Source organism: Eulemur rufifrons, chromosome 3, assembly GCF_041146395.1.
Source record: "Eulemur rufifrons isolate Redbay chromosome 3, OSU_ERuf_1, whole genome shotgun sequence".
Classification (NCBI taxonomy): domain Eukaryota; kingdom Metazoa; phylum Chordata; class Mammalia; order Primates; family Lemuridae; genus Eulemur; species Eulemur rufifrons.
In genome coordinates this window covers 5,575,903-5,848,223 of record NC_090985.1, presented here as the reverse complement: position 1 = coordinate 5,848,223, position 272,321 = coordinate 5,575,903, and the positions used below count along the sequence as shown (strand labels likewise).

The window sequence follows — 272,321 nt, the reverse complement described above, 5'->3', positions numbered from 1 at the left end:
AGGCACGTGCCACGGCGCGGGAGGATGTCCCGTTTAAACCAAGGTGTCGGTTGCTGACACTGTAGCTCAAACCCACAGGCAAGTCTGCGCAAACCTTGCATGCTTCGCGTCTTCCGGGCTGAGCCCCCAAGCGCATTCACCCAGGTGGGTACTGCATTCTTGGACTAAGACCACGGGCAACTCCGGGCTGCTCAACTACGCTCTCAGGTCCACCTGGAGTTGAAATCCCTCTTTCGCTTCTCACTAGTTCAAGCTGCTAGTCCTGGAAGTCCCTTGGCACAGCCAGAGTCTGTTTTCTCCCGTGCCAAATGGGAATCACAGCGATAACAGGGCTGCCAGGGGACGTGGGTGGAGTTTTGTATGTAAAGGTTGGGGCACACCCTGGGCTCAACGATCACTACCCACGTGTATCACATTCCAGATGGGTAGTGGAGGGGCGAAGGGAAAACTTCCCAATCGCCCGCCCTCCGAAGGTTCCCTGAGATTACTGACAAAAGGCAGATTAATAGGAGAAAAATCGTACAAATTTGTTTGATCATAGTTTTAGGTGACATGGGAGCCTTCAGAATGAATACCCCAAAACACGGGAAACTGCCCATTTTTATGTGTAGGTTTAACAAAGTAGGGACAGCTTTGTAGAAGTTTGATTGGATAAAAAGGGTATGATCTAATGCTTTTTTCAAAATTTTTTATTTAAACGCTTTTTTTAATGGGATAGGGGGCTGTGAGGAGGGGTGTTCAGCTGCCTTGTTTGTTTTCGTTGAGACAGAGTCTCACTCTGTCACCCCTGGGGAGAGTGCAGTGGCTTCATTGTAGCTCACTGCAGCCTCCCTGGTAGCTGGGACTACAGGCACGTGCCACCACACCTGGCTGGGTTTTTGTTTTTTTTTTTTCCCCTTTCTTTTTGGTAGAGACAGAGTCTCCCTCTTGCTCAGGCTGGTCTCCAACTCCTGAGCTTAAGCAGTCCTCCTGCCTCGGCCTCCCAGAGTGCTAAGATTACAGGCGTGAGCCACCGCGCCCGGCAGGATCTAGTGCTAACAGACTGGGGAAACCCAGCATGGCCTGTGTGTCTAGATTCTTCTTGGTGTCTCTGTGCAGCATCCTTCCTCCTGGATGTGAAGGAGGACCCTCTCTGGAATGGCGGTGTTATGACCCGCAGTCAGACAAGGTAGGTCAGATGATTTCTTTATGGCCAGTTTTTACACAGAGAGGCAGAGGAAAAGTTAAAATAATATTTTTAGGCTCTATGGCTGGCTTTGGGGAAGAGGGATTCTAGTTTCTATGGCTGGCCTGGGGGAGAATGAGGGGCCATAGACAGAGGCAGGAGAAGGTGACAGCTGCTTCTGAAGCCTTCATTTTGGGGTATTGTTTTTCTGAGCCCCTACAGTAGTCACGCAGCCAAGGCAGAAACAGTTGCATTTTGTCTATTTCCGTACAAAACACAGTCCTGATCGGTTCTGCCACAAACAACCAAAGTCTCTCTCTACACCTATTTTCCGGAAGTGAGACACCGACTGTGGGCTGGGTTTTATTTTTAAAAATCTGCCCTCCTCCCCTCCCCTACTTTCCCAGTCCCACCAATTCACTCCACATAGCAGCGACCTTTCTGCCGCGTGTTCCCAGGTCTCCCTCCACGGCCTCACAGCATTGCCAGGTGGAGCTGGGCCAGGAAGGTGACCTTGAATGACCAACTTCAAAGAGCTTCCCTCACCCAGTCCCAGCCTGGCAGAGCTACTGCTTAGGCCCTGGGATCCAGTAGACTGGGCCCAAGGAGAAGTTGCTTTTGTGCCCCTCAAAGTCTCAGGCCTCCATCAAAGGCCTGGTCTCGGGCCAGCGTGTTCCAGAATGACCCCTTAGCCCTTTTGCTCTGTTCCCAACTCTCTTGCTCAAAACAGAGAGCACAGAAATGAAACTTTCATGCCGACCTCTATTGCCAGGCACCTGGGCCTCAGTGTCCACACCTGTAAATTGGAAGACTGGAGCCCTGCAAATCTCCTGGTCCAAACAATCAGATTCAGTTATTTATGTCAACTACCCATACTGCTACTTCTGAAATGGCGGTAACAAAATTGCTGCCCACCTCTAGGGGCTCCCCTGTTCCTCTACATAGTGGGCTGGGGTCTTGAAGGCCCGGCAAGAGGCAGTACTGCAGCCTCAGTGTGTTCCAGAGTCTGTCCTTTGCCTGCTGAGGGATCAGGGAAGGAGCACTTGTGTCCTTTGCGAGCACAACAGCACCCGGGGCAGCTGAGGCAAAGTCTTTCCAAACTGCCCCTCAGTGCCTGCCTCCCAGGCCTCCAGCTCCATGCCAGCCTTCCCCATACAGTGCCTATTTGGTGAGGCAGCTGGTCTCGGCTCCATTGGCTCAGAGAGGTTAGGACACTTGTTCAAAGTCACACAGCTGGGAAGTAGGAGAACTCCAGTTCAAATCCACATACCTGGGTCAAAGTCCATTACTCTTTCAAGGAGAAAGAAGAAGAAATAAGAACCCCTATTTAATAATATTTTGCTGGTTTGGAATTCCTGGTGGTGGTAACTATTGGTCCTGAAAGCTGCTGCAGAGAAAGGGTATTTAAAGGAAAGGGGGTTAGATTGTCCAATTTTCGGTCAACATAATTGCAAACTCCCACATTATAAATCAAACCCCAATCCATCATTGAGTCTAGGTCACGTGCAAATTCCCTGTGGAGGCACAAAAATTTATATCACTCAGTCCCCACCCTACAGGAGTTAGTAGACATGTATATGCAATCAACACAAACCCTGACACAAGAGGAAAGCGTCCCAAAAGGAGTTTAGATGACGGGCAAGGCATCTGGCAAAGAGAAAATCACCTCTGATGCAGGAGACCCTGCAGAGCTTGCGGGGAGCATCTCTCAAGCCGCCTCTTCAAGGAGATCTGAGATCTGGGAGGAGGCCGGACCTGCCAGGCCAGACCAGCAGGCTGGGAGAGGTGAGGGACTGGCACTTCACCCAGCCAACCCTCCAGGGCATTCGTTTTGTGGTGTGTTGTAGGCCCGAGCAGCATCTGATAACAGGGTGAGGGAATGTTGCAAGGTAGGGGATCGGGCCTAGGGAAGGGAGACCGTAGTCTCTGAGCCAGGGCCAGGTCTGACATGGGATCCTGGCAGGACCCCCAAGAGGGGCAGGACCCCAGGATGACGTGAGGAGATGGAATTGCAGCTGATTGGACGCCGGCACAGCAAGGGGAGGAGTCAGAGTGACTCAGACTTCCATCCCTGGGGCTGGGAGAATGGCAATGCCATTATTAGAAATCGGAAAAATAGGAGGGGGAGGAGGTTGTGGGGGAGGTGCTGACAGCAGAACTATTTTTGGCCGTCCCGGACTGATTTCCCTGCCAGCAGTCTGTGCCCCTCCCCCACCCAATCTGGCCTACCTGCCGCGCTTCCAGCGCTGTCCTCCTGAGCCCAGCCCTGAGCAGCTGCTCCGACACCTGCAGTGGCTTCCCACTGCCACGTTCAGCTCTGAATCGCTTGTTACAATCCAGGGCCTTCAGCCCTCTCACCACCCTTGCCTTCTATCTACTGGGACCCTAAACCCAGCCATTCCCTGGACAGTCCCTGCGTCTGTGCCTTTGCATTTCCCCCCCTCCCCAGACTTCCCGCTGCCCACGGCCACACCGACTCACGCTTGGTGGCTGCTGTGGACTGAATGTGTCCCCCAAAAACTCATCTGTTGAAGCCCCAGTACACAGTGTGAGGGTATTTGGTGGTGGGGTCTTTGGGAGGCAATTAGGGCATGAGGTAGAGCCCTCATGAAAGGGATTAGTCCCCTGGTAAGATGAGACAAGCAAGAAATTCTCTCTCTCTCTCCCCCACGTGAGGTCATTGCCAGGAAGAGGCCCTTCTCAGGAACTGAATCAACCAGCACCTTGATCTTGGACTTCCCATACTCCAGAACAGTAAGAAAGATTTCTGTTATCTAAGCCACGCAGGCTGTGACGTTTTTGTGATAGCATCCTGAGGTGGGACAGTGGCCAAGGCCGAGCCCACCTTGCAGGCCTGCGCTGGGGCAGGGCAGGCGGAACGTAGCATCCATTCACCTGAATCAGCATGAAGGTCTCCAACCCCAGCCCCCCCACGAAAGAGCACAAAATACTACTCTGATTTTAACTTTGTGAAATGGACAATAATAGGGATCAGAAGCAAATTTGGAAGATTTTGAAATACTACTTAATTTCATGAAATTTTCTCTTGTGTTGCTTAAGTCAATCCTAAAAATTTCTGGTAAAACTGGAGAGCCAGAGTGGGGACAGTGGATGTTGCTGCAAGCGAGTAACAAGAGCCTGACGCAGCACCATTACGTTGGCAGCAGATTCCCAGAGCATGAAGCTTTCTCCAAATCTGCAGAAATCATTTCTGTGGTTAAGGGTCTCATTGCCTCAGCAAGTCACTTAAGCTCTTTGAGCTTCGGTTTCCTCGTCTGCAAAATGTGCATAGTAACAGCACCTGCTCCGAGGGTAGTTCTGGGGATTAAATAAACTCATGCCGACAAAATGCCTAGAATGGTGCCTGGCACACACAGAAGACCTGCTGCTGGTGGTGTTAACATCACCGGATCATTCACATCTGCTCCACGTCAGTTTACTGAGCCCCCGTGACATGCAAGACCTGGCCCCAGCATGGACAGGAGGGAACATTCCCTTCCTGAGGGGACTTCAGTCCACGGGGATGTGGGGGAGGTGGATATGCAAACAGATCATTTCAAAATAAAGTGGAGGTGGTTAGAGGGAGTGTTGGTTAGTGCAGTCTCCTTAGAGGGCAATTCTGTAGCATCCATCCTGTTATTAAATGCATACACCCTTGGATCCAGCAATTTCACTTTGAGGGTCTGATACTCATCAGATTGTGCAGAGACATACGTATAAGGATGTTCACTTTACCATTGTTTGTAATAGGGAAAAATTAGGAATGACCTAAATGTCCATTTCAGTTATATTAAGAATTAGGTGAGTGTGGTGGCTCGCACCTATAATCCCAGCATTTTGTGAGGCCGAGGCAGGAGGATTGGTTGAACCCAGGAATTCGAGCCCAGCCTGGACAACATAGCAAGACCCTGTTGAAAGGGACGGCCTTGCAAAACTAACAGGAAAATATCTAATCCCACAATTTCCCCAATTATAGCTAAAGATCAATCCTATGAGCTCTCTGCTCTTTCTCTTCCTAGCTGACAGGCACCATTGGGGCTCTGTTTTCACAACATCTAAAAAGAACCCAGCAGTCAGAAAGGAAATGTAAACATTTTCCTTTATGTTGCCTTTTCGAATTTGTTGTATAGCCTCAGGGAATTCCTGAGTCCTGCCAGGAGGGGACCCCAGGGGTGCAAACTCCAGGCCTCAGTTTCCTGCCCAAAACCACATCTCAGGGGGGAGATCACATCCCCAGTGATAAGCCTGACTATGATAATCAGAGATAACCACTCTCCAGGCAAAGGGTGGGTGCCCCGCCACCTGGTATCACCAGCAAGAAACAGAAAGCCTGGACAGGAAGTGAGCAGAGAGCAGGTGGAAGGACAATGGCACGTCCTGGAAGAGCACTTAGGCTGGTCTGAGATGTGAGCCCAAGCAGCAGCGTTCTGTGCAGAACAAACACCATTTTAACTTGAAAGAACATCTGATGGAGAAGCCATCCTTAATCAGACTTGATATTTGGCCTATATTTTCTCAAAAATGAATGAAATGAGCCAGTCACTTCAAAGAAATAATTGACAGTATTTGTTGCCAATGATAAAATTTGAACTTTCAAGGGGAAGCTAGAACTTTGGAAAACTTACTACCACACTGAATTGGAGGGTGTTTTAATTCTTAAAGATGCTTCTAATGAGATCAGTGACAATATTACCAAATATGATTTTTTTTTTTTGTATTGTATAATGAAGATCTGCAACTTTTGGGAGATCTGTACAACTCAGTGATCCAGTATTTTCCAAATGACCAACGCAGGATGTTAAAAAGTTAGGCATGATTAAAACATCCATTCAAGAATGGATTTGAATGTAACAAAGAACAAAGTACTTAGTGATACTTTTTCAGATTTCACATTACAACTAACTTTTAAGAAACTATCACTTGTGTATTTTGTTATAGAAAAAAATTACAATCAGCCATCTGAGGGTTATAAATCCATGGATTCAACCAACTATGGATCTCCTATAACAAATATCTTAGAAAAGAAAAAAAAAGAAAAAAAAAAAACCACCGATCAAAAATATTCAGGAAAAAAATCGCATCTGTAGTGAACATATACAGACTTTTTTCCCTTGTCATTATCCCCTAAATAATAGAATATAGGCTAGGCATGGTGGCTCACGCCTGTAACCATAGTACTCTGGGAGGCCAAGGCAGGAGGATTACTTTAGCTCAGGAGTTCGAGACCAGCCTGAGCAAGAACGCGACCCCATCTCTACTAAAAATAGAAAAAAAAATTATCTGGGCAACTAAAAGTAGAAAAAAATTAGCTGGGTATGGTGGCACTCACCTGTAGTCCCAGGTACTTGGGAGGCTGAGGCAGGAGGATTGCCTTAGCCCAGGAGTCTGAGGTTGCTGTGAGCTAGGGTGATGCCACGGCACTCTAGCCCAGGCAACAGAACGAGACTCTGTCTCAAAAAACAAAACAAACAAACAAAAAAGTGTATAATGTAACAACTATTTACATAATATGTACATTGTATTAAGTATTATAAGTAATCTAGAGATGATTTAAAGTATATTGGAGGATGTGTGTAGGCTACATGTAAATACTGTGTCATTTTGTATCAGGAACTTGAACATCTGCAGGTTTTGGTATCTGCAGGAGGTTGTGCAACCAATCCCCTATGGATACCAAGGGACAACTGTATCCTTCATATATGAAAAAACTATTAAAATACTCCCCCTTTTCTCTTCTAATTGTGTGTGAAGCTGGATATTCTTCATGTACTTCAACCAAAACAACATATAGCAGAAGCAGATATTAATAGAATTGCAAAAATGTAAACAAGCCAACTCTTCTCGTGAAATTTTTATTCTGGAAAATATAGTTCTTTTAAAATAAATAAATAAATATCTTTAAAGTGTTTTCAGTTTTAACTTTTAACTCAGTCTCGAACTCCTGACCTCGAGTAATCCTCCGCCTCAGCCTTCCAGACTGCTAGGATTACAGCGTGAGCCACCACGCCCAGCCTGAGTTAAACATTTTTAACAGGAATCCTACATAGAAAATGTTGTGTTGTTACCATTGTGTCACATCAGGAAGCCCCTCAAGTTGGTTTTTCTTATTTTAGTTGTGCCTAACTTGATCACTTAGTTAAGATGGCATAGAAGCATATTTTTAAATTACAAACACATAGGATCTAGGGACACTCTTTTTGATAGTGATTTTATATTTTATTGCACTAGGTCTTTTAAAGCTAAGAAAGGTCTTCCTGACACTTGTTAAAGATGGTAAAGCAGACCTGGTGCGGTGGCTCACCCCTGTAATCCTAGCACTCTTGGAGGCCTTGGCAGGAGGATCGCTTGAGGTCAGGAGCTCGAGGCCAGCCTAAGCAAGAGTGAGACCCCATCTCTACAAAAAATAGAAAAATAAGCCAGGAGTCGTGGCTCGCACCTGTAGTCCCAGCTACTTGGTAGCTGAGGCAAGAGGATCGCTTGAGCCCAGGAGTTTGAGGTTGCTGTGAGCTATGATGACACCACTGCATAGTAGCCCCGATGACAGATCGAGACACTTTCTCAAAAACAAAAAAAAAGAAAAAGAAAAAGATGGTAAAGCAGACTATCCAATCCAAGCCATGGCCATAGATACAGGAAACACCTCAACTGGGTCTTGCAGTGGGGAAAAGAGACTGGACTGAACTCCAACTCCAACGCCAACAAGGACAAGTAGAAATTTGTAACCAAGGAGCAGGGTGGGGGTCAATGTATGGAAAATTAGTAAAAGGAAACATCAAATATAAGGGATTACTGGCCAAAGTGACTTGATAGGATTATTGCCAAAGGCTGGCCAGAGAGATAAGCTGTCCTGGGTGGTCAGATACCAGTGGTGGGGGAATTTGTTAAACTGGCTTAGCAGGGTACTTGCTCAAACTGGAGTCTATAAGGACAGGGAAGGAAGCCCAAGGTCAGGCCTCACCAAGCAGAGGACTCAGGGGAGTCTGACTAAAGCTTTGGTCAAAGGAGAGTCATTGTTAGTCTATGTGATATGTTGTCTTTGGCACTGTTGACTCTTTTTGTGGTCCAATATGTGGTCAAATTTTTAAGTTCCAGGTGGGGTTTTTTTTGCTTTTTTGAGACAGAGTCTCACTCTTTTGCCCTGGCTAGAATGTGGTGGCATCAGCCTAGCTCACTGCAACCTCAAGCAATCCTGCTTCAGCCTCCCGAGTAGCTGGGACTACAGGCAAGTGCTACCATGCCCAGCTAAGTTTGCTGTTTTTTGTAGAGATGGGGTCTCGCTCTTGCTCAGGCTGGTCTCAAACTCCTGAGCCCAAGCGATCCTCCTGCCTCAGAGTGCTAAGATTACAGGCGTGAGCCACCGCACCCGGCTGGCAGGTGGGTTTTTTGGTTTTGGTTTTGGTTTTGTTTTTTAAGAGATAGAGTTTGGCTATGTCGCTCAGGCTGGAACTTGAAGTCCTAGGCTCAAGCCATCCTCCTGCCTCAGCCTCCTGAGTAGCTGGAACTACAGGTGCGCATCACTGTGCCCAGCCTTCCAGGTGTTTTTGAAAACAAAAAGTGTAGCTCCCTCATTGTAATGTGTAGAGTTCTGCATCTGCCCTTTAGATCATGCTTGTCAACTGTGTTCTTCAAACATGTATTCTTCAAACCTATGTTCTTACAAATTTTGCACTTGTCTTCTGCTGCACATATGTATGAATTCTGTTGGATAATACTTAGGAATGAATTACTGGGTCACAGGGCACATATATACAGCTTTAGTAGACATTGCCAAACAGTTTTCAAAGTGATTGTCTATATTTTATAGTTTATATTCTACCAGAAACATATGAGAGTTTCTGTTTCTCTATAGCTTCTATAACAGTTGGCATTGTCATTCTTTTCGATTTTAGTCTTTCTGGTGGGTATAGTGGCAGCTCATTGCGGTTTTAAATTGCATTTCCCCAGAGACTAATGAGATTGAGTTCCTTTGCATATGCTTATTGGCCATTTGGATATTCTCTTTTGTGAAGTACCCCTTTCAGATCTTTTGCCTGTTTTTCCTTTGGATTGTGTGCTTGTTTGTGACTGGGAGGAGTTCCATATACATTTTGAGATGAATCCCCCTTTTGGATTCATGTCTTGCAAATGTTCTCCCATTCAGTGGTTTGTTTGCCTCTTACCCTCTTACTATGTTTTTTGATGCACAAAATCTCTGTTTGAATGTGGTCCAACTTTTTGACCTGAGAAAAGAGAAACAGCTCAGAGCAGTCTGAGCTAGTGAGGCATGCAAAACTTACCAAGCTCGGAGAGATGTGAGTGTGGGCCTTTAGTCGGGACCCCTCTCCCCATATCCATGGAGGTGGGGGAGTAGTTTAAAGACATTTTGTTCCTCACCCACTAACTTCATGTTCCTGAAATCTGTGATACAAAGAGGAATGGATAGCCAATCAATAATATGTAATTTTAATGCAAATTCTTGGCAAATAATTTAAGAACAGCCTCTTCTTTTTTCCTTTAAAAACCCATGTAGGCCGGGCGCGGTGGCTCATGCCTGTAATCCTAGCACTCTGGGAGGCCGAGGCGGGTGGATTGCTCAAGGTCAGGAGTTCGAGACCAGCCTGAGCAAGAGCGAGACCCCCGTCTCTACTAAATATAGAAAGAAATTATCTGGCAAACTAAAATATATATAGAAAAAAATAGCCGGGCATGGTGGCACATGCCTGTAGTCCCAGCTACTCGGGAGGCTGAGGCGGTAGGATCGCTTGAGCCCAGGAGTTTGAGGTTGCTGTGAGCTAGGCTGATGCCATGGCACTCACTCTAGCCTGAGCAACAAAGCGAGACGCTGTCTCAAAAAAAAAAAAAAAAAAAAAACCCATGTAACTGCTGCTAATCGGAGTGCATATTCAGGACAAAGTGAATCTGCTCCTGGGTTGCAGTCTTCAAACTTGGCCAAATAAACTCTCTACCTTTATTAATTTTGCTTCAGTTTCTTCCTTTAGGTCAACATACCTTTTATGGTTATGATTTATGATTTTTGTGTCCTATTTAATAAATCTTTTCCTACCCCAAGATTGTGAAGGTATTCTTCTATAGTATCTTCTAGAAGCCTAATGCTTTTTTACTCCTATGGTACCTTCCTAAATTATAGAAGCTTAAGGCTTTCACAGTGATACCTATAATTCACTTAAAAATGATTTTTATGAACCCTGATTTCAGATATGTTTAAATGTGAAAAACAACATGTATCCAAGAATTGGTAAATACAGTTTCTTTTAACCACCATTTTTTTACTTAATACTTTAGGACATTTTTCTCTACCATTAAATATTCTTCTACAGGATTTTTAAAATGTTATTAATATTTTTTAACCATAAGACATATTATAACTGGATATACTTATGGGGTACAAAGTGATGTTACAATTTATGAATACAATCTGGAAAAATTAAATCAAGCTAACTAACATATCCATCATGTCAAATACGTATCATTTTTTGTAGTGAGAACGTTTGAAATTTACTCTTAGTGATTTTGAAGTATATAATACATTATTATTTACTATATTCACCACACTGTGCAATATAGCTCAAAGAAAAGATACTTATCCTCCTGCCTAATTGAGGCTTTGTACCCTTTGACCATCATCTCCCCATTTCCCCCAAAGTTTTTTTTTTTTTTAAGAGACAGGGTCTCACTATGTTGCCCAGGCTGGAGTGCAGTGGCTACTCCCAGGCCCAACCCCACCACTGATCAGCACGGGAGTTTTGACCTGCTCCATGTCCAACCTGAGCTGATTCATCTCTCCTTAGGCAACCTGGTGGTACCACACTCCCAGGAAGTCACCATACTGATCCTGAACTTAGTGTGGACAACCTGGTTGCATAGCACACTGCAGCCCAGAACTCCTGGGCTCAAACGATCTTCCCGCCTCACCTCCCCAGTAGCTGGGGCTACAGGCGTGCGCCACCATGCCTGGGACAAGCTTTTTTAATAGCAGCCTAACAGGTCATCATATGCCTTTCCCTGGAGCAGGGGCTCTGGCATCAGATGAGTCAGGTTAGTACCCTGTCTTCACTTCTTACAAACTGTAACTTTTGACAACTAATTTAAACTCTCGGGGCCTTAGCTCTCGTGGGAGGTAGCCAGGTCTTGAACTGAGTTGGTTTCAGAGTTGGATCTCAACTCCTGATTAATGATTGATTGATTTAGAAGCACATCAACTGAAACGGTAGATCGTTAACTCTAGAACAGTCTCATTTATTCATTAAAGTCTCTCAAAGACCTAGGATAGGCCATATTCTGTGAGTCCACAGTTTTATTGTGTGTGACTAAGAACAATAAAACTTCATGAAAGAATGCCCTGTGGTGGCTGAAAGGTGAAGGCAGGTGGCAGGGAGGAGTGGCAATTGAACCACTTAAACAAACTCCTTTATCAGGTAGAGCCAGAAGGTAAGTGAGGACTCCAACCTCATCCCAGCTGGTTGCCTTGGAAGAGAGTTGCTTAACTTCGCTGTGGCTCACTTTATCATCTGTAAAATGAATAGAGTCATAGTTTAGTGCCAACCTCATGGTAATGTCATGCAGGTGAAAAGAGTACTTAGCTGAGGCAGGACTGGACAGGTGATAAGTGATCAGTAATGGCCACCATTATTCTCACCTCTGCTGGGGCACAGGACCAGTGAGGTCTGGGCCCATGAGGCCGCTCACTTGGATATTGAAGTGGGAAGACCCAAAAGGCTGGAGTGGGACTCAGGCCCAGTTTATGTGGGGCACACAGGTAGTATGAAACTCATGAGAAATGGCTAAAAACAAACTTCCTGGAATCAGTCTAGTGAGATGCTGGTAAATGTTTAACAACCTGCTCTGGTGGAAGGTGTGTGTGTGGCCTGTGCGCTGCTTTGTAGCATCTGCTGACTTCTGTAGTGTAAATGCTCCCACCATTGCTGATTTCAAACTACCAACATGACATCACGGGACCCAGAGATGCGCAGTATTTCCATCAGACAGATACGATAGACATAAATATCCTCAGGTGCATCGATACTAGTAAAATAATTAGGAAGCGATGAGCTTGAGTCTTTTCATATAATTTGATTGTAAGTATCTATAACTTAATTTTAATAATGGCTATGCTTAACAACTGGCTTACAAAACTCCTGCAAATTTAACAACTGGTTCTTCTGAGCTTGCCTGGCTCCAGACAGCACTCCAGCCACCACGCGTCCTCTTTTGGAGCCTGTGATCAGGTCCAGATAGCAGGCACATGTAGTCAGGACCTGCCAAAGGCACAAGTGCTAAGGGCAGGTTCAACATACTTCTCAAGGACTGGTGCTCCTTCCTCTGGCAATTGTGTCCCCTCCCCCTGGACACAGCCACAAGGTGACCTTTTCCTTTCCTGGCTCCAAGCTGTTTCACATTCTGATCCGCCAGCTCCTCCCCCACTGCAGGGCAGACTAACTCACGAATGCCAATACACGCTCACGTAGGGCATCTGGCCAGCCCCTTGCCAAATCCATGGTCATGTGCTTACAAGGCCGTCCAGATGGCCAGAAGCAGAACAGCAGCTGTGGGAAGGGGCTGCCCGAACCTCAGCTCTCGGGCGGTGACATCCGAGTCCTGGGGTTAGGAATGGCCTCGGCAAACAGACCCCAGCAGCCCACCACCCTCTTGTGTTTCAAAACTTGGATCCAAACTACCAAAATTTCTTGGTTTAATCTCACTTCTCTGCATTGCTTCTCCACCCCTGGAATGTTGACAGTTGCATGCACGGGGTGCGTGCCCTAGAATTATCCCACTTCATCCTCCTGTCAACCCTAAGAAGTAGGTGCTATTCTTATCCCAGTTCTGTAGATGAGAAACCCAGGACTCAGGGTGGCACGCCAGCTTGCCCACAGTCATAGGGAAGGACCCAGAACTTTACCCAGGTGTGTCTGTGGAACCCAAGCACTTTATCAGTGTCTTTTCTTCCTCCCTCGACTGTCTTCCTTCACGTGGTACCCCCAGTTCACGCAGGGTTACTGTGATCTCCGACGTGCTGCTGACCGCTGGCCGTTACTGCCGGACGTTCTGCGCACGGAGGCAGCAGCAGAAGCCAGGGGTCTGCCAGGACTGCTCAGGAGAGAGTGTGCTACGAGGAGGGGTCCCTGACCAGCCCGTGGGGGACGCCACGCCTATGGCCCTGAGGAAGAGGAGACAGAGAAGGTGCTATCCCAGAAAGTGCGAGATGTCCCACGAAAGAGGCTGCTAGGTGATGGCCCACGGAGGGGGAAGCCACAAAGTGGACAAGTAAATGAGCACCGAAAGGTGTCCAACAGATCTGACAACCAAGAGGCCACCGGTGACCTTGGCAGGGGCCCTTTCTCCAGAGGGTGAGGAGGCTGAGTGGAAGAGCCAGGGGAGGAGGCATGACAGGCGGGAGGCAGGGAAGTGGGTGGCCCCCACCCCTCCCCCAAGGAGAAAGAGGGAGGGACGTGCTCGGTGGAAGAAGGACTTTCGGGATTTGGGTTTCAGTTTTAGTTTAGTTTTGTTTTTAAACTGGGAATGTCCTTAGCAAATTAATATGCTAAACGGAGCTGGCAGAGGTGAGGCTGAAGATGTCAGTGAGAGGACAGTGATGGCGAGCGGTGGCTGAGACCACGGATGCCAAGGGATCCAAGCCCCAGACGGAGAAGGCTCCCCGCCCCACCCCTCCTGGGAAGGCGGAGCCGCAGGGCTCCTGCCTGGTGGCCGCTATTTCCTCTAAGTAGGAGGCAGAGAGTGGAGGGGATGAATAGTGGGGGTGGTGGAGGCGTGTGACAGCCCACTGGGGAGGACAGTGGGAGGGGTTGCCAAGAGAAGCCACTGAAGTAGGAAGTGACACAGGTGGCCCCGATTCACAGTGGGGCCACATCCCCGATAAACCCATCGTGAGTCAGAAAATCCTAAGTGGAAAATGCAGTTAATGCAGGCAACACAGCAGACGGTCCCCGACTTCCGATGGTTCAATTTAGGGTTTTTCAGCTGTACGGTGGTGTGAAAGCAATGGGCGTCAACCCATCATAACGTCACAAAATCCTAAGCGGAAGCATCGTAATCAGAGACCACCTGTACAGGTGTAGTGGGACAGTCCCCGCAGGTGTCGGTGCCCCAGCAGCCCTCTACTTAGACTTCTTGGTGGAGGCCCGTTGTGTCTGGAGCCCTAAGCTGTTTGTTGTCTCCTTCCTCCTGCTTTTGCCACTGGGGGGTGACACTCCCCCTCTAAGCTCTGGGAACAGCTCACCGTGGCCCCCCAAAAGAACTGAAAGAGGGTGCCTCTGGATTTTCTTCTCCTCCTTGTGAGAGGTGCGTCACCACGCTCACGCGCCTGAGGTCACTTAACATGCACAGGAGCCCCACGTGTGGAATGAGGAAGTCGGTCGCTTTGCCCGGAACAAAGCAGGACTTTCAGTTCCACGACAGTGATTATTCCACTGAGTCTCGGCATGTGCCACAAGGTCTCCCAACACTTCCCCTCGTCCGATCAAATGGAAAATACATGCTTGGAACTGGCCTCCCTGTGGTCAACACGGAGTGGGAATTCACCGCAAGTGCTGGCCCTTTTCCTCATGTGAACCCAATTTGCCTCTTCAGTAATTTAGACCTATATTTCATTAGGCGGCAAGTGAGGTTTCTCTCTGATCTATCGTAGTGGTTGGTTGCACAGGAGCCAGCCTGGAAGGACTTCGGTGACCAACTAGTCAGGTGGCGGAGTCACCGCCTGTGTGCTGAATGCTGTATAGTCTCTCTGGGCATCCAGGGGGATTGTTTCCAGGACCCCATACCAAAATCCACACATGCTCAAGTCCCTGATATAAAATGGCACAGTATTGGCACATAATCTGCACACATCCTCCTGTACACTTTAATGATCTCTAGATACTTACATTAATATACCAAATACAGTGTAAATGCCGTGTAAATTGTTGTTATACTTAGGCCGGGTGTGATGGCTCATGCCTATAATCCTAGCACTCTGGGAGGCTGAGGCGGGAGGATCGCTCAAGGTCAGGAGTTTGAGACCAGCCTGAGCAAGAGCGAGATCCTGTCTCCACTAAAAATAGAAAAATTAGCCAGACGTAGTGTTGCACACCTGCAGTCCCAGCTACTGGGGAGGCTGAGGCAGGAGGATCCCTTGAGCCCAGGAGTCTGAGGTTGCAGTGAGCTATGATGACGCTACTGCATTCTAGCAGGGTGACAGAAGGAGACCCTTTTGAGAAGGAGACCCTGTCTCAAAAAAAAAAAGATACCAAAGCAAAGGGCTTTTGGTCTTGCCCAGCATTCAGGTAATGAGAGGGGGAGAGAGAGAGAGAGAGAGAGAGAGAATTAAACTGTAGGAGTGGAGGAAAACAAATACCTTGATAAACCTGAGAAACTGGTTACAGGATCCCAGCAAACCCGCCCAAGGCGGAGAATAATTGTGGGGGAGGTGCCTGCGGATTCCCAGCAAAAACAACCAACCAACCATCAAACAGAAAAACATGGGAATGACTACTGTGTTTGCAGCCTCAGATGTCTTTAATACCAGTGATAGTGACAGTCCACAGTGGGGCCACAGTGAGGCCCTGTCCCCAAGCAACTGAACAATAAGGCAAACAAAGCTATCTTTGGAGAGTTTGACAGTTGTGGTTAGCCGTCAGCAGCAGGAGACCAAAAGATTAGGGTGGGGTTTTCCAGCTGTATTGAAGTACAGTTGACAAATAAAATGGTATACATTTAAAGCACCCATGATACCTGTACACATTGTGCAATGATCACCACACAAGTTAACACCCCCATCCCCTCCCATAGTTACCTTTTTTTGTGTTTTTGGTGAGAATGCTTAAGATGTACTCTCAAAAGATTTTTATGTTTTTTATTTTTTTAGAGACAGGGTCTTGCTCTGTCACCCAGGCTAGAGTGCAATGGCAGCAGCCTCAAACTCTTGGGCTCAAGCAATCCCCCTGCCTCAGCCTCCCGAGTAGCTGGGACTACACATGTGCGCCACCATGCCCGGCTAATTTTTTATTTTTTGTAGAGACAGGGTCTCACTATGTTGCCCAGGTTGATATTGAACTTCTGGCCTCCAGTGATCCTCCTGCCTTGGCTTCCCAAAGTGCTGGGATTACAGGTGTGAGCCACCGCACCGGCTAAAAGGTTGTTTTTAAATGTAGGACTGAAAAGATTGGGATCACCCAGACTCTAACGCAGGTGACGTGTGTGGCACCCCGGGAAGATAAGATTGTAAGCAAGCAAAGGAAATCTCCCCAAATCTATATCCTTTCTTGATCAAAAGAAAGCCCGTTTTGCGGGGTGGGGCCGGTAGTGGCAGTCAGTTGACAAACAGCCAGAAGGTGGCAGTGTCTACCCAGAGAGGAGCAGTGAGCAGGGCCCCTGACTGGGGTGGGGGCCCTCATCCTGCCACAGCCAGAGCCACCCACGTGTACAGCCCCAGAGCACCCCATGCCAAGATTCCGGCCTCCCAGGCCTCCCCCCAGGGATCTGCCCAGGAGGCAAGACCAGGCAGGGACAAAGTGCCTAAGCGTGAGAAATGCCAAGGCGGGCCCAGTTTTACTGCTGGCTCAGCCCTAGCCTTTGACATCTAAATATAATAGAATCTCCTAATCCTACCCCATGGCAGTGGAACCCCCGCACCCCACCCCGCATCCTCCCCACTGTTTCTAGGGCTCGAGAAGGTTCTTCAGTGCCCCTGGCCCCCATCCTGCCCCGCTGACCTCCTGAGCCCCTGCCCCTCACTTCCCAGGCCTTCCCTCCACCCCGTGCCCATCCTAGAAAGACGAGAGCCCATTTCTCTGCTTTCTCCTCTCGTGAGAGACAGCTTCTGCTGAAGGCTCGACAGCAGAGCGGTGTACCTGGTAGGAAAACAAACATTTTGAAGGGAATGTTATAGGTCCTGTTCTTAAAAACCTTTTGGTATCAAAGTACCAAGACCATTTTTGGCACAAATAGAAAAAAATCCATATTAAAATTCATACAGAATATCAAGGGACCCCCAAATAGCCAAAATAATCTTGAAAAAGAACATTGAATTTGAGGCCGGGCGCGGTGGCTCACGCCTGTAATCCTAGCACTCTGGGAGGCCGAGGTGGGTGGATCGCTCAAGGTCAGGAGTTGAGACCAGCCTGAGCAAGAGCGAGACCCCGTCTCTACTAAAAATAGAAAGAAATTACATGGCCAACTAAAATATATATAGAAAAAATTAGCCAGGCATGGTGGCGCGTGCCTGTAGTCCCAGCTACTTGGGAGGCTGAGGCAGGAGGATCGCTTGAGCCCAGGAGTTTGAGGTTGCTGTGAGCTAGGCTGACGCCACGGCACTCACTCTAGCCCGGGCAACAAAGTGAGACTCTGTCTCAAAAATAAATAAATAAATAAATAAATAAAAGAACATTGAATTTGGAAGATGCACACTTCCCGATTTCAAAACTTACTACAGAGCGATAGTAATCAAAACAGTGTGGGCCTGGCATAAAGACAGACATGTGGGCGGCTCACGCCTGTAATCCCAGCACTCTGGGAGGCCGAGGTGGGAGGATCACTTGAGCTCAGGAGTTTGAGACCAGCCTGAGCAAGAGCGAGACCCCGTCTCTACTAAAAATAGAGAAAAAAAATTAGCCAGGCAACTAAAAATAGAAAAGTTAGCTAGGCATGGTGGCAAGTGTCTATAAGTCTCAGCTCCTCAGGAGGCTGAGGCAGGAGGATTGCTTGAGCCCAGGAGTTTGAGGTTGCTGTGAGCTAGGCTGCCGCCACGGCACTCTAACCCAAGCAACAGAGAGAGACTCTGTCTAAAAAAAAATAAAAATAAAAATAAAAATAAACATACAAAAGAATGAAGGTGGATCCTCACCAAACACTACATAAAAAAATTAACTCAAATAGTCGTACAATGAAGGTAATGGTCTATTTCTTACATGGTGTGGTGTAAATGAGTATTCATTATATATTATCATCCACTATCTCCTAACCATTTCTTCTTTATGTTCTTTTCTATTGACTCAATAATTAATTTTTACAAATCAAGTAGAGTCCAGAAATGGAAACAAAATAAAATGTTAGCATACCAGAATGTTCCCTTCTGTGCTCCCCTTCCTCTTTTTTCTTTTTTTTTTTTTCTTTTTGAGAGAGAGAGTCTCTCTTTGTCACCCAAGCTGGAGTACAGTGGCACAATCATAGCTCACTGCAGCCCCAAACTCCTGGGCTCAAGTGATCCTCCTGCCTCAGCCCCCCAAGTAGCTGGGACTACGGGTGTGTACCAGTGCTCCCAGGTAATTTTTTTAAAATTATCTTTTGTAGGCCGGGCGCGGTGGCTCACGCCTGTAATCCTAGCACTCTGGGAGGCCGAGGCGGGTGGATCGCTCAAGGTCAGGAGTTCGAGACCAGCCTGAGTGAGACCCCGTCTCTACTAAAAATAGAAAGACATTATATGGACAACTAAAAATCTATATAGAAAAAATTAGCCGGGCATAGTGGCGCATGCCTGTAGTCCCAGCTACTCGGGAGGCTGAGGCAGGAGGATCGCTTAAGCCGAGGAGTCTGAGGTTGCTGTGAGCTAAGCTGACGCCACGGCACTCACTCTAGCCTCGGCAACAGAGTGAGACTCTGTCTCAACAAAACAAACAAAAAAAAAATTATCTTTTGTAGAGGCAAGGTCTCGCTGTGTTGCCCGGGCTGGTCTTGAACTCCTGGGCTCAAGTGATCCTTGCACCTCGGCCTCCCAGAGTGCTGGGATTACAGGTGTGAGCCACCACACTAGACCCTGTGTTCCCTTTTCTTTAGGTTGTTCTTAGATGAACTCTCGTCTTAGTGGCAGTAGGGCCAGCGACCATGGTGTGGTAGGATAGTAATGGCCCCAAAGATATCCAGGACCTCATCCCTGGAACCTGTGAATGTTACTGTAAAAGGCAAAGGGGACTTTGCAGAGGTGAAGTTAAGGATTTTGAGATGGAGAGATTATCCTGGATTATCTAAGTGGGCCCTGAAGGCAATCACAGGTGTCCTTGTAAGAGGAGGGTACGGAGAGACATGCGGGAGGGAGAAGTAGGAGGGAGACATGAGGATAGAAGAGAAGGCCACGTGACCAGGGAAGCAGGGACTGGAGTGATGCAGGCACAAACCAAGGAATGCCGCCAGCTACCTGGAGCCGGAAGAAACAAGGAATGGACTCTCCCCTGGAACTTCCAAAAGCAACCAGCCCTGCTGACACCTTGAATTAAGCCCAGCAAGACTCACTGCAAACTTCTGGCCTCCAGAACTGTAAGAAAATTAATTTCTGTTGTTTTTAACCCACGAAAAAAAGTTAATTCAAAAGAGATAAAAGATACTAAATATAAAACCTAAAAACTAATTCTTGAAGGAAAACTTCCTGACATTGGATTTGGCAATTGCTTCTTGGCTATGACATCAAAAGCACAGGCAACAAAAGCAAAAATAGGCAAGTGTGACTACATCAAAAAAACCACATCAATATAAACCAAGGCCCAGTAATGCACACCTGTAGTCCCAGCTACCGAGGAGGCCGAGGCGGGAGGATCACTTAAGCGCAGGAGGTCAAGGCTGCAGTGAGCTTTTTATATTAAATTTTTTTTTTTTTTTTTTTTTTTTTGAGACAGAGTCTCACTCTGTTGCCCAGGCTAGGGTGAGTGCCGTGGCGTCAGCCTAGCTCACAGCAACCTCAAACTCCTGAGCTCAAGCGATCCTCCTGTCTCAGCCTCCCGAGTAGCTGGGACTACAGGCATGCGCCACCATGCCCGGCTAATTTTTTCTATATATATTTTTAGCTGTCCATATAATTTCTTTCTATTTTTAGTAGAGGTGGGGTCTCGCTCTTGCTCAGGCTGGTCTCGAACTCCTGAGCTCAAACGATCCGCCCACCTCGGCCTCCCAGAGTGCTAGGATTACAGGCGTGAGCCACTGCGCCCGGCCTGCAGTGAGCTTTAATCACACCACTACACTCCAGCCTAGGGGGACAGGGCAAAACCTTGTCTCAAAAAAAAAAAAAAAAAGCCAGGCACAGTGGCTCATGCCTGTAATCTCAGCATTTTGGGAGGCCAAGGTGGGAGAATCACTTGAGGCTAGGAGTTTGAGACCAGCATGGGCAACACAGCAAGACCCCCATCTCTACAAAAAAATGAAAAATATTACCCAGGTGTGGTGGTGCGTGCCTTTAATTCCAGCTATGTGGGAGGCTGAGGTGGGAGGATTGCCTGAAGCCCAGGAGTTGGAGGCTGCAGTGAGCTGGGATTACGCCACTGTACTCCAGCCTAGGCAACAGAGCAAGACTCTCTCTCTAAAAAAATAAATAAAAATTTTAAATGAAAACCACAATGAGATACCACGTCATACACATTAAGACAGTGTGATGGTTAATTTTATGCATCAACTTGCCTGGGCCATAGGTGTTTGGATATTTGGTCAAACCTTGCTCTGTGACTGTGCTTTTGGAGAAGACGAACATTTGAGTCTGTCGACTGAGTGGAGCAAATTGTCCTCCCTAATACGGGACAGCTTCACTCTGGGAAGATGTCAACTTGTTTAGGTCCTCATGTGTTTAACCGTCTCCCTTCAACCATGTCCTCAGCACCTCCCCTTCCTCAAGCAAAGTGGCTGATCGAGATGCTTCCCCAGACAGAAACTATTCTCACCCCGCTAACTGCATTGCAAACTTGCCATCTGGTGCACACATTGGTCTCCTGAGAAATTGATTAGTCTGAGTCCACAGCTGGCTCCCCTCCACCAGCTGCCAGGCCGAGGGTAGGCCCAGGGCCCCGGGGGCGATTTCGTCAGGGTAAAGGCCTCTGGGGGCAGCCTCTTGGCAGCCTGCCAATAGCACCTTCTGGCAGCATCCCATCTCAGCATCACGGATCAAGCCTCCGAACCGAGCCTAAGGAGAAACCCGAGAAGGATGATGGCAGAGTGATCACCAGCCCAGGTGTGGGGAGCTCAGTGTGGAACACACAGGTGCTTGGGCCCAGAGGCAGTGGGGGGGCGGGGGGGTGACGGAGGACTGGACACCAAGAGAGTCCCACCTGCACAGAAATACCGAGACTGGGGGCAGGGTGCCCCTGGAGAGCTCTTGGGGGTGGGGAAGATAAAAGGAAAGACTAGGGCTCTCACTGCCTATGAATAGCACACACTGGGAGGGGAAGCAGAGGCCTCCCAGGCGGAGATCTCCAAACCTGAGGCAAGAGAGGGGCCTAGGGGAGAAGACTTTAGAACAAAAGCTGCCATTCAATAAGCGCTTACGTGTGCGAGCGAGGTGCTGAACACAGAAAGCAGCTAGTAATTACACGACTTTACATGCCAGGATTGTTCTAAGTGGCTGTCCCGTAACGCACAATGCAAACCACACACATAACTTTAAATAGTCTAGTAGCTGCATTTAAAAAAGTAAAAACAAAAAACCCTCAGATGAAAATAATTATAATGATATATTCTACTTAACCCAATAGATGCAAAATATCATTTCAACATGTAATCAACATAAGAAATTATTGATGAGTTTATTTTACATTCTCTTCCTGCATGAAATCTTCAAAATCCAATGAGAATTTACAGTCACAGCACTTCTCAGCTTGGACAAGCCACACTTCCAGCGCTCAGTAGGTGCACCGATGGCCACCCTATGGACAGACGGTCTAAGCACTATAATTTTTTTTTTTTCCTGAGACGGAGGTCTGGCTGTGTTGCCCAGGCTGGCTTCAAACTCCTGAGCTAAAGTCACCCTCCAGCCTCACCCTCCGCGATTGCAGCCCAGCTCAAGCGCTTTAGATATATTAATTCATTCAGTCCTCACCATTATGCTTTTGTTCTCCTCGTTTTACAGATGAGAAAATTGAAATCCAAAGGGCTTAAGCACTTTGCCCAATGGCACTGGAATCTGAACCACCAAGCTAAGCCAAGTGGGGTCTACAGTCTGGTCTCCTAACCACTGTGCCATGCTGTCACCTTTACAAATCTCACCACCCTTAGGACTTAAAAAAAAAAGGGGAGGTGGGGGGGTAATCCTAGTACTCTGGGAGGCCAAGGCAGGAGGATCGCTTAAGGTCAGGAGTTCAAGACCAGCCTGAGCAAGAGTTAGACCCTGTCTCTACTAACAACAGAAAACATTTGCCGGACACGGTGGCATGCCTGTAGTCCCAGCTACTCGGGAGGCTGAGGCAGGAGGCTCACTTGAGCCCAGGAGTTTGAGGCTGCTGTGAGCTAGGCTGACGCCACGCACTCCAGCCTGGGCAACGGAGTGAGACTCTGTCTCAGAAAAACCAGTGGGTGTGGGGGCTGCTTGCTGTTATAGTCTCTGCTTTATAGAGGAACTGAGGATAAGAGAAACTAAAGGATCTTACCCTTTGGGAGCCTGTGTACAAATCCTAGCTGGAGTGAAAACTTGGGACACAGCAGCCACATCGCCTCATAGCGTCAGTGAGTTTCGGGGAGGGAGAGGCTGGGAATGACCTGCAGCCCACACTTAGGGACAGCAACTCGGAAGGTTCAAAGGAAAAATGACCTCGTGGCCTGAGACTGGCGGAAGGACGAAGGTCCCTGCCCTGCTGCCCGCACCGTCATCTTAGATGGCTGCTCAGTCTGTCAAACAGTGCACCATAATTCATCTAAGACACCTTCTATTTGGGAGCCAATTTTTCACTACTCTAAACAGCCCTGTTTGCAAGAATAGAGTGTCTGAAAAAAAAAAAAAAAAAAAAAAGCCCTGCAATAAACATTCTTGTAAATTATTTTTTCCAGTAATCCAATATTCAGTCAAGAACCCTTACTTCTCCACTACTTAATGGTCTGGCGTCTAAGAGTGTAGGATTGAGCCAGCCGACTCCGGAAGCCTGCCGTGTCATCATTGCATTCCGGAGTCCCTGAACTTGGCCACTTACAACCCTGGTGCTTACCTGTACATGTTCGCAATTTCATTTTCTTTTCATACCAGCCAGTTTCATCTGCATTGAACACTTGGCTCCACCTACCTTTCTGTTCCCTGATAAGCTTCAGCGCAAGAGGAAACATTTCTAGGGCCACACGGCCAGCCAGCCGCCTCTGCAGCTGGCACTTTATGTGAAACAGGTGTTTCTTTGGGCCCTCCATTCGGCCTCTGCTCTCGGAAAGCTGAGTTCAGAGCCACGTGGAACCCTCACCCTCCTGCTCCGTGGAGGCGTTGGTGCTGAGGGTACATCCGACTGCCTTTTTACCTTCCAGCTGGCTTTATGTCTTGCTCAGTGAGCAGTTTTGCACTGGCAGGAGCCTGGCTGAAACAGTCCCATAAACTGCTTTTTTATGCTTTTAACTGGAGCAGAAGTTTGAAATTAGCGTACATGGAGCAGGGACGACACAAACCCCCTGAACTAATGTGCAAAATTTATATGTGCGTTGTCTAGGGAGAGGTTCTTTAGTTTCGTTGAATTTCCAAAGGGATCTGGGATGCACAGGAGAGTCAGAACAACGCCTGGGAGAGGCCACCAAGTTGAACGTCCCACTGTCTGCTCTCGGGAAGATTCTCCCAAGAACCACCACTTCCCTGACTCCTGCCCTTCTCTTCCCCACCGTACAACGGGAGATACCAGCTTTCCACTCACGCCCGTTCCTCACAAGGTGACGGAGGTTAGGGCTCCCCGAGCCTCAGAGGTGAGAGGTGGGTGGGTGGTGGCAGCTCGTAGGACAGCTGCGTCTCCCTTTGCCTTGCTGGCTCTGCTTCTCCCGGCCCACAGGCCGAGGCTCGGATTCTAGCCACACAAAAAAGTTTCCAGTGAGTTCATTAAGCCCTAGGTTTCTCATGACCACCTAAACCTTCTGTTTTTTTTTTTTTTTTTTTTTTGAGACAGAGTCTCACTCTGTTGCCCAGGCTAGAGTGAGTGCCGTGGCGTCAGCCTAGCTCACAGCAACCTCAAACTCCTAAGCTTAAGTGATCCTCCTGTCTCAGCCTCCCGAGTAGCTGGGACTACAGGCATGCGCCACCATGCCCGGCTAATTTTTTCTATATATATTTTTAGCTGTCCATATAATTTCTTTCTATTTTTAGTAGAGATGGGGTCTCGCTCTTGCTCAGGCTGGTCTCGAACTTCTGAGCTCAAACGATCCGCCCACCTCGGCCTACCAGAGTGCTAGGATTACAGGCGTCAGCCACCGCGCCCGGCCTAAACCTTCTGTTTTTGCTGAAAACTAGAAATGCCAAGGGCTTTTTGTATCACTTTTGCCATATTTCTTTTTTTTCTCGAGACAGAGTCTCCCTCTGTTGCCCACGCTAGAGAGCCATGGCATCAGCCTAGCTCACAGCAACCTCAAACTCCTGGGCTCAAGCGATCCTCCTGCCTCAGCCTCCTGAGTAGCTGGGACTACAGGCATGTGCCACCATACCCGGCTAATTTTTTCTATACATTTTTAGTTGTCCAGCTAATTTCTTTCTATTTTTTTAGTAGAGACGGGGTCTCGCTCTTGCTCTGGCTGGTCTCAAACTCCTGACCTTGAGCGATCCTCCCACCTCGGCCTCCCAGAGTGCTAGAATTACAGGCGTTACAGGCGTGAGCCACTGCGCCCGGCTCATATCTCTCTCTTTTTAAAATGACATGTTATATCAGTTGGCCTGGACTGCCATAACAGAGTGCCACAGGCTAGGTGGCTCAAACAAGAGAATTTATTCCTACAATTCTGGGGTCTAGAAGTTTGACATCAAGGTGTCAGCAGGGTTGACTCCCCCTGAGGCCTCTCTCCATGGCTTGCAGATGGCCATCCTCTCCCTGTCTCCTCACATATTATCTCTTCTTGAATGTCTATGTCCTAATCTCCTTATAAGAACACCAGTCACACTGCATTACGGCCCACCCCAAGGGCCTCATTTTAACTTAATTACCCACCTCTTTAAAGACTTTACCGACACATTCTGAGGTCCTAGGAGTTAGGGCTTCAACATGTGCATTTTCAAGGGACATATTCAGCCCATAACACATATTTTACATTTTTGTAATTACAAAAGCAACATATGCTCCCCATAGAAAATTTGGAAGTATCCGAAATGAAAAAGCTAGGGTAAAAATCATTGTTTTCTTGGGTTTTTGTAAGTGTATAAAGTAAAAGCATACCCCTCTGTCCTCACTTCTACCTCCTCCTCCCCAGAGAACATGACTGTCCTAATGAGGGATCTTTTCTGGGCTCGTATGAGCTGCTTCCAGGAACATCTTTGTCCCACACCTGCACCTGTCCATGCCTTGTCTCGAGTTGCTAGGAGTTCAGTCTTTGCACACGTTCACAATGAGGCTGTAGAAGCAGAATTGCTTTGTTGAAGGGTCTATGAAATGTTGATAATTAGAGCTCAGATTTAAAAGGAAATTTTATAAAGAAGACACAAAAAGATACATGAGACCTGTTGGATAGCTTCTTTTTTTTTTTTTTTTTTTTTGAGACAGAGTCTCACTCTGTTGCCCAGGCTAGAGTGAGTGCCGTGGCGTTAGCCTAGCTCACAGCAACCTCAAACTCCTGGGCTTAAGCGATCCTCCTGCCTCAGCCTCCCGAGTAGCTGGGACTACAGGCATGTAGCCACTATGCCCGGCTAATTTTTCTATATATATTTTTAGTTGTCCATATAATTTCTTTCTATTTTTAGTAGAGACGGGGTCTCGCTCTTGCTCAGGCTGGTCTCGAACTCCTGACCTTGAGCAATCCACCCGCCTCGGCCTCCCAGAGTGCTAGGATTACAGGCGTGAGCCACCGCGCCCGGCCGGATAGCTTCTTAAGTTCAGGTAATGAGGCAGTCAGTTGTTTTTTCCTTACTTTAGCTTCCTACTTAGCTGGATGTTCTACATTTTCTTTCATGAGCTTATGTTACTTTTTAATAATGGAGGAAATAAACAACTGCAATAGAATACTTCCAGGGAAAACAGTTGAAAGGAACTTTTGGTTCTGTTCAGAAGGAGAAGGTCTCCTGCTAGGAGCTGTGTGTGTGGGGGGGGGGTGCTGGTGGAGGCCAAAATGGAGGTCGGGACCCTTGCAGGGGGCTGGGGGACCTGTCTTCCAACCTGGAGGGAAGTGTGGGCGTGAGCATTAGCAGGGAAACATAACTAGTTCTTAGTCCAAGACTGGCTGAAAAGTTTGTAATGACAAGAAGCTGGCCACTCAAGAGAAAGTTGGGTCCCTTAGCCAGGCCTGATCCTGTCCCCAGCTACTAAGAAATGGGGTGCTGAGCCCCTGCCAGTCGTCTCTGAAAAATGACAATGAAAGATGAGCTGAAGTTAGCATCAAAAGGACATTCCCGTTTCTGAAAGGGAAGGCAATGGTGGCTTCAACCATCGGGCCAGAGGGCTGAGCAAAATTAAGGGGTGACTCGGGAACCCCTAGAAAAAGATGTGATGATTCACAGGAGCTAGAATTGGTTCATCAGCTGAAACTACAAATCAACCTTGGCTCCTGATTGGATTCAGCAGGTCTCCTAACGGGCTTCTTGTTATATTCCTGAGCCAAGAAGATGAAGAAACACAGAGAAGATACCAGAAAAATTACATCAGATGGTAGTAGATTGAATCATCACAGCCCCCAAATCAGTGGATTGAGGCCAAGGTGAAGGCAGTTCTCCGGGTCAATGTCGAAAGGCTCTGTCCTGTTCAACATTTTTTTTATCAGTTGCTGGAGATTAGGGATCTAGTGTAATTTATTCGTATTAAGGAAAGTTGTCGTTTTTTTCCCATTCTTTTTAAAGATTCTTTTTCTATTTACTATTTTTATATAAATACATTCAACCTTTGGTATATCTGTTTTTATTTTTAGAGATGGAGGTCTTGCTGTGTTGCTCAGGCTGGCCTCAAACTCGTGGCTCAAGCAACCCTTCCATCCCAGCCTCCCGAGTAGCTGGGATTACTGGTGTGCCACTGTGCCTGTCTTGTTTTGGTCTTTGTTTTAAGGAAATACATCTGTTTCTTTTTACTTCATTGAGAGAAATGTGGCTAATGTAACTAACTGCCAATGAATCGTTTAAATGACCTTGTTGCCGCACAGGTGGAATATGTTGCAAACCTGTGCGCACAGGTGGAGCCCAGCAGGGCCGGAAGCTGTGCGGTTGCGTAACCGGTACAAGCAGGTGAGGCACAGGTATACCGCTCCCCCCGGGCCCAAACCTGAGCCACTCACTCCACTGCGGAGACGCTGCTGGCTGCCTGCCCACAGCCGTTCCTCACTTCCTGTTTTTTAAAAGTGTCATGGTTTTCCCTGAGTTTCCACCTCTCTTCCTTGCCTCCATAGGCCTCAGGGAAGGCTGACCCCACATGCCAGGAGTCACCTGGTTGGCCTAAGGGTCATCCTTTTCCCTTGAGAGTGATTGGGTCAGGAAAGGACATGTGACCCGATCTGACCAATACCTGAGCAGAAGTCCAGGGAGGGGGGGAAGGGTTACTTCTGGGAAGTTGTCTCCCTCCTAAGAGAAAGCCACAGTCTATCCGTTAGAAATGTCCTTATCAGCAGATAACAGAACTCACCCCCCTTAACAGTAGTTTAAGAGTAAAGATACTTAATGATCTCAGTACAAGATGAAGGTAGGCAGTTTCTGTCATTGGCACTAAGATCATCATCTCTGTGGCTCTCTTAGTCTTTCTTTTATGGTGCCAAGAAGGCTGTCACTCCAGCTATTCTGTCCACATTAAGGCAGGAAGAAAGGGACTGTGGCCATGACACTGCCCCTTTTCTGACCGGGGCTTTCCCAGGAATCCCACACACTCTTCCACGTCCTTCTCACTGGGCAGGACTGGGTCACATGGCCACTCCCAGCTGCAAGGCAGGCTGAGAAGTAGTTCTTAGCTCTGCTTGTCTCTAGAAGAGATAGAAAAGGGAGAAGGGGAACTGGAACCAGTTTAGCTACATACAGGAAGAGATGCTCCTAATTTTTGGACTTTGTAGTGTCTGGAACTGCTGCCACCATCTTGGTTCCAGCCTGGGCAGGAAGCAAGTGCTGAGAAGGCCGGAGCAGAGAGATGGCAAAACCAGCACCCAAGACCGACAGCCCAAATGGAAAGTGGGCAAAGTATGTGAAGACAAAGTTCACAGAGAAGGAAAAACAAGTAGCCCTTAAGCATAGGAAAAAATGGTCAATCTCACTTATAACAAGAGAAATTAAAATTGAAATAACACTTGTGATACCACTTTTCACCTACAGATTGGCAAAAATCCAAATGTTTGACCACACATTCTGTTATTCATTTACAATGGGATATGCAATCACAACACAGTTTGGAAATACTCAGGAACTAGAAAGTTCTTCAAAGAATAAGAAACTCAATTAAAGACAACAAGATGGACTGCAGAGCTAAAGACACCAGGTTAAGAAAGCCCAAGGTGGCCATGTTACCACTCCGAGTTGCACCTCCTGAGAACCATCTCTAGACCTGGAAGCTGTGGGCCAACAGAGGTCTCATGCATGAAGGGCAAATGGCACAGCTGCCTGAGGAGGGGAAGAGTAAACAAAGGAACACATGAACTGGGATCTTTGGGTCCCCACTGAGATGCTGTATCAACTGACCTGGAGCACACTCTCCACAGGACTTCCTCGTAAATGACTCAATAAATATCCTTGCCAAATAAACCAGTTTGGGTAGGTTTTCTGTTACCTAGAACCAAAAATATCTGAATGATACCCCTGACCCCCACCCTGGCCCAGGAGCAACGCTGTCCTGATCAGAAGCCAGATTACAGAGTCTGGATGGGTCATCCCATGACCAGCCAAATCCAAACAGGTATAAGTCCAAAAGCTGAGATCATCGCTGACAGCAGAATCCCTCCCGGGGAACGGGCCATGAGCCACTCCAAAAGCAGTGGGTGGGCAACTGCCTGGGGTTATGTTCACTCCTCATGGTCTTGGGAGGAGTTGCCTCCCAAGTGTTTAGAAGTCCTGGTGGAATTCAGCTGTAGAGATGGTTCCACGGTGCTGGAACTTGGGGCAGTAACATGGCTGCCCTGGGCTTTCTTGACCTGCTGTCATGAGCTATCAGGTTTATCTGATTGTCTTTAGTTGAGTTTCTTATTCACTGAAGAACTTTCTGGTTCCTGAGTATTTCTAAATTGTGTGGCAATTGCATACCCCACTGTAAATGAATAAATTGGCCTTCTGTTTGCCTTTTGAAAAATTACTAGTGAAGAATGGACAGGCCCAGTGGAATCCCTCAGTCCAACATTCCTCACTAATGACCTTCTTGGTCTGAAACGTGTTTGAAAACAGTTGGCTCCTGCCCTCAAGCCACCCTGCTTCATGAACTGAATTTCATAATCCATGCCCACTATACTGAACCTAGTGACTGGGACAAACTTCCAGGGCAGTCATAGCGCAGACAGCTGCCACCTGTATCAATGTGTAGGGACTTCACCAACCCTGCCCAAGTGTTCTCTGCAGAGAGTGAGCATACCTGGCTTCTGGGCTTGGGAGCCCTCAGGGGTCCGGGATCCAAAGGACTTGGTTTGCTCGCTTCAAAGATAGAGGCAGGAGCAGGACCAGGGAATAACCAGTTGTGCCGATGAGGGGTACTCTGCTGCCCCCGGTGCAGCTCTAGGTCTGCTAGGGGCAGGAAGAGGTGTGCAAGTGGGCCAAGCGTCCCTGGCAGTGCTTCCTATTTGATCATGTGTGGCAGCCACATGGTGAGAGCAAGAAGGTGCAGAGAAGCGTGGGGTCTTTGCAAAAGCAGAACAGTGAGTGTAGGTGCCAGTGGGCCACAGTGCCTTGGGCTAATGGTTGTATTTCCAAAGACGGGTAGATGCTGGCTTCCTCCTTAACATCAGTCCAGCCCCCCAAAGGCCTTGGTCTGTGGGCCTGGCATTCTCCCAGCCTCCTCTCCACCATGTCTCCAGCCTTACCCCACACTGATTACTGCTCTCAGCACATGTATGTTTAGTTTAGACTCTGCTGTTGTTTTGTAATTGTTTGTGGGTTGTGTCATATGTGTATGTTGTGTCTAAGGTGGATGGAGGCCCCTGAGATGAGGATCTGTCTTCTAGTTTTCTTAAAACATCACCCTCCTCCTCCGCAACCACCACCAATAATAACTAGCACCTAATACAGGGCATTACGAAACGCAGGCACAATGCCTGTGAGTGAGTTCACAGCACAGGCCCTCGGGAGTTTGCCCCACTGAGCACAAACAGCACACAGGTGAGAAGCCAAGTTTTCAGAGCTGAGGACTGCGTAGGGAGGAGCCCTTTGCTTTTGCAGTTCGTTTAACAGTATTTGCCCCGATGGGGCTGTTAGAATAATAAAAAAACTAGAAGACGTGTTCCATAACCTCACAAAGCATATGTACATGTGAATATTCTTCACAGAACTGGGAAATAATTAGAACAACAATTTGCAGACATCACAGCCTCCTGACTTAGCAGGTAAGTGTTAAAAGAGAGAAAATTTGGCTTTGGCTTTGGAAAATCCAAAACAGCTTTTTCCAAAAGTCTTTACTGTGCGATTCCTTGAGATATCAGCCTATATGTCTTAAATGATTTGTTTGTGTTCTCAGCTTTTCACAAATGTATTTTCTTCAAAAAAGAAAGAAAGAAAGAAAGATGCAAATTCTCCACATCCGGAAAGGTCGAGGTGTTGGGTGGCTCCCGGCCACGAGGGGGCGTGGTCTCCTCGGTCCTGGCGCCATGGACCGACTGAGCCTCGCCACAGCCTGGCAGAGCTGGGGGACGCCCCTGCAGCCGAGGTTGGGGGGCCCAGGAGTCTGCAGACCTCTTCTACTGTAGCAACTCCCGCCGCGGAGCGTCCGGCTGGGGTGCAGGAGGCCACGGGCGGTGAGGCCGGGGCGGAGGTCATGTTTAAATTACAGACCGGGCAGCAGTGCTGCGCTGGCAGCTTCGCCCAGGAGCCAGGAGGGCGGGTGGCGTCTGGGGCATGACCTTGGTGGCTGTGGTGCTGGTTAGGGTGCTGGGCGGAGCGAGCATGGGCGCGGCAGCCACCACAGAGATGGGGCCACACGGGACCTGGAGCCACTCTGCCTGCCCAGCTGCTCCCAGTCCACCAGAATTAGGACGGTGCGGTAGGTTCAAGGCAAAGACCATGCTTTTTGGAGAGGTCCTCTGCAGTCTGGCTTCAATCTCCCTTCCTCAGCGTGACCTTCGCGGGGAGTAGTTCTCCTCTAGCCCAGCTAAATGACCCGCTCTTCCCCAAGTGACTTCTGCTTTACTTCATTGGTTCATTCATTCATTTATTCCGCCATGCAATAAACACTCACGGAGTGCCCGTTGGAGCCAGACACCATGGAGATAGATGTCTGTGCCTTCGTAGACACCACAGCCTTCTGCCTCCGTGTCTTTACTCATGCTTTTCCCTTTGTGGAAAATTCTCCCCATCCCTCTCTACCTGGCCAGATTTTACCATCCTTCAGTGACCTCCTCAAGCCTCCCCAGCTCTAGGAAGTCCCCTCCGATTCCTCCAAAGTGAGAAAAGGGACCTCGTCCTTCTTGTTCACTGTTATATCCGGAGTGACGAATACTGTGTCTCAATAAATAGTTACTGGCTGAATGAATGAGGCGATCTTGTCTGCTCTGACTTCACAGCCCTATTGCCCAAAACTTTCACTTGGCAAATCATCCAGCCCTGCCCATGACATCTCTCCTACTGAACTGCTATGTTTATTACCACCCGTGCTGGGTGGTTGGGTTAGGCAGGGCTCTTGAGTTGCCAGGGACAGAAATTTATTGGGTCATTGAACCACACCACGGGGTAGGCAGTAAGGATCACAGGGACCTGGAGTATAATGCCAGGGTATTCTGCCACTTGCATTGGCTTCTCTCTTCGATGTCTTCGTCCCCTGCTACTGCAAACAGCCTTTCACCACCCATAAAATGACTGTCAGCTAGTCCAGATTCACATCCTTCCAACTCAGCAGTCCAAGAAGAATAGGATTTTCCCCTCCAGCTCTAATTTTAAAATCCAGGTGAACTAGGTGTGGTAGCTTGTGCCTACAATCCCAGCTACTCGGGAAGTTACTCACGGGGAATGTTTGAGCCCAGTTGTCCTAGACCAGCCTGAGCAAAATAGTGAGACTCTGTCTCTAACATATTAGAAACAATAAAAATAAAACCCAGGTGTCCGCTCTGGCAGGCCTGGCTTTTTTAATCCACACGCCCTTCTCTTGGACCAATCACAGTGGCCGGGGGGCGGGTGATGGCGCATGATTGGCAACGCTGGACTAGGGAAGGAGCAGCTGATCCCCAAAGGATGGATGAGAGAAAAGGACAGGGACGCTGGGAAGGGCCAGGGCCGCCACTCTGAGGTATAAGTACAACAGAGGGGGTGTTTACATTTTTATGTTTATTCCCAATTACTGGCGTCATGGCACAGACAAGCCCGGAATGCCTTTGGCGATAAAAAGAGTGTGATAAACATTGACTGATTTCTACGAAAGGGGTTTTGTTTGCTCGTTTTGTGTTTTGGCTGAAACCCCCAGTGGATCTTCCCTGGACTTTGCCTACAGCAGTCCATCTTGTCCTCTTGTCACTGCTGCTGTGGGTGGGGTCATTTGTCCCACCTCCTCTTGGGTGTGGAAATAGAATCCTGGTAGCCATGTTATGACTTGAGCTGTCACTTCTGGTTTTCCTTCTGAGAAAATTTAAGCCCAGCAGAGTGAGTAATACTGGCTTTTTGTCTCAAGTGGGAAATGGCTCTAAGACTGGTTTTTCTATTTGTTTTTCTTGGTTTATTTTGGGAGAAAGCAAAGAGAGCAATTTTGTAAAATGGTATCTTCTTTGCGTGGCCTCTGGAGTGTGGCCATTTCAAAAGGAGTATTCCTTGCAGAAGAGCTGCAGGCTTTCAACAGCCCTGCTGGGTGACATTGTGATACCTATTTACTTGAGGAGGAAACAGGCTCAGTGGTGATAAAGTACCCAAGGTCACAGAACTATGGGAGGTGGAGGGGAGGACGGCAAGATGCCTGGATCCAGACCCGGTGCCAGCGGCTTTGCTTACATCACACCATGTAACCTGCACAGCAGTCTTCTGAGGTCAGAACCCGCTGATAGGCCCAGTGACATTTAAATGTCTTGCCCAAGGGCACAGAGGCAAGCAGGGCTGGGGTTTGCTGATTCCAAAGCCCCCCTTATACTGTGTGACCTTGGACAGGTCACCTTACCTGTCTGTGCCTCCATTTTCCAATCTGTTAAACGGAGATGATAACGACACACACCTCGTGGGTTTATTGTGAGGGTTAACTGCAGTGACACTCCTGGCACGTAGTAAGAGCCGTAAGTAGAAACACAAGACCTCCCTCGGGGTCACGAGTTGGCCACTCCCCATTGCAGGAGAACCAGATCCCGTGGGAGTCCCTTCCTGGCCCAGGTGCTCCTGAGGCCCGTGCAGGTGCCTGGGAAAGTTGCAACAGGAATAATGGGAACAAAGGCTCCAGGTGCTTTGTCTGGCTGGAGGCCAGTTTCCTGCTCGATCAGGTTGCTCCTGGCTGTCTGGGCTCGTGGAGCTGACCCCTCCTCCCTGCCCCTGCCAACTGAGGGCTGGGCCTGGTGACATAGGACAGGGTCCAGTGTGGGCAATACACTTCCTTTCTGGAGGCCAGTGGTGGGGTCTCACGGCAGAAGCAGGAGGCCCTGAGGCCTTGAGAGGGACCAGTTCTGGGCATCCCTCCCTCTGTGGCCTCAGTGGACCCCCTCCCAACCTCCCCTGGCTGGGTGACCTTGGGGATAGAAGCTGGGGCTTAAGGGCTGGGATCAGAGACCTGGCTTGAATGCCAGCCCAGAATGGAGCAGCAGGGTGACCTTAGGCAGGCCTGCCCTCCCTCTCTGTCTAGGTTTTCCCACTGTGGAGGGTCAGGAGGTTGTGCTGGTTCCTGCATAAAGCCCTTGCAAGCCCTCAGAATGCCTTGGTGCCCCCAATGCAGCCTGCAGGAGATGAAACCTCAAACCCAGCGCAGGATGATCTTTGTATAACAAACTAGATCATGTCTCGCCTGTCCTGAAAAGCTGCCACAAGCCTGGCCCGTTCCACCTGCCCCGTGCTGTAGCTCCCAGCCTCCAGCCCTCTCTCAGCTCCTTCCTTGAGCAGAAGTTTGTTCCTGCCTTGGGGCATTTACACTCACTGTCCCCTTGTTCTGGAACACTTTGCTCTCCAGGTCTTCACATGGCTGTCTTTGTCACCCAGGTCTTGTTCTCCAGTGTTACCTCTTCAGAGAAGCCTTCTTCAGCCACCCCCTGCCCTGTCCCCCCCAGCCAACGTCATCGTGTTTCCTTTCATTCAGAGCTCACCTCTCTCTGAAGCTACTTGTCTTCATTTGGCTCCCTGTTTATTTTTCTAGTCTGCCCCTCCACCAGAATCCAAGCTCTGTGGGCACAGGGACCCCCCTGGCTTCTCTCCCTCTATCTCCCCAGGGCCCAGCGTGGCACCTGGCACAGGTGGCACCCAGGGGCTCTCTGTAGGTCTCCCACCCTGTAAGACCCACCTTTGAACGAGGGTCCGGCCACCTGTGCCCATCATCCCTCTCTGCTCCAGGCAGTGGACTGGCGCTGTGACGAGGCAGCTCTGCAGGTGTGAGACGCTGTCCATCTCCAAAACACTTTCACAGGCGGTGCCTCCTCTGTGCCTCACAGTAACTCTGTGAGACAGGTGGAGCAGGGTCATAAACCCCATTTTATAGATGAGAAAACTGAGCCACCCAGAGGCTTCAGAAACTTGCCTAAGGTCATCTGCCTTGTTAGGTGCAGAACCAGGAGCAGAACTTGAGCCTTAGGAAGCTCTTTCCAGGACCCCAAACCAGAAATGGGAATGCCTTGTCAGAGAAGATCCGCACAGTAAGCCCATTTCCCCCAGGTCCCGTCACAGATGTTCACACAGTTAACATCTCTGCCCGAGGGGGATGCTCTGATCTCTCAGGTTCTTTTTGGCTCTCAGTTTTTCTAGGGCTCTTGGATAAATGTGTTATCTTTAAGTCTCATCCAGGGAAATTCTTGCCCTCTTCCTGGGCTGAGAAATCCCAGTTTTCTTCCCTATTCTGCCATGAGATCACAGGAATGCTCTGTGTAGCACATAGTACTTAGTGCTTAGTACTCTACATAGTACTGAGCACCTTACACACTTCACATATATTCAACTGCAGATGAGGTTCAGAGAGGTGAAGGGACTTGCCCACGCAGGAAAATGACAAAGGCAGGTCTAGAACTCAGTTGGTCTGACTGCAAGCAGGGTGTTCTTCCCGCCACACTCACCTGCATGTGAATTCACTTCTAGCTGCATGGAAGATGGAGTTCTTCACAGCAAAATTGTTAAAATCATAATGCCATCTTTAGATGCCTTTATTAAGCTCATTAAGGCTGGGCACAGTGGCTCACACCTGTAATCCTAGCACTCAGAGGCTGAGGCGGGAGGATCGTTGAGGTCAGGAGTTTGAGACCAGCCTGGGCAAGACCCTGTCTCTACAAAAAATGGAAAAGTTAGCCAGATGTGGTGATGCACACCTTTAGTCCCAGCTACTCAGGAGGCTGAGACAGAAGGATTGCTGGAGTCCAGGAGTTTGAGGTTGCAGTGAGCTGTGATGATGCCACTGCACTCTAGCTGGGGTGACAAAAGAAAAAGAAAAGCTCATTAAAAGCTTATTAAATCTTTCCCATGGCCTTCTGCTAGATCTTGCAGAAGAGGTAGGAGACGAGAGGTTCCTGGTTGCACCCATATGATGGAATGCAAGCCGGCTCCTCCAAATGAGGGCAGAAATCGATATGTATTGCTGCCCCTGGAAATGGTGCCTGTGTTGTGTGCAGGCATGCACGGGGAAAGTCTGGAAGGATGGATTCTACTCCAGAAGGCTGAGCAGCATTTCTGGGAATGGACTTGTGGGTGATTTTTCACTCTTTTCTTTATACTTTGTGGCATTATCCGAAATTCTATTTTACAATGAGCAAGCATTTCCTTTATAATCAGAAAAAAAATACTAAAGCCATTTCCATTTTACAAAGGATTGAAAAAAAGTCACTGAGTAGAAATAAAGAAATGGGAAGAGGTCCTGATACAGGTGTGACTAATGTTTTCAGTGAAATCACTCTGGGGATGTTGCAGGTAGAATCTGTGTCAGCCACTAAAGGACCCTCGACTTGAGGGACATTCGAAATATTAAGGTACCAAGGACCGAGTAGACGTCTGCCAATGAATGAGGCGAAACATCATAAACTTCCTGGCACTCTCTTCGAGCCACCCTCATCTTTCTTAGGATCCTAATGGTGAGTGTCACACGCCCTCCACAGAGATTGTGTGGTGGCTCTGGAAGAAAACCAAGAGTGAAACGACCTGTTTACACAGATGATCGTCAGTGAGTCAGAACTCATTCAGAGCTCTGGAGTTTCCAGGCCGTTAACTTATCTGCCTGAACCCATGAGTCAGGGTCAGTCACCGCAGCGTGGCCTGTGTACGTGCTTCCTGCTCTGCTGTCGTGGCCCGGCCCCCGGCTTCACACATGTACACGCAGGCGCTCACGGACTTCCTCATCCGTGTGTCCTGGGAAGGGTGCAGACACGCTTGGCTTATTCATCCATGCACAGGGGTGTGCACAGCTCTCCTGAGTGCTCACAGAGGGCTTTAAATTGCCAGGTATAAACCAAAAAAGGAAAAATAAATATCAATACTTCTTTTCCCGTAAGTGTTGCAACAGTCTAGCTGTAGCTTACAGCATGTGTTTTGTGTACACCCAGACGGAACGGACATGTCTAGCACTAGTGGGCCAGTAATAATATGTTGTTGTATATCCAGAGACCAGAATACTGTGCAGCTGTTAAAAAGAATGAAGTAGGGCCGGGCACAGTAGCTCAAGACTGCTTCAGTTCCAGACCACCCTGGGCAACACATCGAGACCCCATCTCTACAAAAAAAAAAATAGAAAAACTAGCCAAACCTGTTGGCATGTGCTTGCAGTCCCTCAAGACCAGCCTGGGCGACATAGAGAGACCATGTCTCTTCAGAAAAAGTAAAAATTAAAAAATAAAAAATAATTAAAAAATAAAATGAGGTATGCCTGCACGTAGTTTTGATACATATAGAAGTCTTATAATTATTTTTTTTTTTTCTGAGACAAGGTCTCATTCTGTCACCCAAGCTGGAGTGCAGTGGTGTGATCATAGCTCACTGCAGCCTCCCGAACTCCGGGCCTCAAGCAATCCTCCCGCCTCGGCCTCCCAGAGTGCTGGGATGACAGGCATGAGCCACCACACCTGGCCTCTACCAGGTCTTATCTTAATGGCATCTTAATGCCTGGTGAGATGGAGGGGTGGTTAGATACAAACACAACTGCTCTGTGTCCATGGACTAGCACCTGTTCAGCCCATCCGGGCTCTCTTCCTTCCCACCCTTTGTCTTTCCAAAGCTGAGTGTCCTGTTGAAAAGAACTGCTTCCCAGGTAAAGAAGGACCAGTCTTCATATAGAACTATATCATTTTAAGAAATAACAGGTTTGGCCGGGTACAGTGCCTCATGCCTGTCATCCTAGTACTCTGGGAGGCAGAGGCAGGAGGATCGCATGAGCTCAGGAGTTCGAGATCAGCCTGAGCAAGAGTGAGACCTCGTCTCTACTAAAAATGGAAAAATTAGCCAGGCTTAGTGGGGTGCACCTGTAGTCCCAGCTACTCGGGAGGCTGAGGCAGGAGGATTGCTTGAGCCCAGGAGTTTGAGGTTGCTGTGAGCTAGGCTGCCGCCACGGCACTCTAACCCAAGCAACAGAGAGAGACTCTGTCTAAAAAAAAAAAAAAAAGAGTTTATCCTAAGAAAATAGTAGAAGTGAATAAAGATAGATTTTTATTGCTCATAATAATGAAATATCAAAAACCTAAGTATCTAGCTAGAGGGGATTGAACAAACTATGGAATGCTTTATTTATCTAACTATATGTAGACATGAAAGGATATAAATTGTCCATTGAAATGTGAAATAGAAACAGAAAGAGGCCGGGCACGGTGGCTCACGCCTGTAATCCTAGCACTCTGGGAGGCCGAGGCGGGTGGATCGCTCAAGGTCAGGAGTTCGAGACCAGCCTGAGCAAGAGCGAGACCCCGTCTCTACCCAAAATAGAAAGAAATTATATGGACAACTAAAAAAAAATATATATATATATAGATAGATAGAAAAATTAGCCGGGCATGGTGGCGCATGCCTGTAGTCCCAGCTACTCGGGAGGCTGAGGCAGGAGGATCCCTTGAGCCCAGGAGTTTGAGGTTGCTGTGAGCTAGGCTGACGCCACGGCACTCACTCTAGCCCGGGCAACAGAGTGAGACTCTGTCTCAAAAAAAAAAAAAAAAAAAGAAACAGAAAGAGCAATATATATGTAAAAGCATATGTATCCTATGGTCTATTGTTGAAAAAAGTTTATAGATATATACTTTATTTTTTTTTCTTTTTTTTAATTTTTTTTCGCAGGGGCCATGCTAATCTTCTCTGTATCGTTCCAATTTTAGTATATGTGCTGCCGAAGCGAGCACTAGATATATACTTTAAAACTATGAAAGGATAAATACCAGAATATTAGCAGTATTAACTCCAGGGGATGGGAATATAAATTTTTTTCTTTGTGCTTATTAGAATTTTCTAATTTTTTTTACAAAGAACATGAGTAAGCAGTAAAATACAAAAGTTGTTTAAACATGTATTCAGCTATTTCCTATTTTCCATCAATGCTCAAGGTAATCTGCTCCCAGAGGTGCCTGGGTTTGAGGCTGGGATCACAAAGCCTTGGCCAGTGCTGTGTAACCTTGGGCACGCCACTGGGGGCAGGAGGTATTCGTACGCACTTTTTACAGGTAGATACTGGGGCACAGAAAGGACCCACACTGTGCACGAGATCCCGCAGCTCATGGTGCCAGAACTGGATTTTGAACGCAAGTTTCTGATTCTGGCTCAGGATTTTCTACACTACACCAGAGCTACCCTTCTCTGGGCCCGATCTCTAAAATGACAGGGTCAGAATACAGTCCCTTCCAGCTGAAAATACTCAATGTCCACAGGAAGTTGCTCCCCACCCCCCATCATTCCTGGCACACCATATGCGGTACGTGCCCCGTTTGTGGGATGCCAGCCTTCCCGAGCCAGCAGGACTCCAGCCTGGGGTTCAGAGAACTCGCCTGCCCCATGGCCACGGCGAGGGTGAGGGCGGGGGTGCTCGCTGGCCGGGCATCTGGCCGGGTGCCTGCAGAGCCAGGCAAGAGCTGCCCACGAGGGTTGGCTGCGCGCCGGGAACTCGTTGTCTTTCCATTTAAACAGACAGAGGCTGTCTGTTGAGATTCTGGAAACATCTGACCTTTTGCAGAGCATCTCAAGAGTTGTCAGGGAGGGCCGGAGGAAGGTTCCTTGCTCTCTGTAAATGGTTTAACCCTTGCCACACAACCCTTAACAAGAAGAAAGAGATCGGTTTCCCAGGAACTGGAAAGATTTGTGTGGCCTGTTTGATTGGCTGGGGAGGTGGGTGTTCCTGGGGCAGAGAGGACACCTTCAGCCTGGAGACTTCCTGCGTAGCCTCCAGGGCTGGAGGCTGGGGGTGGGAGGGTAGAATGGGGGTCCCGAGGGAGGGGAGGGGCTGAAGGAAGATGTTGGGGGCAGCTCCGCCTGTCTGGACCGAGGGGGTCTGTCATACCGAGCAGGGACTGCCCCTCTGACAGAGCAGGTGCTCCTTCCTTCATCCTGCAAACGTTCAGAGGGCGCCTCCCACGTGCCAGGCACTGTGCTAGGTGCCGGCGACATTATGGCGCAAACCCAAACAGACATGCCCCATACCTTTTATGGAATGCTCATGTTATGGGGGACTAGACTGTGACAGAGTAATCACAAGCACAAATGTCAAATAACAGGTGCTACGGAGGAGAGTTTAATTTAGGAAAGTCGGGGAAGCTCTCCTGAGGAGCCCTTTGGGCAGGGATTTAAAGCTTGGCTGCTTGAAGGTGCAGCACAGCGTCTACATCATAGTGAAATTTGTTCAAATGCAGAATCTTCAGCTCTACCGCAGACCTACTATCTAAATCTGCATCTGCATTTTAACACAACCTCCCAGGTACGCAGCGTACATATTATTAATAGAAAGTCAAGGAATATTTGTGTGTGTGTGTACAATTTTTCGATTTTTTTTTTTTTTTTTTTTTTGAGACAGAGTCTCGCTTTGCTTGCCTGGGCTAGAGTGAGTGCCGTGGCGTCAGCCTAGCTCACAGCAACCTCAAACTCCTGGGCTCAAGCGATCCTCCTGCCTCAGCCTCCCAAGTAGCTGGGACTACAGACGCGCGCCACCACGCCCGGCTAATTTTTTCTATTTTTAGTAGAGACGGGGGTCTCGCTCTTTCTCAGTCTGGTCTCGAACTCATGAGCTCAAGCAATCCTCCCGCTTTGGCCTGCCAGAATGTTAGGATTATAGGCACAAGCCACCACGCCGGCTGCAATTTCTTCTTTTAAGTAGGAAAGACTTGATCATGTTTAAAAGCTTTGAGGAATAAACCAATCGAGAGGGAGGGAGTGGGACACAAAGTACAGTGGAGGGATGGAGAGGAGGAGGGCAGTTTCTCAACCTCTGCTGCAGGCTGGAATCACCTGCAGGGCTTAAAAAATACTGATGCTGGGGCCCATCCCTGAGAATCTGACTGAAGGGGTCTGCAACAACGGGCAGCTCCCCCAGGTGAGTCCAACGCACAGCCAGGGCGGGGAGAAGGCTAGGAGGGCAGGGCGGATCTGGAAGTGGACAGGGCCTATTGGGTGCTGAGGGCCCTCTTAGCTGGGTCTCGCATTCAGAAAGGGCCTCACGTTCAGACTTTGCACATCATTGCAAAATACATTTACATCTATAGCCATTGTATTTGTGTGTGTTCATGTTAAGAAGCACTAATTTGTCTAACCATTTAAAATAACTGCATTTTCTGTAACCTGCTATCTATCCATCTGTCTATCCCAAGACCACCACCCTTTTCATGAAGTGAGCCTGGGTATCTTCGATGAGAATCGGGTAAAAAAAGTAAAAGAGACCCCATCTAGTGACTTCTATTTTATATGTGAAGTAAAGAGTTTGGAAGCTTGGGGAGAAGGTCTAAGAGAGCTGGTGCAGAGAGCGGTGCAGAGAGGCGACCAGAGGAGTGCGGAGGACAGTGGGCGGCGCTGAGGCCCTGTCTGGGGCTGGTGAACTAGATTTGCAGTGGAACCTCCGCAAGGGTTGACTCTCTCCAGCCACTGCCGAGGAAGAGGTGCTGAGAAGGTGGGTCACGGAGCTCACCTGGAGCTTTCCCAGGCAGTGAAAACGGGGACCAGGGACGTTAGGAAATTGAGGCAATAAGTTGTTGGAATGGTGAACCTCAGTCAGGGAAGGAGGGATGAGGAAAGGGAAAGGCCAACAGATCAGGAGAAAGTGGAGCGGTCGGTGACCTGGAGAAGCTGCTGAGGTCCCGGGAGGGTCCGAGGGAGCATGTTAGGCCGGAAAGCTGGAAGGAAGAAGATGGGAGTTAGAGAGAGTTCATGTCTGAACTTGGGATCTTGGTGATGGGGCCAGGCCGTTAGTGGTGGTAAAATGTCAGTGGTGGTTGGCGTGGGGTAGGGATGTATTGGAGACGTCATGGAAATCTAAGAAACCAGATGCAGGACTTGTCGCCCAAGACAATGACAGCGTTCAAGTGGAGAGAAGGACTGGGAGCCGTGTGCTGAGTCTCCAGTGACCACAGGGGAGTGGCCAGAGGTGGGTGGACAGTCTGGGGCTTTCAGCAGGGGATGGAAGCGTGATGGTTCAGGAGGGCACAGATGTGATCATAAAATATGTGGGTGGAGCAGCAGGTCCTGGGAGACCAGGAGAGGGGAGGGAAGGAAGGAGCGCAGGATGCCTGTGGAGGATGCCAGGGGGGTAGAGCAAAAAGTGAACAGGTGAAAGGGTCTTTTTTGGTGTATGGCAATTGTTCTCCAGGGTGCTTGCTTCCCCCAGTGACAGCAAAGGCATCACCTCATCACTTGGGAACCTATTAGTATGCAAATTTCGAGGTCCCACCCCAGACCTCCGGAATCAGCTGGGCGGGGCCCAGCAACCTTTCGCTGTAACCAGCTTTGTGGTGATTCTGCTACTTGCCCAACTTTGAGAACCACTGGAATTCCGTACAGGGAAAGTGGTTCACTTTATGGAAAAAAATAAAACTGAATACCTAACTTATCACATGGAAAAGTGGGCTCCGTATGGAATAAACACCTAAATGTGTCCAGAAAACTATGAAGCACATTTGATAATAGTATGTATATTTTTTCTAAGTTCACCTCAGACAGGTGATGTGCCAGTGTCGTAACGGGGTTTGAGGGAGGCACACCTCCCGTATGAACGTGAAAACCCAATCATCATGCTTACGTTTTATGATAATATAAAATTCTGGAGAATACCTTTGTGATCTTGGGTCAGGGATGGACTCCTTAAAACAAAATTTCAAAAGCACAAACCACAAGGCAAAAGGCACATTTTTGCATAAGGCAAAAAAAATCAGTTTGATTCATCAGAATTAAAGATTTCTGCCCAAGGATGGATAGATACCATTATCAAAGTTAACAGAGAAATGGCAAAATTGGGAGAATATATTTGTGACATCCAAGGCCAAAAAAAGACTAATATTTAGATTCAGAATATACTAGAAATTTCTATGAATTAATAAGAAAAAGATGGGACTCAAATGGGGAAAAAGTGATTAAAGAATATAATAAGGGGCTTTGCAGAAAGGGAAATTTAAAAACTAATAAACATTGGGAGATGTTGAGATGTAATTAGATGTCACAGAAATGCAAGTTAACAGAACAGTAGATAGCGGTTTTAGTCAGAGTAGCCTCAAACTCCCCAAAGTGGAAACAACCAATTGATATCCATACAATAATTTTTTTTTTTTTTTGGACAGGGTCTCACTCACTCTAACAAGAGTACAATGGTGTCATACTAGCTCACTGCAACCTCAAACTCCTGGGTTCAAGCGATCCTCCTGCCTCAGCCTCCCAAGTAGCTGGGACTACAGGCACGCACCACCACACCCGGCTAATTTTTTCTATTTTTGGTAGAGAAGGGGTCTCGCTGTTGCTCTGGCTGGTCTCGAACTCCTGACCTCAAATAATCCTCCCACCTCAGCCTCCCAGACATCCAGGATTACAGTTGTGAGCCACCCACACCTGGCCATAAAAAAAAAATTTCTTATAACTTGATATTATTTAGATTGGAAAAACTAAGCAGATGCCAGGAGTTGGCAGAGTGCAGGGATCCATGGCTGGTGGGTGTAGACAGGCCACCCTGACTCACAGTTCATATGTGAAAAATCTCAAAGCCATTCTCATACTGGCCCAAAAGATAAGAGAGGAAAGAAGACATTTGATGCAGAGATATTTATGGGGGTGGAGAGTTGAAGGCAATGTGGGTGTCGGCTCCTGGTGGTGTAGATGGATGAAACGTGAGAGATGTAGGCAAGGAGCGGTGGAACACGCCTGTAATCCTAGCACTGTGGGAGGCTGAGGCGGGAGGATTACTTGAGGCCAGGAGTTTGAGACTAGCCTGGGCAACATAGCAAGACCTCATCTCTAACAAAAAAAAATGTAAAAATTAGATGGGCATGGTGGGGCACACCTGTAGTCCCAGGTACTCTGGAGGCTAGGGTAGAAGGATTGCTTGAACCCAGGAGTTCAAGGTTGCAATGAGCTATGATCACTCCACTGTACTCCAGCCTGGGTGACAAAATAAGACCGTGTTCCCCCCAAAAAAGAATGTGGTGGATGTACACTTTAGAGTACCCTGTAGCAGCTAGATGCAATAGATCGGATGTACTCGGCGCAGCATGCATGGGTCTGCAGAATAAAAAACTAAAAGACAAAATGAGACACAAAACAAAATGCCTTTTATGTAAATTAAAAATACAAAACAGGCCGGGCGCGGTGGCTCACGCCTGTAATCCTAGCACTCTGGGAGGCCGAGGCGGGTGGATTGCTCAAGGTCAGGAGTTCGAGACCAGCCTGAGCAAGACCCCGTCTCTACTAAAAATAGAAAGACATTATATGGACAACTAAAAATCTATATAGAAAAAATTAGCCGGGCATAGTGGCGCATGCCTGTAGTCCCAGCTACTCGGGAGGCTGAGGCAGTAGGATCGCTTAAGCCGAGGAGTCTGAGGTTGCTGTGAGCTAAGCTGACGCCACGGCACTCACTCTAGCCTGGGCAACAAAGTGAGACTCTGTCTCAACAAAAAAAAAAAAAAATAAAAAAATAAAATAAAAATACAAAACAAACAATCCAATTAGAAAATAGGCCGAAGACATGAACAGATATCACCAAAGGGGAGATGCGGATGGCAAATAAGCACATGAAAAGATGTTCAACATCATTAGCCACCGGGGAAATGCAAATTAAAATCACAGTAAGATATTACTATACATTTACTAGAATGGCTAAAATTTAAAAAAAAACAGTGATAACAGGAAATGCTGACAAGGATGTGGAGAAACTGGATCTCTCAGACATTCCTAGTGGAAATGTAAATGGTATAGCCATTCTGGAAAACAGTGTGACAATTTATCAAACTAAACATACACTTACCATAAGACCCAGCAATGGCATTCTTGGGCCATATATCCCAGGGAGATGAAGACTCACATTCATATAAAAACCTGTACAGAATGTTTATAGCTGCTTTATTTGTAATAGCCCCAAACTGGAAACACCTGAATATCCTCCGATTCAGTGGGCGGATGGTTAAACGCTGGTACGCCCGTGGCATGGAGTACTGACTACTCAGTGTTGAGAAGGAGAGAACTACTGATGCGTACAATGACTTGGAAGCACCTCAAGGGCGTTACGGTTGCTGGAAAAAACGCCAGTCTCTGGAGGTTGTGCACTGCATGATTCTATTCACACAACATTCTCAAAATGATAAAACCACGGAGACAGAGAAGAGATTAGTGGTTGCCAGGGGACAGGAACAGAAGTGAGGGGACAAGAGTGTGACTATAAAGGGGTACCACAAAGGAGTCCCCCCACGGTAATGGAATGGTTCTGTGTCTAATTGCGGTGGTAGGTATACAGGTCTATTCATGGGATCAAATTGCACAGAACTACACACACACACACACACACACACACACACATGCAAAAACAAATAAGTGCATGTGAAAACTGAACAATAAGGTCCGTGGTTTATTTAACAGTCTAGTACCAATGTCAATTTCTTGATTTTGCTATTTTACTAGTTATATAATGTTACCATTGGGGGAAGCTGGTGAGGCGTTCACGGAATACTATGTACTGTTTTTGCAACTTCTTGTGAGTCTATAGTTATTTCAAAATAAAAAACTTTTTAAAAATGTGTATACAATTCTAAAACACACATTTTACAAGAATGAATAAAAACAAAAGCATGTATATTAAACACCTTAGAATGGTAGCCTGTGCCGGGAGGGAGTGGGAGGGGGACTGAGGAAAAAGGGAAATAAACAGCTGCATTAATCAAGGGCCCTTGTGCAGACCACTGAGAGTAACGTGCTGTGAACCGGAAAAGGTATTAACTCAAACCTCTCTGCACCTGAGGTCCGGCAAAGGGGGGGCGGCGCGGGGATACGGAGGGAAGGGGATCAATAACATTAAAGATAGGGCTTTTTTTTCAAGGGCATTAAAGGTTTCCCTTTATTCAAGAGAAGCCTGGAAGAAGGTTGGAGGAGGAGGAAAGGCTGCTGGGGAGGGGGGAGGAAGAGGAGGAGGAGGAGGATGCTGCGGAAAGCATTCTTCTCTGAGGGCTCTGGGTGGTCTAGGGACCAAATGGGCCACAGTAGCCGAGGCCCTCTGGAGCTCTGAGGCCCCCGGAGGAGGCCTAGTTTCCAGGTGCTCTGCTGACAGCTGGTGCTCACAAGGTGCTCTGTGTGCTGGGAACTGGGAAGTGCTGATTTTTAGTGTCCTGTCCTGCAACACACAACCTCCAGGGGCTGGGTGACCCTAGGCAAGACCCCTAATTTAGTGATGCCTTCTGTACCCTTAGCGACTGTGCTCTCTCACACCCAGCATTGTTGGGAAGGCAGAGCTAATAAGAGGATGGGAGGATTTTTAAAGCTATTTGCACAAGTACACAACCTTAGCTATAAACACAGCATGCACTACTACTAAGTGGATGACTGTGAGGAGAAAGGAAGAATACAAGGACAAAAAGGAATAACTGAAGAAGCACGTACCGGTTTCTTGGCAAGGATGCTCATCTGGACATCACTAAAGATGATGAAAAATTAGAAACAATGTCCCATGGTAGAGACTTGATTAAAAATGTGTGCTACATTCATGTGATTGAATACATTAAAATGAAGGTATGCAAAAAATTTTATTTATTTAAAACAAATTTCCTTTAGAGCCAGGGTCTGGCTATGTTGCCCAGGCTGGTTTTGAACTCCTGGGCTCAAGGGCTCCTCCTGCCTCTGGCCTCCTGAGTAACTGGGCTACAAGCAAGCGACTCCATGCTCGGCAAGAATTTTTAATGTTATGGAAAAACATGATACATTGCTGTCCTCTGGAAAAGTTAGAAAAGCATACGTACTGAATAATCCTTTTCTAAAAGATGTAAGTGTATAATCATGCATAGAAGAGACACGAGGATATTCACCAAAATATTAATAGCAGTAGATTTGAGGTTTATACATTTTACTCCACGTAAATTGTATCTCAGTTTTGTTTAAAGTTTTAAAAAATATTGACACTGGTGGTGTATGGGTAAGGTAAAATTAGGGGCGATATTATTTTTCATTGTGTTTTTCTGTTTTTCAACTTTCCTGTAGTATGTGTTAACTTTCATAGACAGGTAACAAAGCAACCACTTTTCTTCTTTTCCTGGAGGAGCTATCTGGAGGAGCCTGGCAGCTCTGCCTAGAGAGGCCGGCGAGGGACAGTGTGCACCCAGGCCTGGCCAGCCCCGGGAAGAGACAGCCCCTTGGTCAGTCAACTCCAGCCAGCTCAGCCACTTACAGGCCCAGAACTGGTTGATTCAGGAACCGCCCTGAAAGCTGCTGTTGCTTTCCTGGAAGATAGGAGAACCAGGACGCTAGGGCTGGAGAGGGATGGGCCAAGGTCACTGGATAAGCGCAAGATATTTATAACCATATCTTTCGACCCCTCCTGCACAGCTAGCTCTTCGTTTCGTTTACTCTTTCGGTGTGCCTGCCCATTGCAGGTTAAGGGACAGGGCGGAGACGCGGGCGGTTTCACGGCGGGTGGCTCTGCCGTCCTTTCACTTGCTTCCTGTCAACAATACTACCATTATCGAGAGCTGACCGTATGCCAGACCTATGCCTCCACCATTGCATTTCTCACCACAACCCTGTGAGGTCTGCAGGTGAAGAACTCTAGGCTCAGAGAGGTTAAGGAACTCATCCTAGGAAACACAGCCAGTTATGTGGTAGTGGATCTAGGACTCCAACCCAAGCCAGCCCAGACTGCAGCTAGGGAGACAGGCCCTGGGGCCCCGGCCTGGCGAGGCCGAGCTCTGCAAGGTGGGAGGGGGCGGGGGGCGCAGCCCCGTGGGCTCCACCGCGCGCTCGGGCCTAAGAGCCGTCGTGGGTAGCAGCCCCAGACAGAGGTGGGGTAGCGTCGAGTTCAGAGTTGCTGTAAATTCCCGGGGGCGATGGGCGGGCGGGCGGCCGGGCGGGGGTCGACCCCGCAGGCGCCCGCCGGACAATTCCCGTAAACAGGGGCGGGGCTGGGCGGGGCTTGGCCGCGGCCCAGCATTTCCGGGGACGCAGCGCCGGACCGAGGGTGTTCGCCGGAGGCTCCAGGTCCCCGGGGACGGCGTCGGTCCGCCTGGCAGCGGCGACGAGCCCGTGGACACGCTGGGAAGAGGGGCCGCGCCGCGGGCGGTGGACGAGCGCGGGCCCTGACTCCCTGCAGGTAGGCACAGGGTGGGAACCGCGGCTCGGGAAGGGGGGCTGAGGCCGCCGAGCAGCCGCCGCCCCTTCCCCCACCTGCACCCGCACCTCCTGCTCGGCCCCTCTCCCGAGGGGGCGCCACCTGCACGCTCTGATGGGCACCGGCGCCCGCCACTGGGGAGCCTGTTGCCATAGCAGCGCGGGAGGCTGGGCCCACGTTCCCATGGCCACTAGGGGCCTTTTAGCAGTCTTAGCGCCGCCATGCGCCGCCCCCAACTCCCCAGCCAGGAACCCTGGCCCGGGAGGGAAGTCCTTCGGAATTCGGAAAAGGCCTGGGCGCCTCCTCAGGAGGGTGGTGGGTGTGACCCCTGAGTTAGGCCGTTTGTCGTGGCTTCCTTCTCCGCTCTGGGCAACAACAAGGTGCACCTAGGGGATGGGAAGGTGGGGTCCCGGGAATGAGGCTGCTGTCGTGGCTTCTCCGGAGCCATTCTGGTCTAGCAAAAAGACTCGGAGCCCTGGGTCAGCTCTGGAAGGTCATCAAACCTCTGCTCACATTTCCACAACTGTAATGTGAGCATGTTACGTGAGTAAGAATCGCAGGATTCTTGCAAGGATCGAATGCCATAAGCACTGGGAAACGTACGATTAAAAAAAAAAATTCTCCGCAGATGCTTTAGAATTGAAAGAGGTTTAGAAATTACCCTGTCCCTTCGCCTCTCATTTTCACAGGGGAAACTGGACCCAGAGAGATTAAATTACTTCCCAAGATGAAATAGTTGGTGGGAAGATCAGGATTTGGACTTGGTCTCCTGACTCCTAGGGCGTGGCAGTTTCCTTTGGTGATTATTCTTTCCGAAGCTCAGGGAAATCGGGGCTATGTCTCCTTGCACCTGTGGCTCAAGCTTTTTGGTGACATGTGATCTAAAGATGGGGACATTGACAACAGGTGAACTAAAGATGGGAAATGGAGGCTGTTGCCTCGGGGAGAACTGAAAGAGCCTTTCTCCCTGGTGCATAAGTCTTGTGCCTTGGGGCTCTTGCTTTAACGTAGTATCTGACAGGATTGCCCAAAATAAATCCCCAGGAGCCAGCCAAAATGCCACTTCTTCTGAAGCCAACAAAGCCACTGAGCCTGGAGCTGTATGGGCAGGAAAACCCTTTGGCTTCCCTACAGCAGGCAAGTGGGGCTCTGCCCTCCCCCATCAGTGTGGTGCCTTTTCCTTTGGAAAGGGTAACAGGAAGTGGGAAAAAAAAGATCTAGGAAGGAAAACTTGAATGAATCCTTTGGAAATGATTTGAGACAGTCACCTGGAGCAGAAAACTCACTTATTCATTCAGTAAACATTTACTGGGTAACTATATTTTCAAGCCCGCCCCGGGGCTGGAGTTTAAAAACCTGAGTTAGCCTGTCCTGATCCCTACACTCCAGGAGTTGTGGTAGGGAAGGGAAAGGGGCTGTGTTGTGTAAATGAGTACTTCATTTCACTACAGCATAATGAGGGCCTTAATGGGAATCTGAGCCAAGTGCGTGTGCCAAGGGAACCCAGGGGAGCAGCTCAGGAAATCAGCTGAAAACAGCAGGATTCTATCCTGTGCAACCTGGGAGCACTTCTGGAGCTCTGCCAGGTTGGCCCTAGGCTACTACCTTTGTTGGAGACAAAGGAATGAGTGAGTGAAAGTATCTAAAAAACTGTGGATGAGGATGGGTATTCTTTGGAAAGAAGAGTTTAAAGCATCCCGATAAACTGTAGGCTCTGTGAAGGCAGCAACCTTCAAATTTACTTTTCCTTCAACTTAAGCAATGCTTAGAAGGCAGCAAGTACACAAGAAACATTTGCTGAATGAATGAAAGAAGGAAGATGGCCGGGTAAAGTGGCTCACACCTGTCATCCCAGCACTTTGGGAGGCCTTGACAGGAGGATCACTTGAGCCCAGGAATTTGAGGGCTCAGTGAACTAGGATCCCCACCACTGCTCTCCAAAGGAAAGAAAGAAGGAAGGGAGGGAAGGAAGAGGAAAAGGAAAGAACAAGGAGGGAGTGAAGGAAGGAAAGGAGGAAAGGTGGAAGGAGGGACAGCAGCTTTTTATCATCAGAAGAGTAGGAAAGTTATAACTTGAGACAAAAACTGGCTGAAGTTCTGACTATGGGTAGAGTCTCCATGTGGGCTCTGGTCCTCGTCCTGACTTAGCACTTGTGTGACCTTAGCAAGTTCCTGAACCCGTCCTTGCCCGTTTTTCACCTATGCAGTGGGACTATAACAACCCCTATTGTGAGAATTACATGCTCAGATGTAAAAAGCTCAGCACAGTGCCTTGCTTATAGTGAAAGCTCAATGAATTCTAGCCATGTAAATGTCCACTTCAATGTAGGTGCAAAAAGTTTGCCAAATATTTCATGTCAAGGTTATATAACTATTCCAATCAGAGGTATCATTTCTTCTTACCTGAAAAAGGCTGATTTGGGAGTTCCCTGTGTCTGCAGACTAACACACTTTACCTAAAGAGATGCTTCTTCACCTTTTTGATAGGGGAAGGCTGGTGACAAGGAGCTTTGTGAAATTAAATCAAAGTTCTGATTGCCTCTCTCCAGAAGTCACATATCATTCTTGGGGTTCATAGCTCCCTGAAGCCCACCCACCCTTGGGGTTGGGGCTCCGTGCTCTGCCCCACTGCTCACAGGCTGTAGTGAAGAATGCAGGCAGCATTCGCAGAGGTGGCTGGGAGGAGCGAGCTGGGTCTCTCTCTTTCAGGGGGTTTGCGGAAACCACAGGTGAGAGAGCTGGAGAAAAGCCCATGGGGCTGGGTGGGCTGAGCCCCTTAGAGCCCCCTCCCCTGCTAGGGTTAAGCTGGGCCCACTCAGAACCCCTGTGCTCACTCACAGTGCATAAACGGTGCCGCTGGGGAGTCACAGGCGGCTGTGTGTGAGATCCTGTCCAGCCAGGCATCTGTGGTGCTGCCCTCACACCAGCTTTCTGTGAGTGTTGTCTCCTGATGCCATTGCTTTAGGGTGGCAAGTGGGCACATCACCATGGGTGGTACGTTCATCGGAATCCCCACCCTGGCAAAGCAGGGTGAGAGTGCAGGCTTTGGAGCCACGGGAAAGCAACGGCAGCCCACCCTCCATCCCCATCAGCCTCCCGGGCATACCTGTTCCCCCCCCACTCTCAGGGGTCAGCATCAGCACCAAGAGTGAGGCTCTGGGAGCAAGAGTGGCAGCCCCAGATGACCTGGGGTGACTGGGAAATGCCAGAGGCAGAGAGCCCTTCCTCCATGGGAAGGACGAGGCCAAGGGGAGAGCCTTGGGCCTCGGGGAAGGAAGGTGGGTCTCCTACGGTAGAGGTAGGGCCCGAGGCTGGCCCTGGCCTCACAGGGCAATGGCCAGGGCTCTGGGACTCAGAGTGGGGTTTCAGGACTAAGAACCCAGTGGCAAATCGGGCAGATAGATTCCTGACTTTTTGGGATCTTGGGAACTGAGTCTGACAAGCTGCACTGAAGGTGAGACTCTCTCTTAGACCCTTACCCTGCTAGCTCCCATCTTCACGTGGCCTGGCACACCTGCCTCCCACCTGTGAGTGGCTGCAGTGGTTTGAGAGCAGGAAAGAGGGTCCCTAAGCAGTCACTGTGCCCCGTTAAGGTGATGGGCGCCAAGCATCAGCCAGGCCAGGTACCCAGACAGGAGAGCAGGCTGGAAGGCGTAGGCAGACAGGACCTCCTGAACTTGTGTTAGGGGGGCAGGGGAGTGACAGTGGCAGCTTCATGTTCTACCCTGTCTGTTGGGGCAGGGACAGGTTGAGCCCTGCTGGTTGCACCACAGCCCTGTGGGGTGGGGGATCCCCTCCCAGGGAGTGGCCAGCTCAGGCCCCAACAGGCCCAGTGGGGGCGGTGCTGGGTGGCGGTCTCCTCACCACAGCGGGCGCACCCAGACTTGGGCTGGGCGGGCCGGTTCCTTCTCCCCGTGAGAGTTGCAGCCTCAGCAGCAGGTTGGCAAGAGGCGGCCAAACCTTCGGGGAGAGCCCAGAAGGGGGTCGTCAGGGATGGGCATCTAAGAGAGTTCAGTTGTTGCTTGGGTGTGGCGTCGTGCACCTGTCGTCCCAGCTACTCAGGAGGCTGAGCTGAGATGATTGCTTGAGCCCAGTTCAAGGCTGGCCTGGGCAACATCGTGACAGACCTTGTTTCTTAAAAAAAAAAAATTAAGTAAAGACGTTATTGAGGCCATGGGGCAGCTTTTCAGCTAGGGGAGGTGAACCGATTACATAACAAGCATGGCCTTGTTCGCTGAGCATTCGCTGCCCGCTGGCACTGCCAGTCACTTTGCATGTGCTGTCTCGTCAATTCTCCGAACCACCCCGAGAGGTGCTGCTAGTGGGCTCATCTCAGACAAGGAAGCTGAGGTTCAGAGGGATTCCGTGGCTTGCCAGAGGTCCACAGAATAACGGAAGGTGCTGAATTCTTCTGACAGAAGAAGCTGTTGCCCAACCGTTGGATTCTACCGCTTACTGGAGCGAGAAAGACAAGGGACCAGTGGAGGGGAATATGGTTCAGGGAACAGAGATGAGGCCGTTTATTTACATTTGTTGCCAGACCTTGGTTAAAAGCTGCCTGTGAAATTTGCAGGCAGTGTTAGTGCTGACCCTGGATGGATGCCCTCTGCTGCGGAGGGCAGGGCACTGCCCCAAGGAAGCTCCCAGCCCTCAGGACCTGGCAGCCATTGGTTGATTTAAAAGTACACACAGGGTATGCCAGCTGGTGTCGCTTCCTCATCAAAATGTATTGATGCTGCAGCTGAGCTGCTGCCAGCCCCTGGGGAGAAGACACCAGCAGCGTGCCTAGCCAGGGCAGGGTGGGGAGCCGCAGCTGCAGGATGGCATAAGAGGAGGGCTACGAGGGGTGGCGGGCAGAGGGGCAAGGCCTGGGGAGCTGGGCTGCAGCCAGTGCACGTCTGTGAGGCCTCGCCGGGCAGCCTGCCAGTCAGCACCCGGGAATGGGGAGGAGCTTGACTGCTACCCCAGGAGGGGGTGGGCAGGACCTTTGGGTTCAAGCTCCACTGGGCTCAGCGGGAGGCCCCTCCCCCGCAGCCAGCAAACAAAGCAGCTACTCCTAGAGTAGAATTGTGGGAGCTGGAGAGCCAGGTTCCCCTGGGTGGGAATTAGGACAGGCAGGCCTGGCTCGGGGCCGCCTGGCAGGGGCCATCCATGCCCAAGGACGTGGCCTGCCTATACCTGGGCAGAGGCTGTACCTGTGGATGATTAATGAGTATTGATGGCTTGAGAGGTTGAATGTGGCCTGGATAGACGGTTCCGCTGCGAGCACCTGCCCTGTGCCTATGCCCATGCCCTGCGTCCCCTTTGTGCTGAGCAGGGCAGAGAGGCAGCAGGCGTATGTGTCCATTTGTGTCATGTTGCCAGCCACGCTTCCCTTTATTCTCTCTTTCTCTGATAGCCTTACTTCTTTCTCTTCATCCCCTCTCCCTCCTCTATAGTTCCTCTCATTTCTTTTTCTTCTTCTACCTGATCCTACAGGTGTGGTTTTTTTTTTCCCTTTTTGGCCCCTTTTCCTCCCCATGATGACAGGTATAAGGTATAAATTTACATACAATAAAGTGCACAGATCTTAAGTGTGCAGATTGATGCATTTGTATACACTTGGCAAACCAACACCCAGATCAAGACATGGAATATTCCCATTATCCCTGCAGTTCCCTTGTCTGCCTGTGGGGCTTATGCCCGCCAGTCTGACACCTCTCACTATAGAGGAGCTTCGTTTGGGCTTCTTTATAATGGATTGCTATGCAGGTTTTACCCTAATTCCTGTGCTTTTGTTCTTACGTGTATATGTTTGTGTGAGGAGAGAGTGCATGGGAAAACTTCAGAGAAGGGAGGAGGGTCAGGGTGGGAGGAAGAGCAAGGGTGTGTGAGTGTGGATGGAGGGCCCGACTTGGCAATGACTTCATCTTGCTGGCTGGGGGCACGGAGGAAGCAGTGCTTTTCTCTTCATCTCTTTCTTCTTTTACTCCCTTTCCAGGCTGCCCCCTGAGCTCTTTATAAATGGTGACATTCTGGCTGCCGAAAGAGACTTGCCTACATCCAAGAGTAGCAAAGGGGAACAGGAGACACATCGTTGGCTTGGGAACCACTCTCGAGCCCACAGGAAGTCAGCTCACATGAGACTTTTCTCTGCCAGTCATCCTCCTGTGTTTTCTAGTCTGGGGAGAACGCATCAGCACACTAACGGAAGACAGGGGCCCGCAAAGATAGGGCTACCATGCTGGGGGTGTGGATTGGAGGGCACTTCTCCAGGCCAACACTTGGAACCCTCATTTTGTCAGCCCTGTGCAGTGCCCACTGGAGTGCCATGCTAGGCAGTGGGGGTTTGGAAGATGGAAGAGGTGTCACTGGCCGCAAGAAGCTTGCTGTCCAGATGGCATATGGCGTACTGGAAGCATTTGAGCAGCCATGAGCAGGATATAATTATCCACCAGGTGTGGCTGTGTCAGCCCCTGTCTCCTCTCCCCTGGGATGAGCATAGCAGTCAGACAATTCATGTGTTGCCAAGATACTAGGACAAAGCAGCTTCTCTGCTATGTTAGGAGCTACCTGATGCAGAGACTCAGGCACTCAACAAATACCTACTTGAGCATGTGGCCACACATCAGGCACTGTTCTAGGTAAGAACAGTAAGCCGGAGATAGAAGAAGGAAATGCTATAGCTAGATTTCAACAAGATTCCTTGCAATTTCTTTCATAATATTCTTATGGATAATATAGAGAAATGTGGGCTGAAACAGTACCGTTAGGAGAACACATAACTAGTTGTTCAATTTCCTAACCTGGATGAAGGTCTCTAGTGGCATGCCATTGGACTCTGTTTTTGGCTCTGTCTCATCCAATTATTATTATTATTTTTAGAGATAGGGTCTCCTTTGTCACCCAGGCTGGAGTGTGGTGCAGTGGAACTGTAACAGCTCACTGTAACCTCAAACTCCTGGGCTCAGGCGATCCTCCTGCCTCAGCCTCCCAAAGTGCTGGGATTACAGGCATGAGCCACCATGCCTGGCTTCACCCAGTTATTTTTTATCACCAAAGTTTTAACTGAAAGATGAGTACACAAATACCCCTAACTCTTCATCTATATGGACCAACTGTTAAAATTGTGCAGCAGTCATGTTCACACTTTTATAACACACACACATTTGTTATGCTTAATCATTTGAAAGTAAGTTGCAGCCATCATGACACTTCATATGTGTCTAAAAACTTTAGCAAGTATCTCCAAAAGACCAGGACTTTATCATACTCAAGAAATACCAGGCCGGGCGCGGTGGCTCACGCCTGTAATCCTAGCACTGTGGGAGGCCGAGGCGGGTGGATCGCTCAAGGTCAGGAGTTCGAGATCAGCCTGAGCAAGAGTAAGACCTCGTCTCTACTAAAAATAGAAAAAAATTATCTGGCCAACTAAAACATATATATAGAAAAAATTAGCCGGGCATGGTGGCGCATGCCTGTAGTCCCAGCTACTCGGGAGGCTGAGGCAGTAGGATCGCTTAAGCCCAGGAGTTTGAGGTTGCTGTGAGCTAGGCTGACGCCTCAGCACTCACTCTAGCCCGGGCAACAAAGCGAGACTCTGTCTCAAAAAAAAAAAAAAAAAAAAGAAATACCATTTTTTTTTTTTTGTTTGTTTGTTTTTGAGACAGAGTCTCACTCTGTTGCCCGGGCTAGAGTGCCATGACGTCAGCCTAGCTCACAGCAACCTCAAACTCCTGGGCTCAAGCGATCCTTCTGCCTCAGCCTCCCGAGTAGCTGGGACTACAGGCATGCACCACCATGCCCGGCTAATTTTTTCTATATATTTTTAGTTGTTCAGCTAATTTCTTTCTATTTTTGGTAGAGATGGGGTCTCGCTCTTGCTCAGGCTGGTCTCCAACTCCTGAGCTCAAATGATCCACCCGTGTTGGCTTCCCAGAGTGCTAGGATTACAGGTGTGAGCTACCGCACCCGGCCAGAAATACCATTTTTATATCTAAGAAAATGAACAGAGCTGGGCATGGGGGTGCGAACCTATAGTACCAACTACTTGGAAGGTGGAGGCAGGAGAATCACTTGAGCACAGGAGTTTGAGGCTGCAGTGAGCTCTGATTGTGCCACTGCACTCCAGGCTGGGTGACAGAGCAAGACCCTGTCTCTAAGAAAGAAAGAAAAAAAATGAACAATGCTGTAATATCAGCTAATGTACAGTCAGTATTAAAATTTTCCCAATAGCTCCATGGTTTTCTTGCCCCAAGATTCAATCAAGGTTCACATATTACATTTGATTATTATGTCTTTTTAGTCTCTTAACCTAAAACAATGTTCTTGTCTTTTTTGCCTTTCATCAGATTGACCTTTTAGAAGAGTCCAGGCTAGTTGTCTTGTAGAATGCTCCTCGTGCTGGATATCCCTGATGGTGTCATTATTAGATCTGGGTTAAACACTTTGGGCAAGAATGCTACAAGGATTGATGATGTTGTGTACTTCTTACTGCATCATATCAGGAGGTAACTTATGTGAGGTAGCATCATTACTGGCGATGCTACTTTTGGCCCCTTGGTTAAGATGATGGCCGCCAGATCTCTCCTTTAGAGACACATTTTCCCTTTGTAAGGGATTAGTAAATCATCTGTGGGACAGACTTTGAGACCTTGTTAACATATAGTTTCCTAACAGTCTTCCATCCAGTGGTTTCGCATCCATTGATGATCCTTGCTTAAATCTAGATTTTCTAATTATTTAATTTATTCTATATTTATCAGCCAGCATTTTTCTATAAAGATAAGTTTCTTTTTCACCTCTTCTCTTTTCTCTCTCTCAGTTTCACTGGGGACTAAAGGATTGTTTTTTAATTTCATGCCTTAGACCCATTACTTCACTGTGCCTTCTGATGCTCCAGCTGGTCATCAGACTGCTCCCATGTCCTTTTGACATGACCCCATTATTCTTTGATCACTTCTTTGCTTTCTGGCCCAACAGAATGTCCCATGTTTACCTTGTATTTTCCCTTTCATTCCCCCAAGGAGTCTTGGTTCCATGTATTAGAGAGTGGTATTTAGAAACCAAGGTCTGGGTGTTAGGCCTGCTCATCCAGTATTTTTATCAGTGATTTGATAAAGGCATGAGGAATGCTACCAAATTTATAGATGACTTAAAACTAGGAAGGGACGCCAAATGTATGAGAACAGAATCAATATCCAGCATGACCTCAGTGGGATGAAGTCTGAGCCAGAACCAATAGATTTAAGAGCAGTAATTATCAAGTCCTGTGCTTAGGGTGAAAAAGTTAATTGCATAATTTCAGGTTTGCGGGAACTCTTACTGGACCAAAGTTGATATCAAGAAATAGCTCTGGCTGTTAGCTGACATGACTCAGCAGTACTCTGTGACTCGGGTTGCATTCATCCATTCATTCATTCAGCCAGTACTTATTGAGAGCCTGCTTCCCATGTGCCAGGCAGTGTTCTAGAGGGTTAGGATAAAACCCCTGTCCTCTTGAGTCACATTCTGGGGAGAGGGGGTCAGACAATAAAGAAAACCACAATAAATAACCATATAGTATGTTAGTCATATAGTATGTTAGTAAGTGATGAATGCTTTGAAAAAAATATCTTGGGGAAAGGGGGATATTGGGAGGAAGTTGAGATTCTTCAAGGTGCTATATGAGCAAAGATTCGAAGGACGCAAGGAACTCAGTTGCGTGGCTGTCTGGGGGAAGACTGCTCCAGGAGGAGCAGCCAGGTCAAAGGCTCTGAAACAGAGAGTGCCTGCTGTGTTCAGGCTACTGCACCGCTACCTGGGCTGGATGAGCGAGGGGCGGGTAGTGGAGGATGCCACGGCAAGGGTGGAGAGGATGATTTAGGGCCTTGCAGATCATTGCAAGTAAGATCTTTGGGTTTTATTCTGAGTGAGACAGGGAACCATTGGAGGGTTTTGACCAGAGGAGGGCCCTGACCTGGCTTTTGTTTTAGACTCACTCTGGCTGCTGTGTTGAGAATAGATTGTAGGGGAACAAGGGAGGAAAGGAAGCAGGGAGAGAACAGTTAGGAGGCCCTTGCCATAATCAGGAGAAGGGGGAGTGTGGCCTGGGGCCTGGAGAGGTGGTTAAGTGGTCAGATTATGAACTTGCTAGTGGATTAGGTATGAGGAGTGAGAGAAAAGACCGGCATAAAGGTTTTTAGCCTGAGCAACTCAAAGATGAAATTGCACTTAAATGAGGTAGGGAAGGCTTTAGTGGCAGCACATTTTGGGGGAGAAGGGGGAGAGATCAGGAACTTAGCGTGGGACATACTGGGTTTGAAATTTCTATCAGACAGTCAAGTAGAAACACTGAGGCCATTTGGAGTTCAGGATGTGGGTCTGGGCTGCAGATAGAAGCTTGGACATCACTGGCTATAGATGGATTGACTCCATTAATAGACCCCACTAATATAGCATCCCAGCCTGGGCAACGGTGGAACTATGGGTGCCTGGTGCTGCCCACATCCCATGTGGAATTGTGTGTCCACTGCTATGAGCCCCTTTAAAAGGGGTGTGCTGGCCTGCACCATATCAACAGAGGGTGTGTCAGGATGGTGGAGGTACAGAAATCATGGAGCATGAGGAAACTTGGCTGCAACAGAGGAGACCTGGGACCGTGTGGGCGCTGTGCCCACCCTCTGACGGCCCCTCTGCTGCGGGAGAAGATGTGGTAGACTCTAGGGGTGGGAAGAAGAGCAAAAGGAGGTGGCTCACAGGCAGCTGATTTTGGATGGGGGTGAAGAGGAGGTGTCCTGCAATTGCAGCGAATTCCTGGAGAAATGGTCCCCACTGCTATGGAAATGACTAGCAGAAGTTTTCAAACTCCTTTTGGCTCTAACTATAGGAGAAATTACTGTATTTTACTGTAATCCTGTGCACGCTTAGGAAAAGGCTGAAACAGATTTCCCAAAACTTACTTACCATTTATTATATCATTGTACTTTGATATTTTGGTTTTTGTTTGTTTATATTTTAATGTTGTTGGGATCCACTAAATTGAGTTCAGAACCCACTAAGGCGTCCAGTCTGTACTTGGAAACTCCTGGTCTCAGCAGGGCAGAAGCAGGAAGACTGGGTTGGTTGCCCCTAGGATTCCACTCCAGCCTTAGAGGGTTCTTTTCCCTGCTGGGCCACATGCAGGGTGTGTAGGTCTCACCTCCTTGGCAGTACATTAAATACTATTATCCCACTTAGGCTAATCTTGCCCTCGCCCCACCCGAGGGCTTCGCGTGGACAGAATTGTAAGCATGGACGACCCCGCAGGGGACCTAGACTAAGGGCTGAGCCTGCAGTGAATGCCCAGCTGTGCGGTGGAGGGACCCGTGCAGAAATTACACTCCCAAGCAACGGGTCTCCTTCTGGCCGCAGCATGAGCTCGACCGAGTTCCTTTGGTCGCAGACAAGTGGGTGCTAGGAGCACGAGGTGGGCATAAACGGAGGCGACCAAGGCCTGACCCTGCCGAGGCACATAGTGGGTAGACGCACGTTTGTTCCCTACGCCGCTAACGGAGGGTCTCTGAGGAGCCGGAAGGGGCTGGGGCCGGGGCCTGGGCGGCGGTGGGAGGGTCTGCGAGGTGGGGGCGGGGCGCTGGGGGTCAGCTTTCGTCCGCGTCCCCGCGCTCCAGCGGCCTCGGCAACTACGACCCCCGGCTTGGCCCCTGCAGGCGCTGAGCGCACCGAGCTGGCGCCCCTCGCGGTTCCAGTGCCGGGGACGGGGGAAGGGGGAAGGGGGAAGGGGCGGGCTGGGCGAGGAGCGGAGCGGGGAGAGGCAGGACTAACCGCCCCACTTCCTCCTTCGGCCCCTCCCCCCTGCGCTCGCGGGCGAGCTCGGTCCCGGCTGCGGCGCGGGGACAGGCGCTGGCGCGAGGACCGCGGTGCCGGGGGCGGAGGGGTCCGCGTCGCGGCAGCCCACTTGACCCGGTTTCCACCTCCACACCCTAGGTCGGGAGGCGGAGGCCCCCGCAGCGAGTCGGGGGCGGACTGCGGGGCGGGGCCGCCGCCCGCGAGTCAAGTTGAGCCACCTGAGCCGGAGCCGCTGGACGCCGTCGCTAGCCGCCGTCCGAGTCGCGCGCCGCGATGGGCCGGGGGAGCTGGCGGGCCGCCCCGCTGGGTGTGCCGCCGCTCCTGCTGGTGCCACTGCTGCTGGTGCTAGTGCTGCCGCCGCCGGCGACGTGGGCGCTCAGCCCCCGGGTCAGCCTGCAGCTGGGTGAGTGCCGGGGACCCCGCGGGGGCGCGGGCGCGGGCGCGGGCCGGGGGGAGAGGGCTGCGGGAGAGGAGCTTCGTGCAGAGGTGGCCGTGACAAAGGACAGAGGACGGGGCCCGTCGGAGGCGACCCCTCGTCTTTTCAAAGCGCTGCCGGGAGGGAGGGTAAGAGAGCGGAGCTGTGGGGCCGCGGACCCTTTCTTCCGTTTTTCTTTCTGGGCGAGGAGGGGGTCTTGCGCGCGCCGTCGCCCCCGCTCGTCCCCTTAGGAGGGTGCACTTTCGGTGGGGACTTGGGGGGCGGTGCTGGCCACCCGCTGGTCCGCCTGCCCCTCTACTTGTCTTTGATGCTGACCAGAGCCTGCCGCGGTGCCGCCCCCCACCCCCACCCAGGGCGGCGCGGGGTAGAGGGAGGCCCCTGCTTGCCGCCCTATAAACACCGGGGTTCTGGTATTCCCAGCAAGTCGCAGCAGGGCCGGGAGCTGTGGTGGGGCGCAAGCTCGATCCTCCCTCCCCGCCCCTTTATCCCTGGCTGGCTCCTGCAGTCCCCTGCCCCGACATGGAGGGACCCCCAGTCCCTAGGAGCGACCCAACCCCGGATGGGGGGAGCTCTGGGCGCTGAGGTTCCCAAGCCCTGGGAGTGACCCCTCCTTGTTGGCTGAGTTCTTTTCCTGGTGCTCACATCTGAGTCTGACCACCTCCCTTTCCAGCCCTTCATTCTTCCCTTTTCTTACTCCCTTTCATCTAGTTGCTTCTCCAAATCCCCTGGAGCCTCAGGCTTTGGATTCAGAGGGTCCTGGATCCCAAGCGCATTTCTAGTACTGGGCAAGCCATACCTTCTGCTCCCGGCAGTTGTAGGTATCTTGCAAGGCTGTCTTGGGGATTTAATGAAACTAGGTGTATTACTCCTAGTATAGTAAAGTATACAGGTGCCCAACAGATGTTGTATCTGCAAGCCCTTTAACGTGTTGGTTGTCACGTTGTATGCATTGGAATAAAGCATGTATAAATTAGAGGTTACAAACTGAAACTGTACCAGACTTCTTTCTCCTTACAGCATCCCCACCCCTAAAAGCATCCTATTTACAAAAGGAAACAGTAGAATCAGCAATTAAGGCAGGGCCCTAGTAGCCTCTAGTTACCCTATCTGAACCCCTATCTGAAACATTGCAGATGACCTGGGTTCAAATCCTGTCTCAGCCACTTAGTAACCATATGACCTTCAAAAAGCTACTTAACCGCTCTGGGCCTTGATTCCCTCATCTGTAAAATAGGGATAATAATAGCACCTACCTCAATGTTGTGAGGATTAAATCAGCTCATGTTTGAAAAGTCTTTAGGATAGGGCTTGGTACAGAAACTGCCCAGTAAGTGTTAGCTGTCATTCTTATTAAGCATTTAGCTCAGAGTTCACTCTGGCACATCCTGCACAGATTAGGGTTGATTCTCCCTAGCATGGAGGTGGCGCCAGGGTAGTAGTTTGACTGCAGCCCCTTGGGTGCCCCAGCTCGTGAAATAAGGTGAACAAGTGTATCCAGGCCCGGACTGCTGCCTTGCTACCACATCTGTTGTGGCCACCACTCCCTTTGCCCTTAATTCTCTCAGCTTTGGGAGAAGGCACAGTGAGATGGGGACAGATGCTCCCATGGCCTCCACTTACGGCCCTGAGAAGCTGGGCAAACTCATGAACTGTGTCAAAGGCAGTAGTTCTTGTGTCCGGCTCTGGAACGGGATGGGGCCACTCACAGGGTGACTAGACAACAGAACTGGGGAGCTATGAGGGGGAACTGAGGGGACCTGCTTCCTGAGAGCAGCTAGAGCACTTGGTTATTATCACCTGCACAGCTTTAGGACCTGGCCCACTTCCACAAATTTGTGACCATCCCCAGGCTTCTGTCACATACCAGCACACCCTGCTCAGATCACATGGGTTCACCTGTCAGGGCTGCCACAGTTGGGCACGCATTTTGCACACTGTACGAACTTGCCCAGCTGAGGGGTTGAGAGAACTTGAAATGCAGTCCACGCTCTGCTCTCCAAGCTGGGGATCCTGGCGGAAAAGACGCCTTCTGCTGTGTTCTTGGGGCTGGGTCCGCCCCGAAGGGAACCTTGGAATAGGTTCACCACACTCCAGCCATCTGAATTTAAGAGCACATATCCACAGTGGACTGCGTTTCCACCAGGCCCCGGAGTACTCCCCTCTCTGGGCTTCCTCCCAGTCCTAACAGTGCCTTACCTCCCCCACCCCCTATGTGCCAGCGGGCCCTTGGCCTGGCTGGGAGTCCCAGAGGGGAATGCCCTGGAGACTGAACAGGCTCACCCTCTGAGGGTGAGTGTGGCCTGAGGCAGTTTCCTGCCTTATCCTTGGGGGCTTATTAGGTGTTTGGCAACGTGCCCATCATAGGTAGGCCCATAGGGACCACGGACGCTGGGCCCGGGCCACAGTGTCCCTCCTTCACAGGTCTCCCAGGGACAGAGGTATAGAGGTATGGTACTGGAGGCCACACCCCCCTTTCCTGTCATCCAGAGACCTGGATGCCTAGGGACAGTGGGCTATGTCCAGGGTTTAAAACAAAATCCCCTGAAGTGGAGCATCCAGTTTGCCCTGCAGCTGAGGTCCTTCATGTGGCGCCCTCATGACTTGATAAGCAGCACATTCCTGGGGTGCTCAGGATGGGGGGCTCACTTGTCCACCCAGTGGCCAGTTTAGTGGGAGGAGTACTGGGGGGCAGTTACTGGGAGCTCCAGGGGCAGCTGGAAGTCTCCGTGAAAGGAGTGCTTCAAAGAAGCGTGTGGAGTGTGGGTTCTTTGTGATGGAAACTGCCGGCCTCATGGGGTTCCAGGAGCAGGAGAGGTGCTGAGTGGAAACGACAGCCAGTGTGGGGGCCACAGGGCCCAGTACCTCCCAGCCTGGCCACGTAGGAAGAAACAGAACAAACCTGCTCCCGTGGCTCATCAAAGTCTTATTGGGTCCCCTTATTTGGACAATTAAAGGGAGCTTTAATTTCCCTGTCCCAGAAGTGCCTGGCTAGAAAGCTCTGGACACAGTGTTTCTGATGCAGATTGGACATAAATCTGTGGGCCTGCAAACTGCAGTCAACAAAACCCCATTGAGCAGGGAGAACTGGACATTTGCTTCAGATCAGCTGCTTGCCCCCTGACCTGGGAGCAGGCACACAGGGTCAAGGCTGCCCTGAGAAGCCCACGATGCTGACCACTTGGTGAGTGTTCTGGCTGGTTACTGGCCTCTCACTGCCTCTGCCCGCCATGAGCCTTTGCCTGCAGCTCTGTCCTATGGGCCGGCACCTGCGTGGCTGTTCAGAGCTGAGTGGAAAGAGATCTAACTGTGGTGCTAAGGGCCCGGCTTTGAGAGCTAGCGTGCCACCCTCATTAACTGCACAACCCGGGGCGAGCTCCCAGCCTTCTCCAAGCGTGTTTTCACGTTAGGAAAATGTGCACACTAGCAGGACCTATCTCACAGGGTTCTGAGAGGACTACATAAAATAATGTATGTAAAGTGTTTGGCACAGTGCCTGGCACGTGCTACATCCCCAGTAAAAGGTAGCAGCTTCTGCTCTGCTGTGCTAGAAATTCCCTGCCAGCCTTGCTCGGTAAGGTCATTTGCATCAATTTGGTATATACTGTCTGCTGGCGGTATTCAGGCCCTCTGCTGGGTGCCAAGACCTGGGCCCGCCCCTGCCAGGCCAGGGCTGCACTGTGCAGAGGAATGGAGCAATGCAGACCCCACCACTGCCTCGGTGCAGAAGACAAGGCTCCGGGGGCTGGCTGGAGATCATTCCAAGGGATCTTGCTTAACTTAGTTTTCAAATGCTCCGGGTTCAGGCCTTTCGAAGTCCTCCTTTGCCCTAGGAACCTCCCCTGCTTGGAGCTGGATCACACTCTCCCTCCCTGCCCCTCACTGGTTCTGCTCTGCCCGCTGCATAACCCACATTCAGCCGGTGTTGAAATGCGTACGTGCCAGCCCAGGAAAGCGCTAAGCTTGCACAACTTTTGGGGCACATCTGGATGTACCAGCACATTTATCCTCCAGGAAAGAGGGAGGATGGCACAGGCCTGAAGGAAAGGCTGAACTTGGTCATGCCGTCAGTCACTCCTTCCTTTATCCCCTTCTTAGGGCCTGTGCCCTGCCAGTCCCCGGTCAGCGCTCAGGCTAGTACAAAGCTCAGGGGGCTTCTGTTGGTCCTCCCTGAGATCGGAGGAGGCGGAACAACAAAACGCGAGGCTCCTGTGGTCCAGGCCTGCCTTCGCTAGATTGGCTTTCTGGGGAGTCTTTTTGGGCTACATTCTCCAGCTGCTTTTCCCCAGCCGGCCCTCCCTGCCCCTCCTCCTCGAGTTCTGACCGCCTTGTCCTGGGAAGAGAACGGCTCACACGGAGGTAGCCATCTTTGGACAGATCCGCTCTGTCTCTTGCCATTCCCACGGCCTTTCCTCTCCTGGCCCTGTGGGGTCTCCCCAGTCACACCCTAGCCACTGCTCTTGCTGACCATCTCTGCCACAGGGCAGGAGCCAGCCCTTAGGTGGCACATCTGGCATTCCAGCATGCTGTGCCCAGAAGGAGGAAGCAGGTGAAGTGCCAGGTGTAGAGCTGCTGCGGGCACCAGGCTTTCAGTTGTTCTGTCTCGCAGATGGGACAGCTGCGGGTCATGGGAGTGAGGCATTTTATCCAGGTCCTAGAGTTCTGCTTCCCAAGCGTGTGATCTCACTCTTGGTGGGAGCTTCCTGCTCTGCACCTGTTCGGGCCCATGTGTTAGCCAAGTCTGTAGTCCAGCGGGCTTCTGAGAGGCGAGCGGGCACAGTAGGTGGGAGACAGGAGCCCTCATGGTACCGTACTCCTGACCAGGGCCGGTTAACCAACTGGCCCCCCCTTTCTTGTCCTCTTCTGGCTGGTCCTCCAGGAGAGGCCCCAGCAGGAGGAGGGAAGAAAACTGCTCACTTGTAGAGCGCTCATTATGTGCTAGGCGCCGCTCTTGGATGTGAAGGTGCATTGTTTTGTCATACAGCTGAGGAAACGAGAGCTCGGAGAGGCTAACTCATATCGTCGGGGTCACACAGCTAGAAAGGTTTGGGACCAAGCCTTGGGCACAGTTCTCTGATTCAGTAACGATGTTCTTTTCTCTAGGATAGCTGCCTCCGCTTCACCTGTGAGTTGTACAAAAGTAGCGAAGTGACCCAGCTCAGCCCTTATGTAGTTATGGGGCACAAATTTCCATCTGGTAAAGAAATCTATTGAAGTCGATCCCTGGACAGGGCAAGAGCTCCAGCCGAGGCCCCCACGGAGCACAGGGGCTGGGGCGGATGTCTCTGACAGCGGTGCAAATAGGGGCACTGGGCCAGAGCCAGCCTGGTCATAGATTTTATTTGGCCTCCAAGTGCTTTAGAAAAATTTTAAATTAGTCGCTGATGTTTAAAACTTAGGAAATTTTACACAAAAATCCAGGTTTCCAGCTTTTCTGAAGATCTAGCAAGGCCAGGCCCCCACGCCTGGGAGCAGCAGCATCTGGGGCTCAGCAGCAGCCACCTCTCCAGAGAGGGTTCCTGCCTCCAGGTGGCTGCACCCTCGCCCGCCCTTGTCCTTCCCTTTCCTGCAGGAGTGGGCTTCTCAGGTGGCCAGGTGTTCGCCCGGGAAAAGCACCTCGCATGTGAAAAAGGCCTGGAGCAAGAGTGGGGAGGAAAGAGGCCAGTGGGAGGAGTGGGGGCCATGGGCAGGGCTGCACCTGATGTTAGTGTGTGCAGAGCTTGGTCTTCCCAGCAATCCTGCAAGGCCTCCCTCTCAGAGAGGGCAGGTGACTTGTCCAAGGTTGCACAGCGAGTCAGCGATAACGTTGAGATTCACACACAGGTCTTGTGGCTCCATGTTCAGTGCCCTGTCCGGTCCCTGAGGCTTGTCTCCTCTCTCACTGCAGCACTGTAAGCTGTCATACTTCTGTCTGTGGCCCCTGGGATTCTAGGACTGAGTGTCCAGTGCTTTGGGGAGGGGCAGAGTGGAAGCAGTGCTTCTCAGACACTTGTGAGCATGAAGCTTCTGACCTCCACGTTGCTCCCTTTGAATCTGGAGCCCCTCCTTGGACCAGAGCACTCTGAATTGGGGGACTCTGTCATTCAGTCGTTGAACAAATGTTTATGGAACAAGTGCTTGGAACTCACCTGATCAGGTATTGCAAATGTGGCAAGACATGGCCTTGACCCTCAAGGTGTGCTGAGCTTGGTGGCAGAGATGGATACAGAAAGCCCACTACGATCGTCACCGTGTCGCAGGTGCACTGTGAGAGGTGTGAGCAGGAAATGATGGGCCCACAGAGAAGGGCCTTTGCCCAGCTGGGCATTCAGGAAGGCCTGCCGAAGGAGGTGAAACCCAGCCGAGTTGCCAAGGATGAGTGTGACTTAGACAAAGGGAAGGGCCTTCCAGACAGAGGCAGCTGCTGGAGCAAAGACCAGAGATGGGAAACGGGCCCTTGCGTTGCAGTTCTGTGTCACTCGGTTGAAATGGGAGGATGGTAGGTGGTGGGCTCGTGAGTGAGGAGCTTAGACGATGGGGCATCATTGAAGGTTTTATGCAGGACAGTGACAGTTCCTAGAGAGCCCTCCAGCTGCAGCTAGCAGCTGGCCTGCAGGCAGGGAGCCTGTGGGGAGGCAGCTGTGGTGGCCTGGTGAGAGAGAATAGTGACCGGGCTTAGGACTGTGGTATTGGAGATGGGGAGGGGAACGGATTTGGAAAATACTGAGGAGGGAAAGTTGGCAGGATCTGATGACAGATTGGATGTCTGCAGGTGGGGGAGAGGGAGCAGGAAAGTGGCACCCTGGTGAGCAGCGCCATCCAGACAGATCCCAAGCCAGGCAGTGGGAGCACGAGAGGGGAGGCAGTGGTGGGAGGTGCCCACGGAGGGTCTCCCGCATCGTGGGGTCTGGCGTGTTGGAAGGAGATCTGCACTTGGGGGTCACCAGCATCCACGTCACTGAAGTGATGGGAATGGGTGTGTGACCCCGGGGCTTGCGCAGAGTAAGAAGGGCAGGGCCAAGAGCAGAGCCCAGAGAGCGAGAACATTCATGAACAAAGCCTTGAGACGGGGAAGGGTGTTGGAGCCCGGTAGCCTGGGTTCAGATCTCAACCCCACCGCTCTTCCTACCTGGGTGACTCCCACCTGAAATGGAGGTGATAAACCCTACCTCATGACAACCTTGTGAGGACTCTGCGACTTAATCCATTTGAAGGGCTTAGTAAGTGCTAAACGACGTTGGCTCTTTGTGGGGTGGAGGCCCAGGAGGAGTGTGAGGGAGATGTGAAGTCATCCTTGAGACTTTTGGGGCACAGGGGACTCACCAGGGCGCATGGTCCGAGTGCGGGGTCTGGCAGTGAGTTGATCCCTGGCCGTGGTGGGACCCTGCCGGACGTGGGGCTCATTGAGGCCTGACTCCCTCTGGCCGTGAGTGCGAGGGGGGAGTGGAGACGGTGCCGGCAGCTGTTCTCTTCAGGAGATTGTCTAGGGGGAGGGAGGCACAAAAATTTCTAGAATGGACATTGAAGAAACAAATTGCTTTCTGAGAGGTAGAGTTGATGACCCAGGATTTGGTCTGTGAGATGGGTGTGGAGAATTGCAGTTGTTCATGCCTAGTGGCCCCGACTTGCTCAGAAACAGTGGAGGCATCTGTGCGGGGAGGAAGGCAACCCTGGGGCAGAGGCCTCAGGAGGGCGGGCTTGTCAGGGAAGAGCCAGCCCCTGAGCCAGACGAGGCGCTGACCGTGGTCCTGGGTGGTCCCCTGCAGTGGGCGGGTGGAAGGCGGGCTCCTAAGGCGATGCCAGCAGGCTGTGCAGCTATGGCACAGGTCCCAGGTTAGGGCTGTGCTGGCCCTGCCAGCTGGGGGCCACCTGGGGATTCTGGCAGGGGCCAGCTGGGAGGCAGGCCTCCCGGAAGATGCCCACCCCAGGAACATGAATGCCTGGAGGTTGGGTTCCCTTGCCCCTTTTTCCTCTTTCTTGGTTACCTCAGCATGTGGGGAGGACCTTTGGCACACGGTGACCGTCCCCTGGCCGGGGACTTTGCCCTGGCACTGGCCTGATGACAGCAGTGTTTGGCCCACCCCTCCATGCTCATACAGCCTGGGGAAGAGGCGGCTGCCCCTGCTTCCTGCCCTGCCCCAGCGCCGGGCGGCGTGGAGGGAAGGAAGCGTCCAGGTCAGCCAGCCGTGCCCCAGTCTGCTGCCGACCGCTGCGCCGTCAGCACTCCTGGCCGTACCAGTGGGTCCAAGGTTCTGTGACTTGGCATGATGCCGCTGGGGAAGAGGTGCTCCAACAGAGCCTCTCCAGAGGCTCTCCAGGCACTCTTCCTGCCCAGACCCCTCTCTGGGGGGGCAGCAGGGACAGCTGGCTGCCTCTCCCCATTGGAGGCCCCTTCTCTGCTGTGACTCCACAGGGAAGCTGGTGTTTTCTGGCCTCATCCTGCCGGGGCCTGTGCAGGACAGAATGTTAGGGCCAGGTCAGCGTCTTGTTGCGGAGCCGGGAACCACGGTGGAGAGAAAGGTGGGTGGGGCTCTGAGTCATGGCGCTGCCCCAGCTCGCTCCCTGGCCCAGGGTGGGGACTGCCCAGGGTGGGGATGGTGCTGAGCCCTATTCCCGTCTCACCCCGGAGAGCCCGAAGCTCCCAAACTTCCGGCTGAGTCACAGGGAAGGGGGAAACTCTGGATAGGGCTGGGGGCTGAGTGTTCCCCCGTCACTTCCTGCTGAGCGCCCCACCCCCTGGGCTGGGGAGTGGGTTCTGCAGGTGGCTCTGCCTGCCCAAACCAACATGCCCTCTCTTTCCAAGGAGGCTTGGTGTTGGGGCAGCCCCAGGCCAGCCCACATCCTGCCTTCTTGGAGGGTGGTTTGCCTAGCGGAGTGCTGGCCCTGGAGAAGCCCCCAGCTTAGGCCTGCCCTGGGTGGATGGAGAGGTTTCATCCTGACTGGGAAAACCAGCCACAGCCTCGGGCAGGCCCGGCTTTCTTCATACTGGACAAACCCACTGGGTAGATGGATTCGAGCAGCACAGGCAGACCAGGACACGGAGCAGGGCACTCTCTTTGGCACAACAGAGAGCAACGTGAAAGCTAAGACTCACCCTGAGGTGTACCAACCCTCACAGGGAGCAAAGTGTAGGACTCCCCCGGCCACCGAGTCACTTCTGCACAAAGAGCACCCAGGAGCGCGCACACGAGCATGGACAAGCCCTGCGGTGTGGTGCACACAGACACACACACAGGCAGGCTCAGGCAGGGCCCGCACAGATGTCTTTGCTGTCACTCTGTCGATCTGGAGGTGACCCCAGTCACCTGGGCCCTCAGACCACAACACTGTTCACAGCACTGAGCACGGACCAGCGCGTGCACATAGCACATGTCTGTAACACACATGTCCCCGTTTCTGAGCTGATCCTTTCTACTTTGGCCAGGAGACTCTCGTGTGACCAGGTGCAGGCCTAGGTTAGAATTGCGGGGCTAAGCTCTCTAACCATGTGCATGAGGCAGGCCCAGCTCCCCCCCAGCAGCCCCGTCCCTCTGGCAGCTCTTGCTGGGCTGGATTTTCCTGCAGGGCTTTTGGATTTGTTTTTGAGCCACTTGTTGAGTGTTGATCGTGTGCCAGACACCATGCCACCCTGAGATAACGTGTGCAAAGTTGTTTTGAAGAAAGCTCCCAGTAAATGTGGGTTATTATGTATATTATTATTTACATACATAATCTCATTTCTTCTCGTAACAACCCTATGAGGCAAAGTGCTATTATTTTCCCCATTCGACAGATAAGAAAGTGAGGGTTTCAGAGGTTAAGTGGCTGGTCCTGGTGGCACACAGCTAGTAGGTGGCAGGGGCTGGATTTGAACCCAGGTCTCTGACTCCAGTCTGTACTCTTAATTTCTGCCTCTTAAGACTCCCAGTTGGGAAGCCAGCCGCACTGGCCAGCCCTGGTGAGGTCCACCAGGGGAAGGGGGACCATGGGGCCAAGGCCGTCAGCACACCATGGCTTCGCGTCTGTGGCTCAGGGTGGAGGGACGACGACAGGCGTGGCAGGGAATCCCCAGAATGGGAATGCCTGGTGTAGGGGCCCCTGGCCCACTCTCCAAGGCACATTTCCACTTTCCATCCCTTCGTCACTTCATTTATTGTACTCCCAGCATGCAGGAGGAGTCTGGGGGTTCTTGAGAAGCTGGCTTGTTTGGAGGACTGGCTTGAACCCCGCCTTCCCCTCTAGGCTGGCCGCGCTGTCTGCAGGACCCTTGGCAGGTTTCCACCTCCTCGCCCAGCCTTACGTGGCGTTGAGCTGCCATCTGGGGCCTCGGCTTATCTCTGACTCTTGGCATTTCTGTGTCTGGACAGATTCCAAGGGCAGCCTGCTGCTCAGACGGAACAGCACCTGCCCAGGTGGAAATGCTCCTCTGCAGGCAGATAAATGTTGGCAAATTTGAACCAGTCCTTGCTTTCAGAAAACTTGGTGGAGGATGCAGAAAATAAGGAGGGGCCACAGCAGCTCCTTGTCCTGGTCTCACGGGCTTCTCATGACACGCCTGTGAGTTTTATTTTTTTCAATATCCCGGTAACGTGTATGAGGGAACTACAGCTCAGTGAGATGATGTGTACACTGCCCTACAGAAGGGCCTACTTGATGCTTCTCGAAGTGTGGTCCTTGGGCTGCCTACCTCAGAATCACCCGGGAGCTGGTAAAACTGCACGTTCTCAGGCCCTGTCCCAGACTGGCACATCAAAGTCTCTGGAGACAAGCCCAGAAGCTGGAGTGTACACCCTGTGCTGTGCAGACCATGGGCTCATGGGCTCAGGAAGGCAGCCTCCTGGGCTGGCGCCCTGCCCAAGTTCCTTTTTTGCTGTGGGGCTTTGTATAAGTTGCTGAAGCTCTCTGAGCTTTGATTTCCTCATTTGCAGACTGGGGATAACAACAGTACCCCCCTCAGTGCTGTCGCGGGGAGGCAGGGAGTTAGCATCTGAGGCGGGTTGAGCACAGCACCTTCCCAGCAGAGTGGACCTGTGGGTGCCAAGAAGGGTCTCTTAGGGTGATGGTTCTTCTCCAGAGCGGGGCACAGGAGCCTCAGGCTGCTTGTTCCAAAAAGCTTATTGGTTCATGGCGTAAAGTACAAGTAACGTGACGGGCCCCAGTGTGTTGGAAGTTTTCTGATCTGGAGAAGTGGGAGGTTAGTGCTGGGAACGTCGCCTGGGCCTCCCAGAGCACGGAGTGCCGACAGGAGGTGGTGAGGGGTGAGGAACCTGGGGCAGAGGCCTAGAGTCCAGTGATTCGGGGCTTCCTCAAGAGAGGCTCTCGCTGGTTTAAGAGAGTCACCTTCGGACTGCAGCTGCCCTGGATGGTCTCGGACTGTGGGCAGGACTTTCCCCTGGGAACTCAGCGCAGCCCCGCTTCTAACTGGTTCCAAAGTGGGACAAGACTCCCAGCTGCAGAGCCAGCCACATTCCCCATAAACTCCTGTGCCGGTCCGTGTGTCACCACCTTCCCTCACCAGGAGATGTCATGAGGAATGGCCTTGGGACCCTGTCATCCTGTTGATTAGTGAGATGCTGTCCACCCCGCCTCAGCAGGTCCGCTGGAGGGCTCCCCCGAGGGCTTCCTTTGGCACCCCACTGCCAGTAACAAGCTGAGCTCCAGAAAGGCTGGCATGCGCTCCCCCTCTTGGACGGCCAGGACAAAGTAACTTCATTTCTCTTTTTTCTTTGGCCACTAGGAGGCCCAGCACTCAGTGTGCAGCCTGTAGCTGTGCAAAGATCTGACCTGCTTGTGTGAATTGTTTCTTCTTTGCTGGTTTAGATGTTCCCTTCAGATGTGTTTTCTCTCCACTCCTGATTTTAATGTTGCTATTTCACTACTTTCTTTTCTTTGTGTTTCCTTGCCCTTTGTGGAACCAGGCTGGGGGTATGTAAACACACTTGAAATCGTCCTCACAACTGCTTGGTTGGGCATGTTGCACTTTTTGCTTCCTCGGCTTCACGAGACCGTGTTTGTGTGTTTGTGTGTGTGGTCGTAACCCCCTGGCAGCTGGGTGCGTCTGGGGTTGGTCAGGGCGGCTGCTTTTGCTTGTTTTTCTGTTCTCATCAGCTGCTTAGAATTTTTAAAATAATTTCTCTCCGAACCCATTAGTTACTCAAAGCATAACCAGTACTCTGGTAGATACGTAGGGTATTTCTTTTTTTCCTTTCTTCTCTCTAATTTATGTCTTTCACGTTACATAAGTGTAACCTGTTTATCATAGAATCCAAAAATGGTAACAAGTGAAAAGGAAAAGAAAATTACCCATCCTGCCAGATATTTAACTTCTCAGCATTTTGTGATAACATCCTTCTGAATTTTTTTCTATGTTTATATTTTTCCCACAAAAAGTAGAATCTGACCATACATACTGTTTATTTTATAACCTTCATTTTCACTTGGTGGTGGATAATTAGTATCTTTCCTTGTTATTACCTATTCTGCACCAATGAAAGATATTTACAGTTTGTATCAAGGATGCACGCACTGTTTTTTTAAGTGTAGAATGATTTACTGTAAAAGCAAAAACTGTCTCAGTCTTCCCCAGCCCTATGCCTATCTAAAAGGGACAGCTTTTAATCCTGTAGCATTCTTGTTCTGCCGTTGCTTCCTCCATATCTGCAAGTAAGATGCTTATACCACTGTTTCCTGGCTCGTCTGACTTCCTGACTTGCTGAGAAAACTAAGGCTTTCCATCTCTTAGAGCACCCTGCCCCGCCTCCTCCCAACACAACTCTGCTACTGTGCTGTATTTACTTCCGTCACTGGTTGCCTTTGCAACTTAAAATAATACACTTAAACCTCTGTTCCTCTGTTTCTTATTGCGTTAGCCATTGACAGCATCTTGTGACCCTCTGTGGTCTCAGGTGAAGACATCAGAGTGTCCACTCTCCTAACCGCCGCCCCCCCCCCCCCGCCCCCGTCATGATGTCTGTCTGTTGTATGTTCACGTCCCCGGCGTCAAGGTTGATGGCTTTCCCATTCTGTTTAATAACCATCAGTCTTCCATGAGTGACTGTGGGGTGGTCCACGCTCAGCACTGAAGACCACTGCCACCATTGCATTACTCTGTCAGTGTAAGCCACGTTCACTGCAGGGCCGAGGAATGCGCTGCACTTACATTTCCTTCTCTTTGGGTCTAATGTCACTCAAAGGAAAGTGTTAAATGTATTTTCCTTTGTTAATACTATGTGCTCAAAACCCATCACTTTGTATTTTAGTTTGCTTCATATTTTAACCATGCCTTTCTTGCTTGTTTTTCAGGCATTTCTAATAAAATGTTTTTACTGGCTGCGTAGTATTCCATCGAATAGAGAATCATGATCTATTTTCACCCAGTTCCCTATGGTTGGACTGACTCTTCCAATTTTTCATGAATGTGAATGGTGCTATAGTTAATGTTCTTTTACATCCATCTCTGTGCATTGTTTCTTACGTGATGTCTGAGAGTCCAGGAATGCCATTCCCCTCCCCCCCAAGCCCCTTGCCACCCATTGCCTTGCTGACTTGCCTTCGATGAAACGGGCCTGTTCTAGAAGTTGGTTTAAGAGGTGTCTCGTGGAAGGGGTGGCTCCAGGTAACATCCATCTTTGTCTCCCCAGGCTCTGAAGAGCGGCCAGTCCTCAGATTTGAAGCTGAAAACATCTCCAACTACACAGCCCTTCTGCTGAGCAGGGATGGCAAGACTCTGTACGTGGGTGCCCGGGAGGCCCTCTTTGCGCTGAACACCAACCTCAGCTTCCTGCCAGGCGGGGCGTACCAGGAGGTGAGAGAGATGTTGCCCAGGGCTGCCTAGCTGGGCAGAGGATGGCAAAGGGAGGGTGGACTGGAAGCTTGACCTGGGTCCGAGGATGATGCAGATGGAAGAGGAGGGAGGCTTAGAGAATCCTCCATTCCCCTTGCACACTCACCCTCCCCCTTCTCATTCCCAGCTGCAGTGGGGTGCAGACGCAGAGAGGAAACAGCAGTGCAGCTTCAAGGGCAAGGACCCACAGGTGAGCAGGCACTGGGGGCGAGCTGGGCTGCAGGAGGGATGGAGGACTGAGGCAGGAGATGGGACCAGATACAGCCAGGTGTGGTGGAAAGGGCCTAGGCTTCTGAGATCACCAGACCTGGGTTTGAATCCCAGCCCTATACTTATTTTTATTTATTTATTTATTTATTTATTTATTTTTGAGACAGGGTCTCACTCTGTCGCCTGGGCTAGAATGCAGTGGCATCATCATAGCTCACTGCAACCTCAAGCTCCTGGGATCAGGTGATCCTCCTGCCTCAGCCTCCTAGGTAGCTGTGACTACAGGCGTGTGCCACCAGGCCCGGCTAATTTTTGTATTTTTTGTAGAGATGGGATCTTGCTCTTGCTCAGGCTGGTCTCAAACTCCTGAGCTCAAGCCATCCTCCCACCTGGGCCTCACAAACTGCTAGGATTACAGGCGTGAGCCACGCACCCGGCTCTCAGGGTTATACCTGTTATCTCCTTGGACCTAAATTCACCTCTCTGAGCCTTAGTGTACCCCCTTGTAAAATGGGGATAATGATGTGTGTCTAATTGGGCTTATAGTGAGGATTCAGTGAGCTAAAGGTATAAGGCACCTGGCACATAATAAGTCCCAAATTAATGTCAGCTTCCAGCACGAGCAGTGATTGGGTGGGGTGGGAGTTGTGTGCTCTGCAGATGGCCTTGCTGTAGCAGGTCTGACAGATTCTGGTCTGGTTTTGGCCAAACCATTGGGTGGGGTTGGTCCAACCCAGGGCTCTCCTGGAGGACTCCCCACAATTCCCAGAGGCTGCCTGGTCCCGAGTGCAGCAGGTAGCAGCTAATGTGAAGGCAAAAGAGTGCCGACTTGGGTCAAGACACGGGCTCAAGTCCTGACTGCCATTCCATTATTCATTTAACATTTATTAAGCACTTGCTGTGTGTCCGCGCACATGTGGGCACTGATTTAATTGTGAAAAAGAACAACCAGTAGGAAAAAAAAATCAGTTTAAAAAGGTAATCATTAAAAGACAAGTGGTATTGCGTCAAGGTCAGCAGGAGGTGAGGGAGCTGGCGGTGGGTTTCACTCTGAGCGAGGTATTTGGGAAGGGTGGGTTTCACTCTGAGCGAGGTATTTGGGAAGGGTGGGTTTCACTCTGAGCGAGGTATTTGGGAAGCGAGGGAAGGGCTGAGCGGAGCAGTGATGTGGTTTCGCCTGTGTTCTAAGAGGGTCACTCTGGCCGCTAGGGTAGAAAGTAGCCTCCGTGGGCGAGGATAGAGGGAGGGAGACAGCCCAGCGAGGGGAGAGAGACGGCAGTAGCTCAGACCAGGACGATACCAATGCAGGGAGCGAGAAGTGGCCAGATTCCGGGTGTATTTTGGAGGTGGGACATGACAGACCAGAGGAGTCAAGGCTGACTCCAGGGTTTAGGGCCTCAAGCGACGAAAAAGATGGAGCTGCTGTTAACGAAAGTGGAAAGATCTCAGTAGGAGCACGGTTTCCAGGGAATGATCAGAGGCTCTTTGCCGGGGTGATATAGGAGTCTGGGTTCAGGGTCCTGAGCTGAGTGTTTCCTCCTGCCCTGGGCTGTGGCTTCCTCACCAGGTTGGCTGGGTGGGAACCACGGTTTTTCACTGGGATTCTGAAGATAACGACTGAGTGGCCAAGACAACCCGAGAGGGTGGGATTCTGTGCCCTCACCTCTCAGACCAAAGGAAAGTTTAACCAGCTGGGCCCGCGGCCCCTGCAGCTTACACAGTCTCCTGCCCCCCAGCAGTCTCCCGGATTCTCGTTTGTTGGTCCAGAGAGCAGAGAGGCTCCCAGCCAGGCCTTGGGCCTGGTAGGGAGGGCTCCGCGGTGCCCCCTGGTGGTGTGCCTGGGCCTGACATCCTCTCCCTTCTTCCCCCAGCGTGACTGTCAAAACTACATCAAGATCCTCCTGCCACTCAATAGCAGCCACCTGTTCACCTGTGGCACAGCGGCCTTCAGCCCAGTGTGCACCTACATCGTGAGTGCCCTCTTCCTGCGCCAGGGAGCTGTTCTTTAGCATGGAGCCCTGGTGAAAGGCAGTGCCCAAGGGGCAGCTTCTAGGTAGCACTGGGCTCTGAGAGTCCTGAGGCCACCACCCTGGCACCCGGCCCGGCCCCGACAGCCAGGGTCTCCCTGCAGGGGCAGGGGGGGACGTGCGATCCCGCACGTACAGAGATCTGTCCAGCCCACAGCTCGCTGCCCTCTCTTGCTTTCTCCAGCTTCTCTACTCCTCCCCTGTGTGATTCTCTTGTCTTACCTCGTACACCCCTCCTCGGCACACACACCCGGCAGAGGCTGGCAGTTGAGGCTGTGGGTTGAAGCACCAGCTTTGGAGTCAGACATACCTGGGTTTCAATCGTGTTGCTGCTCCTTCCTGGCTCGAATCCCTTTGTAAGCCTCACTTCCTCTGCCAAATGGGCCTGCTACTGCTGGCCATGTCGAGTCACTGTGAGACGGGGCAGCACCGTGTCCTGGGTGCTGGGGCGAGGAGGACGGCCTCTCTGACAGCTGCTCCCTTGTCTCCCGCGCGCCCCACCTGCCTGCAGAGTTGCCTCCTCTGGCACCCTTCTCTCCTTCCCTGCTGAGCCCATTCCTCATTCCCGGGCATACCCTGAGCCCACCTGTCTGCTCCCCTGCAGAACATGGAGAATTTCACTCTGGCAAAGGACGAGGCAGGGAATGTCCTCCTGGAAGATGGCAAGGGCCGTTGTCCCTTTGACCCCAATTTCAAGTCCACGGCCCTAGTGGTTGGTGAGTATTGGGGGCAGGCAGGGGCACAGGGCCAGCCCCAGGCCTGAGTTGGTGTGTCCATGCCAGGCTGATTCCCCGGGGTACAGAATGGTCATGGGCTGGCCTTGGGTTTGGCTGTTCCAAGTTCCTGCTTCCTGCTCTGTGTACCATTGACGAGATAGGCAGTGCTGGGGTCACTCTGGGCCCTAAGCAAGAAGGGCCTGTGCCATTCCCTGGGAATGTTTTCTTGGCAGATGGTGAGCTCTACACTGGAACAGTCAGCAGCTTCCAGGGGAATGACCCAGCCATCTCCCGGAGCCAAAGCCTCCGCCCCACCAAGACCGAGAGCTCCCTCAACTGGCTACAAGGTGAAGTCCTCCTGCTGCCCAGACAGTGGACAGTCACGGAGGCCCCAGGGAGGGTGCACTCTGCCCCAGCAGGTCCTGTCTCCGGGGTTCCTGGGCTGACTGAGCTCCCCCTTGGCCCCTACAGACCCAGCCTTTGTGGCGTCAGCCTATGTTCCCGAGAGCCTGGGCAGCTTGCAAGGTGACGATGACAAGATCTACTTCTTCTTCAGTGAGACTGGCCAGGAATTTGAGTTCTTTGAGAACACCATTGTGTCCCGCATTGCCCGCATCTGCAAGGTGAGGAGGATGGGCCATCAGGGTGGCCACCCCAGGGACCCCAGAGGCTCCATGGCTGCAGGATCACAAATCTGTGGCCTTCCCCATCCTCCGGAGAGGAAGAGCTAGCTTAGCTCATGGCTTTTCTCTCCTTTATTTTTTTGTTTTTATTTTTCGAGAGTGTCTCACTCTGTTGCTGGGGCTGGAGTGCGCTGGCATCACCATAGCTCACTGCAACCTCCAACTCCAGGGCGGAAGCAACCCTCTTGCCTCTTGAGTACCTGGGACTACAGTCGCACACCACCACATCTGGCTAATTTTTTTTTCTTGTGGAGATGAGATCTCACTGTTGCCCAGGCTGGTCTCGAATTCATGGGCTCAAGTGATTGTCCTGTCTCATCCTCCCAAAGTGCTAAGATTATAGGCATGAGCCACCATGCCCAGCTAGTCTTTGCTTTTATTTATTTATTTTTTTGGGTGTGGGGCCAGGAGACAGTTTTGCTCTGTTGTCCCCCAGTAGAGTGCCATGGTGTCATCATAGCTCACAGCAACCTCAAACTCCTGGACTCAAGTGATCCTCCTGCCTCAGCCTCCCGAGTAGCTGGGATTACAGGCACATGCCACCACACCCGGCTAATTTTTCTATTTTACATAGAGACAGGGTATCCATCTTGCTTAGGCTGGCCTCAAACTCCTGAGCTCAAGCAGTCTGCCTGCCTCAAGTTCTCAGAATGCTAGGATTATAGACATGAGCCACTGTGCCTGGCCAATTCTCTCCTTTTAAATTAAAATATATCTTCTTGGTTTTTTTCTTTTTTCTTTTTTTTTTTTTGTTTTGAGACAGAGTCTCAGTCTGTTGCCCGGGCTAGAGTGAGTGCCGTGGCATCAGCCTAGCTCACAGCAACCTCAAACTCCTGGGCTCAAGCGATCCTCCTGCCTCAGCCTCCCAAGTAGCTCAGACTACAGGCTTGCGCCACCATGCCCGGCTAATTTTTTCTATACATTTTTAGTTGTTTGGCTAATTTCTTTCTATTTTTTTAGTAGAGACGGGATCTCACTCTTGCTCAGGCTGGTCTCGAACTCCTGAGCTCAAATGATCCACCTGCCTCGGCCTCCCAGAGTTCTAGGATTACAGGCGTGAGCCACCACGCCCGGCCTTCCAAGTTTTCTTGATCTTAGACTCAGTCCTGGCTTTCACTTGTCCTCATTCCTGGTGTCTGTCTCAGCTACTGCCAGGGAGGGGACAGGGCGGAGGTACCATGCCTCCACCTCATCGCCCAGCCTGTGCCTAAGACCACCCATCCCACCCCCCAGGGCGACGAGGGTGGTGAGCGGGTGCTGCAGCAACGCTGGACGTCCTTCCTCAAGGCCCAGCTGCTGTGCTCCCGGCCCGACGATGGCTTCCCGTTCAACGTGCTGCAGGACGTCTTCACGCTGAGCCCCAGCCCCCAGGACTGGCGCGACACCCTTTTCTATGGGGTCTTCACTTCCCAGTGGTAGGGCCCAGGACCTAGCTGGGGTGGGAGGGTGAAGAACAGCTGGGACTGGGGCCCAGGAGTGGGGCTTTGGGCCCCCAGGGCTCTTGGGCTAATCCAGCCGTTTCCTTTGCAGGCACAGGGGGACCACAGAGGGCTCTGCCATCTGTGTCTTTACCATGAAGGACGTGCAGAGGGTCTTCAACGGCCTCTACAAGGAGGTGAACCGTGAGACGCAGCAGTGGTACACTGTGACCCACATGGTGCCCACGCCGCGGCCTGGAGCAGTGAGTACTGGCTGCCTGCATGCCACGCCGGGACCCAGGCTGGCCAGCCTTGGGCAAACCACTTGGCTTCTCTGAATCTGTTTTCTCATATTTAAAATGGGGACATAAGTGCAGGCCTGCTTGCCTTCCCAGGTTAGATGTGACCATGAATGTCAGAATTCCTTCAGTCTCGGGCAGGGCAGGTGTGTCCTCGTCAGGGTACTTGCTACACGCTGTCATAATCGTCCCTGTACTTGGTCCACTGCCCCACGAGCTGTGAACTCCTTATTGAATTTCAAGTGACTGAATGAGCAGGCCTCGGGGAAATAGTCCTCCTTTGCTGCAAGCCTCACGGGCCCCTCTGAAAGCAGGCCTCACGAGGACGTGATGCCAGAGGATGTGATGCCAGGGCACCGCGTGGGGAGATGGGAAGGCTGAGGGAGGGAGGAAAGCCCGGAAAGGGTGCGTCAGTGAGTGGCGACTGCAGCGAGCAGCGGGGCTCCTGGGGTCCGTGTGGGGCACACCCCAGCATTTCAGGGCACCCCAGGCGGGTGCGGGAACTGACTGCAGCCTCCTGGTGGCTGCGCTGGGGCCCTTTGCTCAGCCAGGGCTTCCCCGGGAGGGTGCTGAGCAGCGGGCAGTGGGTCCTGGTTCTGGAGGCCTGTGTGTGTGAGGGTGAGCGGTGGCGGGCAGGCAGGGGCACAGCGAGGAAGCCCTCCCAGCCCCACACCCTGGGCTTTGCCCGTGGGCCTTCCCACCAGCACGCTGGCTCTGCAGGGCTGCAGGGGCTGTGTCATGGCTCCCAAGGGTGGGGCAGATACTGCTGCCACCCACTGGGGGTCAGGGCCCCAGCCCGCTTGCTGGCCTCACGCCACCACCGTCTCCTTCAGTGCATCACCAACAGTGCCCGGGAAAGGAAGATCAACTCGTCCCTGCAGCTCCCAGACCGTGTGCTGAACTTCCTCAAGGACCACTTCCTGATGGATGGGCAGGTCCGCAGCCACCTGCTACTGCTGCAGCCACAGGCCCGCTACCAGCGTGTGGCCGTACACCGCGTCCCCGGCCTGCACCGCACCTACGATGTCCTCTTCCTGGGCACCAGTGAGTGTCCGTAGTGGCAGGCTTGGGGGAAGGGGCATGGTTGGTGGGTCCTGGGCAGCGGGCTCCCCCCAGGGCCTGAGTCCTGTTCACATTCCAGGTGACGGCCGGCTACACAAGGCAGTGGGCGTGGGCCCCAGAGTGCACATCATCGAGGAACTCCAGATCTTCTCGCCAGGACAGTCTGTGCAGAACCTGCTCCTGGACACTCACAGGGTGAGCAGCTGAAGGGGGAGTCCAGGCAGTGTGCTTGGGGGTGTGCCCCTCCATCGTCACCAGGCAGCCCCCACCCCGCTGTTTCTCCCTGGCCCCAGCAAGATGGGAAGATACTGGAGTCAGGCACGGGCTATCAGAAAGGGGGGGTGCTGGGAACATGATGGAGGCCCGTTGGGTGTGGCAGTGGGTGGCACGAGAGCCAGATGTGGCCATGGGTGGTGGCCCTGGCTGCCCATGCTGCCTCTCACTCGTCCCCGTGTCTGGCTGTGCAGGGGCTTCTGTATGCTGCCTCACAGTCGGGCGTAGTCCAGGTGCCTGTGGCCAACTGCAGCCTGTACCAGAGCTGTGGGGACTGCCTCCTCGCCCGGGACCCCTACTGCGCCTGGAGCGGCTCCAGCTGCAAGCACATCAGCCTCTACCAGCCTGAGCTGGCCTCCAGGTGAGCACCTTGCCAGGCCCTCTGCAGGGCCATTGCGTGGCCTCGTTTACAGCCACCGTCTCAACGTAATTCTTGATTAGATCCTCTGCTTGCTCTCAAAAGTGTGGTTCAGACAATAAATTAGATGTTTGCCTTAGCTACCTGTAAAATGGGGACATGCTTTGGTTTTTTTTTTTTTTTTTTTTTTTTTGAGACAGAGTCTCACTCTGTTGCCCAGGCTAGAGTGAGTGCCGTGGCGTCAGCCTAGCTCACAGCAACCTCAAACTCCTGGGTTTGAGTGATCCTCTGCCTCAGCCTCCTGAGTAGCTGGGACTACAGGCATGCACCACCATGCCCGGCTAATTTTTTCTGTATATATTTTTAGTTATCCAGTTATTATCTTTCTATTTTTAGTAGAGATGGGGTCTCGCTCTTGCTCAGGCTGGTCTTGAACTCCTGAGCTCAAACGATCCCCCCACCTCGGCCTTCCAGAGTGCTAGGATTACAGGCGTGAGCCACTGCACCCGGCCTGGGATATGCTGTTAAAGATGAAACATCACAGCTTTGAAAAGCGTTGCTGGACAATGTGGATTGGCATGTGAACGTGTTTTAGTAGCAACAGGACTACAGAACGGTCCATTAACAAACCTGTTAAAAATTGGTTTCAGGCCAGGTGCGGTGGCTCACGCCTGTAATCCTAGCACTCTGGGAGGCGGAGGCAGGTGGATCGTTTGAGCTCAGGAGTTTGAGACCAGCCTGAGCAAGAATGAGACCCCCGTTTCTACTAAAAATAGAAAGAAATCATATGGACAACTAAAAATATATATAGAAAATATTAGCCGGGCATGGTGGCGCATGCCTGTAGTCCCAGCTACTCGGGAGGCTGAGGCAGGAGGATCGCTTGAGCCCAGGAGTTTGAGGTTGCTGTGAGCGAGGCTGACGCCATAGCACTCTAGCCTGGGCAACAGAGTGAGATTCTGTCTCAACCAAAAAAAAAAAATTGGTTTCAGAATAACCTAATTGGATTATAAAGTGTTCATTTAGAAAATAGGGATGAGCACAGACAAAACTGCCCCTAATCCCACCACCTAGAGAGAATCACAGTGAGGTTTTTGACATATTATCCTCCTTGATTTTTCTACATATGTGTAAAATCAAAATCCATGGGTTTTTTTTTCTTCTGGATGAGTTAAAAAAAAATCCATGTATTTTGAATAAAGATGGGATTTGTCCCATTTGTACTATTCTTGCTTCGCACATGGATACATCTGGTGTTAGTCTTGTATTTTAAAAAACCAAGTATGAGTACACATATGTACACTTGGAGGGACATACCGATGTTAACTGTCATGATGGCCGGCTGGTGGGGTGTGAGTGATTTCTGTAGTGTTTTTATCCTTTCTACTTGGTTTTCTGTTTCCTGAATGCAGTGAGTTATTTATTATTTTTAAATTATTAAACAAATCTATGCACATGCATTGATACAAAAAAGGAAAAGCCATACATACACATACAGATCCAGCTGTTCTTCCAGACTTTTTCTGAGGGTACATAACACCGTTTTTGTAGTTAAGGGAATTTTTTTTTTTTTTCCTCGTGCCAACAGTTAAAGCTGAAAATTAAGGGAAATATAGGGGTTTTTTTGTTGTTGTTTGTTTGTTTTTGTTTTTTTTTTTAAGGCAAAGTCTTGCTCTGTTGCCCCAGGCTGGAGTGCAGTGGTGTTGTCATAGCTCACTGCAACCTCAAACTCCTGGGCTCGAGTGATCCTCCTGCCTCAGCCTCCCGAGTAGCTGGGACTACAGGCCTAATTTTTCTTTTTTTTAAATGGAGACAGGGTCTCACTATATTGCTCAGGCTGGTCTTGAACTCTGGCCGTAAGCAATCCTCCTGCCTTAGCCTCCCAAGGTACTAGGATTACAGGAATGAGCCACTGCACCTGTCCTATAGTAACGGTTATTTGAAATAATGTGTAGACAGGGGAGATGCTGCCTCAGACTCTGTGGGGGTAGGTCAATCAGTGCAGGAAAATCTCTTACGTCCTGCTTTGGGCCTGGTAGTCCCTGCACACCAGGTCCCTTGCTGAGGCCCAAGTCTATACTACTAAGGTTGAGGGAACATGGACTCACTGGGCTCCCTGGCCTACCCTGAACTCTCTCTGGTCCTCAGGCCATGGATCCAGGACATCGAGGGAGCCAATGCCAAGGACCTCTGTAACACCTCCTCAGCCAGGCCCCGGTCTTTTGTACCAACAGGTGAGGTGCCCCTCAGAGGGGAGAGGGGCGAGGTGGGGGCCGAGTCTGCTTGGAAGGCTCTTCTAGGCTCTGATGGGTGTAACTGCCTTTCCTCACATCCACATCCCCCAGCCGCACAAGCAGGATCCCAGGAAGGGACCCTCAGTCCCAGAACCCCTCAGAGTTGCCCTCGTGGCCTAGGAGCACAACGCAGGGGAGGCGGGTGGACGCCAGCCCTCTCTACCCTGTGCCTCTCCTACCTGCAGGCGAGAAGCCTTGTGAGCAAGTCCATTTCCAGCCCAACACGGTGAACACCTTGGCCTGCCCACTCCTCTCCAACCTGGCGACCCGGCTCTGGCTGCACAAAGGAGTCCCCGTCAATGCCTCGGCCTCCCGCCGCGTGTTGCCCACTGGGGACCTGCTGCTCGTGGGCAGCCAGCAGGAACTGGGGGAGTTCCAGTGCTGGTCGCTAGAGGAGGGCTTCCAGCAGCTGGTGGCCAGGTACTGCCCAGAGGTGGTGGAGGACAGGGTGGCAGACCGAACAGACCAGGGCGGCAGCGTGCCTGTCATTATCAACACGTCGCGTGTGAGTGCGCCAGCCGGTGGCAAGGCCAGCTGGAGTGTGGACAAGTCCTACTGGAACGAGTTCCTGCTGATGTGCACGCTGTTTGGGCTCGCCGTGGTGCTTCTCGTTTTATTCCTCCTCTACCGGCACCGGGACAACATGAAAGTCTTCCTGAAGCAGGGGGAATGTGCCAGTGTGCACCCCAAGACCCGCCCTGTGGTGCTGCCACCTGAGACCCGCCCACTCAATGGCATAGGCCCCCCTAGCACCCCACTGGACCACCGAGGCTACCAGGCCCTGTCAGATAGCCCCGCAGGGCCCCGGGTCTTCACTGAGTCAGAGAACAGGCCACTCAGCATCCAGGACAGCTTCGTGGAGGTGTCCCCCGTGTGCCCCCGGCCCCGGGTCCGCCTGGGCTCTGAGATCCGGGACTCTGTGGTGTGAGTGCTAACTTCTAGAGGAGGCTGCCCTGGCGTCTGGGGCGTGAGTGCTCAGAAGGGTCAGCTGCACCCCCGCTCTGCTCTTTGTGGAACACAACCATGGTGCCAGCCGGCCTGCTGCTCCTCAGCCAAGTCGCGAGTCCCCTCCAGCCCAGACTGCTATGGCCCAAAGGTCCTGGCTAAAGACAGGGCCTGCCTACGTGGGCAGAACAGTGGTCCTTATGTAAACTGAGCCCTTTGTTGAGAAACAATTCAAAATGTGAAACTTGAGTGAGAAGAAAGACAACACGGCATGCCACCCACACGGCCACTCCAGTCCTTGGCCTCCCAGCCTTGAGGCCACTCAGCCTCGTGGCCTCCTGGGGGCACTGGGGACTTGTCCAAGGTGGTAGTTTGAGAGTTGGAAACCCCTCACAACTGGCCTCTCCCACCTTCCGCCTTACCCTGCTGTCACAGGCTGCCCTTTCTAACTGCAGAGCGGGGCCAGCTCTGGCTCCGTGGGTCTGGCCTCACCAGCTGGCTGAGGACGTTGTCGCTGCGGCCGCCGTCCGCCACCTCAGGGACCAGAGGGCTAGTCTGGCACTGCAGCCCGCACCAGGCCCTGGACTAGGACCAAACTCCTGGACCTTTCCAGCCTGTATCAGGCCGTGGCCACATGAGCTAGAAGGCAGCGTGAGCCCAGGGGAGTTGATGACAGCGTACACCTTTCCCTCAGAATTCAAGGAAGAGACTGCTGCCTGCCTTCCTCCACCGCAGCCTGAGAACCTGTGTCCCTTCCCGCCACGCACACCCTGGCCCAATCTTTGAACTCAGACACAGGGAACTCGCTGCACCCCCTCTCCCCAGGTGGCCCCTCACCCCTTGCCTGCCTCCACTGTAAGGGATATCGACACTGCCCAGCACAGGGGCCCTGACTTTATGTGGGTTTTATATATTTTTTAATAAGATGCACTTTACTTTTTTTTTTAATAAAATCTGAAGAATTATTGTTTAACCATGGCCCTTCCTCTTACAGGACTGTTGCTGTTTGAGGTTGGTCTACTTCTCTGAGTTCTGGGGGTTCTAAGCCCCCTCTTTGCAGGGGCTAGAGAGCCAGAGCCAGCGCCGCCTGGCTGACGGCATCACCGGGGGAGCGTGGTTCTCGGGGAGTCTGACCCCGACAGGCAGGGGCAGGGGATTCGTTCCGCTCACCTCAACCCCTTCACTCTGCATCCTCTGTGCAGCAGAGCTAGGGAGGGGACGGGGGCCTTTTTAAAAAAAAAAAAAAAAATTTTTAAACTTTTGATTTTTCAAATGATCATACGGTAAAATTTTAACATGCAGAAATCTGTGTAACCACCACAGTCAGGATGCAGGAACATTCCACCCCCCATGCTGCCCCATTCTGCTCAGGCCTGCGCACGGGGGTGGCTGGGAAGGGGTACGGTTGGCTTCCCCCTGGCCCCTTCTTTAGATGTCACTTAATCCTAGTATGATCTGAGGCTCCTAGAAGTCCAGTTCTTCCTCGTACCAGCATTTCTAGTGTCACACACAGGGTCAAAACTTCTAAATCTTTATTATTGATTAGTAGAAACATAAACAGCGATGCCCACGGCTGGCTGACAGAAGGGGAGAGGCCCTGACAAGGAGGGCCTGCCCCTGCCTGGGGCGAGTCTGCGCAGTGCCAGCTCCAGGCTGGGCCAGCTTAACCGGCCCTGGCGATACAGGCATGACCTCGGCCACAGCTCAGCAGCGGAAAGGTTCTTGAACAGGGGGCTGGGACACACACTGGGACTGCTGTCACAGGACAATCTTAAAGGAGCTGAACAAGAGAAGAGTGGGTTGGGTTTTCTACTAGAAGAGGGTGGGGACTAAACCCGAATTTATGCCCCTCTCCCCTTCGACCCTTCTTTGGAATGGGCTGTGCCCCATGTGTGACAGTCCCCTCTGGAAGAAAAGCTACCTGAGACATGCAGAGGAAGCCGGGGCTTTCTCCCACCCTGGTACTGCCTCCTGTAATAATGTCCCAGGCCCAGATACAGCCCATGGGGACCACTGTCATACCTGGCAAAGTCTGGTGAACGGGAGATGACGTGCTGGAACTCAGAGAGATTGATGGTCCCGTCCCTATCAATGTCAGACTCCTCCAGGATCTGGGAAAGGGAGAGTTTCAGGCCAGAGCCCCAACCCTTGCCTCCCGCTCCCAGGCCCGGCTGCTCACGTTGTCGATGAGCTGCTTCATCTCTGACACGCTGAGCCGAGTGTCCTCGCCCTCCCCAGTGAGGCAGTTCACCAGCCGGCTCAGGTCTTCTCTGTTCAAGGTTCCATCATCATCAAAGTCTAGAGGGCAGACACAGGAAGCCAAAAAGAATGGCCAGAAGGGGCTCCAAGTTTCCACAAATGGTGCCATTTCCCAAGCAGGGCCACCACAGAGCCCCTGCGGGACGAGGTAGCGTTCCACCAGACTCCTCCTGGTGCTTACCGAAGATGCGGAAGGCATAGTGGGACTTGATGTCAGGGGTTGCTGTGTCACTGAACACACTGAGGAGGTCCAGGAAGTCCTCAAAGCTCAGGCTGTCTCTAGTTGGAGACGTGGAGAAAACCCTGCAGATTCGCTCCTTGAAGGGGTTGGCCTAGGTGAGAGAGCCTTCTGTGAACACCACAGGACGTGGCCCAGGTCACACACTTGAGGAAGCAGCTCACAGTGCCAGCACCATGGAGCTCAGGCTTATGGGGGAGAACGATCGGTGCTTTGGTGCCAACATGGAGGGCTGTGCAGGCACAGGAAGGAAACTGACTCAGCTGGCAGGGGACAAGGATGGCCTCCTGGGAGTCAGGTTATATACAATGTAAATGGGGGCAGAGAGGGAAGGGGGAAGCATCCTAAGCAAAGAGAATAAGATGGGCTGGTTACTTTAAAACACCAACATTTAACAACTATTGTGGGCTGGGCGAGGTGGCTCACGCCTGTAATCCTAACACTGTGGGAGGCTGAGGTGGGAGGATCGCTCGAGGTCAGGAGTTCGAGACCAGCCTGAGCAAGAACGAGATCCCATCTCTACTAAAAAATAGAAAGAAATGATTTGGACAGCTAAAATATATATAGGAAAAATTAGCCAGGCATGGTGGCACATGCCTGTAGTCCTAGCTACTTGGGAGGCTGAGGCAGAAGGATTGCTTGAGCCCAGGAGTTTGAGGTTGCTGTGAGGTAGGCTGATGCCATGGCACTCTAGCCAGGGCAACAGAGTGAGACTCTGTCAAAAAAACAAAACAAAACAAAAAAACCCTATTGTGGTATAGGCACTGGGCCAGGCCCTTTGCACAGAAATTTTCACAGCAGCCCTATGAAGTAGCAAGCAGCCTCTGGAATAGAGTTTCTCAAACTTTTAATAAGGTAACTCAACTTCTCTTAAATGATAAAACTTCTTTGAATCTCCAAGAATATGTCCTAAAGTCCCAGTTTGAGAAGCACTGTTCTAGATAGTTCTGCTGGGTGATTTTGGTAAAGCCCTTGCCCCCAGGAAATTAGGGCTAGACAGAAAAAAAGACCAGAATGGGGACCAGTGATCCCATGCTCTCAAAGCCAGCACCAGGAAGTCAGTAGCAGGGGGAAGGTGTGCGGAGAGGGTGGAGGGCTTGCACCTTGAGCTCTGGAAGGCTGAGGATCTGCTCGAAGGACACTTGGGCCCGCAGCGACTCCTCCACACTCCGATGCTCCTGGGGAAGCAGCTCACAAAACCGCTTGTGGGCTCTGGCAGAGAGAGGGGAACTTGGCGCTCTCAAGCAATCAGTCTCCTGTGCGTATCACATCCCCACTCCTTGCCTTGCTACCCATTTTAAACCAGGTAAGGAGCTAAGCCACATACACAAAACTCTGGAGTCGTCAGACAACAGTAAGCCAAAGGGAGATATGTCACGGCCAGTACAGGCTGGGAGTCCACTCTTGCAATGGGTATTTACTGAGGGCTTGCTATGTGCCAGGTACTGACTCTAGGGATCCCTGAGGGATGAAAAGGTTAAGGAAGGAGCCAGAAGCTGGCCCTGAAAAACAGGGAGAAAAGGGCAAAACCAAAAATCTCATTCTCATTTTCACTCCAAGGATCTCCTGCTCCTCAAAGCTAACCTCTCTTTAGCAGCCACCTCCTTCCCACTGAGATTATCTTCGCCAAGGGAAGCCCAGGACTCTCCTCACTCAAGTGCCCCAGCCTCCATAAAGCTGGCCAACGGGGTTCCAAGTCAAATTCACTTAGGCAAGTTACCAACCCTCTCTGAACCTGTTTCATTGGCTTATACCTCCCTCCAGAGGATTAAATTAGGGAACAGAGGCAACACCTTAGCACAGTCTCCGGCGCACGGTAAGTGCTCAGTAAGCGTTAACGGTTACTGTATTATTCAGGTAAAGTTGGGAGAAGGAGCCAGATTCCCCAAGGCTCCTGTGGTTTTGCCCCTGGGCAAAGTCCAACAAGAGCCACAGCACCCCTGCCGGACTGGCACAGGAAGTTCCGTGGTGCCCAGGCACGGGAAGCGCGGGGTCAAAGAGCGCCCAACTTTTCCTGAAGCCCGTGAAGTGGCTCCGCGGTGCAAAGCTGGGCCCCGGTGCGGGCAAGGAGGGCGCAGCCCGGGGCTCGGCCTCCGAGCCTCCGGTTCTGGTTCCGCCGCACACTCGGGCAGCCCCTGCCCCTCCCTCGGGGCGGCGGTGCGGGCCATCCGTAGGACAGCGCCCCCTGAAGCCATCTCTAGGGGATCGCGCGGTCGGAGGTGGAGTTCAAGGCAGCACTTACAGGAGGATCTCCTGCTTGGTCAGGAACGTCAAGTCCTGGAAAGCAAAGCCAGAAAGGAGTTCAGGGGTCCGCGGGAGGCCGCGGCCGTCCGCCGCCGCTCCGGGACTCCGCTTCCGGGCGCAGGCCCGCACGCGAGCTGCCTGGGGACCGGCGTCCCGCGCACCTGGTACTCGGCCAGCAGCTCCTTGGACAGGCGACTGCCCGAGCCCCCCATCGCCGCGCCGCGCGCACAGCTCCGCCAACTCGCCTCGGGACGCCCACAACTTTCCCACTTCCGCCCTCGGGCCTCGTCTCCGCCCCGTCCCCGCGGCAACCGCTCCTGGGGCCGCCGCCCCCGGGCCCGCCCCGTCCTTAAAGGGCCCAGGCGCTCCTAGCGGGTTTAGCCGGCGAGGTCCCGGCTCCCGGAGGTCCCAGGGAGCCGGAGGCGGGGCCCGGGGCGGGGCCGGACGCTCCGGGGCGGAGCCCAGGCCTCGGCCCCGCCTCGGGGTGGACGGGGCGGGCCACGCCGCGTGCATGCGTGCGTGCGTGCGTGCAGGCTGCGCATGCGCTCAGGGCGTCGTGCCCTCGCTATGGCCCCGGTAGTGGCTGTCGGAAAGTCGCGCGGTTCATCCGCTTCACCTGCAGTAGGTGGTGGCGGCGACAGCCCTGGGCGGGGTCCAGTAAGGAGCTTCTGGGAAGTCCCTGGAGCCAGGGTTTCACGCTGAGCGGCTGGGGGCGGTCGGCGTCCCCTCTGCCTAGTGAGGGCTTTGCTAGACATTATCACCGGGCACTCGCCGCACATTTTGCAGCCCCCATGCCACCTCTTCCAGAAGTAACTGTAACCTTGCTGCCTCCTTAAGCTGTTTACTGAGGACCCACTGGATGTCGAGCACTGTGCATAGTTACTTCGATTCTTGCAACCATCCCGGCAAGGTAGGTTCCTATTTTACAAAGGTGGAAATACGTAAGTCCAGAGGTTTTAGTGACTTGTCCGGGCTCAGACATTTAGAAAGCGGTCTGTCCAGTCCAAAGGACTTTTCAAGGCTCCCCACTGCTGTTCTCATCATTCCAGCTAACCTTTTACCCTACCCCATCTCCAGACTGCGTGCTCCGGGCTGTAGGAACCAAGGCTGACCTGTTTGCTCTAGTCCCCTCTTAAGCTGTAGGACAATGCTTGACACATAGTAGGCTCTCAATAAATACTTATCTGATGCATGATGAATAAATGAACCTATACTACTCCAAAAGGTGAGGATTCCAAGCTATTGGGAGAAAGAGGAAGCAGAGGTGGGATTAATTATTGATCCTTCCAATTCATTCTACTTGCTGATCTTTGTAAAGTCTAAATCTGAGTTTGTCAGCCTCAGTTTAAAACCATTAAATCCTTAAAAACCCAAATCCTGGCCCTCTAACGGGACTTCCTCCTCTCTCTCTGCCCTCTCCTGTTGGCTCTCTGTGTTTGGGCCACTATGGGCTCTCTGTTCCTCTTCCATCTTATCTTAGGGGAAGGCTTTCCTGACTCCCTAGACTAGATTAGGAATCTACTTTACACTCTAAGAGTACCCAGTACTTCTCCTTGACAGCATATATCTAGTAAAATTCACTGTATTAACATATAGGTTCCACCACTGTAGAAATAGTCCACTCCATGAAGTGGAGGCTGCAGAGCTATGCAACACAGAAACAGTCAAGGTGACTGGGGTGTCGGCCCGTCCCATCCTGATCATTTTTCTCTTGAAAGTAGGCTCTTTCTGTCAAAGAAGGGGTTGGTCTTCTCTTAGCAAAAGGGTAGGCAAAGAGCAAGCTGTCACTATGTCTCCAGTACTAGACTGAGGAGAGGAAGTGCTGGCTAGCCAAGGTCAATACCTGGACTGCATGGTAATCAGTATCTCTTCATAGTGAAGATAGGGAAATTAGCTTTCTGCCTTGGTAACCAGCTGTGATCTAGATCTCCCAGCCACCTCACTTGTCTCTGAACCCTTCTTCACTGAACAACTTTATGATTTTCATTTTGCTTCCTGGGAGATTTTGTATAGAGGAAGGACTATACTGACCAGCCAACAAGAACATTTTATGACATTTGGCATGTTTTTCATTGTAAATTATTAAATAGGTGGTCTGAATCATCTAGTAGTCCCTGGTGAATCTGGTAGCATCTTGTCCTTCCTGCACTTAATCAACTCTTGATACAGTGATAAAACTGAGTTGCTGATATACCTTTAAAAATATATTCTAGTGCTACTTGTAAAATTATTTTGTTTTACTTCTTTGATAGATTCTTGAAAGGTTTTTTTATTGGTAACATTTTTGTCAAAAGTACCAACTCTTGAATTTGTGGATTCATTTTATTTTTTGTTTGTTTGTTTTGTTTTCTTGAGACAGAATCTTGCTCTGTCACCCCTGGCTAGAATGCAGTGGCATCAACATAGCTCACTGCAAGCTCCCACTCCTGGGCTCAAGCAATCCTCCTGCCTCAGCCTCCTGAGTAGCTGGAACTACAGGCTCAGGCCACCATGCTTGGCTAATTTTTTTTTTCTATTTTTAGTAGAGACAGGGTCTTGCTCTCGCTCAGGCTGGTCTCGAACTCCTGACCTCAAGCGATCCTCATACCTTGGCCTCCCAGAGTGCTAGGATTACAGGTGTGAGCCACCACGTCCGACCTATCTTTATTCATATTTTTAGCACTTTGGTGTCATCTTGGTCCTGACTCCTTGGTCCTGACCCCTGGCTTTAAATGTTACTGTTGACTTCCACATTGTATCTAACCCAGACCTTACCCTGGACCTCAGGCCTGACTCTCCAGCTGCCTACACCGCTTCTCTTCTTGGATGCTCAGCTGCATCTCAAAGTCAATAATCAAAATTGAACTCTTGATTTCCCCCTTCTAGTCAACCTATTCCCAGCCCTCCTCCCCAGCTTCCCCATCTCTGTAAACACCACCACAATCTACCCAGTTCCTGAAGCCAGACTTTCCCAGTTCTTCTCTTTCCTATAATGCCCATAGCCAACACGTCAGCAGGCCCTGTTGGTTTGGCCTCTAAAACGTGACCTAAATCCCCTGCTCCTCTCTACCTCTGTTGCCGTCCCTGCCACCCAGTCATCCTCATCTCTCTCGCTTGGCCACCAGAATGGCCACCTAAATGGTCTCTGTGCTTTCCCTTTGCTTCCCACAACCCATTTTCCACACAGCAGTTAGGAAAAGGTTTATAAAACAGTAGATGATTCTTCTGCTTAGGACCTTCCAGTGATGTCTTATTCCATTTGGAATAAAATCCAAGCTCGTGACCATGATGCCTGAGGCCCTGCAGCTCACCTGGCCCCTGTCTTCCTCTCCAGCCTGGTCTTGGGCCCTCTCCCCCCGTCTCCTGCGCTCTAGCAACACTGACCTCCTTTCCTTGCACAGGCAAAGCACCTGTCTGACTCAGGGCCTTGGACTTGCAGTTCTGTCTGCCTGGAATACACTTTCCTCAGCTCTCCATTGCTGCCTTCTTCTCGTTCTTTATGTCCTAGCTCAGCTATCATCTCAAAGAGCCCTGCCCGACCCTCGTATTGAAGTAGGATATGTGGATCCTACCTCTTAGTGACCCCATATTGTATCACTTGGTTATTTCCCACAAAATGCTGTCATTCTCGCAGCGCTTAACCTGTTTATTTTTGTTTACGGTCTGACTCTACCACGAGAATGAAACTTCCATAAGGATAGGGACCTTGTTTGCCTTTATTGACATTATGTCCTCATTGCCTCGTGCACAGTAGTTACTTCAGAAATCCTTGGGTTTTGTAGCTCAGCTGAATATGGAGCAAGGTACACAGAAGAGGTGTCCCCAGAACATCAGGATGGGCATGAGGTGGGCATTGACCCTGAATGAATGAATGAGAGAGTAAATGAATGCTGTCTTAGGTATAGCTCAGGTAAATAGCAAATTGTTGAATTTCTCAAGTCCTTTTTGAGATCCACTTTAAAAAATATTTTAAGGCTAGGCTCAGTGCTTCATGCCTGTAATCCTAGCACTTTGGGAAGCTGAGGCAGGAGGATTGCTTGAGGCCAGGAATTCAAGACCAGCCTGAGCAAGATCAAGACCCCGTCTCTACTAAAAATACAAAAATTAGCCAGGCATGGCAGCCCGAGCCTGTATTCCCAACTACCGGGGAGGCTGAAGCAAGAGGATCACTTAGAGCCCAGGAGTTGGAGGTTGTATGAGGTACCATGACGCCACTGCACTTTACCCAAGGTGACAGAGTAAGACTGTGTCTCAACACAAACAAGGCAACTGAACACCCCTCCTCACAACTCCCCACCCCTTCATATAAAAGAAAAAAAATTTTTTTAATAAAAGGAAAATAAACACATGGTGTGCCACAATGAGTATATAGGATGTTTATTGCCACATTGTATATAATAGAATGAAACTAGCTACAGCCTGTATGAACAACAGTTAAAGATTGGCTAAAAAAATCAAGACCCATCTGTATAAGAAAATGAGGTTAAATATAAATCATGATTTTTTTTCCTGGACATTGGAACAAGGGTTGTATTTTATCTTTTTTTCTCTCCAATAAAAAAGTTTACTTGGCCAGGCACAGTGCCTCACACCTGTAATCATAATGCTCTGGGAGGCTGAGGTGGGAGGATTGCTTGATATCAGGAGTTTGAGACCAGCCTGAGCAAGAGCGAGACCCCATCTCTACCAAAAATAGAAAAATTAGATGATTAGCTGGGCGTGGTGGCACACGCCTGTAATCCCAGCTATTCGGGAGGCTGAGGCAGTAGGGTTGCTTGAGCCCAGGAGTCTGAGGTTGCTGTGAGCTAGGCTGATGCCATGGCACTCTAGCCCGGGCAACAGAGGGAAACTCTGTCTCAAAAAAAAAAAGTTTACTCAACCAGTATTTTATAACTTTTACAAAGAAAAAAAATAGCTGATTTATATTTTTAATTCAGCAAAAACATACAGAATTCTTTGTTTCATAAACATTTTACCAAAGACGTATATACAAAAAGTAAAGTGTTATTTGAAAATAAAACTCTTTGGAAGCAGGTTACTATCATGTATTTTTTTATCTCTTATAATTGTTTAAGGTCAGCTGCATGGCTCTTCCACATGATTCGAATGAACCTTCCTATTTGCTACCTCCAAACAGCAAGGACTGGGAAGGGCAAGGCATTCCTGACTTTGTCTATGGGCAGAAGGACCTCGTGGTGGAAGGGATTCAGTGGCTGAGGAAAGCCCCCGGCATCCTGGACGCTCTGCCACTGTCTCGCTTTGACTCTGCACTCTGCTCTGCCTGGAGGCAGCGCGTAGAGCTGGGGCTGTTTCGCTACTGCCTAGGGGACCTGCAGACCCGCACCCTCCCTGGTGCTGTGGGTTTTGTGGCTCAGCTGAATGTGGAGCGTGGTGTGCAGAGAAGGCGCCCCCAGAACATCAAGAGCGTGAGGCAGGCATTTGACCCTGAACAGTTTAACTTCAACAAGATCCGGCCCGGAGAAGTCCTCTTCCGTTTGCACCGGGGGCCGGATCTCCCCAGTGCTCTCCAGCAGGAGGACATCCTCGTGGTGATCAATGTCAGCCCCCTGGAATCGGGCCACGTGCTGCTAGTGCCTGAGCCTGCCCGTGGGCTCCCCCAGCGCCTGCTGCCGGGTGCGTTGCGGGCCGGGGTTGAGGCCGTGCTGCTGAGCTTGCACCCAGGCTTCCGTGTCGGCTTCAACAGCCTGGGCGGCTTAGCCTCTGTGAACCACCTCCACCTGCATGGCTATTACCTGGCCCACAGGCTGCCTGTGGAGGGGGCGCCAAGTGAGCCCCTGGACCCTGAGGGCCATTTGCATCTAGTCCGGGCCCTCCCAGCTCCCGGCTTTCTCTTTTACGCTAGTGGGCCAGGGCCTGACTTGGAAGCCTTGATAAGCAAGGTGTGTCGGGCCACTGACTATCTGACTGACCATGAGATTGCACATAACTTGTTTGTGACCCGGGGAGCCCCACCTGGAAAGACATCACCTTCCTCAGCTCTCTCAGGGGTCCGAGTAATTCTTTGGGCCCGGAAGTCCAGCTTTGGGATGAAGGAAGGTGAGGCTTTCAATGTTGCCCTATGTGAGCTGGCAGGGCACCTCCCGGTCAAGACATCCCAGGACTTCAGCAGCCTGACAGAGGCGGCTGCCGTGGCCCTCATTCAGGACTGTCTGCTGCCCCCAGCCCAGGCAGAAGAGGTACAGGCAGCACTCGTGGCCCTGATGTCCCAGGAAGAGCAGTAATCCTGCATATATTTATTTTCTAACTGATGAGTCCCTTTCCAGAGGGCTATTCATCAGGGTCATTTGGGCATTTGTTTTCATGACTACCGATCTCAGCCTAAGGGGAAGGATAAAGAAATAAATGGTCCTTTTAAAGGGGAGAAACCTTGGAATAAATCTAATGAATGAGCCTTCATGGATGTATCTGCTGCTTCTCACCTTTCTTCTAAACAAGCTCCAGGGATGTTAAAAAGGGAGTGTGTGCAAGAGTTACACGCTCCTGACTTTCGATGTGGACTCTGCCTTTTTGGGAGCAAATGTTAGCAGAGTGCCTCTAGCGTTGAGTTGCCACTTCCCCTGTTCTCAGCCTCTGCTTTTTCTCCCTTTGCCCACCACTGATTTTTATGTCTGCATGCCTCCCTTACGTTCAGCCCTGCTCCATCCAAATGCCCGGTTCTCACCTCCCTGGCCACCTTGAACTTTCCTCCAGCCCCCAACACTGAGTTGAATGTTCTTCACATACATCCTCACAACTTTCCAGGTGCAGGTCCTCTTACTACCCCCATTTAACAAATGAAGAGGTGGAAGCTTACAGATTTAATACCTTGTCCAAGGTCAGACAGCTGCAGTCAGGACCGCAGCACAGGCAGACACCAGAAGCTGGGCTGGGACAATGTGTACTTGTGACTGCCTCTCTAGTCAGCGGCCCCCATGACGAGTTCACAAGCTCCCCTTGCCGTAGGCTTCTCACCAAATCTAGCCTTGCTCCTCCACCTGCATCTGAGGCAATCTGGGAATTTTTTTTCTATTTGACTGTTTTGTTCTGCCCTGTTATTCTAGAGATTTCCATAGTGGTTCCGGAGGAACCAGTAATGGATGCTGTTCTAAGAGAGTACTTATTTGTTAAATCCCATTTTCCTTTGTGCTCTCTTGATTGTTGTACGGAAGTAAAAGAAATCTTGGGTCTAGCTCTCAACAGAGATGATCATTGCCACCACTCCTGCCCCAAACATCCTGAGGGAACAAGAGTCCCTGCTCACAGGGTGGGGGTCACAGGGGGTTCACAGAGTTGGGTGACATCCACTGGCTGAGCAGACTCTCCCAGCAAAGGTGTTGGCTCCTCCATCTCCCAAAATGTGGGCCTTGGCTCTGCCTTAGTTGGCTCCCTATGCCCAGGCCTGTATGAAACTAAATTTAGAGTTTTAGTCAGAGGTTTTATATCCCAGAAGATGTTACCAAGTCTCATTGGGATAAAGCAGAATATGTGCTCATAACCCTTTTTTTTTTTAATTTTTTTTTTTTAATAGAAAGGGCCTCACTCTGTCTCCCCAGCTGGAGTATAGTGGCGGCGATCATAGCTCACTATAACCCTGAACTCCTTGACTCAAACAGTTCTCCCACCTCAGCCTTGGGAGTAGCTGGGACTGCAGGTGTACACCACCGTGCCCAACTAGTTTTTTTTAATTTATTTTTTTTAGAGATGAGGTCTAGCTTGCTGTGTTGTCCAGGCTGGTCTTGAACTCCTAGGTTCAAAAGATCCTCCTGCCGCAGCCTCCCAAAGTGCTGGGATTACAGATGTGAGCCACCTTGCCTATGTGCCATAACCCATTTTATAAGTTAAATGTTTAACATTCTATCAGAAATTGTTGGCCACCTTATGTTTTGGGAAATTGTAGTAATTTTAGCCTAATGCTTCTTTCCGCAAGCTTTTGCACATACAAACACCAATAACACTTTATTTCACTGACATGCTCTCTGAAGGAAGTTCAGATGACCATTACAGCAAAGTGGTGTCCAAGGTGATGAGTCAGGTACCAGGATTTTCCCAGTTTCTCCCTATGACTAACGTTTAAAGGAAAGCCTTCCCTGGCCCAAATAAGTTTTTCCATAAAAAGGATAGGAAAAGTCAAGTGGATTTTTTTTTATTATGGTACTTCTCAGCCATTTACATACTTCAAGAAGGGGATTTGGTCTGAAGCTTTTTCTAAGCTTGAGTATGGAACATGTAGAGACCCTTGTACTCAGAGGCCTGGGCTTTGAGCATATTAGAAGGAAATGCCGCCAGCCAAGGGCCTCCCACCTCTTGGCTTGCCTCTAGATGCAGGGCCTCATATGCTAAGGGGCTTTGGACTTGACCTAATGGGAAACCTGAAAGAATACTAAATTGCAGAGCAGCAGATTTGAATTTTAAGGAAGAGCACTCAAGCTTCAGTGGGGAGGGTGGATGGAGTGAAGAATATAATCAGGGAATCCAATTAAGAAGTTGGTGAGGCTGGGCATGGTGGCTCACACCTGTAATCCTAGCACTCTGGGAGGCCGAGGTGGGTGGATCGTTTGAGCTCAGGAGTTCGAGACCAGCCTGAGCAAGAGCAAGACCCTGTCTCTACTAAAAATAGAAAGAAAATTAGCTGGACAACTAAAAAGCATATAGAAAAAATTAGCCAGGCATGGTGGCACATACCTGTAGTCTCAGCTACTCAGGAGGCTGAGGCAGGAGGATTGCTTGAGCCCAGGAGTTTGAGGTTGCTGTGAGCTAGGCTGACGCCATAGCACTCTAGCCTGGGCAACAGAGTGAGACTCTGTCTCAAAAAAAAGAAGTTGCTGAATGGTGGCAATTTACGCAAGAATTGATAGTTCAGGTCCAAAAACAGTGCCTGGAACACTAATATCTGTCGACACGATGAGAACAATGAATGTCCTGGAAATCAAGAGCATTTCCAGGAGGAGCATTTCATATTAGAGTATCATATGCTGAAGAAAGGTCAAGAAGTCTGTGAATTAGAAAATGTCCATATCTTTTTTAAAGGATCGAAAAATCTTGTGTCCTCTGGATTTGGCCACACCGGATAATTTTAGAGTGACAAGTTGGCTGAGTTGCATGGAGGTGGCGAGCAGAAGTCAGACAATGATGATGTCGGGAAGAGGAGGTGACAGTGAAGGAGCACTGAGATAAGGCGGTTTTGCTGTTCCTTAGCTAATGGAGCTGTCTCAGCCCACTTAAGGTGGCAACCTTGGAAGGCACGTGGTCTTATGGCTGTCCCTCTCGAGTGGAGACACTGCTCACGGCACGGTTACTAAAAAAGTGAGGCAAGGCAAACAGTTATTTGTCCCGAACATAGGCTTGGCCAAATTCCTTGGCCCGAGGGTTCAGGGAAGTATGGGGGTGGGTGCGAGTGTTGAGCACTGGCTTCGAAGCGGGAGGACTACAAGTCCCATGATGCACCGGAAGAAGCCGGCCTCCAGGGCAAGGGTTCTCCGGCGCTGACACCAACGACTGTAGGGCGAGCGCCGACGGCCCCGCCTAAGATGGCCTCGGCCGGCGCCCAAGTGGGTGTGGTTCCCGGGAAGGCTCCGCCCCCAGAACGCTTCTCCATTGGGGGGGAGCGCCCTCGTGTCCATGGCGACGACAGCGGCGGCGGCAGCTAGCTTGCTTAAGTGGGCGCCGCCGCCGCCGCCGCCGGGATCTCTGAGCTAGCAGTGAACCCGGGGGGGAGCGGGCTCCCCCTGGCGATCGGCGAGGACAGCCAGTTCTGAGAAACGAAGAGGCGGTCCCGGACGCCGAGCAACGCCGGGGGGAGAACGGGAGCCGGGCCAAGGGCGGACATGAGCGACCAGCTGAATTCTGCCCCAGGCCGCTAGGGGTGGACCCTGCAGGCCCTCAGCTCTCCCCGGAACCCCGGGTGGGCAGTGTTCGCCGTCAGATCCTAAGAGGTCTTACCCACCGGGTGCCCAGCCCTGGGTGTACACTTGGAGACTCTGAGTCCTGGAACGGGGAAAGGCCAGCCTAGGGGACCTTTGGGCTTCAGCTGTATTTTATTTTATTTTATTTTTATTATTATTATTGAGACAGAGTCTCGCTCTGCTGCCGGAGCTAGAGTGCCATGGCATCAGCCTAGCTCACAGCAACCTCAAACTCCGGGGCTCCAGTGAGCCTCCTGCCTCAGCCTCCTGAGTAGCTGGGACTACAGGCGCGAGCCACCACGCCCCGGCTAATTTTTTTCTATTTTTAGTTGCCTGGCTAATTTCTTTCTATTTTTAGTAGAGACGGGGTCTCGCTCTTGCTCAGGCTGGTCTCAAACTCCTGAACTCAAGCAATCCTCCCACCTCGGCCTCCCAGGGTGCTAGGATTACAGGCCTGAGCCACCACGCCCAACCTTCAGCTATGTTTTAAAGCAAAGGTCACCCCAGTGCTCCCAGCCACCCTCCTTCCCATTCAGGAACAAAAAAAAGCCATGGTCATGGCCTCTGCCGGCTGTATCCAAATCCCGAATGCACCCCCCTCCCCCCGCCCCACCCCCGTGTGCTGTATAATCCATCGTGGTCCTCGATGATTGGGGTTTATCAGGGAATCTACATTTCACAGGCATCCCACCCGCCCCCTACCTACTTGGAAACATCCCATTCTGCAATGGAATTTTGTTCTGAAGAGGCGGCACCATTCCCTTATAATACCACGAATTCAGGTCTTTCGGGTGGATTCCTGCAGGCTTTCCTAGGCCCTGAGGGAGGTCTGATATGTACTTCATTCCTACCCACCTCCCCTCAGAATCTAAGAGGATGGAACCGAGTACCTGTAAGACCAGCGAATCGGAGGAAGACTATGTTGAGGAAGAGGAATCTGAGGAGGAGTGTGTTAAAGAGGAAGCTACCAGCCCTTCTAAGCCTTCACAGCAGGCATTCCCAAAGGCTGACTGTAAGACATTTGAGAATGGGGTTCCCTTATCCATTATAGCCAAGAAAATCAGAGCCCCAACTGACACAGATGACTTAGAAGTTGGGAAGAGAAAGAGAAGGCGGAAACACAGGTAACCATTCCCTGAATCCCCTCACCTGTAAGGCTCCAGGGAGTCACCCCCAGGCCTCACTTTAGCACTTGGGGTCTGGGATCTAAGGTCTTCCCTTTAGGCCTCGAGAGAGGAGAAGAAATGCTGGATCAACATTAACCTTTTGATAAAACAAAAACAAAGTTTAGAACCATTTGGGCTGGCTCAGTTTGGAATTTCAAATGTGTTGTGAATTTGCTGGATATCTCTTCTACAGTGCGTGTGCTTCCCTTCCTGTCTGCCTGATTTATGCTATTCCTCCATTCCAGACCCCTGGCCATCAACCTGACCAACTGCAAGTATGAGAGTGGTAAGCACCCAGCTCGTCACTCACACTGTTGTGCACAGGAGGGTTTGTGCACGGCTGTTGCTCTTCCTCTGGGGGCGGACCTGCACTCGGGCTCCCAGCCCCTGCATCTTGTCAGGCTGGTGCTGGCCTGTAACCTGTACTGAGCTTCCTGGGTGTCCTCGGGCTCCGCTACTGGCAGCTGAGACACTGCTGTTCCAGGTGTCTCAGTGGCAGGGAGGGTATCTCCACAGTTAGCTAATAATAAAAAAAATATCTGACAGCCACATTGCCCCACCCATCCCAGATTTTACCAGAGATGAGACAAGGTTAAAATAGTTTTTTCAAGGAAGTTTTGAAGGGGCTTCGGCAATTTTTTAAAAAACTTGCCAGCTGGGTCAGCCGTCTCCTTCTTTCCCTCGTATCCCCTCTGGCATCTGTGCATGGGACCACCGAGAGTGTGAGGTGCCAGTGTGACCTCACCCACCTGGTCAGCCCTCCGGGCCATAAACAGTCTTGCCTGAGCGACAGGACTGACAAGAGCAGAGAGCCAGGCTCTAGTTTCCTCTGCCTTATATTTTGGAAGGGCCCTGGCAGCCCTGCGAACTTGGAATTGCCACACGGTAACCAAAGCGAAGAGCTGGGGTGAGAACTACCTCCCTCTTCAACCTGCTCTCCAGTCAGGTCTGTCCCTTCCCTGACCCAGCTATCCAGGTCCAGGGCTTGTTGCTGGTGCCCAGGCTGGCACCACTGACCCCCCTGTCTCTACAGTGCGTCGGGCAGCACAAATGTGTGGCTTGAAGGAGGTGGGGGAGGAGGAGGAGTGGACGGTGTACTGGACAGACTGCTCTGTCTCGCTGGAACGAGTCATGGACATGAAGAGGTTTCAGGTACCAATCTCCCGGCCTAAGTGCCTAAAGGGGCTGAGGCCCCGCCATGACTACTCCCACCCCCTCACCTAGGCACCCAAGACTGCTACTCTTTGTGGCTGTACCCTGTGCAGACAGGAAAGACCACCCCCAGGGTCTTCTTTTCCAAAGGAAATATTCTCCTCTTGGGTCTCTGGAGTTCATTGTCTGAAGGAAGTGTTTGGTGAGACATCCTGTCTCATCATTTGTTCTCTGCTTGGTGGCATCTTTGTCTAGCGGGGCCTCTCCAAGGCGGGTGAGCCCATCTTGGGGACAAGACTGGGAGGCAGCTTCAGAGCTCATGGCAGGGCCAGTGGAGTGATCCAGCCTTGTAAGCAGCGTGGCTGGGCGTTGCACGTGCATTAGGAGACAGTGTGGGGGGCCGCCTGGCAGCCAGCAAGTCCGGACAGATAGACCAGGCTCTACGGGAAGAATGTAACTGCTTCTTGGTATTTTTATTGGCCTCTAATTGGGTGTTTGTGGTGATTAGCAATAAAATAATTTAAAGGGGTATGCAGGCTTATTTTAGGGGGAAGTCAGGAAGGAGGGAGTTGAGGAGACTGTACCCTGTCCCACAACTAGTCTTGGGAGAGGTCCCCAAGATAGAAAGTGCTAGAAGTATTCAAGAAGCTTCAGAGAAGAGGCACACAGGGCATTTGCAAGATGAGGATGACAATACTTAGCAGCACTCACTGAGGGCTTATCACACACCATGCTGAGGCTTTTACACTGGCTTTTACACTGTCGCCTCAGGAAACCCTCAAGAACAGCCCCAAGCACAGATAGCCCTTTGTTAAGAAGGCAGGGAGACAAAAAAAAAAAAATGGAAGAAGAAGAAGAGGATACCGAGGTTCAAATTCACACTGCTAGTCAGCCAGTGATTGGGAGCACCGGGATAGAGCACTTCAGCCATCAGGGGACACAGGACAGCGGAGGGGCTTCTGGCAGGCACCATGGCCCTGCACTCCCTGGGGCCAGTTCTTAGTTTTCTTTTCCCTTTTTTGTCTCTTGGGAAATGTTTTCTTCTCATTATTTGCTTGTGCTCTCCCGCATCAGTGATTGTTTTAGGACTAGTCCTGGAGGTGAGAAAGATGTTAGAAGGTGGCTGGAAGGCCCAAGTCCCGGCTAGCGCACACCCTTCTCACTGCCCCTCACTTGCTGACCTCGGTGTGGATGTGTGGCGGGCAGAGGCCACAGAAGGGTTTCTCCCGTGCCTTAGGGAATCTTCCTACTCTCACTGTCAGTGCTTACCTCCCCTGTGACCTCTCCCTCCACCTCCCCAGACCTCTCCTCTGCTTCCTGGGCTGCCCAGGCTCTAGGAACTGCCACTCACTCTGGGGAGTAGTATAACCAGCTGGCTCTGTTTCAGAAAATCAACCACTTCCCCGGCATGACAGAAATCTGCCGCAAAGATCTGCTGGCTCGGAACCTCAACCGCATGCAGAAACTCTACCCCACAGAGTACAACATCTTCCCCCGCACCTGGTGCCTGCCCGCAGAGTGAGTGAGCCTGGCTTCCCCATGCCGAGATACTGGGGGGAGGACAGGGGCCGCTCTCTGAGTTCCCTCCAGATTCTGGTCTTGTGACCTAGGAATGTCTCAGAGGGATGGAAGTGGAACGACAGTTTCAGCTGGTCAAAGAAAAGAGGGTCTGAGACTGAGTGCCCCAGGAAGAGCATGGACTAGGTAGCAGGAAGATCTCCATGGGGCCCTGGGACAGCCATGATGCACAGAAACCTTCTGACCAGCCCCTCTCTGCACATAGTTACGGGGACTTCCAGTCCTACGGTCGTCAGCGAAAAACCCGCACTTATATCTGCAAGCCAGACAGTGGCTGTCAGGGTCGTGGCATCTTCATCACCCGAAATCCCCGGGAGATCAAGCCAGGAGAGCATATGATCTGCCAGCAGTACATTTCCAAGGTGAAGGATGCCTCAGGCCCAGCATCCCCTCAGCCCTAGCACTGGGAGGAAGCCAGTTTTAGGCTTCTACCCTTTCTGCTGTCTTGGTACCTTGGAGGCAGTATGAGCCACGGTTCAGAGCCAGCCTGCCAGGGTTTGAATCTGAGCTTTTCTACTCCCCAGATACGTGACCTTGGGCAAGTTTCTTGCCCTTTCTGTACCTATTTCCTCCTTTGTTAAGAGGGAATAATAACAGTGAACCACTTTACCTGGTTGTTCTGAAAATTCAATGAGTTGTTATGTGTTTGACGCACTTACAACAGCGTCTGGCACACAGTAAGCATTTCAAAGTGTTGTTATTATCCCCTCACGGGTTTGCGTGCTCTCAGCCCTTCCTCATTGACGGCTTCAAGTTTGATATGCGAATCTACGTCCTGATCACATCCTGTGACCCTCTTCGGATCTTCATGTATGAGGAGGGCCTGGCCCGGTTTGCCACCATGCCCTACGTGGAGCCCAGCCACAGCAATCTGGTAAGGGGCAGGGCAGCACCCTCTCCTCTTCCACTGCCACAAGTGCTGAGGCTCTGCAGAGAGACTGGGTAGAGAGGCTTGTCATTGTCACCCAAGAACAAGGAGTGGAGCCAGTGAGAGCTGCAGCACCTAGCTGTCAGGAGAGCATTTGGTGGGTGGTGACTGAGAAAGGATCATCACCCTGCCGATGGCCCGTGACTATGGTCCCAGCTACTCAGGACAATTGCTTGAGTTTGAATCTAGCCTGGCAATATAGTGAGACTCCGCTTCTAAAAAAAAAAGTGGGGGCTGGGCACAGTGGCTCACTCCTGTAATCCTGTGTAATCCCAGCACTCTGGGAGGCCAAGGTGGGAGGATCACTTGAGCCCAGAAGTGCAAGACTAGCCTGGGCAACATAGCAAAACCCCATCTCTACAGAAAATAAAAAAATAGCTGGGCGTGGTGATGCACACCTGTAGTCCCAGCTACTTGGGAGGCCGAGGCAGGAGGATGGCTTGAGCCTAGGAGTTCAAGGCTGCAGTGAGCTATGATCTGGCCACGGCACTCCAGCTGAGGTTACAGAGAGAGACCCTGTCTCTAACAACAGCAACAAAAAAGTCATCCCCCCAGAGGAGCCCAGCACACCCTTTTCCTCAGGATCTGACAGAAGGACAGTCGGGTGAAGAGGGACAGGAGACAGGCAATCCTGGGGAGGGGCGGGCAATTAAAAGGCAACGAAGGGCTGGAGAGGAGGGCTGCATAGGAGCAGCCTGAGACCACAGGGCCACTCTCTTCACAGGATAATGTCTGCATGCACCTGACCAACTATGCTATCAACAAACACAATGAGAATTTTGTCCGGGATGATGCTGTGGGCAGTAAGAGGTACTCCCTACTCTGTTTTCTCCTGCTTCCTCTGCCCCTTAGCCCCACAGTCTCAACAGCCCATGAAGCTGAGCTGGCTTTTGGGAGGCTGATTGCCCAGGAAAACTCAGCCTTATAGACCCTTGTCCTGTGTCTGCACTTTGGTGCTCTAAGTGCAGCCCCAAACTCCACCCTGATCACTAATCCCTGCTCCAAGATGCTAATAGATCTTTAAAGCCCAGGAGCCCAGACATGGAATTAGGGTGTTAGGGAGCCTCCTGCCTGCAGCCAGGCCCCACTGGTATAGAAACTGGCCTTCCTCTGAGCACTGGGCCTCACAGGAAGCTGTCAACACTCAACACCTGGCTACGAGAGCACAACTACGACCCCCAAGAGCTGTGGGGGGACATCGAGGACATCATCATCAAAACCATCATCTCAGCCCATTCTATTCTTCGCCACAATTACCGAACCTGTTTTCCCCAATATCTGAGTGGAGGTACATGTGCCTGTTTTGAGATCCTTGGTTTTGACGTCTTGCTGGACCACAAGCTGAAGCCCTGGCTGCTGGAGGTGAGGATTATCTCCTAGGCTTTGCAAAACCAAGGTCCAGAGGCCTCATTGAACAGGACACTTGGGATAGGAGTGCACTCAGGGGGTGGAACAGAGAATGGTGGACGTGGAAGCCCTGGCATGGGTGTGAACCAGAAGAAGGTGTCAGATCTCTTTGCTTTTGACCTGCTGAGTCAAATCTTGGTGGTTTCTCTATCATAGGAATCCAGGTTTTGGATCTCAGTGTTCATTTGTAAGCCTTGCCTTTAAGGACACCGTATCTGCAGAGTCAGGCTGTTTGATTTACTCTCGCCATTCTGTGAATGGGAGGGATCTCTATGGCAGAGTCCTGTGGAGCATACAGCCTCCTTGGCTGAGGCCACAGGAGGGGGATGTCTCTCCTAGACACTCTACTTAGGCCTCTTAGAGACTACCACCTGCTCAGGAGGTCCAGGAGGAGGGTGGATAATGACTCCTCCTGGCAGGTAAACCACTCTCCAAGCTTCACCACGGACTCACGCCTTGATCGAGAGGTAAAGGATGCACTTCTCTGTGATGCCATGACCCTTATCAACCTCCGGGGCTGTGACAAAAGGAAGGTGATAGAGGAGGACAAGCGGCGAGTCAAGGAGCGGCTTTTCCAGTTCCACCAACAGCAACGAGAAGCCAGGTGCACTGGGTGTCTGACATGTATTTCTTTTGTTCTTTTTTTTTTTTTTGAGACAGGGTCTTACTCTGTCGCCTGGACTAGAGTGCAGTGGTGTCATCATAGCTCACTGCAGCTTTGAACTCCTGGGCTTGTGTAATCCTCCTACCTCAGCTTCCCAAGTAGCTAGGACTACAGGTGTATGCCACCACGCCCAGCTAATTTTTCTATTTTTGAGAGATGGGGGGGGGGGTCTCGCTCTTGCTCAGTCTGGCCTCGAACTCTTGACCTCAAGCAATCCTCCCACCTTGGCCTCCCACAGTGCTGGGATTACAGATGCGAGTGCCCAGCCAGTTCTTCCTTATTATCACTTTCCTGAGAGGAAAAGTCCTTCTCTAGAAGGAGAAGGCAGCCTGGGGCTGATTAGCTATTAAAAACCTTTTTTGCATAGATAATACATCACATATCAAAGATAATATATTCAAAGTGCAAAAGATACAGTGAATATAGTCTTGTCTACCATTCTCCAACTACCCAGTTTTCCTTCCTGGAGCCAATCAATGTTCCTAGTGTCATGTGTATACTTTCACAAGCATTTAATACACACATATGTATTTATACAAAATATTTTTCTCCCTTTTCTACCCAGACAGTTGCATAACATTTGCACTCTCTGCACCCTGCTTAGCAATGTATTTTAGAGCCATTCTCATATTGGCGCCGAAGGAGCTTTCTGTGGTTTGGTTTTTTTAACAAAGCTCTTCTAGAAACCAGTTCCTGAGAAATTTTATAATAAAGAAACACAGAAAACAGTTTAGTCATTCAATAATAGGGAATTGTTAAAATCAGTGTTGGTTATCTATTGTTGTTTTCATTTTAAAATGGGTTACAAACATGGTAATTGGTTACTGATACTAAAATTATAATTTATTAATGATACATAAAAATGAATTTGAGTAGATTTATGGTTATTCCTATAATCACATCACTCTTCCCCACTTGCAGTCCACTAGGCAGGGGCAGTCTGTATTCAACTCCCCATGATAGCCTTAGGGCCTGGCACACAGTAGGCACTCAAATGTTTGTGTGATGAATAGGAGTGAAGTATTTAACTGTCAATACCTTGGGTATTCTCATGAGATTGGACTGTGCACCTGAGTGTTATGAATCATATCTTTCAATGGGGAAAAATGGTTGAACAGAATTGGACTAAATAAACAAAAGTACAATCATATACTAGAATAACAGGCAGCCATTTAAAAATATTGTTGTATGATCAATCTTATTTTCATTCAAAGAAAGACAGAAAGACAGAACGAATGCATACATGAGCTAGTAAGTGGCAAAGCCAGGACTCAAACTCAGGACGTCCTACCCTAGAGCCCACACTCATAACCAATATGCTAATTGCATGGTAAGATTATGAGAAGTTTAATTTTCTTTTCTTTTTTTTTTTTTTTTTTGAGATAGAGTCTCACTCTGTTGCCCGGGCTAGAGTGAGTGCCGTGGCTTCAGCCTAGCTCACTGCAACCTCAAACTCCTGGGCTCAAGCGATCCTCCTGCCTCAGCCTCCCGAGTAGCTGGGACTACAGGCATGCACCACCATGCCCGGCTAATTTTTTGTATATATATATTTTAGTTGTCCATATAATTTCTTTCTATTTTTAGTAGAGATGGGGTCTCACTCTTGCTCAGGCTGGTCTCGAACTCCTGACCTCGAGCTATCCACCCGCCTCGGCCTCCCAGAGTGCTAGGATTACCAGCGTGAGCCACCGCGCCCGGCCGAGAAGTTTAATTTTCTTTTTGCTCTTCTAAGTTTTCTGTAATAAATATGTACTACTCTTGGCCGGGCGCGGTGGCTCACGCCTGTAATCCTAGCACTCTGGGAGGCCGAGGCGGGTGGATTGCTCAAGGTCAGGAGTTCGAGACCAGCCTGAGCGAGACCCCGTCTCTACTAAAAATAGAAAGACATTATATGGACACCTAAAAATCTATATAGAAAAAATTAGCCGGGCATAGTGGCGCATGCCTGTAGTCCCAGCTACTCGGGAGGCTGAGGCAGTAGGATCGCTTAAGCCCAGGAGTTTGAGGTTGCTGTGAGCTAAGCTGACGCCACGGCACTCACTCTAGCCTGGGCAACAAAGTGAGACTCTGTCTCAACAAAAAAAATAAATAAATAAATAAATAAATAAATATGTACTACTCTTATAATCAGAAACCTAACATATTGTGATAACTTGGAATGCTAGCTTATGAGTGAACCCCTCTGTACTTAATGATGAAAGTCAGATTTCTGGAAGTCAAGCCTAATTTCATGGCTACACATATGTGGGGCTGGCCAAAGATGGGTTTGGCAGCTTTCCTATGTGGGCAGGGGCCTGGGAGGCCCAGAAGCCAGCAGGAGTGTCTCAAAGCCTTTAGCCAGCTGTCCTTACCCTACTAACATTCTCACAAGCCCTCCTCTGACTCACCCTGAGCTTGGTTTCCACAGGCGAGAACAAATTGAGTCATCTCATGCAGCAATGCTGGACCAGGAACAATATGAGGATTCCCACCTGGGGGGATACCGGAGGATCTACCCTGGGCCTGACACGGGGAAGTATGCACCCTTCTTCAAGCACAATGGCTCCCTCTTCCAGGAGACTGCTGCTTCCAAGGCCAGAGAGGAGTGTGCCAGGTACTTTGCCCAGCATGCTCCTCTGTACACGTGGGTGGGGGCAAATCCTGAAGGTGCATTGCTCCCCAAAAGTGGGAGAGGAAGCCAGGCATTTCAGGAAAGAGGATCCGAGATATAAACGCTATAGGACTCTTCTACACCCCCTCCCACCCTGGGCCGCACAGTAAGAGGTGAGCAGCAGGGGGCAAGTGAGTGAAGTTTCACCTGTACTTACAGCCACTCCCCATTGCTCACATCACCACCTGGGCGCTGCCTCCCCACCGCACCCAGTCCATCAACAAATTATCTTCCATGTAACTGGTCCCTGGTGCCAAAAAAGTTGGAGACTGCTGAGACTCTTAATGACTCTTTCCCATCTTCCCCCTCATTCCTCTTCCACCAGTCCCAAGTACAGATCATAACTTCCTACTTTTTCCCTGTCCCCATTTTCCCTCACCCCTCTTCTCCCCAACATAATTTCTCCAGTGTCTGAAGCCACTGTGTCTTGTCAGGCAGCAACTGGAAGAGATCCGCCTTAAGCAAGAACAGCAGGAGACCTCAGGCACTAAGAGGCGAAAGGACAACAAGGACCAGAACCAGGGTGAATCAGCTGGGGAGAAGAGCCGATCTAGAGCAGGGCCTCAGGGCCTTTCCACCCACTTGGCTTACAGGAAACGGAACCGGGAAAAAGAGGTGTCAGAAGTTTTGTGGCTCTTATCTTTCTGCAGGAAATGGGTTAGGACTACTAGAGAAGGGAATCTCTGCTGTCCTCTCCTCCCCTTGCACAAGAGAGAGATGAGTTCCTAATCAGTAAATTCAATCTGACCTTTTGGAACAGGAGGTGAGAGAATGGACAGCAAAGGGAACCTTACCCTAGGGTCAGGGAAGGGATGGAGGTAGAGTGGGCAGTGGTCCCCCAAAACAACACTACAGCTTGTTCCTTCTAGCAAATACCACCTACTGACAGGGAGGTCAATTTCCACGCCCTTTACAGCATTTACTGACTCAATCATATGGGGTGTAGTTGAGTCTCACCCACAAGCACCACCCACTGTCTCAGAGATTAAACTGGGAGTGCCATTATCTAATCAAAAGAAAATACAAAAATAAGAAGCAAAAGATGCCCCAGATGAGAAGGAATCAGTGAAAGTTGTCCTGATACATGAAAAATCAGAGTAAAAGGACATGCCCAAAAGAAAACAATAACTCCGTACGAGTGGAAACCAACCAAAACAAGAATATTGAAATGACTGATAAAGAATTTGGAATATGAATTGTAAGGAAGCTCAATGAAATACAAGAGAAAATAGAAACCCAACACAAACCCACAAAAACAATGCAGGAAATGAATGAAAAATTCACTAAAGAAATCAAATTATTAAAAAAAAAAAATCAAGCAGAGCTAAAACACCATGGAAAGCCTTAAGAGTAAGCTGGATTAGACAGAAGAAATAATCTCAGAGCTAGAAGATGACACCTTTGAATTAAACAAGTCAGTCAAAGAGAAAGAACAGAAATAAGAGGAACAAACAAAGCCCACTAGAAATATGGGATTATGTAAGGAAGACTAACATAAGAATTATAGGCATCCCTGAAGGTGAAGAAGAAAATACACAAGGGCTGGAAAACCTATTTGAGGGAATACTTGAGGAAAATTTCTCAGGTCTTGCTAGAAATCTGGACATCAGGTACTGGAAGCACAATGGACTCCTGGAGAGTCCATCACCAAGTTCATCACCAAGAGGTGATCACCATGACATATAGTCATCAGACTGGTCAAAGTTAACACAAAAGGGGAACTCCTACAAACCATAAGGCAAAAACATCAGGTAACTTACAAAGGAAAACCTATCAGACTAACTGCAGACTTCTCAACTGAGACCTTATAAGCCAGAAGGTGAGTGGGGCCCCATTCTCAGTCTTCTCAAACAGAATAATGGCCAGCCTAGATTTTCGTATCCTGCAAAACTAAGTTTCTTATATGAGGGAGAAATAAATACTTTCTCAGACAAGCAAGCACTGAGGGAATTTGTCAACACCAGACCTGCCCTACAGAAAGTACTCAAATCTGCCTTATATACTGATCAGCACAATAGACACCCACCAGTGTAAAACTATCCAAAAGCTAAAGGTCAGAGCCCAGATACTACAATGGCTCAAGAGGTAAAACAAAGCAATAAAGTTCTATGCAAGAGGATGGACAGAAATCCACCCCACTTATCAATTCTTTCAATAAATTTGAATGGCTTGAACTGCCCACTCAAGAGACATAGGCTGGCTGAATGGATAAAGAAAATACAAGCCACGTGTCTGCTGTCTCCAGGAAACACATCTAACTCACAAGGATTCATTCAGACTCAAGGTGAAGGGATGAAAAACAATATTCCATGCAAATAGAAACCAAAAGAAAGCTGCTGTAGCCATTCTCATATCAGATAACATAGACTTCAAATCTACAAAAGTAAAGAAAGACAAAGATGGTCATTATATAATGATGAAGGGAACAATTCAACAAGAAGACATAACAATCCTAAATATCTATGCACATAACACAGATGTGCCCAGATTCATAAAGCAAATCCTACTTGATCTAAAAAAATTGATAAACAGCAGCATTGTAAAGCCAGAGACTTTAACACACCACTGACAGAATGGGACAGATCCTCCAAACAGAGAATAAACAAAGAAACAATGGACTTAAACAGGACTCTAGAACAAATTGGCCTAACAGACATTTACAGAACATTCTACCCCAAAACTTCTGAATATATGTTCTTTTTTTTTTTTTTGAGACAGAGTCTCACTCTGTTGCCCAGGCTAGAGTGAGTGCCGTGGCGTCAGCCTAGCTCACAGCAACCTCAAACTCCTGAGCTCAAGCGATCCTCCTGTCTCGGCCTCCCGAGTAGCTGGGACTACAGGCATGCGCCACCATGCCCGGCTAATTTTTTCTATATATATTTTTAGCTGTCCATATAATTTCTTTCTATTTTTAGTAGAGGTGGGGTCTCGCTCTTGCTCAGGCTGGTCTCGAACTCCTGAGCTCAAACGATCCGCCCACCTCGGCCTCCCAGAGTGCTAGGATTACAGGCGTGAGCCACCGCGCCCGGCCTCTGAATATATGTTCTTATCATCTCCCAGAACATTCTCTAAAGTTGATCACATCCTAGGCCACAAAATGTGTCTCAACAAATAAAAAAACAGAAATTAGGCCGGGCGCGGTGGCTCACGCCTGTAATCCTAGCACTCTGGGAGGCCGAGGCGGGTGGATCGCTCGAGGTTAGGCGTTCGAGACCAGCCTGAGCAAGAGTGAGACCTCGTCTCTACTAAAAATAGAAAGAAATTATATGGACAACTAAAATATATATATAGAAAAAATTAGCCGGGCATGGTGGTGCATGCCTGTAGTCCCAGCTGCTTGGGAGGCTGAGGCAGTAGGATCGCTTAAGTCCAGGAGTTTGAGGTTGCTGTGAGCTAGACTGACGCCACGGCACTCACTCTAGCCCGGGCAACAGAGTGAGACTCTGTCTCAAAAAAAAAAAAAGAAAAAAAGAAATTATACCATGTATCTTCTCACACCATAGTGGAATAAAATCAGAAATCAATTCCAACAGAAACACTCAATCCTACACAAAGTCATGGAAATTAAAGAACCAACTGCTGAATGAGTATTGGATCAAGAAGGAAATTAAGATGGAAATCAAAAGATTCTTCAAACTAATTGACAAAGGGTACACAAATTACCAAAATCCATAGGATTCTGGAAAAGCAGCCTTAAGAGGAAAATTCATAGTCTTAAATGCCTATGTCCAAAATACAGAAAGATCACATATCAACAATCTAATGAATCATCTCAAGGAATTGGAAAAAGAGCAAACCAATCCCAAACTCAGCAGAAGAAAAGAGATAACTAAATGAGCAGAGCCAGAACTAAATGAAATTGATTATGAAAGAATTATAGGCCAGGCGTGGTGGCTCACGCCTGTAATCCTAGCACTCTGGGAGGCCGAGGTGGGCAGATCGTTTGAGCTCAGGAGTTCGAGACCAGCCTGAGCAAGAGCGAGACCCCATCTCTACTAAAAATAGAAAGAAATTATATGGACAGCTAAAATATATATATAGAAAAAATTAGCCGGGCATGGTGGTGCATGCCTGTAGTCCCAGCTACTCGGGAGGCTGAGACAGGAGGATCGCTTGAGCTCAGGAGTTTGAGGTTGCTGTGAGCTAGGCTAACGCCATGGCACTCACTCTAGCCTGGGCAACAGAGTGAGACTCTGTCTCAAAAAAAAAAAAAAAAAAAAGAATTATATAGAAGATTAATGAAACAAAAAGTTGGTCCTTTGAAAGATAAACAAAATCGACAGGCCTCTCACTAGATTAACCAGAGACAGAAATGAAAGGACCCTAATAAGCTCAATCAGAAATGGAAAAGGAGATAATTACAACTGATACCATGGAAATACAAAATATCACCTCTGGATACTACAAAAATCTCTATGCATATACACTTGAAAACGTTGAGGAAATGAACAAATTCCTGGAAATACACAACCTCCTTAGGCTAAATCAGGAAGAAATAGAACTCCTGAACAGACCAGTATCAAGTAACAAAATTGAAGCAGCAATAAAAAATCTTCCAACAAAAACAGTCCCTGACCAGATGGTTTCACAGCTGAATTTTACCAGACATACAACGAAGAACTGGTACCTATACTGCAGAAATTATTTCATAACTTCGAGAAGGAAGGAATCTTCCCCAACTTGTTCTACAAAGCCAATAGCAGCTTAATATCAAAGCCAGGAAAGGATACAACAAAAAAGAAACCTACAGATAATATCCCTTATGAATATAGAATCAAAAATTCTCAATAAAATCCTAGCAAACTGAATTCAGCTGCACATCAAAAAAATAATCCACCATGACCAGGTGGGCTTCATCCCAGAGATGCAAGGGATGGTTCAACATATGCAAATCTATAAATGTGATTCACCACATAAATAGAAGCAAAAACAAGGACCATATGATCCTCTCAATAGATGCAGAAAAAGCATTTCAAAAAATTCAGCACCCTTTTATGATAAGAATGCTTAACAAAATAGGCATAGATGGAACATATCTCAAAATTTAAAAAGCCATATATAACAAACCCACAGCCAACATCATACTGAGTGGGGGAAAATTGAGAACATTCCAGCTTAGAACTGGAACCAGATAAGGTTGCCCATTGTTACCACTCCTATACAACATAATGCTGGAAGTCCTAGTCAGAGCAATCAGACAAGAGAAAGAAATCAAAGGTATCCAAATAGGGAAAGAAGAGGTCAAACTATTGCTCTTTTCTGGTGATATGGTCTTATATCTAGAAAACCCCAAAGATTCTGCCAAGAGAGTCCTGGAATTGATAAATAAATTAAGCAAAGTCTCAGGTTACAAAATCAATGTGCACAAATCAGCAGCATTCTTATACACCAACAACAGTCAAGCTGAGAATCAAATCAAAGACTCAATACCTTTCACCATAGCAACAAAGAAAATAAAATACCTAGGAATATATTTAACCAAGAAGGTGAAAGACCTCTACAGGGAGAACTAAGAAACAGTGAAAAAGGAAATCATAGAGGATATAAACAAATGGAAAAACATATCATGCTCATGGATTGGCAGAATCAACATTGTTAAAATGTCTATATTACCCAAAGTGATTTACAGATTCAATGCCATCACCATTAAAATACCAAGACCATTTTGCACAGATCTAGAAAAAATAATTCTACACTTTGTATGGAACTAGAAAAGAGAACGAATAGTGAAGGCAACCTTAAGCAAAAAGAACAAATCAGCAGCATCACTTTACCAGACTCAAGCTATACTACAAAGCGTGTGGACCAAAACAGCATGGTACTGGCACAAGAACAGAGACATAGACCAATGGATCAGAACAGAGAACCCAGATATAAAACCATCCTCATGTTGCCAACTGATCTTTGACAAAGCAGAAAAAAACATACGTTGGGGAAAAGAATCCCTATTCAGTAAATGATGCTGGGAAAATTGGATAGGCACATGTCTAAGACTGAAACAGGACCTGCACCTCTCACCACTCACAAAAATTAATTCGCAATGGATAACTGACTTAAACCTAGGACATGAAACTATAAGAATTCTAGAAGGAAATGTTGGAAAACTCTTATAGACATTAGCCTAGGCAAAGAATTTATGAAGAAGACCCTAAAAGCAATCACAGCAACAACAAAAATAAATAAATGGGACCTGATCAAATTTAAAAGCTTTTGCACAGCCAAGGAAACAATCAATAGAGTGAATAGACAATCTACAGAATGGAAGAAAATATTTGCATGCTATACATCTGATAAAAGGCTGATAACCAGAATCTACAAAGAACTCAAGCAAATCAACAAGAAAAACTCAACCCCTTTAAAAAGTGGGAAAAAGACATGATCAGAAACTTTTCAAAAGAAGATAGAATAATGGCCAACAAACATATGAAAGAATTCAATGTCTCTAATCATCGGGGAAATGCAAATCAAATCCACAATGAGATATCACCTAACTCCTGTGAGAATGGCTTTTATCAAAAAATCCCAAAACAACAAATGCTGCCGTGAATGTAGAGATAGGAACACTTATACACTGTTGGTAGAACTGCAAACTAGTACAACCTCTATGGAAAGAAAGTATTATAGTATGGAGATACCTCAAAGAACTAAAAGTAGACCCACCATTTGATCAGCAGTCTCACTATTGGGTATTTACCCAAAGGAAAAAAGGGCATTTTATAAAAAAGACACCTGCACCCAAATGTCTATAGCAGCACAATTCACAACTGCAAAGATCTGGAAACAATCCAAGTGCCCATCAATACATTAGTGGATTAATAAAATGCGGTATATGTATACCATGGAGTACTACTTATCCATAAAAAACCTAGTAGACTAATTCCTCTTGTATTAACCTGACGGAACTGGAGACCATTCTTCTAAGTGAAGTACTACAAGAATGGAAAAACAAACGCCACATGTATTCACCATTAAATTGGAACTAATCAAACAACACTTATGTGCACATATAGAAATAAAACCCATTGGAAATCAAGCAATTGGGGGGGGGCGGAGGAGGGGATGGATAAATTCACACCTAATGGGTACAATGCATACTATCTGGGTGACAGGCACACTTATAACTTTGACTCCAGCTATACAAAAGCAATTTATGTAACCAAAACATTTGTACTCCTGTAATAGTCTAAAATAAAAATAAATAAAAATTTAAAAAAGAAGAGCGGGCAGGGGTCCTACAGCCATCCTTGCTGATGGTTTTGGACTCATCCTTGGGGATTCTGCATTTATCTCTCATGTATCTTGTAGCTGCTACCAGTACAACTGGACACCATGCAGCCTCAAGAAATTGTGGAAGCGGAGGAGCTGGAGCGGATGAAGGCCCTGCTACAAAGGGAAAATCTCATCCGAAGCCTGGGTATTGTACAGCAGCTCACTCGCATGCTGCACCCCAGCCGCCGGGGCCAGACAAAGCTTCATGAGTATCGGGTGAGGGTCCCTACGAAGCCTCCTAGAGAACAAGGGAACAAGGGCTGTGGTACCAACACATGGTGGTGGTCATACCAAAGGAGGCTTATGTGATGGTATCTGTGAGTGGAGCCTGGGCAAGCAGAGTACGCTGAGCCTTGGGAGAGGGTCTTTTAATTCCTTTTGCATCTGTTCCCAAGCTCCCTTGTTTTAGGTATGACATCCAGCAATGTGCAGCTCCCAACCTTCTCACTTACGAGACTTGCTCTCTATAGTCCTGTCTCACAGTAACCCCAAACTCATGACTGACAAATAACAAGGCCACCACCCTCAGTGGCTTCTGTGTAATTTTCTACATAGCACTGCCAGTTCCCTGGCTCTAATGGGAGATAAGTAAACAGTCTTGGGCCAACAAAACAGCTGCTGCATCCACTATTCCCTGGGCTAGTTGCAAACCTGTTGGGTCCTATGTTTTTGTTGAATCCCAAAGGAGTAACTGGTTAAATAGTGGTTATGGCCTAGAAGAGATTTTCCAGTTACCTATTTCTTCCAACACACCAGCCTCACAAAGAAATGTGGTAAGGGGCTGCTCTTCTCCTCTAGCCTAGATTTCACCAGGACGGGCCAGGCAGTCAAGAACTGCAATCTGTGAGTCTGGTCCCATTGTTGCTCCTGAGAAGGGCTGCCACAGAGCAGGGCCCTCCTCATTTCCTGCATCCAGTTCGGCCCCATGAATTGATCCCCAGGATCGTAGGGCCACTGCCAAGCATGAATGTCGCAATTCCACATCATTCCCGGTGCCAACTGCAGCCCAAGAACTTCAAGTGGATAGGAGATACAGCAGCCTTTGGCCCCTGTTCATTGTCAATGAAGAAATCTGGGAGGCGCTGTTTTTCCAGTGCCAGAGTCAGGCTCACTAGTCGTAAGTATACAAAACCAGCTTTGGTCACTTGGACTGTGTAAATTCCCACTAGCAATTATACACATGGGATGCTCTCAAAATATAATTTAGCACTTGCAGCATGTGGGAATGGGGGAGGTAGTGAACCCCATTTATTTACTTCTATGTACTAGACCCTGGTGATAGAAATGGCATACAGTCCCAACACTCAATAAAAGGGAAAAAACAGGGAAATGAACAAGTAGACATACTAATTACAATACGGTGTGGTAAAGATGCTGGAGGGAAGCACGGGATGCCATTCCTCTGTGTTGATAATTGGGCCACAGTTGGAAAAGAGGTGAGCAAGTCTCTTCTGTGAGTACCAACTCAGCGGGATCCATGTTTCCACTACAGAAGGCCAAGCCAGCAGAAGACTAGAAGCCATAAACCAAGCCCTGGCAGGATCAGTGCCACCCACTTTAACCCCAAAGCAGGGCTATCTTCTGCAACGGGAAAGAGTGGCATGTGATACATGGACTGAATGCACCTTGCCCTCCATGGTAAACTCTGAACACAGAGCAGCCAAGACTCGGGATCTCGCCCTCTGCACTGCCTCTGCACCCGTGCTGCAGCGTTCCAGTGCACTCCTCAACATCAGTCAGCACAGGTAAAAGCAGGAGGGATCTCTACCTCTCCTGGAGAATCAGGTTTCCAAGGGGGCAAAAGTCCTTCAATCTTTGCTAAATGAAGGACTGTCACTAACTTACAGTTTGAAAAGCCCTGGCCAGGAACTCTGCATAAGGCACCAAGAATTCCTCAACACCCTAAGATGATTTTGGGATCGCCAAAGACTAAAAGATGAAGAGGAGCCAAAGCCAGCCATGTACTCATCTCTGCTCCTGAAGCCTTAGCTTGGGCTTATCGCTAGGTGATGGGTCTGAACCTTGGGTACGGCCCAGGACTGAAAGCTATACGGCGACAAGGAGCCCCTTTCCTAGAGGAGCCAAGTGCCCAAGGAACCGGGCTGCCGCCATCACAAGATTGCCAAGGGGAAGCCCCTCCTACTGCGCGGAGACAGGCAGGCCTGGACAGCCGCTGGAGCAGGGGGCGTGGGGCTCTTGGCAATTGGATTCGTCTTTTTATTAAAGTTTATGCCATTGTCCAGGCGCGTCCTGTATCTCATTGTGGCCGCTGCGTTCCAAGGAAGGCCTCTCCACAATCACAGTAAGGAAGGGAGGGCCATGTACCAGTTCAAGCCTTTATCTACCTCCAGCCCCGTGAAGCCGGAAACACTCATGACCGCCCAGCCTCCTGCCCACCCTCCAACTTCCGGTTCCGCCCTTCTACTTCCGGTACTGCGGCGTGGCCAGCTGCCTCAGACTTGTTTGCGTCGGCATGGCGGTTTCCCTGAGTCTCCTGCTGAGCTGGCGTGTCCGCGCTGCAGTCGCGCGCTGTGGGTTCGCGACCCGGGGGGTGGCGGGCCCGGGCCCTATCGGCCGCGAGCCGGACCCGGATTCCGACTGGGAGCCGGAGGAGCGGGAGCTGCAGGAGGTGGAGAGGTACCGGTTCCTCCCGGGTCCCTCAGCCTGAAGCAGGGCCTCGCGCCCCGGCGCTCCAGGCCGCGCCCCCTTGGCGCCGGGTGCCCTGCCGCTGCACGCGCAGCGACCCTAGTTTCTTGTTACCCGTTGTCAGGGGCGCGGGAGCAGATGTTCGGCTCCCTTGGGACCACGAGTCCTTTCACCAGTGACGTATTTCATCACCAGTTAAGAGAATTCGGCGTGCTTACGGGCAGTTACTGTTCTAGCTGTTAGATTTCTGGGGTGGTGTACAGAGCAGCTCTAAGCCTGCAGAGCTGGCCCGGTTGCCCTTTCGAACAAAGAGAAGAGGGCTGGGCGTTTTGTGATTTAACCTGAGGCTCTTCAGAACCCATCTTGCTTCTACGCATGGCTTCTGCCATTGGTTCTCTCCTCCAGCACCCTGAAACGACAGAAAAAAGCAATGCGATTCCAGAAAATTCGGAGACAAATGGAGGCTCCAGGTGCCCCGCCCAGAACCCTGACGTGGGAAGCTATGGAGCAGATCCGGTAAGACACAGGGTCATTTGATTGCACCTACCGTGCTGAGAAGTGAAGGATATGGGAGCCTAGAACACAGGTTTGGCCTTTTTGGTGTTGCTTTTATATATTCGCTTTTTAACCATTGGAATTTTCCAACAGAAAATGAGAGTAATATAACGAATTTGCATAAATCAATCATCTAGATTTAATAGTTTTTAACGTTGTGACGCAGTTCTTTTTTTCTGAAAATTTTAAATAGTAAATTGCAGCCATCACAGCATTTAACCCCTAAATGGTAGATCTTGATGTTCTCAACCTAAGGTCTAGGGATGGTGCTTTCATGGTTATGTGCACTTTTTCTGAAGAGAGGATCTATAACTTAGAAAATCTTAAATTTTATATATTTTAAGTGTTTTGAGTGGGTAATGTATTACATATGGCTCAGAATTCTAACAGTATAACGTGGTATACACATTGAGAATTATTTGTCTCACCCAGTCTACTGTGAGTGCTATTTTTCAATAGTTTTTCTGTCTTTTTCCAGGTTTCCTTATGCAAATACAAGCAAATATGAATACAGATTTTTAAATTTCACCTCCTGAATTACAAACAGTGGCATACTATAAATATTGTTCTACATTTTTCTTTTTTCACGTGGTATATCCTATAGATCTTTCCATTTCAGAAGAGAGAACTATTCAAATCTTTTTTTTTGTAGATGCATAGTAAACCATAGGTTATTTCACCTTTTATGGTGGGCACTTGGATTGTTTGCATTCTTTTCCTCACAAATAGTGCTCCAATGAATACTTTTTATACACATCATTCCACATTGTCCAGGAGTAATTGTTACATACATTCCTAGAAATAGGTTTGCTGGCTCAAAAGACAAATATAGTTGCATTCTGATAAATATTGTTAAGTAGTTATACATAGGTTATGTACCATTTTTCATTTCCATCAGAATGACTCTGGAATTGAGACTTAGAATAGAATAAAGGGGATTCTGTAGAGCTGGTCAAGATTTTGTGAGCCTGTATGTAAAGCCTGTAGCTGCACCTCTCTCTTGAGTCCCCAGTCAGCTGTCTGTACTGTCTTGAACAACAGTTTTTTCAAACCTTCCAGCTTCCTACCTATCATCTCCCCTTTTTGTGGTCAGTAAATATCCTTTTATGCATGTAATCTCAAAAACTTGAGAGGCTGAGGCAGGAGGATCCCTTGAGCCCAGGAGTTTGAGGCTGCAGTGAGCTATGATCATGCCACTGCAGTACAGCCTGGGTGACAGAGTGAGACTCTGACTCTTTTTTTTTTTTTTTTTTTTTTTTTAAAAAATACTCTTCAAAGAAAAAACAGGCCACTAAGTAAGAACTCTTTCAGCTTCCTGGTCTTTCTCTTTACCTTCCATTCCTAGACTTTACTCACATTTCAGGCACACATCTCTGTGTGCCTTAGGTCATATCCCTACATACTTACTCAGGCACCTCTGTCAACCTAAAGCTATCTCTCATCCTTTTGTTCCCAGCTGGTTCCCAGACTGCTTACCCTTGTAGATTTTTTTGGTTTGGTTGTTTTTTTAGCCACTACAATTAAACTGCTCTCCTTAAATCCATCAGTGACTTCCTCAGTGCTGGGTTCAACTGACACTTTCCAGTTTTTAGCCTCCTTAACATTTCTGTAATTTAAGAGAATTTCTTAAAATTCTCTTCTCCCTTGACTCCAGGGTACGATTCCCTTCCCTTTTTTTTTCCCCCTCTTTCTATGGCTCCTCTTCTCAGTTTCCTTGGGCTACTCTTATCTCCTATATCTTAAATATTGCTATTTGTTAGAGTTGTGTCATTAGTCATTTTAGTTCACTCTGCATATTTGGCTGCGTAAGTCTAGCCACTCATGAGTTCAGTCACCCTTGCTGTTGGCTTATGACTTCCAAATCTACCATCTCCAGTGCACGTTTTTCTTCTGAACCATAGAGCCATATATTCAGTTGTGTACCAGATAACATCTCTGTTCTGGATATCATTCTTTCCTCAAACTCAACGTGTACAAAATAGAATTCATCATTATTCCCTGACAGTTTAATTTTGTTCTTATTTTTCCTGTAATCCACCAATCACCCAAGCTAAAATCCTGAATCTTGGCCTTGATACTTCGTCTATCAATTTTTTTTTCTTTTTATAATTTTTATTTCAAAGTATTAGGGGTTACAAGTGTTTTTGTGACATGGATGAATTGCATAATGCAGAAGTCAGGGCTTTTAGTGTGCCCATCACCAGAATAGTGTACATTGTACCCAATAAATACGTTTTTACCCCTCACCCCCCTCCCACCCTTCCTACTTCTTAGTTTCCAGTGTCCATTACACACTACTTTACGACCATGTGCACCCATTGTTTAGCTCCCACATATTAGTGAAAACATGTGGTGTTTGTTTTTCCATTCCTGAGATATTTCACTTAGGATAATGTTCTCCATTTCCATTCAAGTTGCTGCAAATGATATTATTTCATTCTTTTTTATGGTTGAGTAGTACTCCATGGTATAGGTGTAGTGCTCCATGGTATAGGTATACCACATTTTCTCAATCCACTCGTGAATTGATGGGCACTTAGGTTGATTCCACATCTTTGCAATTGTGAATTGTGCTGCAGTAATCATTCAGGTAGAGGTGTCTTTTTAATAAAATGACTTCTTTTGCTTTGTGTAGATACCCAGCAGTGAGATTGCTGGATCAAATGGTAGGTCTACTGTTAGTTCTTTGAGGAATCTCCATATGGTTTTCCATACAGGTTGTACTAATTTACAGTCAAACCAACAGTGGATAAGCATTCCTTTTTCACTGCATCCATGCCAGTATCTGTTGTTTTTTGATTTTTTTTTAATTTCTTTTCTTTTTTTTTTTTATTTTTATTTTTATGTGGGGGTACAACCTCCATCAATTTTTAATCCCTTGGTACCAAGTTCTACCATTTGACCTTCCTAAAATATTCCCAACTCTCTTCCCTCCTATGCTCTATTGCCACTGTCTCAGTTCAGACTGCCTGGATTACTGTAACAGCCTCTTGCCCAATCTTTCTGCCTACAGCTTTGCCATTGGAAAACTATTAATACCACTAGGTTGAGCTTCAAAATGAAAATTTACTCATGGCATTCCACTGCTTAAAATCTTTCCTTGACTCACAGTGTTGGCTTTGGGATAAACTCCAGACTCCTAAGCATGACGTGATCTTTCTCTCACCCTTGCTGTCAGTTGAGCTTTCCCAGCAAAAGTGATGTGCTTCTTTGCATTTCACATGCTGCTCACTCTGCCATCAATACCTTTGATTTTTCCTTCTCTCCTCCCTCTGCCAGCTTATTACTCCTTTTCATCCTTTCAAAACAACTCTAGCTTAGACTTTCTGAAGCAATTTCTGGGCCTAGCTGTGTTGTGATTGCCTGTCCCTGGGTCTCCGTCCTGGTTGCTCTCCCTGCAACCAGGCTATAACACTTAACATAGTGTCTTTTGTGTGTTAATATCATATGTCTGTCTCTACCACCGAACTATGCTCTTTGAAGGGAAGATCAGTCCTGCATTCCAAGGATATAACATGGGTATTAGATGACAGCGAGAGGAGTTCACTTGATATGAAATGAAATGACCTCACTGAGAGTAGTCAGGTGTTGCTCTTGATGCACAGGAATGGAAAATAGCCATTTAGCTGGCACGAGATAGAGACTATGCTTACTGTTTCTTCTAGCTCTCTTTTTACTTATTTATCATTAGTATTATCAGTTAGATGTTCTGATAGGAGACTTCTTCACAACTCAAAACATGTTTTTTCCCATAGGTATTTACATAAGGAATTTACAGAGTCCTGGTCAGTTCCCAGATTGGCTGAAGGCTTTGATGTCAGCACTGATGTGATCCGAAGGGTTTTAAAAAGCAAGTTTGTACCGACATTGGAGCAGAAACTGAAGCAAGATCAAAAAGTCCTTAAGAAAGCTGGCCTTGCCCACTCGCTGCAGCAGATCCAGGGCTCTGGAGATACCCTGAAGCCATTCTCTGCAGGACACTCTGAATCAGGCCGTTTGCTAATGCCAGGGGATGAAGCTTCATCCAGAGGCCAGAGTCACAGCATGGCTTTGAAAGTGATAGAGTCAAATGCTCACGGTACAAATACACCACGGAGACAGAAGGGAAGGAATAAAGGAATCCAGAGCCTGGAGAAGGAGAGCTTTGTGCCTGTCACTGCAACTCTAGGTCATCGGAGAGAGCTGCAGAAGTGCTCTACCAGTGATTGTGAGGGCGCCAGAGGAACTGACAGTGATGGATTGCCAAGTGATGAGAAGCTGGAGAAGTTGAAGGCAGGGGAACCAGGTGACCAGAACTTCAGCAACAAAGTAGTACAGAGGGGGCGGGAGTTTTTTGACAGCAATGGGAACTTCCTGTACAGAATTTGAGCTGTGGCTTGGCTTGTGGAGATGCCTACTGAAACACAACTTGACAAGTACATTTGTAGCTGCCTGGATTTCTGTGCATGAATTAGCCACCTTGGAATGAGAGGAAGTGATGAGCCTGGAATGTGGGAGGAAAGAGCTGCTTGGATAGATTCATACTTCTGGAGCACTGCTCCCAGTCTGACCCTGGTAGATCTTTAGTACTCATCTTTCTTGTTTGGGCTCTCTGTACCTTGAAAACCAACCCATGTTGCATGTGTTGTTAAGAGTTTCTGTAATACTTGCAATATATATTTGGGAGGAAATGAAAACTTTGCCTTCTGACCTCATTTCCTTCTTGATCAATGAATACTAACAGTTTTGGAACTGCTTAGTCAATTGGTTTTCCTTATTGCAAAATAAAGTAAAACGTAGCAGTCTGTGTTGCTTGGTGTTCTCTGGGGTGGGAGGGTTTACCTGTGAACCTTGGAGAGCAAGGGAAGGGAAAAGGCAAAAGGGAAGGATCCCTTGTCATTAAACAGTGGGAGAGAGATGGAATTTAGAGTAATCCCCAACAAAGGGCTCTGTCCTGAGCATCCTGCTCAGTTTTTACAACCAAAAACTGAACATCTTTTTAGTTGCTGGGGTTCTGAAAGAGATTGGGGAGTGGTGGGGATGACAGAAAATGCAAAGCAGGCAAAGGCTTTAAGGCCCTCGACAAAAACTCCAGCCACATTCTAAAGCTTAAATTATATCTGATTTTACGGTTTACACCAGATTTCTACAAAAGTGCCAAGAGGTAGGCAAGAGCAGATGTATACGCCCCTTTAAAAATATGTTGACGGACCCTAAGATGGCTGCTAATAGGTGGCAGCACTGGAACCTAAACCCAGATCTCAGACTCTAAGATGGCTGCTAATTGGTGGCAGCACTGGAACCTAAACCCAGATCTCAGAGTCTAAGATGGCTGCTAATAGGTGGCAGCACTGGAACTTAAACCCAGATCTCACCATTAATCTAGGGCTTCTAGAATTCCAGCAGTATGGTACAGTCTGGCATAATTTCTATTAATTTACTAATTCTTTTAGAAATACTTTATTATAACCAGAAATTCTGGTTACAAATAGAATGAGGCATGGCAAACGATGTTGAGTCTGCTGACAGTTTTCACCCATGTTTCACTTTAACAATTTACCAGCAAAAGTTGGATACTCGGAATTTAGATACATGTAGGATGTTAAAATTAATGGAATCTCTGACATTCTAATTCTGTCACTGCCACTCTGTTCATGGAATCTTGTTGCTATTTTAAATGTCATTAACAGCAATTACAATATCATTAACTCCTGCATATCTGACCATGCCCTTTCCCCAAAGGGCTATGGAAACCTAGAAGCTGTTCTTTCAAACTTGGATGTTTTCCATATACCTTATCCTATACCATTCTGTTGCTCACTAAGCTTAAACCTTTTTTCCATTCTTGCAAATACCAAACTACAGCTTTTTCCACTCTTGCATCCTGCCAGCCTAAGGCCCCTTACTGGTTCTTTGCCCCCAGATTTTCACATGGCTGGCTCTTTGTCATTCAGGTCTCAAGTCAGATGTCACTTTCTTAGGCCTTCCCTAATCACCCAGTGTAAAGTGGTTCTCATCATATTATCACCACACCCTGTTTAATTTTCCCTAGTGTCTAAAATATGTATTGTTTGTCATCACCAACCCCATCCCCCCTGCTTTTTCTTTTTTGTGAGACAAGGTCTCATTGTCACCCAGGCTAGAGTGCAGTGGTATCATCATAACTAACTGCAGCAACCGCCGCTGAAGCCATCTGCCTGCCTCAGCCTCCCAAGTAGCTGGGACTACAGGTGCTCACCACCAGCTAATTTTTCTATTTTTTGTAGAGACAGTCTCACTCTTGCTCAGGCTGGTCTCAAACTCCTGGCCTCAAGCAATCCTCCCACCTCAGCCTCTCAAAGTGATAGGATTGCAGGCATGAGCTACCACCTGGCCATCCCACCCCCTTTAGAATGTAGGAGGGTAGGAGACCTGTGTGTTCATTGCTGTAGTCCCAGCTCCTAATATGTAGATCACAGTATTGGTTGAATGAATGAAAAAATGATTGAGGAACTCACAATAGTCAGCCAGTCTGTGATGGCAGCCTACCTACTCACCCAAACCTCAGCAAGGCACCTAGGCTTCCTCCAGGCTGACCTGTTTCTGCTCTATCCTGTCAAGTGTGTCACGGACCTTAACTCACTGGTATGGCAGTGTTGCAGGAAACAGCTCAGGCTGGAAGGCTGGAATGTGGGATGGGAGATGATTCCAGCTCTGTTCCACAGGGCTGGAGTCACAGGACTCCATAGGCTTCTGTTCCCACGCAGTCCTGTTCCATGTCACAATGAAGAACATCAACACTACACTAGATGAGGTGGAACTGCACTTTGGAGCACAGGTGCAGTATCTGGTGGAGGATGCAACACGTGATAAGGCTCTGCCTGAGCTGGACAGAAAGCAGCTACAAGTATTGTGGGCACTTCACAGCAACCTTGGGGCCAAGCTCAAAATGCTGGCAAACTGTACAACAGAAGAGACTTATGTCTCTGTGCCCCAGAGCATATATGCTTTATTCATCTGCTTTAAGGGGCAGTGGAAGTGAAATTCATCTCAGAGCATCCTTCATCTCGCATTGCAGCCAAGATTAGATCTAAGGGGGCGGGGGTGGGAGGAAAGGCTCAGCATAAAATACTATAAAATACTAGATGAGCTCTAGAAGCACAGGAAGTATTTTTGTCTTTTGCTTAACCTATATTATAGAACTTTTCCAATGTACAAAAGTAGAAAGAATATGATAATGCAATGAACCTCTGTGCACCCATCACCCGGCTTTTTTTTTTTTTTTTTTTTTTTTGAGTGAAGTCTAACTATGTTGCCCAGGCTGGTTTCAAACTCCTGGCCTCAAATGATCCTCAGGCCTCAGCCTCCCAAGTATCTGGGATTACAGGTGTAAGCCATCATGTCCAGCTGAAGTTTTAGTAATTCCTTAATATCAGCTGATATTGTCACCCTAATAGTGGTCTTTGTTTCATAAATGACTTTTACAGTTAATTTCTCTGAATTATTATCCAAACAAGGTCCATACACTGCAATGTTGCATTTTGTTGATGTGTCCCATGTCTCTTTTATGCTAAAGTGATTTCCCCTCCCACATTTTCACCCTTGCCATTTATTTTTTGAAGATAGGTCATTTGTCCCATATAGTCTCCTGCATTTTGGATATGGTTGATTTCATCCCTGTGATATCTTAACATATTCCTATTATCTCAATTTTTGGCAATAAGTAATGCTCTGTACTTCCTATGCATCTCACCAGGAAATGATATGATGGTATAATTGATTAGAGTTTAGGTAGGGTTAGCCTGATCTATCCATTATGTCTCTCAAGTTTTTTTGTTTGTTTGTTTGAGACAGAGTCTCACTCTGTCTTCCAGGCTAGAGTGCTGTGGTGTCAGCCTAGCTCACAGCAACCTCAAACTGCTGGGCTCAAGCGATCCTCTTGCCTCAGCCTCCCAAGTAGCTGGGACTACACGCGCGGGTCACTACGCCTGCCTAATTTTCCCACTTTTAGTAGAGACGGGGTCTAGCTCTTTGCTCAGGCTGGTTTCGAACACTCCTGAGCTCAAGCAATCCTCCCGCCTCAGCCTCCCAGAGTGCTAGGATTACAGGTGTGAGCCACCGCGCCCGCCAAGTTTTTTTGTTTTGTTTTGTTTTTAAACAGAGTAGACACAGATCATTACCATAACCTCTGAAAGTTTCCTCATTTGTCTTCCCAGCCAATCCCCAGCCCCAAAGGCGTTCACTTTTCTAAAAAAGGTTTTCGCTATAGGTTAGTTTTTCCTGGTCTAGAACCTTATATAAATGGCACATACGGATGTACTCTCATAGTACTCTTTTTTTGGCTTTTTTTAACCCCCCCCCCTTTTTTTTCTTTTTCTTTTTTGAGGTAGCGTCTCGCTCTGTTGCCCGGGCCAGAGTGCAGTGGAGCGATCATAACTCACTGCAGCCTCAAACTCCTGGACTCAAGCGGTGGCGTGCACCACCACATCCAGCTAATTTTTTCTATTTTGCGTAGAGATGGGGGGGGGGCGTCTAGGCTATGATGCCCAGGCAGGTCTCGAACTCCTGGCCTCAAGTGATCCTCCCGCCTCAGCCTCCCAAAGTGCTGGGATTACAGGCATAAGCCACCGCGCTCAGCCATATAGAGTTTTTTTTTTTTTTTTTATTGTATGACTATGCCACAGTTTATCCATTTTCCCACAAAGGGCACTAACAAGTCAAAACTCCGATATCCGAAAGTCACAGCTAGCAGGACTCAGCTTCCATCAGATCCCAACGCGTCTCTCTCTGTCCACGCACCCCACCTCCACGCTTCTCGCCAACCACCGCTCCGAAGCTATGGATGGCCTTGCTCGTGGCTAAATTCGTCCAGTAGCTCTGATTGACCATCAATCAGTGCCCTCCAGACTCTGACTTGGCTTAGCTCATTTTACGAAGTCCCTGTAAAAAGATCAAGTGCCCAACCCTGACTTGAGTAAACCAGGAAAATTGGTTGTACAATTAAAATTAGCTTAAGGTATAATCATTTTATCCCAGGAAAACTCCCCTCTAGCCAGGAATGGGACTGGAAACTTGGCTCATCGCCTCCGGTTCCCAAATGTCCCTTTCAGGACGCCGTCCCCTTCCCGGTACACTTAGCGCCGGTCGAGAAAACGCGACTTCCGGGAGGCCTAGGAAGTCGCTTCCCGCTCCGCCGGGAAGGCGGGGTTCTGCCTGCACGCCGCGGAGTCTGCAGGTGTAAACTGATTCCGCTGACTGGCAGAGCGGATCAGGAAGGGACGGGCCGGGATACGGTGGCTGAAGGTCTGAGACTGGGGTGCCCCGAGGCCGCGGCTGTGTGTCCTGGACGTGGCCCTTCATTCCTGGCGTGCGGCTGAGGAGCAGGGGCCCTGGGGGGGCTTTGGTCGGCGGTGCCCAGGCCTGAAGGCTAGCCACCTCGCGCTTACCCTGGGCTGCTGCCGGCCTTCTCAGAGCGGAGGGCGTCCCCTTCGTCCACCCCACGGCCCAGGTGACCGCTGCCATGGCTTTTCCCCATCGGCCGGACGCACCTGAGCTGCCTGACTTCTCCATGCTCAAGAGGCTGGCTCGAGACCAGCTCATCTATCTGCTGGAGCAGGTCAGTGCTCGCTGTTAGGTTTGTTCCTGGTGGGACGCCCTAATACTCGCCACGCCTGGCTTCTTTACCGCATCGAGTTTATCACTCACTGGACGCGTCTTTCTTCCCTGCTGAGATCCTTTGATCTTGTTCTTGGCCCTTGGTGGTGTCCTTGGAGCTTCCGCAGCAGGTCCAAAATGAAACGCTCAGAGAGGAAGTCCAGAGGGTAGTAAGAGCTGCTTGGGACCTGGCCAGAGAGTTAATGGCAATCACTTTTTTTTTTTTTTTACACCGGCAAGGGAGACACCGCTAGTTCCAGGCATCACTGGGATGGTTAAGAGAGCTTTGCTATTAGGGATCTTACCACTGCAGTAGGAGCCTCATGAAACACAGATTACCACACACACGATATCGGGTGGTAGCTGAGTGATAGCTAGGGTGCCTGAATAGTTCAGCATAAGCGATCATTTCTAGCTAGGGTGACAGAGGCGTTTCAAAGAGCTGGAGTATAAATAATAATGTTTTCTTTGGAAATGAGAGAGGATGCGCCAGGCAGATAGACTGGTAGGAGCAAAGAGGGAACAGGAAAGGGCAAGGCACGTACAGGTTAGAGAGCCATCAGAAGTTACACAGTAGGCATTAAGCAGCCACTGAAGTTTCTTTTTTTCCCATTTGTGGCATGAAGCAATACTTGCTGGTGATTCTCATAGCGATGTGTGGGGTGGGATAAATGGGCAACAAGAATGCCAGTTAGGAGACCATAGATCAGACTGATGTAATAAAGGCCCACTCAAAGGTGGTGGCAGTGGGACAAAGAGAAATGATAAGATTGTTAACTTCTGGCGAAAGAAGACTCAAAGACTTATTGATTGGTTATAAAGGTTGAGAGAGAAGCAAAGCTGAGTGTGAGGTTTTTCACCCGAGTTATTAGGAAAATAATGCTGCTACTGTAATTTTAGTGGATTACTTGTTTAATTATGTAGTTATTGGTTACTGTCCATATTGCCCATTAGATTGAAAGGTTCTTGAGGAGAGGGAACATGTCTGTTTTGTTCAACACTATTTACCCAATGAGTACCTAGCTTAGAGTCAAGCACATAGCATATGCTTAATAAGTATATGTTATATGAACATTGAATGGAAATGAAAAAAAGAGGAACAGGTCTGGTAGGGGAAGTTGATTTGGGTTTGGATGGGAGGAAGTTAAGATGCCAGTAGGAAATGCAGAGCCAGGCGCTGTAACATGTGCCTGTAGTCCAGATGAGGCAAGAATGAGTTTGAATCCAGACTAGGCAATATAGAGGTCCCATCACTAAAAAACAAAAAGGACATGCAGCCTGTACCACCCAGCAGATGGAAACGTGGAGCTGCAGTTTCATTGTGAGTGCTGAGATGAAGACTTAGAAGAACCTCAGGGGATCTGAGAGCATATTTTATTTCTTTTTTATATGCCCTATAGTGCTAACACAGTGATTTGCACGGAAAAGACATGCAACAAATGACTGAGGAATTGAAGAAAGGTGCTAGTTAAAGCCACTAGTTCAGGTGAGAGCATCATGAAAGAGAGTAGATGAGACCAAGATAGAAACTTACAAATGGAGTGAGGGTAAGGAGGAGGAACCAACAGAGTGACTCAACATGGCCAAAGTGGATCTCTATGCAATAAATGATATCCTCTCCAAACTAACTTCTGCCCTAATTCTTGATGGGCACTGCAGTTCAGACTCAAAACATCAGAGTCATCTTTGACTCTCCTTCCCCCTCATACTAACTGAACTGGTTGCTGAGTCTCATAGATACTCCCTTACACATACTTTTTTATAATGATTATAAAATAACATTTGTACATTATAGAAAATATAAGATCAAGGAAAGTATAAAAAAAAAATCACTTATAATTCTACCATCAGATGGAAACTTCTGATGACTTTCTTCTCCCTGTCACTAACTGTGACCTCTCCTTCCTCTGAACAGATGTGAGAACTCTGTCAGGAGTGATAGTGCAAGAATCAGATAACAGGGATAGTGGGGTGGGTGAGTACAAGCAAGGGTGGTAGGGCAAGGACTATTCTGGGTTTTCTAAGTTTTCTGCATTGAGCATGTGCTATTTTTGTAATTAGGAGAAAAATACAATTGGAAAAGATATTTAGCAGTTAGTTGAGGGGGTTGCAGGATGCAAGGTGGGATTCTGTTGTGTTTGGCTTTGTTCAGCAGGAAACCAGGGATTGTTGGGAGGCAGAGGGGAGTAGGCAGTGGAGAAGAGCAATGCTATAGACCAAGGTCACAGGCAAGTGGCAGGGTTGAGTGACAAGGAATTAACCTGAGAAAGAAAGTGAAATATCTTCCTACTGGTACAGGAAATGAGAAAGCAAAATAGGTATATATGCAGAGAAATGTCAACTGTGTACATAGACAATAAAGTAGGTGCTAGGCTAGATGATGCCTAGTGCCCTCCCAACTCACAGACTGTAGTTGTATTAAATGGGTGGCTGGAAAACTTCTCATCTGTGGGAGCTTGTGTGACCTATGAGTGACCCAAATACTGTCTCCTTCAGCTTCCCGGAAAAAAGGATTTGTTCATTGAGGCAGATCTCATGAGCCCTTTGGATCGAATTGCCAACGTCTCCATTCTGAAGGTACTAGCCCTTGCTCCAGGGGACTCAGGCCCTTCTTTCCTCTTTGAGCAGTTTTTCTTTTGATGAGCAATACAAATTACTGGAGAGTAACTACTCTTATAGGGGAAATATAAGGTAGTTGAATTGGGTGGCCAGAGGCGGATTGATGCTGTTGTTTGTATTGTTTTAGTTTTGGTTTTCTTATTGACAGTTTGTGGAAGATTTAGTGGGATGGTTGTTAGGGGAGCAATTTGATTCCTAGAATTAGCATAAATAGGAAACCCTTAAGAAGTCCCTGTCTTTGTAGCATGCTTTGTGCTTTTCAAGCTCTCTCATGCCCTTTGTCTTGTTGGATTCTCTTTGTAGCAACATGAAGTAGACAAGCTGTACAAGGTGGAAAACAAGCCAGCCCTCAGCTCCAATGAACAGTGAGTATCTGGGAGTGTGTCTCGTCTCCAAGCTGGAGGAGGTCCTCAGGGGCACATTTGCCTTTCAGCTGTCCTCGGCTGAGATATATGGTTCATCTCCTTGAGCTTTTACTATGTCAGGCCTAAGTTATTGCTTTGGCTCCTAATGGTTCTCCCTTCCTGTAGTTTCTTGTCTTCTTCCCCCTCTAATCCATATTACCATCTATGAGCAGATTGATTAATCTTTCAAAATTATTTTCATTGTGCTCTTCTCAACAACCTTCAAGGCTTCCATTACTTACTGAAGATTGTCCAAATTGCTCACCATAGACTCCAAGGCTGTCTGTGGCGTGGCCTCACGCACTGCCTTTCCAGCCTCATCTTTCACGCACCCCTTCCAGCCTGTATTGATAGGTGCTTCCACACGCTTCCTAGCTCCGTGCCTGCACCTTTACCGTTTTGACCACTCCATTCACTGTCTGAAACCCTCTCCTGTCCTTGCTGCTCCTGTGAGCAACGCCCGTCCTCCCCCAGCCCACCTCCCCCAGGAGGCTCTCTCTTGCCCTTCCAGTCCAGAGGGATTTTCTCCTCTGGATTTGCATGGTGTTTTGTATTTGTCCTATTCACTTGGCAAGCAGTCATACATTGCCTGTAGTCTTTTTAAAAAATAGTTCAAAAAATGTTTCTTAAACGTATAAGTTATGTATATACATAAACATAATTAATGTATACCCTTCCTTAGAAGAAAAAATTTCCCCGGAAACATGGACAATACATCCATGGAGGATATATCCATATCTGTGGACTCTAGTTGAAAAACATTGTTTTCTATTATTTTCTTAGACTGGTTTTTTCAAATTTTTATATTTTTTAAAAAAATTGTTTTATTTTAGTTTAGTTTTAGAGACAGGGTCTCGCTCTGTTGCTAGGCTGGAGTGTAGTGGCTCTTCACAGGTGTGGCCATGGTGCACTGCAGCCGCAAACTCCTGCGCTCCAACCATCCTCCCACTGCAGTCTCTCCAGCAGTGGTGACTACAGGTACACACCACTGCCCTGGCTATGCTTTTATTTTTAGTTGACAAATAGTAATTGTATATATTTATGGGGTATTCTTGTATTGTTTTTAGCACTTGATTGTTAATACACTCCATATATATATATATATATATATGCATCTTCTTTTTTTTTATGAACTACTGATACATGGGCCAGCAAGGATGATCCAAAAAGCATTATGTTAAGTGAAAGAAAGCAGACACAAAAGATTATATTTTGTATCAGTCCTGTTATGTGACATTTTGGAAAAGGCAAAACTATGGGGACAAAGATCAGATCAGTGGTTGCCAGAGGCTGGGGCTCTGAGGAAGGCATTGACTACAAAGAATCAGCAGGGAACTTTTTTGGATGATGGAAATGTTCTCTGTATTTTTATGCATCTTCTTTTGCCCACTGGATTATAAATTATTTGAGAATAGGAACTCCTGTGTCCCCTAAGGCTGCAGTCCCCAACCCCCGAGCCTCGGAGCCGTACTGGTCTGTGGCCCGTTAGGAACCGGGCCGCACAGCACAGCAGATGAGCGACGAGCGGCAGGGGAGCAGGTGAAGCTTCATCTGTATTTACAGCTGCTCCCCATTGCTCCCCATTGCTCCCCATCCCTTCCACCCACCATGGAAAAATTTTCTTCCACGAAACTGGTCCCTGGTGCCAAAAAGGTTGGGGACTGCTGCTCTATAGGGCCAGTAAATGGGCCCAGCTCATCACAGTACACCTGTTGTGTTGAGAAGTGTCTTCTGTGGTTGGTGTGTGGTAGGAGAAAAAAAGTGGCATAGCTTTGGCTAGGATGTGACCTGCAGGCTCTGTCAAGAAGGGCAAATGGTGAAAGAGTTGGTATTGTTGTACTTTCTTCTAAGCTGCTATCAAATTTTATGGTTTTTCTTCACTTTTTTTTCCTTTCTCTCCCATAGATTATGCTTCTTGGTCAGACCCCGCATCAAGAACATGCGATACATTGCCAGTGAGTGTTCCATGGTACCTTGTGTAACTAAGACCTGGGAAAGGGTGGGCAAAATCTAAGGGCCTTGGCCATAGACCCTTTATTTATTTATTTTTTTGGAAACAGAGTCTCACTCTGTTGCCCAGGCTAGAGTGCCATGGGGTCAGCCTAGCTCACAGCAACCTCAAACTCCTGGGCTCAAGTGATCTTCCTGCCTCAGCCTCCCGAATAGCTGGGACTACAGGCGTGAGCCACCATGCCTGGCTAATTTTTTCTATTTTTAGTAGAGACAGGATCTTACCCTTGCTGAGGCTGGTCTCGAACTCCTGAACTCAAGCTATCCTCCTTCCTCGGCCTCCCAGAGTGCTAGGATTATAGGTGTGAGCCACTGCACCCAGCCTCATAGGACCCTTTAATGAGAAAAAAAATTGTTTGAATTGGCCATAGCACTAGTAGAGGATATCTGCTTCCCTGCTTCTAGTCTAACAGATGCAAGTCTAATAGCAAGCTTGTCGCTTGCTGGGCTGCATTCCTTTTCTCTGTAGATCTTGTTAATGCTGACAAATTGGCTGGCCGCGCTCGCAAATACAAAGTGATCTTCAGCCCTCAGAAGGTGAGTTTGGATCCTGGCAGGAGTGGCATCAGGTAGAATAGGACTGAGGACTGGGCAGGGGTAAGGGGCCAACAGTGCCATCTCCCTGTCTCAGTCCATTTTCTGTTGCTATAACAGAATACCTGAGACTGGATAATTCATAATGAACAGAAATTTATTTAGTGCATGGTTCTGGGGAGACTGGGAAGTCCAAGAGCATGGCACTAGTATCTGGCAAGGGCCATCCCCTGGGTGAAGGGTGGAATGCGGAAACAAGTAGAGGCACCAGGCGCCAGACTCACTGTATAGCAGCCCACTCCCGTGATAACAACAATAATCCATTCGAGAGGGCTCCTCACTCAGGGCCCAGTCTCCTCTTATGAGGCCTCACCTCTCAACACTGTTGCATTGGGGATTAAGTTTCCAACACATGAACTTTTGGGGGACACATTCAAACCATAGCACTCCCTGAAAGCCAATTAAGTGTGACTGAAGCAAATACCTATCATTGTCTCTTCATTACTGTATTCCTGAGTGTTTAGCAGAGCGTCTGTCATCACACTGCCCAAATAAAGTATTGTAGAATTGTGAGAGGCCTCTACATAGATTTCTTTAAATGAAAACCTTCACGGTTCTGAAGTAGAACCTGCTGTGTATCCCTGCTAACACAAATTCCAGTATAGAAATGGTGCACGATGTTACGGCTTTTCAATGACTTTCTCTTTGTACCCTTTTAATAATAAATACAATAAATCATTCACCCCACTCCCCACCACCCTCCATGCTCATCAAGGCATGTGGCTGGGCTGCCCCTGGGTTACGAGAACTGTTGTACCATACATTGTTGGAAAAGCCTTTTCTTACACAGGAAAGGAGCCTTAGAGACCATTTCACTCCACTTCAACTTTGCGCAGCTGAGAGGACTGAAGCCCATGCTCACACAGCATGGGCCAGTCTAGCATAGCCAGACTAGGTCTCCTCCATCTTCACTTCGGTGATGGCAGTAAGTGTCTGGAGACCCATCCTAGTGTCTCCGTTTCTTGATCGCATGGAGCTCCCCTCGCCAGCATGCCAGCCAGGTGCGTCGTATGCAGGTGCGTCCTCCAGCTCAGTGATAGGAAGAAATGCCGTTCCCGGCCTTCACATTGCCGGTTGTGGGCCTAGAAAGCTATACCAGGTAGTACATGCCACACTTACAGCAGGTAGAAACTAAAATTGAAAGGACAGGGATTTACTCCTTTTAAATTTTTCTAAGAAAATTCTAGAGAAAATAAAGTTGTAGCCAAGACTGAAGCTCTGAAGCCAGGCTGTCTGGGTGTGACTTCCTTGCTTTAGCACTTACTACCTCTGTGATCTTGGATAAGGGACTTAACTGCTCTGTGGCTCAGTTTTCTCATCCAGAAAATGGAGTTGATAATACTACTTATTTAAGTGCAATGACTTTCAGTCTCTATTAAAATAAGAAATCAACTGGAATGATAGGCTTACGTTGTTTTCTCATCCTGTAAAAGGAATAAGAGAATAGAGCCAGTGGTCATCCTTTGAAGGCCATTTGAAGATTGCTATCTCAATCTTACAAATATTTATCCTGTTCTGGAATACAGATATATGAAGTATTATGAACAGGGCAAGAAATTATTGAGTAAGACAGCCAATCAGAATTAGAGGTTACTCTTGAATGTTATTAAAGGAGCCATGGAAGTAATTTCTAGTTTTTGGACTCTTATAAACCCTTTTTTTCAAATTTACTTCCAAGGACAGATTTGTATTAACAGGAAATAGAGAAAGTATATATAACAGTTTAAAATAACCCCACAAGCCTACATATTACACAGAAAAACAAAATTGGTATTTTTATGAGTGTTCTCCATTTTATACCCTATCTAATCAAATTCTTTGATCTAATTTTATATCATGGGAAGATCTTTCCCTCAGTAGCTGTGGGGAAGAGGAGGCACCTCTATCTCTTTCTGAGAGTCCTTTGTTAATTATGAAGATTGGCAGTTTTCACACTGGGCTCTAGAATTCCATTAGTTAGCATTTAAAGTTAAAAGCAGGCCTGTAGATTTCAGGTTAGCTGCAGCAGTGAGTGAGGAATGAAGAGGCAGCCGTTCCAGCCCTGGTCGTGGCCCCGGCGCTGCCTGCCTTCGCTGTCTTGCTTTACCAGGTAGATGTTCTCTTCTGTCTTCACCCACATCTGTCCCTTCTAAACAATTTCCCCCTTCTCATCGCTTCTCCCTGTCAGGGGGTCTCCCTCTTTGATGGCTGTTCTTCTGTGAAGAATGATCTGCTGTCACTGCTCCTGCTTCCTCACTTTCATCCTTCCTTCTGGTCTCCTAAAGGTCCCCGTTGTCAAAGCCAGTGGTGTCTGTTTGATGCTCATCCTACTTAATTTCTGTGGCACTTGGCATTATTACCCATTCTTCCCTGAAACTCTCACCTTCCCTGCCTTCGGTGGTGCTGTGCTCTGCTCCTGCCTAAGTCTTCTTCCTCAGTCTCCTCTGCCAGGTCCTGCACTCTGCCCCTTTGTCTCGGTGTTCCCTGGGGTCCTTAGCTCTCCCTCTCTGTGTTCTTTTTGCTGGGACGAACCATCCACTTTAGGTACCACATATATGCCATTGACTCCTGAGGCCATGTCAATGTCTCCCCAGGTCCCAGGTTCCTAAACAGAACTCACTCTCTCCCCCCATTGCTCTTTTTTGTCTACCTGCTCCTCAGGATTTCTAGAGCACTTTCATGCCACTCCTCCCATCTCTGCTTGCACGACTCACCCTTCAAGGACAGCTGAAATCCTTCTTTGTAAAGCTTTCCAGTCTCTCAGGGAGATTAAAAAAAGCAGTTTACTTGATACATCAATAAAGTAGATGAAAAAGAAATGGGCTAGGTGATTCCACCAGTCTTTCTAGATTTAAGAATCTGAGTTCTCTTGTCTTTTTTCACTGGGTTCAATCATTATTGTCCTCATTAGTGACCTTAGAGGAACTCCAGAGAAATGGAAAGAACAGAGACGGTAGTTACTACTCAGCTTCCTTTTTTCTCTTTCAGTTTTACGCGTGTGAGATGGTGCTCGAAGAAGAGGGGATCTATGGAGGTGAGAGGAGATGAATGTGAGTGGAACGGGGGAGAGAACATATGGAAGAGAGAAATAATTGTTGTTCTCCACCCTCAGGTCCCCCTTCTCCTGGTCTTATTCCAGTCAGTCTAGCAGGGGGAGAGGTTCCGGAGAATGGGAATGGGGGCTGGACCCCAAATTAGAGCACTACTGGAGTGGCGTGAAAGGGATGCCAGAGCTTAGAGCTGGAAAGACCACCGCTCTGTTCTCCCCTTTCAAGACGGGAAAGTTTGGGCCTCCCCACTCTGTATGTTCCTCACTCCATTCTCCGTGCACCCCACACCTGATCACATACTCCCTGCTGAAATCCTGCAGTGGCCAAACATAAAGCCTGCAATCTTCACCATGGCCTCCTCCGCCTTGTACAGTTGGCCCTTCCTGTCCCTTTAGCCTCGTTGTGTGCTGCTGGCTTCTCCTGACTCACTACCCTCCAGCCAGGGGGACTTTGCACATGCTTTTCCTAGAATGTTCTCCACCCTGCAGCTTTTTGCCTTCCCAAACCTTACCCCAGTTCAAAGCTTGATTGTCACTTGTTGAGGGGAGAGTTTTCTGTACCCTTAGTTGTAGTTACATCCCTATAATATTTGTGCTCACAGCTTGCTGTTTTACTTCTTTGGAGCACAACTGTAATGAAATAGTTTGTACCATAATTTGTGTGGTGCATCTCTGCCCTACTAGGCGTACTCTCCGGGAGATCAGGAGCACGTCCACTTGCTCCCTGCTGTATCCCTGGTGCTTAGCATAGCCCTACCTGTAGGCGGCTTTCAGGAAATATTAATATTTGCTGAATGAATGTTTCCCTAGCACTTTTGGTCAGACCTTTAGTAAAAACCCACCATGTATCCCATTGTATTCCAGGCTGCTATGGACATGTCTCCTTTCATTATCAGACTCTGAGTTCCTTAAGGCCAGGGACTGTATTTTATTCTTTTTTAAGTTTCTAATGCTTAGCACAGTACCTGCTGTGTGGCACTTAAATGTTTGTCACATGACTGTGGTGGACCTTCCCACTTAATGTGGAGCTGAGTGCATTCTGCAGGGAAGCTGATGCTCTCTGTCCCCACAGATGTGAGCTGTGATGAGTGGGCCTTCTCTTTGCTGCCTCTTGATGTGGATCTGCTGAGCATGGAACTACCAGAATTCTTCAGGGACTACTTTCTGGTAAATGCAGGGCCTGTAGGTCTTGGCATCAAGGGCTGGGGACAAACATGGTGTCCAGTGGGCTAGAAATATTGATTTAACGTTTGTCCAGCTCAAATAATTTATCATGAGTGATAGTGATTGAGTGCTACAGCTTGATCTCCATGGGACTTCCTTTGGGGCCAATGAAGATGAACTTTTTCAAGTATTTCCAAGACGCTGCCATCCTGCTCCGGGGCTTCTAGGGCCAGCCACTTTTCAGATGGGCCTGTCGGTTGATTTGTATCTGTGTGGCCCATGTGGTCCCTGCAGGAAGGAGATCAGCGCTGGATCAACACTGTGGCCCAGGCCTTACACCTTCTCAGCACTCTCTATGGTTCCTTTCCCAACTGCTATGGAATTGGCAGATGCGCCAAGGTGAGCACTGCACTTCTGTTGTCCTAGTAACCCCTATTTCCCCCTGTTCTGTACCCACCCAGGATCATCCAAGGGCATCTGTGATATGATGTGTATTCTTTACCTTGCTTTTATTGTTCCGGAATGGTTCCTCAGAGAGAACTTGTGTGGCTAACAGAGAGGCAAGAGCCAGGGCCTCCTGGATAGCATTCCTAGATCTCTTTTTATCTTGGGGGGCAAGGTAATACTCCTTTATTGGTGTGGAGAGGGGTGGGAAGGATGGGAACAGATGGGAGAAGAATGGGGCAATATTTTTAATAATTAGCGCCCTTTTTGGGGGCAAGGAAAATTATCACATGGAAGGGGTTGGCTTCCGTAGGTATGGGGCCGCAGTAGGGACCTGGACACAAGATTAAGAATGTCTTGGGCCCTGGCAGATGTCATATGAATTGTGGAGGAAACTGGAGGAGGAGGAGGATGGTGAAACCAAGGGCCGAAGGCCAGAGATTGGACATATCTTTCTCTTGGACAGAGGTAAATTATGCTCAGCACTCCTCTCGTCTCTGTACCTGAGCGGATGCAGGAAGATGGAAAGTGTGGTGGCAAAGTTAGGATGCTACAGTTAGGGCTGTGAATCCCCCGTTAATTAGGAGCATGGGCACTTGGGCCCTATGGGAAGTACTTGAGCTGACATTGAACTAACTGGGTAGAAGGCTGGGTCAGGGAGAGCCTTCATGGTCGGGGATCTTGGTTTCAGACGTGGACTTTGTGACGGCACTTTGCTCCCAAGTGGTTTACGAGGGCCTGGTAGATGACACCTTCCGCATCAAGTGTGGTAAGTGCCATGGTCCTCTGTGTCTTGGCAAGATAGAAGCGGTCATCAGCCTCTGGTGCCTTCCACAGGGGGGCAGGGCTTGTGGGAGAGACCCAGACTTTGAGTGAACTGCTGGCTTCCAAATAGTTTGGGGAACCTTTACCAGCAGTTCCGGAAAAGGTAGGAGACGGCCTCACTGGAGATCCTAATACCTGTCCCTCTGCTCTCCAAGGGAGTGTGGACTTTGGCCCAGAAGTCACATCCTCTGACAAGAGCCTGAAGGTGCTACTCAATGCTGAGGACAAGGTGAGGGTGTGGGCACCAGCAATGCGTTCCCCAGGGCCACTGCTTACCTCAGGCGTGGGCCCAGCTCTGGGAGGGAGGCAGAGTCCACGGGAGAGAGGGTCTCCCCACCAGTTAAGAGAATACCCCAGAGCATATAGTAGGTACTCAACGGTGATTTATTGATCCCAGCTCAGCCTTCTTTGTCCTTCTGCTAGAACAGCTAAGTGCCCTTCCTGTCCTGTAATTATACTGATGAAGTAGGAAGGAACAGTTGTGGCTCTGCCAGAGTAAGTTGTTCCTGTCTCGTTCCCCTTGCAGGTGTTTAATGAGATTCGTAACGAGCATTTCTCCAACGTCTTTGGTTTCTTGAGCCAGAAGGCCCGGAACTTGCAGGCCCAGTATGATGTGAGCCCTGGTCCTATTTTGTTTCCTGTGGCTTCCCAAGGCTGCTGCCCTTTGGCTCCTCTTCTAAGACTGTGACAGGGCCCCAGTCCTTTCTCACGGGTGGGTGGCAACTGAGGGAAGGTGGTGGTTTCCCATGCCCGAGGTCAGGCGGCTAACCTTATGGGAACTTACCCACAGCGCCGGAGAGGCATGGACATCAAGCAGATGAAGAACTTCGTGTCCCAGGAGCTCAAGGGTCTGAAACAGGAGCACCGCCTGCTAAGTCTCCGTAGGTTTCACCTTTTAAGGGGCATAGGGGGAAGTGACTGCACCTCCAGGGGAATGGTGGGGAGGACCACTGCCTCCAAGGACACCCCTCTTCATCTGGCAAATAATGGGCTCTCTTTGGTCTGAAGTGGGAAGAATGCATCTGGATTTTGCTTTAAAAGGTTTTTATTCTTCTGGACAATAAAGAGACATCCTTCTAGAACCAGGAATATGTCAGTTCCCTTTTTGTTCAATCTGCAGATATCGGGGCGTGTGAATCCATCATGAAGAAGAAAACCAAGCAGGATTTCCAGGAGCTAATCAAGACTGAGCATGGTAACTGCAGCGGCCCTGCTATGCTCCTGCTCCCCTGTTCCCAGCCCCTAGCCCACCCTTAAAAGATGCTCTCTGGCTCTTTCCAGCTGACACTGGCTGTGTGGAATGCTGGTTCCTGCTAGAGTCCTGGGGGTCCCTTAACCCACCCCAAGGATGGAGAAAGAGATGGGGAGACAGACGCCTTTAGCATAGATGGGAACAGCTGAGCTGATCCCAGTAACAGGCTCTCCTCTGATTACTCATAGCGCTGCTAGAGGGCTTCAACATCCGGGAGAGCACCAGCTACATCGAGGAACACATAGACCGGCAGGTGAGCTGGTGCAGGGTTGGGGAGATAAGGATGGTGTTTAGAGGTGGGGTTGGCCTCAAGCAGAAGGAAGAGAGGAACATGCCTTATGAAACTACAGTCCTTGATTCCTTCTTCCTGTGCAGGTGTCACCCATAGAAAGCCTTCGCCTCATGTGCCTTCTGTCCATCACTGAGAATGGTGAGCCCAAAAGACCAAAAATGAGAATGCCAGATTGAGAAACTATGCCTTGGGGATAGAAGAAATAATTAAGATAAATATCTTAGCAAACAGAATGTTTCCCTGTGATTTCATGGATTCTTTTTCCTGTAAAATAAAGCAGTTTTTGTTTTGGGTGAGTCATCACCAGGTAACAGGGTAATTTATTGTTTTAGCTCTAAGCAAGACCACATCCAGGCCAGCCCAGAACAAGGCCTGTCACGTTAGGATCGTAAAGGTTTAGAGCTGAGTAGTATTTCTCTCATCATCCCATCTGACCTTTTCTCTTCAACAAGCTTGCATGATAAAGATTCAGTCCAAGAAAAAGGGACAGCCAACTAATTTCATGGTTCAGAGTCTACAACCTTTATGGCATTTTCTTTTTACTGTTGAAGTCTTCTGGTCGGTGAATATTCTTTAAGTTTGCTTTCTACCCAGAGCAATATTTTGCTTATTCTAAATCTCCTTTACTGTAGTTAGAAGCCCATTTCTTCTTACCTCTGTGGAGAAAACCATTTAAGATACACTTCAGGAACTCACTTTAACACTTTTCCTATTTCTCAGTAGCTGGAAAGCAGTCCCAAGTAGAACTGCCCCTCAGCCAGAATGAATCGCCCGAGAAGTCCCTTTTCCTCCCCCCTGCCACGTCATCCCCACACTCCACTGTGATTAGCGTTAATTGCAGGGTCCCCTCCTCAGCACCCTGATGGTTCACAGCTCTTCCTTGGAACTCTCAGATGCAGGCTTTATCTTTCAATAAGCAAGCTTAAATTTAGGAGTCAGTTTAAAATCAACTGTATACTATGCAAAATTAACATGAGTTACTGGATCCTTCCTCCTGGTAAGGTGCTGGCTGCTTGGTTGGTCTGGCTGTACATGTTAGGGTACCTCAGCTGGCCTCTTTCCCATACACCTGTCTTATTTTCTTCCCCCCTCAGGTTTGATCCCCAAGGATTACCGGTCTCTGAAAACACAGTATCTGCAGGTAAAGCCTCTAGAAAGTTTTTTGGGTGGTTTTTTTTTTTTTTTTTTAGATAGTCTCACTCTGTCACCTGGGCTAGAGTGCTGTGGTGTCATCACAGCTCACCACAACCTCCAACTCCTAGACTCAAGTGATCCTCCTGCCTCAGCCTCCTGAGTAGCTGGTACTACAGGCGCACACCACCATGCCTGGCTAATTTTTAAAATTTTTTGTAGAGATGGGGTCTTGCTGTGCTGCTCAGGCTGGTCTTGAACTTCTGGCCTCATGTGGTCCTCCCACCTGGGCCTCCCAAAGTGCTAGGATTACAGGTGTGAGCCACCGCACCTGGCCAGGAATGTATTCTTGAGGGAACTTGGTGGAGGACAGTTTTTGGGCATTTTTGAAAGAGGCAAAAGAAGAAATGATCCCTTTCCTGCCCCCATCACCACACTGTTTTCCATTCCAGCCTCTCTCTTAGAGGTACTAGGGAGAATCACCTTTCAGTGTGCCTGTCTGCCCCCTGCCCTCCTTTCACCCCATGTCCTCCGTGGTGCGCGTCCAGAGACTAAACATTGCAGCTGTTGGCTCCACTGATGAGCTCTTACGCCTGGGAATCTCCTTCATTTTAGCACTTTGCGAGCCACTGATTCAGCCTCCTTCCCAGTCCTCAAGTCTTACTTCATCTGTGAGGCCTTCCCCACAACCCTCACATCCTTAGATCTCTCTGTGAATAGTCTCATGCTGCTTTTTGTTCTTTGGGGTAGGTTATTTCTGATGTGAAAATGTTTCACACAGCAAAGTGTGAGCTCCTTCGGGGCAGAGACTGCACAGTCCTTCTCCCCCTCACCTCTGTGTCACCTGACAGTACTAGGCCCTGGTGGATGCTCAGTAACTGGCTGAACTGCCTTTTCTTCAGAGCTATGGCCCTGACCACCTCCTAACCTTCTCCAATCTCCGGCAAGCTGGGCTCCTAACAGAGCAGGTCCCTGGGGACACGCTCACAGCAGTGGAGAGTAAAGTGAGCAAGCTGGTGACCGACAAGGCTGCAGGTGAGCAGGGAGCACAGGTGATCCCTGATCCCCCACCCTGGGCTTTCATTCTCACTTCTCTCAATAGGCAGAGCCCCTGGAAGGAAGAGAGTAAGCTCGGGAAGGGGGATGATTCCTATCACTGTTATCACTGTTACTACTTCTGCTGGTAAGAGCAGTTTCCACAGTGAACAATTCCAATGTGCTGAGCCTTTTCTTTTTTTTATTTTTTGAGACAGAGTCTCACTGTCACCCAGGCTAGAGTGCAGTGGCATTAGCCTAGCTCACAGCAATCTCAAACTCCTGGGCTCAAGCGATCCTCCTGCCTCAGCCTCCCAAGTAGCTGGGACTACAGGCGCGTGCTACCACACCCGGCTAATTTTTCCTACTTTTAGTAGAGACGGGGTCTCGCTCTCACTCAGGCTGGTCTCGAACTCCTGAGCTCAAGCGATCCTCCTGCCTCGGCCTCCCAGAGTGCTAGGATTACAGGCATGAGCCACCTTGCCCGGCCCATGTGCTGACCCTTTTAGATAGTTTCTCATTTCATTCTTACAAAGACTCTATGAGGTAAATTTCTTTATCTCTGTTTTACAGATGAGGAAACTGAGGCTTAGAGAAATAAAATGACTTATCCAAGTTCCCTCAGTAAGTCAGGTCAATTTGACTCCAAAACCCATACGCTTAACCAATAAACTCAGGTCACCCTGTAGATGGCATTTTACATAGAGAGCTGGTACCCTGTAGGAGGGGAGGACTGTGGGTAGGGAGAAGGTGGGGAGTGTCTTGATCAGTTCCAGGGAATTGTAGGTAGACGGTTTCCAGGGTATCTTTGGATGTGATTGGTCCTGTCATGTCCTGAGTGGTGTCACCTGTGGCAGTGTCATGCATCCATAGACCTTAGGTGAAACCTAGCACAGATTTCTTCTCTAGGAAAGATTACTGATGCCTTCAGTTCTCTGGCCAAGAGGAGCAATTTTCGTGCCATCAGCAAAAAGCTGAATTTGGTATGTGGAACGGGGCTGGATAGGGGAGGCTGTGGGTTCACTCCTTTGTGGGCTATTTTTTGTCTTTGGTTTTTTTTTTTTTTTTTTGCTGTCCATCCTAATTTGTCCTATTTGTGGGCTACTTTGAATCTACAAAAAATTTTTGTCACTTTTATTTGTGAAAAGATCCTTTTGTTTGTTAGCTTTATAGCTTGAGCTTAATTTAATGAGACAAGACAGAAAGATTCATTCATTTAATAAACATATAACAAGCACCTGCTGATGCCAGGGAATAGTCTGAAGTGCTGCTTCAGTGACAGACATGTCCTGTGTCACTGAAGGGCAGAGAAAGGAGAACCCTTCCCTCCAGCCCCTTCATAGGAAAGTATTCCAGAGAACTGACGGGTACGGAACAGAAGCTGTCATCTTTGGTTGTGGATTTTTTTTCAGGGCTGTTGCTAGTTCTCCCTTTAGTTGAGATAAGAACTGTTCTCTGGGATATACCACTTTATCTGACCCTTTAAAGCTGCGGTCCCTAACCCCTGGGCCGCAGACCGGTACCAGTGTGTGGCCTGTTAGGAACTGGGCCACACAGCAGGAGGTGAACAAGTGAGGCTTCATCTGTATTTACATGGCTTGCATCACCACCTGAGCACCACCTCCTGTCAGATCCGTGCCCCCACCCTGTCCATGGAAAAATTGTCTTCCACAAAACTGGTCCCTGGTGCCAAAAAGGTTGGGGACCGCTGCTTTAAAGGATTAGGGAACTGAGTTGTCACTTGCCTAATATAGTCCCTTTGCCCTCTAGATCCCACGTGTGGACGGGGAGTATGATCTGAAAGTGCCCCGAGACATGGCTTATGTCTTCAGCGGTGCATATGTGCCCCTGAGCTGCCGAATCGTTGAGCAGGTGAGAGTGAGTCACTCTTGCTCCCATTCATATTTCCCTCTCGGCTTTCTCCTGGTCCCTGGCCTATCCCAACTTTTTATTTCTTGAGTAACTAGCAAGAAATGTGACAGTATGGTGGCTGTGCCCTTCCTTCTAAGCCTGACACCGTCTGCACACTTGAAACCAGTGCTTATGCTTTGCCAGGTGCTGGAGCGGCGGAGCTGGCAGGGCCTGGATGAGGTGGTCCGGCTGCTCAACTGCAGTGAGTTTGCATTCACAGGTGTGTGGCATGGACAGTGGGGCAGGGTGGCAACAAGAGCGGGGCTGGATGCGTTACCCAGGACTAGAGTGTCAGGAAAGAGTTGAGTCTGGTTTGATCCTCACAGACATGACCAAGGACGACAAGGCTTCCAGCGAGTCCCTGCGCCTCATCTTGGTGGTGTTCTTGGGTGGTTGCACATTCTCTGAGGTCTCAGCCCTCCGGTTCCTGGGCAGAGAGAAAGGTAAGGGCGAACAGAAAGTGAGAACAGGCCTGTTGGGATCTGGGGGACAAAGGACAAAGCGCCTTGCAGCACAGGAAGGCTTTTCTCCTGGCCTGTGGGTACCTCTTGCCGTATCCTTGCTGTGGGCTGCTACAGCAGGAAGCCCAGTTCCACCAGACTTGGAAAGCGGTGGTCCGTCCCCAAGAGCATGCTACTCCTGTCTCTGTGTCTGCAAACTGGGGCTCTCATCCAGAGGGACTGTGGCAATGGAAGTGGTCGTTACGGTTACTGTTGGGGCCTAAGATCTGCTCTCCGTCACTTCTGCTGCTGCTTTTGCCTCCTTAGGGTACAGATTCATTTTTCTGACGACAGCAGTCACAAACAGTGCTCGCCTCATGGAGGCCATGAGTGAGGTGAAAGCCTGAAGTTTTGCCTGCCAGTGTGGAAATCTCTGGACACGTTCCTCAATGGGATGCGGGAGTCTGGCACCCAGCTGCTAACACAGTGTCCACCGACTAGCTACCTGCTGAGAGCTGGGACCACAGAACTATTGGGGATTTAGAAAACATATCTGAGGAGAGAGTTCGCTTCCTGCCCTCAGGATATTTCTCTTTTTTGGTTTATGAAGTACCGCCCGTGCTGCTAAGATACAAAGGAAGTGATATCCTTTGCTAAATCCTGTTTGAACGTCATTATAAATAAAGCCTCTACTCTTGGCTGTAGTATATTTGCAGTTCTGGACGTGCACTTCCACCTTTATTAGTGAAAGCACAGTGGCGCTTTCCATAGGGATTTCATATGCTTCGTGGCCCGGACTCTTTAGCAGCTCTGGGCCTGGGGTGGTTCTTTCTAGTAAAAGTCACTAAAGTGCCTGCACCAATTTCCTCAACCATAAAATGGGAGGGATAGATTAGATGAGTAAGAAGCACGTTTCCAATTCTAAAATTTTGTGATTCATTACACTTTGGAGAAAATGAGTTTGTTATTTTAACTTCAGGAGGCACTTTAAGCTTTTTGTTTATTTTTGCAGAATGAATGACTGTGTGCCCTGTTAGAGCCATTTCTGGCATCAGCAAACAGTGCTCCTATAAAGGTCACCAGTGGTCTTTCTCTCTTTACCTTATAACTTGATCTCACTGATGACCACTCTTTCCTTGAAATTCTTTCTTTTTTTTTTTTTCTGAGACAGAGTCTCACTGTGTTGCCCAAGCTAGAGTGCTGTGGCATCAGCCTAGCTCACAGCAACCTCAAACTTCTGGGCTCAAGTGATCCTCCTGCCTCAGCCTCCTGAGTAGCTGGGACTACAGGTGTGCGCCACGATGCTAGGCAAATTTTTCTGTTTTTAGTTGTCCAGCTAATTTCTTTCTATTTTTAGCAGACACAGGGTCTCACTTTTGCTGAGGCTGGTCTTGAACTCCTGACCTCAAGGGATCCTCCCACCTCGGCCTCCCAGAGTGCTGGGATTACAGGCATGAGCCACCACGCCCCTGGCCCTTAAAATTCTCTCAGCTTCCGTAACATTCTCTTTTGTCCTCCTACAATCTCTTCACTTGTTCCTCTGTCTCCTTTGATTACTCCTCTCTGCCCGCCCACCCATTTGACATCTTGGCCTTCCAAAGTGCTGGGGTTACAGGAGTGAGCCACCACACCCAACCATAGCAGAGGTCTTTTTTTTCCTTTTTTTTCTTTTTTGAGACGGAGTCTCACTCTGTTACCTGGGCTAGAGTGCCGTGGCGTCAGCCTAGCTCACAGCAACCTCAAACTCCTGGGTTCAAGCCATCCTTCTGCCTCAGCCTCCCAGGTAGCTGGGACTACAGGCATGCACCATCATGCCGGGCTAATTTTATATATATATATATATATATATATATTTTTTTTTTTTAGTTGTCCAGCTAATTTCTTCCTATTTTTTTACGAGAGACAGGGGTCTCGCTCTTGCTCAGGCTGGTCTCAAACTCCTGAGCTCAAATGATCTGCCCGCCTCAGCCTCCCAAGAGTGTTAGGATTACAGGCGTGAGCCACAGTGCCCAGCCCATAGCAGAGGTCTCTGTTGGGTTTTTGCAAGACTGTCACTCCCATCTGTTCCCCACTTCACAGTGCTTCCACTTACCAAAAGAAAGACAATAAAAACCTGAGTTATTGGATCATCAAAGGTTTTCTTTCCACAGAATAATGATAATGCTGTATCAGAACATATCCCAAGGAACAAGCATGCCTCAAGTCAAGTATCTAGCTAGAACTATGACAGTGTTATGTGAAGCAAGTGTATAAGATCAAAGACACTGCTGACAAGGCTGTTGGTTCACAGAAAGGATACATGGCATCAGAAAAAGATTCTATGGCCAAGTAAATAAACAGTGGCAGTGCATTGTATTACGCTTACATTCTAGAACAACACTGTCCCGTAGAATATAATATGACCTTGCAGTAGGGTCATATATTAATATACACATTACACAGCACTTTACATGCAGTGTATGCTCTCAATGGGTATCTTTGCAACGGTTCTATGACTTTCTTAGCGTCAGAACTAGTGTAAAGGACATGATAGCAAAATTGTCTTATCTCTGGATACTTAACGGTGACCCTGGGAACATGTCTGAAGATCACAAATTTTTGAAGCTTCCTGAAAAAGTCTCCTCTCAAGTTAATCAAAGAGTGCAAGTAAATTTAAACAGTGCTATAGTACACTATGTTAGTGGTGTGAATATTAATCCACAAATGGTGCAAGTAAATTTAAAAAGTGGTCCCTGTGGTCCCCTATAGTGGTGTTGTGAACGTTTGGCATGCTGCTGACAAGTTAAAGGACATTTAAAGTATCCATGGAATTTTTCTTTTTCTTTTCTTTTTTTGTTTTTAGGCAAACACAAAGATGAGGTTTATTGAGGAGAGAAAGATAGGATTTGTAAGATTGGCACAGAGCTGGTCTCCAGGAGACCCCTCCCCCACCCCCTCTAAATTCTTATCCTCCTATGCCCCAACACCTGTCTGGCTCAACGACTGTGTAGGCGCTATCTGGGAACAGCCCCAGACCTGGCAGTTCCACGCTCCGCCCTGAAACTGCAACGGAAAATCCCTGACTTTTTGTGCCAAAAGACACCCATCCCCCAATTTTAAAAAACATATATAAGCCTACTCAAAATTTCTGGGTGGCGAGACTTCTCTGGCCCCTCTCTCGGGACCCGTGAACCTCGCCCGGGAGCGCTTAGATAAAGCCTCGTTGCTTGCCCCTTTCCACTCTGCTCGTCTTTCTTTCTCTGGCGCCAATCATCCAAAAACGTTATAGGATTATAGGGCAAGAGCAAGATATAGGTTTGCAGAGCATGGTACATACGCCACAGATGATGTGACCAGACCCGTCACTGCAGCAGGGAAAGCAAAAGGAAGGGCAAAGAGAGTAGAACCAATGGAATTTTTCTGAAAGTAGGAAAAACATGGTTCTGAAGGTGAAGTAAACAAGCATCCTTTACCTTTAGGGAAAAGACATAAAAAGAATTCACAGAAGTTACAATTGGCCAATAAACACATGAAAAATGTGTAATTTCAGTTATAATCAAGTGCCATAAAAGGAAATGCCATTTTTTGCCTATGAACGAGCAAAGAGGTTTAAAAGTACAGTAGAATTCAGCACTGCTGAGGGCAACACCATTCTTCCAGTAAGGCTTGGTGGGGAGGGCAAATTAATAATGGGAGCATTCAATAATTACACTTCCAGAAATCAACCATACGAAAATAATGCAAGAAGCAGAGATGCATTTATGAAGATATTCAGCTCATTATTACCATAAAAATTACCGTGTAGGCCCAGAAAGGTGGTTCAGGCCTGTGATCCCAGCACTTAGGGAAGCCAAGGCAGGAGGGTCACTTGAGCCCAGGAGTTCCAGACCAGTCTGAGCAAGAGTGAGATAAAAAAATATTTTTTACTAAAAATAGAAAAATTAGCTGGATTGTGTGGCTCACGCCTGTGATCCCAGCATAGGGAGGCTGAGGCAGGAGGATAGCCTGAGCTGAGGAGTTCGAGGCTACAGGGAGCCGTGATCACGCCATTGTACTTCAGCCTGGGCAACAAATTGAGACCTCAGCTCTAAAAAAAAAAAAAAAGTGACTATCTAAATATCTATCACAAATGGCTGAATTATTAGATATCTATGCACCAGAATGTTATGCAACCATGAATGACTGAAAAAAAATGTGATATGTAAGCATTTAGAGCTATAACATACGTTAATCGAGAAAAGCAGGATACAAAAGTATCCTGGCGATCCTAGTGCACTGCAGCCTCCAACTCCTGGCCTCAAGCGATCCTCCCGCCTTAGCCTCCCATTTCATGTAATGGTTTATGAACTCGTAATTTGAAAGAAAGCCATGCCCAGCTGATCTCCATTTATTCACCCGTCACGTGACCGGCGCAAGTCGCTCAGTGTTTCCGAGCGTTGGCTCCCCGGCAGTGGCGGTAACCGCCGCCTCCCAGGGTTGCTGTGGAGGGTAGATAGGATAACCTGTGTGGGGAGGGTTCACTATCGCGGCCCTTCCTCGCGTGCGAGGTGTCCTACATCCGGGGAGGATTCCCGCCTAGATCAGCTCTACGGCTCGCTGGCCGAAGGGGCGAGGGCCGCGAGGTGGGCGATACGAGCCAGCTCCTACACCGCTCGGGGCAGCTAGTGCTCCCGCCTCCTTCCCGGCGGCCCCCGGGCGGCGGCGCGCACTTCGAATCAAAACGGCTCGGGGCGGAGCGGGGCCCGAGGACGCGCTGGCCGGAGAGGCGCCTCCCACCCCGCCGCCGCAGAGCGCGCAAGGCAGCGCCGTGCAGAGCAGGGACGCCAGTGTCGGCCCTGCCGCCGGGACACGCCTGCGCACTCGCCGCTCGCCGCCGGAGGGGCGGGGCGGGGGCGGTGCCTCCCAAGGAGCGACGGGACGCGACGCCAATCGCGGGGCTGCTTCGCCCCGCGGCTCCGTTTGAAATTCTGCGAGCCCAACGGCTCGCGGAGCGGCTGCCCGGAGCGAGTTCGGCGGTCTTTGCGGTGGTTGCTGCTCTTGGGCCCGCGTGAAGTAGGTCCGGGGCCTGGACTCCCGGTTGCTTGGAGCGTCCGCAATGAGGAGAAGGTGCGGTTTGCGGGGAAGTCGAGGGGACGTGGGAGAGAACGAAGCCCGTCCCGGGTGCGGGGCCCATGCGGGGTCCGAGATGGCCCCCATCCCGGGGCTAGTGTGCCACGGCAGCCCGCGCCGAGTGAGGCCCGGGCTCGGCGCGGCCGTGCAGGGCCGGGAAGCGGTGAGTCGGGGCGCGGGTTCCCGCAGACCCCGACGCCGGGCTTGGGCCGAGCGTTGGTGCGGTGGACGCGGCGCGGCCGAGGCCGCCGGGTCAGCCGAGGCTCCGGGCCGGGGCTCAGCGCTTGCGCCTGGCAGCCCCACCCTCCCCGCTGGCGGTGTCGCAGGTGTCGCTCCTTGGCTAGATGGCTGGTTCTAAGTCCTGCGTCTTCTGTGGTCGTGGCTTCTTTCTTCTCTTTAAACCAAGTCTCGAAGTATATTTGTTATTTTTCTTTGTATCTGGCATTCGGTGTTACCATTTTAATTGGATTGGGAAGATACCTTGGTTTCCTTGCAAGTTAAGAAACTCTGATTATGGAATCCTTTTTCGGTAGTTTTAACATCTCCCTAGGCAGTGCTGGGGAGGGACTGCCTTGAAATCGGGACCAGACAGGTGACATTGCCACTTGACAGCCTTGTGTCTTTGGGTAAGATATTAAATGTCAGTTTTCTCAGTTTTGAAATAAGAATAATATCAGTGCATAGGACTTTTGTGTTAAGAGCTATAAAAATGTTAACTTTATTTTCTGAAAGTAGTGAGTGAAGTATTGTGATGATTCCGTATTAACTACTTTGTAGTATTAGTTGAAGTGATTATACTAAGGCTTTGTAAGAGTCTTTGTTTCATGATCACTAATTCTGATCAGTCTTTTTCGAGCTTGCCCTTGGGACAATGGGGATTGAGTACAAATCATTGGTACCACTGGAAAAAATAAATCTTAACCAGTATAAGGTCGTGAACTACAAAGGACAGTATATTTAAGCTGCTGTGGGTTTAAGCTAATGATGCATTCTGAGGAAGTACAGGACTTGGAGCTCTTGTTTGACAGTAAACATAAGGAGGCTAACATCTAAGCAGGGAGACCAATTAAGAGGCCGTTGCAGTCCAGCAGAAGGCGATAGTAGGTGCAGGGGTGGGGAGGAGTGAGATTCTGGCAGTCTTTTAAAGATAATGCTAATGGTGGGAGTATATAAGAAGGGTGTCAAGTATGGTATGAGAATTACGTTCAGTACAATTTGAATGTTGGGAAGAGTGGGAAATGTTAGTTTCTAATTCTTTAGAATTGTTATCTCCTGGGAAATGTAATTCCAAATACCCATTTCCAACAGGTCAAATAAAATTTGTTATATATAATATCAAAGAATGGTTAACTTTTTCTTTATAACAATTGTGTGAATATTACTTTTAGTTTGTGGCTCATCTGCTGTAGTTTAGCATCTTTCCGTGTGTTTATTGGCCATCTGAATATCTTCTTTGGAGAAATGTCTGTTCAGATTCTTTGCGCATTATGCCAGATTCTTTATTCAGAAAAATGATCACCTTACCATCTGGCTGTGTTGCAGAAATAGGCAGCCCTGCCTGTAAACCTATTTGTCAGGCTCTGAGAATGTGTAAGCTCTGAAGGCAGCCGCAAGTTAGGAGCATAGGGAAGGCCCTGCATTTTACGTTTATTGAACAACTACTATGCGTTAGAAAATGAAGATCCATAAGGTCCCTGCCCTTGAGTTTATGATCTATGGGGTTCGGGGGGTAGTGATGGTGAGTGACAAGTCCACAGCTCTCTAGAGGAAGGGCTGACAGGTGGAAATAACCAAATTTGCAAAAGCGTGGTGGCATCAGAAAATGAGAGCTGCACCTGTTTCAATGAGGGGCACTGCTCAGGAAGTTCAGTTGGCTGGAGACTTGGGGAGTGACAGGTGGGAGGGATTAAGAGATAAACCTGGAGAGAGGTTTTAGAAGGCCTTTCCTTGGAAGGTGGTTGAACTGTTTGCTGAGGGCAATGGGAAGCCTGTGAGGGGGAGGAGGAGTAGTTAGGTAGGTAGGGGCCTGATGGATTTTGTTTTCATGAGAACCTGGCTGTGGAGATTGGCTAGATAGGCCAGGTAGGCAGCCTTTAAACTGGGATTTCATGGCCAGAGCTATTTTGGGTGAATGTGTTTGGTGAAACATGGAGAGCTGGGCTGACAGGAAGGGGGCCCATGAGAGCCTCTAGCCGGGTGGATTATGGACAGCACCTGAGGAGCTCAAGTGACTTATTTCCGAGCACATTCAGATTTTAGTTTCTCCAGTGCCAGAGCAGTCTTCGTTGTCCTGAAATACCTCAGAAAATGGAGAAAATACTCTGTTCTTTAACTGTTATATAAAGCAGACTAATGATTATAATTTTTGGAGTAAACTTTTTTAAAAGGTAAAATAACAGTATGCCAGTTAAATTTATATTTCAGATAAACAATATTTTGGTTAAAATAAACTTTGCAGTTGAAGAATAGCATATATGCAGAAATGTGCACAAATTGAGTGTAAATTCAATGGGTTTTCACAAAGTCAATGCACCTATGTAAGCAGTACCCCAGGAGCCCTCCCTCCTGGTGCCCTCTCCCAGTTACCACCTCCCCAGGGCAGAGGACCACTATCCTGACTTAGGAAAGCATGGATTAGTTTTGCCTGTTTTTAAACTTTAGATCAATGGAATCAAGGGCCCTGCATTTTACATTTATTGAACAACCATGCATTATAAAATGAAGATGTGTAAGGCCCCTGCCCTTGAGTTTATGATCTACTCTGGGGTTTGTAGTGATATACACTTGCTTGTCCTGGTGGCTTTTGCTCAGCCTAATGTGTTTTTTCCTTCCCCTACAACATTTTTTTTTTCTAGTTTCATTTACTTTTTTTTTTTTTTTTTTTATTTAAGGTATATTTACATGCAGTAAAACTGACTCATTTTACATGTGTGGTTTCAGTTGTATACTGTTATATAATCACCATCAAGGTCTAGAACCAATCCATTACCCCAAAAAGTTTCTTGTGCCCTTTTGCAGTTGAGCCCCTCCCTTGATTCCGGGGAACTAATTTGCTTTCTTTCACTATACTTTGGCCTTTTCTAGAATTTCATAAAATAGAATCATGTAGTATGTAGTATGTGTTTGACTTCTTCCATTTAGCATAGCTCAACATAATGTTTTCAGCTTTATCCATGTTGTATGTAGTTAGTTCATTTTCATTGCTGCATTATTCCACTGTAGGAATGTACTATTTCTCCATTCTGTTGATGGACATGTAGGCTATTTTTGTTTCCATGCTGTTATGAGTAGTGCTCTTTTGACCATTCTTATGCATGTCTTTGAACATATGTGTGCATTTCTGCTAAGTATGTACGTAGAGGTGGAACTGCTGGGTTCAGCTTTAGTGGATATTGTCAAAAGTTTTTAAAATAGTTGTACCAATTTTATGTACATACCATACCAGCAGTGTATGAAAGTTCTGGCTTTTCTACATACTCACCAATACTTGATGTTATTTGTCTTTTTAATTTTAGCCATTCTTTGGGTTTACTAGTTATAATTTAATAACAACAACAACAAAAATAATAAATTTCCAGCTATCTTGTAGGAGCTTCTCATCACCAATCCCTTGTATTAGTTTATTTTACTGACATTTTTGTCTGGTTTTTCTTTAATAAAAGCATTTATAGTTCTTCATTATACTGCCATAGGTAGTGTTACCAAGCAGTGGGCTTGCTGCCTGGCACACATTGAAGCCATACTGCAGCACTGGCTTTTGAGAAAAGAAAAAGCTTTATTTCAGGGCCAGCTGGCCAGGCAACAGGAGGCAACACTCAAATCTGTCTCCCTGAACAGGGGTCTGGTAGCAGGTTTTATAGGCAGAGAGTAACTATGGGGGAGGTAGGAAAATGCAGCGAGACGTGGTGTGATTGGGTCATACAAAACGGCAGTGCTGGGTTCTTGGCTCTTAGTTCAGACTACAACAAAACAGGGCACCCTTTGCTTCTTAATTTGGGCCCCATTCCTCGATCTGAGTACTTAGGGTCTGCCTGTGATTGACTTTTTTTGTTCTAGCCAGCTGTAGGGTTACAAATTGGGCAACTTGGGACATCTGGGCATGCTCAGGTTACGTGACTTGCAAGCTGGGGGTCCATCCCAACTGAAAAACCATCTCATCATTTTGTTACTGGCAAAGTTGAACCAAATTGGACTGGTTCTGTGATGACAGTAGATCATTACTAGAAGTCCAGATTGTTAGGATTACTCAGAAGATTGAATTTCCACCACATAACATGATACTGAATTCTGCTTTGCTAGTGTTATGGCATTTGTCCGGGAGAAGGGAAGGGGAGTGGTTAAAAGTGAATTAAGGTGAATGCTTGTTTTCAATTTGTTTTAGCCTTGAGGCCACTGAGAAACTAGTCTATTTAGTTCCTGAATTCTTATCCTGGGCGTGGTGGCTTGAGCCTCTAATCCCAGCTACTTGGGAGGCGGAGGCAGGAGGATCACTTGAGCCCAGGAGTTTGAGGTTGCTGTGAGCTAGGCTGATGCCACGGGACTCTGGCCTGGGCAACAGAGTGAGACTCTGTCTCATTCATTCATTAATAAATAAATCATACATACATACTGCTTTTAGTCTGGAAGCAGTGACTCATGTAACAGGCCTCTTTTCTTGCTTTTCAGTGAGGTAGTGGCAGAGGAGTCTATAATATGTCTCCAGAGTGCCCTAAATCACCTTCGGGAAATATGGGAATTAATTGGGATTCCGGAGGATCAGCGTTTACAAAGAACTGAGGTTGTAAAGAAGCATATCAAGGTGAGTTAAGTAGTTCTCGTCTTTTTGCAGTGAGGGGATAAGGATTTTGGTGTCAGCACCTGAGATAGCATCCAAAATGACATCTGATCACTGGCACTAGGGTATCACAGGCTCTTTCTTATTTTTTTTTTTTTTAATCCTTCCTTGAAATTTTGAAACAATGAGAGGTTTGGTGTTGATGTTGGTTTTTTTCCCCCGTGGCCCCAAACTTTTCTAGACTGTTTTCTCTGTTGTAGGAACTCCTGGATATGATGATTGCCGAGGAAGAAAGCCTGAAGGAAAGGCTCCTCGGCAGCATAGCTGGCTGTCAGAAAGAGCTGAACACGCTGTGCAGCGAGCTACACGTCGAGCCGTTTCAGGTCCACAGCACTCCACAGGGTCTGGGGAAGCTGGCTTGGGTCTGAGATTTAGGAGAAAGGAGCGTTGGTTTGGGGGAGTGCAGATGGAAGTTTCCTGGTAGGGATGGTGCTGGATGTGAGAAGTGTGGGAAAGGGGCTGCCTAGTTAATTAGTCCCAGCAAAGGAATTTGCACATACGTGGAGAGTTGCTCTGTTGAGAGGTGAGGCAACTAATAGGTGATGAAAAACAAGTTGCTTTTTGCTGTAGTTTTGCTTGGGAGGGCATATTAATTGATTTTTGTAAACTCAGGAATAGGTAGGCACAGATGGTACTGTGCTGTTCTCTCTTTGAAAGCAAATGAAAAGAGGTATTAATACTGTGAAAGCAAAAGTAACTAGTGCTATGACAGAATGTTCCAAAAAAAAAAAAAAAAAACCTTTCTGGTTTTTCATACCCAGAAACTGCATACCACTGAACCAGCTAAAATGGCTACTTCAGAACAGAAGAAATGTCTCATAAGCTGGAGTATCAGGAGTGCATAGTCCAGTCCAGAGCATGCCATGATTATTATCTGTGTATATAGCTGAGAGGTTGCTACATTGTGGTCCAGTGCAAGTCAGGGACTGATGAAATGAATAACAGGTGGGGTCTGGAAACATATCTCTGCTTAGAACCAGTAAAAACAATGCCAGGATCATAAAAATTAGGACAGATGTGGAGCTTGGAAAGGTAATATTGCATCCATAGGTTCTCAGGTCTCTCTCCCATTTTGACAACAGGAAGAACCACTTGGGTATCCACATGGAGACAGCCTAGAAGGGGAAGACCACCTTTAAAGGGTTAAGGATATTTCATATATGGCAGCCAAGAGCAATCAGACCATGACATCAGTGGAGTTTCCTGAATCAACATAAATGGCATAAATACAATTGATTTTGGACATCAAGTTTCTTTTTCTTTAGCCTTTTTAGCAGTAAGGCCTAAGAAAGCCATTTTTTTTTTTTCTAACTTTCAACGTGAAATTGGGTGAGAAGCTAGGTGTACAGTGGTACATCTCCCTTAAGTTACCTGACTGTGCCTGTTTCACCAATGTTAAATGAAATTCTGTTTGTTTATAGAACATATATTAATAACTGCCACTTTTTCCCTTTTTTTACCAATTAGGAAAAGAGCAGCAACTACTAAATTGATTTTTACTGGTAAAGTGATGGCGATAGGATTATTAGGATGAGCATTTAGCTATGAGCTAGGTGTGCCATTCAACAGCTAAGCTTTCCAACCCATTTAAAGTGCCCTGATTCATAGAGTAGTCAAATTCATAGAGACAGAATGTAGCATGGTGGTTGCCAGGGGGTTGGGGAAGGAAGAAACGGGGACTTGTTAAATGAGTGTGAAGTTTCACTTTGCAAGACGAAATGAGTTTTGGAGATGGATCATGGTGATGGTTGCACAATAATATGGCTGTACTTAATACCACAGAACTGTACATTTTAAAGTGGTTAAAATGGGCTGGCCACAGTGGCTCACGCCTGTAATCCCAGCACTTTGGGAGGCTAAGGTGGGAGAATCACTTGAGCCAGGAGTTTGAGACCAGCCTAGGCAACATAGTGAGACCCTGTCGCTACAGAAGGTAAAAAAAAAAAAAAAAAAAAGAAAAAGCCTGGCCTGCTGGCACATGCCTGTAGTCCCAACTGCTTGGGAGGCCAAGGTGAGAGGATCACTTGAGCCCAGTGGGCTATAATTGGGCCACTGTATCCCAGCCTGGGCAACAGAGCAAGACCCTGTCTCAAAAAAATAAAATGGTTAAGATGGTAAACTTATGTTACATGTATTTTACCACAATTTTAAAAATTAGGAAGAAAAAAAAGTGTCCTGGTACCTAATTCACCTTTCCTTACTGGGGCCCTTCCTTAGGAGAACCTCTTTGTGCCATATTCTGTTGGCCATGAGTTAACTTATTTGTAGGTTTACAAATAAAAATATGTCATCCTAGCCCTCTTCCATTGTTCTTCTCTTCCTTTGAAGGAATTCACTTGGAACCTTGTCAATGTATATTGTCTCATACAGGAAAAAGGAGAGACAACCATCTTGCAACTAGAAAAAGATTTGCGCACCCAGGTAGAATTCATGCGAAAACAGAAAAAGGATAGAAAACAGGAACTGAAGGTACTTCAAGAACAAGATCAAGAACTGTGTGAAATTCTTTGTATGCCCCACTATGTTACTGACAGTGCCTCAGTTCCCAGCTTAGAAGAGCTGAACCAGTTCAGACAACATGTGGCAACGTTGAGGGAAACAAAGGTATATGGCCCACATTCATACCTCCTAAAAGTCAGTTTGGCTTTCCTCGGGGTGTCTTGTAACTGTTTCGTTTCGTAGGCATCTCGGCACCAGGAGTTTGTCAACATAAAGAAACAGATCATACTGTGTATGGAAGAATTAGATCACACTCCAGACACAAGCTTTGAAAGAGATGTGGTGTGTGAAGATGAAGATGCCTTCTGTTTATCTTTGGAAAATATTGCAACACTACAAAAGTTGCTACGGCAGGTAATATCTTCTTAAATTATGGCCTGGGGTGTCCATTGTACACAGCAGTTTGAAAAAACTGACAGTTTTTTTCCTTCATTCTTAAATAAGGAGCCAATGTACACTAAGAGAATGAGAGAAGATGAGAATAGTAATATATGATATACAACTTTGATTTTTTTTTTTAAACAAAACTTACCCATAGCTCTAAGAACATGAAATTGAAATTTTGGATGAAATAGTATTAGTCATTTGAATTAGTCAAGTGTTTATTGATTTATTTATTTTTGAGGAGAAGGAAAGAGAAGTTTATTAATTTGCCAGTAAAGAGGAGGTTGGCAGACTCCTCTCTCAAAGTACCAACATCCCTAGCCTAGTGTTTAATTAAAAATTTTTTTCAATTCAAAATTTAAATCCTAATTGTTAGGATCTGAGATCCTTCCATAATGACAGCCTTGCAGCTTGTGTTCAGGAGGCATGAGAACACACCTTACTGAAAATCTTGTAAAAGAGCTTCCTCTCCATCTGGGTCCAGATGTTTCTTTGTGGGAGGCCAGAGGCTGCTAGCCTTCCCTGTGCTGCTGCTTTGCTCTATAAGTAACCACTGGCTTTCCTTTCAATAGCTGGAAATGCGAAAATCACAAAATGAAGCTGCATGTGAAGGACTCCGTGCTCGAATTCGAGAGCTCTGGGACAGGTTGCAAATACCTGAAGAAGAAAGAGAAGCTGTGGCCACGGTTATGACTGGATCAAAGGCGAAGGTCAGGAAAGCGGTAAGAAACCCAGTGGGTGCTAGGTCAGCACTCTTCTGCAAGTGTCTCTGTGTCCAATCTGATGTCCTTACCAGCCCCTGCCTTGGGCCAACCTATTTTTAAGACAAGCATCAGAAAAGGTGACAGTACCCTGCTTATCTTCTGTCTTTCGTGTGTGTTCCTTAGATTTCTGGCTCTGATAATATCATTATTATAAAGATTGTTAATTTACCTCTGTGGCATTGTGTTTTGTTTTCCTTTATTTTCTTTTTTGAGACTGGGCCTCTCACTCTGTTGCCTGGGCTAGAGTGCCTTGATGTCATCATAGCTCACAGCAACCTCAAACTCTCTTGGGCTCAAATGATCCTCCTGCCTCAGCCTCCCTAGTAGCTGGGACTACATGCACATGCCACCACGCTTGGCTAATTTTTGTAGAAACAGTCTTGTCCTATTGCTCAGGCTGGTCTTAAACTCCTGGCCTCAAGCAATCCTCCCACCTCTGCCTCCCAAAGTACTGGGATTACAGGTGTGAGCCACCATGCCCAGCCTGTATTGTAATTTTATAAAGAAGGGGAGGCCGGGCACGGTGGCTCACGCCTTGGGAGGCCAAGATGGGCGGATCGTTTGAGCTCAGGAGTTCAAGACCAGCCTGAGCAAGAGTGAGGCCCTGTCTCTACTAAAAATACAAAGAAGTTAGCTGGACAACTAGAAATATATAGAAAAAATTAGCCAGGCATAGTGGCGCATGCCTGTAGTCCCAGCTACTCGGGAGGCTGAGGCAGGAGGATTGCTTGAGCCCAGGAGTTTGAGGTTGTTATGAGCTAGGCTGATGCCACGGCACTTTAGCTTAGGCAACAGAGTGAGACTCTTTTTTTTTTTTTTTTTGGAGGCATTGGAGAAACTGTTAGAAACCTAAGTGAATTTAAATGTGTGACAACCACCTTTAACAGGTCTCTTTCTTTCAGCTGCAATTAGAAGTGGATCGGTTGGAAGAACTGAAAATGCAAAACATGAAGAAAGTGATTGAAGCAATACGAGTGGAGCTGGCTCAGTACTGGGACCAGTGTTTTTACAGCCAGGAGCAGAGACAAGCTTTTGCCCCTTACTATTCTGGTTAGTATAGAAGTGGTGGGCTTCATGTGGCCTCCTGCGCGGTCTTTTACAAGCCTGGACGTTCAATAGGAAGTATTTTCCCCTTCTAAACAGAGATAGCCACCTTTTCAAGCCATTCAACATAATGCCATTCCTGTACAAATAAGCATTTGCAAATGCTATTGGGACGGGGTTTTTTGCTTTCTAAAGCGGTATATCACTTTAGCCTCCAGCTGTGAAGCTCAAGTTTATCAGGTGCTTATTCTATAGCAGGCACCATGCCAAACCCTTTTTTTTTTTCTTATTTTTTTTTTTTTTATTTTCCTCTTTTCCCATTAATAATGTATGTAGAGACACATGCCAAACCCTTAACATCATTATTTCACTTAATCCTCATGTCAAGAGATGAGGACAGGCTGGGCAAGGTGGCTCATGCCTGTAATCCTAGCACTCTGGGAGGCCGAGGCAGGAGGATTGCTTGAGCTCAGGAGTTTGAGACCAGCCTGAGCAAGAGTTGAGACCCCTTCTCTACAAAAAAGAAAGGGGAAAAAAACCCAGCCTAGTGTTGCAGGGCATGCCTGTAGTCCCAGCTACCAGCGGGGAGGCTGAGGCAGGAGGATCGCTTCAGCCCAGTAGTTGGAAGTTGCAGTGAGCTACAATGACGCCACTGCACTCTACTCAGGGCTATAGAGGGAGACTGTCTCAACAAAAACAAACAAGGCAGCTGAACACCCCTCCTCACAACTCCCACCCCTATTGAAAAAGAAAAAAAAAAGAGGACACTATGGCATGTAAATATTAAGCAACTTAGCCTAGAGGCATATAGCAGGTAAATGCCGGAGCCTATGTTTGAACCCAAAGGAATTTGACTCCTAGAGCCCAATGGGATTCTAGTCTGACCTGAACTAAACATAAAAGTAAAGCTGTCCCAACTAAATTCACCAAGTGTTTTTGGACATTTTCTGTAACCCAACCCTCTGTTGGCTGGGCAGAGTGGAAAGGTAGAATGTGAAAGAAACCTAAGACAAGGCAAGAGATGACACAGATTTTTTTTTTTTTCTTTTTTCTTTTTTGAGACATAGTCTCCCTCTGTCACCCGGGGCTAGAGTGCTGTGGCGTCAGCCTAGCTCACAACAACCTCAAACTCCTGGGCTCAAGCAGTCCTCTCGCCTCAGCCTCCCGAGTAGCTGGGACTACAGGCATGCGCCACCATGCCTGGCTAATTTTTTTTCTATATATTTTTAGTTGTCCAGCTAATTTCTTTCTATTTTTTTTAGTAGAGATGGGGTCTAACTCTTGCTCAGGCTGGTCTTGAACTCCTGAGCTCAAACGATCCACCTGTGTCGGCCTCCCAGAGTGCTAGGATTACAGGCGTGAGCCACCGCGCCCGGCCAGATTTTTGAGAACATTAATCATTTCAGTCCATACCCTACTCTGTATTCCTAATCCCCCTAGGCTGATTGTGATAAACCTGGCTTTTGTTAGCCATAATGTTTGTATTTATTCCTATATCATGTTGTTGTAAGAAAAAAAAATCTATTTCTATTTCAGGGGATTGGGCGATTAATAAATTGGGATACTAAACACTAGAGGAAGCTTTTAAAACCACGGGCCCCATGTTTTGCAGAGGACTACACAGAAGATCTGCTGCAGCTCCACGACGCCGAGGTTGTGCGGTTAAGAAACTATTACGAAGGTCATAAGGAACTCTTCGAAGGTGTTCAGAAGTGGGAAGAAAACTGGAGGCTTTTCTTAGAGTTTGAGGTACTGCCCCAGTTTTTGTTTTCTCTAGAGTAAAAGGAAGTGTCAAGAAAGCACATCCTGTACACAATCAGAATCCAGTTTCCTTTGTTCTTCACCATGCTTTTGATACCCTGTCTTTACTGTTAAGTCTCTCTGAATTACTGCTAACCCTTTGTATTTCTTAAGCTTATAGGCAGGGGCATAAAAGAGCATACCCAAAATTAATGGCTTAAGTAAGAGAGCTGTTTCTTGCACAAAGGAAGCCCAGAAGTGGCGAGTGGTGCAGGTTAGTTGTGGCAGTTTCTGACAATGAGCAGGGCCCCAGGCTTCTCCAGCTCAGGGCTCCTCCACCACTAAAGGCGGACCTCATCCTCAGGGCAAGATGGCAGCTAGAGCTCCCACCCTAATGGCCACGTTCCAGACATTACGGTGGAGGAAGGCACAAAGAAGGCATTGCCCCTAAACCCCTTTAAGTGTTTTCCCAGGCTCTCTTCACAGCACCTGTGCTTATATGCCATGCCAGCTGCCAGGGATGCTGGGTGAACCAGCACCCCAGGTAAATTCTGGTTCTGTTACTAAGAAGGGAGAGAAGAATGGATGTTGGGGGAAGCAATTAATACTCCCTGCCATTCCAGCTTTTGCTGTTTTCTTTAAAAATGGGCTAGGTATTAGGGCGCATCTATATACTCTGAATTCCTTTTCTTCTCATAGACTTACCACAGGTGCCCTCAGAGCATTTTAGAGCTTGGGGCAGGGACTAGGGTGAGGCAAGGGAGGCACTTAGGGCACGAGTTTAAGGACACCTGTGCTCAGGTTCATGCTCGCCCTGTCAGAGCTTGAAGGGGCCTTTAGAGAGTCTTTAGTTCAGCTCCTTCAAATTTACAAGCAGGAAACTAGGACTCAGAATTGGAGAGAACTGTGGGCTGTCTTACAGCTATTTAAAAATAGGTGTCCTAGTCCTTAGTTATTACTTCTGGTTGAGAGCAAGAAGGAGCAAAAGTAAACATGAATAAAGAGCTAAAGCAGCAACCTTTGTTGACATGCTAGTATTTAAGAAAAAAAATAAGAAACGAATTGCCATCCTCTCTGGTTACTGTTTATAGGCTGTCACCAATCAAGTGGTGTGGAAGGGAAATAGTTTCTTTCTTTTTTCTTTTTTTTTTTTTTTTTTGAGACAGCCTCGCTGTGTCTGCCCCGGCTAGAGTGCTATAGCGTCAGCCTAGCTCACAGCAACCTCAAACTCCGGGCTTAAGTGATCCTCCTGCCTCAGTCTCCCGAGTAGCTGGGACTATAGGCATGTGCCACCATGCCCAACTAATTTTTCTATTTTTAGTAGAGACAGGGTCTCTTGCTAAGGCTGGCCTCGAACTCCTGAGCTCAAGCGATCCTCTCAGCTCAGCCTCCCAGAGTGCTAGGGTTATTGGCATGAGCCACCAACCTAGCCTATATACCTAATTTACAATTACAAATTATGTACTTGTACTACTGTTCTGATATACTGTGTACTTTATAAAATAACAAAAAACAGGCTGATCTGAGTACAGTGATGTTTTACAACTAATTGATCACAACCAGTTATAAATTTCTTTGTTCCTTCTCCACTCCCACTGCTTCACTTGACTAGCAAAAAAAAAAAAAAAGAAAAACAAAAGCTAAAAAGAATGAGACGCTTTAACATTTTATATTTTTAACTTGTCTATTTTGTGAGGCTTAATTTAGTAAAAACCAGATTATCTATAAATGTCTTAACTGTGCACATCTGAGCTGCGTGCTGTCTCAGTATGCCAGAAGCGAGTAGGCACAAAGGTGCCACCACCACGCCATCTGTGTGTAGACCCCGCCATCCCTCCATATACCTTGTGTCTCCAAATCACATGTAATCGTCTGACATCCAAACCAAGAAAGGGAGCCAGTGACATTGTTAAATACTAAAGTTTGTCTCGTTTATTAGAGTAGAAAGGAAGTAATCATCTTCCTGCACCCCAGTAAATGATCTACTGGTGCCTGGGCATGCCCCACAGCTCACTGCCTGGCCTCAGAAAGCCACCATTCCTCACCTGCTGAGAGTGGACGGGAACGCAAAACCCTCTTAAGTCACTTTAATAATATATATATATCATTTTATGAGAGCAAAGGATCTTAGCACAAGTTATTGGTCCGGCCATGCCAGGTGTTACTCTAATTAAAATATACTTTTCCCAGAGAAAAGCTTCAGATCCAAGTCGATTTACAAACCGGGGAGGAAATCTTCTAAAAGAAGAAAAGCAACGAGCCAAGCTCCAGAAAACGCTCCCTAAGGTAACACTGGTGCTTGGCTGCAAAATATCTCACTTTTTGCATGTCCTTTGCTTTGTATTGTTTTGCCCCAAAACTGTGTTCTCCTCCAAAGCTTAGGCAAGGATAATTATATATTGGGCCTTCAGTATAAGCAACTATTCAGTTGTGTAGGTGTAACACGCCTGTCGAGGTATATCAGTTTGCTGGAGCTGCCACGGTAAAGTAGCACAGACTGGGTGGCTTCAGCAACGGGAATTTATTTTCTCATGGTGTGGCAGCTGGAAGTCTGAAATCAAGGTGTCATTGGCAGAGTTGGTTTCTCCTGGGGCCTCTCTCCTTGGCTTGCAGATGGCCACCTTCTCTTCCCTGTGTCTTCACATGGTCTCTGCGTGTGTCTGTGGCCTAATCACACTAGTCCTGTTGGATTAGGGCCCACCTAATTACTTCATTTTAGCTTAATTAGCTCTTTAAAGATCCTGTCTCCAAATATAGTCACATTCTGAGGTACGTACTAGGGGTTAGGGCTTCAACATACGAATTTTTGGGGAACACAGTTCAGGCAATAACATGACACAAGCTTGTGGGAAAGTACTGTGGGCTTCATTACCATTTTCTATTTTAATAATAGCATTTATTTATCAAGTGTCAGATACTATTTTAAAGTGTTTTCATTGTATAATCCTCACAACATCCCTATGAGTTTGGTATTATTGTTTCCATTTTTACAGCTGAAAAAACTGAAGCACTGAGAAGTTAGGTCATTTGCCCACCTTTTCACAGACAGTACAAGGTAGATAGATCCCAGATGGAAACCCAGATAGTCTGAAGCCACAGTCCTGCCGTGAACGTCCGCTGCCCGTTTAACGTTGCTCATCCTCCCCCGTGATTCCCCCGCCCTGTGCACCAAAACCCGAGTGGTCAAACTCTGGGTTCTTGCCCTTTGCCACTTGCATGTGTATTGTGAATGAACCATCCCTAGGCTTTGATTTCTGGTCACTCTGGCCTGTACCCATGTGGGTCCAACTGCCTGAAGTTAGGTTAATGAAGTAATTAACATGTCCTTGTTTCTGGTCTCAGCTGGAAGAGGAGTTGAAGGCCCAAATTGACATGTGGGAACAGGAACATACACAGGCATTTGTGGTGAACGGGCAGAAATTCATGGAGTATGTGGCGGAACAATGGGAGCTGCATCGACTGGAGAAAGAGAGAGCCAAGCAGGAACGAGTAAGTGTGAACACAGATGGGAAAGGCAGTGACTTGAGCAGCCCAGAGTCTCTGCCATTGATCAGAATTGGTTGAAGACAGGGAGTCCTGGGCAGCTTTCTACAACATCTCTGGCTACAGAGGCTTGGCCCGAGATTTCTGGCCCTCCTTCTGTTCCCATCCAGACGTGTTCTCTTCCTGGGATTTACCACTGTTGCTTGTCACTTTCGCATAGCAAATCAAGAACAGGAAGCAGACGGAGACAGAGATGCTCTATGGGAGCGCCCCCCGGACGCCCAGCAAGCGGCGAGGACTGGCACCCAACACGCCAGGCAAAGTGCGCAAGGTAAGCTCGAGGCCTGGCGAAGCACTGTTGACAGGGAGTGGCGCGGCGGGGTTCTTGGCCATCTCTTGCCCTCTCAAGGAATGGCCAGCTTTCATGTGCCAGTTGTTGAGTCCTTGTCTGAAACTCAGGGAGGCCAATAATTGCCAACATTCTGGTGATGACAAAAAGGGTCAGAGGCTCATCATCCTGTAATTCCAACAGGTGGCCATGGTACTATGTGAAAGACAACGTTCATGCTTAATAAATGGAGTATTTAATACTGTATTTTTAGAACAAGAAGTCAGGGAATATTTTATCTTTTTTTACTTTTTGATAAAGTAGAATATGTTTTCCCTTTTCCCTCTCCTCAACTTGTGTTTTTTGTGTATGTGTTTTTGTTTTGTTTTGTTTGAGATAGGAGTCTTACTCTATTGCCCTGAGTGCCGTGGCATCAGCCTAGCTCCCAGCAACCTGCAGCTCCTGGGCTCAAACCATCCTTCTGCCTCAGCCTCCCAAGTAGCTGGGACGATAGGCGTGCACCACTGCACCCGGCTAATTTTTCTATTTTTAGTAGAGACGGGATCTCACTCTTGCTGAGGCTGGTCTGGAACTTCTGAGCTCAAGTGATCCTCATGCCTCGGCCTCCCAGAGTTGCTAGGATTACAGGCGAGAGCCACCACGCCTGGCCTCAACTCGTGTTTTATAACATAAACAGTGTTTAAAAAATCACCTGTGATATAACTGAGAGAACTGCTGAGAATATTTTTTTCCCCACTTGATATTGGTTATTTTTTCATAGCATCAAACTGTCTTGAAATACACTATGAGCTGTGTCTACCCTCTTAGTTAATTCTGTCATTTATTAAACCAGTTCCCTATTGTTTGCTATTAGGTAGTTAATGTTTTATGATGAAAATAATCTGATGAACTTTTAAAAACATACAACACTAAAATTCAATTCTAGAAAGGTTTCATTCGAACTTTGAGAATCTCTGCTACATGCTGAGAATACAAAGATAAGTGAGACAGCCCTTGCTCTCAAGAGTGTTGTATTCAGCTGGGTACAGTGGCTCCCACCCTGTAATTCTAGCAACTCAGGAGACAGGTGGGAGGATCACTTGAGGCTGGGAGTTTGAGACCAGCCTGGACAACATATCGAGACCCTGTCACTTAATAAAAAAAGCAAGTGCTGTATTCAAATATTTCTGAAGTCCCGGCTGCACTGATCAGTCTATGATACCGATGTGGTTATAACAACTTCTGTGCTCACTGGTAGTGGCTCAGTGTCACAGTGGCTCCTGTCCTTGCCGACACAGCAAGTTTTCTGCCTTGTTTTGTTTTTGCCCATTCAATGGGTATGAATTAATGTCTCATGGTTTTACTTTGTATTTCTGTCTTTACTGGTGAAGTTGCACCTTATGCTGTGTTCCTACCCTTTGGGATTTCTTTTTTTTTTTTTTTTCCTGTGGCTGGCCACGTCAAGTCCTACACACCTCTCCAGTACCACTCACCTGGAGAAGCTGCTATGGATGCCAGCTACTGTTTTTTCTCCCTTCCCAAACAGATACAGCTTGGTCTATAGCTGCACTGCCCCATAACAAGGAGACTTGGATTTCTTTTTTTGAGAAGTCTTTTGACAGTTTTTCTGTTGGTGTATTTGTCTTTTTCTTACAAATTTTATAGGAACTCTTTATATGTTCAGGATGTGACTTCCTTGTCACCTGTGTCACACTAGCTTTTTCCAGTATTTGTGTTGGTCTTGTGTGGTTTGTCTTTTTATTCTATAGGGTGTTTTTGTTGATGAAGAAAGTTTTTTTTTTGTTTTTTTTTTGTTTTTTTTTTCAGTCTTTATGGTGTATATTTTTTTTGTACCTTTTAAAAAAATCCTTCCATGATCTCAAGTCACACAGATGTCTCCCTGTGTTGTCTTCCCAGTCTGCCTTCTGTGGCGAATGGTTGTTGCTTACCCATTTGAGGTTTTTAGCCACCTAGAATTTTTTTACTTAAAAGTTTACAGCTTTATGGAATATCATTGGCCTGTGGTATTTAAAGTGTACACTTGAAATTTTGACATGTGTATGTATACACAGTGAAATCACCATAATCAAGATGATGGACATATTTATGGCCCCAAAGTTTCCTAGTGCCACTTTGTGTTCCCTCCACTCCCCAATCCCCTGGTTCACCCCCAGCCCGCAGCAACCAGGGATTTACTGTCAATATAGATTAGTTTGCATTTTAATTTTTATTTTTTTAGAGACAGGGTCTCATTCTGTCACACAGACTGGACGGCCTTGGTGCACTCACAGCTCACTGCATCCTTTCAACTCCCAGGCTCCAGTGATCCTCCTGGCTCAGCCTCGAGAGTAGCTTAGAACTACAGGCAAGAGACACCACACCTGGCTAATTTTTTTTTTAATATTTTTGGTAGAGAAAGGGTTTTACCATGTTGCCCAGGCTGGTCTTGAACTCCTGGGCTCATGCAATTCTCCTGCCTCAGCTTCCCAAAGTGCTGGGATTACAGGCTTGATGCTACCATGCCTGGCCTCAAACTTTTGATATAAATAGAATCTTACAGTATGTATTCCTTTTTGTCTGGGTTTTTGTGTAGCATAACTTTGAGAGTTATCTGTGTTGTTGCGTGTATCCAACAGTCACTTGTTTTTAGTGTTGATCAGCAGTCCATTGTGTGACTGTACTGGTTTGCTCGTCCATTCACCTGTTGATGGATGTTTGGTTGTTTCTAGCTTTCGGCTATTGTGATAATACTGCTATAGACATTTATGTCTAAGTCTTTGTGTGAATATATACTTTCATTTTGCGGGGGTAGACACCTAGGAATGGAACAAATGGCTGGGTCATATGATAGGTGTCCTGTGCCGTAAATGGTTGTACCATTTTACAGTTCCATCTGCTGGATATAAATAAGCTTTGAAAACTTCACAGGTTCCTCAGAGCTATGCATGAGACACAGTAGGGTCTTTGCCGTGTAACTCCGTCTTGCTTGGACTGCTTCCCGTACTCATTTCTTTGTGGCGTAGTGCTGGGTGGTTGGAAATGCTGAGGATGTCATCGCACGTCACTAATCTGCGTGTTCTTTTCCTTAGCTTAACACTACTGCCATATCCAATGCTACAGCCAACAGTAGCATCCGGCCTGTGTTTGGGGGGACAATCTACCGCTCCCCCGTGTCTCGACTTCCTCCTTCTGGCAGCAAGGTTAGTATGCTCTGTGTATAGGACATCCCCACGCACTGTCCTAGCCTGTTTACCCAGGGGCTCCACCTACTTGTTCTAGTTTCTAAAATCCCTGGATTCAGTTATCATTGACATGCTGAGAGTTGACAGATGTAAGCTTGCTAAATATTAGATAATGAGAAAAAAAACTAATGAGCAAAAAAAGGACAGTCACTCTGAGCCCCACTGGTACGATGGGAAGTACAGGGATGTGTCTGGGAAACTGAAGATCAGGCAGTAGTCTCTGGTCTCTGTAGGCTCAGTTCCAAGCCCAGTCTTCAGCTGGCACTGAGCTAGGTCCCCCTGCACGAAGGTTCCAGCCCAGTGACAGTGATCCACTAGACACAGACTCAGAAGAAGAGACATGGGAAGTATGGGCTAACATACTTTAAAATATTTTATTAGGCTATGCTCAAGATAGGCGTTCTGTCAATCATCAAGAATTCATATATTTTTAAACAAAAGCCTAGGATTATAAACATATAAGTAATATAAAGATGGTGTCAGCCCTTCTTGACCATTTAGGGGTTTGGGGGGGGTGTGTATGTATGTGTTCATTATAGGGATGATACATGGATCTGTCTTTCCTTTCTCTGCAGCCAGTTGCCACGTCTACCTGTTCAGGGAAAAAAACACCCCGTGCCGGGAGGCATGGAGCCAACAAGGAGAACCTGGAGCTCAACGGCAGCATCCTGAGCGGTGGGTACCCCGACTCGACCCCCCTCCAGCGCAACTTCAGCATTAATTCTGTTGCCAGCACCTATTCTGAGTTTGCGGTAATTCACCTTTTCTGATATCTGCCAGTCTCTGGGGAGCACACAGTTGGGGCAGAGTGGGTATCGTCCCAAGGGGGCATCTCGGCTATTATTAGTAGGTAGGGCAGTTACCTTGGAGGCTGAGAATCCCTTTCCTGCCTGGACTGTGGTGGGAGTGGGGATGGTTTAAGAGGGTACATAGGAAAGAAGTTGGCGGCAGCAAGTAGACATTTAGCCTGGATCCTTCTGCTTCATATATACCATTCCCTGGCTGCAGGAGGCGACCCCTCTAATCACTGCCCTGGTGCTCTCTTGGTGGAGATCTTGGTAATTGTCTTAATTCTTTGTTCTTAGAAGGATCCGTCCCTCTCTGACAGTTCCACTGTTGGGCTTCAGGTCTGTATGGCGACCCCTGCATGTCCCACATCCCTTTTCTAAACTGATCTATCATCTGCTGGCTTCATCCCCCTCTGGGCGTAGGGCTACACTAACCAACAATCTCAGCTGTATTATCGTAGAACCTTTTTGACAAAGGAAGCGGGAATTCCTATCATGGACTCCAAATAAAAAATACGTGGTTTATGTTCCCCACGGATTTACTAGCCCGCTGATTAATGGGAAAACTCATTCAGACTTGAATTGGATTCTCAGCCCCACCTAAAGTCAGGCACAGGTTTTTTTTGTTTGTTTGTTTTAAATCATGTTTTACAATAGAAAATCTTCACCTTCCCCAGTTTTGAAGTCAAAGGCCTGCAATGTGCTAGAAAGAACAGAGGCCCCGTGGTGGGGGAGGTGAGCCCCAGCTGTGTGCTGCCCACAATGAGGTTCCTGGCCTGTGTGCTGATGACTTCCTGGAGCAGATGCCTTACTAACCACGCAGGGCCGAGCCGCCCCTCACTGTCTAAGCCAGGCCCCGCTCGCCTCCTCGCCTTTGCCTGTTTCTGCCACATCTGTATGCTAAAGCATGTAGAAGCACTGCAAGTAATTTTACCAGAATGCTCTTCACCTTCTAGTATCCTGCTCTGTATTTGCTAACACCTACTACAATGCCTTTTACTTAACAATCTGTGCTGTCTCTCTTTGCTCCCTACATTACTAGTGAGAGGTGAGGCTGTCCTCACCCCTGGGGGGTACCAAGTTAAAGCCTAGGCTGCCTTCTCATTGTTGCAGGGAAGGAGGATGGAACAGTTTGCCCAAGGCCATAGCTAGTTTCCAGCACGGAAACTGGCTTCATATTCTGGTACTTTTTTCAAATTACATGCCTCGTGCTGGTTCCGTCTAATTAATATAAAGTGGATGTCTGTCACTCTGGCTAGCTGACTGGACCCCGGGGGTCCAGCTTCCTCTGCTGTGCTTGCTCAGCCAAGGCCTGGTTCATCCACGGGATATTAAATGCACCTGCTTGTCCGTGTGGCTGGTCCTAGGCAGGTTCATCTGGTTTGGGTTGCTGTGGCTGGAAGACTCCACCAAGCAACACCAAAGCCAATAAACTAACCTCTACTAATACCTGTCTTTCTCAACGGTCATTCGTGCTTGCTCGTCTGTCTCTATACCATGTGCTCCAGCATGAGATCAAATCACCAGCAGGTTACAAGTCCCTCAGCCCCAGGGATTGGTAGATATATGGTCTGGCCCATTGTTTTATAAAGGGCTCGAGAGACCAAAGCTTGTTGCCTACTTAGCTTGACAGCTCTGAGAGTAGCTTTGTGAAGTACAGTTGTACAGTTATGGCGTCACTTAACGACAGGGATGCGTTCTGAGAAGTGCGGGGCTAGGCAGTGGCAGCATTGTGCTCATGATAGCAAGCACTTGCACAAACGGGATGCTGGCGCCTGCACACACCTGGGCTGTGTGCTGCAGCCCTGTACGGCCTGTGCTGTACTGAATACTGCAGGCAAGTGTACCGCAGTGGTACATGTTTGTGCCTAAATATACAAAGGTACAGTAAAAATACAGCATTACAACCTTACGGGACCACCATATACATGGTCCATGATTGATTGAAACATCGTTGACGGAAAGAAACATCGTTAGGTGGCGCATGACTGTATGAGATTTCTGTAAGGTTTTAACAGAATAAACTAGCTGAGGAAAGGGGTCGTGGGCATGTGTGCACACGCGCTTGTCTGGGACTAATAGAACGGTGCTCAGAGTTCCTCACTTTTTGTTCCTAACACAGTGTGTGCTGGGACCCTGTCTCAGAGCAGCTGCCCTCACGGGACCATTTGCTGACACATAACCACACTTAGAAGGGAGGGGTGTGCGTGATGGGGGCAGTACTGCCACTGATGTTATTTATTTTTCAACAGCGAGAACTTTCAAAGGCTTCCAAATCTGATGCTACTTCTCGAATCCTCAATTCAACCAACATCCAGTCCTGAGAAGCCCTGATCAGTCAACCAGCTGTGGCTTCCTGTGCCTAGACTAACCCTAACTCCATGGGGGTGGCTTTAGTTTTTTGTCAGGTTCCATTGCCATGGGCTTACTGTACGATGCGAATGAGTATTACACATGGAAGTCCATCATCGGTTTAGTGGGTCTTAGGAGACTTGGTTTTATTTTGACTCACTTTAAAACTTAGTTTATAGCAATAAGTGCAAATTTTAGCATATGGGACCTAGTTTCTTTCTCTAGCCCATCGTTCCAGTCACTTGCTGAAGCATGGTCAAGGGCTCGTTTTGTTTCACCATTGTGCAGGAGAATGATGGACTGCCTGTCGCTGGGGTATGGGACATGAAGTAATTTTGGCTTGTATACTTGTAATTAGCGATTAACTTCTTTTTTGTTTAGGGATGTTGAAGTAATGCTTAGCTGTGATAGCTTTGCTCTCACCTGAAGGCCTGTCCCCACCACACAGGACAGTCTTCCTCCTGACGAAAATGTCTGTGTGTGTCAGAAGTTGAGATGGCCTGACCTACTGCCAAAGAGGTGACAGGGAGGCTGGGAGCTCCTTTGTTAAATTGTGTACAGTTCTGTTAAATAGTGCAATGCCCTTTTGTTGGGGGTGTGTATGTATGAACACATATGTGTTTCTTCAGAGTTTGTTTCTGGGGCCAGTCCCCCATCCCTGTACCCGTTATGCCCAAGTTCTTCTGTCCCCTGCACTTGGCAGCCAAGCTGGGAGGCAGTTTGGATGGGTTGGGCCATTTCTGTCGTGGAGACCTGGAACTTTGCACATGTCCTTACTGGGGAGTTTTCCTGCTACCCAGGCCCGTCCTTTCTCTCCCCTGCCAGTCACTACCGTTCTTCCCAGAGCACCGTTATTTATTCTCCCTCCGCCTGCGCCAGTAACTACTGTCAACACACTAAATGGTTCTCGGAATCTCACCAGTGCGACCAGTGCGAACTCGGTCTGTGTCAGCCATGCTGTTTAGTCATGCCTATGCCTCTCGGCTTTTAAAATATAAATTCTTCAATTAAAATGTGTATATTTATATTTCAAAGAGATTATGGTGTTTTCATTTATTCTCTAATCACTTTTTGGTTGTTCTGTGGAAAAAAGACTAAGGACATGTAAGAGCTTTAGTAGGGAGTGTGATTTTTTACATTCTTTTGTGCATTTCTTTTTTTTTTTTTTTTTTTTTTTTTTTTGAGACAGAGTCTCACTCTGTTGCCCAGGCTAGAGTGAGTGCCGTGGCGTTAGCCTAGCTCACAGCAACCTCAAACTCCTGAGCTCAAGCGATCCTCCTGTCTCAGCCTCCCGAGTAGCTGGGACTACAGGCATGTGCCACCATGCCCGGCTAATTTTTTCTATATATATTTTTAGCTGTCCATATAATTTCTTTCTATTTTTAGTAGAGATGGGGTCTCGCTCTTGCTCAGGCTGGTCTCGAACTCCTGAGCTCAAACGATCCGCCCACCTCGGCCTCCCAGAGTGCTAGGATTACAGGCGTGAGCCACCGCGCCCAGCCTGTGCATTTCTAAATTAAGAATATTTTCAGAAAAAAAGAAATTAAAAGCCTAACTCCTGATCTGTTAAATAAGCTGAGGTAAAATTAGGAAGCTTCTTGCTTCATTGCCATTTGTCATATTAATAAGAATAGCTTTTAGAAGGTGAGATGCCTTTTATAATTTCTGATTTTGCCTATATAAAGAAATACAGTTGGTTTTTTTGTGTGTTGACCTTATATCCTGAAACCTTGCTAAACTCATTTAAAAAAAAAAAATTTAAAAAGAAACAAAATGCTCTCCCAGTCTTTACAGATAGGCTCTGAACCGGAGCATTCTTCAACAGCTAGTCTGGTGGTTTTCAACTCTGCCTTGGCCATCGCCAGCCCGAGGCCGTCCACAGGAGGAAGCAGTGTCTGCTCAGGCCTTTCCTGAGTGCTTGTCTAGCCCTGGGCTTGTGTCATGGTCTTTTCACTCCCCCAGCAAACAGGAGAGCTTATAAAGCACTGCCCCTCCCACCCCAATGTATCTCCTTACTGACCTCTTTCTTTCTAGGCTTTTTGGCATGTCTACACTCTCAGAGAAAGCCACTAGCTCTGGGAACACTCAGTAGCAAAATAGAGGTAAGGCCTTGTGTCAGTCCTTCATGGAGCCACCAGATCGGTCAAAGCCCACAACCGCGATTCTTTGGACAAGGACCATGTTGCTCCCCTGGCACTGATTAACTATACCACAGGTGCCAGCTATTGTCCTCAAAGCCCCACCCCGCAATCTGGGCCGGGGTGGGGGGTGGTCGGCAAGCAATTTAAAGAAAATAGCGCTCTTTTGCCACAAAGCAGCATCTGCTCCCTTTAAGCCTTCCCCTAGTTATACTTTCTTTTTTTTTTTTTGAGACAGAGTCTCACTCTGTTGCCCAGGCTAGAGTGAGTGCCGTGGCGTCAGCCCAGCTCACAGCAACCTCAAACTCCTGAGCTCAAGCGATCCTCCTGTCTCAGCCTCCCGAGTAGCTGGGACTACAGGCGTGCACCACCATGCCCGGCTAATTTTTTTCTATATATATATTTTAGCTGTCCATATAATTTCTTTCTATTTTTAGTAGAGATGGGGTCTCGCTCTTGCTCAGGCTGGTCTCGAACTCCTGAGCTCAAACGATCCGCCCACCTCGGCCTCCCAGAGTGCTAGGATTACAGGCGTGAGCCACCTCGCCCAGCCCCTTCCCCTAGTTATAAATTTCACTAGATTTCTAGAGTTCTGTTGTGTAATAGTTGATTCTTACTGTTTTTTGCCAGCTCAGTTGCCTTTGTGAAGAGACAGTGCCCGGGAGTTCTCTACCTCCGCCATTTTCAGTTCCATCCCCATTTCTAAATGTTTATGCACCTAAAAACAGCTATAAAATACACAAAGCAAAATCTGATAGAACTGAGAAGTGGACAAATCCACAATTAGAGTTGAAGACATAACGCTCCTCTCCCAGCAACTGATTAGAACAAGTAGGCGAAAAACCAGTCCGGACTGTAGAAGAACTGAGTCCCAGCGTGGGTAGCTGGGCCTACCTGCAGAACTGCCAGCCAGCAACCGCGCGGTACACGTTCTTCACAAGCGCGCAGAGAACGTTCGCAAAAGCAGATCAGATCCTGGGTCACAAAATAAATCGTAACTAATTTTTAAAAAATTGAAATGATTGAAATGTGTTCTCTAGCCATAATTGGATTCAACTATAAATTAATAACAAAAATTCTTAGAAAATATCCAAATACAGTTGTCCCTCAACATCCATGGGGAGGATCGGTTCCAGGACCTCCAGTTACCAAAATCTTACGAAGCTCAAGTTCCTTATTTAAAATGAGGTAGTTTTTGCACACAGCCTACACACACCCTCCCGTATACTTTAATCACCTCTAGATTTCTTACAATACTTCATACAATGTAAATGCTATATAGCTGTTACACTGTGTTTATTTGTATTAATTTTATTTATTTTTTTCCCCCCAAATATTTTCAACCTACTGTCAGTGGCTCCAGATGCAGAAGCTGCAGATATGGAGGGCTGACTGCACTCGGAAATTAGAAAACACTCTCCTGAATGATAAGTCAAAGGAAAGGCTCGAGGAAGTTAGAAAATATTTTGAACAGAACAAAAATGAAAATACAACATATCAAAATTTGAGAGATGCAGCTAAAGCAATGGTTAGAGGAAAAATTATAGTATTAAAAGTGCTTATGCTAAAAAATTCTCAATAAGTTTTCACATTAAGAAACTAGAAAGGAAGCACAAAATAACTTGACAAACAGCAGAAAGCAATGAAATTGAAAGAAAACTAATAGAGGAAATTAATGAAATCAAAGCTGGTTCTTTGAAAAATAAATAAAATCAGCAAACTTCCGGCCAGACTGATAACGAGAAAAAGAAAGATGACATAAATTAAGAATATTAGGAATGAGGCCGGGCGCAGTGGCTCATACCTGTAATCCTAGCACTCTGGGAGGCTGAGGCTGGAGGATCGTTTGAGCTCAGGAGTTCGAGGCCAGCCTTAGCAAGAGTGAGACCTCGTCTCTACTAAAAATAGAAAAATTAGTCAGGCATGGTGGCACATGCCTATAGTTCCAGCCACTTGGGAGGCTGAGGCAGAAGGACGCCACGGCACTCTAGCCCAGATGACAGCAAGACTCTCAAAAATAAAAAATAAGAGTAGAAGGCCCAGAAATAGACTCAAATATATATGGAATGTTGTTATAACAGTAGCATCTCAAATCACTGGGTTCTGGGAGTACTGGTTAGTTGCTCAGAAAAATACAAATGATACTTACACCTAAAACCATATATAGAATAAGCTCCAAATGGATCAGGGATTTAAATGTGAAAAACGAAATGACACAAGTAGCAGAAGAAAACACGGTTGAATTCCTCTATACTGTGGTATAGCGAAAGATCCAAATAACTCAAAATCTACATGAAATAAAAGACTGATAAATCTGGACAAATTTTTTAAAAAATATTTTGCATAGAAAAACATCATAAAGTCAAACGACAACTGACAAATCAGGAGAAAGTATTTCCAACATAAATCACAAATAAAGGGATACGGTCCCCAAACATCTATAGAACCAACCAGGAATCCATCTCCCCACTAGACAATAACTATACGGGCAGAATCTGTCTGATGTAACTATTTTGGACTAGTCTATTCAAAGGCTTGCAGCTTCCAGGGGGAAGCTCAGCTGGTAAATTACAATTAATTTTGGTCAATTTCAACCCTTCATGCATAGGGGCTACTCACCCTACCTCACGCCCCGAGTCAGGCAGCCATGCAAGCATCCCTGAGACAGCTTGCACACGTCTTCCAGGAGGCAGGGCAGGCAGTAAAGGCCTTGTCCTCTGAGCATTGGGTCTCTGTTCGGTCACTGGTTGTTGCTTCTGATAGAGGTGTAGACAGCGAGTTGTGCCCTCCTACTGCGCCCTACCCAACCATGGCCTGTAACCCTGCTGTGCTGGCTGAAGCAGCTTATGTGGGTTTAAAGGGCTACTGCCTGTTTTGTATTGTTCCCCCCCCCCCCCTTTTGCCCTTTTTCCCTTCCTGTAAGCCAGACATTGAAACAGTAGGACATTTACAAGCAAATGCATATACAGTTGAATTTAGAATGTTACTGTACAAGCACAGGGAAAGGCACAAGCTTGGGGGGAAAGAAAAAAAAAAAGACAAGGGACCTGAAGTTTATACCTCAAGCTGATTCCCCACATAGACATCCTACAACAACAATAATTTTATTTTTATTTTTTTATTTTACTTTTTTTTTTGAGACAGAGTCTCGCTCTGTTGTGCCGGCTAGAGTGCTGTGGCATCAGCCCAGCTCACAGCAACCTCAAACTCCTGGGCTCAAGCAATCCTCCTGCCTCAGCCTCCTGAGTAGCTGGGACTACAGGCACGTACCACCATGCCTGGCTAATTTTTTCTATATATATTTTTAGTTGTCCAGCTAATTTCTATTATTTATTTATTTATTTTAGTAGAGACAGGATCTCGCTCTTGTCAGGCCGTCTCCAACTCCTGAGCTCAAACAATTCACCCGCCTCAGCCTCCCAGAGTGCTAGGATTATAGGCATGAGCTACCACGCCTGGCCAACAACAATTTTAAAAAGCTGGAGTTCCAGAAGGAGAAGAGAGAAAGAGACAGAGATTCATTTGATGAAGGAAATGAATACAAACATTCAAGAAATTCAATGAACTCAAAGTAGAGTAAACTCAGAGTCCCACATATTACAATCAAATAAATTATCGAAGGCCAAAGACAAGGAAATCTTTAAAGCAGCGAGAGAGAAGTGATTCATCCCATACAAGTGATCATCAATAGGATTATCAATAGGATTACTGGTGGATTTCTCATCAGAAACATTGCAGACCAAAAACTGGTGGATATACTCAAAGTACTGTAAGAAAACTGGCCACCAAGAATCTCATACCTGGCAAAACTACACGAAAAATGAGGGAGAAATTCAGATATTCCCAGATAAACAAAAGCTGAAGGAGTTCATTACCACTAGTCCTGGCCTGCAAGAAATACCAGAAGGAATCCTTCAGGTTGCAATGAAAGGATGCTAGACAGTGGCTTGAGGCAATATGAAGAAATAAAGATCTCAGGTAAAAGCAAACACATGGACAATTAGACAAGCTAGTATTACTGTAACTTTGGTTTGGAACTCCATTGTCTACCATGATTTAAAGATAAATACATTAAAAAACAATTATTAGACTGCTTTAGGGCACACAACGTAGAAAGATGTAATTTGTGACATCAGTAACTGAAAGGATGTGGGGATGGAACTGTACAAGAACAAAGTTTTTGGGCCAGGCGTGGTGGCTTATGCCTATAATCCTAGCACTCTGGGAGGCAAGAGGCAGGAGGATCGCTTGAGGTCAGGAGATCGAGACCAGACTCAGCAAGACCCTGTCTCTACTAAAAATAGAAAAATTAGCCAGGCAACTAAAAATAGAAAAAAAAATTAGCCGGGAGTGGCAGCACACACCTGTAGTCCCAGCGACTTGGGAGTCTGGGGTAGGAGGATTGCTTGAGCCCAGGAGTTTGAGGTTGCTGTGAGCTAGGCTGACGCCATGGCACTCTAGCCTGGGCAATGGAGCAAGACTCTCAAAAAATAAAAATAAAGAACAAAGTTTTTCTATGCTATTGAAGTTAAACTGCTGGTATAAATTAAAATCAGAGTGTTATAACATTAGGATGTTAAATGTAATCCCCTTGGTCACCACAAAGTAGCTATAGTATATAAAAGGAGACAAAAAGAGAATTAAAGTATTTCACTACAAAAAATCAACTAAATACAGAAGAAGACAGTAATACAGGGGATGAGGGATAAAAAAAAAATCTATAAGGCATATAGAAAAAAACTACAAAATGGCAAAAATCTCTCCTTATCAGTAATTAGTTTAAATATAAATGCATTAAATTCTTCAATCAAAAGATAGATTGGCAGCATGGATGTTTTGAAAAAATCCAACCACATGGTATCTATAAGAGACTCACTTTCAATCCAAAGACACAAATAGATTGATAGTGAAAGGATGAAAAAAGGTATTCCGTACAAATAATAAAAGAGAGCAAGGGTGGCTATACTAATATCAGACAAAATAGCCTAAATCAAGGAAGATTACAAGAGAAAGGATAACATATATAAAAAGTTCAATAAAACAAGATATAACAATAACAGATACAAGAATTATATGCCTAATAACAGACCATCAAAATATACGAAACAAAAATTGACAGAATTAAAGGGAGAAACAGTTCTATGATAATAGTTGGAGACTTTGATACCCTATTCTCAATAATAAATAAAATAACCAGACAGAATAAGTATCGAAATAGAGGACTTGAAAAACACAATAGGGGGGGTGGGGAAGGGAGGGATATATACCTACATGATGGGTGCAACGCGCACTACCTGGGGAACAGACACGCCGGGAGCTCTGACTTGGGGGGAAAGGCGGTACATGGGCAACGTATGTAACCTGCAATTCTGTATCCCCCATAACAATAAGATGAAATAAAAAAAAGAAAAAAAAGAAAAAAAACACACATAAAAAGTGTTCGACATCATTAGTCATTAGGAAAATGCAAATCAAAACCACAATGAGATACCACTTCATATGAATGAGGATGGCAAAAAAAAAAAAAAATTCAAAGTTTGTACTGATTTGTAAAATATAGGTTTTAAATAGATAAATTTTATTTTAATTGTTCCTAAAAGTTTTCTGTTTGGCAAAATAAAGAATATGCCTCATATTTTTTACAGTGAAAGAAAAAAAAAAAGAAAAACACAATAAACCTACATATGTCTAATAGACATATACAGAACAGTCTACCCAATAACAATCAAATACAATTTCTTCTCAAGTACACATGGGACATTCTCCAGGATAGACCATATGTTTAGACACAAATCTCAATCGATTTCTTTTTTTCTTTTTTTGAGACAGAGTCTTGCTCTGTCACCCTGGCTAGAGTGCCGTGGCATCAGCCTAGCTCACAGCAACCTCAAACTCCTGGGCTCAAGTGATCCTCCTGCCTCAGCCTCCTGAGTAGCTAGGACTACAGGTGTGCACCACCATGCCTGGCTAATTTTTTCTATTTTCAGTAGAGACAGGGTCTGGCTGTTGCTCAGGCTGGTCTTGAACTCCTGAACTCAAGTGATCCTCCTACCTTGGCCCTCCCAGAGTGCTGGAATTACAAACATGAGCCACCACACCTGGCCTCAATAGATTTTAAAAGATAGGCGTTATTCCAAGTGTATTCTCTGAATACAATGGCATAAGGTTAGAAATCGATAACAGAAGGAAAATCATACAATCCACAAATTTGTGAAAATTAAACAACAAGCTCTTAAACAACCAGTGGATCAATGAATAAATCATAAGGGTAATTAGAAGATACTTAGAAATAAATGCAAACGGGAACACCATGCCAAACCTTATGTGACGTAGCTAAAACAATATTTAGGGATACATTTATAGCTGTAAACACACCAAAAAAGAAGAAAGATCTCAAATCAATATCCTAACTTCACAACTGAAGGACCTAGAAAAAAACAAACTAAACCCAAAGGTAGTGAAAGGAAGGAAATAATAAAGATTAGAGCAGAGATACACAAGGGAAAACCAAACAATAGAGAAAAAAAAAAAAAATCAAGAAAACCAAAAGTTGGTTCTTCAAAAAGTAACAAAATTGGCAAACCTTTAGCTACACAAGAAAAATGAGAGAAAAATCATTAAAATCAGAAATGAAAGTGAAGAAATTACTATTGATTTGATAGAAATAAAAGGAATATTATACCCATCTCTCCTAAAAATAGAAAGAAATTATATGGACAGCTAAAAAAAAAAAAATATATATATATATATATATAGAAAAATTAGCCGGGCATGGTGGCGCATGCCTGTAGTCTCAGCTACTTGGGAGGCTGAGGCAGGAGCATCGCTTGAGCCCAGGAGTTTGAGGTTGCTGTGAGCTAGGCTGATGCCATGGCACTCTAGCCAGGGTGACAGAGCAGGACTCTGCCTCAAAAAAAAAAAAAAAAAAAGATTATAAACAACAATATGCCAATAATCTAGATAAAATGAACAAATTTCTAGAAACACAAAACCTACCATACTGAATCATGAAGAAATAGAAAATCTGAATAGACCTAGAATCAGTAAGGATATTGAATAAGTAATCAAACATCTCCTGACACTCATCAAATTGCATCCATTAAATACATGCAGTTTTTTGGATATCAATACACCTTAATAAAGCTGTTTTTTTTTAATCTCCTGACAAAGAAACCGAACCTGATGGCTCAATGGTAAAGTCTACCAATATTTAATAAAAAACTAAAAGCAATTCTTCTCAAGTTCTTCCGAAATATTGAATAGGGAACACTTCCTAACTCGTTCTATGAAGCCAGCATTACCCTAATAACAAAGTCAGACAAAGACACTACAAGAAAACTACAGACCAATATCCCTTATGAACACTGACCCAAAATCTTCAACAAAATACCAGCAAACCAAATTCAGCATCATATTAAAAAGATTATATATACCATGACCAAGTGGGATATATTCCTAGAATGGAAAGATGGTTTGACAAAAATCAATCAAAATAATATGCCACATTAATAGAATGAAGAAAAAAAATATGATCATCTCAATCGATAGAGAAAAAGCTTTTGACAAAATTGAAGAACCCTTGAGGAAAAAAACGTTCAACAAGCTAGGAACGGAAGGAAACTACCTCAAAATAATAACATCATATACTAAAAATCCACAGCAAACATCATAATGATAAAAGACTGAAAGCTTCCTTCAGATTGGAGGAGGGAAGAAAAGAAATAAAATATTTGTTTAAAAAATAAGTAAAAGAAAAAAAATTTTAAAAAGGAAAAGAAATTTCTTTTTTAAAAAATAGAATTTAAAAAAAGAAAAAAAAAAAAAGGCCGGACGAGGTGGCTCACACCTACCTGTAATCCTAGCACTCTGGGAGGCTGAGGCAGGAGGATCGTTCGAGGTCAGGAGTTCAAGACCAGACTGAGCAAGAGCCAGACCCCCGACTCTACTAAAAATAGAAAGAAATGATCTGGATAGCTAAAAATATATATAGAAAAAAATTAGCCGGGCATGGTGGCACATGCCCATAGTCCCAGCTACTCGGGAGGCTGAGGCAGGAGGATTGCTTGAGCCCAGGTGTTTGAGGTTGCTGTGAGCTTGACGCCATGGGACTCTAGCCTGGGCAACAGAGAGAGACTCTGTCTAAAAAAAAAAAAAAAAAAAAACCACACACACACACAAAAAAAAACCTGAAAGCTTTTTCTCTAAGATCCGGAGGAAGGCAAAGATTCCTTTCTTTTTTTTAATTGATATATCATAGTTGTACCTGTGACATTTTGATACATTTATACAATGTGTTAATGATTAAATGTAGGTAATTGAAATATCCATAACCTCAAACATCTTTTTTTTTTTTCCTGGGAGCACAAAACAAGGAAACATTTATCTTTTGTGTTGGGAACATTTCTTTTCTGGCTATTTTGATATATACGCTAAATTATTTTTGACAATTTCCCTACCATACCATTGAATACTAGAACTTATTCCTTCTATTTAACTATTTTTGTACCCATTAACCAACTTCTTTTCATCACCACCTCCCCCTTCCATTCCCGGGCTCTGGTAACCACCATTCTAACTCTCTGCCTCCCTGAGATCCACTTATTTTTAGCTCCCACATACGAGTGAGAACATACAGTGTTAGTCTTCTGTGCCTGGCTTATTTCACTTCATATAATGACCTCCAGTTCCATCCATGTTGCTACAAGTGACAATGATTCATTTTTTATGACTGAGTAACACTATACCACACTTTCTTTGTCCATCCGTCCATTGATGAACACTTAGGTTGATTCCATACCTTGGCTGTTGTGAATAGTGCTGCAATAAACATGGGAGGGCAGATATCTCTTTTGATATACTGATTTCCTTGCTTTTGGATATAAACCCAGCAGTGGGATTGCTGGATCATAAGGTGGTTCTATTTTTAGTTTTTTGAGAAACCTCCACGCTGTTTCCCATACTGGCTGTGCTACTTTCCATTCCCACCAACAGTGTGCACAAGGTGTTCCCCTTTCTGCAGAATGTCTGATTTAAACACTTCTATTTACCGCAGTTTTAATGTTCTAGCCTAATCAAGCAAGCAAGAAGAAATAGAAAACTTCCAAATTGGAAAGGAAGAACTAAAATTATCTTTATTTGAAGATAACGTGATCTTATATGTAAAAACCTTAAGATTCTGCCCAAAAAAACCCCAAAGAATATTAGAATAATTTAATTCAGCAAAGTAACAGGATACAAAAGTCAACACACAGAAATCAGGTTTGTTTCTCTTCAAAAACAATGAGCAATCTTAAAAGGAAATTAGGAACACGACTCCATTTATAATAGCATCTAAGTGAATACAATACCTAGGAATTAACCGAGATGAAATATTTGTGCACTGAAAACTACAAAACATTGCTGAAAGAAACTGGAGAACACATGAATACATGGAAGATATCCTACGCTCATGGGTTAAAAGACTTAATAATGCTCAGAGTTAAGACTGGGGGCAGGGCGGGGTAGCGGGGGAAGAGTCAGTACTACCCAAAGCGATCTACAGATTCAGTGTAAGCCCTACAAATCCTAATGATACTTTTTCGCAGAAATATAAAAACTCATTCTAAAATTCATATGGAATCTCAAAGGATCCCAAATAACAACAATCTTGGGGGAAAAAACAGCAATGTTGCAGGACTCACACTTCCCGATTTCAAAATTGACTACAAATCTACAGTAATCAAAACAGTGTGATCCTAGCATATAGACCAATGGGATAGAATAGAGAGCCCAGAAATAAACAGTAAACATTCACATGTATGATCAGACTATTATTATTATTTCTTTGAGACAGGGTCTTGCTCTGTTGCCCCAGCTAGAGCGCAGTGGTGTCTTCATAACTCACAGCAACCTCAAACTCCTGGGCTCAAGTGATCCTCCTGCCTCAGCCTCCCAAAGTGCTAGGATTACAGGCCTGAGCCACCGCACTCAGCCAATAATCAGATGATTTTCAACAAGGGTGTCCAGACCGTTCAGTGAGAAAAGAACAGTCTTTTCAACAAACGGTGCTGGGAAAACTAGATAACTACATGCAAAAGAATGACGTTGGACCCTACCTAACACTAGATACAAAAATTAACTCAAGATGGATCAATGTGAAATGTAAAAACTGAAACTATAAAACTCTTAGAAGAAAACAGGAAGAAGACAGAATAATGGCCAGCAAACATATAAAAAAATGCTCAACATCTCTAATCATTAGAGAAATGCAAATCAAAACCACAATGAGATACCACCTAACCCCAGTGAGATTGACCTTTATCAAAAAATCCCAAAACAACAAATGCTGGCGAGGATGTGGAGAGACAGGAACACTCTTACACTGCTGGTGGGACTGCAAATTAGTGCAACCTCTGTGGAAAAGAATTTGGAGATGCCTCAGAAAACTAAAAAAAAGGAAATACCATTCGATCCAGCAATAGCACTATTAGGCATCAACCCAACAGAGCAAAAGACATTCTATAATAAAGACATCTGCACCCGAATGTTCATGGCAGCACAATTCACTGTTGCAAGGATGTGGAAACAGCCCAAGTGCCTGTCAATTCGTGAGTGGATTAATAAAATTTGGTATATGTATACAATGGAATATTACTGAATTATAAGAAACGACGGTGATCTAGCACCTCTTATATTTTCCTGGAGAGAGCTTGAGCCCATCCTCCGAAGTGAGGTATCACAAGAACAGAAGAATAGGCTCCACATGTACTCGCCATCAAACTGGCCCTGACTGATGAACACTAAGGTGCTCACACCGTAGTAATACTCTTCAGGGATTGGGGGTTGGGGGTGGGTAAACTCACAACTAATGGATGCGGAGGTGGGGGGAAACGGCACGCCTCAAATCATGATTTGGGTGTGGCAAAGTCATAACATGTAACCAAAATGTTTGTACCCCCATAATATCCTGAAATAAATAAAGAAAAAGAAAACAGGGCAAAAGCTTCATGATACTGGATTTGGCAGTTGTTCTTTGTATGTGACACCAAAAGCACAGGAAACAAGTGAAAAAATAGACAAACTTCATGAAAACTAAAGTTTTATGCTCAAAACACTATTAACGGAGTAAAAAGACAACCCACAGAATGGGAGAAAACACTTGCAGATCATATATCCAATAAAAGATGAACAACTGAAATACATAAGCAACTAACACTAACAAAAAATCAAACAACTCATTTCAAAAACGGTCAAAGGCAGGGGGCGGAGAGAAGGGGAAGCGAGGAGGGGCGTGCAGGGAAGGGGTGGTGAGAAGAGGGCAGGCCACCCAGCTTAAGGGGGCCCGGCACATCCAGGCCAACCCGTGAGAGGCTCCTGGCCACTTGCCGGTCCGCAAGAAATCCAACTTTGGTCACAAATTGTACTACTGGCATCTCATGGTGATACACTGCCACGATGACAGGGTTTGCACGCTAACATATGCTACAAATACTGATGAAAATAAAACCACTGCCCTGCTACCAAATGGGATATTAACTCGATCACTTACAAAGAAATTAGACTTCAAGATCATCCATTCATTGTTTCCATCGATTTGATGGGATTATCCTTTAATCCAGATTTTAAGTATGAAAGAACATCTTGGTCCAAAGAAGCCATTGAAATAAGCTTTTCTTTTGGCTTGGCATCATGCGGGTGCCGAAGAGTCAACGATGGTGTCAGACTTTCCCAGTCACCAGATTCAGGAGCATCAGCCCGAGCAGTGCCGAGCCCACAGGCAGCAAGAGGCATCGTGTTCCCACTTGGGGCTCGTCCCGGGGCTCCCCTGGTAACATGGACCTGTGCAGCTTTGAACTCCCTGGCTCTCGCAGCGCTCTGGCTTGCTCCGTGTTTTTAACGGGGTTTAATACACCAGAAGTGATGTGGTGCATATAAATGTGTTTTGTGCATGTGACAAATAATTTCATATCTACCCATTGCCCTCAGCCAAGGACAGAGGGGGCAAAGGGGCTCTGTGCACATTTCAGGCAAGACCTGTCTCCTAGGGAACAGCTGTGGGGAGCACCCTTTTTCCTTTTCTATGTGACTTGTTGGTGCCACCGTGACATCGGGGCAGTGCTAGTGTTGCCCAGGGCAGGGCCCTTCACACACACTCTCCACGCCTGAGCTCAGCCTGTGGTTAACATTACCGTCTCAACCGGCACGGCTGTCCTCGTCGACAGGAAAACGCTCTTGCCACGCCCTTGTCCTCACCAAGAGAGCAGGAGCAGAGCTTCGGCTCGTTCTTTGGGAACAAACTGCTCATTTTTGTTCTCCCCTAGACCATTTTGGTGCAAAGTTATAATATCACATAAAACCACAGCTATACTCTATGGAACAAATTATGATCTGTTTTAAATATTGGAGTTCTACAAAATACTTCATTTTGAAATGGGTGGGGAAAAAAAAAGAGTTGACCATCTGAGTCCAAATCATATCTAAGATTCATTCAAGCCCTAACATCCTATGAATTACTGGGCAGTAGTATGTCTAGCACTGTGGAAAGTAGACTGTTTTTCTTTCGCAGGGGGTACTATATAAACAAAATCTGCACCTTGTGTCTGATGTCAGGAAACTCACCACATTGAAAAGACTATAAATTGAGCATAATCCTATTTAGCGAGCTGTGTTCTCAGTTTGCACTTTTCAAATGTCAAAGATTGGCAGGACACTTTGGCTCATGCCTGTAATCCCAGCACTCTGGGAGCTGAGGCGGGAGGATCGCTTGAGCTCAGGAATTCAAGACCAGCCTGAGCAAGAGTGAGACCCCGTCTCTACTGAAAATAGAAAGAAATTAGCCAGGCAACAACTAAAAATAGAAAAAAATTAGCCAGGCGTGGTGGTGCACGCCTATAGTCTCAGCTACTCGGGAGGCTGAGGCAGGGAGGATGGCTGGAACCCAGGTGAGACTGTCTCAACAACAACAAAAAAAGTCAAAGACTTAAAAAATTGAGAGCTTTTATTTTTTTCAGTTTGAGAATTTTTCTTAACATCTTTTTTTCACATTAGTTTAGGACTTTGATTTTCAGTAAGAAGGTCAGATTTAAATGTAAAAGATCCAGTTTGAATTATTCTGCAGTGTTTCGGTTCAGTGACTCTGAAAGCAGCACTGTTAAAGACAGAGTCTCACTCTGTCGCATGGACTAGAGTGCCGTCCGTGGCGGCAGCCTAGCTCACAGCAACCTCAAACTCCTGGGCTCAAGCGCGACCCTCCTGCCTCAGCCTCCCGAGTAGCTGGGACTACAGGCATGCATCATCACGCCCTGCTAGTTTTTTCTATTTTTAGTAGAGACGCGGTCTCACACTCCTGACCTCAAGTGATCCTTCCACCTCGGCCTCCCAGAGTGCTAGGATTACAGGCGTGAGCCACCGCGCCCGGCCTAGGAAACTATTCCTATATACTTTGTTGGGGGTGGGGGGGAGTCTTTTGTTTTTTCTTTTAATCTTAAATGATTTTTCAAGATTAGGGTAGGAATAGTTGAAGTTTGTTTTTTGTAGTGTATGTTAGTTATCCTCTGTTGAGTTCACAATATGGCATCAGGAATTTAGTCTGCCATCTTTTTATAAATTAAAGCTAAGATTTAAGCTTGTTAGGTAAGAAATACCACTTATCCTGAATAAAAACACAAATGTGAAAAAAATGGGCAAAGGACTTTAATAGACACTTCTCCAAAGATGATATACAAATGACCAAAAAGCACATGAAAACATGCTCAACAGCACTCACTATTCATTAGGGAAATGCAAATTAAAACCACAAGAAGTACCACTTCACCTCCCTAGGATGGCTGTTATCAAAAAACAGAACAAGTGTTGCCATGGATGTGAAGAAACAGGAACCCTTGTGCACTGCTGCTGGGAAGGTAAGATACAGTCTGTAGAAAACAGTATGGCAGCTCCTCAAACTTTAAAAATAGAATTTCCTCAGGATTGGGCAGTGCCACTCCGGGTATATGCCCAGAAGAACTCAAAGCAGGGAATCAAAAAGATATCTATACACCCACGGTTCCCAGCAGCATTATTCACAACAGCTGAAAGGCGTGAACAGCCCACACGTCCGTCGGTGGATGGGTAAACAGTGTGGCACCTACATACAGTGGAATATCATTCGGCCTTTAAGAGGAAGGCGATCCCGATGCGCGCTGCGTCATAGTGAAACTCGATGACACTATGCTAAGTGAAATAAGCCAGTAATGAAAAGACAGGTACTATAGGGTTCCACCTACATGAGGTGCACAGAGCAGTCCAATTCAGAGCGACGGAAGGTAGAACGGTATCACCAGGGGCTGGAGGGGTGGGGAATGGCAAGTTCAGTGTCTAATGGGTACAGAGTTTCCATATGGAATCATGAAAAAGTTCTAGAGACACACAGTGATGACAATTGCACAACAGTGGGAACGTATATGTCACTGAACTACATAAAAATTGTTAAAATGGTAAATGTTCAGTATATTTTACCGTAATAAAAAAGATAGAAAAAAAATAAGAGTAACTTAAAGGCCCTAAGGTTGGAAAAAAAATTCCTAAATCAGATATACACACAAACATAAATTAACCATAAAGAAAAATATTGATAAAATTGACTACATTAAGAACTTTTCCGTGCCTGCAAAGTCTAGGAGGTCCTGGTTGGGCCAAAGACGTTGGATCTCATTGTCCTACACACTTTTTTGTTCCCTGTCCCCAATTCCTCTCAATAAAGTGGTTTGACCCCCACCCCCAAAAACAAACACTTATAGACTAGTCATGGTGGCTCACACCTATAATCCTAGCACTTTGGGAGGCCAAGGCAGGAGGATTGCTTGAGGTCAGGAGTTCGAGAACAGCCTGAGTGAGACCCCATCTCTACTAAAAGTAGAAAAATTAGCTGGGTGTTGTGGTGCACACCTGTAGTCCCAGCTACTCAGGGGGCTGAGGCAGGAGGATCGCTTGAGCCCAGGAGTTGGAGGTTGCTGTGAGCTAGGCTGACGCCACGGCACTCTACTCAGGGCAACAGAGTGAGACTCTGTCTCAATTTAAAAAAAAGTTTTGTTATAGAAAACAGAATTAGCGGCAGCCACCATGTCATCCAGGGAGGTGGCAGGGTCCTGGGCAAGCTTCTAGAGCTTTCTCCTGATATCTGGTGCTGCTTGGGTCAAGAACTTTTCTTATCATCCATCCCTCATAGGACTTCAGACCTAGAGCGGTGTGCTTCTCTGTCGCCTCCCGGAGCCGGGCCAGGAAGGCTGTGGCTTTCCCCTGGGCCCCTGGGATACGGCAGAGGCCTTGGAATAACCGACCGCCTTTTGTCTGGTGGCCTAACCGCCAACGTGGACACATACTAAAAAGTGTTCTCTCCCCCACCTCTCTTCTGAGGAACTAGTACTCCAGCCTGGGTCAGTCACGGACACCATTTCACCCACTGGATGTCTAGGATCAGAAAGGTGTAATCCGGTGGCAAACTTTCGTGTCTCTGTTAAGACTCCGGATTTCCCAGTTAAAGTCCGGCTAGAATAACACGGACACCTTTCCAAGCCAAGCCACAGGCTAGACACAAATGCCGGAATGTTCCTTCGTATTTACCCTGGCGATCAGTGCAGCTCCCCAGATCCTGTTTTATTTGTTTTAACTTTACTGGACTAAAGGGCTTGGGGACCAGGGCTGGTCCACACTCCCCCACTGCTTCCACCAAGGATAGGAGCCGTAGAGACAGCACCACCTCACCCTCTATGGGCCCCCCAGGCCTCCCCGAGTACGGGGGCAGCTGGGAACAGGTGGGAACCTGAGGAGGGTCTCCCAACACCATCGTCTTACTTAACTGCAAACATCCCTTGCACCACCGAGGAGGAAAGCCTGTACATACAAGATTTCAGCCCATTTTCCTTTGTTTTTGCAAAAAAGGTGCAATTGTAAGACAGTGGGGTGATGTAGAGTCCCGTGTGGCGGCCACTGTTCTCCGCTATCCAGCTTGCACTGTGGCCAGGCGGTCCCGCAGGAGATCGGACATTTTATCTTCAGAGTATCTGGATTAAACTCGTCCCAATTTGAAAGAATGTGCCCCAAGGGGTGTTAGAAGGGATTTTTGATCCTGGTGCACCTATCTAGAAGGTAAGGAGGGGGACAAAAGGGCGGGGGGAGGAAACCTTGCCAGCTGGGGTCTATTAGAGCTGGGCGTCCCCAGGTAACGACCTGGGCCGTGTGGCTGAGGTACCGGTCTGGGCGTCCCCTCTCCGATTCGCAGGAAGAGAGGTTGTGCACGGCCCCTCAAACCTAAAAGCCTCTAGGTTTTTTTTCTTTTGAGCACAAGAACAGTATCTGTTGGTCTAACAACCTGGTCATTTGTAGAAGTGGTGTCACCTGCGAGTGGGTGGCCGGCCATAAGGAAGGCACCTCCTAGACAGGGTTATCCAGGCGAGCTGGCTTACCTGAACAGAGCAGCCCGAGTCCCGGCACTGAGAACGTCAGGGTGGGAGTTCGCCCTCGGTTCTTGGTGTGCTCTTGGCAGGTGAAGGACCAGACACACCAAAGCGTCAAGTCCAGAAAAATCACCAGCGGGGCCAGTACGACGGAGTAACCCCAGGCAGGAAGCAGTTTCACTCACGCAGCTCTTTATTGTAGAACAAAACGGGTCCGTCTTCGCAAGCGGAGAGCAAGAAAACGACTCACCGACCGACCCAGGCTCTCCGGGCTCTCGATGGTTTTATTAGCCCAGTCTGGGGGCGGGCTCTGGGGAGGCGTGGGACGTTACCAAATGATTTCAGGTGTCCTGAAAATTCCATCTGCATATACATATACACGGGCTCCCTCTCTGAAAGCCCACCTGGGGGGTGAACCACAATGCAGATTCAAGCTGATGTCATAATGACCCTTGGTTACTCCAGGTCACTTTCTAAATCCTATCCTGCCTGGGCTGGGGCATTCCCAGACTGGTAGAGCACTCCCTCCTTCCCCAGGTGTAGCAGTTGCTCGGGATAGGATTAAGGGTGGGGCAACAGCAAAACCGAGAGCCTGCTCTTCCCCTTCTTCCCAGGTGGAGCAATTGCTTGAGACAGCACCCAAGCAGGGCACCCGTGCCCCGAGAAGAGCCGGAGAACCTAACTATCTACCTAACACGTCCACCTGATGCTTGAGCCACGTTCAACCCCGCACTGCCAGTAGGAATAACAGTTACCTAGCGAAGTTAAAGGCATCTCTTGACTTACCAATTCAACTCTGAATGTCTGCAGAACTTGTGCACAACTTGCTCATGAAAGTGTTATGTGTAATGACCAAAAATTAGAAACAATAAAAATAACTATCAACAAAAGAATACGTAGCTTGAGGTATACCATGCAGTGGAACACCCTACAGCGTAAAAGTGCACGAACACCAGGACGCAACAGATCATACAATGTTGAGTGAAAAGATGACGCAAAAGAACACACAGTGATTCCATTTACCTAACATTCAAAAGCAGACAGGCTAGACTACGCTGTGTGAGGCGCACACAGAGGCACTCAAGTTCTGAACGAAAACACCACCTCGCATGGTTCCCGGTCTTGGCTGCACATGGAAACCGCCTGAGGCGAGGTGGGGCGTTAACATCCACTGGTATCTAGGCCCGGCACCCAGAGGGGCCGATTTCATCGTCTGAGATGCCGGCCCTGGGCATCAGAGTTTTCGATGTCTCCAGGCGTTTCCGAAGTGCAGACCAGTTAAGGACCTTGCTCTAAGGTGAAGGGAGAGGACTGTGATGGGAGCGGAGCTGGCGGTGGCTTTCCTTGGCCTGCGTGGGAGTTGGCAGGTGTTTTATGTACACGTACAAGCAAGTTAGCGTTTCCCTTTCTCTACAGCATACACGTAGGTGTTCCAGGGCCCACAGGTGACAGCCTTTACTTGGAGTTGTTTATCTACAAAGTACTCCACGAGGCAGGGCCGGTCCAAGCTGGCAGCGTCCTTGTGGCCAAGCTGTCCGTATTTACCTAGAGTGAAACAAGCCCCTTGCTGCCCGGTCCCTCCAGGAAGTAACTCGGCCGGTTAAGTGAAGTGCTGGCGCTATGCCTGCCCACCCCCTACTGGTGTCTGCTCTGTGGCTCGAGGGGACCCAGAGCCATAAGGCTTCCAGGGCTAGGCAAACCTGCGGGTCCCCAAGGGGCCAGTAGCGACCAGCCACTCCAGGCAAGATGCTCTTCCAGGCCTCCCTGCTACCTGAGCTAAGACATTCAAAGCAGAGATTTCCATTTTATGTTTTCCTCTGCCCAGCACCAGAGTAACAGCAGCTGGTAAATGCCGTCTAAGCACTCCTTTCAGACATCCTCTCCCGACGTCTCTCCCATTTGGTCTTGGACCTTCTCCTGCCTGTGCCTACATCTCTCCGACCCCAGGGAGGGAGCCCGTGGCTGCTCAGTCCCAGTGACCTGCGGAGGCGCCTGCTTCCATTAGTCTTCGTGGCTTTGTCACCTGCCCTGCACTCTCTGGTCTTTCCTCCCCTTGGTTTAAGGGTCACAAAAACAATCCTTTTACTTACCCCAGCCCCAGGTGTAGAGCTCCCCCGTTCCTGAAAGCAGAGGACAGTATTAGCTGTCGCTACCACTCTTCGGCAAGGCCTTAGCTACCCTGGCTTGGCACCACCCGTATAATCCCCACGAGATTTGCTTGGCATAGAACAACATATTCTAACAACTGTCTAAGCACATTTGGGGTGGCAAAGGACCCACACTGAAAAAGAAGTTTATCTGTATGTCAACGGTTTGGCCCGTGCCTCACAGCTACCGAGTCCAGGAGTCTGAGCGCTGGACCGGGCAGGCCCTGCCGTCAGAGGACGAGGCTGTGCCTGTGTGCAGAGGGTGGAGAGCATCAGCTGCCCTCCAGAAGGAAGAATCTTCTGGGCCTGACGGGCTGGGAGCTCCTGGTGGGCCACGTGGGGGTGGGGCTCGCTCACCAAGTGAGGCGGCTGCTCGGTGTATGGCACAGAAGCCTCAAAACACAGCTTCTAAGTTGATCGCACCCTCCTCTGTGGCCGCAGCTGGAGGGGCGGAGTGCCTTTCTGCTCCATCCTGAACCAGCCCACCGGCCCCACTCACGTGTCACCACAGCTGTGTGCCGGGACCCGCAGCTGGCCTGGACGGCATCTGAGCCCCGGGGCAGATCCAGCAGAGCCGGGAAGGGCTGGATGGCTATGAAGGGGGCAGGGGCTCCCTCCTCACCCCCGGCTGCTCTCCTCACTTCAGCACCATCTTCCTTCAGTCCTGTGGCCGTGACAACGACTGTAACAGCGGTGGCTAACACTGACGGGCCGGGCATGGAGCCGACCCTCACCCACACATTCACTTGCTACTGCAACGGCGCTAGGCAGCGTGCCGTCCTCTAGGGTCAAAGCTCACGCTCCCAAGCCCTGCGTGCTACAGAGGTGTTGGGAGCTGACAGGCTTGTGGGGTGTGTGGTGCCAAGACTGGCATCAGCCTTTCCAATGCTCCCTCCTATAAGGAGCTCAGAATCCTGGGGTGACAAGATGTCACGTACTCCTTTTGAGCACCGTAGCTCTCAGGCCAGCATACAGCCAGGAGTCAGGAATGACAGCCACATCCTGGGGAGAAGGCTGAGGAAGTACAGTTGACGCACCTTCCCCTGTGGCTGTCTTCCTGTCCTCTGCCAAACTCCTGGTGGGCAGGGCCAGCTGTCCTGATTCATTCCAGCCCCAGACGTAAATATCTCCAGTCTCTGAAAGAGATTAAGCGGACACGTTAACAGACTGTGAAATACCTCCATCCGTGCACCCTCCCCCACCCTCCCACAGGCTGCTGGGGACAACTGCAGCCAGCCTGCCTGGGCAGAGTGCTGCCCTCAGGCCCTGTGGCTTCCTCGTCTTAGGTTCTCTTCCCCCTCGGTGTCTTCAGGTCACCCTTCTGTTTTCACTCTTTCCTTTTGTCGTTAAATCCGCACCCCACCGCATTTCAGAAATGTACCCCTGGAAGTACCCCATTGGTGTCCCTTTGAAAACCACTGAGCCAGGGTGCAAAATTTAAAAAATTTAAAAATTACAAAAAAATTAAAAAACCACTGAGCCAGCCTGTGCCCCTTTTCAACCCCGCCCACCACTGGTCCTGTTGAAGGCCTCTTACTGAAGCTCCCACCTTCCTTGCCTCCCACAAGGAAGGTGAGAAATACATAAAACGCCAGGACAGATTTAGCACTTTATAAGATCAGCTACTGTTGTCGGTGAACTGTTAGTTTTAGGGCTGTTGCTCCAGCCTGGCTGCCAGCCCAGGCCCATTACATGAGAGTGTAGGGAGCGAGGGAAGGCACTGGTAGTGGTTTAAGCCCCCTGCTGCTCTAGGTAGCAGCCAGACTGAGAGCCCTGGACACAAAGATCATCCCCAGCCGCGCCCACCTGCCCTCCTGCCCGGGCTCTACCAGCCCAGGAAGCAGCTGCCCCTGGGCACCTGCCAGGGTGGTAGACTCAACATCCACAGTGAAACTCCCCATTCTGGCCCTAGGTCACCAGCTGTGGCACCACCACAGGGTCACACACCCTACTGTCAGCCCCCCACCCCCCTGTGGCCTCCCTGTGTCTGCTCTGTGCACACATCATGGCCACCTGGGCAACTGCAGCCTTTCTCCGTTGTCCTTGGCTCAGCTGCCCCCGCCCCTTCATGCTCCCTTGGGGAGCAGTTTAGAAAGACAGCCCTGGTGGGTGGCAGATGGACAGGAGGGGCAGTGAGAACAGTCCCAGGAAACAACTGGAACCGTCCAGGTGTGAGTGGGTGATAGTGGAGGCACAAGGGGCCGAATTTGAGAGGCATTTAGGAGTCACGACCGGCTCCAATGACATGGGATGAGTAGGGAAGGAGGCCTGGCTAGGCTACCCACCAAAACTGGAAGAGGAGGAAGAAAGTTTGGACAAGACCATGAGCTTGTCTGGAGAAGCACTAGGTCACTCACCACTCACACACACAGAATGCCAGCCACCAGCGGCCACCTCAGCCATGGGTAGGCCCTGTAAGGCCTCCAACATCCTTGGCTCCAGCTCTGCCTCCAGGGTCCCGTGGCCCAGCTGTCCATGTCTGAGCAAGGGAGGCCTTAGTCAGCTGGTGGCCCTGGCTCCGCGGGCGCTCACCTGGCCACCGCCCCCAACTCACCTGCCCCCGCCCCAGGAGAACACCTGGCCGGCCCCGCCCAGCAGCAAGGCGTGCTCGGCGCCCAGCTCCAGCCGGCGCGCTCGCAGCTCCGGGGCCAGAGTCCGGTAGAAGGGCGGCCGCGGGCTCACGTAGGTGAGGGCGCCCGGCAGCAGGGGCAGCGTCCCGGCCTGGGCCTCACAGCCCGCTTCGTCTTCCCCCTCGGCCTCTGACACCACGTCCTGGGCCCACAGGGGCTCCCCATGGAGGGCCGAGCCGGGCGCCCAGGCCTGCAGTAAGGCCCCGGACCCCGGCCCGGCGCGCAGCACCACGAGGAGCCCCTCCGAGGCCCACGCGTCCCGGCAGTCGCCCGCTGCGCCGCTAGCAGAGCCCGACAGCTCCACGTGGCCTCCACCTGCGGGGGCGGAAAGAGCCGGCTGGGGAGGGGATGGGACACGCGGCGAGGACGGCGGACTAGAATCGGGACGGGTCTCTAGACAAGGGCCACGGTGGCCAGAATGGAGGGTGAGGGGTGTTCCTGGGAAGGGGCAGGAATGGGGGCCCAGCCCAGGGTATGGGACTGGGAGCTAGAATGGGCGCCCTACCCTGGGTGAGCAGAACGGCGGGAGGCGGGCGGGGGGCGCTCACGGGTCAGGAAGGCTGTGTAGCTCCAGCTCGCGCTCACGCGGCAGATGTCCACGCCCGCGCCCAGCGGCTCGGGGCTGTGCACTTGGCGCCGGCGCCCGCGTCCGGAGCCCAGCGCCTGCCCAAAGCCGCAGAAGCCGAAGCCGAACCAGGCCCCCGGCTGCTCCTCGGCCATGTCCCGAGGGTGCTCTCCGTTGGCCGCCGCCTGGCTGGGGTGGGCAGCGGGACCAAGGGTTAGGGCTAGAACTCGGGGAGATCCTCGCAGATAACCCCTGGAGGGACACTGGAAGGCTCTGGCCTTCCAAGGGCTGCAACTGCCTTATCTGTAAAATGGGGGAAATCCCATCCTCCTAACACGGAGGCAGACGATGTCCAGTCCACAAACGTTCTCTGAGCAGGTGCCTTGGCTAAAGTCCTACCAGGGTTATGAAGGTGCTGAACCATCTGGAGTAGGGCACCTTCCCTGTCCTCCCTTTTCGCTCAAGCTCAGTGTGCCACGAAGTGGGCACGAGGGATTTAAGTGGCCTGTCTGGCGTTGGACTCGGATCTGAGGGCTCCTCCAGCTCCACCTTCCCAGCATCAGGCACTTTATCCTATGTAAACTTGGCAGCCACAATTGCCCCGTTTCACAGCGATTTCCCAGAGAAAGTAACCCTTACAAAGTCAGACAGAGAGGGGCAGGGCGCCGCTCTCAAGAGCCACCGACTCCACAATCAGTGTCTTCCCACCAGACAGTGGCCAGCAGGAGAGCACTGGGAGGCAGCGTCCTGCTCGTTCGCCTCTGCAGCTAGCGGTGCCTGTGTCCCTAGCCAAGCTGAGTCCAATTCCATTTCTTCAGTTTTACAAAGGGGTGAGGCGGGCTTTTGAACCTACCGCACACAATTGTTTGTAATAAATGCAAATAAAGGGTTCGGTGAGGGCACATACCTAATAGGCACACAGTACTAGCCTATCAAATCCAGTACTTAGAATTGACCCCCAAAAATGACCACTGGACATCCTTTTGGTTTTCAAGCATCTATATAGACACAATTTCAACTGGACCTTATCTAGACATTTATTCGTCCCACAAGCATTTATTGCGAGCTCTTACTCTGGGCCAGCAAGGACAGCCGCCTGCTCCCAAGGATCTGACGCTTACGTGGGGAGACGGGCGCACCATCTGGCGGTTCCTACACCACCACTTTCCCCGCACTGCACGTGCGTTCGGCTTGGCCAGAATTTCACAGAAATTTTCAAGCCTCTGAAGTCAGAGCTTGGGTCTCTCCTGCAACCCCAGCTCCTGGCCTCCTAATCCCTTCCGTGTCCACTCCCAACCCAACGGGGCCTCTGACCTTGATCTTGACCCTGTGCCCCCTGCCCCCTCAGGCAGGTCGCAGAGTGGCCGCCTCCGGAACAGGTCGAGCGCCCAAAGGAGACCGCCAGGGAGACCAGGTTTGAAGGGCCGCGCGCCGGGCAAGACGGCCACTGGCTGCAGCAGCCTCCCCGGGGCCAATCGCCGGCGAGGGCGGTGACGTCACGGTGCGGGGCGTGGCGGCCGCAGGGCCGCGCTCACCTGGCCGCGGCTGCCTCTCTGGTCCAAGCTCCATCGGACCGGTCTCCAGGCTTCCGCTGGGCCGCTGCGGCCAGGTCCGTGAAATGGCCCGAAACCGCCAGTGCACGTGGGACCAAGGCAAAGGTTGGACCAGATGGTCCTGCCGCTGCAGGCACCCGCGGGGCCGCAGAGCTCGGATTAGAACCACTGAGGGGACACTCATGAAGACCTGAGCTGAAGGGTTGGCGAGGAGTGACCCCCGAGACGCGCGCACCCCGCCATCCAGTCTGGGCCAGCGGCAGCAGCTCAACACTGCACACGCGCAGGTCTGAAGGCCAAACAGGAAGCTCTTTCCTTGCACTGATTGGCTCGGGACCCGTCACTTACCTCTGTTGAGCCAATGAGCGTTGAGCTGAGCTCAGCCCTCAGAGCGGAAACAGGCTCCCGAGCCCGCCCTCAACCAGGCCGGGCCACACGAGGCCCTGCTTTTTCCTGAGAAGGAAGCGAATGCCAGGGCGGCGCACCGACCCCAAATCCCAAGCGCTGAGTGGAGGTCACGGACAGCTCACAATATAAAGACAAAAGTATTGAGGGTCCAACATATAGAAGTCTATACCCTACAACCATTTATTTCCACAGAACTGGATAGTTTTTTATTGATTAGCTTCCCAGGCTTATCCCTTGTCCCTGCAACAGGATTAAGCAGCAATTCATCTGGGCCCTGTGCGGGGAGTCCCCTGGCCGCCTTCCATAGAGGTGGCTCTGCCGCTGCTGAAAAGCTCTGCTACGCACACTATGCCCAGCTCCTGCTCCAGATACTCCCACCCACAGCAGCCCTCCCTGCCCAAGGACAGGGCACACATCTGAGTTCCACACGCTTTTATTGGAGGGGCAGGGGCAGGCCTGCTAGCAAGCTCAGGTGATGCTCACAGCAGCTGCTGCTGCTGCTGACGTGCCCTTCCCGATGCCCCAGAATGCACAGCCTGAGCTAGGACGCACCTTCCCCATTCCCGGTTGTCTGTAGCAGAACAGAAAAAGGACCCCTCTGAGTGATGCTGGAGGCAGTGCTGGCTGAGCAGAGCTGTGTGACTGAATGTAGCTGCTGAACAGAGGACGTCGAACGGCAGCTAGGGAGGAGAGGCAAGTGTTCGTACACCAGCCCCCGCCAGCCATAGCTGCTCCTGTTTTGGCTCTCTGCGCTGCAGCAGATAGCGTGTGCATGAGCCCAGGGGCAGCCCCTCACTCTCCATCCTGGTTGGGCTGGATAAGCCCATATTCCACGGCTTTCCCCAGGCAGGCTGCAGCAGCCCTTGTGACAGGGCTCTCCTGGCCCTTAGCCAGCACTGACAGGATCTCCAGCACCTCGCTTTCCATCAGGGTGCTGGCAATCTCCCTTGAGGCCTCCACCATGTTTAGTACCACCACAGCACCCCGGTGCTGCAACTCCTGGCTGGGGCTCAGAAGTAGGGCCTGCAGGATCTCTAGCCAGTGAGTCGTCTGCAGGAAATAAGGCAGGTGTGACCCCCCAAGCAACAGGCTCAACCTTGGCAAGGAACACACCCACACATCCTAGGACTTCCCCCACCCCCACCCGCTGCCATCATGCTGGGAGTTCCTGGTCCACCCCTCCTCCCCCACCAAGAAGAGGCACTGACCACTTGGGGGATGCGGCTACAGAGTGAGGGCCGCATGGAGGTGAGCATGGCCAGGCCCCCCGCAGCTGCCCGCCGTAGCAGCTCATCATCCTCTCCGCTGTACAGCACCAGCAGCTTCAGCCGGTCATTGCCCTGGGCTTCAAAGAGGTCTTGCACCTGTAGCCAGGTGGGGGGAGTAGACCGAGTCAGCAGGGTGCAAAGCCCAGCCAGGGCCCAGGAACCCCTGCATTCATGCCTGTCATGAACACCTGGACCAACCCTCACCTCCTTGCTCATGGCCAAGTTGCACATGCACTCCGTGGCTGCCCGGCGGATCATCTCGTGCTCCTCAAACATGTAGCCCTCGATCATGGGCACAGCCTTCTCCTTCAGGATCTTCTGCCTGCAGGGCCAGGGGTGGAAGGGGCAGCATGCTCAGAGCTTCTGCATCCACCCTGCCGTGCACCAGGTGTGAACTGCGGTGCTTTCTAGCCTTCTAACCAGGCCTAGGAAATAGCACAGGATTGTGGAAAATGCTTGAAACAAGGAAGTAGGAGACCAGGGCGGTAGTAATAGTGATGCTAACACCTACACTTGAGTACTTACCCTGACCAGGTTTATCTTATGTAATCCTCACCATGACCCTATGGTGAGGGTGCAGGTGTGGTGAGTAAAGTGCTCAAGGTCACGATTAGTAATAACAGCTAATACACCTTGATTTGGCACAATGCTAGGGACGAGGCACCTATGTACTAAGAACTTTTACTTATATTTTCTCATTTAATTCTTGCCACCATTCCATGAAGTAGGTGCTACAATCATCCCATTTCACAGGGGGAGAAACTGAGGCAGCACAGTTAAATAACTTGCCTGAGGTTACACATTCGTAATTAGGAAACTCAGGATTTGAACCCAGGCAGACTGAGTCCTTGGCCTATCTCCTCATCTGTATGATGCAGAGGAGTCACCGAGAGGCTAAAATAAGCCAATGAGTGTTTTTCAAACTTTAAAGTGCTCTACTGGGGATATTCCAAATCCTGATGCCTGATCCAGGTCCCCCATCCCAAGGGACCTTACCGGAGCCTCTCGCTGATTCCCGCCAGGTTCGTTAGAGCCATGAGTGCCTCGAAGTTCTGCAGGCCTGAGCAGTTGAGGTGCAACAGGGAGACAAGGGGCCGGACCACCTCATAGATCTGTGATCATGCACCCACCTGTTAGGGCTACTTGCTGCAGCCCCCACCAACCCCACCAACCCGCAGGAAGGAGTCCACCCTGAGAGAGCTGCTGTCAAAGGCTGCTCTCCCTACCCCAGGGCTCAGCAAAGCTGCCACTTCCTGTTGGTCCCAAGGAAGAGCTACAGCCCAGGCCAGAGGCCACCAAGGCCCAGTGAGGAGGTGAAGGAGAGGCCAGGGCTGGGGCAGGAAGACACACACCCGCTCGCCAGGAAAGGTCATCTCTGGGTTGGAGGTGATGGTGAGCTTGGCGAGAGCCTGGGCTGCCTTCGTCTGCCCCACGTCGGTGCCTTCCAGGGCCAGTGGGATCAGAGACTGTAGGAACAAGCCCATCAGTGTCCAGGATGTGCCTGGGAGTGCAGATCCCAAGGCCTCACCCTTCTCCTTCTCTCCAGGATTTGACTCCCTGGCACAGGCCCTCTTCACTTCTTCGAGGTCTCTCCTTAAGCTACGCAAACACTTCCTGCAACACCTATTAAAGGCTACACGTGGCCTGTGCTGGGTGCTAGGGCCACGGAGGCAAATGAGACAAGGGAAGTGCCGAGGGACTCCGGGGAGCCTGCCTACTTCCGCACCACCCAGTCAGTGGAAGACATTTCCCTGGTCATTGATGTTTTTCCATCCCACACCTAACACCAGTCTCTGGCGTGGCAGCTACTGAGTCATGTTTTATAGGCTGATGGCTCAGCCGTCAGGAAGGAGTCTGCAAACCGGCTTACCTTGCCCCCTCCCTGAGCAACCACAGTGCCTCGGTCCTCTACCTCTTCCACCAAAGCCAGGAAGACCCTGTGGAGAAGGTGGTGGTGGGCGGGTGGGGTCTAGGGCTCTGGCAGGCAGACACTCCGCTCCTGCGCTCCGCAAAGGAAGGCAGCCAAGCAGGTGGCCCCCCCCTTGCTCCCAGAGGCCCACAGCACCAGGAACTGCTCCCTCTGGAGTCACATCCATAGCCCGGAGGCTCAGGAGTTGGGAAAAGCCTGGCTCCGTGCCGAGGCAGCCTCACCTGGAGAGCAGCTCTCTGCAGGAATTAGTCAGCACGGGGCTCTCGGTTTTCACCATGCACGTCATGGCCGACACCACACCTGCTGCCAGCAGCTTCTTCACCCGAGCCCGCACGAAACTTGGTTTGTCCTGGGGAAGGAGGCAGCTTAGTAGAGGGGCCTTGGCTGACTAGACAGGGGGCCCCTTCTCACAGCAGACATTGATGAACAGGGAAACAAACAGCCAGAACAAAGGGAAAGAAACCAGCTTAAATGGAAGGCTCTTCTGCTGCGGATGCCCCAGGTTAACTGGTCCCAATGATGGGGAAACCCTCAGCCCCTTCCAGCAGCCCCCTCACCTTAGGGTGCTGCTCGGGCACATGCTGCTTGGCATACTTGGCCAGCTCCACCATCTTGGGATCGGGCTCCTCGTAGTCATAGCTGTTGGTGCAGTTCACTAGTGCCGAAGCCACTGCAAAGAGCACTGACCTCTCCTCAGACTGCCAGAAACAGAGGGGCATTCATTTGGCTATCCCGGGGGCAGAGCAGCACTTGGAGAAGTGCTGCCCAGGCCTAGGCCCCCAGTTCTACCCTCAGCTGGACCACTTGGGCACCAGGATGAATTCAGGAACCTTTCCCAGGCCCTGGACTTTGGGAGCTTACAAACTTGACCTCCCCAAATCCTTTAAGGAGACCTTCCTAACACTGCTGGTGCAGGCGAGCATGCCCATACCACACAGGGCAAACCCTCAGGCTACCAGCCCTGCCTCCCTGGTAAGCACTAATCCTAACAGAGTCCCCAGGTTGATGGCAGAACCCACAACCTACCCTGCTGAGCTGGAACAGAGCCTTCAGAGCAGACTCATCCTCCACAAACTCTTCCTTCACATCGGCATCAAAGGTGAGGTAAGCCAGGCCCTCCACTGCCCAGCGCCGAGTACCTGCGTCAATCTGGTCATTGCACAGCCACCTGGGGACATGCAGGGTAGTGGACAACCGTCAGAACTGGGGATTGGGATGGGACACATCAATGCCAAGAGGGAAAAATTAGGGCTTGGGCATCCCCTCAGCACTGAGAAGCAGCTCATGTGCCGGGACCCAGGGAGGGCTGCCTGGGGGAGAGTAGTCCCTGCCTGAGCCAGCGAGCAGGGCAGGAAGGAGGCCCCATGCTCCACCCAGACCCTCCTGTCTTGAGACATGTCCAACAGCGGGGGGAAGTCACAGCAATGCCAAACAACTCACTTTCGACATTGCTTGGCCAGTTTGAGAGTGGAGCCTTCGGCAAACTGCTTCATGCTAAAGTCAGTCCCTCCAGCTGAGCCGAGCTTACAGAGTCCCTGGAGGAAGAGGGTAAGACCAGTTGCCTGGCCTCTGGGGAAGGAGGCAGGGGCTGGGCTCCTCCACAGCTGGCTTGGATTCCTTCCCTGGCATTGTCATAGCTCTCTGGAGGCCACGCGCACAGATCAGCACCCTACCCCACAAGGCTAGTACCTAGAGCATTTGGCAGCAAAATGAGCCATCGGGGGGCCACATGACACAGCATCTACAGAGACTGACACACTGGCGCACTGTTCTGTCCTGGGCCCCAACCACTCCCCATCTACACTGAGAATTGCTCTGTTCCTTTCCATGGCCTACAAAAAAGCTCTTTGCAGGTGGAGCTAAGCCAGGTGTGGGGAGAAGACAGGTGCTTCCGCCAAGGCCAAAATTCTATAGGATGGAAAAATCCAGGACTGAGTGCCCCAAGGAGGACAACCAGTGTCTGCCGGACAGTCCCCAGACCACCAGCTCCTGGGGATGCTGCATGACCCCTGCAGGCCCAGTCTTTCCACACGACCCTTCTGACCAGCAGAGGGACAGCATGTGCCACCCTGCATTCCCAGGTGTCCTCTCTGTACCTGGTTCATCTCTCTGACTTGACCATAAGCCCTGTGGTAGGAGGAACCAGGCCCATGCCTCTTGCCTCAACAAGGCCGGGAACATCCTTTATTTTCCCCTGGAGTGTGCTAGGGCCGCCCCCGAGACACTGCCTGGCTGCCTGCCTACCACCCGGGCCTGCCTCTCACCACCAGTGCCCGGATGCGGATGCTGTCCTTCTCGCTGCGCTTGTACAGGTCCTTCAGCAGTGAGACACCGTTGGCGGTGATGAATGAGGCCCGCTTGGCCTTGCCGGCTGCATGGATCAGAGCCTCCACGGCCACGAGCTGCTCCTCCTCCTGCTCAGAGGCACACAGAGCAATCACGCTCTCCATGACCCCACTCAGCTCCAAGGCCCGGTTGCCGGCATCACATGGGCCCTGCAGGAGGCAGGACACCGTCTGGATGGCCCGTAGCTTCCCGGCCAGCCCGTGGCCCTCAAACCAGCTCCTGAGAGACACAGGGTGACAACTGTCACGCCAAGGCCAGTATAAAGGGACTCTCCTTCCGTCCTTTCCCCTCCACCAGCCAGGTGCCTGCACTACTTGGGCAGAAAGAGCAAGAAAAGCTGCCAGTGCGAAGACAAGGACATTTCCACCTGGACAATCGTCACCGATTTTATCGATGCTTTCATTCGAGACTTCCCTGATGACATACCATCTAACATAGGTTACTCTCCCTCACACCACCATTTATTTCCTTGCCTGTACTTATTAAGATTTGAAATTGTTCTGCTTTTTCATAATTTATCATCAGTCTTCGCCCCCACAGCTGTAAGCTCCTGCGGGGTAAGGACTGTCACGTTTCACACTCCTGTGTCGGAACAGATATGTACTGAGTGCTCAGTAAACACAGTACATGCTGGATGACATTTGTTGCCTTATTGGAAAATTGATTTGAAAAAGGACCTCCCTGGTGAAGTCACTGTGGAAGAAGAAATGGGCCTCAGGACCCCTTTGTCTAGTCCGTTAGTCCTCCCCAAGGTGCTCTCCCTGCCGAAAGCCTTTCATTTTTGTCCCTCCTCGAGGAGACAGTTTTTTGTTGGAACCCTTGGCAATGGGAGATGGGACAGACTCCCTTACTTGATGTAGTTTTCACAGAGGCGGTGGAAATTCTCCCTCTCGGCGTCACATTTCAGATCATCGAAGAGCTTGCTGAGGAGAATGGAGGCACTCATGCGGCTGTTCGCTGTCACCGCGAGCTCCCCGGGAGGGTCTTGCACAGAGCCCCCCACCTCCAGGATCTTTTTCAGACCTGCAAAGACACCCCATTTAGATAGTAGAATACCAGTTCCAACCCGGCAGGTGAAGGAAAGCAGCTTCCTGGGAGATGCACAGAAAAGCAGGACCATCTCCCTGAGACAAGACAGTCAGACAACTGCGTGCGTCAAGGGCAGCTCAGAGACCTCGTGGCTCATCGACCTATGGGAGGCAGCTGTGGTGCCAGGGAAGGACCTCATCAGGGAGGCCTGCATGCCAGCCCTGCCCATGGGGCTGAATGCTCTGGGGCTTTGAGGTTCCATGGTAAAACTAAGGGAAAAGTAACACCCACACCTCATAGGATCGCTGTGGTAACAAAAGATGTGCCCATGCAGGGCCTTTGCAAAGTTTTTCTTCTTTATCTTTTAGGGGAAAAGAGAAATGTAAATTGATATATTAACCTTTAATTATTTTTTTCTCTGAGTATAGAAGTAATACATGCTCACTAAAAAAACCTTCAGATACAGAAAGCTAGTCCAGCCTCCCTGTCAACCTGACTACCGACTGCTCAGTGGGCATACATTTGCGCACACACACACACACACACACACACACGACCGAGGGGTCTAACTTGGAGCTCCCTAAGGGTACCGTGCAGGCCACAGGACGCACATCAACACAGACACATGGCTGGATACAGCTGCTACTTTTCTTATCATTCCTAAGGACAAGCAGGCCTCAGCCACCCAAGCAAGTTTTTATAAACTATGTCACCTACCTTGATCAATGACCCAGAGGGTGAGGCTGTTGTTGGGGTCCTTAGGGGACTTCCGAGGTACCACTTTAATCAGAAGGGTCAGGGCATTGTCGCGGCCTTGGCCGGAGACCCCCACCTCAGTCAGTAGCTCTAAGAGGTTACCGATGAGGACCTTCAGCTCCCGGGCAGGATCTGGCAACAAGAAGACATTAGTGGGCTCCATGGTGGCCCAGCCTTGTTTGACCCTTGAACTTCCCCAATGAGCCAGGGAGACACAGGGAAGCAGGAACCTACATTCTGGGTTCTGCACTGAGCTCCAGCCTTCCAAGTACCTCAGCTGCTGAGAATCTAGAGTAAAATACTGTCACCAAGCCATATTCCTGAATAACCTGCAGCTGCAAGTGTGGTCCCAAAAGAACTGGCCTGGCAGGTTCAGCCCCATCCCCTCCACGACAGCAACATCCAAAAGACCACTCACCCACAATGATGGCGCCTTCTTTGCCTCGGAAGCCTTTCTTGATGCCTTCCTTGAGGGCATCAAACATAACCTGCAGCAGGTGGCAGGCAGCTAGAGACACGGCCTGGTTTTCCATGCCCAGGATGGAGACCACTCGCCGAGTTCCCAGTACGCTGAGGGTTGCCACTGTCTGGGGTGGGAGAGAAGTGGACAGAGCCTCCAGTTGGCGAAGAGCAGCCACAGAGATCCCTAACTACGAGTTACAGAGTGTGGCCAGAAGGTGAGAAAACATTTGGGTGGAAGGACCAGCTCCAGGTGAAAACAAAGCAGACGTGTCTGAGGGTGTGACCCTGGGTAACACCAGGATAATTCTGTTGGAAAGGCTTCCTAAAGAAGACATTCCAGAGCAGTGTCCCACCACCTCTCCTTGGCTCCAGAGAAGACACAGGATACAGCTGCTTTAGCTTGTGTCTCCCTGAGAAGGAGAAACACAAACCCAGACAAAGCTACCTGACCACCAGACCTAGTAGCCTAGCTCCTCCTCAGTCCAAACCCTCAAGTTCTGGCCACACCCTGGAGATGTGGACATGCATGGAATGGGCCTGCAAGACCTTTCCACCCCATTTCTAAGTTGGAGAACCCCAGAACGACCACTTAGGTCTATCCTAGTTCACACTGGGATGGCTGAAGGAGTTGACAATTCATAGGGTTTTACTATTCTTAGCCCTGGGAGGCCCAAAAATATAGCCCAAGCTTGGCCTAAAGAGATTTCATTGAATATTTCACAGTTCCACCCCTGTTCTAGGAGTTGTAGGCTCCTTTAAAAGCAATCAGTGTCAAGCCCCTGTCCCCTAGAGCAAGCCAGCTAAGAGCTGGGCGTGTGGCCTTCACCACACCGGCCCAGGAACAGGACTGTTCTTGCTGAACTGTCTGCACTGGGCCACCACAGTCCATGCTGAGAATCATGTCAGGGTCAAGCCCTATGTATCAGGTCACTGTCTTGATGGTTAAGATGTCATGACATCACTGACCACATCACTCACTGTGAGGACCACCCTCCAGAGGAAATGCCAGTGTGATCTTTAGAGCAAGGACAAATGCCCTTTTCTGGGTAACAAGTTTGCTTGTACCATACGGACACTGAAAAAATTAGTGACTGGGTGTCGCTGTGTGAGCTGGCTGCAGGAAACCACCCAAAGCAAGTGATCAGGGTGCTTGAGGGCTGTTTTTGCTCTTCCTGGCCCTACTTCATCCTAATTCACATTGGTCTTTTTTGTGCTATCTTTATTTTTCCTCTCTTGTTACATGTCTCCTGTGCCTTAAGTTCTTTTTGAAATAAGATGAGAGGTAGGCCGGGCGCGGTAGCTCACGCCTGTAATCCTAGCACTCTGGGAGGCCGAGGTGGGCGGATCGTTTGAGCTCAGGAGTTCGAGACCAGCCTGAGCAAGAGCGAGACCCCATCTCTACTAAAAATAGAAAGAAATTATACGGACAGCTAAATATATATATAGAAAAAATTAGCCGGGCATGGTGGCGCATGCCTGTAGTCCCAGCTACTCGGGAGGCTGAGACAGAAGGATCCCTTGAGCTCAGGAGTCTGAGGTTGCTGTGAGCTAGGCTGATGCCACGGCACTCACTCTAGCCTGGGCAAAAGAGTGAGACTCTGTCTCAAAAAAAAAAAAAAAAAAAAAAAGATGAGAGGTAGAGGGTGGATGGAAGGGTGAATGGATGGAAAGATAAATGGATGGATGGACAGACAGACTGAGGCAATAACTAGGCTCTCCATCCCACCTACCCGTGACTGGTGCTCAGAGCAAATGCCGACCAGCGTGCGCAGAGCCGCCAGCATGAGGTCAGTCTCTCCCGTGTCCAGCAGGCGTTGCAAGAGCTGAACCCCATTGCTCCGGAAGATCTTCTCAGCCCCAGCATCTTCTCGGGCCAGCACCACCAGATTCTGAGAAGCCTGTGTCAAAGGAAGTGCATTATAATGTTGACATTGCACACAGCATAGGCAGAGGCCCCAAGCTCTGGGCCTGTGACCCCAGCCAAAAATTTAATCTCTCTGAACTTCAGCTTCCTCTTCTGTAAGTAGAGGGAAGAGCCTGCTCTCAGCATTGATAGTTAGAATAAACAATTCCCCAGCAGATCCTGAGGGGCAGGGACAGTGCCTTGGTCACCTCTGTACACCCAGCTCCTGGCACAGGGTCTGGCCAACAAGGCACTATGTGAACACTGGTTCCCTTTCCTTGGTTCACACTAAGACCCCAAGCCCTCAGAGCTCCCCTCCAGGCCCCATGAGCCCAGCTGCACAACTGGAGGAGTAACATGCAGCAGACCAGGGAAGCAGGGGCTTCCAGGGCCAACACACGTGAACAGAGAGAGTGTGATGGATGGACAGCTCTGCTGGGAGTTCAGCCACCACTGGCTCAGTCCAGGGCGTATACCTTTTGCTTTTTCTCAGTGCCTTTCTCTTCTGGGTCCAAGAGTATCTGAAACATCTGTTCCACTTTAGCATCCGTCGAGGACATGTATCGCACCTATGGCAAACCATCAAAGCATGGAAAAAATCACTTCTCTTAGCCAGAGACATCACATTCCCTACTTGTTTTCTCTGGCTCCTCGTAGGACCTGGCTCCTGTCTCTAGGAGGCACCGTGAAGAGGTCTTGGGCTCAGGGATAGCACCAAGCTACCCTGGGCAGGAAGAGACTCACCTGGCAGCTCCTCCTAAACTTCCTGCATCTGTTTTCCTCTCTGAGCTACTTCCTGATTGGGCAGCAGGGACAGCAATGATGCTGAAGGCAGTGCCTTTCAGAAGGGGAGGCATCCTGTTAGCCATGAGGCAACCTATTCCAGTGGTGCCATCTGTGTCATGGCAGCATGTACGTGCCACCCATGGCACTGAACTCAGCATTTATACCTCCCGCAAGGGAGCTGGCAGGTTGTGAGGTAGTTACCAACACTCCCTTTAGCTCCAAAATTCTCTTCTTGACAGTTTGTATAAATAATTTGAATGGCCAAGATCATCCTAGGCCTATTCTCCCATCCCCCAGGGTCCTGACCATAGATGGTGACACAAGCCTAGCATGCATACCACTTCCCTGTTCCCTCTTGCATCCATGGCAGACATGACTAATCAGTCATGGCATGTTCTCCTGCTAAGTCCAGACAATCTGCTTCTGAATCCTCCTCAACACAGGATTCTCGGCAACCACTACCAATCAAACGAAGTTGGCACCTCAAGAAAAATTATTTGCTTTCTCAGGTTTCAACCTTTCAGTAAGGTGGTTGCCATCATAGTATTTGCTTCTACTGTATCAGCATTTTTTTTTTTTTTTTTTTTGAGACAGAGTCTCACTCTGTTGCCCAGGCTAGAGTGCTGTGGCATCAGCCTAGCTCACAGCAACCTCAAACTCCTGGGCTCAAGCAATCCTCCTGCCTCAGCCTCCCGAGTAGCTGGGACTACAGGCATGCGTCACCATGCCCGGCTAACTTTTTATATATATATATATATGTATGTGTATATATATATATATATATATGTATATACATATATATATATATATATTTAGTTGTCCATATAATTTGTTTCTATTTTTAGTAAAGACGGGGTCTTGCTCTTGCTCAGGTCTCACCCGCCTCGGCCTCCCACAGTGCTAGGATTACAGGCGTGAGCCACCCGGGTGTCTGGCCTGCATCAGCATTTTAACATCTAATTATCTGGTTAATGCAAGCTTGGTTACAGCTCATGATGGTCTTTAGAGTCTTCTCTCCTAAATTAATTTAAAAATGTATGTATTATACGATATCTCTTTGTTAACGAAAATATTAACAGATGACCAGTCTCTTTGAAAAGCCCCTTCAATCCCATTCCTTTCCCCAGGGGTAACAGTATTATTGTTTTGCTGGCTGTCTTTTAAAATAATTTTCTTTGTATTTATATACCAAAGTGTATCCACAGGAAAAAACACACTATTGTTTTGCTATGTAGGGGATTATTTTAACATGAACAGTATCATACTATATATATTATTTGCATATTTTGCTTTTGCCACTCAATATGTGTCAGAGAGCTTTTCATGTCAACACATGTGGCTCGACCTATTCTCAGTAACTACAACATAAGAGTCCGCAGTAAGGCTATCACTCAGTTTATTTAGCCATTCCCCCATGGCTGGGCATTTAGGCAAGTTCCAAGTTTTCCTTACTACAAGTAAGACTGAAATAAACACATATATGCCTACCTGTGCACATGGGCAAGGTTTCTCTAGGGGAAACAGCAAGAAGGAAACATACAGGATAACAGGATATGCGCATTTAAAAAAATGTTTTTTGAAACAGGGTCTCGCTCTGTCACCCAGGATGGAGTGCAGTGGCCTCATCATAGCTCACAGCAACCTCAAACTCCTGGCCTCAAGCAATCCTTCCACCTCAGCCTCCAGAAGCACTAGGATTACAGGCGTGAGCCATCGTGCCTCGCCCTAAAATTTAATAGATATGCTAAAGTACTCTTGAAGGAGCTGTACCAATTTATACTCCCTCCAGCAGTCGTGAGAGGGCCCGTGTCCCCCCAACCTCACCTCTGAAGTATCTGCCTCTTTCCTCACAAAGTGTACAACTTTTAAATGTTTGCCAAACAGACCACCAAAAAAACAGTACCATGATGTCATTTTAGTTTCTTTTTCCCCTAACCAAAGACAAGGCTGAGCATCAATCTATATGCTCATTTGCCATGAGTATCTCCTCTCTGGAGAAACGTGTCTACACCCTTGACCCAGATCCCTTTACCACCAGTCAATCCCTCCATCTCTCTCGGTCACTCACATACCTTCTCCTGAATCTGACCCCCAATGTTCCGTAGGGCCTCCTGGAAAACTTTGTTCTTGGGCTCCAGACTCACACATCTCTGCAGGTCAAGGACAGCCTGGTCGAGGCGGCCCAGCTTCTCTAGGGCTTGGCTCCGCCGGTAAAGTGCTTTGACATCCCCACCGTCATTTTCAATGGCTGAGCACAAACAGGAGCTCTGTCAGCACCCATGAGGCCACCGTCTCCAGGCAAGAGCAGAAGGGAAAGATCTCGAGGGCCAGAGGAAGGTGGGGGGATGAATGTGGGGCTCGGTACTTCAGCCTCAGAAAAGGTGAGGGCAGCTGCAGAAAAGGAAATACCCGAGGAAGTGGGAAAGACAGAAGGCAGCTGTGTTTCCAGGGCCAGAGGAGGAGAATGTGATGGTACAGTGGTCCCAGAGTCCTCGCCCACCATAGAAGCCCCGCAGCTCCACACAAGGGCCCACATTCCCCTACCTTTGGATGCCTCGGTTTCTGCTTTGTTGTAATCTTCCTGTTAGAGTAAGAACAGGAGTCTGAGAGCATGATCATCTCCCTTTCGGGGCACTAACCGAGCAGCAGGGGCACTCTTGTTCTCCATGGTCACCCGTTCCCCACCTTCCACCCTGAGGCCCAAAAGACATCTGACAAGTGGGGGTGACCTGGGAAAGTGAATGCCCAGCCAGGGACAAGCAGCAGCTGAGATGGGCCAAGCGGGCCCGGGCAGGCAAGGGGAAGAGCCGCTGGCTCCCTCACCAGCTTGAGGTGGCAGGCGGCCCGGTTCCGGTGGAGAATGGCTTGGTCCTGGGGCGTCGCGCCCAGACCCAGGGCCTGGGTGTAGGCCGTCAGGGCGCCCTCGTAGTCTCCACATTTGAACAGCTCGTTGCCCTCCTTCCGCAGCTGCTCCACGGAGCTGGCCTGTGGAGAGAACGAGGGTGGGAACGTCGGGTGGGCTCAGGGCAGAGGCGGGGAGCTAGGGCGAGAGGAGAGCCGGGGTCGGGAACCAAGAATGCGGGAGGAGGAGGCTGGGGAATGGCCAGGGCAGGTGCGAAGGTGTGATGGCGTGGGGGGATGGGTACGCACCCCGGGGGTGGCGGGCCGGGGCTCGGGGGACCCGGGACCACTCACAGTCATCGCGGAGCAGACGTCCCGTGCCCGCGCAGGCGCAATCTCTGGGGCGGGGCGGGTCTGGGCTCCCCGAGGGCTGCCCCGCGCCGTCTTGCGCCAGAGGCTACGTCAGAGAGGGGCGGGGCCAAGGAGAGCGCGCGCCCGAGCAGGAGCTGGGCGCTCGGCCCCAGTGCGCAGGCGCAGAGAAGCCCCCGGCGCGCCTTGTCTGTTCCCGGCGAGGCCGGAGCGCGGGGCGGAGGGCCCCAGCTCCGGCCCCGATCGCTGAGTGCCAGAGGTCTGCGCTCATCAGGGCCACGAGCAGCAGGCTGTAGAGGCCCAGCGCTAGGAGTGGGCCTGGGCCCCTGTGGGAGAGGGGAGAGTGTCGGGATGCTGGCCCCATTCGCTCTCTGGCTGCTCCAGTCTGCGGGGTACAGAGCCCCAGAGAGTCCGGAGAAAGCTCGGGACCCACTCCCCAGATATATGCAGGCATGCATACACGCACATTTGCATACAAATTCAGGGGCTCACAGGTACCCTGAAGCCACCCAAGGAGGGATTCAGAATTAAAAGCCCCTATGATAAAGTGTGTAATCGACGGAGTACAAGATCTTTTCAATCTTGACATCTCCCCTTATCCCCTCTCCCCCACCCAACGTACACAATGGCTCCCTGTTACCCGCTTTCACAGCCCCCTGAACTTTTCCTCTGTAATTGTTTACAATCATGATTTACGTGATTTTCTGTTTCCTGTCTGTCCTCCACTAGTGTGTAAACGACAAGCCTCCCACTCCAGAATTTAGGAACAGAGCCCCAGATACTGGAAAACCCTGTCAATGTCCCAGTCTGGAGTTCTCACCCGAGGATGGACGGAGGCGGCAGAGCGGACAGGTTGACTTGGTACAGGGCCTTAAATTCAGCCTGGCGCAGCGGGAGCCCCGTGGAGCCTGCAGGTGGCAGCAGTAGGCTTCCTGCGGAGTGTCAGCCGAGGACAGAAGAAACCAAGGGTAGTGGCGGCCACGGGCATCCCGGGTGGTCTGGCACAAGCGAGGGTGGTGGGCCATGCTGAAGAGAGAGGCAAGGGGGCTGGAGACAAGCAGTAGGGGTCTACCACTGCCCACTCCACCCCTTCTGGAGAGTAAGAGGGATCAACCCCTACCAGAAGTGCAGTCCCCCTTTCTCCTGTCCCCACCAGCTCCTAAAAATAGATCTTGCCACAGGGAGTGCCCCTCCCCCAGCAGGGGGTAGTGCTGTACCTGAGAAAGGTCAGCTGGGCAAGGGTCCTCCAGCTGAAGAGCAGCAGCAAGCCCAGGACAGTCTGTCAGCCAGGGCCAGCCTCCTCTGGGAGCCCACGAGCCGTCACCTCCACTTCAGCCTTGGTTCTAGGAACACCAACGTCTCTCTTTCTAAGCCATGACTGCAGACAGTAAGGAAATGGAAAGCAAAGCCACAAGGCCCTTACGCACCGTCAATACAAACCTGAAGCTTCTTTGTCACAGGCTTTCAGAGAGAGATGAAAGTGACTGAGTTTCTATCTCCTATTGGAAAATGTAGGGCCTGTGGCTCCAAACTGCCTAAGGTTTTCTGAGCTGAAGGGGAAAAGGCTCAGAGAACTACAGAGGACAGAATGAGGGATGAGAGACAAGTGGAGCCATTGGCCTGAAGGACAAGCATTTAGAGCCAGATATGCTTCTTTCTACCTACTCTCTACCTTTCATTAACTTTTCCCCTGAGCTTCATCTGCCCCAGCTACCAGCCAGAACACAAAAGCTCCCTGCCTGATTGGAGTATACTTAGCAAACAGCCAACCCTATCTCCCAGGGAAACTCTTCAGGCGGAGGGGGACTCCAGGTCTCTCTTACCCCTTATACCTCATAGCTTCCTCCCTAAGACAGGGAATTTCTCCAGAAGGCCCAAGGCCATCGGCCAGCAGAATTAAGTATTATCTAGTGCTTACCCAGGCCTGACAATATCATGGTCCCAGAATGGCAGTGACAACATTCATCACCCCAGGGGCACAGAGTAGGTGCCTGGCAACTGAAGCAGGAGACCTTACGGCACAAGAAAACAATGCAAATTTAATTTCAGCATTGAGAACAAAGGCAGTTCCTGCAGAAACATCACGGCAGCCAGGATGCCTAAATCAGGAAGCAATTAGGCAGGACTCCCAGGGTAGGCTCCAATTTTTCAGAAGGTCAGGCTCTAGGGTCTCCTGGGCCCAAAAGTGAGGCTCCTCTGCCCACAGCAACCTGGCCCATCCCTACAGGGAGAACTATTTTTAGAGCCCTTTGAGAATTTTCATAGCATGGACAGGTTGAAGATTGTCTTTACATGGGCAGAGAGGCCTCTCCTGGGAGAAGCTGTCTCTGACTCTGAGGCTAGGTGAATTACACTTTCTCCACGGGCCCCATAGTCCCCTGTGCCTTCCCACCCTGGACTCAGCACACTGTGAGGCCACTGCCTTATTTCTTGTCTGTCTGCCCCCTTTCCACAGACTGTGGGCTCCCAGAGAGCCAGGCTACGTTCTTGTGCCCCCAGCAGAGTACAATGAAGCAGGAGCTGCGATGCTGAAGGCAGCTCCCCACACCTGTTGCTCTCTGTGCCCAGGACGTCAGCCCAGAGCCACGGGGCCGAGCCCAAGTGCAGCTAGTTGAGTTAGAGTCTCCATAACCCGGGCCTCCCCGGCGCCAGGGGGCGCTACAGACACTCGTCCCGGCTCCGGTGGCCGCGGTTGCCCGCCCCACCCGAGCGATGGGCTCCGAGGCGGCGCAGCTGCTGGAGGCTGCCGACTTCGCGGCTCGCAAGCACCGGCAGCAGCGGCGGAAGGACCCCGAAGGGACCCCCTACATCAACCACCCCATTGGTGGGCGCGCCTGCCCGAGAGCAACCGCCGCGGCGCTTGGGGGGTGGGGACCGGGACGGAATCGTGGAGGGCTTGCACCTTAGCACCTGCTTTGTACCACCTTTGTGCGATATTCCGTTTAAGCCTCACAGCTACTCCAGGCAGTAGGCAAAATTGTTCCCTTTGTACGGTTGACACCTAAAGAGAGTAAAGGACTTGCCCAAGGTCACCCAGCTAGCGAGGGGCCACTTTTGTCTCTCCAAAACCCACAAAACCCACGCCTCCTTGGAGCCCCCTCCCATCTGACTTCCCGCTTTGCCCCCTTCAGGTGTGGCTCGCATCCTGACCCATGAGGCGGGAATCACTGACATTGCGGTGTTGCAGGTAACTTCCTCCTTCTCTGCCAGGAGGCTGGGGCGGGGATCAGGGGCCTCGTTCAGCAGTAGGCACCCTTTGGCTGGCATCTCAGGGCTGAGTGGGAGCCTGTCCCCAGGCGGCCCTGCTCCATGACACGGTGGAGGACACAGACACCACTCTGGATGAGGTGGAGCTGCACTTTGGGGCCCAAGTGCGGCGCCTGGTGGAGGAGGTGACAGATGACAAGACTCTGCCCAAGATGGAGAGAAAGCGGCTGCAAGTGGAACAGGCGCCTCACAGCAGCCCGGGGGCTAAACTGGTGAAGCTGGCAGACAAGCTGTACAATTTGAGGGACCTGAATCGCTGCACCCCCGAGGGTATGCTCTCCCACCGGCTCTCAGGGAAAGGGGAGGGGTGTCGCCTTCTGAAGACACAGGTTGGTCACTTCTGAAAAAGCCTGGGCGTTCTTGTTAATTCCCCAAATTAATCCTACTAGACCATTCTTTGACCTTCCTTCATAAGGTAAAAATACAATAGCTGGACCAAGGGGAAGTTTTCCACACGGATCATTCCATCAGGAACTCATCTCATGGCCCTGCACCAAGCACCCAGGAAGTGGGCAAAAGGCAGTGCTGTCCTTGACATCACATGAGTAGGTTTCTGTTCACTCTTATGCAGGATGGTCAGAACATCGAGTCCAGGAATACTTCGAGTGGGCGGCGCAGGTAGTGAAGGGGCTTCAGGGAACAAACCGGCAACTGGAAGAGGCTCTAAAGCATCTGTTCAAGGAACGGGGGCTAGCACTCTGAGTGCTTGGAGCCATGGGTGGCATCACTCCAGCCTTGCCCAGGCGGGACGGGATTTTCTGTGCCTCTGGAGCTCTCTCCCTTTTCCCCTTAACCCAGATATCAGAGGCCCAAAACACCGGTGTTTTCTCAGAAGACCGCCTGCCAACTAAGATGAGCCCCAAATGTGGGAATCAGATGTACCCCATCCATTTCTGTTGCACTCACTGCCTTTCCCCAGTCTTGGGTCTGTTTGCTGTTTGGCATGATGGGATCTCTGGCCCCTCAGGGACTTCGGTTTGTATTAATACTAGTTTCTGAGTCATTATGGAAAATAAAAGAATGTTGGGTAAAGGTTTAAGTCGCTGCTGCTCCTTCCCTGGCCTCCTGAATGGGGGACCAGTAGACTGCATGCTTGTCTTTCAGCAGGGCAGGGTTCCAATTGTGTGTCCTTGAGTTACCTCCCTCAGGTTGAGAGACTCAACCCCTCCCAGCCTGGTTCCCTTATCAGTGAGATGGGTTGCGCAATTATCAGGGTCAGATTATGCGATGTGCCTGATAGAGCCTGACATATAGGTGCTCAAAAAATGACAGCCCTCCCCGTCAAGGAAGTTGGAAGGGAATGACAGGTGCATTGCAAGAGTGCCACCTGCTTACTGGCAACCCTTGCTGGGCATGCGAGAGCCCTCAGCAGCAACATGACTGGGCCGGTGTGGGACCGCAGTTCCCCCGTTTCCTTAACCACAGCGGAAACTGATTCTCGCAATCCCTGCTCTACCCTACCACATTGCGCAGTGCTCCGGTTGCTAAGTGACAGGAACTTCCCGGAAGTGGCCCTGGGCAGTCCTGCCCCGGGAGCCAGGCGGTAGGCGGAGTCTGAGCCGGCTGCTGAACTTTGCTCCGGGTCCACCGGAGGCATTACCGGGTAGTGTTTTTTTTTTTAGTCGCTCTTGAGAAGCTGAAGCTTCTTAAACCGCCTTGAAAAACGGTCATCTGGGGCTTTCACGTTCCATTGTTTTCACGTTATCCTTTATAATTATTCCGATAGTTGAGCGACCGAAGCCTAATGCTTTCCCAATGAATGGTAGCGTCTGGCCTTTCTCTGACCGCTTAATCACTTTTACTTTCATTTCCATTTTAATGGCCTTTCTCTTCACTGCAGGCTCACCCGGACGTGCAGTGGATTTTTTGCTTTGGAGGCGTGGTCATAAGGCGAAACACAGACTCTCAAAATCAAATAAAAAAGTTAAGACAAAAGTGATGTTGTGTGTAAGCAACCGTATAAACAATGAGACTAGCCACTAGTGGAAAGATGCCACACCAACAAGCCACTTGGTCTTGCTCTGTCACCAGGGCTAGAGTGCAATGGTGTCATCATAGCTCACTGCAACCTCAAACTCCTGGGGTCAAGCGACCCTCTGGCCTCAGCCTCCCAAAGTACTAGGATTATAAGCCTGAGCCACTGCCTGTAATTTTTTTTTTTCATTATAGCTCTCCTTTAGCTTGAATTGGAGTCTCGTGGTTTTGATTTGCCTTTCCCTAATGAGTAGTGATGTTGAGCATCTTTTCATGTGATTATTGACTATTTGTATATCTTCTTGGGAGAAATGTCCTGTCCATTTTCTAATTGCATTGGGATTTTTGTTGTTATTGAATTAAAGGAGTTCTTCATATATTGTTATTAACCCTTTATCAGATATATGATTTGTAAGTATTTTTTTCCATTTCATGAGTTGCCTTTTCACTCTGTTGTGTCCTTGGATGCACAAAAGATGATTTTGTTGTAGTCTACTTTATATATTTTTTGTTGCCTGTGCTTTTAGTGTCATATGCAAGAAATCATTGCCAAATCCAGTGTCATGAAGCTTTCTCTTTTTTTGAGATAGGATCTTGCTCTGTCACCCAGGCTGAGTGCAGTGGCGTGATCATAGCTCACTGCAGCCTCAAACTTCCAGGCTCAAGTGATCCTCCTGCATCAGCGCAAGTAGCCAGGGCCATGGGCACACGCCATCACACCTGGCTAATTTTTAAAATTTTTTATAGAGACAGGGTCTTGCTATGTTGCCCAGGCTGGTCTCAAAGTCCTGGCCTTAAGCAGTTCTCCCTCTTCAGCCTCCCAAAGTCCTGGGATTATAGGCGTGAGCCACGACACCTGGCCTCAACACTTTTGTAGTAAAATGTTTATCTTTTCCCTTACTATCTTTTAGCTTTCATGTTGTTTAGAAAAGACCTTCCCACACCAGTGGTATAAATATATATTTTCTTGAGTAATTGCGTAGTTTTATTTTTTGTTTTTTACCTCTGGAACTAATTTTTGCAGCAACTGTGAGGTAGAGATCTAACTTACTTTAATAGCTAGCTAGTAGTCTCAAAGAACTATTAACTAAATAATCCATCTTTTTCCCCATTTAAAATACTCCTGCCACATACTAAACGCCTGTGTTCCTGGGTCTGTTTCTGGACTCTCCATTTGTCCCGTCGTCTGACTCACGCCAGGTCACACGAGTGCCTCTGCCCCACCGCAGCACCACCCACCCGTCATTCAGAGCTGTCCTAGTATCCTCACACATTCACTCTTCCAAAGGAACTTCAGAACCTGGCAAATTCCAAAAAGTATCCAATCTCACTGGAATTACATTGAATTTATCGGCCAATTTGGGGAGAACCAAAATCCTTACACAGACATGATGTGTAGTATCACTGGGTGAACTTCCAGAATACTCTGAATAGGTCTTCACTTGATTCTCTTAGAGTTTCAAGGTAGGCGGTTTTATTGTCCTCAAATGGCGACGATGCTAATTCTTCCTGGTCTCCCTCACCTACCTCATCGAGGGCTCAGCAGGGCCAGGACACTGCTAAGTAACAGCTGCCCTTGGCTGCTCTCTGACTTTAATGGGAATGCCTGTGGTGTCTGACTCTTCAGAATGCCAAAACCTTCATTTCTGAGAGACCTTTATCTAGATTAGGATGTTTCTTTCTAGTCTTACTTAGAGTTTTAATAAGGGATGGATTTTAAATTTTACCAAGTATCTTTCCCGCGCCTGTAGAGACTACCGTGAATGTTTCGCTGTTATTCGAAGCTGCAGTGAGGGCTCATGGGCAGCCACGCTGCCTCCTGACGTAGTCTCACGTCCCCACGCCCCGGCCGGGAATCGAGGGTTTCTGTGGAAGGACGGACCAAAGGCCTGGCTTCCAGGCGTGGTGCTGAAAGCCTTCTCCAGCTGCCCGAGCACGTGGGTCTCAGAGGATTCACTCACTTTCTGGGTGGAGGGACTAGGACCAAGCCCCGTGACGGGCAGGAGCTCTTGGGAAGGGTGGTGTATGGAGTAAGGGGCCAGAGAGGGGTCAGGTAGGGCGAAGGACCCCCACGCCCCTGCCACCCTCCTGCAAGTCAACACACAGGCCACGTGCCCAGCTTGCCATAGGGGTTTTGATACCTGAACTGTCCTATGACCTCTGGTCTTGACAGTCTCTAGTGAATCTTTCCTGCCACCCTGCAGCCCCGAGCCAGGGCACGTAGGCCAGGTGGCACTTAGAGTGGAGCCATCACAGAGAGCAGCAAGGCCTTCAGACTACTCGGAGAAGCATGGATTCCTTCAACTCCTCCACCCACTGCTAACTCTGGGTTCCCCGTCCCTCTCTCCCCAGAGTCACTCTGGTCCTGGTCACACCAGACACATGGCCTCCACATAACACAAGATTCCCCTAGAGCCGGCTCTTGCCACACTGACCCTGTGCTGGGCGGTTACCTACTTAGCCTCCCTCACCTCTTCTGTGAGCCTTGGCATCTCCTGCGTCCCCTTCGGGAAAAGGACGGGTGCTTGAGCCTGTGCCCCGCTGGTGGCCACTTATGACCGGCAGCTGAGCCTGGCACCGCCTGCTCCGACCAAGGGCCTTCCCTCCCTGACCTCACTGCCCCATTTACCCGCCACTGGGCTTGTGGGTTGCCCCAAACACAGAAGCAGCAATGAACAGAAGATGAGGGCACGGCCCAGTCTGTCACAGTTCTGGGAGGCAGATCAGGACAGGATACCCGTGCGGATCGTCCAACCCGATCGTAACGGTGAGCGGCGGTCTCTGTGGATGAACTTTCTTGTCAGGCCACGAGAAGCCCTAGCCCAAGCGGAGGCGAAAGGCGGCGATCTCCATGGGCCCCACGTAGACGTCGGTGCTGTTGGAGGGCGAGGCCAGCGGGTACAGTAACGTCAGGGAGGTGGGCTGCAGGAACGCCACGTCCAGGCCATGGAAAAGGCTCCCCAGGGCCACCTGTGGAGAGGAGAGAGGGTGCAGGTTGTACTGGTGCCGAGACACAAAGTAATGCAGCTCTTCATCTACATAACTTGTCACCTCTTTAAGGACCCAACAGAAGCCGCGGCCCTGTCAGCAGCGACACACCGTCTCACCCCTCTGCGTTTGTGTCCGGTCTTGGCCTATTGAGCTCTGCTCAACCCCAAAAAGCCTGTCCACGGATCCCAGACTAGGACCTGTGTCAATGAGCTGCGAGCTCTTTGCGAACAGGGACCATGTCTTGGTTCACCTCGGGACCACGTCTTGGTTCACCTCGGAACCACGGGAGCCCAGCGCCGGGTCTGGCACGCCACAGCATTTGTCAGTGCCGCTGGAACGCCGCACGCAGCCTACGGAGTACTGGCGTGAAGATTTTCAGTTTTTTCTTTCTGCTATTTCCCACTTTGCTTGATACGGGTCCCTACTCAGGGAACGAAAGTTCTCAAGCTGTGCCACGCTTTGTCTGGAACTTCCCCCTACCGGGGCTCAGCATCTTTGCAAACACATGTCAACAGCCTCCTCCCTTTCTTTCCAGAAAGCCTGGGAGGGACACTTTCTTCTCCCTCCTGTCACCCAAGCTCAGGCCAGGCTCGCTGAGCTCTTGCCCCTTTCATGGGGCCCCCACGCCCAGGCCTGCTCACCTTGCCTTGGCTCGTGGTGCAGTTGAAGCCCAGGTTCTTGGCCTCGAGGCCGCAGTCAAAACCCTTGCGGTGCAAGATGAGTGCGGTCTCTGCCGAGGGCAAGGTGTCATCCTGGATGACAGACACCAGGACATCAGTGCAAAGGGCAGTGGAGGGCTGGAGCCCCTCAGAGCTCAGAGCGGTGCTGGGACAGGGCGGAGCTGGTGAGGAAAGGCCGGAGTGTGCCCCGAGGCAGAGCTGAGGCGAGCACTCACCTCGGCCTGGAGCGAGCGCAGGTTGAGCAGGTGGAAGTCACAGGGCAGCGAGGCCGCCAGAGGATGAAAGGAGCGCAGGCTGGGGCCTGGGGGCTGCTGCCTGGCTACGGGCAGGGCCAGCGCTGGGGTGTTCAGGTGCACGGAGGTCAGGTGGCTGAGGAGGGACGGGTAGCTGACGGAGCGGCCGTCTTGGACCTGCAAGAGTGGCCCAAGGTGTCGGTGAGGGAGCGGGGCCGGCCTGAGGGCTGAGGGTGAGGCGGGACAGAAGCACATCAGACCGGTTCCTTTGGAAAGAGTTTTCTTGGGGTGTCTGGACACAAGGGGGTGCCTGGCTCCAGGCACTGTTCCCCCAGCCCTTCCCACCTCGCCCAACTCAGAAAGGGGCTATTTCACTAGGCCTTTTCTCCTCTATTTTTTGTTTTTCTGCTTGCATAACACTATCACGAGCAACACACTCCCACCAGCCACGCCCCCACCACACGGAGGGGTCACCGTGCAGGGAGGACGGCAGACACGGGCTTCAGCACGGGGCACCGCCTCTGATGGAGAAAGGGCCCCGAGCCATCCCGTGGCTTCAAGCATGACACCGCAGCCCCAGTGCCAGCCTGGCTCTTAGGCCCAGCGGTGCTGTGGCTCTGCCGGCTGCAGGCGATCCTCACATCCCTCTCAGCCCCCAGTATCTATTTGAGGAACGAGTGACTGAGCCACAGACCCAGGGGACTGAGCAGCAGGCTATCATCACGGGCTCCGAGGGCAGTGACAGCTAGCTCACGCCAGTCGCCACTCCCACCGCTGACCCTCGCTCTGAGTTACTGCTCCCGCTGCTGGAAGAGATCAGGCCCCTACACGTGGCTGCCAATTTGCAGAAAAAGTCACAAGATGAGCGGGGTTGGACTGGAGGGTTAGAAAATGCCCGGGCCAGAGGCAGGCAGAGGAGGGCAGCACAGAGGAAGGTGGGGGATGAACAGGAGGGGCACAGGTGACAGAGTGCTGCTGGGGGAGGGAGGCGCCAGGCTGCAGGAGATGGGTCGGCAAACGCCACGCTGTCCCCCATCCCCGAACTAAGCCCCACTCTCTCCATCCCTTGCTCACCTCCAGCCACGCTCAAGTCTTAGGCTGGAACCCCCAGGGACACTCACAGGGACTAGCGTGACCTGGCTCCCTGGACATCAGGCCCAGAACCTACCTCGCTGCCCATGGCTCGCCGTTCCAGCAGCAGGCGGAAACGGTTACAGGTCCTCTTGTTGTCCTTGAGCCCTTGGCCAAGGCCCCGGTTGTCATCCTGCATCAGTCGCCGGTCCAAGATCACCTCCAGCTGGCCTGAAGAGGTGCACCGTGAGCCCCGGCCTGCCACCCCAGCCCCCAGCAGGCACCGACCTTTGGAGGGAGAAGCCCAACCAGGCCCTGAGGGACAAGCCCAGTGAGACGGGCAAGAAGCTGAGTCACTGGGGAGGGAAAGGAAAGACACCACAGGATCCCAGAGCTGGAAGAGAGCTGCGTGAAGGGTGGCCCCGCGCCCTTATTATACAAATGAGGAAAGGAGAGGCCCAGAGGGGCAGGCCGACCCTGGCAGTTCACCACCCACGCTCTGGCGCTCGGGAGTGGGGACTGGGCGCAGGCGCCCAGGCAGGAAACTGTACCGACACTGACTATGGAAAACTAAATGAATGAGCAAACAAAACACCGAAATCAGCAGCCATTGGCGTTGCTGCGGACTCCCTAATCAGGGGCAGGTTTTCACCAGTTATTTTACCACAATGCAAACACATGCTCTCCCGCCCCTGTTCTCAGGGGGCAGCCAGAGCACCCCGGCAGGCCGGACTGCAGCTCTGGCTGCCTCGTCTCTGCAGAGCAGGGCTGCGGCTAGGACACCTGTTGCAAGGTGGCAAGGCAGGCAGACACCCGTTAGGTGGCATCTGGGCTTGCCCTTGGGAAAAGACGTGGCAAATGACCGCCTCTGCTTTCCTGTTGAGACTATGGGGGGGGGGGGGGCCGGCTACACAGCTGGCAGATGTTGGGATGGGGATTTTCCCCGCACCTTTTCTGCAGGCTCTCCGGGGCCACACGCGTGTCTCCCGCAAGCTGTAGGCCGGATGCCCTACTCTCCCTTTCCCTTCCCCAGCCCTCACTCTGACTTCCGCAGTGGCTGTCTTTTTACCCCGAGCAACCACAGGAAGATATCTCAAACCCTAACATGGATCCCTGGCACTGGGGTCACAAGGTGGACGGGCTGCTCCTGGCAGGGCCACACACTGCCCTGTCTCTGCAGCGAGTCAGGCCCCCACACCAGCCACCAGGCCACACGCACAGCCTTGACCAGGCACTGTCAGCTAAGCCCTTCACAAAGGTTCTGTCCCACGGACAGAGGATCTCAAGCCTCAGAGGCCACCAAACCCAAACTGCTCATTCTGTCCTGAGGATATGGAAGCCACATGGAGCTACCCAGCTGGCCAGGTCTGACCCCAGGCCAGTGCTCCTTACACCCTTGTTTTGTCACCCTCTCTTTTAATGACCATTACTAGGAAAACCATATGAATTTTTCTCCATTCCTAAATATGTCATTATAACATTGAGTGTACTTTCAAACTGTCCTTACTCTCATCCCTGCCAGGCAAGGGGGTCGCACACCTTAGCTGAGAATCACCATTCAGCACCCTGATGCTTCTTGAGAGGATCCGACAGGACATTCACCACCCAGCTGCCTCCACTGGGGCCAGGATGGCAGCGGCTGCCACCCTCCTGCTGTGCCCGGGGGTGACCGCAGGAGCCGGCAATGGCTTGCCCCTTCTCCCAGCGTGGGGGCGACGCAGGCAGGACAGAGGCGGGGGTGGGGGCGGGCTTCTCTTCCTGCCTCATACTCTCGGCAGAGCTGCTCTCCCACTCACCGTCTCTGAGGCTGGAGACGCCCAGGGCCTGGCCAGTGTGCAGCGTGAGGCGCCTCTGCGTGTCCTGGATGTAGGCCATGACTGGCATGGGGTAGAAGTTGGCTTGCAGGGGCAGCTTCTTCAGATACCGCCGGGGCTGCACCTGAGGGGCAAGGCCAGCAGGTCAAGGGCATGTGGGTGCCACTTGGGCGCCAAGGGGTCCCCAGTCTGAAGGAGTCCCTGATCACTCTCGCCTCCGATTCCTCTTTTTTGTCAGGGCGGACCACCCCCAGTGCCCGCGGCAGAGGCAAACAGCACAGCCCAAGTTCTGCTCCGTGGGGTCTCCAGGGCCCTGGCCCCAGGGATCACCTGAAAGCCATTGAGGTCTGTGAAGAAGGTGCCCTGGCTGTCGATGTCTGTGTGGATGCGGAAGGCCAGCTCCTTGTTGACATAGTCCCGGATGTCCACCAGGGATGACATGTCCAGAGACAGCCCCTCCACCCCTGGGCACAGGGACAAAGCAGGGGGCACAGTGAGGTGTGAGTACAAACCACAGCCTGAGGGACCGGGCTGGGAGAACTCGGAGACGGGCTGGGGGGAGGCTTCGCCCACCCTCCTGGGCAATTCTCAGGGCATTTTTGCACGACCCTTTCTCCAGAAGAATTAAGCCTCCCTGTCTGAAATGACACACGTGCTGGGCACAGACGTACACACACAGAGAAGGGGGGAAAAGGAAGAATGTGTCACAGCCTGTGGAGCCCACACCTCCTGTCGGACCCCTCCTCATCCGCAGGGCTCACCTGGCAGGTTATAGAGCCGGACCACCTGGTGAACGTGCTCGTAGTAGGCGACCACCTCTGAGAAGAAAGGGCCTTCAGTGACACGCAGCACGGGGGGCTCCTTGGGGACGTAGGGCTGGGGAAAGAGTAGGTGGCTGCTGCTGAACCCACGGCAACAGAGCCACGCACAGAGGTGCCAGCCCAGGCTTGAGCGAGAGAAGTTCTCATTTCCAGCAAGCTCTGGCCCCACCCATGGGCTGAGTGGGGTCCAAGCCCCAGGCGCAGGAGCCCAGCCCCTTCCAGAGGCCACTGAGGCAGGCAGGCAGCTGCACAAAGGCCCATGCTCCCTCCCCCGCCTTCTCTGTGGTGAGACCTCCCAGGGCCTGCCGGGTCTTCCAAGGTGCCTTTAGCGTACCTTGGCCTCGCCATCGGGCAGGAAGAGGTAGGCTCCACTCTTGTCTTTGGATGTACGGGTGCCATAGACGAGGAACTCCATGTCCACCCGCTGCTCCTGCTCCTCGTCCACCCTTCGGATGCTCTGCCAAGAAACACAGCCCTGACCCCTGGCCCCACACCAGCATGTCAGGCCTGCCTCCTGGGAGGGCACGGACTAACTTCCCCAAGGAGCCACGCCCGGCTTCCCCGTGCCGCCAGCTTGGAGCCCAGATGGCCCACACGGGTCAGTCAGGTGGCAGCACGTTCACAGCGGGGAGGCAGCTCTGCCCCACCCCACCGACACAGCCCTGCTCTGGCCCCTGGCCTTTACCTTGAGGAGCCCAGTCAGGCCTGAGAACCAGACCTGCATGTATCGGTTGCTGAGGGCGAAGTCGCTGGTGCCAGAGTCAATGACGCGGAGAGGGAATGCTTCGTGCCTGCTGACGGCCAGCCGCCGGCCGTGCAGATAGATGCGCACGGACGAGGGCAGCGTGCGGTGCCCATCCAGGCCCAGGTGCAGCTGCAGCACACCCAGGCCCAGGGCCGGCAGGCGGATGGGCACAGATACCTGCGGGCACAGGAGGGGTGAGGACGCAGGTGGCACGCGTGGGCTTCAGTTCCGGATGCAGGCCTGGGATTCTGGTGCTGGGGCACTCACTTACTAACACAGGGCCTGAGCAAGTCCCTGCAGCTGCTGGGGCCTCTGTCCCCTCCTGACAGTCGGGGTGGGATTACTTGCCCCTTCGTCCTCATCAGACTTATGAGTCTCAAATGATATTTGAAAAACTGGCCAGGCGCAGTGGCTCACGCTTGTAATCCTAGCACTCTGGAGGCCGAGGCGGGAGGATCGTTCGAGCTCAGGAGTTCGAGACCAGCCTGAGCAAGAGCGAGACCCCATCTCTACTAAAAATAGAAAAATTAGCTGGATGCGGTGATGTGTGCCTGTAGTCCCAGCTACTTGGGAGGCTGAGGCAGGAGAATTGCTTGAGCCCAGGAGTTTGAGGCTGCAGTGAGCTACGATGATGCCACTGCACTCTACCCAGGGTGACAGAATGAGACTCTATCTCAAAAAAAAAAAAAAAAAGAAAAGAAAAGAAAAGGAAATAGAATGTTACTCCCCCCGCCTTTCATAAAAAAAAGAAAAGAAAAGCTATGAAGTGGTAACCACATACAAAGCTTTTGATAAATGTTGAATGAACGAACAACAGGGCATCGTAACTGCTATTTTTGCTACTATCATTATCAGACCAACCTCCCCTGGCTCTCAAGGACACACTCAGATCCCAAGAGTGACTGTCCCCTGGGCAACCCCTCTCCCCAAGACACCCGCCCTCGCCTGGGGAGTGAGCAGGGCCACAGGCAGGAGGGTGGGAAGCTGGGCTTGGAGGGCAAAGTGAAGTCCTGGGGTGGGGCCAAAGATGGGCACAGAGGGCCAAGGCCAGGCCCACCTGCCGAGCCTTCGCCTCACCTGGTAGACGTCGGGGACCACATCGGTGGCAGAGCTCCAGTGTGCACTGATCTGCACAGCCAGAGGCTGACCGTCCTCCGAAAGGACTCGCACGCGGGGTGAGTTGACCAGCAGGGACACCACGCTGAGCCGCTCCTGTTCCAGCGGGTTGAATAGCACCACAAACCTGTGTGTAGAAGCTGGGCTGACCCAGGAGGCCGCTGCTCCGGGGCTGGGGAAGCAGGTACAGCAGCCAGGGCATGAGTCCTGCCATGTCCCAGCAAGTGGGGACAGGAGGGGCTGAGAGCCAGGGAGTGGCTTTGCCTCTCTGCGCCAGGCCTGGCCCAGCTCACCTGGGTGAGGAATCCAGCTGGATCACTGTGCGCTCCGGCAGGGCATCGTGACTTAAGCGGGTGTCATCCTGGAATCAAGTGGGCAGGAAGGGAAGAGTCACCATGGGGCTCGGCCTCCCCCCCCCCCCCGCGCCTGTCCTGAACATGGCCACCAGCTGCCCTGGGCACAGGACTCAACCCGGGTGCAGGGGGCGGGGAGGAGCAGCACCCTCATTCTACGGCCCTTGCGATGGGACCTGCACATGCCAGGGGGTCCCCCTAGGCAGGGCCAGGGGCCTCACCGTTTGGAGGAAGGGCGCCTCGGGATCAAAGTGGTAGGCCTCCTTGTCCCCCAGCACCAGGTAGTGAGCTGCATTAATGATGACCTGCTTCAGGCTGACAAGTGAGCGCAGAAGCCTGAGTGGGGCAGGGAGGACGGGGGAGAAGATGATCATGGGGCCCCGCCACAGGCCTGCCTGCTGACCACCCGCCACGTCCTTTCTTTGGGCAGTGGGGGGCTGCGGAGCTGATGGGGAGAAGAGGCCCCCACCTGACCCCGTAGTCCATCACCACGGCCTCCTTGGCGGTGCCAGTGATGGCGTCATGGTGCTGGAAGAGCCCCAGGGTGCGCCGAGCTTCCGTCAGGAGGGTGAAGTCAGAGAGCGGGTACTGCCCGGCCAGTCCAGCGCGGCGAGCGTGAGCCACAGCCAGGCTATACAGAACCTCTGCCCCCCTGCCCAGAGAGAGCAGTCAGCTCCTGCCCTGCCGCTCCCCAGGGCCCAGCCATGTTCTGCAAGTGCCACTCTCTTCCCTCCCACCACGGCTCTGCCCCCCTTGGCCTCCCTGCCATCTGTTCCCCTCTGAGCCAGTCCAGCCCCCTTACACCCCAAAGGCTGACTCTGCCCCCCTCCGCTGGAAGGCGGGTGGGATCTCACCGCAGGTGGGCTTCCAGGACTCGGTCTAAGCTCTTGTAGAAAGGCCGGGAAGTGTAGTAGCCTGTCCAGTAATGATCCTCCCGGTCCGCGTAGGAGAAGAAATCCCCGCTCAGCACAGGAAACCCTGGAGGCCGGGCCCCTGGCTCCACCCCCGTCCTCTTGTACAGAGCGTCAAAATAGTCAGACAGGGTGCCAAACTGGGCCTGTGGGAACCCCAACAACCCACTCCCATCAGTTCCAGAACCTTCTGGAGATCCTGGCCACTGGTGCTGCAGCTGGGGCAAGGGCGGGGACTGTACATCCCACCCTTCTGGACCTAGTAGAGAAGCAGGGGAGCCCAGGAGTGAATTCTGACACGACAGGGAGCCTTGCCCAAGAGCTGGAAGGAACCTCCGCTTTGGAGCTGGGAACAAGAGCAGGATGGGCTGGGCTGCGGCACCGCGAGGCCCCCGGCAGGAGCCCCTCACACCTGCACGTGGAGGTCAGGCCTGCTGTTGAAGAAGTCAAAGAGCCGCTGGTAGTTGAAGAACTGGGCATCCCACTCCTGGGGCTTGTCATACCGGAAGTCATCACCAAGCGGCACCAGGAGGACATTGCTTCGGAATAACCGGGACTTCTTCCGGTACTGGTCCAGGAGCAGAGCTGCCCTGGGGCAGGAAAAGACACGGGCCACCATGAAGTCCCCGTGATAAAAGGTCACCAAGCACTGCCACTCCAAGAGTCAACCTCTGAAACGCCTGCATTGAGTTGTTTGGCCTGCAGGGGAGCCTCCCGAGATAGGAAACCTGGCCCCAGGGGAACCCAGCATTCTCTAGACAGTGCTGACAACCAGAGTTCTTCCTTATGCTAGGCTGTGACCAATAGCTTTCATTCCCTGGCCCCGCTTCTGCTCTTTGACATCACATGGAACAAACCAGTGCTCTTCCCCATGATCATCCTTAGACACATGGAGGACGTGCTCTCGTTCCCCTGTGCTTTCTCCTCTTCCATCTATTTGGTCCCTACATGACAATTTAGAATCTGCTCGCCGGCGGTTCTGTGGTCAGTGTCCTTGAGTCAGGGGCCCAGCACTAGATACAAGGGGGTCCAGGGCAGGCCAACCCCCAAGAGGGCAGACAGAACCGCACCCCCTTGGGGGGCCGGCACCGCCATGGGAGCGGTGTGCGTGTGGCAGGCACCTGTGGCAGCCCCACTGTCACTCCACGGTGTATCTGCCACTCGCCCTGTTTCCTGTGTGTGTGGCTCAGCAAGGTGTCTTCTATTACCCTGAACTTCCATACTCGGTTTTCCGAAGCTAAGGGAAGAAGCTTGCATTTATATCTAATAAATCTCACATGGTTAGATTTGATCCACATCCCAATCCATCGGGATCTTCTGGGATCATGGTTCTGACACTCCAGCGTCATTTTGCTCACCAGTTACTGGTGCTGCAGTGCCAAAGAGCCTGCACTCCAGAGCCACGTGACGCCAGCACCAGCTCTGCACATACTAGCTCGGTGGCCTTGGGCAAGTAACTTAACCTTTCTGAGCTCAGCTTCTGGTAGAATGAGGATGGCATCAGTACGTACCCATATAATGTTACGAGGATTAAAATGAAATGAACGAATACTTGTCAAGCACTTAGAATAGTGCCTGGCACATAATGGGACCTATATATATATATACATAAGTTATTTTCTTTTTCATTCAAATTATGGGCAAAGTCAACAGAAAAATCGAGCGCCGTGGCATGTCATTAGAAGCCTCTTCCTGTCTTTAGACCAACCCATTAATCGGCGTGTGATGATCACCACAGGGCAGTCACTAATCTTCTTAACCGCACTGGCCCAGCTTATACTTTTCTGCTGTGTTCTCAGGAGAGGACTCTTTCCCTAATTCAATACCACTTTCCCTAATTCGCCTGTCTCGTAAGCCTTTCAAAGGAGAAAATAAACTTATTTTTCATGGCCTGTTCTCCATAAGCCTAGGCTAGCCTCACTCATCACAGCTGCTCCTTTCAGAACAATCATGCCTGAATAGCCTAGATTCTTGCCTGGAATCAGCATTTAGATTTCTGGAAACAAAAGACCACTTTCTTTCCCTTTTGGTCACATGTTTCACCTCTTGGACATCATGGAAATCAGAGCATGGCAACCAAAAACCAGTTCAACTTGTTCTATCTGAGGCTCTGGCTCAACTGCTGTTTACTCCTAGCCAGCACTTTCCCGGGGCAGATTTCAGCAAGAGTGACATCTTTAGGAGTCCCTGACGATTGAGGCCATCTGGTGGGACCAAAGGTGATTCCGAATGGGGTTCCAGGCCCACTGGATGCCAAGGATTCCGGCCGACTTACAGCCAAGTCAGAACACCTGAGCTAACTGAAAGCACATTCAGTCTCACATTTGCAAGGAACTATTCCTAATTTGAGAATCATTCGCTTCTGAGTTAGTCAACTGGTCCTGGCAATCTGTCAGGGCATCGGAAAATATACTCATTTGGGAAAATAAAAGCATTCTGGGAATGGCGGTTGCTTAGAGTCATTCCAGGTTTTCAAGGAGACTTAGTAAGGAGCCACCACCGCAGTTGCTACAGGCCTGAACTCACCACCTGAGCCCACCCTCCATTTTCCAAACGTGGCCTGCATCATGCAGCCCCCACGTGGCAGGCCCAGACCAGAGGCCAGGCCCTCTGTGGAGCAAGACTGCAACACCACGTCCAGCCCAGGCTGGCAGCAGATACCTCTCTGCCACGTTGGCCTCCGTGATGGCCCGGGGGGGCACCTTCCAAGGGCAGTTGATGCGCCCACCAGGCAGGCGTTTGAAATCAAACTGGCAGCAGATCTTGGGATCTGGACCACAGGTGTGAGGGACGTCATAGCTGTAGAAGGGCATCATGTGGCAGAAGATGTCTGTGCTGGAGTCCGGGTCTGCAGAAGACACACCACGTGGTCAGCCTCCAGCAGGCAGCCCCTGGAGCTGGGCACGGGGACGTCAGGACCTGCTCGGGCCAAGGCGGCCCTGATGGGTGGCGAGGCTGTGGCTGGACTCAAGGCTGAAGAGGACGTGCAGGCCGGGGGCAGCACACAGGGGGCTCTGGAGCCCACAGCTGCTTCAGGGGGGTGCACACAGACCACGCTGAGGCCCCCAGCGCAGACAGCAGGCCCTCCAATGCCAAAGGTCAATGTGATCCTCCTCTAACCTGAGGGCGAGACCACTCCTGGCAGTCCGCGCCAGCGCTCGTGGGCCTGCTCTGAAGGACAGTGAGGGTCCTGTTTCTGATATCCCTGCTCTTCCCCAGGGAAGACTACACTGCTGTGACCCCGCTACCCTGCCTGGCCTTACCCCATGTCTGCCTCCACATGAACTCCAGGCTGTGGGTGGCAGCAAAGTGCTTCTTGATGGCATAGTGCACCCTCTGAATCAGCATGCTGGTCAGGTTGGCACGGCGGAGCAGGTAAGGCATGGTGGAGCTGTATCCAAAGGGGTCCACTGCCCAGCCAGAGCGTGGGGTTGCACCTGGGCAGGGCACAGGAGCCAGGGAGGCCCTGAACGCTTCAGCAGGCCGTGGACAGATGCTGCCACACCAGCCCCACACTAGTTGGATTAGCCTAGAAAGCAACCACTCCCTGCCAGTCCCTGTGCCTTACAGCATCCTGCCATGGCACTCTGGGCCCCACACCGGGGCCTGCACTTACCAAGATTTCTCTCCAACCACTGGTGTCCTTCGATGAGCTGGTCGATCAATGCAAAGTAGTGGGAGTTGGCCTCATCCGGCATCACCCAGCCTCCAGTCGCAATCTCCAGCTGCCCGTTTCCCACCAGCCTATAGTTGAGGACTCACACTTAGCATGGGGCAGGAACTCTTTCCCCAGTCCTGACCACCAGAAGATGTCAGGACCAGTGTGCACTGGCCTCACTGAGCCAGTCCACCCAAACCCAGGACCAAGAGAACACATCGCCCTCCTCTCCCGGCCCTGCTGTCTTGGGCCCTCCACCTGTGCCTCTAGGGGGAAGGCCCCATGCTTTCTCTTTGCTTATGCTCATACAACTGGGATTTCTCCTAACGCCTGCGACCTTCAAATCAGTTCTTGCCTTCTCCCCCTCTGCCATCACTCCTCATCTCTGCCGTGGTTCCCTGTGCCTCCTCCTGCCACCCTGGCACCCACTGCTTGAGGCAAGACCTGCCCACACAGCCTTAGGCTCAGACGACAGCCCTCCCAGGCCTCCCCGACTGACACTGGCCTTCGGACTGCTGCTCTCTTTTGGGCATTGATGTTGTCCCACCACTTGGCGAAGAAGGAGACTTCTGCCCAGAGGAAGCGCCGCCGCGGGTCCTCCTGCAGCTTGGACACCATGCTGTTGAGGATGTGCTGGGTCTGCTCCGTGTAGTACTTATCAAAGGTCTTGATCCAGCCTGGGGAGCCAACGTAGGGTCCCCTGAGGACACCACCACCTTCTTCAACGGTCCCTCCCTTACGCTGGCCATCAGAAAGCCCACTCCACACCCCAGCTCCCAAGGGTCTGCAGGACCCTCACCTGGGTCATTGTGAGAGTGGGGTACCACAAACACCTGCAGGTCTTCGGCATCCCAGTCGTGTGGGCCATAGGAGATGTCAAAGCCTTGCCTCCACACGCCACCATCCACATTGTCAAACGGCAACTCCTCTGACACGGTGAGCATCTGCCAGGCAGGAATGCAGCTCAGCGCCCCATCCACAGCCGCGAAGGTCCCTGCCGGCTCTGACTCTTACCTGCAGCTCTGGCTTTTGGCCCCGGCCCCCCAAAGCAAACTGGCAGTCCTGAGGGGACACGGAGAAGAAGCTGGGCCGGGGCTCTGGTGGCACGACCCAGGAGCCATTGACCGTGTAGTAGGGCAGCAGGGCGGGCGGGCCCTCTGCGTTAGCTGTCAGCTCCAGCACGGAGTCTTTGATGTGGCTGATAATCTCATGGTTCTCCTCCAACAGCTGCTCCAGCTGCTCGATGCGGTTCTGCAGCACAGAAATTTGGCTCTGCCAAAAAACCAGAAAGCTGTCATCCACAGCTCCTTATGCCACAGGGAGGGTCTCTGCTTGGGGTCTCCCACCTAGACCTGACTATGATCGTTGCCTCCTCAGTCGAAGCCAGATCATGAGTCTACAGGCACGAACGGTGCTGGGCAGATAAGGGGAGATGAGCACATCACCACTGAGGACGGTAATCCGCTCTCTAGCTCATGGATGGCAAGGATTTCATCTCACATACCTATTCTCAACCACCAGGCTTGCCTGCCTGGAGCCCTGTGCTGAGGATTGCATCAGGGCGTAATGGGAAAGAATGCTGCAATCAAGTAGCAATGTCTGCCAAGAACTCAGGAGGACAGAGCAGCGATACACATTGCCATTTTTCCTTCCTTTTTGCCCTCACTGTTTTTAGCTTTGGGTTTCCATAAAACCTGCCGATTGGGAAGGATTGTTCCTGTCCTGCGCTGACATGACTCTCCAGCCGGGGTTATAACCTGAGCCCAGATACAGGAAATTAGCAACCAGGCATGACTCACCCGGGGGAAGTTCCCACCATTCTGGTGTCGGGTGGGATCATGCTGCACTCGGTCCAGCATAAGGTAGAGTGAGAAGACTGCCACACAGAAGATGGCAGCCCCACATACGGTCACTTGCTTTTTCAGCTTCATACTGGCCTCCACACACACCTGGCAGGAAGGACAGCATCTGTAGCCCCAGCATGCAAGATTCCTTTGGTGGTCTTTCCACCAAATGCCCCAGTGCGTTCCTGAGGGCTGCTCCTATGGAAGACCTATTTGCCTGACTCCAATAAAAAGCAAACTTCTAAGCATCAAATCCCAGCACTAGCTGTGGCTCCTGACCCAACCTTGATTTTATTGTCTTGGCCAAGACTCACGTCTAGGGTTGGTCCCTGCCTGGTCCTGGTAGCAGCTCTGCCCCTAGGGTAGAGATGATGCTCCCCCTTAGCTGATGCTACCCCCGAAAAAAAGGGGGGCTGGGGATAACAGAGCCCCAGCTCTGACTCCAGAGTTCACCAACACAGCCTCCTGACTAGGAGCAGCTCCCTGCCTACAGGAAGTGCCTGTTCAGGCTCCTTGGCTATGTGTGTCTTTCAGATAAATCAAAGGCCGCTATTTTGTTTGATTTAAAGGTACAGGCAGAGGCGAAAGAGACTGACAAGAAAGCCTTTCTCCCTGCCCTGTTGGGTCACACTGGTGCTCACATAAAACAGTGCCTGGCACAGATTCTCTCTCAGTAAGAAACACAGAATGACTTTCTTTTTTATAAGAAGAAGAAGAAAGATACTATGTTTCTAACATAAAGCCAGTCCTACATTCTCTTCCTGTTAGTACACTGATTCCCGCAGCGGGGAAACTTCCAGCTGTGGTTTGTAGGGCATTGAGGGACCCCTGAGAAGCCTGCGGTGACACTGAAGGTCCCCCGGGGAAGGGAGAGGCTGGGCACAGCTGCTCGGTCGCGGGGCAACTTCAGAAGATGGGCGCCCTCGGGCCCCCATTCACCTGCCCGCAGGGGACCAGCGCCAGCCGATGCGCCCGTGGGCGGGACCGCGCTCCAGAGTCTGTTCCTCCGGCCCTGGGGCCCCGAAGCTTTGTCGCCTCTGCCTCTGCGCTGTGCCCTACTTAGCGCGATCTGATTCCGCTCAGGAGCCTCCGGGCAATATTTTTAGCCCTTGGAGATTGGGTCCAGGCCAAAGTGGGGAGAGCTGAGGAGAGAGAGTTGGACCTCACAGGAGGGTAGGCACCTGCGCCCGGTCTTCGGCCGCCTGTCCGCCGGCCCAACCCCCATCCCCGGTCCCCCGACCCTCCCCGACTCTGCCGGCCCTGGGGACGGTAACTACGGCGGCCGGTCCCAGCCGCCGGCCCCCTCCAGCGCCCCCCACCCAAGGCCCCCTCCGACCCGCAGCGCCGCTCGCGCTCCTGCCGCCCAAGCCCGACCCGGGCCGGGCAGCCGGAGCCCTCCCCCGCGCCCGCCAGGCCCGTTACCGTCCGCGGCCGGCCTCAGCGCCGCTCCGGGCCCGCCGGCCGAGCTGCCGTCTCGCATGCCCGGGGGCGACGGCCCGCGCGCAGATCGCGACGCAGGCGAAAGCGGGCGCCCGCCCACCCGTCGCCCCCGGCTCCGCGCGCCGCAGCCGCGCTCTCGCTGGGCCAGCCGCCGGCGCGCTCCACTGCGCCCGCCCGCGCCGCTGCTCCAGCCTCTCCCGGCCGCCCGGCCGAGCAGCGTGCGGGGCGGGGACAGCCGCGCCGCGCCCCCGCGCCGCCTGCGAGCGCCCGCGGAGACGGCGGGAGCTGGGCCGCCGCGGCCCGCCCGGCCGGGCCTCCCCGCGCCCGCTCCGGCCCCCTGCCCGCGCGGCCGGGCCGCAGACCCCGGTGCCGGCAGTTGGGCCGCAGGGCGCAGCCGCGGGCCGGGGCCTGGCGCGCTGCGGGGCCTCCGGGAGGGGCGCGCAACTTGATTTCTTCCGAGTCCGCTAGAGCAAGCGCGTCATCAAACAGCGGCGGGTGGCCGGGCGCGGTGACTCGCGCCTGTGTTCCCAGCACTCTGGGAGGCCGAGGCGGGAGGATCGCTCAAGTTCAGGAGTTCGAGACCAGCCTGAGCAAGAGCGAGACACCCCCCCCCCCGCCCCGTCTCTATTAAAAATAGAAAGAAATTATATGAACAGCTAAAAATATATATAGAAAAAATTAACCGGGCATGGTGGCGCAGGCCTGTAGTCCCAGCTACCTGGGAGGCTGAGGCAGGAGGATTGCTTGAGCCCAGGAGTTTGAGGTTGCTGTGAGCTATGATGATGCCAGGGCACTCTAGCCTGGGCAACAGAGTGAGACTCTGTCTCAACAAACAAACAAACAAAAAAACCAGCTTTGGTACGTTCCTCCGCCTCTACACCAGCCTGACAGCGGGGTGCGCTTCCCGAAGCCGGGTGCCCGGCCCGGGAGCCCTCACTCTGCTCCGTTTCCGGCCACCCAGGGAATAAGACTACACTTAGTGGTTCTCCTTTTACTGGGCATCTAGGTTGTTTATAATCTTGCGGCAAATAAACGATGCTGTATTGAACATCTCCATGAACTCCCCATTTGTCTTCTTTTGCAATTGTTACCTGATGCGGTCTGAATGTGTACCCCCAAAATTCATATGTTGAACTCTTGACCCCTCAAGTGATGTTAGGTGGTGTGCCTTTGGGAAGTGATTGGATTAGAAGGGCAGAGCCCTCACGAATGGGATTAGTGCCCTCACAAAATAACCACGGTCAGCCCCTTCCACCGTGTGGGAACGCAGCTGGAAGGTGCTATCTATGAACCAGAGAGCAGTTCCTCACCAGACACTGAGTCTGCGAGTGCCTGGATCTTGGACTTCCCAGCCTCCAGAGCTGTGAGAAATAAATTTCTGTTGTTGATAAACTACCCACTTTCTGGTATTTTGCTATAATTGCCCAAACAGATTAAGACATTATTTTGGGATGACTTTGCAGCAGTGAGGGTCCCTGGGCAAAAGAGAAGGACTGATATGGCTGATGACACTTGACATTCTATTGCTCCCCCCAAAATTGCACCAGTTTACACCATCAATAACAAACCATTGAATACTGCTTAAACAATTTTTCTGTTGATTAGCCAGATACAAAATGCCATCTCATTATTTAACCCCCATTTCTTTTATCACCAGCAGGAATAGCTTTCCAGCTTTGTATACTGACAGATGCCAGTTATGAAGGTGTTGGACCTAGACTGAGTTCATCATCCTCTACATCTTTTCATGTATTGCCTGTGTTCTGGGAGATTTATTTTCCAATCCTTCTATTGAAAGTTTATTAATAATTTGGGTGACAATCTTAATTTCCAAAGACTCTTGTTTGTTCTCTGGTGGTTCTTTTTTAAAACTGGAGGTATAACTTACAGTATGTGGCACAAATCTTTTTTTTTTTTTTTTTTGAGACAGAGTCTCGCTCTGTTGCCCGGGCTAAAGTGCCATGGCGTCAGCCTAGCTCACAGCATACCTCAAACTCCTGGGCTCAAGCGATCCTCCTGCCTCAGCCTCCCAAGTAGCTGGGACTACAGGCATGTGCCACCATGCCCAGTTAATTTTTTTCTATATATATTTTTAGCTGTCCAGATCATTTCTTTCTATTTTTTTTAGTACAGACGGGGTCTCACTCTTGCTCAGACTGGTCTCGAACTCCTGACCTCAAGCGATCCTCTCGGCTCGGCCTCCCAGAGTGCTAGGATTACAGGCGTGAGCCACCGTGCCCAGCCCACAAATCTTAAGTGTACAGCTTGATGAGTTTTGACAAACATATACACAAGTATAATCATCACCGAGATGAAAACATAGGACATTCCCATCTACCCAAAAGTTTCCTCTTTGTCAAGTGGCCAAGCAGTCCCTAAGCACAGGGCCACAAGGATGGCTACTATAGTCACTAGATGGGCCTGTCACGCTTCTATGGATTCAGCCAATCAGGAGACAGCAAGCCGAAATGGATCCACATACCTTATAACTTACACAGCAAAAGCAAGACCAGCGTGGGGTCAGCTTCTTGCATCCCAGTTCCACAGGATGACACTCAACTGGAGGGACCAGGTTATAGGAGGCATGGAAGTAGATCACTCTGCAGCTAAGGAGCCAACTCTAAATTATAGCCAAGCAGTTTTATGGCCAGCAGCTGACTCTAAGGGGCCAGGAGGAAAGCCCTGCACTCAACTGAAAGTGGGGAGAGGGCTGGGAAACGGCCCTGCAACAATGTCCCACGAGGTAGAGGCTCCTTTCTGGGCGGCCAATCTCCCCTTGCTCCAGGAGGAATCATAGTGCGTTCTGCCAAGACTAGGGTCAGACTATGGTCCAGCCTTGCCTGTGTGGTCCACAGGGCGCTGTGCAAGGTCGTCAGAGTGCTGTATCGTAGCTGTCCCCTACAACTCCACCACCTCCTGCCACCCAAACCTTTCGTATGTGCAGCTAAATACGATTTTCAGGATCCTAGGCCAGCCTATCAGACAGCCCAATCAATTGTACTAATGGGAGCTTAGATCAATCCTTTCTATTTATCTTAAAGAACATTAGATGAGGGTGACCACAACCATGACTCCAGCAGGATGTGCAGGCCCACTTGGAAGACAGGCCACAGCCAGGTTCCCTGTGGGAACCAAGCCAGCTGTGTCCCACATGCCACTGGGAATTGACCTTGGCACTGTAACGGCCTGTACAGCAAAGCCAGGGCCCATAGCTGGCCAGTTAGCTATAGTTCAGCCATTTGGGCTGTGGCCGTAGATGACTCATGGCTGCGTGACCTATGTACAGAAAGGAAATATACCTTGTAAAATAAAAAACAAAATAATTAACTTGTAACTGATTGTTTAAAATCCTCCAGCTGTATACAGGTTAAATTTTACTATGCTTGAGAAAGGTTCCTTGACTTAACTGATGCTATCTGCTTCTGTGAACTCGCTTGCTTGCGTATAGAGTGTAATCAAAACAGGTGGTCTGGGGCTGGTCCCAGGCCCCCTGGTAATGGAATTTATTGCAAAACTGACTCGACCTTGTGTACTCAGAGTCACGTAAGACCCCGACGTAGAATAGTATAAAAACCCTTCCTCTTTTCCGGTTGAGTGCTGCTCTCTGTGCCGCCGCCTTTGGCGGTGCAGACGGTAGTCGCTGGCCAGCTAATACAGACTCCCAATTTGGCTCAATTCGGTCTTTAGATGGTCATTTCTTTTTTTTTTTTTTTTTTGAGACAGAGTCTCACTTTGTTGCCCAGGCTAGAGTGAGTGCCGTGGCGTCAGCCTAGCTCACAGCAACCTCAAACTCCTGGGCTCAAGCGATCCTCCTGCCTCAGCCTCCCGAGTAGCTGGGACTACAGGCATGCGCCACCATGCCCGGCTAATTTTTCTATATATATATATATATTTTTAGTTGTCCATATAATTTCTTTCTATTTTTGGTAGAGACGGGGTCTCGCTCTTGCTCAGGCTGGTCTCGAACTCCTGACCTTGAGCGATCCACCCGCCTCGGCCTCCCAGAGTGCTAGGATTACAGGCGTGAGCCACCGCGCCCGGCCTAGGTGGTCATTTCTTGCGCCTTAGACCATAACAAGCATCACCCTGCTTTCTCTCCAAATGAAGAGAGAGACTGCTCCTCTTTCCCGATTCATTAATTCAAGTGCAGCAAGAGGTGTTGGCAATCACACATACACTGCCTTGACTGGCCAACACGAAGCCCAGGGCAGTACGACTGTCTATCCCCACTCACGCTGCAGAGTCTACACTGGTTTGTGTTTGGTGGGGCAGTAAGAGAAAACACCAGGTTAGAATCTCCAACCTCCAATCATCTAGGCCACTGTAGTTTCCGGTAGCCTAACTTCCGGGAGGAAGGCATGGGAGGGAAAAGGGAAGAGTGGGAAGGATTAAAGAAGTGGTTCCGGTCTCTGGCAGTCAGTGGGGCCTCTTCTCCCCATCCTGACCTTATAGTGAAACATTCTATCCAAACGAGAACTCTCCTTCCTGGGAACTGCCACATTTAGAATTCACGCTGTGTGCGTGCTCCTTTGGGAGCTGAGCTTTGGCTGTCCACTTAGCTTTTTTAATTTCTCCAGCAGGAGTCTGTTCCATCCTTTGTTGACACTCCCACCTGTTGGTGGCACAGAGCGTTGCAGTGACTGCCCCAGCTAGTTACCCACCGCTGAGGACTCTTGGTTACAAAGGCATCATCCTTGCCCCATTGGATGTGTTTGGAGAACCCAAATACGCAACATAGTCCACTTAGGAGTCCTTGCATGGTATGGCCCACACACTGTGCAAATGGGAATTGCTGTGCCATACACGGAAAAAGCTGTCAATTGCTGTCAACATTCAGTGGTGCCTTCAAGAGGAAAATAGGAGGCCCATATAGTCTATTCATCAGGACCAGCCAGGTTTGGTGCCCTGGAGTTAGAACTGCCATGTGCTGTGTGATAGTGTATCCAGGTGGCGGTGGTTTTCACCTGGGCAGTGTAGTTCTGACCAGGTTGCTGGTTTCACTGATGGTCATGGTCAGAGTCCTCTTTCATGGTCATCCCCATTGGATATGTGTCCCACTCAATCTATTGCCATAATGCAATAGGCGTTGGGGTTGATTATCCAGTTGTCCTGCTGCTGGGCCCGGGACTGCCAGCGCATTGGCTGCTGCTTGTGAGTCAGAGGAAATGCAGCAACGTGCGTTGGGAGCGGTGTTTTCCAGGCCAAGCACCACAGCCTGCGATCCTGCCCAGTGGGTGGGGTTCCCTCTTCTGTGCACCATTTTAAAGTCTTCTTGTGGCTGCGCAGCCACAGCTCTCGGTGCACCCCACGGGCCATCAAATCAGCGGATCCGTCCTTCAACCAGGTCCAGACCCCAGGGGCCTCAGTGTGCTGAGGACCCCAAGAAACCCAAGGTGCTGGCATAGACTCTGCCTCTGGGTTAGCCACACCTGGTGCCGGGCCACCTCCTCCTGCAGGTAAGAGATTCCACTGATGCCCGGCTTACTCCTTTCTTGGAGTGATTTCTCTCTAATGATGATGCTTGTTGGGCAGTGCCCACTTCACTGGCGTTTTCACTCCAACCCCATCCACAAATGAGGATGTCAGGGTATAAAAACATCCTCATCTCTCAGTGACCAGCGCCCAGTAACAAGTCACTAATTGCCACTCAAACAAGGTCTATGGCACGAAGTTGTCAGGCAAGTGCTGTGCGTTTTCAAACCCGGGGGTGCCCTTTGCTCAGGGCAACGTCCCTCCTGCACGGGCTCCAGTCTGTGCAGCCGTCAGTCCCTAACACTTTCCACTCAACACGCTCGACAGACTAACGGGCCTGAGTGAGAGGGCAGTTTCTGCGGTCTGTTGTTGTTCAGGGCCCCACTCACGTGTGGCTGCCTTTCCAGTGACCTTATTCAGCGAGCTGAGGAGAAGATTCTGGTGCAGTGTTACTACGAACTGTCTCTAACGCTCAAATACGCCTGTCAGATGTTTGCCTCCTTTTGCTTTGCTGGCGCTTTGACAGGCTCCGGAACTGCCCTCTGGGCATCAGCCCACACAGACCTTTGCTTAGGTGGCCTCTGTATCGTGTCAGGGTCAATTTGGCAGCCTGGGGTAGGTTTGGGGCTATCCCAGCTAGGACAGTCTGTACTAGTTAGCTTTTCTAATTGGATGATATCAATATAATAATACCAAGACACTGGTGATGGCATGCCAGGCTTCTCTGTCTTGGCAAATCACAGGGGAGTTCAGGTTGCCCTGTGGCAGCCCTGTAGCCCAAGCCAATGAAGGCAAACATATTTTCATCCTCTGGACGTAGTAGAATGATAACAAAGGCATCAGCAAAGCCCACCACCGCACCCCAGCTGCCTGAAGGTGTCTGTGCAGTGAGCTTCGTGATTTGTGACAATCTATGAGGTGCCACAGGCCATTGGCCTTGTGTTACTGGCCACTCAGGGCTGTCATAGGACATACTTTTTCTTTCAGCTCCCACCTCCACTGGCTCCTTGACCAAGACAGCAGTTCCCTCTCCCAGCCCCCGGCCCGTACCGCTTCACAGTAACCACTTAGCTAGGTCTGGAGAGGTGACCATTTGTTCCTATCCTAATTGTCACTATCCTGATTCAGACATTTCCCCATTGGGAACATCCCATACAATGGAGAGGAGTATTACACATAAAAACCTCCTCCCATGATGCATTCAGCAGTGTTAGTTACAACCACTTGGGTGAGTATTGGCTCAAACGGGCCCACCCCAAAACCATATCCATCCATTGTCCAATTGCAGAGTTATCTGCTAATCTAGGCAGAGCAAGCTTTTAGCCGTGCCTCTGGGCACGTCTCCGCGTCACAGTGGCCTTTGCCTCGGTCAGCCGAGGGTTGGCAACCGTGGCTGCTGCCAGTTCTCCACACATCATGGCCCCTGCAGGGGGCCTCTGGTCTTCCCTGCAGATGGAAGGACCTAAGCCTCCACCCTAGTCCTGTCTCCCTGTGAAGGGATAAGGGACAGTGCTCAAAGTGCTGGGTCAAACAGTGGTCCCGACAGCATGAACCTCAGCTGGGAAGTCGAGGCTCTCTTGGTGTCCCTCCTAACTGCCCACAGGAAAGGCCAAAGTTGGCCCAGTTACAACCCAAATATTTAAGTCCCATAACCCTCCCAGAGTCCTGTAACGAGAGAATTTTCCTTCATGGGCAGACCATCACTGTCCTCTTTGGGGACTTGCTGGCACAGTGGCCAGGTCCACACGGCCTGTTGGCAGAGTAGCCAGGTCCACACAGCCTGTCGGCTGGTTTCTCCCTCTATGCTGGCCCGTAGAGAGTGAGCTCTCTGGGCCTTGCTGAGGCTTCCGTTCTGGGAAACCTACTGCCCAGCCACTGAGGAGTCTCCCAGAAACTACCCCCAGAGCGGCAGGGAAGATTCACTTTCCCTCCGCAGCCTGGTACGTTGACCAAGTGTGCACTCTAACTTTGGGGGACCATTTCGTCCTCTGGGGACTCATGAGCTCCGCTATGAATCCAGGCTGAGGTCACAGTAGACTAAAAGTGAGTGACAGCGTCTCCCAGTGCTGTGCAAGGTGCCTGTCAGGTGACAGGAATCCATCTCAGGGAGGCCACTGTTTCATTACAGCTGTGATGCCCATTGCAACAAGTCCTGATTTATCTTTGTTTTCACAGGCACGTAATAATTGCTTATATTTATGAGTACATGTGATACTTTGATACATGCGTACGATGTGTGATGCCCGAACTGTCCTGGTTTATCTTTGTTCTTTCCTCCGCTATATCCACGTCCTTGGTCAGAGTGGGTGCAGCCAAAGTGGCTGGGGCGTGGGGTCAGTCATCAAACAGCTGAGCGAGCTCCCCTCCTTCTCGGCCAGCGGAACTCGCACCGCACGCTCAGCTGCCAGTTAGACGAGCCGCGCCTCTGTGGTGTCACTGGACTTTCGCCCACGTCTCTCTCTCGTTTCCCTCCTTTCTTGCTTGCAAAGAAGCAAGAGTGGATCTCACAAAATTTCTGAGTGACTAATTGCCGTTGGTCACCAAATAGTGTTCTGTTGGCAGTCACAGTAGGTGAACAGTAGCACAGAAGCTTCCTTTAGTCCTGCAGGACCCTCCCTCTTTGATTGCTAACTCTGAACACTAACGGAGCTCACTGAGGATCAGGGACGGTGGTCAAAGACCACTCGTCTCTGCTGTCACCAAATAGCTCAGCACTGAGTGGATACTCAGTAGACGCTAAGGCCACTCCCACCAGCCAGAGTTCTATCCCATACTTGGCCAGACAGCCCACAGGGTCCTGTCTCTCCTCTAAAAAGGGATTGTGACCTTATCAGCCCCACACTGACAAATTGGTCAAGTGGCTAAGCTGTCTCTAAACACAGCTTGGTGCATAACAGAGTCACAGGATCCCTACTGCAGCCACTACGTGGCCTGCCACACTTTCATAGACTCAGGTGGTAAGGGGATGGGGAGCCCAGGTGGATCCAGACAGCTTGTTACTTACAGAGAGCAAAAGCAAGACCAGCCTGGTCTGCTAGTTGGATGAGCCATGCTTCTATGGTGTCACTAGCAGCTTCTTGCACCCCAGTTCCACAGGATGACACTGAACTGGAGGGACCAGGTGACAGGAGGCATGGTAGCAGGTCACTCTGCAGCTAAGGAGCCAACTCTAAATTATAGCCAAGCAGTTTTATGGCCGGCAGCTGATTCTAAGGGGGGACTTCCACTGCCTTGACTATAGCTTAGTTTTGCCTGTTCTTGAACTTCATAAAAATGGAATCCTAAGTAAGTACTCTTTCATGTCTGACTTCTTTACATAACAAGTCTTTGAGATTCAGCGATGCTGGTGCATGTATCAACAGCTTGTTCTTTTTCTTTTTTTTGTATTGCTGGGTAGACATTTGGGCCATTTCCAGTTTGTTCTGGCCCTAACTTCCCTTTCCTCTCCCTCCGTAACTTCAATTACTCATATATTAGAGTCCCACATGTTTCTTAGACTCCGTTCTTTCCATTCTTTTTTTCCTCTGTATTTCCATTTAGACACCTCTTATTAACCCATCTCCACGTCCGCTAATCCAGCAGACATGTCTAGTCTCTAACTATGGTTGTGATTTTATCCTCTACTTCTATCAATTTTTATGAAACCAATTCAATGAGTTTGTAATTTCAGAGATATTTTTTCAGTTCAATATGCTTCCTTAATAGATTCCAACTCTGTTGAAATTCTCTATATTTGCCCCCATTTAACATATTAATCAGTTATTTTAAAGGCCTTGTCTGCCATCTCCAATATCTGGGTCATCTGCAGGTCTGCTTCTATTGTTTATTTTTTCTTGTGTGTATTGGCCCCGTTTTCTCCATTTTTTGCATGCTTTATGATTTTTAATTTTTGTGTGCCACACATTGGATACAAAAGAAGGGTAGGAGCTTCAGATTGTGTTATTCCCCCACCCCACCCACCAGAGAGGGTTCCCAGAGGAGCTAGTCATCTTGATGGAATTAAGTATTGAGCTGCATAGGGGCAGAGTTACAGTCTGGTGAAACTGGGTCCTGCCCTGATTGTCCCTGTCCCTTAGGAATGGCCCTCTTGGATTTTGAATTGAAAGCCTGGACAGTCTCTCTTTTAGCTTTTAAAGTTCTGTCCTTCAAAGATTTAAAGGGAGCTCTTCGGCCTCCCAACCTGCACAGGTTCAAAATCTGGCAAATATTATTAATAATATCTTGGCAGGGGACACCAGCTGTTTGTTTGTTCCAGGCCTCCCTACACTGCAAGGCAGGGGACTCGGCCTCCCGGGCCGGCCCCTTCCCAGCCTCTGCACTGCCTCAGAACTCAGCAATGTTCCATGGGGAAAACTTGCTCTGCGTTTTGGGCTTCTTTAGTTCTCAATCCATAGTGCAGTCCTTGCAACCACCCAAAACTGTTCGTTTCTCTTTTCCCCAACGGTCTTTCTGCTGGGGCCAAGTCTGATTCTCAGCAATGTCCCAACTCAGCAAATGCCACGGGGAAGACAGTAGCCCCGTGTCACTAGTGCAACTTGGAAGGGCTCTTTCCTCCTTGAAATTTTAGTTCATCTGGTCTTTATTTCTTCTACCACTTTCTGTTGTCTTTAAAAATAAGATGATTTTCATCGTTTTTTTCCTAGCTGTCGCAATGGCAGTGGTGGCCTGCAGAGACCACCCACATCCCACCCAGAAGCAGAAGTTCTGCAATCTATTTCCTACCACTTCGACAGACACACATTTCGCTTCTTAGTATTTGTATTAATCACTCTCCGATTTGACTTCCCCTGTTTAAACAAGTGATAGGGCTCTCTTTTATCTCTTTGAAAATAGATGCCAACTACTTCCTGACTTTTCTTGAGGGGTGGCCATTTTACTGCAAGGTTCTTACCGCTTTGTTCTTTTGCATCATAAATCCTTCCCAGTTTCTGTTTTTTGGTTTGTTCATATTTCCTTATCTTCTTGACCTTTGCTTTGCTGCTGTTAATGTTTCAAATGCTTATAGGTCCCGTTGGGACCCAGGGAGGGGTGAGGGCCCCCCGATCTGCCACCCCGGTGCCCAGTACACCCACCTTGACAGACGAACTCCCGGGGAGCCTCTTCTTCCTCGTCGGCCTTGTCGGTCTCCTGCGAGGGGAACTCTAACTTTCCCTCCCTTCTCGTCTCCTCCTGAATTCTCTGTGACTATTGTGCACAGCCAGTGTCAGCCACTCTCTAACATTCGTAAGCCTTTGACTTCACACCTCTGTCACCAGCCTTTACCTCCATCTGGGCTTCCAGACTATTCACCCACATTTTTGTCCCCGTGGGCCCCTCAAGTGCAACATCTCCAAACTCACCATCCTCCCCGCAGCTCTGGTCCTCTTCCTGTAATCCTATTTCAGGGAATGACACAGCCATCTGGCCATAGCCTGTGTCTCATCTGATCTCTCTCCCTCCTTCCCCACGTCTCACATCCAACTGCTACCAAGTCATGTCGGCTCTGCCCCGTGAACACTGCCTGTCCTCCTTCCCCACGGCCCCTGCCCTGGCCCCACCTCCTCCTACGTCCTGCCCTCCAGAGGAGCGCACATGCTGAGAGCATTCAATGGACACAAGTGGTTTTATTATTTCTGCCCGGAGGAGGAAGCCCTGGCAGGGCAGGGTGCAGGCGGGCGCGGAGCTGCACCCTGCTGGCAGCTGGAGTCCAGGCTGTCAGCGTGTGAACTGGAGCTGCAGAGGAGGTACATTCTGGCCCGCAGAGGCCAGTGGCTTGAGAAAGGGGTCCCGGCCTCACCGATGCCGCTTTCGGATGCTATACAGCTCCTGGCAGATGGTGCTGAAGTTGGGCCGCTGCCCAGGCTCATAGGCCCAGCATTGCTCCATGAGCCTGAACACGGCGTCCGGGCACAGCTCTGGGCAGGGCAGGCGGCCCCCTGCGAGGACAGGCACAGCACACCGGGGATGAGGAGGGCGGGTGAGGGCCCCTGGCAGCCCCTGGGTGCGGACTATGAGCAATGGGAGCTGCGTAAGAGGCACGGTTCCTAAGGAGCCATTCTTCCTCACAAGGACACAGGGACACAGAGGCCTGGCTTCTAACCCCCGTCCCACCATGTGCTAGTTGTGTGACCTCTGCGAGCCTCAGCTCTTCCATCTGTAAAAGGGACATGTTAATCCCCACGTCACACGTTGTAAGGAGTGAAGGAAACAGCGCACGGCCCAGCACGTAACAGGAGCTCCCTCGGTGGTGGCTACGGAATTCCTCCTACTCTGCCCTGGTGGGAAGGCGGGGCTTACGGGAGGGGAGCCTGGCTGGCAGTGGGGTGACGGTGCCCCCAGGCTGCTGTCGTGCACAGCAGCTCACCCTTTTCCACGAATTCCCGAGTTTGCTGGTTGCTGAGGTTGGGGTAGGGGGAGGCCCCCAGGCTGAAGGTCTCCCAGAGCAAGATGCCGAAGCTCCACACGTCGCTCTCGGAGGAGTAGCGGCCTGCAGAGCGGGTGGGGCGCGTGGGGGCGCGTGAGCGGGCGGCAGGACCCGCGCCAGCCTCCGGCCCCGCAGCCCCGGGGGGACGGACACCAGGTACCGTAGTTCAGGGCCTCGGGTGCGGTCCACTTCACGGGGACTTGTCTGAGGCCCCCTGAGGCTGCGTAGATCCCATCGGCTTCCTCCCGGGACATGCCAAAGTCGCTGATCTTCAGGACATTCTTCTCTGTCACCAGGCAGTTCCGAGCAGCCAGGTCCCTGGGTGAGGCAGGGCAGGGAGCTCATTTGGCCAAAGTCACCTGCCCAGCCTGGGCTAAGCCTCTAGACGAAGCCACCAAGAAAGGCGGCTCCACACCCCAGGCATGCCCGGCCTGTCGGGAGAGGCCAACCCTACCCCTGAAGCTGACGCCCGACGGTCAGGGAACCTGGGGTGGTGACTTGGGCAGGGCAGGTGTCAGCCGCCAGCTCACCGGTGGATGCAGCACTTGCTCTCCAGGTACTCCATGCCGGCAGCCGCGTCCCCCACCATCTGCAGCAGGGTCTTCACGCGGAGGCGGGCTCCCTCTGTCCGAAGGAAGGTCAGGAAGTCGCCCCCTGGAGGTGGCGGAGGAGCCTCACTGAGCCTCCCGTCGGGGGCCAGGCTGAGCCCCCAGCCCTGGAGGTCAGCATGCCCTGCTCACCCTGCACGAGCTCCATGACGATGTAGATGGGCTGCTTCTGGGTGCAGACGCCAATGAGACGCACGATGTTGGGGTGACTGTACTGCTTCAGGATCCTGGGGGGTGCTGCGACTCAGCCCAGCCTGCCGCCCGCCTCCCGCCAGGGACCCCCGGAGCACGGGAGAAGGGCCACCATGGAGAAGAGTTTGGTCTCTGCGGCCAGCAGACCTGGACGTGTGACCTCGGGCAGGGTGCTGGGGTGCTAAGCCCCCTAGCACTGTCGGGTGCTACCCACTGGTGGCCTCGGGATTAAACGACACCACCAAAGCCAGGCACTTTCCACTGTGCCGGGACAGAGGAAGCCCCGTGGTGATCAGTATTCTATCACCCACCTTGCTTCCTGCAGAAACTTGGCCTTGAGTTCGGGTGGGAGCGTCTCTCGACAAGACTTCACCGCCACCAGGGTGTTGTCGGCCCGCAGGCGTCCGCTGAACACCTCGCCGAAATTCCCCTGAAACGGCCCCGGGCTCCTACCAAAGCTTCCCCACCAATCTCTTCTTTGCTCCAGGGGACAGCCTGCCCTGTCCCCACCTGCCCTTCCCCCAGCCCCCGCGCACACTTGCCCCCTGGCTCTCCAGCATTTTGCCCCACATTGGGGAACTGACAGATTGCACTTGGGGACGCAGGGAGAGTCACCTCCGACGTGCCACCTTCACTGACAAAAGTGACATGGAAAATGCAAAAATCACTTTCCTCTGGCCCTGAAAAGCATTCTGAGTTTTAGGAAAGTGACTTCTTTCCTAAGCAGGTATTTTATCACTCGCATTCACCGTGTCTCCCTACACACACACAGGAGCCCCCTGAGCAGCAGGCCCGGGAGTTGGCAGGGTGGGTACTGTCCCACTCCCGCAGGACAGCGCATGGTGGTGGCTGGGCAGCGTGCTGGGGGTACGGAATCAGATGAGGCAGGGAGGCCGAACAGGTCTGCGGAGGGGTCTCGGTGTGATTCGGGGGTGGGCTGGACGGAAGGGGCGGGGAGGGAAGCGCGGTGGAGAGGGGCCGGCAGAGCCGTGGCTGGGCGGGGCGCACTCACCCGCCCGATCTGCTCGCCCAACACCAGGTCCTCGTGGTTCAGCGCCCACTTGTCCTGGGGGAGAGGAGGAGTGAGGGGTCAGAAGCCAGTGAAGAGAAGGGCCCCCCCACCGGTGCGGGGTCCTTCGTGTCCCGCAGCTTCGGTGTGTTGGTCTGTCCCCTGGGCTGGACTGTACCAGGAGCACACTCAGATGGCTTTGGAGACCAGGCAGGGTGCCCTGAGCACCAGCCCAGCCTGTGGCCTTCACAGGCCGCACCTAGAGGGGGCTGGCCACCTGGGGAGTGAGGGCTCACTTCTCCCCCTGCCTGTGGACTGGGGACCGGAAAGCCCTTCCCGCTCTGATCCTGGGCGGGCCCGGCCCATGCACCCGGCTCAAGCCCTACCACAGGTGCACGGGCCGGGCCGGGCCCAGCTCACCTTGGGCACGGCCCTGTGCAGGACTACACCACTCTTCTTGGTGAGGGGCTCCTGGGAGCACAGCAGGTGGTCAATGAGCAACGGAATGCTGGGGAAGCTGTCCCCTTCCAGCCGGTACAGGTTCTGCGGGCAGGGGGACCCGGGGTCAGTGGCCTCCATCTGAGGGGCCTGAGCCCTGGGAGAGAGGACGGGGAGACCAGCCGGGGAGAGAGGGGCTGCCCAGGACCAGGGGCAGAAAGACCTCTGGAAAAGGCACCACCAGATGGCGCATGACATCCTACCACCTCCTTCTCAGGGGAGGGTGTACACCTAAGCCCCTGTTTTGGTGCAGGGACTGGGTGGTCTCTGTGGCCCCTTCCAGCCCTGCTAGGGAGGTATGGAAGGGGCAGCAGCTACCCCCTACCCTGGCAAGGTCATTCCCCTTGGGGAGGGCAAGGACGGGGCAGCGGGGCCTGCAAGGCTCGGGGCGCGGCCCCACTCACGTCGGAGGACTGGATGATGAAGTGCCGGGGCAGACCGTCCCACAGCACCGACAGCACGTACTCCTGCTTGCCCTGGCTCTCCCGCACCAGGAAGTCCCCAGAGTGAGTCAGCAGCTCAGCCACCTCCGCCCGCGGGATGGCCCCGTGGTACCACAGCTGCTCGTGCAGGGGCTTCTGCACCTCAGGAACGAGCTGCAGCGGTGGGGGGAGCTGGGCAGGGCCAGGGGAGGCCCGAGGAGGGATCACTCAGCCCGTTGTCAGGGGAGGCACTGGGCCAGCCGGGGTCTCTCGCCCCGCCCCCATACGCCCTTAGTCCTCACAGCCACCGAGGTGCACGTAGAGCCGTCCACAGGCCCCTGGAGGGGTAGTGGACTGGCCCAGGATCACGCTGGCCAGAGCTGGGATGGGAAGCCCAGGCTGGCCGACCCCAAACCAAGCTGGTGCCCCGTCCTCCAGGCCACAGGCCCCTGACCACTCCCAGAGCAGGGAGAGCCATGGGAGACCAAGGCTGCTGGTCCCTGCAGCACACAATGCTGGCAGGGAGGGAGGGGGCCCAGGGGTGGCAGAGTCTGGGGATGTCTGCAGCCTGGAATCCCAGAGAAGAGAGAGGCTGCCCAATAAAAGCGACTGGGCAAAGCCTCCTCTCTGGGGCATCCCCAGTGACTAAACCCAAACACCATGGTGGGGAGTCCAGGGGAGCATCTCTGAGATCCCTGGCCTGGCCCACCCCTTAGGAATGGGCAGAGGTGCAGGTCCTAGCTGGGCACCACTCACCGAGAACTTGGGGCGGAAGATTCCAGAGATGTGGCTCCTAAGGATCTCCAGTGTGGGCGTCCTTCCCCCATCTCGCTCCTGCTCCTGAGGCCAGGGACAGACGTCAGCGGGTGACCAGGCTTGGGAGGGGGAGGGCGAAAATGAGGAGCACAGCCCCGGCTGGCAGGCCTGGCTTGCAGGCAGTGGCGGCGGGTGGGCAGCTCACCGAGGACGACGTGGAGTGGCGGTCGTCCTGCAGCAGCAGCACGGGCGGGGGCTCGCCGGGGCCCAGCTGCTCCAGCTTGGCCTGCAGCAGCTCGTGCTGGGCCTGCAGCTTGGCCTGGCTGCACAGTGCCACCTGCAGCCCCTGCAGCGCCTCCAGCAGTGCCTGCCTCTTGCCCAGCAGCTGCACCCTGCGGGCAGGGCCAGGCGGGAGGAGGGTGAGGGACGGGCTCAGTCTGCAGCGGGCAGCCAGCAGCAGGGAGGGCAGCTAGGACGCTGCTGCGGGGGCCCACTCACCGCCCCCGCGGGTGGGTGCTCTGCTCCTCGTTCTGGAGCTCGCGCTGCAGCTGAGTGACCACCTCCTGCCGGCTGAGCACCGACTCAGAGGCCACAGCCAGTTCATCTGTCACTGAGGTCAGCCTGTACCCAAGGGAAGGACAAGGTTAGAGCCCAGCGCCCCAGATGTATCCCTGCAGAGACAAGCAGGCCCAGCCGCCTGGCCGCAGCTCTGTGCGGGGGCGTCCCCCGCCCAGCCCTTCCGCTCCGCCGGGAGCCGGTCCCCACCGCGCCCCACACACGTGTGCTGCACGCTCTCCACCGTCAGCTCGTTCAGCTGCAGCTCCCCGGGCTCCAGCGGTTCACCTTCCTCAAGCAGAGACTCGTCGAAGGTGACGCAGGGTGGCGCGTCAGGTGTGGACCTGTGGGCGGCAGTGCCCCATCAGTGAACAGGCCAGCGGCCCTGGCGCCCCGCAGGAGCAAGGACAGGCTTACCCGTACTGTCGCAGGAAGCCTTGGTACTCGGCCTCGGGCTGGATGCGGGCGGCCGCCGCAGCCATCTCGCGGTGAATGGCCACCACCTCGTCCTGCACCAGGCTGCTGAGCTCCAGGTACTCCTGCAGGATGTCCTTCCTGCCACCAGGCGGGACCCCAGTCAGGGGGGCCTCAGGCTGGGCAAGGCTGGCAGTTTGGGCCGGGGACACTGGATTTGGAGTCAGTGCTGGGGCTGACCGTGCCAGCCATGAGACTTTAGGCAAATTAGAGCCCTGACATGTAGGACGGGGACGCTGGGAGCTGCAGTGAGGACCCAGTGGGCTCCGGCGTGCGGTGTCTGGCGTACAGGAGGTGCTCTCAGTAACGTGAGCTACAACCGTCCTGCCCCGGCAGCCAGCCCGGCAGCTGGGGCTCTGGCCCTGCCATGGGAGCCATTGACGTGCCGCGTCGCCGTCCACGCCCCCCAGTCCCAGCACCTCCCCTGAGCTCATCTCTTGCATTCATTCACCTGCTCAAAATGTCCCGGTGAACACCTCTCAGACATGCCAACTCTGCTGGCTGAAAATGAACTCTCGTCTCCAAAAACTCTTCCTCCCACAGCCTTCTCTGCACGAACTAATGGCAACCCCGTCTTCCAGGTGCTCCATGCCAACCCCTGGAGTTCTCCCTGACTCCTCGATCTCACGCTCCCTTTCCAGCCCATAAGGAAACCCCACCGGCTCCACCTTCGAAACATGCCCAGGACCCGATCACGTCTCAACTCCCTTGCTACCTCCCTGGCCTGGGCGGCCACGGTCTCTGGTCTGGAAAAGTGCAGAGCCTGCTGTCTGCCCCCGACCTCCATCCTCGCCCCTGGAGCCTATTCTCGGCACAGTGGCCAGAGCGACCTCATTAAAACAGAGGTCAGGTCATGTCATTCCTCCTGCTCACCCAGAGCCATGGTCCTTGTGACAGCCTGTTGGACTCTCCATTGCCCAGCGGCCTGACCCTGCCTCCTCCAGCCTCACGTGTGACGCACCCACCCACTCCGCAGCAGTGCCATCGGCTCCTGGCTGTTCCCCGACACTCTCCCCGCTCAGGACCTATGCACCTACTGTTCTTTCTGGAATGGTCTTTCTCCAGATACCCTCTGGCTCACTCCCGTACATTTCTCAGGAATCTCTGCAAACATCCCCACCTCACAGAGGCTGTCCCAGACCACTGTGTACAACTGTCACCTCCCCCCTGCCCTCGGCACTCCCGATCTCCTTCTCTTGCAGGATTTTTCCCCATAGCAATTACCCTTCTGCTATGTTCCCTGTTTCACTCACTGACTTTCTCTCCTTTCTCCACCAACGTGAAAGATCCCTGAGGACAGTTTGTCTCCATCATGCTGTGCTGTAGCCCAGAGCCTAGGACAGTGCTCAGCGGATGTGATCGAACCCTGGGGTGGGGGCCCTGGAATAACGGAGCTCGACGTACTGCCCAGCTCTGGTCCCTGCCCAGCTTCCGTGCACATGTGATTGCGTGGCCGGCGTTTTATAGCACTGACTTCTCTGGGCCTGGCGGCAGGGCTTAGGGCTGCTGCAGGGGTGGGGAGGCCGGGAGGCGGGCTTACAGGATGCACGCCATCTCCTCGTGCAGCTCCTGCAGCGACTGCAGCAGGCCGGGCAGCAGCAGCTGGTGGTGGTGCCGGTGGTGCAGCTGCGCGGCCCGCACGCCCAGCACGTAGCGGTTGTGGTGGGCAAAGAGCTTCCACAGGCTGCGCACATACTTGTCCTTGGCCTTGTCGCGGTCCTTGTCTGTCAGGTGGGAGACAAGGGGTGTGGGTGACAGCACGGAGGCCTGGGCAGCCCCCTCCCTGGGCCAGCAAGGGGAGCCGCAGACCTCTGCTGGCCTCCTGGTACTTGCGCCTGGCCTGGGCGCTGTCCCGTGCCAGGGCTCGGTACTGGCTCTTCAGCTTCTCGATGTCCTGGCTGTGGGTCTGGGGAGAGAGAAGAGGCCAGCGTGGGGCAGCAGTCCCCCGGGACGGGAGATTCCTGCCCGAGGTGAAGCCTGGACAGGCCCTGCTGGCCAGGCAGGCAGCGCGCCCAAGTCTGTTCTCCAGGAAAGGCCTGGACGCTTGCGGGGAAGCTGCCGCTGAGGTTCGGGTCAGAGGAGCTGGTCAGAGACAGGCCCCTGGGGGAAGCAAAGAAAAAGGTGGACTGGGCAGTCTACACCTGTCCCTTGTTGGCCTGAGAGTGGTATCCCGGTGGCAGGTAGGGCCGGTCCCCGGGCGTGTGCGGCCTGCGTAGTTCCACGGGGCTCCACACACAGAAGGGCCCTAGGCTCGGCTTCATGCTCTGCTGTCTTGAAATTCTAATAATCTTTTGCCAAGGGACCCCATGTGTTCATTTGCACTGGGTCCTGCAAATTGTGTTCCTGGCTGCAGGAACGGTAGGTGGCAGCCTGAGACCAGAGTTCTCATCCCAGTGTTTCTGTGCTGGGGTACGCTGGGTGAGCCCCACCCCGCTCCTCTGAACCTCAGTTTCCCCATCTGTAACTGAGCTAAAGGCATCAACTAGATCAGTCTTTTTCTTAAAGGGTCAGATGATAAATAAACATTTTAGGCTTGTAGACCACAGGGTCTCTTTTGCAATTATTCACCTCTGCCACTGTGGCCACAGACGTTATGAAAACAAAGAGGCCTGGCCGAGCTCCAGCAAAACTCTACACAGATGAGCAGACCCTAGAAGCCCACGGTCTCCTGGGGAGAGAGGGGTGGGGCCCTGGCCACCAGGGGCCGCTGTGGGCCCACGGCAAGGCGGGCTGCGCTGGGGGAAGGGGTGTGGTGCGGGCGGCTGACCACACTGCATGGGGGAACGAGGCGCCCAGATAAACAGCCGGCTCCAAATCCCACGGCCTCCAGACTGGGGAGCTGGGTGGGAGTCAAACCTGGACAGGCCGACTTCACAGCCTGCGTCCTTGGCCATGGGGTCCACGCTGCCACCCTGTCTCTGGGGCCCTGGGAGGAGCCTGCCTAGGCCGAGAGCAAATGGACTGGCCCTCGGTCCCCTCACTGTCCCTCAGACCCAGAGCCAGACGGCACAGTGCGGAGGCCAGCGCGGGTCCTGAGCTCCTCCCAGGCAATGTCCGGACTCACTCATCCTTGCGGTCCCAGCACTGTGCCCAGGCACAGACGTGCACAGTGACGAGGCCCCACTGCAGCCCAGCCAGAGAGGGGAGAGGAAGGGAGGAGGCTGCGGCAAGGTTGGAGCAGGTCCTCCTGGGGCCAGGCCTGCGGTCAGGGGCTTTCACTTCCCCAGTGAATCCAGGGGCTCTTGTGCAAAACCATCCTTTTTTGGCTCCACATTTAGAGAAATGACCGAAGCCCCAGCGCTGCCCACCCACCTTGGTGAGCTCCTGCTGCAGCTGCTGCCACTGTTCACTGTAGGTCTTGCGCAGCTGCTGCCGCTCCCGGATCAGCAGGCTCAGCTTGCTCAGGGGCCCCGCGTTCAGATCTTCCGCGTGCTGCCGCAGCAGCCTGCTCAGGCCCTCCGTCTGGCTGGTGATCTCGGCCCAGGACTGCAGCACAGGTGGGGGAGGCAGAGAGCAGGGGACGATGGCTCCCACGCTGGGGCCTGCCAAATCTCCAACCCCTCTCCAGGGCTTCGGGAGAGGGAGAGAGGGAGGGAGAGGGAGGACAGGCATACCTGGCACCCGCAGGAACCCCACAGAAGCTCACCTGGCTGATGGGGCTGTCGGGGATGCCCCGACCCTGGCCCCCGCTGTCCTGCAGGGACATGTGGTGCAACAGTCCTGCATACTCCCTGTCACTCTTGACTCGCTGGGCCATCCACTTCCTCATGCCCTCCAGCAGGCGAAGCTCGGCCTCCTGCATCTGTTGCACCGCCCCATGGCCCTGGGGGCTGCACAGCTCTGAAGAGAAGCCCATGGTGCCGTCCTAGGGACAGAGAAGATGCCATCCGTGGGGGCAAGGCAGCAGCTGGAGATGGAGGGTGGGACACGGAGGCTGGGGGGCTGCAGGATAAGGAGCCGCAGGCAGGCATGCGGGGGGTGCTCCGCTGAAATGCAGCCGTGGGTCCACAGCCGCAGCCTGGCCCGACACTGGCCCTTCCCTAGGGCCAGGGGTCCTCTTCCCAGTCCTGGAACAGGAACCAACCTGGAGCCTCCCTGCCTGGGCCCTCCCACCCAACACCCCTTACAGGGCTGCATGCCCAGGTCCTTGACGGGGCCAATCCTGCCCCAGCTGGAGGCCCAGGTGGCCACTGCCAGAGGCCGGCCACTGTGGCCCGTTCTGCCCTTCCACGGCCCCTACCCCCACCCGGTTGGGCCCCTGGTTCTAGGAGCGCCTGGCTGGCTCCTGCCCGCCACCCGTCCCTCAGCTCCCCTCTGCCTCTTGGGCCTCGAGGCTGGAGTTACCCACGCCGGCAGCTGCTCTGGGGTGCCCTGGACCCGCTCAGGCGCTGTGCTGACCCCCGGCCAGTTCCTGATTCCGCTCTTCCTCTTCCAGCGGTTGGTTTCAGTTGGCCCTGGCCCCGGGGCGGGCCTGTGGAGGGGAAGGGGCGGGCGGCAGCGGCCTGGCGCCCCCAACGCCTGCCGGCCCCCCTGCTCAGCGCTGGGCCACAGCCTCCGGCCTCTGCGCGGCTGCGGCCACGGAAACGGAAGGGAGGAGGGCGCGGAGAAAGAATGGCCCTGCGGAGAGCAGCCTGTGCCCTGCACTCCCCAGGGCCCGGCGGCGCCCCGGAAACATGGGGAGGGGGCCCCAGGTGGGGCTGGGGGTGGGCGCAGGGTGAGCCCCCAGGCAGGTGTCGAGCCAGGGGGAGCTCAGGGCTCAGGGGGCCTGGGGCAGTCCTAGCACCAGGCCAGGCTGCCCCAGAAGAGGCAGGGGGAAGCCTAGCCGGGTCCTCCCCACTTCACTGGATTCCCTGAAGGCAGCTCAGGCGCCAGCCCCCACTTGAATAAAATTCCAAGTAAATATCCCAAAGAAGAGAGGCTTGTTTCTCAGGCATAGGTCCTGGTGGCACAGTCCCCACCCCTTATCCCCAGTCAGGGGCTTCCTGTCCCCAAGGAGACATGGGGCAGTCAAGGGGCAGAGGCCGGGGAGTGGACAGGTGTGGACTTTCCCCACGTAGGACGAACGCTCCCCTGGCAGAAGTCAGGCCCCAGCTTAAGTCTCAGCCCTAAGGTGGCCAGGTCACTTTAGCCCAGGAAGACAGAGTAACCAGGACACGGCCCAGTTACTCTCCACCCGCTGGAAAGCAGGACGTTGGGAGTGGAAGGGCGCAGCTCCTGAGGCCCAGGGGGTCACGGGCTCCACGCCCTGAGACTCGTCTCCTTCCGCAAGGGGCCGGTGCCCCCTCCCTGCAGGAGACCCTAGAGTCCCTCGGAGAGACTTCAGCCTCCTGAGGGGCCCACATGCAGGCAGGCAGGATACCACGTAGGCCCAACTGGCCCCCACCCCCAGCCGGGAAGAACAATGTCACCACACTGGAAACCAGACTTGGTTTGCATAGTCTGCACGTTTAATCACTTTAAAACCTCTAACATTATCTCGTGTCCATTAAATAGAACCAACAATACTGGGCCTGTTTAAATTACAAGAAAAAAAAATCATCGTGCACCAACCCAGTATCTTACAAAACCAGCTGGGCTGGCCACGAGGGTGGGAGCATGGGGAGGAGGGGGCACCCCTGGGCAGGCGGCTAGATACCAGGACAGCTAGGGAAGAGAAAGAAAAGGGGACTCCCGGATGGGAGGGGACTGATTGTCCTAACGGGAGGGGTGCAAAAGGCACGTCAGAAGAGGGCGTTTGTGGGGGGCGTGACAGGCCAGTGCTTTCTCCACCAGGGCACAGTGTTGGAAGGGGCTCAGTGCCACCCCCTGCCCACCCCTGGCACTTGGAGAGTCAGTGACCCATGAGCCCTTGGCATGATGGGCCCCACATGAAACACGGACGTCACTCTGCCCCTCCCACCATGACCCCTCTTTCCTCGAGCCCGCCCGTCTGGCCGCCTCTTCAGGACTTGGGGCTTAGCCGCCCCTCACTCCTCAGCAACACGCTGCAGCTCCTACACCTCGGCCGGGGCAGCCAGGGAGGAGCAGGGTGGATGGTGGGTGTGAGAAGGTGGGTGGTCCAGCTGCTACCCCCATTAAAAATACAAAAAAAACACAAAATCATCAGCATCTAAAGTGAAATAATCACAAAGTGAAAATATATCCTCAAACAGCCCCTGAGATCCCCACAGGGGAAAGCAGCATCGGGTGGGAGGCGGGAGAGCCCGGCTGGGCCACCGTCCCTCCCCACCACCCACCCAGGGGCTCCAGGACTGTGAGTGCCAACAGCCCAGGCAGCCCCGGGCTCAGAAAACAGGGACTTGGGCCCTGGCGGGAGGGAAGGGTGCACGAGAGGGGAGGGTGGTCAGGACGCCAGCAGGGGCTCAGCCCGAGCTTCAGGCCTGGCCGTGCCGGCCGAGCTCGGCCTGGCAGCCAGCCGCGGTGGAGGCACGGAGCGCGGCGGCAGGCAAGGGGACACGCACAGGCGTGCACACCTGGAAGCACCTGCCTTGCCTTGGTCCCTTCCTATGATCACTGCTTCCGCCGAGGCTCACCAGAAGTGGGAGACAGGGTCAGGGACGCAAAAGCCCTTGGAGAGGTGGCCTCTTCCTTCAAATACCTCCTAGGCCAGCCTCCCTGCTGCCTGGATGGGACCATTATTGCTTTAGAGGGACAGGGAAGGGGCAAGAGCTGCAGCCTGGGTCAGCAATCCCGGAAAGGAAGGGCCCCCCCTCTCCACTCCGCAGGAACTCTGGCGGGGACCTGGGCCTTGGAAGCTGCCCTAAAGGTTTCACTCCTTTCTCCACATGGACGGGGGAGGTGAGGACCTCCCACCCCCTAGCTGGTCCTGGGGCCCTACCTCGGGCAGCCAGGTGGGCCCAAGGTAGGGTGGGAAGCAGTATCTGCCCCTCTTGCCTCCCAACTGGGGTCCATACCCAGTCCCAAGATAAAAAAATACTTTGGTGAATTAAAAAGTGCCCAAGGAGGGAATCGGCGTGAGGGGCGGGCAGTGGGCTCGTCAAAGGGCGCTCTGGTCTTTGATAAAGGCGGTCCTCTCGCCCCGGCCCTCGTCCTCGTCCGAGTCGGACGGGCACTCCTCCTGCCAGGCTTCGGGCGGCAGCCCCTTGTAGGAGATGAGGCCGCGGTCCATGGTGTACACCTTCACGCCCCGGAAGCTGAAGCCTGAGCGCAGCTGCAGGACCAGGAAGACAGTGACGAAGACCAGCACGATGAAGGCGCAGCCGAGGCCGGCCACCACCTCGGGCAGGTGCGAGGGCAGCTGCCCTGCCCGCAGCCGCGGCTCCGTGCCCACCTCCAGCGGTGGCCGGGGCGGCTGCTGCTGTGGCGGGGACTCCCGGCTGCTCTGGCTTTGCCGGGAGCAAGTCTGCTCCACAGGGTCCAGGGAGGCGTGGCTGGGGCAGCTGAGGCAGTCCGTGGGGGCCGGGCCCTGGCATGTGGCACATGAGGCGTGGCAGGGGGCACAGACACTGGCCCGGATGGTCTCCACATCATTCTCAGTGCTGTAGTGTGTGTCGAGGACTTGGGGAGCGAAGCCTGGTGGGCAGTGCTGGACACAGCTCTTCTGGTGCAGGGAGAAGCCCTCCTCGCATACTGTCGGCATGGGGAGGGGGTGTCAGCTGGGCAGGCCACGGCCACTGGGCCACGAGAGCCCTCAACCCCAGGACCATGGCAGCCCCAAGCAGAGTCCCCAGTCCCTAGGGGCCCCTGCCCCAGAACTATGGTCATCCCAGGGTCATCCCTCTTTTCCTCCTAGAGCGGGGCTGCAGGACAGGCGGCCCCCGTCCCCCAGCCTCAGGCCCACAGCCCACAGCACCCACTACTGACCCACGCAGGCCTGGCTGGACGTGAGAGTCTTGCAGCCGCTGCTCTCGGGAGGTGTTGGCAGCCCCTCGGGGGCTGTGCCGTAGAGCACGAGGGTGAACTTGGTCAGCGTCCCTATTCCCGAGCAGGGAGGAGGCAAGAGTGAGGGCGCGGCACCGTGCCCAGCATCCCAGACCCTGCCAGTTCTCCTCCTCATCCCCCACTCCCACCCCATGTGCCCCCAGTACCATAGTTGTTGGCTTCGCTGGTGTTTTCAATCTCCAGGACCCACTCGCCAGAGGGATCCTCATCCCAGGAATGGGTTGTCATGAAGGCCCAGTCGTTAAACCCGTCTGCGGAGTAGTCGTGTGGCCTGGGTGGGGGTTGCACACAGCCAGGTGAGGCCTCTAGGGACCCCAGGCCAGGGCACACCTGGCCCACAACACACGGGCAAGCACCATGCCCAGGGGCTGGAAACGCCTCCTGGCCTGGCCACTCCCCAGTGGGCCAGATGCTCTCAACCAGGGGGTTCCAGAAAGGTCCAAGGGTGCTACGCAAGGGGCTGCACACCGCTGGCATTACATAGGTAGAAGCCAGGGATTTCTACACTATGCAACAGTCCCACAGGACAAAGCTGTCCCTCTCAAAATGCCAGTGGTGCTCCCATGGAGTAGCACTGGGCAACCGCTGGGGTATGGGTGACTGAAGGTATGCACGTGGGCTGCCAGGGACAGGAGGCACTGGGCAGGGCAGGCGGGGGACAGGGCAAGTACCTGGCGGCCAGCAGGGTGGAACGGGTGCCCATGGGGCTGACCAGGTGGATGGCCAGGTCGCCACGGCGATTGTAGGACAGGGTGAGCCGCGCCTGAGCATGCTCCAGCCGTGTGATATGGTTGGGCCCGCCCAGGCACGCGGTGACTGTCTTCCGCACCTCTAGCCGTTTCCCGATGTCCCTGTGCAGAGAGCAGCAGGAGGGTCAGCCTGGCCCAGAGGGACCAGCAGGCACCCCCGCAACTCTCAGGCCACGCGGGCCCCCTCCCAGCCTGGGTCCAGCCCTCACTTCGGCTCAGTGAGGATGTCGATGATGCACTTCCGCTGGGGGGCCACCGTTGTCCAGTTCTGGGCCAGGGCTACCATGGCACCTGCATCCAACAGCCCGTAGCCATACGAGTGACTCACTGTGGAGACAGGGAGGCAGGGTCAGCTGGGAGGCATAGGGTGCCCCCCACCTACCTCCACGCTCAGCCCACTGGGCACCCTGCCCTCACCTTTCCGGCCGACACCATTGGTGGCCCAGTCGTTAGCATTAAGGTGGGCTGGCTTTGAGGTCTGTACCACTAGGTGCTGCATGTCCCGCCAGGTGAGGTTCTTACTGCAAAGGAGGAAGGGAGAGGCCGAGGCTCAATCCTTCTGGGAGCAGCTAGAGAGGACGGGCTGTCCTGCAGACAGTGCCAGTAGGGCCAGGGCTGTCCCTTGGCCCCCACCCACTTACTTGGCCTCCAGAGTGAGAGCAATGATGCCAGCCGCCAAGGGGGCAGAGGCGGAGGTGCCTGTGTGGGACTCTGTGCACTTCTGCCGCAAGTCAGTGGTCACCTGCCGGGGCACAATGGTATTGGGGCCTGTGACGGGTAGAGGGGATCGGGGGGCCACCCGGCTGCCCTCCCCCTGCCTAGAGGCCCTGGGCACCACAGATGCCTTGGTCCCAGCTGCTGCCTTGCTAACCTGCTAGGGACAGGCCAAGGCAATGGGGACAGTTCTGGGCTTGACCAGAGGCTGGGGACCGTGGAGAGCAACGCGTGTTTTAGGGAGAGCCCACATGTCTCAAGGGCCTCACAGACAGCTCCATGGCCCCCGAGAGCCTTAGAGAGCCGAAGCTCACACTGCACGACGCCTGAGCCTCTGCCACCCAGCCCCAGGGGGAAGGGAGGCCCACGGGGTCCACGAGGGGGCCCTGGGCAGAGCCAGCAGGCAGCCCCTCTTCCCCAGCCCCCGCCCGGGGCAGGACTCACGATCTGCTTCTCATTCTGGTTGCCGCTGCTGTAGGTCGTGGCCAGTGTGGACGAGCAGGCCTCGCTGTACCAGGGCACGTTGCCGAACTGCGTGGCGCTGCTAATGGACAGCGTGTAGATACTATTGGTGTAGCCGTCGCAGTTGCAGCTGTCATGTTCCCGGCCCCCGTTCCCTGAGGCCCAGACAAAGATGGAGCCCAGCCCCCCTCGGCCCTGTGGACAGAGCGGGCTGGGGTCACTCGGGATCGGGCCTCGGGGAGGCCTGGCGGGAAGATGCTCCCGGAGACTGGGCAGGCTGGGCCTCATTCTCTGGGGACCTATCTACCTCCCAGGTGTCCTGTGAGATCCCTGGTGGATCAGGTATGTTTGCAAATACGGCTGTGCACAAAAAACTAGACCAGGGCCAGCACCCAGTGCTCAGGGTGGCGCTCTCCAGGGAGCGGGGCTAGGGGCGATTTGTATTTTCTTCACTCTTCTTCTGTCCATTAACGTTTTATTAAACATGCTTCGTATAAAATTAAAAAACACAGGAATGAAACAAAACAAAAGACACGAGGGCGAGAGCTGCAGAGAGGACAGCGCCGGCCTGCCCCGAGGCCGGACCAGGCCCCGCCTCACCTGGCTCACGCCCCGGAAGAAGGCCTCCTCGGCCAGGCGCGCCGGCCCGTCCACCGTCTTGCCGTCGTCCTCGGGGCCCCAGCTGGCGCTGTAGATGTGGATGTGGTTGGGGTTCAGGCCCAGCGAGCGTGCCTCCACCGCGTCGGTGACCTCTCCGTCCAGCATGCGCACCCCTGACCACGAAGGATGCCGTGTGGGTCCAGCCGCCAGGCCCCTCCCCCAGCACACCCGGCCCTGCTCCCAGGGGAAGCTGGGGAAGCCCGAGCCCCTTCCACCTGTCTGCCTCTGCCCCTCACAGACAAGGCCGGAGAGGGGAGAGAGGGGACCTCCTGCCCCCAACCACACGTCTGCACTAGGGAGAGACTCTGGTCTTCAAAGGAGCATGGTGACCAGGGCCTGCCATGAGAGGACTGAGGACGGGTTGTGAGGATTTGGGGAGATTCCTGCTGAGAAACACCCACCCCACCCCACAGGACCACCGGCACTGGGGGTCCAGCTATTTGAGTCACTGAGAGCCCTCTCTGGAATATCTGTCAGGCCAGAGGGTCCACAGTGGGAAAGTGGCAGGCACTGACCAGCGGGCAGAGAAAAGTCCCACTGAAGGGCCCTCCCAAAGACGGAATGGCCAAGGCCCACACCCACCTCCAATGCGGGCGTTATAGGCCACGCCTACACCGCAGACGCCATTGTTGGCCACTGCGGCCACTTCGCCTGCACACCGTGTGCCATGCCTGCCAGGGCCAAGAGCATAGCATGAGTAGGGCGGACAGGGTGCAGCAGACGTGGCCTGAGGAGCAGGAAGGATCTGTGTGCCCCCCAACGACTCCCGTGCCCCCATGCACAGCCCTCCCCCACCGCTGCCCTCGGCGGTGCCAGCTCCACCCCGACCAAACCCTCCCCCGGAGCCCCAGCTGCACCAGGCCCGTGGAGGAAGCTTCAGCCTGCTGAGCGGGGCACATCCCGCCGGGCTCAGCCCTGTTTCCTTGGTGGAAGGGAGGGGGGAGGCAGAGGCCAGGGACCTGCCATTTCTTACCTGTTGTCATTCATCTGCGTGTACCGAGGCTGGGGGTCAGGGTCTTGGTCGTTGACATCAAAACTGGCCCCAGGATCCTGGAAAGGATGTGGCCACCGTCAGGAGCAGCCGGACCCCACTGTCCTAGCAGGACAGCCCCTAGCCACCCCTCGCCAGGGACTGCTGCCGCCTCCCCCGCCTCCTCACATAATTGCCTGCCAAGTCCGGGTGGTTCTTCTCAATGCCATCGTCCAGGATGGAGACCACGATGCCGCGCCCCGTGTAGCCCTGGGCCCAGGCCTCCTTCACATTCAGGTCCCGCTGAGTGACGCCCGCCTGTGGAGACACCCATCCCCGTCACTTAGGAGACGCGGGGGCTGTGTGAGGTTGGGGTGCCCGGATCCCCTCACCACCCCCCACCGCCTTCTCCACCCTCCCTGAAGTGCCACCGTTGGTTGTGCCTGCCTGGCAATGTGGGGAGCTCGGGGAGGGCCACCCCAGGCTTAGCGGGCTGGGCTGGGGACACTGCCCAGCAGAAGGGAAGGAAGAGAATCAGAGGAGGCTGCAGAGGCAGCCTCACCTGCCCATGGGAGTCCCCAGGGGTGGCGGGCGAGGAGGCGCGTACCAGGTACCACTGCTGGGGAAACTTGGGGTCTGTGGGCTCCTGGTACACGTCCCGTTTGGTCCGTCGCTTTGCCACCTGCTGCTCCAGCCACTGTACCTGTGAGGGAGCGAGGGAAAGATGGTGTGTAGGCGGAAGAGAGGCTCCTGAGAGCAGAGAGGTAGGTGGCAGCAGGGGGCCAGGGCCACACTCACTTGAGGCTCCCTCTGCAGCCGGCTGTGCCGCGGGCGGTGAGGCGACAGGGACCGCTTTGTCACTGCTCGATGCCAGAAGTGGTAATAGTCGCCGAAGATCTGCAACAGAGCAGGACGTCTGAGCTGGGCTTTCCATCTGTCGGTCCCCAGGGAGGCGGGGGACGGGGGTGGACAACGGCTGCACGGGAGACTCACAATGGCAGGGGCATCTGCTCCCTGCCCAGGACCCAGCAAGAACACGCAGGGCACCGAGAGGGCTCACCCTTACTGGGGCGCGCTGGTCGTCTGAGCCACCTAGGCTAAAAGCCCAGGGCAGGACCAGCCACTGCACCCATTCCACCGGCCACCCGGAACATGCCTTCTACACAGAGGCCCCTGAGAAAACAAGCCCAGCAGTTCTTGCTCCCTGGTGCCAGAGCCCCTGTCTTTTCTGGGCCCCACCTGCTGGCAATGGCCTGTGTCTAGGCCAGCAGGCCAGGTAAGAACACGTACCTGACCCAGGTTGAGGAACCCATGCTTTCGTGCCACGCTGTCAGCCACGGCCGGGCCTCCAGGAATGTGCACAGCCCATGTGTTGGTGAAGACCTTCTGGCCCCGGGCATCAGCTGCCAGCAGGACCAAGGTTCCTGCTGCTGCTACCACCCATAGCAACCAGGGCCTCAGCTCCATGGGGGGGAGGCAGGTGGCCGGGACCCCGGAGCTCTCGACTCCTTGGCCTGTCACAGGGCCTCGGCTTCCACGTGCCTGCTCACTGCCTGTGGCCCGGGGTTAACTGGTGGGGGCATGAGGCCGAGACTGGCAGGGCTAGGGAGGGTGAGGGCTGGCGGCTCTGAGGGGAAGAAGAAGGGAAGAGGGGAGAGAGTCAGCGCCTCCCCCGGCCGTGCAGTAGAGCTGCCCCCCCCCTCCCCAGGGCTCATCTAGGCCTGAAAGGCAAGAAGAAATCCAGGCCCCAGGGTCTGCCGGATGAGATGGGTCCCCTGGACCCCGCCAGGCCTTTCTCCACACAAGAATACAAGTGTGACACAAGATGTGGGAGGAAGAGTATTAAGGCTTATGTCACTCAAAATCAGAAAAAACAAATGAATATTCACCGTGATGAAAGTAAAAAGATACGCTATAAGGCAGTGTGTACACAAAATCCCATTTTTTGTTTTTTAAAAACTATTTATACATCTATATTTATACATAACTCAAAACAAAATCTGGAAGGACACACACTAAAATGTTAACAGTGGCTCTCTCAAGATGGTAAGAATTACGAGCCATTGTTATTTTCTTCTTTGTGTCATTCTATATTCTCCAAATTACCTAGGTATATTTTACATAAGAATAAAGCGTTGGCTTTTTAAAGTTTTTTAAATGAATGGTGTCTACACAACTCGCTAGGGTTTCCTGGTTCAGCAAAGCAGATTCAGACACAGGGAGTTATGTGCAAAGCCCCCCAGCCCTGGGAGGACCGGCAGTGGGCTTTGCAGGCCAGGCTCTAGCACAGGGATCACGGAGGCTGCACCCCTCCAGGGCTGAGACTGCGGCTATCAGTGAAGTCAGGGCCCAGGCTCCTTTCCGCAGCCTCCTGGGGAACGCTGGGGCTGGGCTGCCCCGCCCTGCCCGCTGGGCCTGGAGGCCCCCCAGCAGCCCCCTGGCTCACTCCACACCCACCCTTGCGTAATCCGAGCCGGGCAGCCAGGGCAAACACTGGCTGCTGAGCCAGGAGCGCCAAGGTGAGGCTGAATCAATAGTCCTCGTGTTGTTTTTCCTCCTTCAGCAAACAGACAGCAGGACCTCTCTGCCCAGGGCCACATAACTGTCCCCACATAGGGCCCCTGACTAGCCAGAAGCCAAGCCCCTTGGTGGGAGGAAGCTGGGAGAGGTCCCAGGGGTGCCGCTGGGGGAGCCCGTCTCAGCGCCAAGCTCCTTGAGCGGCATCCACAGGGCCCCAGATGCCCCTACCACTCCTGTGGCTGAGGCCACACTTTGCTGGATGGCAAAACGGAGGCACCCCAGCTCACGCAGACCTTGGGGAGCTGGACAGGCAGGCTTGCCACCTGGAACTCCTCACCTCTCCAGGGCAGCCTTCAGCCACGACTGGCGTCCCTGGCTGCCTGCAATCCCACCCTGCAGGCTGGGGGGACTCCACGCACAATTCCTAGAGTATTTTCAGTTTAGACCAAAATAACCTGACAGCTGATGGCAGGAGACATCTACAATGCAGCTCCTCCACACCCTGAGAGGCAGATCCACAGGGTACCAGGACAGGCCTGCGAGCCACAGTCCCATGACACCCTGGGTGACTGGTTCCAGAAAGCTGGCTTGAGCAATGGCTGGACAGCCAGATGCCCCAGCCCTAGCGGGTGAAGAGACACCAAGCCCCTTATTTAACAGAGGATGTGGGGCCCTGGGGGAAAAGCTGCATAAGAACAGGGCCTCTTCTCCCTTTCTTGCCACCACAACAGCTGCCTCTTGGGTCCAGATGTCATGCAAAACCCCTGACTACAGTGCTATAAGCCCTGCTGGGGCCCCCAAGTCAAGGCTGGGTTCATCTGGGTCTAGCCCAGATTCCCGCACACCGTGGATGGAGCCGCAGCTGCTTGGCGTTAAACGTGATTAACCAACTATTTAATTACCTTGCAGCACCCAGAAAGCAAGCAGGCTTCAGGCACAACCGAACAGTCCCCCAAGAAACAGGGCCAGCCTCCCTCTGCCCAATGTCCCCAGCCATGGTGAAGGGTGGATATGGCTCTCAGAACCTTGAAAGCCCCTGACACTCTGCCTCAGCATCCGGGATGGAGGGAGGACCCCTCCCAAAAAAGTAAGCACTGAGAACAATGAATGAATGGGCTTCTTCCCACCCCCACTCCAGACTCTGACTCACCCTCGGAGTCCCAGTTTGTCTCAAACCCACAGGCTTGCTCTGTTTCTTGTGATCCTGTTTCACATGGGACTCAGCTCCAGCCCGTGGCCACAGAGAGCTGTGGGTGCTCTTCCTGGCTGTGTTCTTGGGCAAAGCCCTTTTCTCCAGCTCCAGAACCTCCTGACACAGAGCCACTCCAGGGCACCCCAACTGCACCTACCCCCGGGACCGACTGCTGTTTCCCAGGCACTAGAAGTCTGGCTCAGACACGGCCACAGAGCAAGCCACTGGGGGGCTGCTCGGATATGGTGTCTAGCAGCGACACCAAGCAGGGTCCTGTTACACGCACTGGGAGGCTCTGGTGAAATGAAGACTTCCAGTCCCTATTCACATACTGTTTGGTGCGTGATCTTACGCAAGTCACTTCCTCTCGCGGAGCCTCAGTTTCCTTGGTGGTAAAAACTGCTAGACCAGCGATTTTCAAACTTTTTTTTTTAAGCCACAGAATTCTTTTTTAAAAATCAAATATTACGTGGAAGCCCAATATAGGAAATACTAAAACTAGGGCTGTTCTTGGTGAGGTGGGGCCGGGCTACTTTCTTTTGCGGTGTCCACACCTGGCCAGCAGCTGCCCCGGGCTCAACTAGGCCACAGCGCCTGGGCTCCCCAGCAGAAAGAGAACCCCAACACTCTCCGGCAGATGGGGGTCTGCACCCCCAGGGGCAAGCGCGTAGGGGATGATGGGAAAGCAGGTTCTGGCAGACAGACTGCCGTCAGACCTGTCTGGCAAGCAGGCCGCCCCTCGGTCCGGCCACCCCACGGGGGCCTCGGCCAGGCCTAGGCAGAAGGCAACCACGGGACCTACCTGGGCCGGCCTGCCAGAGCCGGCGGCCCCGCACCTGAGTCCTCTGTCGCACAGGTGTGCGGGCGGGGGAGAGGCCCGGGCCAGGAATAACCCCCCACCAGCCCCCGCAGCCGCTCCTCCCTCGCCTGGCGGAACGAGGCCCTCCCGGCCGCGAGTGGGCGAGTGCCCGCGGCCCCGGGGACGGCGGGGAGGCGGGAGCACCCAGCGCCTCTGGAATTCTCGCCCCATCCCGCCCAGCAGGGGCCCCGCAGGCGCTTCCTGAGGTCAGAGGGCTCGCCCCGGCCCCAAGCGGAAAAGTACCGGCACGGGCAGGGGCCGGGGCCGAGCCGGGCCCGGCGCGCTCAGGTGGGCTGCGGGGCGCCCTTCCCGCTCCCCGCGGCTCCACCCTCGGGCCCGGCCCGGGAGCCAGTTCCCAAAGCCGGCCGGGCAGCCGGACCCTCGGGGCCCGGGTCAGGGCTGTCCCGGCGCCAGCGCCCCCGACTCTCGGCCGGGCGCTCGGGCCGCGGCGCCCGCTCCCCCGGCAGAGGCCCGGCGGTCCCCTCGGCCCGGCCCCGGCGCGCTGCCGGCCCCAGGCCCCGCGCCCTCGGCGCTTACCCTGGGGAGCCCGGGCGGCGAAACTTTTCCAGGCGAGCGCCGCGGCGGCTCCAGCGCCCCTCGGCCGAGCGGAGAGCCCGGCGGCGGGGCCTGGGCTCGGCGCGGTCCCCGTGCCCGGCACCGGCGTCACGGCGCGGAGGCGGCGAGGCGCGGCGGCGCGGCCTCGGCCGGGCCGGCGACCAGGGCAGGGCTCGGCCTCCGGTCCGGCTCCGGCGCAGGCGGGGGCAGCGGCCGGGCCGCGGCGGCGCGGCTTGTTTACTCGGGCCGCTGTCAGCGGCGGCGGCGGCGGCAGCCGGGCTCCTCCTCCTCCGCCGCCGCCGCCGCGCCCCTCCCCCTCGCGGCGCCACCTCCGCGCTCCCCCGACCGTCGCCGCGACCGCCGCCGCCTGCCCGCGGCCCCGGCCCGCCGCGCCGCCCATGCCGCCGGCCCGGGCCCGCGTTCGGAGCGCGAGCGCCGCGCGCCCCGGCGCGCCCGGCCCCGAGCGGCTCCGCGGCCTTCTGGGGCGCCCGCTGCCTCCGGCTCCTGCTAGGGGCAGGTAGGAAGTGGGGCCGGCGATCCCAAAGCTCTCCGGCCGCCGGCGCGGTCCCCAGGCCCCTCTGTCCGCGCTCCCGCCCCGGCTCGGCTCTTCGCGCCGCGAGCTCCCTGGGCGGACGGCCGCGGAGAACCAAACTGGGGGCCGGTGGGACGGAAGGGCTGGGGGAGTCGGTCTGAGCCCAGCCTCGGCCAGAGCCTAGGGGACTGGCCCTCTCCTTCCCCGCTTCCCCACGCCGGAGCCATGAGTTTGAGCGTGACCCGGTTAAGTGCCCTGGGACGGCGGCCTGGGGTGCTCCACTCCTGGGTCGAGGAAGGACTTCACAGCGCAGGGCAAGCCTCCTCGTGGCCTACTGTTAGAGGAGTCACGACTGAATTTGCATCTCTATAGCTGGATATATAAGCAGAAGTAGCCTACCTCCTTTTAATTTTTTCAGCTTTCTTACACCAACCTCGTGCCAGGCACCTGGCCAGTTTACATTATCTCCTCCTATGTACATTATTTAATCCACAGAATCCCTTCAGGCTGACATTATTGATCCCATTTTACAGATAAGGAAACTGAGGCACACGAAGTTTAAATAATTCGCCCAAAGTCCCACGGCGAGCAGGCCTCAGCCTGGAGCTCCGAGGCTGGGTTTTGGCAGAGCCTGAATCCAAGCTACTTGCAGTATATCAGCGGGAGCCGCCCCTCCCTGGGCCCTAGAAAATGTCTGTGCTCCTTGGCTGAGGCAGACCCTGCTTCGGCTGAGAAGAGAGGAGGGAAAATGTGGCCAAGAGCTTCCCAGGCTGGGTCATTGCAAGGTCGCCGAGCAACCTGTGCCCAGGGCTCACCGCCTGAGAGAGGACCTGGCAGCTCAGGGTTACCTTGTGGCAGTCCGTGGCCTCCGTCACACACAGGTTCCTGGATAATGAAAACATAAACACCACCGAGGGCTTTTTATAGGCCAGGCACTGTTCTACGCTCTTTCCATGCGTTAGCTCGTTTTGTCCTCACCACAAGCCCCTTGGCGGGTTTCAGTACATTTGCCTTCAGGTGCCTTTTATGCACCACTCTACAACTTACAGAGGAGGAAACAGGCCCAGGGAGGTTAAATAATATTCCTAAGGTAACTCCTGTGAAAAGTCAGTCAGCAAACAGGCTCAAATCCCTGTGGCAATATTTTGTACTATGCCACCTTAAACAAGTTACTTAATTTCTCAGAGCCTCAATTAACCCTTCTGTGAAATGGAGATAAATGTTCAGTTGATGGGCTCGGGTACCATTGGGCACCCTTGCAAACACTGCGAAAACTGGCAACTTGAGGAAGAATGTGGGGTCCTTAGAGTTGAACTGGGAGATAAGTCTGGTTGGCCCCCTCCTGGAGAGGGGACTTGCCCTTCGGGGAGCTAAGATTATAGGGTCCACTCTGGGGCAGCCCCGACCAGTGCCGGCCACATTGGAAGTGACACTCCTCTAAGTCAGACTGAGGCAGGAAGTGAGTCACAGCTCTTCCTCAGGCTGTGAGCAAGAGAACCCCATTGAGGGGAAACAGGGACAGGGCTGGCCCCCAGTGCCATTCCCACATGTCCTCTGGCCTGAAAGAAAGGTCAGCCCAGAAAAAAGCAATAGAGCTGCCTGGGGGCCCCACCCATCCTGGAGGCTGGCCCCAGGGGAGCCGCAGTGGGCCTTGGTGGGGGAGGGGTGAGCCGCCCAGACAGCTGTCACCCAGCCAGACCCGGAGGAACTTCCCGGTTTCTTCCTTCGGAGCAGCTTTGCCCCTCCAGCCCTGCCTTTGGCACGAGGCAGACTCTGAGCCGTGCTGCTCGGAGGTGCATCACTGACAGGGAGGAATGAGAAGGGCTTGGGCAGGTGAGCTCCTGTCCTTGCTTCACCCAGCGCTTCTCAACTTTTGTCCCTCTCATATAAGATTGTACTTCATAACAATTCTGCTAAAAAGAATTTGAAAGCCACTCTCCACGAGAGCCCTGTGGAGAGAATCCCATTTTGCCACAGCTGGTGACGTCTTCCTTTATCTCATTGCAGTGAGTCCTGTGGCAGGTATGGTTATACTCCCAACCGCTAAGCTGTCCCCAGGGCCCAGGCCTTGGGGCCTCTGCCTCTGCAATCCCACCTTATCACTTGATGCAGTAGGTGGTCGGACTTGGGCATGTCACAGGAGCCTGGCAGTGGATGGGAGGGGAGGGCCTAGGAAGGGGGTCCCCCCTGCCCAGCAGGGCTCTGGGAGGAGGGTCCGGCCATCCAGGCTTCTCTTTACCCTTGGATGGGAGGCTAATCCAGAAGGCTCCTGCGAATAGCCATAGTCCTTGGAGTCCCTGTGACTCCAGGTGCTTGTATTATCCCCTGGGGTGCCCCGGACCTCTTGGAGCTCTTCGCCGCCTCAGGCATCTCAAAGCCTTCAGCAGCAGCACCCACACCTGGTTTTAATCAAAGTGTCTACATGACATCCATACTTGCATAGAAGGGTGCACAACAGAATTTAATTGGTGTTTTTCTCTGAAAGGGTCAGATTTGAAAGCCATTTGTTTCTTTTTTTTTTTTTTTTTTTTTTTGCTTACCTGCATTTTCCAGGAATGTCTACAATAACTCTTGTAATAAAATAATTCAACCTGTAAGTCAAGCAGAATCAAAGAAAGCACGCCCATACTTCACCGTCCAGCTCCGGAGCATCTGGGGTCCATCCTGACCGCTGCTGCTTCCCCTGCCGGCTGCCGGTGTGACAGTCGGGCTCCTATCCCATCATGGGGCAGGGCCCTTCCCGTTCTGGCTAAACCACTTTGGAAAAACCTTCTTTATATGATGGGCAAACAGGGTGTCTGTGGGTGGGGGGAGGAGCTGGAAGTGATTTGGTGGTGACATATCTGGTCACGCTGGGACTAGCGCCCAGCATGGCCAGCCTTTCTCATCTTCCCCATTTATTGGGGTGGGTCTGCATTTACCTTTTACCGCTGGGCTTTGCCACATCCCAGTCACTTGGCTTAATGGCCTCCTTCCGCAAGCTCCAGCTCTGTGTCTTCTGCCTTGCCTTCCATGCCCAGCCGGTGCTACCCACAATTAGGCACCTAATAAATGCTCTGGGTGCAGTCTAGGCTGCAGACGGTCATTGAGCAGCTCCTGGAAGCTGGGTCCCTTAGAGCTCGTCTGCAGGAAGCCAGAGATACCTCTGGTAGAGCTGCAAGGAGGTATTAATACTTGAGACCCACCAGGATGTTCCCAAGTTTGTAACCTCCGTGGCCTTGCAGCTCCAAGAAGCTGCTGCCCTTCCTTCTCCTTTTGATCCAGAAAAGTAAAAGCAGTCAATCATCATAACTTTGGAGTTTTTCAGTCGGTTTGTCATCCGGGACAGGGTTTCTAACCTCAGCACTATTGACAGCTTGGGACAGATAATTCCGTGTTGTGAGGACCGTCCTGTGTATTGTGGGATGTTCGGCTACATCCCCAGGCTCTAAACACGAGATGCCAGTGGCACCCTCACTCCCACAATGACAACCAGAAAGATCTCCGGACATTGCCAAATGTCCCTGGGGGACAAAATCACTCCTAATTGAGAACCACTGATGCAGGGTGACGAGTGTCACGGAGTGGTGGCTGATGTGCGAGGCGGCAGAGTCGCCTGCCGGGAACTGTGCGGAGACAGTTGGCAGTGAGAGAGAAAACTCCCAAACCCAAAACCGCCCAGCACGGCCGTGCAACCGTGGGGCCACTTAGCGTTCAGGGCCAAGAATCTTCTGCATCGTCACGACATCCGAGGAGGTCTCTTTCAGAAATGTTAATAATAATGCCGAATCAAGGGCGGGATCAGTCATGTCCATTTTCTAAGGCCGGGAGGTGCGTGAGCCACAGCAGCATTGGATGTGTATTTAGAGAGCAAATCAGCACGTGCCTGGGGGAAGGGCTAGGGAGGGGTGGGAGGAAACTTTTGGAGGTGATGGATGTGTTCATTATCTGGTTCGTGGTGATGCTTTCATGGGTGTGTGTGTACGTCAAAACATATCACGTTGTATACTCTAAATCCATGCAGTTTACAGTGTGGCAATTATACCTTAATAAAGCTATTTTAAAAATATATTTGTTTAAGGTTTTAGTGCTTGAAGGACATTATTTTGAAAATTCCCTAGCAT

At 50.8% G+C, this 272,321-nt stretch overlaps 13 protein-coding genes and 2 non-coding genes across 37 annotated transcripts; 7 read left to right on the top strand and 8 right to left on the bottom strand.

The window, feature by feature from the left end:
• Nucleotides 1-38,459: 38,459 nt before the first annotated feature.
• LOC138382072 (U6 spliceosomal RNA) lies at nucleotides 38,460-38,566 on the bottom strand. Its single transcript, XR_011233246.1, has one exon. It is a non-coding gene; the product is annotated as a U6 spliceosomal RNA (small nuclear RNA).
• Nucleotides 38,567-42,346: 3,780 nt separating this feature from the next.
• LOC138382309 (small nucleolar RNA U13) lies at nucleotides 42,347-42,450 on the bottom strand. Its single transcript, XR_011233395.1, has one exon. It is a non-coding gene; the product is annotated as a small nucleolar RNA U13 (small nucleolar RNA).
• Nucleotides 42,451-59,809: 17,359 nt separating this feature from the next.
• Nucleotides 59,810-85,219, top strand: SEMA4B (semaphorin 4B). Of its 2 annotated transcripts, none has more exons than XM_069466606.1 (14): nucleotides 59,810-60,193; nucleotides 73,822-73,985; nucleotides 74,152-74,214; nucleotides 76,106-76,204; nucleotides 76,866-76,977; nucleotides 77,211-77,324; nucleotides 77,449-77,600; nucleotides 78,894-79,075; nucleotides 79,191-79,341; nucleotides 80,211-80,421; nucleotides 80,519-80,634; nucleotides 80,907-81,073; nucleotides 83,219-83,304; nucleotides 83,550-85,219. In XM_069466606.1, exons 1-14 carry the CDS (start codon nucleotides 60,064-60,066, stop codon nucleotides 84,290-84,292), a joined length of 2,490 nt encoding a protein of 829 aa, XP_069322707.1. In that variant the 5' UTR covers nucleotides 59,810-60,063; the 3' UTR covers nucleotides 84,293-85,219. The 2 variants fall into 2 exon arrangements, with proteins under 2 accessions (XP_069322707.1, XP_069322708.1); XM_069466607.1 differs by having other exon boundaries at nucleotides 83,219-83,309; nucleotides 83,555-85,219.
• A 605-nt stretch (nucleotides 85,220-85,824) lies between these two features.
• CIB1 (calcium and integrin binding 1) lies at nucleotides 85,825-89,363 on the bottom strand. Its single transcript, XM_069465714.1, has 7 exons — nucleotides 89,212-89,363; nucleotides 89,049-89,083; nucleotides 87,910-88,018; nucleotides 86,750-86,900; nucleotides 86,489-86,607; nucleotides 86,332-86,420; nucleotides 85,825-86,089 (listed from the first exon to the last, which is right to left on the bottom strand). Exons 1-7 carry the CDS (start codon nucleotides 89,260-89,262, stop codon nucleotides 86,068-86,070), a joined length of 576 nt encoding a protein of 191 aa, XP_069321815.1. The 5' UTR covers nucleotides 89,263-89,363; the 3' UTR covers nucleotides 85,825-86,067.
• Nucleotides 89,364-89,612: 249 nt separating this feature from the next.
• GDPGP1 (GDP-D-glucose phosphorylase 1) lies at nucleotides 89,613-95,422 on the top strand. The gene is made up of 2 exons (XM_069465713.1): nucleotides 89,613-89,960; nucleotides 94,105-95,422. Exons 1-2 carry the CDS (start codon nucleotides 89,910-89,912, stop codon nucleotides 95,269-95,271), a joined length of 1,218 nt encoding a protein of 405 aa, XP_069321814.1. The 5' UTR covers nucleotides 89,613-89,909; the 3' UTR covers nucleotides 95,272-95,422.
• A 3,265-nt stretch (nucleotides 95,423-98,687) lies between these two features.
• TTLL13 (tubulin tyrosine ligase like 13) lies at nucleotides 98,688-117,985 on the top strand. The gene is made up of 15 exons (XM_069465711.1): nucleotides 98,688-98,930; nucleotides 99,797-100,055; nucleotides 100,343-100,383; nucleotides 101,131-101,249; nucleotides 102,637-102,767; nucleotides 103,033-103,189; nucleotides 103,558-103,701; nucleotides 104,480-104,565; nucleotides 104,886-105,117; nucleotides 105,582-105,766; nucleotides 108,234-108,419; nucleotides 108,911-109,091; nucleotides 115,782-115,961; nucleotides 116,751-116,862; nucleotides 117,238-117,985. Exons 2-15 carry the CDS (start codon nucleotides 99,808-99,810, stop codon nucleotides 117,492-117,494), a joined length of 2,259 nt encoding a protein of 752 aa, XP_069321812.1. The 5' UTR covers nucleotides 98,688-98,930; nucleotides 99,797-99,807; the 3' UTR covers nucleotides 117,495-117,985.
• Nucleotides 117,986-118,184: 199 nt separating this feature from the next.
• Nucleotides 118,185-123,730, top strand: NGRN (neugrin, neurite outgrowth associated). The gene is made up of 3 exons (XM_069465710.1): nucleotides 118,185-118,382; nucleotides 118,797-118,907; nucleotides 122,702-123,730. Exons 1-3 carry the CDS (start codon nucleotides 118,219-118,221, stop codon nucleotides 123,312-123,314), a joined length of 888 nt encoding a protein of 295 aa, XP_069321811.1. The 5' UTR covers nucleotides 118,185-118,218; the 3' UTR covers nucleotides 123,315-123,730.
• Nucleotides 123,731-128,055: 4,325 nt separating this feature from the next.
• On the top strand, nucleotides 128,056-146,666 carry VPS33B (VPS33B late endosome and lysosome associated). 4 transcript variants are annotated; one of them, XM_069466602.1, is made up of 23 exons: nucleotides 128,079-128,520; nucleotides 131,055-131,135; nucleotides 131,481-131,542; nucleotides 133,487-133,536; nucleotides 134,061-134,128; nucleotides 137,153-137,198; nucleotides 138,286-138,380; nucleotides 138,672-138,776; nucleotides 139,193-139,289; nucleotides 139,513-139,590; nucleotides 139,802-139,875; nucleotides 140,173-140,259; nucleotides 140,437-140,527; nucleotides 140,767-140,841; nucleotides 141,087-141,151; nucleotides 141,274-141,328; nucleotides 142,285-142,331; nucleotides 143,224-143,356; nucleotides 144,266-144,339; nucleotides 145,127-145,228; nucleotides 145,412-145,487; nucleotides 145,594-145,710; nucleotides 146,035-146,411. In XM_069466602.1, the coding sequence occupies exons 1-23, from the start codon at nucleotides 128,425-128,427 to the stop codon at nucleotides 146,112-146,114; spliced, it is 1,854 nt and encodes a 617-aa protein (XP_069322703.1). In that variant the 5' UTR covers nucleotides 128,079-128,424; the 3' UTR covers nucleotides 146,115-146,411. The 4 variants fall into 4 exon arrangements, with proteins under 4 accessions (XP_069322704.1, XP_069322705.1, XP_069322703.1 ...); XM_069466603.1 differs by lacking the exon at nucleotides 131,055-131,135 and having other exon boundaries at nucleotides 128,056-128,520; nucleotides 146,035-146,666; XM_069466604.1 differs by lacking the exon at nucleotides 131,481-131,542 and having other exon boundaries at nucleotides 128,056-128,520; nucleotides 146,035-146,666.
• Nucleotides 146,667-150,663: 3,997 nt separating this feature from the next.
• Nucleotides 150,664-173,212, top strand: PRC1 (protein regulator of cytokinesis 1). Of its 5 annotated transcripts, XM_069465705.1 has the most exons (15): nucleotides 150,664-150,792; nucleotides 155,461-155,593; nucleotides 155,830-155,952; nucleotides 158,000-158,233; nucleotides 158,312-158,482; nucleotides 159,085-159,234; nucleotides 160,179-160,326; nucleotides 161,933-162,069; nucleotides 164,251-164,346; nucleotides 165,403-165,549; nucleotides 165,764-165,874; nucleotides 168,961-169,071; nucleotides 169,689-169,865; nucleotides 170,199-170,240; nucleotides 172,154-173,212. In XM_069465705.1, the coding sequence occupies exons 1-15, from the start codon at nucleotides 150,782-150,784 to the stop codon at nucleotides 172,223-172,225; spliced, it is 1,863 nt and encodes a 620-aa protein (XP_069321806.1). In that variant the 5' UTR covers nucleotides 150,664-150,781; the 3' UTR covers nucleotides 172,226-173,212. The 5 variants fall into 5 exon arrangements, with proteins under 5 accessions (XP_069321806.1, XP_069321807.1, XP_069321810.1 ...); XM_069465706.1 differs by lacking the exon at nucleotides 170,199-170,240; XM_069465708.1 differs by lacking the exon at nucleotides 170,199-170,240 and having other exon boundaries at nucleotides 150,721-150,792; nucleotides 169,689-169,788; nucleotides 172,635-173,212.
• An 18,875-nt stretch (nucleotides 173,213-192,087) lies between these two features.
• RCCD1 (RCC1 domain containing 1) lies at nucleotides 192,088-196,330 on the bottom strand. Of its 2 annotated transcripts, none has more exons than XM_069465703.1 (7): nucleotides 196,129-196,330; nucleotides 195,505-195,895; nucleotides 195,308-195,429; nucleotides 193,988-194,086; nucleotides 193,450-193,632; nucleotides 192,894-192,923; nucleotides 192,088-192,348 (listed from the first exon to the last, which is right to left on the bottom strand). In XM_069465703.1, the coding sequence occupies exons 1-7, from the start codon at nucleotides 196,298-196,300 to the stop codon at nucleotides 192,197-192,199; spliced, it is 1,149 nt and encodes a 382-aa protein (XP_069321804.1). In that variant the 5' UTR covers nucleotides 196,301-196,330; the 3' UTR covers nucleotides 192,088-192,196. The 2 variants fall into 2 exon arrangements, with proteins under 2 accessions (XP_069321804.1, XP_069321805.1); XM_069465704.1 differs by having other exon boundaries at nucleotides 193,450-193,614.
• Nucleotides 196,331-198,524: 2,194 nt separating this feature from the next.
• On the bottom strand, nucleotides 198,525-211,840 carry UNC45A (unc-45 myosin chaperone A). Of its 3 annotated transcripts, none has more exons than XM_069466599.1 (20): nucleotides 211,782-211,840; nucleotides 211,410-211,571; nucleotides 211,131-211,167; nucleotides 210,659-210,834; nucleotides 208,277-208,369; nucleotides 207,628-207,795; nucleotides 205,854-206,022; nucleotides 205,397-205,567; nucleotides 204,502-204,673; nucleotides 203,569-203,869; nucleotides 202,745-202,839; nucleotides 202,331-202,472; nucleotides 201,862-202,002; nucleotides 201,526-201,653; nucleotides 201,245-201,311; nucleotides 200,727-200,840; nucleotides 200,371-200,486; nucleotides 199,579-199,696; nucleotides 199,315-199,470; nucleotides 198,525-199,156 (listed from the first exon to the last, which is right to left on the bottom strand). In XM_069466599.1, exons 1-20 carry the CDS (start codon nucleotides 211,785-211,787, stop codon nucleotides 198,899-198,901), a joined length of 2,790 nt encoding a protein of 929 aa, XP_069322700.1. In that variant the 5' UTR covers nucleotides 211,788-211,840; the 3' UTR covers nucleotides 198,525-198,898. The 3 variants fall into 3 exon arrangements, with proteins under 3 accessions (XP_069322700.1, XP_069322699.1, XP_069322701.1); XM_069466598.1 differs by having other exon boundaries at nucleotides 211,737-211,827; XM_069466600.1 differs by lacking the exons at nucleotides 210,659-210,834; nucleotides 211,131-211,167; nucleotides 211,410-211,571; nucleotides 211,782-211,840 and adding an exon at nucleotides 208,545-208,599 and having other exon boundaries at nucleotides 198,534-199,156.
• A 2,605-nt stretch (nucleotides 211,841-214,445) lies between these two features.
• HDDC3 (HD domain containing 3) lies at nucleotides 214,446-217,188 on the top strand. 3 transcript variants are annotated; one of them, XM_069465699.1, is made up of 6 exons: nucleotides 214,446-214,620; nucleotides 214,928-214,983; nucleotides 215,093-215,333; nucleotides 215,635-215,681; nucleotides 215,862-216,038; nucleotides 216,904-217,035. In XM_069465699.1, the coding sequence occupies exons 1-6, from the start codon at nucleotides 214,509-214,511 to the stop codon at nucleotides 217,000-217,002; spliced, it is 732 nt and encodes a 243-aa protein (XP_069321800.1). In that variant the 5' UTR covers nucleotides 214,446-214,508; the 3' UTR covers nucleotides 217,003-217,035. The 3 variants fall into 3 exon arrangements, with proteins under 3 accessions (XP_069321800.1, XP_069321802.1, XP_069321803.1); XM_069465701.1 differs by lacking the exons at nucleotides 215,635-215,681; nucleotides 215,862-216,038 and having other exon boundaries at nucleotides 216,904-217,188; XM_069465702.1 differs by lacking the exon at nucleotides 216,904-217,035 and having other exon boundaries at nucleotides 215,635-215,928.
• An 833-nt stretch (nucleotides 217,189-218,021) lies between these two features.
• On the bottom strand, nucleotides 218,022-235,001 carry MAN2A2 (mannosidase alpha class 2A member 2). Of its 2 annotated transcripts, XM_069466597.1 has the most exons (24): nucleotides 234,697-234,842; nucleotides 234,214-234,416; nucleotides 233,230-233,379; nucleotides 232,445-232,702; nucleotides 232,230-232,374; nucleotides 231,936-232,107; nucleotides 231,389-231,516; nucleotides 231,036-231,209; nucleotides 230,434-230,620; nucleotides 228,185-228,362; nucleotides 227,716-227,918; nucleotides 227,331-227,513; nucleotides 227,083-227,197; nucleotides 226,802-226,869; nucleotides 226,470-226,635; nucleotides 225,333-225,569; nucleotides 224,982-225,104; nucleotides 224,588-224,702; nucleotides 224,157-224,290; nucleotides 223,809-223,950; nucleotides 222,110-222,243; nucleotides 220,924-221,118; nucleotides 220,670-220,780; nucleotides 218,022-220,007 (listed from the first exon to the last, which is right to left on the bottom strand). In XM_069466597.1, exons 3-24 carry the CDS (start codon nucleotides 233,359-233,361, stop codon nucleotides 219,855-219,857), a joined length of 3,453 nt encoding a protein of 1,150 aa, XP_069322698.1. In that variant the 5' UTR covers nucleotides 233,362-233,379; nucleotides 234,214-234,416; nucleotides 234,697-234,842; the 3' UTR covers nucleotides 218,022-219,854. The 2 variants fall into 2 exon arrangements, 1 of the variants encoding a protein (XP_069322698.1); XR_011233195.1 differs by lacking the exon at nucleotides 234,214-234,416 and having other exon boundaries at nucleotides 224,189-224,290; nucleotides 234,697-235,001.
• Nucleotides 235,002-245,769: 10,768 nt separating this feature from the next.
• On the bottom strand, nucleotides 245,770-255,493 carry FES (FES proto-oncogene, tyrosine kinase). 2 transcript variants are annotated; one of them, XM_069465697.1, is made up of 19 exons: nucleotides 255,448-255,493; nucleotides 254,750-254,968; nucleotides 254,416-254,589; nucleotides 252,913-253,009; nucleotides 252,644-252,827; nucleotides 251,047-251,184; nucleotides 250,854-250,973; nucleotides 250,573-250,695; nucleotides 250,280-250,466; nucleotides 250,075-250,158; nucleotides 249,301-249,510; nucleotides 248,819-248,941; nucleotides 248,402-248,455; nucleotides 247,701-247,819; nucleotides 247,330-247,424; nucleotides 247,120-247,243; nucleotides 246,750-246,907; nucleotides 246,530-246,652; nucleotides 245,770-246,101 (listed from the first exon to the last, which is right to left on the bottom strand). In XM_069465697.1, the coding sequence occupies exons 2-19, from the start codon at nucleotides 254,957-254,959 to the stop codon at nucleotides 245,959-245,961; spliced, it is 2,466 nt and encodes an 821-aa protein (XP_069321798.1). In that variant the 5' UTR covers nucleotides 254,960-254,968; nucleotides 255,448-255,493; the 3' UTR covers nucleotides 245,770-245,958. The 2 variants fall into 2 exon arrangements, with proteins under 2 accessions (XP_069321798.1, XP_069321799.1); XM_069465698.1 differs by having other exon boundaries at nucleotides 255,452-255,456.
• Nucleotides 255,494-256,529: 1,036 nt separating this feature from the next.
• On the bottom strand, nucleotides 256,530-272,084 carry FURIN (furin, paired basic amino acid cleaving enzyme). 8 transcript variants are annotated; one of them, XM_069466595.1, is made up of 17 exons: nucleotides 266,261-267,027; nucleotides 265,445-265,456; nucleotides 263,851-264,178; nucleotides 263,359-263,457; nucleotides 263,168-263,263; nucleotides 262,750-262,878; nucleotides 262,564-262,640; nucleotides 262,173-262,261; nucleotides 261,531-261,703; nucleotides 260,913-261,125; nucleotides 260,396-260,496; nucleotides 260,172-260,275; nucleotides 259,964-260,081; nucleotides 259,677-259,856; nucleotides 259,152-259,276; nucleotides 258,928-259,038; nucleotides 256,530-258,693 (listed from the first exon to the last, which is right to left on the bottom strand). In XM_069466595.1, exons 3-17 carry the CDS (start codon nucleotides 264,025-264,027, stop codon nucleotides 258,101-258,103), a joined length of 2,385 nt encoding a protein of 794 aa, XP_069322696.1. In that variant the 5' UTR covers nucleotides 264,028-264,178; nucleotides 265,445-265,456; nucleotides 266,261-267,027; the 3' UTR covers nucleotides 256,530-258,100. The 8 variants fall into 8 exon arrangements, with proteins under 8 accessions (XP_069322696.1, XP_069322697.1, XP_069322692.1 ...); XM_069466596.1 differs by lacking the exons at nucleotides 265,445-265,456; nucleotides 266,261-267,027 and adding an exon at nucleotides 270,848-272,084 and having other exon boundaries at nucleotides 258,932-259,038; nucleotides 263,851-264,187; XM_069466591.1 differs by lacking the exons at nucleotides 265,445-265,456; nucleotides 266,261-267,027 and adding an exon at nucleotides 270,848-272,082 and having other exon boundaries at nucleotides 263,851-264,187.
• Between the last annotated feature and the right edge of the window lie 237 nt (nucleotides 272,085-272,321).

Coding starts and splice junctions, on each gene's coding strand:
- SEMA4B (XM_069466606.1), top strand. CDS start 60,064: ATGGGCCGGGGGAGCTGGCGGGCCGCCCCGCTGGGTGTGCCGCCGCTC. Junction 73,986..74,151: donor CAGGCGGGGCGTACCAGGAG/GTGAGAGAGATG, acceptor TCTCATTCCCAG/CTGCAGTGGGGTGCAGACGC. Junction 80,422..80,518: donor TGTCCTCTTCCTGGGCACCA/GTGAGTGTCCGT, acceptor TTCACATTCCAG/GTGACGGCCGGCTACACAAG.
- CIB1 (XM_069465714.1), bottom strand. CDS start 89,262: ATGGGGGGCTCGGGCAGTCGCCTGTCCAAGGAGCTGCTGGCCGAGTAC. Junction 88,019..89,048: donor ACCAAGCAGGAGATCCTCCT/GTAAGTGCTGCC, acceptor TCTCTCTGCCAG/AGCCCACAAGCGGTTTTGTG. Junction 86,421..86,488: donor TGAAGCAGCTCATCGACAAC/GTGAGCAGCCGG, acceptor TCCCTTTCCCAG/ATCCTGGAGGAGTCTGACAT.
- GDPGP1 (XM_069465713.1), top strand. CDS start 89,910: ATGTCGAGCACTGTGCATAGTTACTTCGATTCTTGCAACCATCCCGGC. Junction 89,961..94,104: donor CTTGCAACCATCCCGGCAAG/GTAGGTTCCTAT, acceptor TAATTGTTTAAG/GTCAGCTGCATGGCTCTTCC.
- TTLL13 (XM_069465711.1), top strand. CDS start 99,808: ATGGAACCGAGTACCTGTAAGACCAGCGAATCGGAGGAAGACTATGTT. Junction 100,384..101,130: donor CAACTGCAAGTATGAGAGTG/GTAAGCACCCAG, acceptor CTGTCTCTACAG/TGCGTCGGGCAGCACAAATG. Junction 101,250..102,636: donor TGGACATGAAGAGGTTTCAG/GTACCAATCTCC, acceptor GCTCTGTTTCAG/AAAATCAACCACTTCCCCGG.
- NGRN (XM_069465710.1), top strand. CDS start 118,219: ATGGCGGTTTCCCTGAGTCTCCTGCTGAGCTGGCGTGTCCGCGCTGCA. Junction 118,383..118,796: donor GAGCTGCAGGAGGTGGAGAG/GTACCGGTTCCT, acceptor TCTCTCCTCCAG/CACCCTGAAACGACAGAAAA. Junction 118,908..122,701: donor GAAGCTATGGAGCAGATCCG/GTAAGACACAGG, acceptor TTTTTCCCATAG/GTATTTACATAAGGAATTTA.
- VPS33B (XM_069466602.1), top strand. CDS start 128,425: ATGGCTTTTCCCCATCGGCCGGACGCACCTGAGCTGCCTGACTTCTCC. Junction 133,537..134,060: donor GAACATGCGATACATTGCCA/GTGAGTGTTCCA, acceptor TTTTCTCTGTAG/ATCTTGTTAATGCTGACAAA. Junction 139,876..140,172: donor TACTCAATGCTGAGGACAAG/GTGAGGGTGTGG, acceptor TTCCCCTTGCAG/GTGTTTAATGAGATTCGTAA.
- PRC1 (XM_069465705.1), top strand. Junction 158,483..159,084: donor TACAAAAGTTGCTACGGCAG/GTAATATCTTCT, acceptor TCCTTTCAATAG/CTGGAAATGCGAAAATCACA. Junction 169,866..170,198: donor GCACCTATTCTGAGTTTGCG/GTAATTCACCTT, acceptor CTTTGTTCTTAG/AAGGATCCGTCCCTCTCTGA.
- RCCD1 (XM_069465703.1), bottom strand. CDS start 196,300: ATGGCCGAGGAGCAGCCGGGGGCCTGGTTCGGCTTCGGCTTCTGCGGC. Junction 195,896..196,128: donor CTACACAGCCTTCCTGACCC/GTGAGCGCCCCC, acceptor CCGCCCCCGCAG/GTGGAGGCCACGTGGAGCTG. Junction 192,349..192,893: donor GCTCTACACCTGGGGCTGGG/GTAAGTAAAAGG, acceptor GTTTCACTCTAG/GTAAATACGGACAGCTTGGC.
- UNC45A (XM_069466598.1), bottom strand. CDS start 211,787: ATGACTGTGAGTGGTCCCGGGTCCCCCGAGCCCCGGCCCGCCACCCCC. Junction 204,674..205,396: donor CCTCTGGGTCATTGATCAAG/GTAGGTGACATA, acceptor GTGTCTTTGCAG/GTCTGAAAAAGATCCTGGAG. Junction 201,654..201,861: donor TGCCCGAGCAGCACCCTAAG/GTGAGGGGGCTG, acceptor CTCCTTCCCCAG/GACAAACCAAGTTTCGTGCG.
- HDDC3 (XM_069465699.1), top strand. CDS start 214,509: ATGGGCTCCGAGGCGGCGCAGCTGCTGGAGGCTGCCGACTTCGCGGCT. Junction 214,984..215,092: donor CTGACATTGCGGTGTTGCAG/GTAACTTCCTCC, acceptor GCCTGTCCCCAG/GCGGCCCTGCTCCATGACAC. Junction 215,682..215,861: donor ACTTCGAGTGGGCGGCGCAG/GTAGTGAAGGGG, acceptor CCCTTAACCCAG/ATATCAGAGGCCCAAAACAC.
- MAN2A2 (XM_069466597.1), bottom strand. CDS start 233,361: ATGAAGCTGAAAAAGCAAGTGACCGTATGTGGGGCTGCCATCTTCTGT. Junction 231,210..231,388: donor GTGGTTGGAGAGAAATCTTG/GTAAGTGCAGGC, acceptor TGCCCTGCCCAG/GTGCAACCCCACGCTCTGGC. Junction 225,105..225,332: donor GCCTGACTGGGCTCCTCAAG/GTAAAGGCCAGG, acceptor GTTTCTTGGCAG/AGCATCCGAAGGGTGGACGA.
- FES (XM_069465697.1), bottom strand. CDS start 254,959: ATGGGCTTCTCTTCAGAGCTGTGCAGCCCCCAGGGCCATGGGGCGGTG. Junction 253,010..254,415: donor TGCAGCAGGAGCTCACCAAG/GTGGGTGGGCAG, acceptor CTCTCTCCCCAG/ACCCACAGCCAGGACATCGA. Junction 249,511..250,074: donor TCTTCCGCCCCAAGTTCTCG/GTGAGTGGTGCC, acceptor GGCCCTGCCCAG/CTCCCCCCACCGCTGCAGCT.
- FURIN (XM_069466591.1), bottom strand. CDS start 264,027: ATGGAGCTGAGGCCCTGGTTGCTATGGGTGGTAGCAGCAGCAGGAACC. Junction 260,497..260,912: donor ACCAGAATGAGAAGCAGATC/GTGAGTCCTGCC, acceptor GTGCCCCGGCAG/GTGACCACTGACTTGCGGCA. Junction 260,276..260,395: donor GCTCTCACTCTGGAGGCCAA/GTAAGTGGGTGG, acceptor CCTCCTTTGCAG/TAAGAACCTCACCTGGCGGG.